The sequence below is a fragment of the Miniopterus schreibersii genome, assembly GCF_964146895.1.
Source record: "Miniopterus schreibersii genome assembly, chromosome: 1".
NCBI lineage: Eukaryota > Metazoa > Chordata > Mammalia > Chiroptera > Miniopteridae > Miniopterus > Miniopterus schreibersii.
This window is the reverse complement of record NC_138101.1, coordinates 119,222,293-119,510,650: the sequence shown is the minus strand read 5'-3', so window position 1 is coordinate 119,510,650 and position 288,358 is coordinate 119,222,293. Positions and strand designations below refer to the sequence as shown.

Genomic DNA, 288,358 nt, shown 5'->3' with positions numbered 1-288,358 from the left:
CACAAAAGCGGGGGGCATGAAGAGGACCCACAATTTGTAGTTAGGGGATTGAGAAAGAAAATAATTTAGAATCAGATGAAGGAACAGGGCGATGAGTTATTTGTGGGGTGGGTTGAGTTTCAAATATATTTATTCCACAGATTTTTTTTTGGATTTTTTTTTTTTTTTGAGCTTCCACTGTGTGCCAGACACTGTTCTGAGCTCTAGGCTCTGAAGGGAAATAAGACCAGTTTCCTGTCCTCAGGGACCTTACATTCCACTGGAGGGACGCAGCCCACAAACATGTAAGCAACTTAGACAATTTCTGACCATAATTCCTAAATGCTATAGAGAAAATAAAACAGGAAATGGGATAGACAGTGAATGTGACTTACAGGGCAACTGGTGACCATATACCTCAGGAGGTCGGGGAAAACCTGCACCTAGATGTTGAGAATGAGGTCGTGAAGGGAGAACCTGGGGAAGGCATTCCAGGCAGAGGGAACAGCAGGTGGGAAGGCCTTGAGGAGGGAACCAGCTTTACATGTTTGAGAGTTGGAAACGAGAGAGACATGGTCAGAGATTAGTTTGGGGAAGGTCGGCAGAGGTCAGATAATATGGGTCCTTAGGCCACGGTGAGAAGTTTTGACTTTATTATAATAGTGATGGGGCACCACTGGAAAACGTTAAATAAGAAAGTGATAGCGCCCTAGCTGGTTTGGCTCAGTGGCTGTAGTATTGGCCTGTGGACTGAAGGGTCCTGGGTATGATTCTGGCCAAGGGCCTGTGAGGCATGTGTGGGAGGCAACCAATGGGTGTGTCTCTCTCACATCAATGTTTCTCTCTCTCTCCCTTCCACTTTCTGAAAAAATATCCTCGAGTGAGGATTTAAAAAAAGAAAGTGATAGCATCTGATTTAAAATATCACTTCTTTGCAATATGTAAATGTATTGAATCAACATGTTCTACACCTTACACTTACACATGCTCTATGTCAATTATATCTGAATAAGGCTGGGGAAGAAAAGATCACTCTGGCTTCTCTGTGCAGGATGTGTGGGAAAGGAGCAAAAGGGAAGGCGAGAGACCGGTTAGGGAGCCACTGCAGGATTCCAGGTAAGAGAGGCTGGCCTGGATTAGGGTGCTAGTAGCAGAGGAGCTGAGAACTGCCTTGTTGGTTGGGACTTTGTTGTAAGACGAGCTGATGGATTCAAGGTGGGATGTGAGGAAAAGGGAGTAATCATGCAGGAGCAGCACCTGCAGACCCCACAGAGACAAGATGAGAGACACTGAGAGGGAAGTGGAGACAGACACATGGAATTTGAGAGATAGCAGAGGAAAATATTGCAAGATATTCAAGATGAAGTATTCTCTAGGTATCTAGAAATATATGGCTAGAATTTAGGTAAAAGTTGGTGAATAATTTAGGTAAAATGTTAGGTAAAAGTTTGGCATGACTTGCTATTTCCATCGAGTGGGAACAGCACGTCATGCCAAAGGGAATGTTCTTCTTTAGTAACTAGCAGGAGGCAGGAGAGTCACGGGGCCATTCAGAGAGACAAATGGCAGAGCAGGGAGAGAGCCAAGTGGACTGAAGCTGCATGAGGACAGACTCCGACTCTCAGATGACTTTGTCCACGAATAATGCCCAGTACAGGGTCTTATTTATTGTCTGGTCTAATCTGAGACCTAAGAGAAATCTTCTGAAAACTGAGAGGAAGTTTCAAAGGTCTTAGTGTTCAAGGAAGGTGAAGTCTTAGAAAAGGCCAATTTATTTTTTAAAAGGAATTCTTGGCAACCACTGAAAATGAATCAATTCAAACAACAAGGAGATACAGTCACACCCCTATTGGAATGGCCAAAATCCAAAATATTGACAACATTAAATGCTGATTAGGATGTGGAGCAATATGAACTCTCATTCACTGTCAGTAGGAATGCAAACTGGTTCAGCCACTTTGGAAGACAGTTTGGAGCTTCTTACAAAACTAAACACACTCTTATAATATTTGGTATTAACCTAAAGGAGTCAAAAAGTTATGTTCACCCAAAAACCTGCACATGGAGGTTTATAGCAGCTTTATTCATAATAAACCAAACTTAGAAGCAGCCAAGATGTCCTTCAGTAGGTGAGTGGATAAACATATTGAGAGACATTCAGACTACAGAATATTATTCAGCCCTAAAAATAAATGAGCTGTTGCCCTGGCCAGTGTAGCTCAGAGGTTAGGGTCCGCGGGTTCGATTCCTGGCCAACGGCATGCACCTGGGGCGTGTGTGGGAGGCAATCAATTGATGTGTCTCTCTCACATTGATTCCCCCACACTTCCCTCCCTGCCTTCTACTCTATCTAAAAATCAATGGAAAAAATATCATATCCTTGGGTGAGGATTAACAAATAAATAAATAAGTAAACAAACAAATAAATAAATGAGCTGTGAAGCCATGAAAACCATGGAGAAACCTTAAATGCACATTACTAAATGAAAGAAGCCAATCTGAGAGGGCTACATACTGTTCTGTCTGACACTATCATGATGGATCCATGTCATCATACATTTGTCAAGACCCACACAGAACACACACCACCCAGAGTGAGCCCTAATGTAAGCTAAGGACGGTGGGGGATGATGACGTGTCAGTGCAGGTCCATCAGTTGGAACAAATGTATCACCTTGATGAAAACCACTGATAGTGGAGAAGGCTGTGCATGGGGCGGGGAGGGTATACGGGAAATCTCTGTACTTTCTGCTCAATTTTTCTGTTAACCTAAAACTGCTCTTTTTAGCTTATTAACTTAAAAAAAAAAAAAAAGAATCATTAGAGTGGTGTGGCCAAAACTAGGAGGAGAGGGACCCAGAACCACAGCGGGAGCAGTGAGACAAGCCTGGCTGTTGCTCTTTGTTCACTGAACTCCATGCTTCCAGTTTCCCAGAACCACGGGGCCGTCTTCCTTCCTTTTTCTCTCATGTTCCTCATCCAGTCCCTGAGCACAAACTGTTAGCTGTACCTTCAAAATATATCGAGCAGCTAACCACATCTCCCCATCTCCATGATCTTCTTCCTAGATCATTGCAGCAGCCTCCCGATCAGACCCCTGTTCCCCCGCCTTGTCTCCTTAGGCTCTCTTCTCAGTGGAGGAGCTGAGCAGCCTGTTAAAGCCAGAGATGAGTCATGCCTCCACTCAGAATCCACCAGAGGCTTCCCTTCTCACTCAGAGCAGAACCCGCATCCCTACACAGCCTCCGAGGCCCCACCCGCGCAGCCCCCTCTCACTCCCTCGCTCTCAGTCTCCCTCACTTCCCAGCCCCCTGCCCTGGACCCCATCCGCACGGCCTCCCTGTGTCCAGGATTCTCTGGGCTTGACCTGTGCGCTTCTCGCCCTTTCTGCCTGCAATGCTTTCCCCAGGACACCCCCAGGACACCCACACGACTCACCCCCTCGGTTCCTCCAGATCCTTACAAAATGATGTCTTACTGGTGAGGCCCTCCCTGTCCACTCTATTTTTTAAAAAATATATCTTTATTGATTTCAGAGAGAGGAAAGGAGAGAGAGAGAGACAGAAACATCAATGATGAGAGAGTCATTGATCGGCCGCCCCCTGCACACCCTGGACCAGGAATCGAACCCCAATTGCCTGGATCCTAGGTCGATGCTCAGCCTCTGAGCCACGCCCGGCCGGGCTCCCTGTCACGCTAAAGAAAATAGAGCTCGCTGCCAACCGCCAGCCAGGCCTACGCTATCTCCCTCACCTGGTGTTCTTTTTCCCCATAGCACTTTTTCCTATTTGGTATACTCTGCTTTACTGGTTTATTATTTCACTGTTTTTCTTTCCTCACTGGAAAGTAAGCCTCATGAGGGAAAGGACTTTTATTTGCTCCTGCTGTGTCTGTCTACCTAGTGCCTGTCACACCTCATATTTGTTGGATGAAGATTATTTTAAGGTGTACGTGAAAAAGAAATTGAAATGTGAGAGACCGAGGCTGCTGGAATGCCCCCGTCTTTGTTTGGGCGGCTAGAACAAAGCACCATAGATGGTGTGACTTATAAACAACAGAAATTTATTTCTCAAGGTCTGGAGGCTAAGCAGTCCAAGATCAAGGAGCTATCAGATTTGGTGAGTCCAATTCCTGGTTTAAAGACAGCCTTTTTCCTCTTGTGGTGGGAGGAGTGGGGAGCTCTTTGGAGTCTCTTTTATAAGGGCACTAATCCCAGTTGTGGTGGCTCCACCCTCATGACCTAATCATCTCCCAAAGGCCCCACATCCAAATACCTTCACATTGGGAGTTAGGCTTCAACATATGAATTTTAGGGGGACACAAATAATCAGTCTATAGCAGCCTCCTAGTAGAGCTTTGCCACGTAATTTTAGAACAAATGGCATATTGCACTATTGTATTGATTATGGAAGCTTTGCCCTTTTGATTTTTCTGCACTGACCAACCAGCCTGAGATATGTTTTATGTTTTTCACTTATATTTGACTTCTAAAGTTCATTTGCTTAATGCAGTCTTTACACACTAAGTTAAGTTTTTTGGATGCATGGAGTTGATTATAAACCCCAACAAAGCCTGAATTATAGAAGGTATTTGTCTTTCAGTGGCTATTTTTGGATGCCTTTGCTTGAACCTGCCACACTGCAACTGAAGAGGAAAACAAACAGCTCTACACAGTCTCAGGGACTTGACCACAGAACAATTGTCATGTTTACTAAAACCTGATAAGTGTTTCAAACTACATTTATCATTAGTTTACAGCCAAAGCAAAATACAAACAGGTCAAGCATTTTTTTGGTAAGATGTCAATTTGCTGCAACTAAGAAATTATAGCAAACTAAGAAGTCACTTGTCCTTTTTCTCAGTGCTTTAAACAATTGTGAAATAAATTACACTTACTGAGCAAACAGATAAAACTAGCTTAAGACATTTAACAACACCACTAAACAAGGAAAAACATTTGCTGCTGCAGTTGTGTATCGCCACTGATATTTTTGTCTTTAATCATTGCTAATGTAATAGTTAAGGATAAAAAAGGAAAACTTGCATTACTTCATTGAGCCACTTGAGAATAGGACCAAAATCCTGCATTTTGTGATACCCTTAAAATTGCAGCTATTTCTTTTCTACATTTTTTTTTGCTCTCCTGTCCTCATCAGTCCTTCAAACTTCCTTATTTAGCCAGAAGATACATGGAACCTACTTGAAAAAGCATATTCAGTACTCTCAGTGTGAGGGAACACTAAAAGTTCAGACCCTGTGTTGTGCTGTGTAGCAATAAAAGTCATGAGGCTAACAATTGTCTGTTACTACGATTAAGATCTTTACAAGGTAAAAATCTCATTGTAGGTCTCCACAGACTGTTTCTATGGGAACTGCAAAACATCCACACATGACCTTGGAATACACAGTGTTCCTCCCACTGAACACAACAAACCACAGTTGAGCTGGGAGAAATCTCTCATAACTAAATTGTTATCTACAGCTCCATATTACTCTCATATTTCCTAAATTAGTGCTTGGGTTAATTAACACCTCTCTGCCCATCTGTCCTCATAATAGAACTGCAAGGATTGACAATGGTTATAAAAACCCCAGGGACAGACAGAGATGAATAGAAGATCCAGAAATGGGCCCATGCGTGCACACACACATGTTTCTCTGTGTTTAATATGTAGTATTTCAAATCAAGGAGAAAGAATGGATTATTTGTCTGTCAACTTGGATCATTTCAAGAAAGAAGTTAGTTAGATCCCTAGTTCATTAACCCTGTAATAAAATATATTCCGAATGGATTTGATAACATAAAAGTACTAGTAAGGGTTCCAGTTCAAGATGGTGACTTAGGAGGCCGCTGAACTCACCTCCTCCCACAGATACAATGTATCTACAGCTACATATGAAACAATTCCATCTGAAAGACATGCAGAAACCAGCTGACTGACTCCTACACGTCGGGCAGACAAGAAAAAAACAATGAAACAGGTAAGAGAGGGTGAGACACAAGCTTGCCATAACCCCACCCCTGACACAGCAACACAGCAATCAGGAGGGAACTCAAACGCTTAGCTTCTCTCTGAGGAGTGAAAGGTTTGACCCAACATCTAGCATCCCAACTTTTAAGATTTCTACCCACAGGATGGACACCCACAAACGCCTAGATCTGAAAGTCAGTGGGGCTTAGGTCCACACAACCTACAAGGCAAACAAATGGGCTTGCAACAACTCACAGCAGCTATCCCCCCAGGGCTCAGCATGGAGCAGCTTACTGAAACACCCATATCCCAGCCTTTCCTAGATAGAGGCCTCTTTACTTATCTTTTAAAAAAAATGTATTTTATTGTTGTCAGTATTACAGATGTCTCTCATTTTCTCCCTATTTGCCCCAGCCCACCCCCTGCCCCCATCCCCATCACACCGCAGGCCTCCATGCTATTGTCTGTGTCTATGGGTTATGCATACATGTTGTTGGTTAATCTCCTGCCCCCTCCAACCCCCCCTTCCCCAAACACACACACAGTGAAATCTGTTATTCTGTTCTGTGTATCCATACCTCTGGACTTATTTTGTCTGTCAGTTTATTTTGTTCATTAGGTTCCACATACAAGTGAGACCATGTGATACTTCTTTCTCTAACTGGCTTATTTAACTTAACATAATAGTCTCCAGGTCCATCCATGCTGTCCCAAAGGGAAAAGAGAGCCTTCTTTTTTACAGCTGCATAGTATTCCATTGTGTAAATGTACCACTGCATTTTTATCCACTCATTTACTGATGGGCACTTGGGCTGTTTCCAGAGCTCAGCTGTTGTAAATAACATTGCTGTGAATATAGGGGTGCATGTATTCTTTCTGATTGGTGATTTGGGATTCTTAGGATATATTCCCAGAAGTGGGATCACTGGGTCAAATTGCAGATCCCTTTTTAATTTTTTGAGGCACCTCCATACTGTTTTCTATAGCAGCTACACCAGTCTGCATTCCCACCAGCAGTGTACTAGGGTTCCCTTTTCTCCACACCCTCACCAGCAATTGTTGATTGTTGATTTATGATGGTAGCCATTCTTGCAGGTGTGAGGTGATACCTCATTATAGTTTTAATTTGCATCTCTCTGGTGACTAGTGACATTGAACATTTTGGCATATGTCTATTGGCCACTTGTATGTCCTCTTTGGAGAAGTGTCTATTCAGGTTCTTTGCCCATTTTTTAATTGGATTGTTTGTCTTCCTGGTTTTGAGTTGTATGAATTCTTTGTATATTTTGGAATTTAAACCTTTATCAGACATATCACTGGTGAAGATGTTTTCCCATACAATAGGTTCCCTTTTCATTTTGTTGATGGTTTATTTTGCTATACAGAATCTTTTTAGTTTGTTGTAGTGCCATTTGTTTGTTTGTTTTCTTTTGTTTCTCTTGCCCTAGAAGACATTGTTGAAAATACTACTATGAGAGAAGTTTGAGATTTTACTGCCTATGTTTTCTTCTAGAATTATTATGGTTTCACATCTTACATTTAAGTTTTTTATCCATTTTGAGTTTATTTTTGTGTACAGTGCAAGTTGGTGGTCTAGTTTCATTTTTTTGCACGTACCTGTCCAATTTTCCCAATACCATTTATTGAAGAGACTGTCTTTACTCCATTGTGTGCACTTACCTCCTTTGTCAAATATTAATTGACCATATCGGCGTGGGTTGATTTCTGGGGTCTCTGTTCTGTTACACTGATCTATATACTTATTCCTGTTCCAGTACCAGGCTGTTTTGATCACAGTGGCTTTGTAGTATAGTTTGATATCTGGTATTGTGATCCCTCCAACTTTGTTCTTCTTTCTCAAGATTGCTGTGGCTGTTCGGAACCTTTTTTGGTTCCATATAAATTTTTGGAATATGTGTCCTAGATTGGTGAAATATGCCATTGGTATTTTAATAGGGGTTGGGTTGAATCTATAGATTGCTCTGAGTATTATGGACATTTTAATGATAATTCTTGCAATCCACGAACATAGTATATGCTTCCACTTGTTCGTATCTTCCTCTGTTTCCTTTTTCAATGTCTTATAGTATTCTGAGTACAGGTTATTTAATTCTTTAGTTAAGTTTATTCTCAGGCATCTTTTATTGTTGTTGTTGCAATGGTGAATGGTACTGTTTTTTAGTTTCTCTTTCTGAGAGTTCATTATTGGTATATAAAAATGCCATCAATTTGTGAGTGTTAATTTTGTATCCTGTTACCTTGACAAATTCGTTTATTAAATCCAGCAGTTTTTTTGGTGGAGTCTTTAGGGTTTTCTATGTACAATATCATGTCATCTGCAAATAATGACAGTTTTACTTCCTCCTTTCCAATTTGGATGCATTTTATTTCTTCATCTTGTCTGATTGCTGTGGCTAGGACTTCCAGTACTCTGTTGAATAATAGTGGTGAAAGTGGACATCCCTGTCTTGTTCCTGATCTTAAGGGAAATACTTTTATTTTCTGCCTATTGAGTATGATGTTGGCTGTAGGTCTGTCATATATGGCCTTTATTATATTGAGGTATGATCCCCCTATTCCCACTTTGCTAGAGTTTCTGTCATAAATGGGTGCTAGATTTTGTCGAATGCTTTTTCTACATCTATTGATACAATTATATGATTTTTATCCTTCATTTTGATTATGTGATGTTTCACATTTATTGATTTGCCAATATTTAACCACCCTTAAATTCCTAAATAAATCCCACTTGGTCATGGTGTATGATCTTTTTAATACATTGGTGGACCATATTTGCTAATATTTTGTTGGAGATTTTAGCGTTTATGTTCTTCAGAGATATTGGCCTGTAATTTTCGTTCTTCATTTTGTCTTTATCTGGTTTTGGAATTAGGATAATGCTGGCCTCATAAAAAGAACTTGGAAGTCTTCCCTCCTCTTGAATTTTTTGGAATAGTTTGAGGAGGATTGGTGTTAATTTTTCTTTGAGTGTTTGGTAAAACTCACCTGTGAAGCCATTCAGTCCAGGGCTTCTGTTTGCTGGGAGTTTTTTATTTTATTTTATTACTGCTTTAATTTCATTTGTTGTTATTGGCCTATTTAGGTTTTCTGATTCTTCATGATTGAGTTTTAGCAGATTGTATGTTTCTAGGAATTTGTCTGTTTCATCCAGATTGTCCAGTTTGTTGGCATATAGTTGTTCAAAACATTTTCGTACAATCCTTTGTATTTCTGTGATGTCAGTTGTTACTTTGCCTCTTTCATTTCTGATTTTATTTATTTGGGTCCTCTCTCTTTGTTTCTTGATAAGTCTGGCTAAAGGCTCATTAATCTTGTTTATCTTTTCAAAGAATCAACTCTTGGTTTATTAATCTTTTGTATTTTTTAGACTCTATGTCATTAATTTCTGCTCTGATCTTTATTATTTCCTTTTTTCTACTTACTCTGAGCCTTTCATTTTGTCCTCTTTCTATTTCTTTTAGTTATAGGGTTAAATTGTTTATTTAAGCTTTTTCTTGTTTCTTGAGGTGGGCCTGTAATGTTATGAACTTCCCTCCCAGAACTGTTTTCTCTTTGTCCCATAGATTTTGGGTTGTTGTGTGTTCATTTTCATTCGTTTGCAAGAAGATTTATTTTTTAATCTTCCCCGAGGATATTTTTTCCATTGCTTTTCAGAGAGAGTGGAAAGGAGAGAGAGAGAGAGAAAGAGAGACAGAGAGATTGTTGTGAGAGAGGCACATGAATTGGTTGCCTCTTGCACTCACCCTCACCACGGCCAGGGATCAAGCCTGCAACCAAGGTGCATGACTTTGACCAGCATTGAGCCTGAGGCCCTTGGTCTGTGGCCAACATTCTCACTACTGAGCTAAACCAGCTAGGGCCATTTCCAGGAAAATTTTGATTTTTGCCTTGATCTCGTTTATAATCTAGTCATTGTTTAATAACAAGCTATTTAACCTCTATGTATTTGTATGTTTTTGAGGTTTTTAAATTTATTTATTATAGTTGATTTCTAGTTTCATGCCATTGTGATCTGAAAAGATGCTTGATATGATTTCAATCTCCTTGAATTTGTTAAGACTTATTTTGTGTCCTAACATGTGGTCATTCTTTGATAATGATCCATGTTCACTTGAAAAGAATGTGTATTCTGTGACTTTGGGATGAAATGCTCTGTAAATATCAATTAAATCCATCTCATACAGTGTATTGTTTAAGGCCTCTGTTGCTTTGTGGATTGCTTTGTTGTTGTTTTTAAAAAAATATATCTATTGATTTCAGAGAGAGGACAGGAGGGGAGAGAGAGAGACAGAAACATCAATGATGAGAGAGTCATTGATCAAGCCCGCAATCCGGGCATGTGCCTTGACCGGGAATCAAACCCCGATTGCCTGGATCCTAGGTTGATGCTCAACCGCTGAGCCATGCCCAAACCGGCTTTGTTGATTTTTTTGTCTGGAGGATCTATCAAATGATGTCAGTGGGGTGTTAAAGTTTCCTACTACAAATGCATAGCTATCTATCTCTCCTTTATAGTCGTCCAAGAGAATCTCGGCCAGGCGTGACTCAGTGATTGAGCATTGACTTATGACCCAGGAGTTTGCAGTTCAATTCCTGGACAGGGTACGTGCCTGGGCTGTGGGCTTGATCCCCAGCGGGGGCCTTGTAGACGGTGGCTGATCGATGAGTCTCTCATCATTGATGTTTCTATCTCTCTCTCTCCCTCTCTCTTCCTCTCTCTGAAATCAATAAAGATATATTAAAAAGAAAAGTCTTCCAAGAGTAATATTATATATTTAGGTGCTCCTATATTGGCTGCAAATGTATTTATGAGGGTTCTATCCTTCTGTTGGATCGATCACTTCAGTATTATGTAGAGTCTAAACCACTAGTATTGTATAGTATTCCTTGTCTCATTATGGCTTTTGTTTTGACATCTATTTTATCAGATATCAGTATTGCTACCCCAGCTTTTACTTATTTTCCATTTGCATGATATATTTTTTCCATCTCTTCACTTTCAGTCTATGTGAATCTTTTGTTCTGGGTGGGTCTCTTGTAGCTTATATATGGGTCGTATTTTCTTATCCATTCAGCTACCCTATGTCTTTTGATTGGAGCACTTAGACCATTTATATTTAAGGTTATTATTGACAGGAACTTATTATTATTATTATTATTATTTTTAATATATCTTTATTGATTTCAGAGAGAGGAAAGGAGAGGGAGAGAGAGACAGACAGAAACATCAATGCTGAGAGAGTCATTGGGGATTGAGCCCGCAGCCCGGGCATGTGCCCTGACCGGGAATCGAACCTCAGTCTCCTGGATCCTAGGTCAATGCTCAACCGCTGAGCCATGCCCGGCCGGGCGACAGGAACTTATTTATTGACTTTTTTAAATAACCATTTCTCTCTCTCTCTCTCTCTCTCTCTCTCTCTCTTGATTTCCTCTTCCTCTTGCAGCACTCCCTTTACTGTTTCTTTCAATGCTGGTTTGGTGGTAAGGTACTCCTTTAAGCCTTTTCTTTTTCTTTTTTTTTTTTTTTTTGTCTGAGAAGCTCTTTAGTTCACCTTAAATTTTAAATGATAGCCTTGCTGAATAGAGTAGTCTTGGGTGCAGGTCCTTGCTTTTCATTACTTTGGATAGTTGATGCCAATCCCTTCTGGCCTGAAGTGTTTCTGTTGAGAAATAAGCTGATATTCCAATGTGTACTCCCTTATGGGCAACTTTCTCTCTGTCTCTTGCTGCCTTTAATATTCTTTCTTTGTCATTAACATTTGTCATTTTGATTATGATGTGTCTTGGAGTGGGTCTCTGGGTTCATCTTGATTGGAACTCTTTGTGATTCCTCAACTTGTGTGACTTTTCCTTCACTAGCGTACGGAAGTTTTCTGTCATTATTTCTATAATAATATTCTCAATTCCTTGCTCACTTCCTCTCCTTCTGGCACCCCCATGATGCAGGTGTTGTTACATCTCATGTCCCAATGTTCCCTTAAACTATCCTGCTTTTTCATTCTTTTTTCTTTTTGCTGCTCTAATTGGGTGTTTTTACCTGCCTTGTCTTCCAAATCGCTCATTCGATCTTCTGCCTCATTCAATCAACTTTTGATTCCTTCCAGTGTATTCTTGATGCCAGATATGTTATTCTTCCTTTCCACCTGATTCTTATTTATGGTTTCTATTTCTTGTTTCATGCTGTTATAATTCTGACTAAGTCCCTGGAGCATCCTTATAACCATTACTTTGAACTCTATATCTGATAACTTGCCTGCCTCCGTTTTGTTCAGCTCTTTTCCTGGAGTTTCCTCCTTTTCTTTCATTTGGGGGTTGTTTCTTTGTATCCCCACTTTTTTCTGTCACCCCCCCCCCCCCATGTATTACAACAAACTGCTGTACCTCCTAGTCTTTGTGGGGTGAGCTTATGTTGTAAGTGTTCTGTGGGACCCGGGGGTGCAGTTTCTTTGATCTCCTGAGCTAGATGCTCTAGGAATGCCCCTTCGGTGGGTTACTTGGGATCTCCTGCAATGGGATCTGAGTGTTGTTGTCCCGCTCATGGGTGGGATCTCCTCTCAGACTGGCTGTTGTGCAGGTGCTGACAGAACAAAACACAACATAATAGAACAAAAACATACAAAGGACCCCTATAACAACAACAAAAGCAACCACAAGAGAAAGGAGATTTAGGAAAGAGAAAAGCAAATAAGAATAATAGGAAAAAAGGGAAAAATGCGAGAAGGAAAAAAAGTGGGAAGAAAAAGGAATATGAAAGGGCAGAGGTGAAAGAAAGAAAATAATAAAGACGAGGGGAAGGAAAACAGTACAAAAGAAAAGAGGAAGAAAAATATGAAAATGAAGAAAGAAGAAAGACATAAAATAAGAACAGGGGAAAAAGAAGAGAGGGCAGGAGAAAGGAGAAAACAATAGAGTAAGAAAAGGAGAGAGAGACTAAAATAATAACAAAGCAATAAAGAAGAAATGAAAGAAAATAACGAAAATTTAAAAAGTGAGGTTGAGTTTGCCTCAGTAGTGTTTAATGCCTCCTGGAAGCTCCCTGTGGATCCTGCTCTTCTAATGACTGAGGCTGACTCTTTTGTCTGCCAGTTTGGGGCCTCCTGGAAGGTACTCTAGTCATCTGGCTCTCAGCAACCAGTTCGAGTCTTCAAGCGATTTACAGTTTGTGTCTGTCTCCACAGGACTTGGCTGTGCATGGGAGGGGCCAAGCTGCACTTTAAGGCTGGTTTATTAGCAGCACAGGGCCCAAGATGGGTCAGCAAGTTTCCCCAGGGCTCCGCCTCTGCCCACCTTTGCCTGCTGGTCAGCTGTCCATCTTAATCACTGAAAAGTCTATTTCTGATCTTTGCTTATCTTAAAACCTTCAGCCTGATGCCCTGGCCAGTATGGGTCATGGTTAGAGCATCAACGAATGCACCAAAGGGCTGCAGGTTCAAATCCCAGTCAAAGGCATGTACCTGGGTTGCAGGTTCAATCACTGGCCCAGGTCATTCTGGGTGTGGAAGGCAACCAATCACAGTCTCTCTCTCTCTCTCTCTGTCTCTCTCTCTCTCTGCCTCTCTCTCTGTGTCTCTCTCTCTTTCTCTCTCAGCCTTGTCTGTTCCAGGTCAACAATATCTTTGTAGAAGAGCTTTTCCAGCTGCCACACAGGGGATACAACCTTGATAGCCTAGTTCTGGTGGTCAGCCGAGGTTACTTTCACCAGTCCCAGAGGACTGTAACAAAGAAAGAGTTCTTAACCTTTTCAGTGAACAGGGAACAGATAGAAATACCCTTCTCTCAGTCCTTCCCTGGAAAAGATCTATTTGCATAGTTTAAAATCTGCTCCCTGGTTCCAGCCTCTAATCAGCCTGCATCTAGATGCTGCCTAGCATCCTCCTCTTTGGGGCACTGAAAGGTTTTGGCATATCCTCAACTATAAGGAACCAGTAAAATCAAAGAAGGTGGCTTAGGCAGCTACAAAGCTTAGAGAAACAACCAATATGGGGCAATGCTGAATGATAAGGTTTAATCTCTTACAGGAGACCATTCCCTCAAGACTGGGAGAGTTGACTCTTTTAATTAATGCACAGAAACCAGAGAGAGAGTCAAGGAAAACAAAAAAACAAAACCACAGAGGAATATATTCTAAACAATAACAACAAAAAGAGTTAAAACTCAAGAAACAGACCTTAAAAAATTAAAATGGTATTTGCTTGATTAAAAATTCAAAATAATTGCTCAGGGGCTCAGGAAAATAATACAAGAACAGAGTGAGAATTTCAATAAAGATATAGAAAATATTAAAAAGTACCCAACAAATTACAGAGCTGAAGAATACAGTAACTGAACTTCAGTTCAATAGAGGGGTTCAACAACAGAACAGATAAAGTGAAAGAAAGGCATAAGCAAATTCAAAGACAGGTCTGTGAGGTTTCTCCAAATAGAAGAGAATAAAGAAAAAATGAAAAAAATAGTAAGGACAGATTGAGGTACCTATGGAACAACATCAAGCAGACCAATATTTGCATTATGAGAGTCACAGAAGGGGGGGGGCAGAAAGTTTACTTGAAGAAATAATGAAAACTAACCCGATCTGGGGGAAAAAACAAAAACAACAGGCCTCCAAACCCAAGAAGCCCAGGTTCCATATGAGATGAATCCAAAGAGACAAACACTGACACATACTATAATTAAATATCAAAAGTTAAAGAGAAAAAGCACCTTAAATATATAAAAAAATTCTTGGTGGACTTTAAGGGTAAGATCTACAGCAACACAATCATAGTGGGGGACTTTAACACTCCACTGTTATCATTGGATAGATCATTCAGACAAAAAAGCAACAAGGAAACAGAGACCTTAAGTGACACACTAGAACTAATGGATTTAATTGACATTTACAGAACATTTTATCTCAAAGCAGCAGAATATACATTCTTAAGTGCACACGGAACATTCTCAAAGATAGATCACATGTGAAGACACAAAAGCCCTCTACAAGTTCAAGAAGACTGAAATAATATTAAGCATCTTCTCAGATCACAATGGCTGGAAACTAGAAATCAACAACTATAAAAAAACTAAAAAATATTCAAACACATGGAGGCTAAATAGCATGTTATTAAACAATGAATAGTTAACAATAAGATCAAGGAAGAAATAAAATCTTTCTGGAAACAAACAAAAATGAACAGACAGCAACCTAAAATCTATGAGACACAGCAAGAGCAGTCCTGAGAGGAAAGTTCATAGCATTACAGGCATACCTCAAGAAACAAGAAAAAGCTCTACTAAACTATCTAACACTACAACTAAAAGAATTGGAAACAGAACAGCAAGAAAAGCCCAGAGGAAGCAGAAGGAAGGAAATAATAAAGATCAGAGCAGATATTAATGGCATAGAGACAAAAAAACAATGCAAAAAGTCAATGAAACCAAGAGCTGGTTCTCTGAAGAGATAAATAAGATTGATGAACCTTTAGCCAGACTCACGAAGAAACAAAGAGAGAGGATTTAAATTAATAAAATCAGAAATGAAAGAGGTGATATAACAACTGACACCACAGAAACACATAGAAAGGTAAGAAAATACTATGAGCAACTATATGCCAAAAAACTGGGTGAAATGGACAAATTCCTAGAAACATACAATTTTACAAAACTCAATCAGGAAGAATCAGGATATCTGAGTAGGCTGATAACAACTAATGAAATTGAAGCAGTAATCAAAAACTCCCAGCAAACAAAAGTCCGGGACCAGATGGATTTACAGGCGAGTTTTACCAAACATTCAAAGAAGAATTAACACCTATTCTCCTCAAACTATTCCAGAAAATTCAAGAGGAAGGAAGACTCCCAAGTGCTTTTAATGAGGCCAGCATTATCCTAAATCCAAAACCAGAGATAAACAATACAAAGAGGGAAATTACAGGCCAATATCCCTGATAAACATAGATGCTAAAATCCTCAACAAAATATTAGCAAATCAGATCCAGAAATATATTAAAAAGATCATACACCACGACCAAGTGGGATTTATTCTAGGGATGCAAGGCTGGTATAACATCTGCAAATCAATACATCACATAAACAAAATAAAGGAAAAAATCATATGATCATATTGATAGATGCAGAAAAAGCATTTGAAGAAATGCAGCATTCAGTTTTGATAAAAATTCTCAGCAAAGTGGAATGAAGGATCATATCTCAAAATTATATAGGCCATATATGACAAACCTACAACCAACATCATACTCAATGGTCAAAAACCACAACCATTTCCCTAAAAACAGGAACAAGACAAGGTTGTCCTCTTTCACCACTATTATTCAACATAGTACTGGAAGTCCTTGACACAGTGATAAGACAAGAAGAAAACATAAAGGCATCCAAATTGGAAAGGAGGAAGCGAAACTGTCATTATTTCCAGATAACATGATATTGTACAGGGAAAACCCTAAAGACTCCACCAAAAAACTACTAGGTTTAATAAATGAATTCATCAAGGTAGCAGGATACAAAATTAATACTCAGAAGTCGATGGCATTTTTATACGCCAACAATGAACTCTCAGAAAGAGAAACTAAAAAAACAATATAATTTACCATTGCAACTAAAAAATAAAACACCTAGGAATAAACTTAACTAAGGACGTAAAACACCTGTACTCAGAAAACTACAGGACACTGAAAAAAGAAATAGAGGAGGATACAAACAAGTGGAAAAATGTACCATGTTTGTGCATTGGAAGAATTAATATCATTAAAATGTCCATACTACCCTAAGCAATCTTAGATTCAATGGAATTCCTACTAATATATGAACAGATATTTCACAGATCTAGAATAAATACTCCAAAAATTTATATGGAACCAAAAAAGACCCTGAATAGCTGCAGCAATCTTGAGAAAGAAGAACAGAGTTGAAGAGATCACTATACCAGTTATCAGATTGTACTGCAAAGCCATTGTAATAAAAACAGACTGGTACTGGCACAAGAACAGGCATATAGCTCAATGGAATAGAACAGAGACCCCAGAAATAGACCCATGCCATTATGGTCCATTAATATTTGACAAAGGAGGCAAGAGCATAAAATGGAGTAAAGACAGTCTCTTCAATAAATAGTGTTGGGAAATTTGGACAGGTACATTGAAAAAAAAAGTAACTAGACCACCAACTTACACCATACACAAGAATAAATTCAAAATGGCTAAAAAACTTAAATGTAAGCTGTGAAATGATAGAGATCCTAGAAGAAAATAGGCAGTAAAATCACAGACATCTCATGTAAAGGAATTTTTGCTGACATCTCCTAGGGCAAGGAGATGTGTCAGCAAAGGAAAACAAAGGAAAAAATAAACAAATAGGACTTCATCAAACTAAAACGCTTCTGCACAGCAAAAGAAACCATCCTCAAAATGCAAAGGGAACCCATGGTTTGGGAGAACATATTTGCCAAGGATACATCTAATAAGGGGTTAATTTCCAAATATACAAAGAACTCATACAACTCAACAAGAGGAAGACAAAGACAAACAATACAATTAAAAAATGGGCAAAGGACATGAATAGACACATCTCCAAAGGGAACATACAGATGACCAACAGCCATGAGAAAAATTGTTCAACATCACTAATCACAGAGACGCAAATTAAAACCACAATGAGATATCACTTCACACCTGTCAGAATGGTTCCATCAACAAATCAACAAATGAAAAGTGATGGCAAAGATGTGGAGAAAGGGAAACCCTGGTACACTGCTGGTGGGAATGCAGACCGGTGCAGCCACTATGGAAAACAGTATGGAGGTTCCTCAAAAAATTAAAAGTGGATCTGCCATTTGACCCTGTGATCCCACTTATAGGAATATATCCTAAGAACACTGAAACACTAATCAGAAAGAATATATGCACCCCTATGTTCATAGCAGCACAATTTACAATAGCTAAGATCTGGAAGCAACCCAAATGCCCATCAATAGATGAGTGGATAGAAAAGCTGTGGGACATTTACACCATGGAATACTATGCAGCTGTAAAAAAGAAGGGTCTTTTCTCCCAATATGGATGGACCTGGATAATATTATGCTAAGCAAAATAAGTCAGCCAGAGAAAGACAAATATCATATGATCTTACTTATATGTGGAATCTAATAAAATAAATTGATGAACAAAATAGGACCACAGACATGGAAGCATGAAACAGACTGAAAGGTCTCAGAGGGATGGCGGGAAGGAGGGCAGGAAGAGACTGACCAAAGAATTTATAAGTATATATACCCAGTCCATGGACACAGACAGTAGACAGGACAGAGTGGGAGATTTGGGTAGGGGGGCAAGGGGAAGAAAATGGGGGACATCTGTAATACTTTCAACAATAAAATTTTTAAAAAGGTTAAAGACAAGAAGATAATCCTTAAAGTAGTAAGTGAAAAACAACTTGTTTCATAAAAGGGAATCTCTGTAAGACTCTCAGAAGATTTTTCAGCAGAAACATTGCAGGCCAAAGGGAGTGTCACTATATATTCAAAGAGCTAAAAGAAAAAATATCTGCGAACCAAAAACACTCTACTCAGAAAATTCACGTTAGAATAAAGACAGATAAAGAGTTTCTCAGACACGCAAAGCTTAAGAAGTTCATCACCACTAAACTAGTCTTTTTTATTTATTCATTTATTTATTTTTATCTTTATTGTTAAGACCATTACAGATGCCCCCCTTTTAGGCCTACTGATCCCCTTCACCCCACATCCATCCCACCCCCAGGCCCTCCCCACACCAATGTCCACGTCCATGGGCCATGCTCATAAACATACAAGTTCCTTGATTAATCTCTCCCACACACACCCGTCCCCGCCTTCCCTCCAAGATCCCTCAGTTTGTTCCAAGATTCTATGTCTCAGGATCCACTTTGTTCACCAGTTTATTTTCTTTATTATATTCCACATATAAGAGAGATCATTTGGTACTTGTCCTTCTCTGACTGGCTCATTTCACTTAGCATAATACTCTCTAGTTCCCTCCATGTTGTGCCAAAGGCCAAAAGGTCCTTCCTCTTCACAGCCGCATAGTACTCCATGGTGTAAATGTGCCACAGCTTTTCTATCCACTCATCTACTGATGGGCACTTGGGCTGTTTCCAAATCTTAGCTATTGTAAATTACACTGCGATGAACATAGGGGTGCGTTAGTTCTTTGCAAATGGTGTTTGGGGTTCCTTAGGATATATTCCTAGAAGTGGGATCCCTTGATCAAATGGCAGGTCAATTTTTAATCTTTTGAGGAAACACCATACTGCTTTCCATAGTGGCTGCACCAGTCTGCATTCCCACCAGCAGTGTACTAGGGATCCCTTTTCTCCACACTGTTGCCAGCACTTGTAGTTCATTGACTTGAGGATGGTAGCCTTCTGACAGGTGTGAAGTGATATCTCATTGTGGTTTTAAACTGCATCTCTCTGATGATTAGCGATGCTGAGCATTTTTTTCATATATCTCTTAGCCATTTGTATGTCCTCTTTGGAGAAGTGTCTATTTAGGTCCATTACCCATTTTTAAATTGGATTGTTTGTCTTCCTTTCGTTAAGTTCCTTATATATTTTGAATATTAACCCTTTATCTGATGTGTCTTTGGCAAATATGTTCTCCCATACAGTGGGGTCCCTTTTCGTGCTGTTGGTGGTTTCCTTTGCTGTGCAGAAGCTTTTTATTTTGATGCAGTTCCATTTGTTTATCTTCTCCTTAGTTTCTCTTTCCCTAGGAGATGTATCAGCAAACATATTGCTATGAGAGATGTCTGAGATTTTACTGCCTATGTTTTCCTCTAGGATTTTTATGGTTTCATGTCTAACATTAAGTATTTTATCTATTTTGAATTTACTTTTGTATATGGTGTAAGTTGGTGGTCCAGTTTCATTTTCTTGCATGTATCTGTCCAATTTTTCCAACACCATTCATTGAAAAGACTGTCTTTACTCCATTGTATGTTCTTGCCTCCCTTATCAAATATTAATTGACCATAATGGCATGGGTCAATTTCTGGGTTCTCTGTTCTGTTCCACTGATCAATATGTCTGTTCTTGTGCCAGTACCAGGCTTTTATGATTACAGTGGCTTTGTAGTATAACTTGATATCTGGTATTGTGATCCCTCCAACTTTGTTCTACTTTCTCAAGATTGCTGTGTTTATTCAGGGTGTTTTTTGTTTCCAGATAAATTTTTGAAGTGTTTTTTTTCTAGTTCTGTGAAATACACTGTTGGTATTTTAAAAGAGGTTGCATTGAATTTATAGATTGCTTTGGATAATATGGACATTTGAATGATGTTAATTCTTCCAATCCATGAACATGGTATATTTTTCCATTTGTTTATATCTTCCTCTATTTCTTTTTTCAGTGTCCTAAATTTTTCTGAGTAAAGGTCATTTACATCTTTGGTTAAGTTTATTCCTAGGTATCTTATTTTTTTAGTTGCAATGGTAAATGGGATTGTTTTTTTAGTTTCTGTTTCTGAGAGTTCATTATTGGTGTATAAAAATACCATCCATTTCTGGGTGTTAATTTTATATCCTGCTGCCTTGCTGAATTCATTTATTAAATCTAGTAGTTTTCTGGTGGAGTCTTTAGGATTCTCTATGTACAATATCATGTCATCTGCAAATAATGACGGTTTTGTTTCCTCCTTTCCAATTGGGATGCCTTTTATGTTTTCTTCTTATCTAATTGCTGTGGCTAGGACTTCCAGTACTATGTTGAATAAGAGTGGTCACAGTGAGCACCCCTGTCTTGTTCCTGTTCTTAGGGGAAATGGTTTTAGTTTTTGCCCATTGAATATGATGCTGGCTGTAGGTTTGTCATATATGGCCTTTATTATGTTGAGGTATGATCCCTCTATTCCCACTTTGCTGAGAGTTTTTATAAAAAATGGGTGTTGGATTTTATCAAATGCTTTTTCTGCATCTATTGATAAAATCCTGTGATTTTTATCTTTCAATTTGTTTATGTGACATATCACATTTATTGATTTGTGAATATTGTACCAGCCTTACATCCCTGGAATAAATCCCACTTGGTCATGGTGTATGATCTTTTTAATATATTGCTGGATCCGATTTGCTAATATTTTTTGAGGATTTTAGCGTTTATGTTCTTCAGGGATATTGGCCTGTAATTCTCTTTCTTTGTAGAGACTTCATCTGGTTTTGGAATTAGGCTAATGCTGGCCTCGTAAAAAGAGTTTGGAATTGTTCCTTCCTCTTGGATTTTTTGAGATAGTTTGAGGAAGATAGGTGTTAATTCTTCTTTGAATGTTTGGTAAATCTCCCCTGTGAAGCCATTTAGGCCAGGGCTTTTGTGTGCTGGAAGCCCTTTGATTACTGCTTCAACTTCAGCAGCAGTTATCAGCCTATTTAAACTTTTTGACTCTTCCTGATTGAGTTTGAAAGGTTGTATTTTTCTAGGAATTCATCCATTTCATCCAGTTGTCCAGCTTGGTGGCATATAGTTGTTCATAGTAGTTTTTTACAATCCTTTGTATTTCTGTTGGGTCAGTTGTTATTTCACCTCTTTTGTTTTTGATTTTGTTTATTTGGGTCCTCTCTCTTTGTTTCTTGATGAGTCTGGCTAAAGGTTCATCAATGTTGTTTATCTTTTCAAATAACCAGCTCTTGGTTTCATTGATCTTTTGTATTGTTTTTTTAGTCTGTATATCATTTATTTCTCCTCTAATCTTTATCATTTCTTTCCTTCTACTTACTCTAGGCTTTTCTTGTTCCCTTTCTGTTTTTGAGTTGTTGGGTTAAAGAGCCTATTTGAAGTTTTTCTTGTTTTTTGAGGTAGGCTTATAGTGTTATAAACTTCCCTCTCAGGACTGCTTTCATTGTATCCCATAGATTTTGGGTTGTTGTGTGTTCATTTTCATTTGCTTCCAGGAAGTTTTTTATTTCTTTCTTGATCTCTTTGGTAACCCATTCATTATTTAAAAACATGCTTTTCAGGTTCCATGTGTTTAAATGTCTGTTAGTGTTTTTATTGTAGTTGATTTCTAGTTTCATGCCATCCTGATTGAAGAAGATGCTTGATATGATTTCAATCTTCTTGAACTTATAGAGACTTATTTTGTGTCCTAACGTGGTCTATCTTTGAGAATGTCCCATGTGCACTTGAGAAGAATGTATATTCTGCAGCTTTGGGGTAGAATGTTTTGTAAATGTCAATTAAATCCATCTGATCTAGTGTGTGATTTAGGGTTGCTGTTTCCTTGTTGAGTTTTTGTCTTGAAGACCTATTCAGTGAAGTCAATGGGGTGTTAAAGTTCCCGAGTATGACTGTATTGCTGTTGATTTCTCCCTGAAAGTCCTCTAGAAGTCTTTTTATACATTTAGGTGCTTCTATATTGGGTGTATATATGTTTATCAGGGTTATATCTTTTTGCTGGATTAAGCCCTTTAGTATTATGTAATCACCTTTCTTGTCTCTCGTTATGGTCTTCATTTTGAAGTCTATTTTGTCTTATATGAGTATTGCTACCCCAGCTTTTTTTTCATTTCCATTTGCATGGAAAATTTTTTTCCACCCCTTCACTCTCATCCTTTATGAGTCTTTTGTTCTGAGGTGGGTCTCTTGTAGACAGTATATAGTTGCATCATGTTTTCTTATCCATTCAGCCACCCTCTATCCCAAAGGGAGTGTCACTATATATTCAAAGTGCTAAAAGAAAAAAATATCTGCCAATCAAAAATACTCAACTCAGAAAATTCATCCTTTAGAATTAAGGACCGATAAAGAGTTTCCCAGACAAGCAAAGCTTAAGAAGTTCATCACCACTAAACTAGTCTTATAAGAAATATCTAAAAAACTCTTCAAGATGAAACAAAAGGATGCTAATTAGTAACAGGAAACCATAGGAAAGTATAAATTGCACTGGTGAAGATGAATATAAATTCAGAATACTCTAATATGTTATCATGGTGACTAAATCACATAAATCTAGCATGAAAGTTAAAAGACAAAAGTATTAAAAAATAACTATAACTACAAAATTTGCTAAGAGATAAAAATATGTAAATTGTGACATCAAAACATAAAAATAGGGGAAGTTTAAAAATTTAGTTTTAGTATGCATTCTAAATTAAATTATTATCAGCTTAAAACTAGACTGTTATAAATATAAGGTGTTTTATCTGAGCTTTATGGTAACCACAAAGCAAAACCCAACAATATATACACAAAAGATAAGGGGAAAGAGCCTAAGCATACCACTAGAGAGAACCATCAAATCACAGAGGAAGAGAGCAAGTGAAGAAGAAACAAAGGAATTACAAAACAGACAAAACAATTACAAAATGCCAACAGTAAATCCATATCTATCAATAATTACCTTAAGTGTAAATGAGCTAAGTTCTCCAATCAAAAGACACAGAGTGGCTGACTGGATACAAAATAATATCCATGTATACACTGCCTACAAGAGACTCAGCTTTAAGGACATATACAGACCAGAAGTGAAGGGTGGAAAAGGTATTGACATGCAAATGAAAACCAAAAGAAAGCAGGAGTAGTTATACAAAACAGACATTCAGACAAAGACTGTAGTAAGAGACAAAGAGGGCTATTATATAACGATAAAGGAGTCAATCCAAGAAGAGAATATAACATTTGTAAATATTTATGCACCCAACATAGAGCACATAAATATGTAAAGCAAATATTAGCAAACCTTAAAAGAGAAATAGACAGAAATACAATAACAGTAGAGAATGTCAACCCTATTTCAGCAATGCTAGATCATCCAGACAAAAAATTAAGGGATCATTGGATAAAACCTACACTTTAGAGCAGATGGACTGATACGACATTTACAAACCATTCCATCCAAAAGCATCAAAATACACATTCTTCTCAAGCACACATGGAACATAATCCAGGATAGATCATATGTTAGGCCACTAAGCAAGTCTTAATAGATTTAAGAATATTGAAATCATATCAAGCATCCTTTTGACCACAATGGTATGAACTAGAAATAAATTACAAGAAGAAAAATTCAAAACTATGTGAAAATTAACAACATAAAATACCTGGAAACAAATGAAACTGGACATACAACATACCAAAATTTACAGAATACAGCAACAGCAATTCTAAGGGAGAAGTTTATGGTGAGAAATGTCTACATTAAAAAAAGAAAGATCTCAAATAAACAACTTAAATTTATTTCTCAAAGAACTAGAAAAAGAAGAACAAACTAAGCTCAAAGTTAGTTGTAGAAAGAAAATAATAAAGATCAAAGCAAACATAAATAAAATAGAGACTAAAAAGACAATAGAAAAGATGAAACTAAGAGCTGGTTGTTTGTTTTTTTTTGAAAAGATAAACAAAGTAGACAAACCTTTAGCTAGACTCACCTAGAAAAAAAGAGAGAAGATTCAAACAAGCAAAATAAGAAATGAAAGAGGAGACATTATAACTGATACCATAGAAATACACAGATTCATACAAGACTACTATGAATAATTATACTGCAACAAATTGGACAACCTAAAAGAAATGGAAAAATTCTTAGAAATATACAACCTACCAAGACTAAATCATGAAGAAATAGAAAATCTGTACAGACCAAGTACTAGTAATAAGCATGAATCAACTAACAATACTCTCCCAAATAAGAGAAGTCCAAAATCAGACAGTTACACCAGTAAATTCTACCAAGTATTTAAAAAAAATTAATACCCATTCTTCTCAAATTCTTCCCAAAAACTGTTAGAAGAAACAAATTCAGCAATGTTGTAGTGTAAAAAATCAATTTATAAACATATGTTAGGCTTCTATACTCTAATTATGAACTATTAGAAAAAAACTGAAAAAATTTTCATTTACAGTTGCATCAGAATGAATAAAATATCTAAGAATAAATTTAACCAGTGAGGTAAAGATCCATACACTGAAATTAATGAAACATTAATGAAAGAAGAAGATGTAAATAAATGCTCATGGATTGGGAGCATTAATGTTGTTAAAATGTCCATATTACCCAAAGCAATCTACATAGTCAAGAGATCTCCATCAAAAGTCCAATGTCATCTTTCACAGAACTAGAACAAGCAATCTTAAAATTTGTGTGGAACCACAAAAGACCCCAAATAGCTAAAGCAATTTTGAAAAAGAGCAAAGCTGGAGGTATTACACCTCCTGATTTCAAATTATATTACAAGGTTATAGTGATCAAAACAGTGTGGTATTTAGCATGAAAAAGGGACACAGATCAGCAGAACAGACTAGAGAGCCCAGAAGTAAACCTACACATTTATAGTCAATTAATTTTCAACAAAGGATCCAAGAATATACAAGGAGGGGAGGGTAAGGATAGTATCTTTAATAAAGTGTTGGTAAAACTGTACAGCCTTATGGGTAAATTATACTATACACAAAAATCAACTTAAGTAGATTAAAGAATTAAACATAAGGCCAAAAACCATAACATTCCTAGAAGAAAATACAGGGATTAAGTTCATTGATATCAGTCTTGGCAACAAAATTTTTTTTTGGCTTTGACACCAAACTCAAAAGTGCACAAACAAAATAAACAAGTGGAACTACATCAAACTCAAAAGCTTCTGTACAGCAAAGTAAACTATCAACAAAATGAAAAAGCAACCTATGGAATGGGAGAAAATATTTGCAAATTACCTATCTGATAAAGGGCTAATATTTTATACACATATGTAGGTTTTCCAAAATGTATACACACACTTTGAATAATTTTAAAGGCAGTGTTTATTAAAATACATTTCATTTTCAAAATTGAGCTGTCAGTTGTTAAAGTGTATACATTTTTTGGGATATATATATATGTATATATCATATTACTCAATAGCAAAAAAACAGCTCAATCTGAATAAACTATGGGCAGAGGATCTGAATAGCCATTTTTCCAAAGAAGACATAGATGGCCAACAGATATGTGAAAAGATGGTCAATCAAAACCACAATAGGCTATCACCTAGTACCTATTATATTGACTATTATTAAAATCACAAGAGGTAACAAGTGCTGGCAAGGATGTGGAGCAAAGAAAACTCCCGTGCTCTGTTGCTGGGACTGTAAATTGGTGCAGCCATTATAGAAAACAGTATGGAGGCTCCTCAAAAATTTAAAAATAGAACTCCCATATATATGACCCAGCAATTCCACTTCTGGGTATTTGTCCGAAGGAAATCAAATCACTATCTCAAAAAGATATCTGTGCTCCCATGTTCATTGCAACATTACTTACAGTAGCCAAGACCTGGAAACAAATTAAGTATTCATTGATGAATGAATGGATAAAGAAAATGGAATATTATTAAGCCAAAAAAAGAAGGAAATTCTGCCTTTTGCAACAACATGGATGGATCTTGAGGGCATTATGCTAAGTGAAATAGGTCAGGCAGGGAAGGACAAGTACTTATCTCACTTATATGTGGAATCTTTAAAACCAAACTGAACTCATAAATATAGAGAACAGATTGGTGGTTGCCAGAGATGGAGGTTTGGGGGTGGGCAACATGGATGAAGGTGATCAAAAGGTACAGACTTCCAGTTACAAGATAAGTAAGTTCTGGGGATGTAATGTACAGCAGGGTGACTATAGTTAACACCACCGTATTGCATACAGTAGCTTCTTAAGTGACGTCATTTTATTCGTCATTTTGTTATAATGTTGATGAGATGCTGTAAGAACTTAAATTTTCATTGATTTTAAAGAGAGAGAGAGAGGTGTGTAGGAGAGAGAGATCTATTTGTTGTTCCACTTATTTATGCACTCATTGGTTGATTCTTATATGCGCCCTATAACCTTGGCATATTGTGACGATGTGCTAACCAACGGAGCTACCTGGCTAGGAGGAACTCAACCCTTACTTATGTCAATTAGCCTATGGTAAAACTGATTTCATTATATGTCATTTTGCTTAAAGTTGCAGAACTGTTCAATGATGTTAAGTGAGGACTTACTTTATTTGAAAATTGCTAAAACAGTAGGTCATAAAAGTTCTTATTACAAAAAAAACCTGTAAACATGTGGCATGATGGATGTTAACTAAACTTGTGGTAATCATTTCATAATATATACATATATCAAGTCATTATGTTGTACACCTTGCAAGAATAGGATGTTATACGTCAATTATATCTCAATAAAACTGGAAAAAATTTTAAAGAGTGCTGGTGAAAGTTCTAAGTGACTTTATATGGTCTTAGGATGGAAAAATACTTTCTAAGTATTACATAAAGTGGGAAAAACAATGGCACTGGCACATAAAAATTATAATTTCTGTATACAAAAAAAACCTAAGTAAAATTAAAAGGAAATTACCATGCCCTGGTCTGTGTTTCTCAGTGGTTAGAGCATTGGCTGTGCACCAAAGGATCGCAGGTTCGATTCCTGATCAGAGGCAGGTACTAGGTAGGGTTGCAGGTTTGTTCCCTGGCCCAGTTGGGGCACCTGCAGGAGGCACAACACAATCGATGTGTCTCTCTCACATCAATATTTCTCTCTCTCTTTCTCTCTCTGTCTCTTCTCTCTCTCTCTTCCCGTCTTTCTCCCTTCCACTCTAATGAACAATGGAAAAATATCCTCAGGTGAGGATGAACAAAACAAAACAAAAAAGGAAATTATTAGAAAAACTATATATACAATTATGCACCATTTAATGACAGGGATATGCTCTGAGAAATGCACTGTTAGGCAGTTTTGTCATGGGAACATCATGGAGGGCACTTACACAAATCTAAGTGGTAGAGCCCACTACACACCCAGGCTGTGTGGTACGGCCTAGTGCTCCCAGGCTGCGAGCCCTAGAGCATGTTACTGTACAAAAGACACGAGGTCAAATCAAGTGCAGCCCAAAATGATGCAATCGAGAGGCGTGCACTCAAGTAGGAACGCAAGAGGCGTGAGGCTCCTGCCCGCAATGGCACACTGCGGTGTTACAGCAAACTTTTATAAGTAGAAAGAGTAGACTCTAAACTAACAAGTGTAATATTGTAAAAAGTGTAATATTGTAAATACATAAACCAGTAACATACTCGCTTATTATCATTGTCAAGTATTGTGTATTATAGGTAATTGTGTGTGCTATACCTTTATTTCTCTATTATAGTTGATATTCAATATTGTTTTATCTTAGTTTCAGGTGTATAGCATAGTGGTCAGACAATTATATAATCTACAAAGTGATCCCTGAGATAATTCAAGTACCCACCTGGCACCACACATAGTTATTAAAATATCATTGGCTATATTTTTATACAACTGGCAGCGCCGTAGGTTTGTTTACACCAGCATCACCACGCAGGCATGAGTAACGCGCTGGGCTACGATGTAAGGACAGTTATGATGCCACTAGGCGACAGGAATTTTTCAGCTCCATTATAATCTTATGGGACCACCAATGTCATATATTTAGTCCACCTTGACCAGCACATGACTCTATGTGGCTGACAAAGAGCTTACATCACTACCCTGCCTCAATGGGAAACAGACTTAGGCTATAACAGGACGCTCACTAACGAAAGGACACCCACACTTGAGTTTACTTTCTGAACACTGAGACTAGGATAATGCATGTAAAGAGCCTAGTGCTGGCCCTTCACTCGAAGTTTCTAATAATTCTAATAAAAATTGTTTCATTTTTTGCTGTGTGTGTATGCACATGCTCGAGTGCATACACGAACCAGCTCTCCCAGTGTGCCTTGATTTCCCAGGAGACTCTTCAGTTGGCAAATAGGGGTGGCTGGTCACCTCACCACACACACACAGCTGGGGACCTGGGAGAATGGGCACAAAGTTTTAACAGGACTTAATTCTCAGAAGGAATTGTTATAGATTCCTTTTATTTTCTTTGTTATGCTTAGTTGCATACTCTAATATTTTTCTATAAGTGTGAGTGTTGGTTTTATGATCAGAAAAAGCCCCACATTTATTTCAATTTGACATTTTAAAAAACTTGAGTATGACCTCTAGAGCTATTAATAGCTGTGAAATAATTTCCAAAATATAGACTGAGTCAAATATTAGCAGTCCTCATAATATGAGAAAATCTTCTGGCCCCAGACACAACATGGTATCAATTTACCAGCATGAAACAAATGTTCCCTGTGCATGTTTTCTGCACTTTAGTGCCTTGACAATGAACACTGAAAACACAATATAAGCGGTTTAGTAAAAGGCAAGTTATGCAGTTATATTGGTATGCAGTGGTTTTAGTACTCAGTAGAAATGGAGATTGTCCTTGTTTCTGGTCCATTTAACACAATGACATTTGTACTATGACTTGTGTGTTAAAACTTTGTCGTTGGTTGTTGATAGGCTTAGGTAATGATGTGAAGAACTGGGGAGCATAAAGACAGATTTTGTGATTTATACTCGAGTTGAGAGGTTTTATTCATATTCATTTAATTTCCTTAACATTTGAAGTACTCTTAACTTAAATACATACTTTGAAGTATATTGTGGGGGGGAGTCCTAGAACTTTAATGAGGGGGGGAAAGGGTATTTTCATTATTCTTTTAGTACCAGGGAGCTAGTTGCAAGTGGCTGGGCGGACAGATGTGGCAAGAAAGGCCGAACCGTGGGGCAGCCTCTAGTGTGACAGGAGCAGCTTAGAAATCCACACAAAGGCTCTTCAGCCCCAATGGGGTCGTCTCCATTTCCCTGTTTAGTGCCAGCAAGCTGTTAATGGCTTGACTAAAGTCTTTCCAGTTACTGTATCTTTGAATACTTTCACATGAGACTTACAATGTCTGACTTGTTAAGAGAAAAAACAACTTTTTTGGAACTAGAAGCGCACAAGACAGCCCCTGATTCCCTAAGTCAGCTTCTTAGAGCTAAACTCAAAACACAGGCACACAGATACACACACACACACACACACACACACACACACACACACACAGCTACAGGCCAGGACCTCATGAAAACAGAGATGTAACCCTGTAACTCAGCCCGTTTCAGAAATCCAATGCTTCTGATTGAAACAGCTCACCTACATTACTAGAGCCAATTTGGCCATAATTCCAGATGAGTCTGAAATCCCCTCTTTTGAATCCAGCACAATTTTCAGCCTTTACACTTACTGCCTCAGCCCCCTCTATAGAGAATTTGTGCTTATCACTCAGCCTTAGTTATGGAGCCCAAATCAAGTACCTGGGATAACATTACTGCTGTATAAACTACTCTCTGGCTTTGCCCAAGACAAAGGTCTTTTTCAGCAACTACAGATAATCAAAAGCAAATTGTGCTTTGGGCTTTACTGCTCTCAAAAATAAAACAAAAACAAAAGCCAAGCTGCACCAGAAAATACTCCTCCTATCTCACCCCAAATGCATCTCCTGGTTGTCCCTGCTTTCTCACCAACACCCAGTCCCCACCACATGCATACTGAAAAAGGCAACCAGGTCGATTTTTTGAAGGACTTAGGAAAAACTTAATCTGTGTCCACTATTTTAAATTTTAGAGGAGCTATACAAGATGTATAAGGAATATCCCCTTAGGGAAGATGCAGCCTGATTTTCATAGTACTGCAGCACAGGGAAAGTCACATGATTCCTTGAAGATACACATGGGCTGGCAGCAAACCGAGGTCTAGGAACCGGTGGTAGGAAGTCTGTAGGAAAACAAGCAGGCACGGGAGCAATCAGCCTGTGAAACCTGGGCTCCAAGTAAAGTGCTTGGGCTCATTCTAACTCAGGGACCCAGATGGAGTAACACTTGAGCCACTGAATGTGGGCACTTGACCTCACTTGAAAAGGGCCGTCACAGAGGCAGCTCATTAGCTCTCACAGAGCCCCCTTCCACAGTCTGCTGTAATGACCTCCTCACCAACCCTCCTGCCTTCTGTTATGTCTCACACGTAGAAGCCAGAATCATATTTCCTAAGCATGTTTTTGTTACGTTACCCTCACCACAGAATCTATCACTGGCTTTAAATCGAATGAATCGTATGTGTGTTTTTTTCATTGAATGTATTGGGGTGACATTGGTTAATAAAATTATATAGGTTTCAGGTATACAACTCTACAACACAACATCTGTGTATTGTATTGTATTTACCCAAGTCAAGTCTCCTTCCATCACCATTTATCCCCCATTTACCTTCTTCTACCTCTCCCCACACTCCCTTCCCTCTGGCAATCACCATGCTGTTGTCTGTGTCCATGAGTCTTTCTATTTTTTTCTTTGTTTAATCCTTTAGCTCTCCTTACCCAGCCCCCAGCCCCCTCCCCTCTGACAGCTGTCAGTCTGTTCTCTGTATCCATGAGTCTATCTCCACTTTGTTAGTTTATTTTGTTCATTTGGTACTTGTCTTTCTCTGACTGGCTTATTTCACTTAGCATTATACTCTCCAGGTCCATCCATGCAGTCAAAAAGGGTAAAATTTCTCTTTTTTATGGCTGAGTAGTATTCCACTGTGTAACTGTCCCACCGCTTTTCCATCCACTCACCTACTGATGGGCACTTGGGCTGCTTCCAGACTTTGGCTATTGTAAATAATGGTGCAGTGAACATTGGGGTGTATATATTCTTTCAAACTAGTGTTTCGGGCTTCTTTGGATATATTCCCAGAATATATTGTTGGGTCAAAGGCAGTTTCATTTTTAAATTTTTGAGGAACCTCCATACTGTTTTCCACAGTGGCTACACCAGTCTGCATTCCCACCAGCAGTGTATCAGGGTTCCCTTTTCCCCACACCCTTGTCAACACTGGTTGTTTGTTGATTTATTAACGATAGCCATTCTGAAAGGTGTGGTTCTAATTTGCATTTCTCTGAGGATTAGTGACATTGAGCATCCTTCCATATGTCTGCTGGCCATCTGTATGTCTTCTCTGGAGAAATGTCTATTCAGGTCCTTTGCCCATTTTTTAATTGGATTGTGTTTTGGCATTGAGTTTTATAAATTCCTTGTAAATTTATGATATTAAGTCCTTGTCAGATGTATCATTGCCACCTATGTTCCCCCATTCAGTGGGTTGTCTTTTCATTTTGTTGATGGTTTCCTTAGCTATGCAAAAACTTTTTAGTTTGATGTGGTCTCATTTGTTTATTTTTTTCTTTTGTATTCCTTGCCCGAGGTGATATACCAGAAAAAATATTGCTACGAGATATGTCCAAGATTTTACTGCAAATGTTTTCTTCTAGGATTTTTATGGTTTCGAGTCCAACATTTTTAAGTTTTTTATCCATTTTGAGTTTATTCTTGTGTGTAGTGTAAGAAGGTGGTTTAGTTTCACTATTTTTTTCTGCATGTATCTGTGCATTTTCCCCAATACCATTTATTGAATAGACTATCTTTATCCCATTGTGTGTTTCTGCCTCCATTGTCAAATGTTAATTGACTTTAGTGGTGTGAGTTTATTTCTGAGCTTTCTATTCCCTTCCATTGATCCATATGTCTGTTTTTATGCCAGTACCATGTGGTTTTGATTACTATGGCCTTGTAATATAGTTTGATATCAGGTAGCATGATTCTCCCAACTTTGTTCCTTCTTTTTCAAGATTGCTGTGGGTATTTGAGGGTCTTTGAGGTTCCATATAGATTTTTGGGATTTTTGTTCTAGTTCTGTGAAGTATACCATTGATATCTTGATAGAAATTGCACTGAATCTATAGATTGCTTTGGGTAATACGGACATTTTAATGATGTTAATTCTTTCTATCCATGACCACAGTATATGCTTCTACTAATTTGTATCTTCTTCAATTTCATTTTTCTGTGTCTTATAATTTTCTGAGTACAGGTCTTTTTACAACCTTGGTTAAATTTATTCCTAGGCATTTTTTGAAGCAATTATGAGTAGGATTGTTTTCTTAGTTTCCTTTTCTGATAGTTCATTATTGGTGTATAAAAGTGCAACTTATTTCTGGATATTTATTTTGTGTCCTGATACTTTACTGAATTCATTGATCGGTCCTAGTAGTTTTTTGGTAGAATCTTTAGAGTTCTCTACATACAGTATCGTGTCATCCATCTGTAAATAATAACACTTACTCCTTCCTTTCCAACTTGAATGCCTTTTATTTCATCTTCCTGTCTGATGACTGTGGCAAGAACTTCCAGTACTATATTGAATAAAAGTGGTGAAAGAGGACACTTGTCTTGTTCCTCATCTTAAGGGAATTTCTTGTAGTTTTTTCCCATTGAATATGATGTTGGCTGTGGGTTTGTATATGGCCTTTATTACATTGAGGTATGTTCCCTCTATTCCCACTTTGCTGAGAGTTTTTATCATAAATGGGGACTGGATTTTATGAAGTGCTGTTTTTGCATCTATGGATATGATCATGTGATTTTGTCCTTTGTTTTGTCTATGTGGTGTAACACGTCAATTAATTTGCTGATACTGTACCAACCTTGCATCCCCAGAATAAGCCCAACTTGGTCATGGTGTAAGATGCTTTTAATGTATTGCGGGACCTGGTTTGCTAATATGTCGTTGAGGTTTTAACATCTATGTTCATCAAGGATATTGGCCTGTAATTTCTTCCTTTGTAATGTCTTTATCTTGTTTTGGAATTGGGATAATGTTGGCATTGTAAAATGAGCTTGGGAGTCTTCTCTCCTCTTGAATAGCTGGAAAAAGATAGGAATTGGTTTGTCTTTGAATATTTGATAAAATCCCCTTGTGAAGCCATTCTGTCTGGGACTTTTGTTTGTTGGGAGTTTTTGTTTGTTTGTTTTTGTTTTTTAATTACTGCCTTTATTTCATTAGTTGAATTCTGTCTATTCAGATTATCTGATTCTTCTTGATCCAGTTTTGGAAGATTGTATATTTCTAGGAATTTATTCATTTCTTCCAGATTGTCCAATTTGTTGACATATAGTGGTTCATAATATTTTCTTACAGTCTTGCATTTCTGTGTCATTTGTTGTTACTTCTCCTCTTTAATTTTTTATTTTATTTATTTTGGTCCTCTCTCTTTTCTTCTTGATGAGTTTGGTTAAAGGTTTATCAATCTTGTTTATCTTTTCAAGAAACCAGCTCTTAGTTTCATTGATCTTTTGTATTATTATTTTTTTTAGACTTTATTTCATTTATTTCTGCTCTGATCTTTTTTATTTCCTTCCTTCTATTTACTTTGGACTTTGTTGTTCTTCTTCCAGTTACTTTATGTGTAAAGTTTGATTTTTTATTTGAGATTTTTGTTTTTTGTTTTTTTGAGGTAGGCCTTAATACAATGAATTTTGCTCTTAGGACTGCTTTCCCTCTGTCCCATAGATTTTGGGTTGTTGTGTTCTCATTTTCATTTGTTTCAAGGTATCTTTTGATTTCTTCCTTGATCTCATTGTTAACTCATTCATTGTTTAGTAACATGTTATTTAGCCTCCATATCTTTGTGTGTTTTTTCAGTTTTTTTCTTGTGATTGATTTCTAATTTCATACCATTATGGTCAGAAAAGGTGCTTGATATGATTTCCATCTTCTTAAATTTATTAAAACTTGTTTAGTGTCCTAACATGTGGTCTAGCCTAGAAAATATTCCATGTGTTCTTGAAAATAATGTATATTCTGCTGCTTCAGGGTGAAATGCTCTGAAGATTTCTATTAAATTCATCTGATCTAGTGTGTCATTTAAGGCCAATGTTTCCTTGTTGATTTTCTGTTTGGAAGATATGTCCAATTATGTCAATGGTGTGTTAAAATCCCCTGCTATGACTGTGTTACTGTCAGTCTGTCCCTTTATGTCTATCAAGATTTCCTTTATTTATTTAGGTGTCCTTATGTTGGGTGCATAAATGTTTACGAGGGTTATATTCTCTTGTCATATTGCTCCCTTCATCATTAGGTAGTGTCCTTCTTTGTCTCTTACTATTGCTTTGATTTTAAAGTCTATTTTGTCAGATATAAGTATTGCTATCCTAGCTTTTTTAAATTCCCATTTGCATGAAATATGTTTTTCTATCCCTTTACTTTTATTCTGTGTGTATCTTTCCTTCTGAGGTAGGTCTCTTGTATACAGCATATATATGGGTCTTGTTTTCTTACACATTCAGCTACCCTATGTCCTTTGAATGGAACATTTAATCCATTTACATTTAAAGTGATGATTATTATTATTTTTAAAAATTTATTTAATTATTTTTTTCTTATTACCTCCTTCACCTGGCAATATATTAAAAAGATCATACACCATTACCAAGTGGGATTTATTCCAGGGATGCAAGGCTGGTACAATATTTGCAAGCCAATAAATGTGATACCTCACATAAACAAATTGAAATATAAAAATCACATGATCATATCAATAGATGCAGAAAAAGCATTCAATAAAATCCAACATCCATTTTTAATAAAAACTCTCAGTAAAGTGGGAATAGAGGGATCACACCTCAACATAATAAAGGCCATATATGACAAACCTACAGTCAACATCATACTCAATGGGCAAAAACTAAAACCATTTCCCCTAAGAACAGAAACAAGACAGGGGTGTCCACTTTCACCACTCTTATTCAACATAGTACTGGAAGTCCTAGCCACAGCGATTAAATAAGAAGAAAACATAAAAGGTATCCAAATTGGAAAGGAGGAAACAAAACCGTCATTATTTGCAGATGACATGATATTGTACATAGAGAATCCTAAAGACTCCATCACAAAACTACTAGATTTAATAAATGAATTCAGCAAGGTAGCAGGATATAAAATTAACACCCAGAAATGGATGGTATTTTTATACACCAATAATGAACTCTCAAAAACAGAAACTAAAAAAAACAATCCCATTACCATTGCAACTAAAAAAATAAGATACCTAGGAAAAAACTTAACCAAGGATGTAAAAGACCTTTACTCAGAAAGCTATGGGGCACTGAAAAAAGAAATAGAGGAAGATATAAACAAATGGAAAAATATACCATGTTCATGGATTGAAAGAATTAACATCATTCAAATGTCCATATTACCCAAAGCAATTTATAAATTCAATGCAATTCCTATTAAAATACCAACAGTATATTTCACAGATCTAGAAAAAACACTTCGAAAATTTATCTGGAAACAAAAAACACCCTGAATAGCCACAGCAATCTTGAGAAACAAGAACACAGTTGGAAGGATCACAATACCAGATATCAAGTTATACTACAAATCAACTGTAATAAAAAAAGCCTGGTACTGGCACAAGAACAGACATATTGATCAGTGGAACAGAACAGAGAACCCAGAAATTGACCCATGACATTATGGTCAATTAATATTTGATAAGGGAGGCAAGAACATACAATGGAGTAAAGACAGTCTTTTCAATAAATGGTGTTGGAAAAATTGGACAGATACATGCAAGAAAATGAAACTGGACCACCAACTTACACCATATACAAAAGTAAATTCAAAATGGATAAAAGACTTAAATGTAAGGCATGAAACCATAAAAATCCTAGAGGAAAACATAGGCAGTAAAATCTCAGACATCTCTCATAGCAATATGTTTGCTGAAACATCTCCTAGGGCAAGAGAAACTAAGGAGAAGATAAACAAATGGAACTGCATCAAAATAAAAAGCTTCTGCACAGCAAAGGAAACCACCAACAAAACGAAAAGGGAGCCCACTGTGTGGGAGAACATATTTGCCAACGACACATCGGATAAAAGGTTAATATTCAAAATATATAAGGAACTTATACAACTTAATGAAAGGAAGACAAACAATCCAATTTAAAAATGGGCAAAGGACCTAAATAGACACTTCTCCAAAGAGGACATACAAATGGCTAAGAGGCATATGAAAAAATGCTCAACATCGCTAATCATCAGAGAGATGCAAATTAAAACCACAATGAAATATCACTTCACACCTGTCAGAAGGCTACCATCATCAAGTCAATGAACTACAAGTGCTGGCAACAGTGTGGAGAAAAGGGCACCCTAGTACACTGCTGGTGGGAATGCAGACTGGTGCATCCACTATGGAAAGCAGTATGGAGTTTCCTCAAAAGATTAAAAATTGACCTGCCATTTGATCCAGTGATCCCACTTCTAGGAATATATCCCAAGGAACCCCAAACACCATTTGCAAAGAACTAATGCACCCCTATGTTCATAGCAGCGCAATTCACAAGAGCTAAGATTTGGAAACAGCCCAAGTGCCCATCAGTAGATGAGTGGATAAAAAAGCTGTGGCACATTTACACCATGGAGTACTATGCGGCTGTGAAGAGGAAGGACCTTTTGGCCTTTGGCACAACATGGAGGGAACTAGAGAGTATTATGCTAAGTGAAATGAGCCAGAGAAGGACAAGTACCAAATGATCTCTCTTATATGTGGAATATAATAAAGAAAATAAACTGGTGAACAAAGTGGATCCAGAGACATAGAAGCTTGGAACAAACTGAGGGATCTTGGAGGGAAAGCGGGGAGGGGTGTGTGTGCGTGCGGGGAGAGATTAATCAAGGAACTTGTATGTTTATGGGCAGGCCCATGGACGTGGACATTAGTGTGGGGAGGGTTTGGGGGTCGGATGGATGTGGGATGGAGTGGATCCGTGGGGTTAAATGGGGGACATCTGTAATGGTCTCAACAATAAAGGTAAAGTCAATAAAAAATAAGCAGATATAAGTTAAATTTAAAAAAAAAGAAAAATTATTTAATTATTTTTTTCTTTTTACCTCCTTCACTCTCTGGTAACCACCAATCTGTTCTCTGTTTCTTTCTTTCTTTTTTTCTCCCTTCATCTTTTAAAATTTTTGTTCAAAATATTACAGATGTCCCTTTTTCTCCCCAATGACCCATTCCACCCCACCCCACCCTCCTCCCCAATTCCTCACCACACCATTGTCTGCGACCTTGGGTTATGCATATATGCATATAAGTTCTTTGGTTAATCTCTCCCCCTCTACCAAGCCACCTCTCTGAGATTTGTCAGTTTGATCAATTTTCACTGATACATCTCCTAAGGCAAGAGAAACAAAAGAAAAATAAATATATGGGACTACATCAAATTAAAAAGCTTCTGCACAGCAAAAGAAAACAGCCTCAAAATAAAGGGATTATTGACATGTACATATTTATAGCCATTTTATTCTTTTAACTATGTTCCTCTAGTTTTTCTTATTATTATTACCCTTATTCTTCTTTCTTTTTCTTCTTCTTCCCTTCTTTTTCTTCCCCCTCCTCGTTCTCCTCCTCTTCTTTGCCATAATCGTCTCTCTTCCTCCTTTTTCTTATATTTTTTCTTCTTCCTCTTCAAGCAGAACCTTTAACGTTTCTTGAAATATTGGATTGTTAGTAACAAACTAATTTAACTTTTTCTTGTCTTGGAAGCTCTTTGTTTCCTCTTCAATTTCAAATGATAGCTTTGCTGGGTTAAACAATCTTGGCTGTAGGTCCTTGCTTTTCATCATTTTGAATAGTTTTTGCCAGTCCCTTCTGGCATGAAATATTTCTGTTGGGAAATCAGCTGTCAGTCTTATGGGAGCTTCCTGTACATAACTGTCTTTCCCTTGCTGCTTTTAAGATCGTCTCTTTGTTGTTAACCTTTGCATTTTAATCATGACGTGTCTTGGTGTGGGCCTCTTTGTGTTTATCTTGTTTGGAACTATCTGCACTTCCTGGACTTGTGTGTCTTTTTCTTTCACCAGGTTAGGGAAATTTTCTGTCATTATTTCTTCAAATAGGTTCTCGATTCCTTGCTGTCTCTCTTCTCCTTCTGTCACGCATATGATGTGAATACTGTTACGCTTCACATTGTCCCAAAGGTCCCTTAAACTATTTTTTAAAACTCTTTTTTCTTTTTACTGCTCTGACTGGGCATTTTTTGTACTTTTCTTCCAAAGTGCTGGTTTGATCTTCTGCTTCATCCAACCTGTTGTTTATTCCCTCCAGTGTGTTCTTGATGTCAGACATTGTATTCTTCATTTGTGACTGGTTCTTTTTTTTGTTTTCTATGTATTTTTTCATGCTGTTGAAATTCTTTGAGCATCTTCATAACTATCACTTTGAACTCTATATCTGATAAATTACTTGCCTCCATTTCATTTAACTCTTTTTCTGAGAATTCTCCTGTTTTTTCATTTTGGGCATATTTCTTTGTATCACCATTTTTGCTGCCTTTTTGTGTTTGTTTCTATGTATTAGATAGGTTTGCTATTACTCCCAGTCTCCATGGGATGGCCTTATGTAGTAGGTGTCCTGTGGGGCCCAGTGAAGTCTCCTAAATCTCCTGAGCTAGGTGCTCTAAGAATGTCCCTTTTTTGAGTTATGTGGGCCCTCCTGTAATAACTGAGTCTTAATTGCTATCAGCTTGCTCATGCTTGTTATTGACACTCAGGCTGGCTGAGACTCGTGCCTGACCATGGTGTGTGGGCTGCTGTGCAGGGGCTGACCATGCAAAGCAGAATTACCCTCAGTAGGATTTGGTGCCTGCCCAGATCTCCCTTTGGATATGTTGCTTGTGAAGCTTATTGGATCCTGCTCTGATCCTGTGTGAAGCTAGCCACTGGGTATATTGGTTCTGGGCCTCTTGGAAGGGACTCTGGTGCAGATCAATGTCAGATGCTCTCTGTACCTGGCCCTTGGCAACCTTTTTGAAGCTACAAGTGATCCTCAGTTTGTGGCAGCATTTGCTGGGCTTGGGTGTGCATGGGAAAGGGCCAAGCTGCCCACCAAGGCAAGCTTTTCCCAGCACCAGGCCTGGGAGCAGGTCAGCAAAAGTCCCAAGGCACACCAATTTCACCTCCACCTGTCGGCTGCCTATTAGACTCAGTCACTAAAAGTGTCTCTGGCAGAGTCAGGAGAATGGGGCTAGTGTATCTTCTGTGAGGGGGAGGTGCTGGTCAGGCTTCAGGGAAGATAGTGGGTATGGTCCCTGCCCCAGGGCCCATGACTCAGTCTGTCCTGGATTTTGCTCTGACCTCAGAAGGTCAGAGCCACAAGGAGTTGGGTAGTTGGGGCCTCCAGAGCCCAGAGGTTGAGTCTGTCAGAAGCTGAGATGGTGGTTCTATTGGATCTCTTGTGAGACGGAAGCACTAGTCGGGTTCATGGGAAAATGAGGGGAATGGCCCTTGCCTCAAAGCCAGACTACTCAGTTACTGACATCCCCTGTGTCTGCCTAGACATCCACACACTGGCCAAAGCAGATGACTCCTCAGCAGGGCCTAAGCTCTGCAGTGTGGGATGAGAGTTAGTTCAGAGGGTTGGATGACTGCTTTCCCCCAGGCTGATGCCTTATAGAGGGGAGTGCTCCACCCAAGAAAGATAGCTTCTGCGGTATGGAAGAATGATTCAGCACAGGGATTTTGGCACTGTCCCCCCAACTTCCTCTCCAGAGCCACAAACCCCAGATTCTCCTCAGCTGACTCTAGTCCACTTCGCCCTATCTCTGCCTGAGCCCAGGGTGAGTAGTGGTGAATGAAATTTTGTGCATTGGCTCTTTTAGAGGGTGCCTGTGTCTCCAGTGGACTCCATCTCTCCCTGGTGGACAGAAACCTCTCTGCTTTTCACAGCTGGATATTATGTGGGTGCCTCTTCCTGGCTCTGGTGGTATGGGCTGGGGAGCCCAGTTTGGGGTTTAGGCCCCACACTTCTCAGGGGGAAGCCCCCACAGCTGAGATATCCTCCAGAACCTCAACCACCACTTCTGGGAGCAGAGCCAACCCTTTTCACATCTCTGTCCTTCCTACCAGCCTCCATGTGACTTCATCTGTAAATCATTGGTTATAATACGGCTCTCAAGCTAGACTTCAATTGGTTATTCAGGATGCTTATTCTTTAACTTAGTTGTAATTCCAGTTTGGTCCTGGGAGGAGGTGAGTGCAGCTTCTACTTACTCCGCTGCCATCTTGAAAAATCAAATTGTATGTGTTGTTTTGATCAAATAAAACTGCTTATGGATTACAGGGATCTTTACTCTACACTCCTTTCTCCCATCATCAAGCAATCTTCATCGCCAGTGAAAAACAGCAGCTCACATTCTCCTTCACATCCCTATGAACCTCAGCTCCCACAGGCCAAGAAGACCAAAGTGAGTGCTTGGTGACAATGCCTCTGAACTGTTTGATTCTGAGCCACAGGGAGTGTCATGACTGTACAGAAAAAAAATCGATTTCAACTCGACTCCAAGCAGAAAGTGATTGTACCCACCAAAGCTGTTTAAAACAACTGCACAGAGTAAGGTAACTGCGCAGAGATCCTCATTGCCCAAAGAGAATAAAGCCTTCAAAGAGAATCCAAACATAGTTTAATCCAGGTTGAGAAAAAAAGAGATATAATATCAATTTAAAGAGTCTAGCCAGCATTTATAGTACCCACTGGGAGAAGCAAAAACTTCCCTAAAAATCAATTCATAAAGATTTATCACTTATAGACTGTACTGGGAGCAGTGACATAAGCAAGACTATTTATTTTCTATGCTTAGTTATAGAGACTTTGAAGCTGAAAAGAAAAGAGAGGAAAAAAAAAAAAGAATGTCATGGCACTGCTGGTGCAGAACAAAGGGGCCCAGAGAAAGAAGATTCCAGACAAGAGTCACTAGCCTATTCTGGTTAATGCTATCATTGGTTCATGAGTAAGAAGAACTGAAGATTATTATCACAACCCACTATATACTCCTTATAGCTTTGGGGGAAGAGATCTGGAAAAACCAATATTTAATTGTAATTGCACAGATCTGTCACTTCAGAGTATGAGTTCAGTCATTCTCAATCCTTTTGTTGGATTTGTGAGACACCAGTCCCCCTCCTAGAGGACTGAGTAGAGTTTTCCTAGTTTTCACTGACTCTTTCTAAAGGCCTTTGATTATTCAACTAGTACATTTCATCTAAGAGCACAAAAATCCCTCTGAGCCCATTCTATTCACTTTTTGTCTTTATACTATATCAAGATAGCACTCGTTATGTATATCTGCATGTGTCTTAGTGTTTAAATGTATTAATGTTTATTTGGCATCCTGCTCTAAGTAAAAGATCGCACTAGATACTACGGGGACACAAAGTAGATTATTATTCTTGTCCTCAAAGAGTTAATAATCTAGTAAGTAAGAAGTCAAGAGTTAAATAATAATGAAGCAATTACGAAAAGCTCAGTACTGGTGGTAATTGCTAGGGGATCAGGGGGAGAAAGCCCACTGGGACTAGGCATTCTGCAGTCCCTTCCCTACATGCAGGAAGTGGTAGTGATTTTTTTTACTGAGTCTTGCTGGATATTTTGGGCCTAGCCCCCTCACTTACCCCCAAAATGGGAGTTTAGGCCTGAGTTGTGATGTTCATTCCATCCCAGGAACCTAGGAAGGATGTTGGGATAAAGGTCACTTGACCACTAGAGGCCCAAGCAGCAGCATCTTTGAGAGGAATTTAAATGAGAGCCTTGTAGAATATACAATCAGAAATTCAATACGAAGAGGCTAGGATTGGAGAAAGAGAAAAGTGGAGAGAAAATACAGATGCGAGCATGATCATTGGCTAGAAGCCAATGAAGCTGGGGTAAATGAAAAGATTTGAACCAGAGGGTGGGCACAGAGTCTGGGAACATTCCCCAAGTCAAAGAAAATAGTTTCAGTATATTTTATTTTTAAAAATTGTAACCTTAGGTTTTAGTGGGATGAATCATGAAATGGCTCACTGAACTTAGACACCACCTCCCACCAGGTTAGACTCCTTTTCGCCAGGAAGGAAAGGATGGCACTTCCCTAGAAGGGTTTACCAAGGGCAGACCCTAAGGTTCCCTAGAACATTTCAGAACTAGAAGAAGTGTTCCCTCACCTACCTCTCTGACCCAGATACTTCCCAGTGGCTAATTTTAATGCCAATGGTTACCTAAAACCTATTCCACACACCCTTAGGTGTCTGAGGTGGAGAAGGGAGGCTGGAGTCTTGGTGAGCTACATGAGCATTAATAGAATGCATGGGGTGTGAAGACCTTGAAGACAGTATCTCCCGTTACCTTGGAGAGTCAGAAGTTGTGGTTACAACAGCTGGCTTGGGCAGGATGTACATTGTGTCTGGAGATGATCCCAGACTCACAAATCTCCCCTCACTCCCTCCCCAGGGCCTAGCACTAGTTACTGAACTTCTTATATGCATATGGTGACAACTTCCTTAATCCTGACCTGCTGTGAGGGTAACAGTGGTGCCAGGGATGGCAGCGGACCAGCAGGAAACAGGACAATGATTGATACTAAAGGAAGTGTTCTGGCAAGTAAGCTATGGTGGTGAGTCATTACAATTGAATTCTGTTGTGAGTACATAGAACATATGTCTTTTTTAGCAAGAGGTGCTATTCTAGAGTTCTCATTTGAGTGTCAATTGATACAATCCATGTGGCTGATAGTCTGTATTCAGTGAACTGTGGAGACCAGAATTGGAAGGTCTAGATCATTTGGCTGTTTGGTCTGACAACAGAATCACATGTGAAGTTAAGAATACAGATCACTGGGCCTCATTTGAGATCTACTGAATCAGAAAATTCAGGGTTGGAACTTTGGCATACATACATTTTTAGAATTCCACAAATGATTCTGATACACAGTCAAGGTGGTGAACTACTGTTCTAGGACAATGCTCTACAAATTAGGGGTTAAAAATGAGTGAATTCTGCTATCATGTGGTCAGTAATCTGGGGAGATGTTAGATGCTTAGGTTATCTGGGTAAGAAAAGGTCTTCTTGACAAACAGGGTGACAGTTGTTGATTTAGTGATTAGTGGAAGATAAACGTACCTTTACTATGGGGCTAATACGCAATTATTTCAAAATCTATTTGAGATTGTTTTACTTTTGGAGTTACAAAGGAAAAAAAGAATAAATTTGATTATCTTTTGACTATCTTTTCTGGAAGAGAAGTGAAGTCATAGTATACATTGTTTAAGTTAGATATTGATAATGTTTTAAATGTTTAAAAATATGTAATCAATCAGAGATAACCTAACCTTCTTCTAGTCAGCTGAACCTAGCCAGCTACATCTCTTATTCCTAAGTATTTCACTCACTAAGTTAAATAAGGTGGCACCAATAGGATTTGAGGCACTGCTCTTCTGACTGGACTTGAGCAAATAGGCCAATGACTTGTACACACTCACTATCAGAACAAGAACCAGTGGAAACAAGGCTCAATTCTGATAACAACGGGATGGAGGGACAGACAGAGGAGTGATAGACCCTAGAAGAAGACAGAGAGAGCCCTTTGAAAAGTGCTACCACTGCATGGAACATGTTGATTAAGATAGTCAACTTCTTCTGGAGGATATGCCCATAGGGAACGCAAGTTAAAAATGATATCCCAGCAGCAGTCAGGCCAGGGTACAAGGAGATTAGTAACATCATTTCCTTTGCCAGCCATATATATTCCCACCCTTGAAAATATATTCCTTGGGAGCTTGGGTAGAAGAATAGCTGGTAAATAGTTTATTGTTGCCACCACTTCCTTCTTTGATAAGTAGATCACATTTCATCTTAAAGTTCCTGGTGCTGAGTGCTCAGTTTGATCAAGAAAATAATGGATTCCAAAGGTCCAAATTCTTCTAACTAAATCAGTCAATCAGTCCGCGGACATATCCACTAGCTGACAGCATAGTGTCATGGCAGATATAAGGCCACTAAAAGTCTTGTTGGATCACACTTAATGTTTTAAATGGACCCAGTGGTCAGCTGGGGTGTTGCTATGGCACAAAGTACATGGGCTCAGCCTTCCATGGTTACTATGTAGAGCCACCCTCTCTTCATATTCTCTTTTCTGCACCCTCCAACTTCTAAGAGTGCTTCTTCATTTCAGGGAAGGGTCATAAACTATCCCTCTGGTAGCCAGAGCTACAGCATCACAAAGTTTGGGGGCTAAAGAACTCTGTATGAGGGGACCTTGGTAGCAAACATATCCATCCACCAAGAGTTCTCCAGAGAACAGAACCAATAGGGTGTGTGTGTGTTAGAGAGAGAGAGAGAGACATAGATAATAGAGTGATAGGTTATTTTAAAGAATTGGCTCACACAATTGTGGAGCCTGGGAAGACCAAAATCTGCAGGGTGGTCAGGCAGCCTGGAGACCCAACAAAGAGTAAATATTACAGGACAAGTCCAAAGGCTGTCAGCTGGCAGAATTCCCTGTTGCTTGGACTTTTCATCTGTTCAGGACTTCAGCTGATTAGATGAGGCCCACCCACATTATGGGGAGCAATCTGCTTTATTCAAAGTCCACCAACTTAAATGTTGATCTCATCCAAAATACTCTCACATATTATGCTAAGTTAAATAAGGCATGCAGATTAAAACAAATAGCATATAATTTTGCTTATATAGGGCATCTAGAAAACAACAACAAAAAAACCCAAACAAACAAAACGAACTTATAGATACAGTGAACAAACTGATAGTTGCCAGGTAGGAAGGGGGTTGGGGGCTGGGTGAAAAAAGTAAAGGGATTAAGGAGCACAAATTGGCAGTTACAAAATAGTCACAGGGATGTAAAGTACAGCATAGGAAATCTAGTTAATAATATTGTAATAACTGTATAATGTCAGGTGGGTATTCGACTTATCACTGTGATCACTTTGTAAGTTATATAAATGTCTGATCACTATGCTGTACACCTGAAACTATATAATATTGCATGTCAACTATAACTGAAAAATAAAAATAAAAAAACCATGAAAAATAAAACACCCTAACACACATACTCAGAATAATGTTTGACCAAATACCTGGGCACTACAACCCAGCCAAGCTGACATAAAGCTAGCAATCGCAGTGCTGAGTGGACACCCTAATCAGCCTAGAAGACTACTTCTCCTCACACCTCAGAGAATAGCAGGTATAAGCATTCAGTAGCAGGGATGTCTTCCCCCAGGTTGTAGATGGGTGGCTAAAAGAACTAAGTATGGATGGACCTCAAACCAATAAGAGCATCAGTCTGGCCAGGTTATACATTCCCTCTGATAAGCAGGGTTAGAAAGAATGAGAAAGACCAATAGTTCCATTTGAAGAATATCCTTGGGTCCAGTGCATGTTAGCATAAGGTTCTTAATGAGACTAGAGGGACATATGTCATGTTCTCAATTCATTGGAGCAAAGTATAGGGTCTTTAGAGTGAGAGGAGGAGTAGAATCTCACACAGTTCAAATCCCACTCTGCTGGGATATTTACTTTTAAATGCTTTGCAGGCTGTATCCCAGGCTTTTGCTTTCCATTTGTTTTCCCAGAAATCAAATTAAAATCTCTCTGGAAAAACTCTTATTGATGTTATTATGGATCACGTCCAACTTTATGAGTTTCACAGAGGTTCACACAAATTAGACAGTCTATCCTGTAGAAGAATTTGGCCAAAAAGTACTATTGTGACTCCATTCAGTGTCGTTAAGGTTACCACTGTCTCTGTGTTGAAAAGCAATCCACTCACAGCCAGGAAAATCAACCACAGTAGCAGGGAAGCCATTGCTACTGCTGCAGAGTGATTCACTATAAGGGACCTTGTGACATCCTGGAGGATCTGCAGTTAGGAGTTCCAAGGTTGGGTCCACTCAGCGAACAAAACCAGCTATATACAGGACCTATATGACTTGGGCAGGGAATTAGAGCAGGCCTAAGAGAAATGGGGGAAGTGACAGTGTAACAGATCCCCCATCTGCTCACTCTCCAGCAGCTTGCAATCTCCAGAGAAATCTTTGTCTTGTTCTCTGGTGTGTTCCCCAAATCTGGCACATATCAATCTGTGCTCAGTGAATTTTTATGAACTGATTCGCTGATTAAATAAAGCCCAAAGCAATCTTCCTAATCACAGTAGTCAAAAAGGGATGGGACTCCTTTTTGGCTAGGAAAATTGGTATGTTCTCAGAGTGATTAATTTCTTAAATGAATTTAATTATATAATAGCCATCATCGCTTGCCCCTCTGTAAAATGAGACTGGGGAATGGCACATATCCTTACCACCCATACAATGCCCAGGGACACATTTGATAGGTAAATATGCCAGGGTGGGTAGCACTCAAACTATTCATTCACAACAGCTCTTTCCCTTCCTAGCAGAGGGACAGAAGGTCCCGGAAGATTTTACCATGCTGCTTAATCTGCCTGGATTTTAATTCTTTCAGGCAGAGACTGCATGTTTTACCCTCAGCACCTAGCATGTTGCCTAACATGCACAGAGCGTGCCAGGCAGTGCTTATGCATGTTTATGTTCATGGTTCCATTCCTGCCAAGAAGAGAGACTGGAGCATGAAGGAATTTCAGGAAGCCTGTGATAAGCAGAAAGCTGATAAAATGAACAAAGATTATTACATTGGAATATCAGAAAGAATTAAGAGGACTAGCAGACACTATTGACAGAGTATTGCCTGAAGAAAACAACTAGACTGTTGAGTAGGTGGAGGTAGTAAGAAGACAAAAGGGAAGAAAGGTAACTAGACCTCCGTGAGTACTTTTATCCTGCCAGGGTGTGGCATAGACGGTGACATATATAAAAAGATGGAGATTAAGAGATTCAATGAACAAGTAGAGTTCCCGATCTTAAAGAGTTCACACATTATACTTTTTCACTAACAGCAACCTGGACTTTCATTCTTGTAGAGCAGTGAATCTTGACCATTTGGGGGACATAAATGCTTTGAGGAGCTGATGAAATTTATGGACCCCTCTTCCTCTGCCCAAAAGTTTGTATAATTAATTTCATTATAGATGGGCCTTGTTGATATAGAAAAAATATATAAAAGATGTGTACTTAAATTTTTCATGGAAAAATTAACGTGTACTTCCTGAAATAAAATGGAACTAAACTAAAATTTACAAATAATAAAAAAATAAAATTTTAATTTTGCTCACAATTCAATGAGAAGTCAAATTTTGTTTGCCTTAAAAAGAAAGAAAATATAATGAGGACTTTGTTACAGTGGTGTTCATATCAGAGTAATGTTTGACATCTATTCAATTTTGACCTTCCTTTCTGATGGCTATAAGTGCTGAAAATTCCAATACACAAAACTCAGAGGTTTTCAGGAATGTCAGAGTTCCATAGCTCACTGTGCCAGAAGAGCCCCAGCTGTGTCAAGATTCACTGGAACCCCCCTCAGTTATTTGAATTGAATTGTCTCCATAATTTCCTTTGTCTGTGGAGTGACCTTAAGCAAAATTTGATGTTGTCCTGAAAGATAAAGTTTTAAAAGAGAAATGAGTCACAAGCAGAGAGACTTTAGGACTTACTCTGCCAGGAGCCGCCGACTCTCATCTCCTGGCTCTATAATGCTCTCATCCCCACTCTCATGCCCTTCAGTCCCATTCCCTTCGATGACTGAGTCCTTGCCTCTTCCCACCCATTAACAGCCTTCTCCACAATATACCATGTCCATATGGAACAGTCGAGGAGGACCCCAATCCGACTGCCGCCAGGGAGAAGGGCAGCAACCTACGTGGGTCTGAACCACTTGCCCCCAGAAGCACCATTAATATCGTGGCTTGGTTTTATGGTAACTGTTCCATTATGAGGCCATTATGGGCTGGCCTTTTGACAATTACATTTGTTCCTATCAAAAAATATGTTCATAGTTCCATACAACCCATAAAAACTGGTTCCTGGGGCACAATATGTTCAGAGCCCAGGCCCTGCTTGCATATGATGTTATACTTGCACTAGACACAAGTTACTCTCTCATTAGTTTTACTAGAGCAGCGATCCAGATGTATTTTATTCCTATGGGAATAAATATATGATTTATGCCTGTCCATGTCCCAAGTGTCAGATACAGTATTTAATGATATATAAAATAAAAATAGATGGTAAAAACTTCTAACCACTTCTGTTTTTACCACTGCCAGGCAGACTTATATTTTCTTAATATTTTGTTCTAAGAGCAGAGTGGAAAGCTGTCATTTTCACTATGTAATTCTACAGAGCCATCCTGGGCCAACAAAGAAAACAGGGAAGCTGAAAACATACTGCGATGTCTGGATTAGAGAGCTAACTTTCCTCTCCAGGCAGATCTTCCCAATTTGGTAAAAGTTGAGCTTTACTGCGCTGCATCTACACTGATTCTTAGTTAGCTTTGGCCTGTGTCCTCAGAGGCTAAGATCTCCACCAAACGTTAAATTGGACATGGAGAGAATGTCCTCGGGAGGAAACACACTTCCCATGCATTTTGAAGTTTTAATCACATCACTGTTATCTTTGCTCTTATTTAACACTACGAAGCTGTGCTTTTAAATCTAGTGGGTCATGTGTGATTAATTGAACACACAAGCAGGCTGATGTCTTGCCTCTCACATTGTTATAATCTAGTGGTGTCTCGTGCTCCCACCAAAAGCACAAATCTTCATCACAGCAAACTCTGTGTGTTTGTGGTGGCAAACCTCCAAAACAGTGTTGTTTGGCAAAAACAGGAGTGTTTTTAGTAACAAAATCCAAGACGCTACATTCTGAAACCAGCGTATCATGGGACAATTAACTAACCATCTGTTACATCTGGCCCCAAACTGTTAACTCACAATCTTGATTGTCTTCATGTGTGAAACAGAGAAGTCACTCAAGCTGGGTGAATTCTACTTTATTTTACTTGATCTTATTTTTTGTCGTGTAAGTCAGAGATCCAAATTTGTTTGCAAATGTTCTCTGGATGTTTGAAGCCCTCTGGATAATTTAATTTTTTAAAGTTTCTTATGGAATTTGTTTTTTAAAAACCTACTTAAACATTTAGGGCTCATCTACTGAAAAGATAAGAAATTATTTGTGTCAAATGGCATGATGTGGGATGAAATGAAAAGCAACTTCGATTCAAAATGATGTAAATGATAAAGACTATTTCTGATTCACATTACTGAAAAGTCAAGAGGCAAGGCAGTCGGCAGGTTGGTTCAGTAAGAACTCCGGCTCCATTTATTTATTTTATTATTATTTTAAAAAATATATCTTTATTGATTCCCGAGAGAGGAAAGGAGAGGGAGAGAGAGATAGAAACATCAATGATGAGAGAGAGTCATTGATCGGCTGCCTAGCCCACAACCCGGGCATGTGCCCTGACCGGGAATCGAACCCCGATCGCCTGGGTCCCAGGTCGATGCTCAACCGCTGAGCCACGCTCGGCCGGGCCATTTATTTATGTTATTTTTAAAAATCCTCACCAGAGGATGTTTACTGATTGTGTGTGTGTGTGTGTGTGTGAGTGAGAGAGAGAGAGAAACATCAATGTAAGAGAGAAATATCCTGCACCTGCCCCCACTGGGGATCAAACTCACAACCTGGGTATGCGCCTTGACTAGAATCAAACCCACAGCCCCTTAGCGTAGGGGATGACGCTCCAATGCACTGAGCCACCCTGCAGGGCCTCGGTTCCATTTACCTGTGCTGCTCTCAGTTCCTCCTCCCTGATGACTGCAGCAGCAGTTAGGGCTCTGCACCTCCTCCCTCCTCATTGGGAGGAGGGAGAGCCTCACCTCTTACTTCTACTTTATAACCTGAACCACTGTGGCTATTAGAATGCCAGACACTGACCTCATCCCTACCAATCATGTGGCCACAAAGCTGGCACAGGTTGTTTGGTTCATGCCATCCAGTGCCTGTCCTTGGAGCTGGTGGTGGATGCATCCCACCTGAGCCACCTGGGCACTCTGCAATCGGGGGAGGGAGAAAGAGGGCAGGGGAGGCTCACTGGAAGTGGGAAAGGGAGGCGACAGGTGCTACATAAGCAACGACTGAATGCCAACTGCACTATTTTCCTTAAAAAAAGCACTGCTTTTTCTTTTTAGAATTGCAATAATAAGATGTTACGGATATTGTTTAAAAGCAGCGTACAGTTTTTTTAGAGCAGAAAGAGAAAGATAGAAATAAGATAGTATTTATCTGCCCAGAAGAACAAATTTACCAATATTATACTGGTTAGGAATCCAAGTGCTCCGGAACCTGAGTTCCTGGATTTCAATCGAGTCTCCATCACTTACCAGCTGCATGACCTTGGGAAAGTCAGTCAGCACCTGTGTCTCAGTAAATGATGATAGCAATAGTGCTGCCATCATCAGGACTAAATGAAGTCACACATGCAGATCAATCTTGTAGTGGTAGTAATGCTCTGTATTTGTTGCCCATCCATCAGAATGTGGTTTCTATGTGGGCAGGGTCCTTGCCTGCCTCATTCACGGCTGTAACCTCAGTGGCTGGCACAGAATAGATGGTTGATAAGCACTTGTGTGAAGAATGAATGGCTCTCCTTTCCTCCACCTCTAACTCCCAAAACCAGGATAAAGAAGAGGAAAGAGTTAAGGAAATTAGAGGCCAGTGCAGCTGGAGCAAGTTCTTGGTTGCAGGCCAGCACTAAAATCCAGGCGGAGTGGGGCTCAGAGTTGTAGCTCAGCTCTGAGTGCCACTGGAGCAGTGCAGCTGACAGGGCCCGGAAGGGAAGAGGTAGAAGTGTTTGTTAAATCCCACAGCCTGGACATATTTTTTTTTTCTTGAGTCTGAGAAGCAAAGGATGAAGTTGAATCATCTGGTTCAGTAACATAATCTTAAAATAAAATGAAAAGGCTGGGAGGATCTCTGTGGGAAAAGAGAGAACAACAGGATTCAAAGGAAAAAGACAATAGAGGGTTTAATCCAAAACATCTAAAAGCAAATACTGTCTTCAGGGATTTTCAGAGATTCTCTGTAAAGGGAGAAAGAAATTGATGACTAAAGAAGAGAAAGATGAAACTGTGGGGGTGTTTCAAATATAGAGACTGCCCTCGGTGCTTTAATGTATACCTGCAGGAATTCCTGTCAGGCAGATGGCCGTGCTCAGGTCTGAGCTGGCCCTCCCTGCCCCAAGCCCTCCTTGTCTTCTGCGCTTCTGCCAAGAGGTGGCAGAACATTGGTGCAAAAGTAGGTCTTGCTCAGGGAGAAGAAACACAACCAAACTAAACTCTCCTCCCAAGATAAAGCTAATGAATATTCACTTTGGAACATTCAGAGGAACAATAAAAAGAGAAGTCATATGGAAGAGTGAATAAATGCACAATTTTGCATTTGTTTTAAAGATACTTTTAAGTTAGAATAGTTTCAGATTTTACAGAAAACTTGCACAAAAAATAGCACGGGTAGTTTCTACATATATACCCTGGGCCCAGTGTCCCCTGTTGTTAACATCTTACATAAGTATGATACATTTGTCATAACAAATGAGCCAATATGGATATACTATTATTAAGCAAGCTCAGACCTTATTTAGATGCCTTTAGTTAGAACCTAGTCCTGTGTCCTGGGATCCCATCCAGGACACCACATTGCATTTATTCATCATCTTTCCTTAGGTTCCTCTAAAAGGTGACAGTTTTTCAGACTTTGCTTCTTTTGGATGACCTTAACATTTTGAGGAATACTGGTTAGATGTTTTGCAGAGTGTTCCTCAATTTGGGTTTTTCTCTTGTTTTTCTCTTGGTTTGATTGGGACTATAGTTTTTCAAAGGAAGACCACAGAAGTGCCATTTTCATCATGTCATATCAAGGGCACATTATCAACATGACTCACCACTAATGATACCAATCTTTGACACATTTATACCCACTTTCCATACTATACTCTTTGGAACCAGGTCACAGGGTACAATCCACATTTAAGGGGAAGGGAGCTAGGCTCCACCTTCTTAAGGGGCCAGTGTCTATATAAATTTACAAAAAAATTCTTCTATGTGGGAATTTGTCTCTTTTCTTCACTTATTTATTCAATTGTTTATTTATATCAGTATGTAAGGGCTTCCCTAACAAAATAGCACAGGCTGAGTGGCTTAAGCAACAAATTTATTTTCTCACAGCTCTGGAGGCTGGAAGCTAAGTTCAAAGTAAGAGCAGGGTTAGTTTCTGATGAGGGCTCTCTCCTTTGTTTGGCTGCCTGCTCACTATATTCTCACTTGGCCTTTCCTCTGTGCACATGCTGAGGGAGGAGCGGAGAGGGAGAAAGGGAGAGACGGAGAGAAGGAGAGAGGAGAGAGGGAGAGAGATCTCTGGTGTCTCTCTTATTAAGACACTAATCCTACGACCTCATTTAGCCCTTACCTCCTTAAAGGCCCTGTCTCCAGATATGTTCATATTGGTGTTAGACGTTCAACATAAGAATTTGGGCAGGGCGCGGAGACACAAGTCAGCTCATAATGAGACTCATGATTATTTATTTTATACTTTGGGTTATATTATAATACTATATTATTTATTTTGTTGTTTAAATAGACATTGGGAGCTCTTTCAGTTAACTCTTGTGTCCCCTTGACATGCCCTCATCAGTTTGTTTTTGAGCACTCCCTTATTTTCTGCTCTACAAGATGCCCCATGCATACCTTGTACATGCCCCAGCCCTAGAATTAGCCATTTCTCCAAGGGGCACTGGCTCCTTTGATTGGAGAGCGGCATTGGAAACCAGGACCTGGTTCCTGGGTGTGCTCCTTGCCGCTGGGTGTTGTTGCCTCTAGGCCCTCTCAGTGACAGCACTTGTTTTAGTGCTTCTTATTGTGACTTTGACTCTTCAAAGAGCTTGATGATAGTGTCTTATCCTAAACTGAGAAAGCAGAAATGGATTAACATAAAAAGTAAGTTCTTGGGCATCAGATAAACATTCTGTGATTTATCCTCAGGTTTCGTCACTTACCGGACATGTAACCTCCTGCAAGTCACTAACCTCATAACGTTTATGTTTCTTCATTTTAAAACGAAATATTTAAAAATATATTAAAAGAGATTATATATATAAAAGGTAAAGCAAAATATCAAGCTCATGACCAATAAATATCAGTATAAAGTGGTCACCCATTCTTTCTGAATTTTGGGCCTTTTGAGCAAGACATAATTGCTTTGGTAAATATTTTTCTCCACATACAAAATCTAATGCAACAATCAGTTGACTTACTTATCAAGATTCTGTCCTCTATTTCAAACCAACTATTAGACAATTCTACATGGGTGTATGGATAAATTCAAAATATCTGAAGCTAAATTGTTTTCCCTAAACCAAGTCCCACATTAGAATTTTATTTTTCTAACAGGAGCACCACAATTCACCATATTTCTCCCAAATTATCCAGATACAAACTTTGATAATGTCAGACTAGATATTTCAAACTAACCCTCCTGCTAAAAATAGTTTTAAAATATTGGCAAAGTATTTTTTTCAAATCTTAAAGGCACTGTGGCATTTATAAAACACTAAGGAATTGTAGAGCCAGTACCTAAGAGATGAAGGAAATTCAGAGTTGGTAACCAATATCTGGAACTTTTTTCCCCAGAAGAATCTTCTGTTTTTCTAATGAAAGGGAATATTGAGAGGTTGGGGTAAGAAGGGCTGATGGGGCTCAGGGAACTAAAATTGTAATCTATGGTCTTGGAAAGCATGTGTTCAATGGTAAATTTAGGATTGAGACCCCACAGTTTTTAGATTAAGGATGAACTGGAAATAGACAAGAGTTTCCAGGGACTGAAGCTTTCCTTTGAGTCAACTCAATCCCTGAAAGTTGAATAAAGTGAGTGAGTATATTATTACTCATAGAAACCTGCCAGAAATAAATGTAAATTCTACCTGGATAAAGATAACATCATTCTAAACATCAAAGTGTTTGTGTACTGTTTCATATATGATATATGGCATTTAATTTTTTAAGTGTTATTATGTGAGAGGCACACAAGAAGACAAAATAATGTGATCAAAACTCAAGAGAAACAACAATTTAAGACTTCTCCCTCGTAATTCACAAAATGGAGTTAATAAACACAAAATTTAAAATAACTCTGAAAATGTTCAGAAATAAAAAAAGTAAGATTGAGAACTTTGGCAGAGAACTGGAAACAATGCAAATAAAATAACTTAAGGCAATTCTATAACTTAAGGCAATTTTATAACACTAAACAGAATTTAGAACTTGATGGACTGATTTAGCAGCATATTAGTCGCAATTATAGAAATAATCAGTGAGCTGAAAGATAAATAAGAAGAAATACATTAAGGTAAAACAAGTAGAACTAAACAGATGAAAAGTGTAAAGGTAAAATAACAATATAGGCTATACTATGAAAAGGTCAAACATATTTACTGGAGTCTTAGAAGATGAGAGAGACATGGGAAAGAAACAATTAACATACAGATTCTAGAAGTTATATCCTTCAAGAAATAAAAAACACACAACTACATGCATCATATTGAAAGCACTAAAAACAAAATTTTAAAGTGCCCATTCCCCCTGCACTGCACTGTACTGTCCTAATTGACTTTTTTTTTTTTTTTTTCACATGCAGGCTAATATAATTATGTACTAAATATTCTCTGTTTGTCCTTCATTTGCATAACTCAGATTAATATTCCCCAAACATCATTTATTACCCCCTCCCAAAACTTAAAATAATTTGGTAACCTCTCTACAGTCTGTTATTAACCAAAGATATATTAATTCAGAAGGCCCAACTAAAACAGCAGGGTACATACTCAAGAGTATGACCACTTCCAGACTAAGGTCTGGTAAACAGTGGGCTTGTGAAGCCTCTTGTGAAGGACAGGCACACTTGCATAATTGAAAGGAAAAGATAACATCATTCTATTATTAATCCGTAACCAATCAGAAGTGTAAGTAATAATAATGACTTACATATTGCTGTTCATTTGGACTGTCCTATAGATTTATATATTTTAACTCATTTTGTCCTCACAAGTCCATGTGATATAATGTTAGTCTCTGCATTTTACAGATGGGAAAAACTGAGGCATACAATGGATAGCTAACTTGCCCAGGGTCATACAGACAAGTGGCATAACTGAGAAATAGACCCAGATATCTGGCTCCAGAATCTGTGTTCTTAACACTTACATTATACTGCCTCTCCACCTGTGAGCAGCAGCACTCATTTCCAAACAGAATCATTCTATGCCTGAGCTGACAGCAGGATTTAGAGAGAAATGTCAATGATACTTAGGGCTAGTCGCTCACCTTCCAAGAGCAAGATGCGAATGAATGAGATTCCAGAGTAACTAAGGGCGAGATAACATGCTAACATTACTATTAAAAAGTTATTATTTAGATCCTGTATTTCCCTGGGGTTGCTATAGCTCCCTGATTTGGTATGATAATAAGTAGTAGCAAAAGTGTTTCAGGGATTTTAAAGGAAGTTGCTCTAACATCGACTTTGAACTAGTCCTCTTTGTAAACAGTTGGAAGATGGGCTAAAATCGATCCATTTTGATTATTTCCCCCTTCCAGCCATGCTACTTGACATTTTGTTTAGTTTTCTTCTTCCAGCAATGGTACTTCTCTTTCCTTTATAAGAGTATTTTAATTTTCATTTGCTGGTTTTCATTTAACTTGTCATATTTCTATTTTTTGTGCATGTGCCTAGAGGTCTTTGGGGAAAAGGATACATTTTTAAATAAGTCACAACAATAAAATCCAGAAAGGTCAACTTAAGTCAATTAGTCGCATTTTAAGCAAACTTAGTAGAAGACAAATTCACATCCAGCCTTCAAATTGTTCTCTCAAAGACTGCTAACCCCTGAAAGAGGCAAGGGCATTCCTTCACACAGAGAATTAAAGTGATCAAGGTCATGGATATGGATAACAGGTAATGTCATGGTAGGTAGGAGGTCTTTTATGCAAGTCACAGGATGACAAAATACACTGATACCATAGGAGACATATGGCATTTTATAGGGGAACTAAATGTGTAACCAGAACCCAAGTTTGGCTTGCTTGCTGCCACTAAAGCCAAACTCATGAGACAGATGCTGGTGAAAAAGGAAAGTGGTTTATTCAAGTGCCAGACACCTGAGAAGGTGGGGACTCTTGTCACAAAGCCCATCTCAATGTCTTAGTGCAGGCAGAGATTTTTATAAGGAGGAAGAGGGAAAGCAGAACAAAGAAATCAAAGTTCTCTACGTGCACAGTCCATTCCCATAAATATCTTGACTAGTCAAGTGACTGTTCTGGTGTGTGTCATCCTGGTCTTCATCATCCTGGTTCTATGGTTCTATGGTTGAAGGTCAGAAAATTTCCTGGAACTGGGATGACTGAAGGTCGGAGTCTGCATCTTCTGAAGTTAGTTCCTAAGATCTCTTATACAAACATGCTGTTTATCTACAAGCTACATATTACAGTCAACATTTATAGAAACAATGTCAAAAGAATGGTGGGGTGGGTTACAGATCCCCAATGTTACAAATGTCTAAACTTGATTCTGTGTGTATTGATGGAGTCTGCTAAATTGAACTTTACTAAGTCAATGGCCCCAGACAAGCCATGTGGTCTCTTGCTTTCCAGATCTGGGCGAGCAGTATTACAACCACATATTTTTTTAAAAGTTGTGTCATAAATACTCCATTTCATTGTTTGTCTTGTCACATGGCTATATTCTTCTATGAGGAAGGGTATCTCATAAAAACTTCCCCACCTTACTCCTACTCCTATTACTCTCTAACCACACATTGTTAGTTTTGCTCCTGGCACTTATCGATTTATCCATTTAATTATATTCTTATCAGGTTACTAGCTTCTTTGCTACTTATCTCCTTACTAGATCATAGGTTACGTGAAGAGAAAAACTATATCTCTTTACCTCACAGTTGTATTGCCAGTGCTGGCACAGTATCAATTTGTTCATGTTTGTTGAACAGTTTAAAAGAATGAATTTGTTGAAAATCACAAAATTACATAGGCAAGTGAGGTTCAGTAGGACATAGCCCTTGCATGGATGACATAGAAATCTGATTTTGCAGTTAGTTGGGAAAATATAAAATATTGGTTTTTATGGCCAAATTCCTTCCTTCTATCCTCTTTGTCTTCTCTCTCTCTCTCTCCTCTATCTCTATCATCTCTATCTCTATCTCATCTATCACCTCTATTTCTACCTCTGTCTTTTCCCTAATGATTTGCAAAGCTGTAACAAGGAAATAAAGATGGTGATAAATGTGGGAGAGATTTACTCAATATTTGGAAACTTTTTAATGAAAAATAGGTCACATAAATTGTTGTGAGAATAAATCATTTTTCATGAGAAAATCCCACATACTTTAATAGGATCACAGACACTAGAGAGCAGTCCTAGAGAGTGTCCCCCCAAGGCAGAATAAACACAGCAACCTAGCCTAGGGGTTAAAATACACTCATATCAACAATCAGATGCTCCAGCCTTCACTTCCTCCCACAATTGAAAGACTTCCTCCATGACCTTGGGTGTCTCACCTGAGTCCTTCAACCTTCCCCAAGAGCTGAATAAAGGAATGTCTGGCTGCCTCAGAAAGGCATAGCTGCTGTCTCCCCCAGAACCCCACAGGACTGCTGCTGCCGCCCTGTCCTGTGTCTGCAGCACTATGTTCACGGAAGCCTCTGCTTTCATGTCCTGATGCAATGGCCCAAACGATTGTGTCTCCCGCAAATTCATGTTAAAATCCTAACTCTCAATGTGATAGCATTAGGAGGTGGGACTTTTGGGAGATAACTAAGTCATGAGGGTAGAGGCCTCCTGAATGGGATTAGTGCCTTTGTAAAGAGGACCCCAGAAAACTCTCTTGCCCCATCTCCATGTGGCCATGTGAGGATACAATAAGAAGGCAGCAGCATGCAAACCAGAGGAGAGCCCTCACCAGAATCCAACCATGGGGGCACCCTGCCTGATTTTGGACTTCTAGCCTCCAGAAATGTGAGAAATAAATTTCTGTTTTTTATAAGTCACCCAGTCTTTTGTTTTGGCAGCCCGAATGGACTAAGGCACTGGCATGTGCTTGGGTGGGGAGAATGCCTTGCTCCCCATTTTAAGTGAGCCTCTTTCCCAAAAACCAAAGAGGTGCTGCTCTAAACTCTAACACCTTATTGAAATTTAATAATAAAGAGCCCCCTCAAAAATATTCCCACAGCTTGCTTTAGCAATGCACTCAAACATGAGCCTTTGGGGAATTGGTCTACCGAATTGTTAGACTCCAAATTTACAACAAGCTGTGTGTTTTCCCCCTAGAAGTTTGCTTTAGTCACTTTGGCCAAATAGCTACCTAAAAGGCCCATCCTGCCAAACCATCAGACATGTGTAGGTTTTTCAGGATTCTGGAGTGAACTGTCCCTAATTTAAATCTGTAAATCATTCAGGGTCTTGAGTATAAGCTCAGGTGCCCCTGGCATTTTGCCTCTCAAAAAGATTTCTTCTCAAATGTGAAGGCTTTGGGAGAGCATAGTTTTCCTCAGTTACCTTTCCTTTAGAGGAAGAATTGTTTTATTTATTTTTATTTTTGTTTAAAGCAGAGTTGTATTTAAGAGGTTCATTCTAAAAAGAGATCAAGTCAGAGTCTGGTTTTGACTAGTGGGAATTTTCCTTCAGCTAAAATAACTTTTGCCTGTGTTTGAACGTCGGCCAACCTGGGGGCCGCTGGGCAGCACTTTTTACTTAAAATTTGCTAATAAAGTCATGAAGGAAAGTCATAAAAAAGAATTGCAAACAAAATCATCAAAAAGGAAAAAATGTTTTTACTATGATGAGATTCACACTCCAGGGACCAGAATAGAAAATTTGTAGACATAAGATTATGTTTAGAGATACTTGATGGATTTTAAAGTCCTTTCTCTTTGGTAGGTTTTACTTGCCAGGTTCAACTAATCAGTTGTTGTTAATATTGCAGAAAAACTCAGGACTGTTGACCAAAAGAAAAACCCAAGATCACTTCAATTCTGTAACAGTGGGGAATTATAACTCACTTTACCATTCTGTTTGGCATTCTTTCTGTAAATGCTGACTCAAATATGTAGCTTGGAGATAAACAGCATGTTTGTATGAGAATCTTAGGAACTAACTTCAGAAGATGCGGACTCCGACCTTCAGTCATCCCAGTTCCGTGAAATTTGCTGATGTTTAACCATAGAACCAGGATGATGTAGAGCCAGGATAATGAAGACTTGGATGACACACACCAGACCATCACTTGACCAATTTAAAGATTGTTATTGGAATGGACTGTGCTGGATTGCACATAGAGAAGTTTTCAACCCTCCTACCCTTGATTTCTTTGTTCTGCTCGCCCTCTTCCTCTTTATAAAAACCCCTGCCTGCACTGAGACGGGGAGATGGGCTTTGCAACAAGATTCCCCCATCTTCTAAGGTGTCCAGCACTTGAATTAATCACTATTCTTTTTCACCAGCATGTGTCTCAGGAGTTTGGCGTTCTTGGCAACATACAGCTAAACTTGGGTTCCAGTTACAGTTTTGGCAAGCCAGCCAGGAGCAAGTGGAAGCCCCCTGGTAAGTCCCTGGCGTTTGGAGGGGTTCTCTAGGCTGCCTGTGGCTGACCTACCCCACAAGAGAACTTGGGAGTCCCTAGCAGCTGCCAACTGATTTTTCTCAGGGACAGTCCTTCGCTCTCTTGGTGCTGGTCTGAAGTGCATGACCAGGAGTCCCTGCCCCACCATTTGTGGCTTTTTTGAACCATCTGGAATTCTGTAGGAATCAATAGGTGCTGCATGGCAGTAAGCACAGCTCAGTGACTAAGAAAAACCCCAATTCCCTGGTGTGGGATTTGGTTGGAGCGCTCTTTTAGTTTTGGTATTTGGATTTTGGGATATTGTTTGTTTTTCTTGTTGCCTACATCTTGTTGAGTGTCTTAATAATTGTGTTCTTGATTTGGGATGTTATTACTTGGAAAAATCTGCGTAGGAATCATACTGCTATATAGTTACTTACTCCTTCCTGTTGGTCTAATTTTTCTTTTGTGTGTAACCCTTGACTTTTAAGCATGGTGGGGCCTTGGCATCAGTACCCAGTGGCAGCCCCCTGGGTCACATTCTGGACGATTGGTCCATCTGTGTTCATGAGGCAATGACCAAAAAAAGATGACCTTTTATTGTAACACAGCTTGGCCGATGTATGTTTTGGAGTTGGAAGAGTGATGGTCCCTAAATAATTCTTTGAACTTCTATACTATTTTTCGATTGGAGTTATTTTGCCAAATGTCTAGTAAATAGGATAAGATCTCTCATGTTGTTACACCATAAGAATTATATTCAGAAAGATCTAAATTGATGGTTCAAAGAGGGGGAAAAGGTCTCACTCTCCTCCCAGACAGTAAAACTCAAAAAGAAAAATGTGAGGAAATAAGTTTTCTAAACACTCTAAACCCTCCTCCTGGAAGCCCAGGAGCTGTTGCGGTCCCAGGAACAATGTAGAAATTAATACCACCCCAAAAAACCTGTGCTGGCTGTGGAAGTTGCAGGGTCAAGTGCCCCACCTCATTGTGAAGGGGGAACAAAGGTACTTTTAAATTCAAGCTGCTGGAGGCCCAAGAGCTGCTTCAGTCCCAGAAACAAGCCCAAGCCTGATATCTCCCCGCACCTTATCTCCAGCCTCCTAAGAGTTATCAAGGTCATGTTATCCTTGTTATGCCTCTTTAAAAATGTGAGTACATTTGCCAATGGAAAAACTTGTTTCTGAAAGTTATGAAATGTGTTTATAAATTTACCTAAAGAATGCTAATTACTTACTTTTAGTTGTCACTAAAAATTAAGGTTTCTAAAAATTAAAAATTCTAATTTAGTTGAAAAAACAGTATATGGTTTTGGTAATATAGAATCGAAAGTAGGTTGTTCTAAAGTTAGTTGATTCTGAATGAGTTAGAAAGAAGCAAACTAAGAGGGACTAGGAAAGGCGCAGGAGGATTGTGTAAGTTGCAGAGGGTTTACGCAATTTGAAGAAGGAGCGTGTGAAGGGAAGACTCAAAAAGAGAAAGGACTGCGGAAGTGAGAAAGGTGAGAAAAGATAAAAGAAAAGGACATACATTATTACAGGAAGAAAGGACATTGGAGGAGGAATATGCAAGAAGAGAAATGGAAATGGGAAAAAAGAAATAAGAAAGAAAAAGAAAGGCACATAGATAGTAAAGTGGACTGGTAGTTTTAATGACAAATGAAAAGCTTCCTTTGATTTTTCAAAACCAATTGTAATTTCCTCACAGGAACCCCACGTACAATTGACCGTGGGGAACAATGGACTCTCAGTCTGATATACTTTCATTTGTAATTCTGAGTGTTATCATAAAATGTTTATAAGCAAATTCCTTTGTCAATTGCCTTGTAATCAATTCTATAACCATGCCATTTTTAGTTCATTTTTGTCATTTAGAGACAGTTATTGTTTTATTCTGATGCATTTGCAAAAACATTACATCTTTAGAAAGGTCCATGGAAAGGACTTTGTTTTACTTTGAAATATGAATTTCTGAGAATAAATTTTCCGATCATACCTTTAAAATAGATAAAGATTTATAGAACTCCAAGGAATTACTGGATTCATAGACATACTGACAAATAATCAGGATAAACAAGAATTGATTATGGAACTAAAATAAAGATAATTATTATTCTCATGACTTTGTTCAAAATATTGCTGGTTTTTAAAAAATTGTTTGTTTTCTTAGAGCAATTTAGTAAACTGTCCCTTGACAAGCAATGTTGAAGCACTTATATTTTTCACCCTACTTATTCCCTCCAGAATTTAAAAACTCTTAATGAGTATTATTATTTTCCTGGCAATAGGTTTGTTTGCATGAATCCAATAGAAATCTGAATTCTTCATAACAGGACACATAACACCAGTTTCCAACTGTAGTTCTATTAACCAAAACTTTGACTGGAATGTCATGTTTGAGAAAGACATGCCTAGACTCTGGATGTCAGCAAAAAGCTTTAAGGAATGAAGATTGACCTTGAAGCTGATAAAAGCCCTTTGGAGAAATGGCCTGGTACCTTGCTTATTCATATGGCTCATGGCAATCTTTCCAGGGAAGGGACAAAGGTTGCCTTCCTGGGAGATGGCAAGGAAAGAACCTCAAGACATTTGGGAGACCTCAAGAACTTAAGGAATTTACCCAAACCTATAGGTATTGCAAGCAAAGCCTGATGGCAACTATATGGCTTGGCTTCTTTGCCCTGAGAGGAAAATTTCTTGTGAGATTCCAGCAAAGCAGATTTAAGAAAGCCTATATGATCAATTGCTATTTTTGTAGTGTTTATGCAAGTAATTAGGCCAAAGTGAAACTGGACTAAATGTAATAAATAAATTGGTCTTGATTTGGCTCTTTAATAAAAATAAGGGTTATTTTAGGAGGAAATTGTGTTTCAATAGAATCTATAACACATTGTTATGAATATTAGACTCTAGTTCAGTTAATTGTCTGTAAAATTTTATTTTCACTTATGAACGAGACTGGATCCTGAATTTTTCCAGTTTTCTGAAAAATTGTGGTTATAAGCCCCTAACTCCCATGGCAATGGAAGAAAAATTAACCGTGGGGAATTGTAATCCATGCCACCATTCTTTTGACATTGTTTCTGTAAATGCTGACTCTAACATGTAACTTGTAGATAAACAGCATGTTTGTGTAAGAATCCGGGGAACAAACTTCAGAAGATCCAAGACTCCAACCTTTAGTCATCCCATTTCCGGGAGATTTGCTCATCTTCAACCACAGACCCAGCATGACGAAGACCAGGATGACGCACACCAGGCCATCACTTGACCAGTTTCAAGATCCTTATCGGAATGGATTGTGCTGGTCTGCACTTAGAGAACTTTCCAACCCCCTCCCCTTGATCTCTTTGTTATGCTTTCCATCTCCCTCCTTATAAAACCTCTGCCTTCACTGAGGTACTGAGATGGGCTTTGTGACAAGAGCCTCCCTTTTTCTCAGGTGTCTCACACTTGAATAAACCACTTTCCTTTTTCTCCAGCATCTATCTTATGAGTTTGGCTTTCATGGAGGCAGGCAGTTGAACCTTGGTTTCAGTTACAGTTACACAAAATACAAGAAGAGATTAAAAAACTACCTACAATTTCTGATGCATTTTTAAAACAGGTGGAACCTTCAAGAACACACTGTTTTCACATTGGCTTGTTTTGTAAGTAGTTTAACATATTTATAACATGGTTGTATTAATGAAATGACCATGTTGGAACTTATACCCTTTGATTTGAAGGCAAGATCTCATTTTTTTCTCTCTCTAAAATCATGCTTACATAAAACTGCCGTTCTTTTTTTTTTTTTTAAATATATCTTTATTGATTTCAGAGAGAGGAAAAGAGAGGGAGAGAGAGAGACAGAAACATCAATGATGAGAGGGTCATTGATCGAGCCCGCAACCCGGGCATGTGCCCTGACTGGGAATCGAACCCCGATCACCTGGATCCTAGGTCAATGCTCAACCGCTGAGCCATGCCTGGCCCGGCACAAGATCACATTTTGTCATATAAAGAAATAGATTTAAACATAGTTAGAAATAACAATCAGTTAAATTACAAATGTATTTGGTCTTCTGTTAAAAAGTATGCACTAATGGTTAAATGTTACAACATCTCTATTTTTAAGTACTTTGTACATGGCTATAGCCCAGAGATCATTTTTTTCCTGTGGTGCTCTTTACTTATTTTTGGAAAGTTTGGGCCAAATCTGTTCCATCTTTGACCTTTGGGTTCTTTTCTTTTCTTTTTAGAGAAACAACTATGTATACCTTTCCCAGTATTAAAATACACATGTACTCACATGCATGATAAACAATTCCCAGACTTGCTTTTCTGACAAATAAATCAGTGCTAGTAGATCTTTAAAATGTCAAACTTCTCATTCAGCATGAGACCTGTCATGCTCATGTGTTTCTTTGACGGCACCCCAGATCTTACTGATTGGCATGCTTCCCATGTGTCAGAATAGTAAAATGTGCAAGACACCTATTCAGACATATCCTGTCCCTGCAGTTATTACAACTTCCCCCGACTTCTCTGTCCTGGCTTCTTGGGAGATTTACTGCTCTTCCAGGCTTTTGGCCTCTCAGAGAGGTCTAAGAGCTTCAAGTTAGTTTGCTTTCCCTCCACTCTTTGAATACTGAGGTATAGTCTTTCCCCCACCCCTTATCCTTGGGAAGCATGTTCTAGACCCCCAGTGGATGCCTGAAACCACAGATAGTACTGAATTCTACGTATGTGTTTTCTTATACATACATACCTTTTCACATAAAGAAAACCCTTTTTGGCTTCTGTCTGGCATATCCAAATTGCCAGCATCACTACTCTTACACTTTGGGGACCATGACTAAGTAAAATAAAGGTTACTTGACCTCAAGCACTACGATACCATGACAGTCAATCTGATAAGCAAGGTGGCTACTAAGTGACCTATGGTTGGGGAGTGTCTACAGTGCGGGGATGCCTAGCTTGGGTGGAATGGGGCAGGGTGGCAAGAGATTTCATCACGAAACTCAGAACAGCAAAACTTATGAGTTGTTTATTTCTGGAATTTTCCACTTAATATTTTCAGACTACTGTTGGCTGAAACCACAGAAAGTGAAATTGTGGGTAAAGGGGGACTACTGTACTATCAAACCCCTTCTAAGACCTCTTAGAAGACTACACAGCTACTTTGTGCCACTTCTCAATCACTACCCACAGGCATGCACAAAGGGTTAGCCCAGAATAGCTTACTAACTCTAGAAAGATTTGTTCTTACTATTATGACTTAAAAATATATTTGTATCGACCTAATAGCATGGGCCACCGATGTTGGCATCTGACAGTCTTGGGTCCAAATCCTACCACCTATTTGTTCTGTGATTATGCATATTATTGTACCTCTGTGAACTGTAATGCCCTCATCTGTAAAGCGGAAAGTGACACTGTTAAGAATACAGGTTTGTGTAAGTCAAGAACAAGTGTGTTTTTGAAGAAAGGAACAAGTACATGTATCCAATTATGCGGCAATAAGTAGAGTTTTCTTTCCCTACCTACCCTAGCTTAAATAAAAAGATAAGGAATATGCCAGGAATATCACAAAACAAGGGATTAAAAAGGGGAAACCCTGGTGATGTGCTGCCCTACACAGACTGAAACACTGTTTGATATATAGCTACTTCTGCCCAGGAAGTTAGCACATGGGCCAAGTGCACATCCAGGACTATGCTATTACTTTCTACCTACTTAGTTAGGTGTTACATTTCTAAGGCTTGCATGCAATAAACTAATTTCAGAATTTCAAAATGCCAGTGTCAGGAAATGATCAATTTGAGTTTATTACTGAGCTTCTATGTCCTGCACAGCTCTGAACACCCTATGTGAATGTTGCATGGGAATTACTCATTGAAATTTACTACAGGGAATATCATGTTTATTAACAATAAAAACTTGACTAGAGAAGCAGACTTTATGTCTCACACAAATGGACTTTTGAATTGAGGAAAAATGTCTTCTACCATCTCCTTTTAAATCTTTGTCTGGGAAAGGACTATCCAGTTAGGAAATTATCCAGACCTGGTGATTTGCCAGGTAATATTATAGCTTATTAATTTTTACTATTTTTATAGGGACAAGACAAGCAAAGACAAAGACATAAAATTCAAATTTGTCTACCAAGTGGGTTTTGATGTGAGAGAGAGGAAAAAATCCAGCTTTTCAGTGGGCTTAGAGAGTTTCTGTGGCCAGGTTCCCAAATCTGTACCACCAGACTGGCCACTGCTCTGAATTGCATTTTATGCTTCCAGTGTCTCCCGTGCTGCCCCATTAGCAACTCAGATTCAACAAGCCCAGCATCTAACTCACCATTTACCTCCCATCCTGCTCTCTTTGAACAATTGTTACCGTTTGTTACTCTTTTCCTAAATATAGATACCTTCAGACTCTCCTTGGATTGTCTTTCACTTTCGTTCTGCCATCAATCTTCTGACCCCTTTCCTCCTCATCAACGCTGTGGCCCTCCCTTCCTTCTACTAATCAGGTGGAGGGCCCCATCACCCAGTGCACTCAGGCCACAGCTTCTTTGCTTCTCCCCCTTCTAACAACTGTTCCCTCTCCCAGCCCCCCAATCACTCACTTTTTTGAATCCCTGTGGACATGCCATGCCTCTGCTCTAAACTGCCTCCCTTAGCCTTAAATGTTCTTGTTATTAAGATCCTTTGTCTCAGGAGAGCCATTCTTATTGCCTACCACTCCCGAAACCACTCTTTTATTCCAGTCTCTTGCACAACCATTTCATCCCAGCCTTTGTGTCTTTAGAACTTACCCTCAACTTCTCCACACACAATGCCTCAGTCCAAGCCCAAGTCTACATCTGCCACAAAATCTCCTTCAACTACGTTTTGGAAACTACTTACCGCTCCTGTCCCTAAACTGCCCCTCCCACCCCCACCCCTCACCCCAGGTTAAGGTTTAATTGCTCTGTTTTAGGGTTGGTTCCTTTTCTCTGGAAGACCATAGCTTATGTGAAGGCATCTTTGCCCTGTTTTCCATCTCCCTTCTCCACCTAGTCATTCTTTACTCCGCCCCCAGCCGGAGGACACAGAGAGATCAATAATCGAACTCCAGTAGATTCCAGCCTGCACCTTCTACCCTTGCCGAGGGTAAGCTGCAGATTCCAGCATTCCTAACTTTGCCCGTCTTCATCACAGTTACACAGGGTGACTAAGATTTAGTACCGGGACATTTAAAAAGCCCCACGAGCCTTTGAGAAAGTTCTAAACAAAATCTCGAGACTTTGTTTCTTAGTTTCCTCTGCAGGGAGCTGGGGTGGAGTTGGGGGAGGAGAGGATTGTTGGATTTAGATTTTCTCAGTCACAGGGGGAAAAAATGTATCCACTCGGAGGGTCTTCAGACCGCAGAGGTGATGCAAAGAGGGCGCTTTACCTCGCCTCGCGGTGGGGTAGGTGTTCACCTTCTGCCATTTGGGACAAACCCAGCAAACGCCCGCCCCGCGCAGGGAGCGTCCCTTCCTAAAGCAGTGGCTCACGCGGACGCGGACAAGGCTCGGATCTTCCTTGAGATGCAACTGTAACAGAAAACCAGGAGCCGAAACGGGCGCCTGGCGCCGGCTGCCAGCAGGGGCTGGGGCGGCCCCGGAGTCGCGAGCTCCCCATCTCAGCCCGCGGACCCGCCGCAAGGAGGCGCCGCGAGGGCGCCGGCCCCCCCCCCCCCCCCCCCGCCGCGGGAGGAGGGCTCGGCCGGCCCCTGAGCGGGTCAGGGCGCGGGCTGAGCGCGCGGGGAGCAGATCGCAGGGGACGCGCGGCGGAGCGCCCGGGGCTGTCACCGCTGACGCGCCGCGGGCACCGAGCCGGGACTCGGGCATCTGGGGACCGCCAGCCGCCACCCCCGCAGTTTTCCACCTGGGGTCTCGCTCCCGGGCGAGCAGCCGCCAGGGCGCACGGCGATGTCTGCCGGGGCCCGACGCGGTCCCCGGGGCAGCCGGGCGCAGCCGCTCGCGCCCCTGTGCTGCTTGTCGGCTGCGCTGGGGATGCTGTGGTCCCCCAGCTCCCAGGCGTTCAACTTGGACGTGGACAAGCTCACGGTGTACAGCGGCCCCGAGGGCAGCTACTTCGGCTACGCCGTGGACTTCCACATACCTGTGGCTCGCACGTAAGTCGCCCGGCGCCCGCAGTGCGCGCGCGTGGGCAAACTCCGCCGCAGTTTGTGTCCGCGCCTCCCTTCCCGGGAACCCGCGCCCGTCCTGCAGCCTGAAGGAAGGCGGCTCCTGAGATTCCCCACCTTGTCCGCTTGAGGTCCCGTCCCGCTCCCCGCCGCCAGGCTAAATGCGCCCTGTGCACTTGGAACTAGCGACCTGCCACTTGCATAGACCACGGCGGTCTTGGGGACTTTCAGGTACAAAGACTAGCATTGTACAAAGGGGGAGGTGGCACCCAGCAGACTCGGGCCGGTTAAAACGACCACTACGACACGGTCTGTTTATACATAGCCTGTAACAATTAAGTGTCTGGGGGCAAAAGTGCTGTCTGCTTGCTACAAGCAGCTGGGCTCTGTCCTTTGCTTTTTTTAACCCCCTCTTCCCTCATCTCACTGTGTATACACAGATCCACCCATAGAAGAATTAGGACTGTGTGCACCCTCTCCCAAACCAGGTTTCAGACCCCCGCAGGTTTCCAAGGGGAACTCAAGTTTGACAGCCGACCCCTTCATAAACCCGTTTCTGCCCGTGGCCCCACCTTTGCTCCCGCGCACTATTAGGATCCCCACCCAAGAGTTTTCTTCAACCCTTTCGCAGAGCGAGTGTCTTGGTGGGAGCGCCCAAAGCCAACACCAGCCAGCCAGACATCGTGGAAGGGGGAGCCGTCTATTACTGTCCTTGGCCTGCCGAGGGGTCCGCGCAGTGCAAGCAGATACCTTTTGACAACACCAGTAAGTGATATTTGTCATTCTCAACAGTGGGCCCCGGTTTGAAAGAACCAGAGCCATCCTAGCGCCAACTTCCCGTTTTCTTTGTACTCATTTGGCCTGTCTAATGGGTCTGTGTTGTGGGCTGGGCAGGTCCCTAGAGAAATCAGCTTTTTAAAGCCCTAGCGGGAGGAAAGTGCCCAGTAAAACCCCAGAAAGGGAACAATATTTTGACCTGGAGTATTTGCATACATCTTAGTAACTCCTGTTTTCTCACCGTTCTGAGATAAGCATTTTCAGGGTGAGTGGATGGTTTGGAGAAGTACAAATGTTACACCCTAACCTTGATTATGGAGAGGATTTGATTGCTTCCCAAAGACAGATCTGGGAAGAGACAGATCCTTAGCATTTCCAGTGCCCAAACTCCAGAAGCAAGACCCAGACATTGCTCCATGTTGCTGTTTAATTCTTTACAGAAAGAAAGAATTTTCTTTCAAAATATTGGACATTGGAGGCAAACTAGTACAGGCAGAGTTACATTCATTTCCAAAATCCCTAGACAGATGTTTCTTATTTAATTAAAGGGAAAATACATTTTAAACAATTCAGGCTGGTTATGTTTCCTCTGGTGTTTTCTCTTTGGGTCCTGAGAAAATAATTTAAATGTAATGTTTTCCAAAAATATTAACACTGAGTGTTTTAATTTGTACTTCCAAAACTTTATGAATTAAAAAGGTATATGTTATAGGAAAGCAAATACCTCCTTTTAGAAAAATGTGAATGCCAACTCATAATGTCCCTCGATGAACAATCATTTAAAATATCTTTTGCATCACACAACTATTTTATAACATCATTCTTCATTATTGTTACATTATGTACATTTAGAATTTAGGTAGAAAATTTCACAGAATTTTGATGAAATTGGATAGGTGGTATTTATCTGTTACTTTCATTGATTTGCATTTTTTATTTTAAAGGAGAAAATAGTTGCAATTCTATGAATATGAGAAACATTTCAAAGGAAAGAAATACTATACAAGCATTACCTTGAGTTATGACCAAATTAGGACAATCTTTTATATTTGTAACGAAACAGTAGGGGACAGACTAGTACAATTGTGGCCATTAAATAAATAGGAAAATAATAAGAATGTCAAGAACAGATCAATGTTACTTGGAGAAAGAGCAGGGGGTAGATAGCATCTTCTGTCCAGGGTCTGAAAGCCCTCTCAATTTCTCAAAAGACTTTAGAGATGTCTTATTTTACTTCTAAATGTATGGAGGTTTTCTTGATAGACATAAGCATTCATCCTATTACTATTCCTAGCAACCATAACCCCACTAATTTGAGGATTCATAAATGGAAGACAAGGGAAAGAAAACAGGAAGAGAGGTAGATGTTTCTGAAATAACTGAGGAAAAAAAAAAAAAAGCAAGGCAGAGGAGGCCACAGAACATTGGTGAGAAATGAATGGTCCCTGATGGAATGAACAAAGCCTGGGGGAGTTTCACTGAGAAGATAAGAATCATTGAGAAAAGAAAGTTCCCCGTGTTAGCCATCAGGGGGTACTGTGGGCCCAGGAACCTTGGTTGCTGTTGGGAATGGCCTGTGAACAGAACTGGTGGGGGAAAAGGAGGCTCAGGTGTTAGCTACTGAGTGGCTGCCAGCACTCTACACATCTTTTCTACCACTTTATGCATGCGCCCTCAAGACGGTGGAAGTGCCAGCGGCTGTCATTTGCTGTGAAGCTGTGAAAAAGAGGAAGGGACAGCTCGGAGCCAGTAGAGCTATTTCCAGTTTCAGCATCTCTTCTGTATGTAGAGTATGATCTGGAACCAAAGGTGAAAGGCAGAAACAAAGGATTGCCGACTCTGGGTCTTGCAGTCAACGTTACCAGATGCCTTATGTTTATTGATCACCTACTAGGTACCAGTCACTTATACACGTTATTTCTAATCCATAAAACAAAACAACCATGTGATATTCATAAGGAAACTGACATCAAAGGTGTTAAAAATACACATGTCTAAGACCACACAATGGCAAGAAGTAGATGCAGGGTTGGGAAAGAGGTCTGTGCTGCAAAACCTGCCAGTTCGCCCTGCCTTCCTTCCTCATGGAACTGGACCTGAGGCTCTGCTCACCTTCCCTTCCCCCACTCCATTCCCTCACCCCAACATTAGCCTCGCAAAATGATCCCGTAGAGAAGAGCTGGAAGGGAAATGCACTTCGGTAGAGGGTTGTGGGAACCAGAGATTGTAGAGGCAGCCTTTGTCTTTGTGGGAATAATAGGTTGCATATGCCTTCTGGTTTGCTGCAGCTCCTCCAGCATGCCCCCAGCGTGCCCCACCAGTGTCCCCATCAGCGGCCTCTTGTCTTGCTCTTTGCCCTTCGGCAGCGGCATAGTTTCCCCACAATGAGGAAGAAAAGTTTTCTTCTGGACAGGGTAGTATAAGTTCTGAGTGTTGGACACTCACAAACACATTCATGTCATACTGTGATGTTTCATGTATACACATACACAAAATATTGCAAATATTCCTCTGTAAAGATAGTCATGACTTTCCCTGTCTTTACCCTGTCTGCTTTTACTATTACATGTGAATTCAAGACATTCTAAGTAAATCTGACCTTTTAATGACATTGTTTCAACTTGTTCAGGCCCCTGGGGTGTCAACAATTTAGTGTTTGCCGTGGTAACCTACTAAATTCTCTCAGCCTGAGACACTAAAGGAGACTGGCCTATAATTTAGTCCCTGAATCTGGTTGTGATCTTGAACCTCAGTTTATTTAAGGTCAACTGCCTTTTAAAGAAAGCTACCTTTTAGTTTAAAATTTTTTTCATTAAACAATCATTTTTCACATTATCATATAACTTGGATTTTTTTTTTTTATTACTTCTCATCATAAATGCAACAACAGAGGAAGCTGAGAATAGCCTAGCACTTCAAATGCATGAATACTATTAAAATCTGTGGTTCTTTCAAGTATGGTAAAAGGAAACTTTAGGGAAGCATATGGCGGTGGGGGAGGTGCAGAGTGCAAAGAGTAGACAATTTTCCTGCTCTGTACAAAATCAAGTGGTTCCAAAAAAGCACTTCTCTCATCCCCCTTCTGTCTTTCCCCCTTACTTCACTAGAATAAAATTCCCCCATCACCAAATTGATTTCTTTCACTTTTGCCTCTGGAACTCTCTAAACTATGCCCCGTCCTAACTTAAATCATCACATCTGCCAGATTCATGCCTCTCATTTTTAGACCTACTCCTAGGTTTATTTCTTCGTTTTCCTACATTTTCCAAACCCAGTGTGGATTAAATAAAAACTGCTAATTTACAGCCCTCTGGCTGAAAGGGGGATGAATGAAATAGAATGTCATAGACACCTATCGGTGGAAGGAGGAAAGGGCAAATTGCAACAATATAACAAAAGCATAGCACACAAATATCTGGTTGTTTTAAGTGCTCAAATGAAACATTTTGAAGAGAAAGATGAGGCATGTGCTCATTAATGATGATAATCATCATAGCACTAATAGTGGAGACGCAGTGCAGCTGGGAACCACCCACAATTAGGGACCCACATAAGGAGTGAACAGGAAGAGGTGGGAGGTGCCATTGAGATTTGCAAGCCATCTGAGAAAGACCCCTAGAACTTGGCTGGCCTTAATGTAGTATCTTTGTGTAAAACAAACACCTCTGACCCCTGGTATTAAAAATACCATCCCACCCTAAAATTTGGTTAAGATAGTCAAAGCTCTGGGATGGTAAGATTTTTGTTGGAATTGTGTTTTGGCTTGGAGATGGGAAGCCTTTGCTTTGGGGGGATCTGTTTTATTTTGTGTTGATCGAGAGCCCACAATAAGCAGCAGCTTAGAGCATCTGGCACTGTGACTGGTATTGAAGTGTTTTTTGATAGTCTTGGGTGTGCCCTTTTTCTCATGTGAGGGTTGGGAAACATATTGGGCGCATAAGTCTTGCTTTTCCAACTTCCTCAGAAAGAAATCAGTTTTTGTTCAGGAACAAAGAAAAGAAAAATGTAGGTCACAGCTACCCAAGTAAATGACAGAGGAAATAATACAAATGTGAAGGGACTCAGCAAGAACAGAAATTGGGGCTCTGGAAAGTTCAATTGAAAATGAGAAAAAAAACACACAAAAACAAGAGAAGGCAACCTGAAGATAACCTACCTGCTCCTTTTAAGGATGCATAAGCCCATATATTAGGGCAGGAAGCTCACTCTGTCAGTACTGATCCCACTGAGTCATCAAGGGTGGTTTAGCAGGATGCTTTCCTTATTCTAGAAGCAATTCATGATGGTGATCATGCCTGATAAGCTGGCCTGACAGATGCAGCCAACGTCCCCAAACTTCTCCCAGTTGGCTCAGATTTCCACGTGACAGAACGCAGTCGGGTCCTGATGTGAGAAGGGAGGAGGCGGTGGTCCTACATCACACAGCAACCGAGGAAGCAATTAGAAAAAGGAAGTCCTTGAAACTCCAACTAGAAATGGGAAACAGATCTGCTCTCCGGCTGGTTGAGCTGTATGAGTGTTAGGCGCCTGTTGCTTAATCTGCAAAATTCTTTCAAGAAGTTAGAAGTCTGTGTGATGGAACAGGCTTCCCGGCTTTTGGCAGGAATGGTTGGTGCTGCTTTCTGGGAGAAATGTCGGAAAGTGTCTTGAAATTATTCTGAAAGCAGAGAAAATGCACTTTGACATTTAAACTGGCAGGTTGAGATGTGTTCAGACTTTACCTGTTTGTATAAAGAGTCCTGTATCTGACTGTGTTGAGAAGAGTTAGCCAACATTTCTAAATGCTCAGGTGTGCCCCATGGACACCATCCAGATATATAGACGTGGATGTTTGAGGAGGAGAGTTAAAAGACTAATTATGGACCTTATTAAAAGCACTCACTTAAAAATTTAATTTTCCAAATTCAGTTTAAATACATCTTTACAAAACTATATTTAGTGCATCAAGAAAGGTGTATCTCTATAATGAAATCCTAATATATTTTTAAAATAATTTTAATTCAGAGTTACGTTATATGGAGATTTAAGATTGATAAGTACATTATGATTCACAAATAAGCAATTTATACTTAAAACAGTCTACCTAATGCACTGGTGTTATTCTGTATGGACGTTATTCAGTTTGGAAGGACTAGAGCCCTGCAGAAAGGCCAGCTCCTGGATCTCTGATATTTAGGGTATTGCCCCAAAGGCCTGACAAGTTGAGAAACTCTTCCAGATCCATAAGCACTGTCCAAATGGTTATGTACCCTTTTAATTGTTTTAGTAAAATGAAGTTGTAGATTACAAAAATAAGTCTTTCTAGGAATGGCTGCCAGACATGGGGAATAGGAAAAAGGAGCTGACTACAAGGAGGCAGAACAAGGGAGTTTTGGGAGGTGATGGAACTTTCTGTGTCTTGATTGTGGTGGGTTCAGTGATATGTATTTGCCAAAATCCATTGAACTATACATCACCAAGAGTGAATTTTACTGCTTGTAAATGGAAAATGAGAAAAAAGACATTATAGAGAATGCTAGAGAGTTATATATTCGATCTGATGGCTAAATGTGGTTTTGTGGCCATTGCTATGAACATGTAGACAGTAAGCTCTTAGACTACAGGAAGGTCTGAGTGATAATAACTGGAAGTATAAGGACATATGACCCCTGAATGCTTAGGCTATTGCCTCGAAGTGAGGGTGAATAATTAGTCAGATCATTAGGACCTTTAAATAAAGCATGTGACCTTCAGAATGTGTTTGGTAAAAGAACTGTGAATGAAAACATGTTGAGTAAGCATGAATCTTTGCAATGCACAGCCACACTTGTGTAATTCTCACATCCTTACTGAAATTCAGGCATGGGACCCCTCGTTGCTAGTCATTAAACTAAGAAGATCTAGCTTCAAACACATTATTGTAGTTATCAAAATTAGTATACTTGCACTGCAGAACATTTACTTATTAACATTAGGTCAGTTTTTTCTCTAGCTCTGATATTTAGCATATGGACACAGATTTGTATACGGCATTGCAAAGCCTCTATATCAAACTGCCCTGATTTCTGGGACACATAGAGATTAGAGAGAAGGGCACACACCATTGCTATAGGAGTGTTTATGAAGGACCCTACATAGCCCACATCATACACCAGGTGTAGCGGTGACAAGTCAACTCCTTCATTCAGGTTATGGCTCCGCTTCAGATTTCAGTTATCTTCCCCTATGGTTTGCCCAGATGTCTCCAGCGACGCCACCTCTCTCTTGCCACCCTGCTTACATACCTCATCTTTACAGCACAATACATTATAGCTCAGCTTCTCTCGCAGACGTGTATTTTGTACACACATGTCCCCACTCACTCTAGGTCCACATTCTGGTACCTCTTTCTTAACCACCCAGAACACCTTTTTGTAAAAAATATGGTTTTACTGAGTTTAGAGAGAGAAGAAGGGAGAGGGAGAGAGACAGAAGTGTCTATGAGAGGGAAACATCAATTGGCTGCCTCCTGTAAGCCCCCTGCTGGAGATTGAGCCCAAAATCTGCACATGGGCCCCGACCTGGGATGGAACCCGTGACCTCTTGGTGGACTGGGTCAGTGCTCAACCAACTGAGCTACACTGGCCTGCTTCCACCCAGAACATCTTATCCTCCAGAAATGATTTTCTGGAACACCAGGCTTCTCTCTTTCTACAATTTTGAACAGGACATGTCTCAGAAATTAATTCTCAGAAATTACTAAAGCTGCTGCAAATTCCCCCCCCCCTTTTTTTTTTAGTTTTTTGATTAATCCTCATCAGAGGATATTTTTTCCATTGATTTTTAGAGAGAGCAGAAGAGAGGGAGGGAGGGTGGGTGGGACAGAGAGAGAGAAGCATCGATGTGAGAGAGACACATTGATTGGTTCCCTCTCCCACAGGCCCTGACAGGGGCCAGGGATTGAAACTGCAACCCAGGTATGTGTCCTTGACCAGGAACCGAACCCTCGACCCTTTGGTGCTCGATCCAATCCTCTAACCACCAAGCCACAGTGGCCAGGGCTGCAAATCCTATTTTAGAAGAAAGGGGGCATAACACTAAAAAATAATATTTTCAAATATAAGTATAAGTAGTCAAGTAAATTATGGCATAATCATACAATTAAGTATTATATAACCATAAAAATGAAGTCTACCAAAAATCAGTAAATATGGGAAAAAGCTTTTGTTTCAATGTTAAGTAAAAACATAAAATTCAAAATCGTATCTATAATCTTAGAAGAGTATAAGAGAGGAAATATGCAATGGGAAGCTATCTTTGGGAGATATGATTAAAATTAGATTTTTTTCTTTTTCTGATGCATTTCTTTCTAATTTTCAAATAACATGGATAGGTATTTATTTATGACCAGGAAAAATAATGACAAAAACAAACTTGCAAATATTTCTACATGAAATTATTGTGTTAGGTGATGTGTTGTGAAGATTAACAATAAAAGTTTACAATTAAGGTTCTGTATTGGCTGATGACAGCTTTAGTTACTCCTTTTTGTCTTGGGTGTAGATGGTTTAGAGATATACTTGTTTACATATAGGTGCTTATGTTTCAAGCTACAGGAAACTGAAGATATTTTTAGTAACAATTATATGCATAAAAGTAAGAACATGCAGTGTATCACCTGTCTTTGTTATAGATTAAACAGTAGAGCCCTGGTCGGTGTGGTTCAGTGGTAAAGTGTCGCCCATGCACCAAGGGGTCAAGGGTTCGATCCCCAGCTCCCCCTGTGGGAGACAACCAATTGATGTGTTCCTCTCACATCCATGTTTCTCTCTCTCTCTCTCTCTCTCTCTCTCTCTCTCTCCCCCACCCATCTCTCCCTTCCTTCTCTCTAAAAATCAGTGAAAAAAATACCCTCGAGGGAGGATTACCAATAACAACAAATAAAAATATAGACTTGACAGTCTGACATGGCAGTTTCTAGAGCCTTTTAGAATAAGAGGGATGTTTGTGAGTAAAGCTGCTTTTGAGTGTACCTGAATATGCTAAGAAGGCCAGGAGAAATTAAGTCGCAACCTTCTTATAGTGCAGTCAGTTCACAGAACTTGTTATAAGAGGCCATTGGCAAAAATCAGAGTGACCACAGGTCCAGATAATCCAGAATGTAGAAGGTAATTAATAGAGTCAGAACATCCAGGCAAACTCATGAAGCAGTATGAAATTTTACAATATGATTTGGTGCTTAGTTCTTGATCTGTTATATACAATAATCAAATATTTCTTCTCTTTAAAACATTACATATACGCCAGTGATGAGTTAAACATCTATTTAGAGTATTTCTTCTGGGGTGCACCATTCTACTTATTCCCAAGTAAGGTTTGTAAATATCCTGTAGAGCTAAGAAGTATCTGTTTACACAAGTTAAGAGTATGTCAGCATACTTGTCAACAATATTGGTTGAGCAGAAAAGGGTGAAATTTGGTGGGAAGCTATGAAGGGACTTGCTGAGTGAAGGCTGCAGCAGCACTTTCCAAGATCTCTTTTATAGTGAGCATGAAAAAAAGGTCTCCAGATCAGATACATTTGGAAATGGCTGCATTCGCTCCCCTTCTGTATTAGTTAAGTTTCTCTAGAGAAATATAACCTATAGGATGTATACAAGGTGGGGCAAAAATAGGTTGACAGTTGTTCATATGGAAAATAATACAATAAATAATAAATAATAATAGAAGAATAAACTCTGTGTTTCAGGTACTCACAATTATAAACCTACTTTTGCCCCATCCTGTGTATAAAGGAAGAGATTCATTCTAAGGAATTGGTTCACACAATTTTAGAGGTTCAGAAGTCCCATGATCTGCCATTTGCAAACTGGAGGCCCAGAAAACCAGGGTTATGACTGTGTCCGAGTCCAAAGGCCCAAGAACCAGGAGCACTGAGGGCAAGAGAAGATCAGTGTCCCGGGTCAGGCAGTCAGGCAGAAAGGCCAGGTTCTTTTTGCCTCTTTGTGTTCTTTTCAGACCCTCGACAAGTTGGACGATGCCTCCCCATTTGGTGAGGGCAAACCTCTTGAATTTGTCCACCAAGTCAACTGCTAATTTCACCCTCACAGACACATCCAGAAATAATGTTTAGTCAAATATCTGTCCTTGATCCATTCAAGTGGATGCCTGAAATTGACTGTCACACCCTCTAGGAGACTCCCGATGCATATTGTCCTAGAAGGCACTGAGAATTTACAAATGAAAGGAACCCATTGGCTACATCCAATAGGACATTAACTCTCCTCACGTTTCTTAGGCCAAAGCGAGCCCAAGTATTGCTGACGTAACAATGGACCCAAATTGCTGGCTTAAAACCACCAACGCTGCCCTAGCTGGTTCGGCTCAGGGTATAGCGCCTCGGCTGTGGCCTGAAGTATCTCGGGTTCGATGCCGACCCGGGGCATGTACAGGCTCGATCCCTGGCCCTGGTGGGGGCAAGTGCAGGAGGCAACCAATTGACGTGTCTCTCTTATATGGATGTTTCTCTCTCCCACTCTGAGAAGCAATGGGAAAGAATTAGAAACAAACAACTAAGGCTTATTGCTATTGACTCCATGCTTAATAGGAGCTGGTAGGGAGGCTCTGCTAATGCAAGTGACCCAAGGACCAGGAGGGTGAAGGCTCCCATTACACATGCTTTCGAGATCACCCTAACTGAAAGGGTGCCTGTTAAAGTGCCCACCAGGAACTGACATTTATTTCTTTTCCTCACATTTGGGAGTCCAAAGCATGCCTAGAAGGTTAGCCATGCCAACTGATTCAAATAGCTAACCATTTATTTACCCATACCTATGAAAATTGTATCTACAACCTTAAAAAGAATACTAGGAAGAAAATGCAATAAAAGAGGTTGTCTTTGGAAATGCAATGAAACCAAGTTTTTCTTCTATTTCTAATGGACATATTTTGTAGGACATATTTTGGGACATGGTGAATAATGTAGTTCTTTGGGGCTACAGCCCCAATCCCCACACTTATGGTAGAGAACAGACACATGGAACGGAAATGAAGATGTTTCAACAGATGTGAAGATAAGTGAGACTTCTCTCAACCTCAGATACCACTGTCTGGGAAGACTGGATGCCCCTCATTCTTTCAGTCAGGCTCCTTGAATGACTTCCTAATAAATCTTAATGTCTTTTCCCCCTTAAAGCACCTTTTGGTTAATTTTAACCCATTTTTATACATAAAAATGCTATCTAAAGGGAGCAGTGGAGTTGAAAGTAAAGCTTGGTTAGCACTCCTTTGATGAGAATATTGTTATGTTTCATGTTGTCCCACAGCTCCCTTAGACTGTCCTTCTGTTTTTTAATTGTTTTTCTTTTTGGATCTCTGATTGAGTGATGTTTTCTACCCTGTCTTCTGATTCACTGATCTGATCCTCGGCTTCCTCTAATCTGCTGTTTATTCCTTCCAATGTATTTTTTATTTCTACTATGTCATTCTTCATAGTCTCTGTATCTTTTTTCATGCTGATGAGCATTCTTACAATCAGTATTCTGAACTCTATATCTGATAGATTGCTTATCTCCATTTCATTTAGCTCCTTTTCTGGAGACTTCTCTTATTCTTTCATTTGGGGCTTGTTTTTTTGTCTTCCCATTTTGGCTGCATATTTGGGCTTGTTTCTATGTATTAGGTAGATCTGCTAGGATTCTTGGCCATTTTGGAGGGTCTCTGGTGCTGGGCAATGTCAGACGTTGTTTGTGACTGGCCTTGAGTACCCTGTTTGGAGCTATCAACAACTCATGGCTTGTGGTTCATACTGCTGAGCTGGCTTGTTGTTCCTTCTGCTGGGGCTGGGTGTGTTTGGATAGGACCAAGATGCACACCAAAGTTTCTGGAATTCTTGTACAGATGGAGGGGTTGGCCTTAGAGAGGCACAAAGACAATTCATCCTTAGTGACAAAAGAAGGCAGAGTGAGGGGACAACTGAGAGTAGGTTGGTGAGTTTGTTGATAGAATGAAGAAAACAATTTTTTTATTTCTTGCGTTTTCTCAGTGAAATAAGAAACAAGATTATCAGCTGAGAGTGAGGAGGCAGAGAAGGTTGGGAGAAGGAGAACATGTAAATGGTAATGGCAGAATGGCAGAATAAATTGAGTAGTGAAGTTAATGGGATCACTGGGCAGTGCACAGGGACCATGTGAATTATAAATCTAAATTTATTTGTGGAAGGAATATATTTTACCTCTGCATAGTCTATAGTATGGCCCTACCTGATTGGGATGGAATTTAAGAGCCCCCAGAGAACAGTTCCATCTTGGGTGTTAGACTTTTATAAGGATGCATTGCAGACACAGAAGGTTTGAATTCTGAATTGCCTATTTCGTATAATATCGGAAATAGTGATTTTTTTAAACCACAAAATCAACCATTTTGGTAGATGATGATTGGGACCCTTTTTACTACAACATCATCTGGCAACTGGGGTGAGAACTTGAGGAAAATGCAAGCATACAATAAGAGCTAGTGTAAATACATTTTCAAGTGCTATTGGGAGGCAAGTTTATACAACCTTCATCCTGAAACCCAATCATATCCTGTATTTAAAACATTGCTTTGAGGTCATATTGAAGAGATTTATGTCATTTGGTCTGCTTCCTGAGATTCCCATGCTGAGAGGCTTTCATGACTTCTTGAAGTAAATAAATTATTGGGCACTGAACAGAATCATACTGTCCTCCTGCCAATTGGAAGGTGACATATAAGCCATATTGAGATTTCTCATTTCCCCAGCTGCATCTTTAACAAGATATTTGATCCCAGGCCATTATTCCAAGTGTGAGAAAAACCTAGAGATGAGAGATGGTATAAAAATTCAAGGAGCTGAAAGAAAATCACTGTGGCTGGAAATGACAAGAGACACTGCTGCCAAGGTCAAGGTTGTATAAGCCTGGTTTTAAGAATGTTTGCATTTTAGAAAGAACTCTGGCTTCAGGATAGAGAATGCATTTGAAGGTCACTAGCCTGGAGGAAGGGAAACCAGTAAGGAGGCCGTTGCAGAAACTGAAGTTTCAAGAAATGGTGGTCAAACCAGGGAAGTGGCAACACGAATGGATACAAGTACACGGACTTGAGAGAGCTTTAGAAGGGAGAATCAACGGGTATTGATCTCTGAGTGGAATTTGGGGGAGTAGGTTTGGCAGTTGTGAAGGATGCGTTCCGACCTCCTGGTTTGGTTAATGGGACTGTCCTATAGTGAACAAGACAGACATAGTCTCTGACCCCACAACATTCAAGTCCAGTGGATGAGATTAGTGTCTGCCAGTTCTAATTTAAGGGTAGGTGCCGTGAAAGCAGAAAACGAAGAAGGTTTTAGGTGTGCAGAAGAAGGGCTCCTGTCCAGGACTAACGGGGAGTGGGGCTCTTTGTGTATCAGGTAAAGCTTTGCAGAGAGTGTATCGTTAAAGGTCAGAGGTGAAGAGCGATGTATGTGTGCATGTGTGTGTGTGTGTGTGTGTGTGTCTGAGCATGTGTTTGAGCTTGTTGTCTGAGTATGTGTGCCTGAGCATGTGTGTCTCGGGGGCGTGTGAAATGAGAGAGAAAACTGTCTCAGCCAATGTAAACGAGATGGAGTGACTTGTCGCAGATGAAGTCTAAGTCGATGTCTCAATCTATACAATCAGACTGTAACCAGCTCTGCCGTTCAGGTTTTTGTGTGATACTAGGGCAGTTTTTGTTTTGTTTTTAATCTGATCTGCCACAGCTGGCTTGTCACTTCCCTTTGGAGAGATGATTGTTTCATTTTGTAAAATTTGCTCCTCTAGTTGCACCATATAAATGAGCAGAACACCACCCAAAAATTCACTTTTATCTTACCAACAAAAATCCATAGGTATTTCTAGAACAAACCTTACATATAACCTGAGTCAATTTACATATGAAAAACGTTTAAAATATTTATTATATGACGTAGAAAACTCATTCATATTTATTACTAAGCAGAGGTCTGAACAACACTGGCTAGGCACTATTGGTTATTAAAAACAGGAAGTTGGAAATATGATCTCTATTCTTGGGAAGATGATATAGACATGGAAATAATTGAAACAGAAAATTTATATTCTCATTTAGATCAGGAAAATTACATAATAGGAAGATTGTAATACATTATCGACTGTTGCTATCCCAAACCCATATTTATGAACATTATATTATTAGAATTCTAAAACATACATTCAGCTTATTTAACTTTATTAGTTATTTGGTTTTATATGGAACCAAACATTTAAATAGTGATATGCAAAATTTAAAATAGTTATATTTTAAATTTAAAATAAGTTTCATGATTTTCAGAAAAGAAATATTTTAAACTAGAAGAATGAACTTAAAGCCTCTTAAACTCCAAATGGCTGGATGGTTTTACCAAACTTAATAGCTACTGTGTCCAGGGAGTAGAATTCCAATGGCCTTTAATTTACTACATCATATAATTCTTCATACAAGTTTTGTTACTTTATTTTGTTTGAATTTTTAAAATGTTTTTATTGATTTTAGAGAGAGGGAGGAAGAAAGAGGGAGAGAGAGAAACATTGATGTGAGAGAGAAACATCGATCGGTTGCCTCACACACACCCTGATCGGGAATCAAACCCACAACCTGGGCATGCACCCTGACCAGGACTTGAACCAGCAACCTTTCGGTGCATGGAACGATGCTCAGCCAACTGAGCCATGCCAGCCAGGGCTTGTTTGGATTTTTAAAAACAATAATCTGAAAGATTTTTAATTAGAGAAGAAAGAGTTTTGGGCTCTACATCTTAAAACAGGTTTTTAAGGAAGTGATTTGGATTAGTTGAGAAACAACTAATGGAATTTTGGAATTCCAAAGGAATGGAATTTTGTAAGAGAAATGTCATGTATGAAGTCTGGGAGAGAGACTCAATAAAGAACGGAGAGAAAGTTACCTAGATGGAAGGAGATGCCATACCTGGAGATCAGGTGTGGGGTCTGGGACCTATGTTGTGGAGGGCAGGGTATTTAGATGTGATCTACTAGGTATAGACAGGGAAATTAGTGTGTGTGTCTGTGTGTACATGCATACACACATATTTGTGTATAGTATATATGTGGTATAAATAATAAATCTCAGTAATATGGAATATTCATTCATCAGAATAACACACTTTTGTCCATTAAGAGATGAATGGATAAAGAAGATATTAAACACACACACACACACACTAGAATACTATTAAGCCATTAAAAAGGAGAAATCCTTGCCATTTACAACAACATGGATGAATCTTAAGGACATTATGCTGAGTGAAAAAAATAAGACAAAGACAAGTAGTATATCATTTCTCTTATATGTGGAATAAATAAAAAAGCCCAAACTCAAAGCAAAAGAGATCAGATTTGTGTTTACCAGAGGCAGAAGGTCAGGATGGGGAAGGGGGAATTGGACAAAGGTGGTGAAAAGATACAAAGTTCCAGTTATAAGATAAATAAGTTCTAGGGATGTAATATACTGAATGATGACTTTAGTTCACACTGCTGTATAGTGTACAGGAAAGTTGTTAAAAGAGAGTAGACCAGAAGAGTTTCATCATCAGGAAAATATTTTTCTCTTTTTGGTATTGATATGAGATAATGGATGTTAACTAAACTTATAGTGGTAATCATTTTATGAGAATGTAAGTCAAATCATTATACTGTACATCTTAAACTTATACAGTGCTATATGTCAATTACATCAATAAAACAAAAAAAATCACACATTTCTTGAATATTATATGGAATAATGAATTAGTGTGGTATTTCCTTAAATACTTGAAAATTTACAATAAGATCAAGAATATCAAGATTAGAGGTGTTATTTAATGGTTTTTAGTAGTGGTTTTAGGGTATGGAGAGTCGTACATTTGGGAGTTTAATTTTCTGGTACATAAAAATCAATTCAGCTTCTTTTCTTGGATTTGTTTCTTTTTGACAAGGAGTTCTCTGGCAACAGCTATTTTATTTTGAATTTTAAATGCCAGTATTCCTTGTTCTCAGATACAGAGTTTCAACTTAAATGAAATTTCACAGCATACATTTACTATGGGAAAGATTATAAACAAGAGTTTAAGGATTTCTTTTCCTTTTTTTTCTGATTAAAAATGCCTGGACAGCTCCTGCCATGGCTTTGAGAAAACCCCTAAGGAGGAGCACTTGAAGTGATGTGATGACTGAAGGTTAGAGGGAAACCTACCGTTTTCTAGTATGAGGTCGAGGACTTTATAAATAGTTTTCAAAAATCGTCCCATCTGCCGAAATGTTTGGTCACACCTGTGTCAGTTTCAGCTTTTCTCTTCTCTCTCCAATGGTGATCTATCTTCACTTCTTGTAATTCCTCCCATTTTACTAAGCTAAAAGATTAAAAAAGTCTGCTTGCTGCCCATGTGTGCACCACATTCTACATTCCCTCACTTCTGCTCGGAAATGAATATTCCCATGAAAAAAGAACCCAAAGTTAGTAGGCTCACCACATGCTGGGATTCGTACCCCGATGGCCCAGAGACCAAAGTTGCTAATTTAAGAGAGGTGCCTTCAAAGCCCAGAAATGCAGGATAAGCTAAATCCATTTTATTGCTATCACCCATCACCATTTCTCAGGTTGGCCTACAACTCTTTTGATTTTATCATAGGTTTTCTCTTTTTAGATCATAGATGTAATAATGCTGTGTGTAAAAGCTCAAACAGTACAGAAATATATGAAAAAGAAATTTAAAAAGCCACTGAAGCATGGACACTCCCTGCCTTCAAGATAACTGTCATTAACAGTTCAGTGTCCAGACATATACACACACATCCATATGCAGAAGATTTGATTTTTAAAGAAAAGTGGGATCATACTGAACGATGTCCTAAACAAACTTCTGAATGAATAGATGGGGGCTTGGTCGTTCATTCAACAAGCACTTGCGGAGGGCCTGCTGTGTGGGAGGCACTGTTCTAGAACTGGGAAATGCAGAGGTGAAGCAGAGGGCGTCTCTGGATTTGTGTATATTCTGAGGGGGAGAGACAGTCCATAAGCTGCGGACTAAGAAGCAAGATAATCTCAGACGTGGTAAGTGCCATGAAGAGAAGCATATGCTGTTCTGCACACCAGAAACTAATACAAAAAAGTGTTGAATGCAAAAAAAAGTTGAACAATTTTATGTAATGCCATTGTTGTATAGTAAAGCATTTGGCTGGGGGAAAAAACTGATGGGAGACTGACTGCCAAAGGCAGGGAAGGAGTCTCTGAGGAAGTGACATTTGAACTGAAACCTGAGTAATGAGAAGGAGGCAGTCATGCCAGAAACCGGGGGAAGAGCATTTCAGACAGTGGGAAGAATAAACTCAAGGAGGAGACGGAAAAGCTGGGCGTGTTCAAGAAAGTCAGTGTCTCTGAAGCCTAATGAGCATGGGAGAGTGGGAGGAGAGGAGGTTGGCGGCAGGCAGGGGCCAGGTCACGTTGGGCCCCTTCGGCTGTGTCTGGAGGTAATTTTTTAAAAATTTATCTTTATTGTTGAAAGTATTACAGATGTGTGTTGGGAGGTATTATTCCAAGGGTGGAATTGGAATTACAACTCTCTGAGAGAAAAAGATGGATTGTTCAATAAGTGGTGTTGGGACTACTGGCCTTTCGTGTTGAAAGTAAGATATTTATGCCACATCATATACAAAAATAAATGCTAGATGGACAACAATCCCCATAAATGAAGTTAAAAGATTAGCAAAAATTGGGACAAGATATTGGCAACATGGATGTGGGAAAAAGAATTGATAAAACTAAAAACCGAACAAGAAGATGAACAAAGGCTGTGAACTAGCAATTAACAGAAGAAAAAAGTGTATGGTCCATAAACATAAAAAGATAGTCAACCTTACTAATAGCCAGGGAAATGCAAATGAAAATAACAAAATGAGGTACCATTTCACAGTCATTTGGATTGGCAAAACTTAAAAGTCCTACAGTAATGAGATGATGGCCCCTCTCTCGTGTGCTGTTAGTGCGCTGAAGACGGTAGCTCCTTTGGAGATCAGGTGGCATACATGATAAAATGGATATGAAATTTCCCCATGACCCAGCAATGTCGTTTCTAGTCTTCTGTCAGAAAGAAACTCTTGTGTTTATGAGGATGGTGATGGATATAAGGAAGCTCAGAGCACATGTTTGTTTTAGTGGAAAAACAGAAAAAACCTAAATGTTCATATGTAAATGGAATGGATAAATAAAATGTAAATGGCTATTCAATGAGATACAATTCTATACAGGCGTTGGAAAGAACGAGCTAGATCTATTTATCTGTCCATCTGTCTACCTAGCTGTCTATTGTAACATGGATATCTCTCAACAAACATAAAATTAAATGTCAAGCACAGGTACAGACTGCTACATACAGATAGCACAATAGCATTTCTTAGGTTAAAAAGAACACAAAAGAATCCTCAGTAATAATCAGTTGTTGGCAAACTACAACTAAACCTGATCCACTACCTGTTTTTGTATGGCCTATAAGCTAAGAGTGGGTTTTACATTTTTAAATGGTTGGAAAATATTTTTTTAATGAATGATATTTAATGACACATGAAAATTATATAAAACTCACATTTCTGTGTCTGTAAATAAAGTTGTATTGGAACACAGCCAAGCCAATTCTTCTACATATTATCTGTGTGCTGCTTTTGTTACAGGGGCATAAATGAGCAGAGTTGACAAAGACCATGGAGACTGCAAAACTTAAGACATTTATTACCAATCCTTTGCAGAAAAACTTGTAGACTCCTGTTCTATATTGTTCATGGACATTATTTTGTAAATGGCTGGACATATACACATCTAATTCATGATGGTGGCTATGACTAGAGGAGAAGAAGAGGGGACTCAAACTGAAGATAGACTTCAAGGGGTTCTGTACTGTTTGTAAATGTGAAAAACTTAAAAATTGTCAATTCTGCCTGGTGGTAATACAGGTGTTTGTTATATTAAGTCCTTGTACTTTTCCATACTTTTTTTAAATTTAAATTTTTTTATTGAATGTATTGGGGTGACATTGGTTAATAAAATTATACAGATTTCAGGTATACAGTTCTACAATGCAGCATCTGTATATTGTATTGTGCATTTACCACCTCAAGTCAAGTCTCCTTCCATCACCATTTATCCCCCTTTTACCCCCTTCTACCACCCCCCACACCTCTCCCTTTGGCAGTTACCCTACTGTTGTCTGTGTCAACGAGTCTTTCATTTTTCTCTTTGCTTAATCCCTTCACCCTTTTCTTCAAGCCACCAGCTCCCTCCCCTCTGACAGCTGTCAGTCTGTTCTCTGTATTCATGAGTCTGTTTCCACTTTGTTAGTTTATTTTGTTCATTTTATTACACATATAAGTGAAACCATATGGTACTTGTCTTTCTCTGACTGGCTTATTTCACTTAGCATAATACTCTCCAGGTCCATCCATGCTGTCACAAAGGGTAAGATTTCCTTCTTTTATATGGCCAAGTAGTATTCCAGCTTTTTTATCTACTCATCTACTAATGGGCATTTGGGCTGCTGCCAAATCTTGGCTATTGTAAAAAACACTGAAATGAACATAGGGATGCATATATTCTTTCAAATTAGTGGTTTGGGTTTCTTTAGATATATTCCCAGAAATGGAATTGCTGGGTCATAAGGCAGTTCCATTTTTAATTTTTTGAAGAAACTCCACACTGTTTTCCACAGTGGCTGCACCAGTTTGCATTCCCACCAACAGTGCACAACGGTTCCCTTTTCCCCACATCCTCACCAACATTTGTTGTTTGTTGACTTACTGATCATAGCCATTCTGGCAGGTGTGAGATGATATCTCATCATGGTTTTAATTGGCATTTCTCTGGTAATTAGTGACGTTGAGCATCTTTTCATATGCTTATTGGCCATCTGTATGTCCTCTTTGGAGAAGTGTCTGTTCAGGTCCTTTGCTTGTTTCTTAATTAGATTGTATGTTTGTTTGTTTCTGTTGAGTTTTATAAGTTCCTTATAAATTTTGAATATTGTGCCCTTATCAGATGTATTGGCTAATGTGTTCTCCTATGCAGTGGGTTATCTTTTCCTTTTGTTGATGGTTTCCTTTGCTGTCCAAAAATGTTTTAGTTTGATGTGATCCAATTTTTTTCTCTCTTTTGTTTCCCTAGCCCGAGGTGATATATCAGAAAAAATATTGCTACGAGAAATGTCTGAGATTTTACTGCCTATGTTTTCTTCTAGGACTTTTATGGTTTCGAATCTAATATTTGAGCCTTTAATCCATTTTGAGTTTATTTTTCTATGTAGTGTAAGTTGGTCTAGTTTAATTTTTTTCCACTTATTCAATTTTTCCAACACCAGTTATTGAAAGACGATCTTGACCCCATTGTATGTTTTGCCTCCTTTGTCAAATATTGATAGACTATAAAGGGGTCGGTGTATTTCTGGGCTCTCTATTCTGTTCCATTGATATATATGTTTGTTTTTATGCTAGTACCATGCTGTTTGATTACTATGGCCTTATAGTATAATTTGATATCAGGTAGCGTGATTCCTCCAACTTTGTTCTTCTTTCTAAAGATTGCTGTGGATATTCGTCTTTTGTGGTTCCATATAAATTTTTGGAGTATTTGTTCTAGTTCTGTGAAATATGTATGCCATTGATACCTTGATAAGAATTATGGTGAATCTATAGATTGCTTTGAGTAATATGGACATTTTAATGACCTTGATTCTTCCTATCCATGAACACGGTATATGCTTCCACTTATTTGTATCTTCAGTTTCTTTCTTCAGTGTCTTATAATTTTTCGAGTACAGGTCTTATACATGTATAGTTAAATTTATTACTAGGTATTTTTTTGAAGCAATTGTGAATGGGAATATTTTCTCATTTTCCCTTTCTGATAGTTCATTATTGGCTTATAAAAATGCAACTGATTTCTGGATATTTATTTTGTATCCTAATACTTTACTGAATTCATTTATTAGTTCTAATAGTTTTTTGGTAGAATCTTTGGGGTTCTCTATATACAATATCATGTCATCTGCAAATAATGACACTTTTACTTCTTCCTTTTCAACTTGAATGCCTTTTATTTCTTCTTCTTGTCTGTTTGCTGTGGCTAGGACTTCCAGTACTATATTGAATAAGAGTGGTGAAAGTGAACACCCTGTCTTTTTCCTGATCTTAAGGGAAACACTTATAGTTTTTGCCCATTGAAGTATGATGTTGGCTGTGGGTTTTTCATATATGACCTTTATTACATTGAGGTGTTTACCTTATTCCCACTTTGCTGAGAATTTTTATCATAAGTGAATGCTGGGTTTTATGAAATGCTTTTTCTCTGTCTAATAATATGATTATAAGTTTTTATCCTTCATTTTGTTTATGTGGTGTATCACATTTATTGGATTGCAGATACTGTACAAACCTTGCATTCCTAGAATAAAATCCCACTTGATAATGGTGTATATCACCTTTTTAATGTATGGCTGGACCCAGTTTGGTAATATATTGTTGAAGATTTTAACATCTACGTTCAGCAGGAATATTGGCCTATAATTTTCTTTCGTTGTAGCTTCTAAATCTGGTTTTGGAATTAGGATAATGCTGGCCTCGTAAAATGGGCTTGGAAGTCTTCTTTCCTCTTGCATTTTTTTTGGAATAGTTGGAGGAGGATAGGTGTTAGTTTTTCTTTGAATGCTTGGTAAAATTTCCTTGTGAAGCCATTCGGCCCAGGACTTTTATTTGTTGGAAGTTTTTTGATTACTGCTTCAATTTCACTAGTAGTAATCTGTCTATTCAGATTCTCTGATTCAGTTTCAGAAGATTGTATGTTTCTAGGAATTTATTCATTTCTTCCAGATTGTCCAGTTTGTTGGCATATTGTTGTTAGTAATGTTTTCTTACAACATTTTGTGTTTCTTAGGTGTCAATTGTTACTTCTCCTCTTTCATTTCTGATTTTATGTATTTGGGTCTTTTATCTATTTGAGTTCTGTAATGTTTGTGTATGTCCAGCAATGAAATTAGTGACACCTCAGAAGATAGTCAATGTGACTTTGATTAAAGCCCAAGAAGAAAGTGCTAACAGTGGCTTTGAGATTTTGAAACTACTAAAAAGCAATGGAAAGAAGAGTTAAAAACTTAAACTTAAAAATTGTCCATTCTGCTGGTGGAAATACCAGTGTTTGTTATATTAAGTTCTTGTTATATTAAGTACTTTTCTGTCCTTTTTTAAAACCTTGGAAAAGGTAAAAAGAAAAATATATTTTGTAGACATTGTTCTGTTTCTTTCTTTTTTTAAAAATATGTCTTTATTGATTTCAAAGAGAGGAAAGGAGAGAGAGAGAGAGAGAGAGTTAGAAACATCAATGATGGGAGAGTCATTGATCGGCTGCCTCCTGCACGCTCCCGACTGGGGACAGAGCCCGCAACCCAGGCATGTGCCCTGACCGGGAATCGAACCCCAATCGCCTGGATCCTAGGTCGATGCTCAACCGCTGAGCCACGCCCGGCTGGGCGACGTTCTGTTTCAATGCATAGAGACTATTATATATGTTCTAACAGTTAGGTAGAAGTCTACTTTATAGATAAAAGAAATTAATTTTTGAATCTGCTATTTATGAACACTTAAGTTGTTTCAGTTTTTGCTATCATGCATAGTACAGCAAATATTTTCATATTGCATCTTAACACATTTGTGTAATTATTTCCATTGAACAAAACCCTAGAAGTCAAATTCCTTGGTCAAATAAGAAAAGGGTACATTAAAAATTTTCATACAAGTTGCTAAATGGTCCTTCCAAAGCACTACATCAAGTTATTACCTTGAAAACAGAGTGCATATTATTTTTTTTCCAACTGGTACGTGATAAGTGTCAATTGTTTTAATTTGAGGCACAGAATTTCTTCATGATTTGATTTCTGCTTCCGTGCAATTCCTGTTAAGGTCCATTGGTCCAAAAGAAGTTTGTTGTTAAAAAATAGCCCACAATTTACAGTTTGAATCAAGCTATACAGTTTAACGTTATAGCAGCAGAAAAGATGCCTCTGAAATCCCTAAGGGAGAGTCACATCACTTTCTCTAGCAAAATGAAGCCAAATTTGGCTTCGATCTTTCTTCATAATCCATTTTCTTCCTCCCTGCAGCCTGTAAGTATATTTGAATTTTTGAGGTGCTGGTCTTCTTTCTGATTTTTGTAGTTTAAAAATCTCAAAGCCACTGTTAGCACTTTCTCCCTGGGCTTAATCAAAGCCACATTGACTATCTTCTGAGGTGTCACTAATTTCATTGCTGAGAACCACAAATCACTAATAATAACACATTATATTGTATGTCTGTGAGGTCCTTTCCAATTCTTGGACTTAGATTGAGCTTATATGTTTCTAATTACATGACTTCTCAGTTTGTATAGCACTTTCACGTTCCTTTATCTTATGTGATCTTTATGATTCTATGGTCACTCGTGAAAGAGGAGAGAGGAAGGGTGTTTGTTCTCAGCCTCATTTTATAGGAGAAATCAAAACTTCAAAAGATTAAATGAATTGCCCATGATAACCCAGTTAATGGTGACAAGATCCTTTCAATGAGTTCTACGATCTTTTAAGGTTCTAGATGCAAATAGAAATGTTTATATTTTTAATTTTATGCTATAGTCTGTAAAATCCTCTAATTCTTTGCCAATTTTGTGCATTTTGGGTAAGGATTTCCAGAACTTGTTTTTTTTAAAAAATGCCAGAAACATCAAAGGCATACCATTTTAAAGAAGGAAATTCATGATTTTCTACTAACATGTCAAAATGTAAAATTTAGGTTAAGATTGAGTTTATATAATTTATTCTTTTTTTAAAAGTCTATAATTATATGTAAACTCAATAGAAGGTTAATTATGTGTATATTTTGGCCTCATTTGATAGGAATTTAAAGTTAATTTTGTAATGCATTTATCATAGAGTGAAGGAAACACATACCAGTAAGATACCCTAGTACAAATGTCTTTCGAAATTCATTAGCTATTACTGATGAAGCTCTGGTTAGAACCATGCAGTTAGAACCACGTGGGAAATATGTTAGGGAATCAAGAGTAGAAAAAAAGATATCTGCTTTTTATTAAGACTTGAAGTGTGTTATAATTGGGTTGAGTTTCTACCCAGACAGCCTTCTTCATGCTGACATCTGCAAAGTGTACATAAAACTGTTGAGGTGTTATTTTCTGTGGCTGCGCGGACACATGTTATTCAGTTAAAAAGCAAGTTTTGGGGAGTCTTTCATGTTGATTCCTGCTAACCCATGCCGAGAAAGCTTGCACTTTCCCGATTAGGGACATTCCCATGTGTTTCACTATTGGAAAAGAATCGAAATTCTTTAGAGCGGTTATAAATGTTTGGTCTTTGATCTGATACAAATCAATGACAACAGTATAGATTTGGGACTATCAGAGTCCACATTAGATTTATAGTACTGTGAAAATTTAAGTTGTAAAATGCTGCTTTTAAGTTAAGTGGTGAAATGTCATGTTCAAATATGTCTTTTCAGTTGATTGGTAATGTTCTAAATGAAAAGTCGAGCTGAGACTTAGTCAAAGAGAAACGCCCCTGCCTATAAAAATTGTTTTTCAAGTATTTTTAATGGATGACTTCATTATACAGATTTTAATTGGCTACCACATTTTACAAGTTACTAACAATTGATGTACTTGTTGTCAGACAACAGAATGATCAGAGGTAACGGAACCAAGGAGCCCATAGAGTTTAAATCGAATCAATGGTTTGGAGCAACAGTGAAAGCTCACAGAGGGAAAGTGGTGGTGAGTATGAACCGTGGGCTGTGGGAGGGCTTTGGAACAGAGTGGGCACCGAAATGCTTTAAAACTCACATTTATCAAAACACTTTCATGCAAGGACATGCCAGACTTTCAAAGATAAGCTTATCAACATTTTGAAACAGAAACTGAGTGTTTAAAATTAAATAATCTATTTTAGAGTTTAAAGACGTAGGAAAGAAAGCTTGTTTTCCAGAAGATCAATGAGGTATTTTCAGATATTTCAAAAACAACTAAGGAAGATAGGGAAATAAAAGCTCCATCTTAAAGGTACATTTAAGGGCTGCTTAGAAATTGACCATAAAAATAGGACTACTGTTTTAGGATATATTAAAAGTTAATCTACAGTGGTGTCACTTATCCTTCTTAGGACTAAAGGAAAGCTTTATTTAAAAATATAACTACTGATTGCATGGTCCCCTGAGTACATTAATACTTTTTAAAGTAAAAAAAATCTCACTCCCAAATAGATACCATTCACCTTTAAAATGCTATGACTTTATGATTCTATTCTCTGATTATTCTGAGCAATGATACATATCTAAGTTATTCAGAAATAGATGACTGTATTAAGCTAACCTGGAAATTTTTTGTTGGGGGAATTTTTTAAACTGTTAGCTTTAATTTCCTCAGAACAATGAAGCAATAACTTTGACTTTTAGTATTTTTAAAAGGCTTTTTACATTGTGATTTAATAAGAATAAGTATATAAAGAAAATGCCATGCTTTATTTGGTGTGTGGTTAACCCTCCAAAAATATTTTGACATAAAACAGGTAATATTTGAAATATAGGTAGCTGTTTCTAGTTACAAACCCAGCACTTACAATATGCTCTCTATAGAATTGTATTTGCATTGATGTAATTCACATTCCAGAATTGGTAAAAGGTCTTTATCCTTTGGTGGTGTATGACTTACGTAAATTACTATTGAAAAGCTAGTTCTATCTAATAGACTATTTGGGGTTAAAAATTTGGGGAGGGGTTTTATATTGATTCTTTACAGTCTTAAAAATGTATCTGTAACATAATTGTTGTGCATTTACTTGATATTTGTAGAAGCCTTCAGAAGCATTGAAAATAGAATCATACACCATGTTTATAATAAAAATGATTGATTATGGGGCATGCTTACATCCCCAAGGAAAATGTATAGGAAATAGGATAATATAGAATATAGTCAAGTTAATTTTTTTCTTTGAGCGCTGAACCTTAGCAGAATCAAGAATTAAGTTCTTCTCTTTGTGACAATTATTAGAACTTCAAATTTCTGCAGACAGAAGTTATCACTTGGAAGACCCAGGTATCAGGTGTATACATATTAAGTTTGGGTTGAAGCCCATATACATCACATCAGTCTACATTTTCCAGGACCTCATCATACAGAGGGCAACAAATCCAAAAAACTGAAGTTGTAGGAGCACTCTACTTATTTGACAATATGAGTTATCTTTACTTAAAGTGGTTATACCTTGGACTGAACACCAAAGACGTATTTGGAATCATGAAAGGAATTTAAAATTGGGACCTGCCTTCACTTTTCTGGCTTTGTTTTAAGTGTGTGATGTCATCAAATTAGGAGATAAACTCATGGTTCCATGTGCTAGCAATCTGTAATTCTGGGTCCTTAGAAATGAGGGCTTGAATGATCAGGTGAAACACTTCTGAGGATTTGAGCTGGCAAAGTAGAAGTCAAAAGGTGCCTGTGCTGTCTGCACATTTATTTCCATGTTCTCTCTCATTCCGGGCAAAATTAATGTTACTTAGTTTACTTAAAGGGGATTTCACATACCCTCTTTCACACTGATATCCTTTCAGATACCATGCTCGTTAGAACCTAAGCTTCTGAAGAAGCAGCCAGAATGTTTCACACAAGAATCATGTTTTCCTTACTGTTGTTTAAGTTAATTTTTGGTTTGCCGTGGATAAAAACCAGTAAGTGAAAAATAAAGCCAAGAACACTGTGATAAGAGCTTAGTGTATCCAAAAGAAAGTTGTCTAAAAAGACGTTAGATACACCTTCAATGGTAAACTAGGGGAATCCACAAAATAGGTTTACAAACTCGTCTGCATCCTTTGACTTGAGAGTAGATTTTTTTAAAGCAACAGTTAGACAAAGAACGGAACTTGTTCTCATTTTAATGCATCACACTGATTCATTCACTGTTTAAATGACCATTTGCTTTTATGCAGATCCAATTTTTTAAAAAGTATGAGTTCTTTGCTTTGACGAAATATTTACTTTTGCCAGGTTACTTTTATTTAATTTAAAATCCTCTGGGGGAAAACCTCATTCCTTTGTATATGTTTAATTTGTTCTAATTCCATGGTGCTTCAATGGTAACAAATTGGCTTTGGAAATTTAATAAACTGTGACTACCAAGGTACTCATTAGCGTGCTGGAAGCCAATTAATTCACCCAACAATTAACATAGTTGTTACAAATTTAGGTATATTAATCAACAAGTCAAAACAAATCCTAGTACGAGGAATCTACATTAAAAAAAATTATTATCTTTGTTGTTTCACAGGCTTGTGCTCCCTTGTATCACTGGAGAACTCTTCAATCCACACCAAAAATGGACCCCGTTGGCACCTGCTATGTAGCGATTCAGAATTTCAGTGCATATGCTGAGTACTCTCCTTGTCGGAACAGTAAGTTATTTTTATTCCTTGAAACTGAAATTTAGCTCAAGAGCTTTTCTGCTGTAGACCGTGCAGGTAATGCCAAAATGCCGTTGGAAAAGAAAATGAGATGGGAATGAAGGTCACTAACGGTCTTACAGGATGCCTTGTTGTGACATGAGCGCCAAGACGTGGAATTCTGCTGATCCTCGTTGTGTTTTAGAAAATTTCAGGGTTTTAGGTATTTTGCAGTAGAATTGATTCATTCCTTATCTTATGCCTTAAACTCTCTCGCTTGGTATTCAGATTTCACACAGCAATTTAAGGAAAGCTGACTGCCCATTTGTTAATCACAAGAATGGTATTAGTTAGTGTAAATAATAATAATAATAATAATAATAATAATATAAATGGAGCCACTTTAAAATGGAGCCAGAGCTGCCATCCCAGAGGAACTGCCTTACGTATCTCATGTCTCAAACCTTTGGAATGTTATAACAGGGTCAAATACCCTGTGGACTGGGCCTAAAGCAACATTGCGTCCCAAAGAACTGTTTGCAAAGATAACAAGAAAGCAGATATTATGACTACCTGACTGATGGCTACTGGACAGAAAATCAAGAACATTGTTCAGAATTAGTGTCACTCTGTTAGCTTTTCTGTGCCAATAGATATGCCTGTCTTTTATTTATGTAATTGTTCCCCTTCCCTTTCTCATAAATATCCCTTGCTTTCGTTTTCTGATCAGAACGTTATTTGGGGTTTTGCTTGAATCAGTAATTCCCAAATAGCTATTGTTTCTTATCTTAAATAAATACTTGTTGCCTCTCACTTTGAAAGGCCTTGTATTTTTAGGTGAACATTCATGCTGGGACCTGGGGACACATTGCATGTCAGCGGTCTGTCCAGCCTGTGCTCTCAATGGCTGTTGCTTTCTTTGGCAGCTGTGTACTCGGGTTATCTGCATGATACAATTTTCTCCTTTAGGCATTTAAACCTCATTTTCCAAAAAGACTCTGCATGTAGAGCCCTCGTCTCATTTGGCAGTTCTAGGACTCTTCCAGGGAAGCATCCTGTAAAGTGAGGCCCTGGGTGCCATCTTCGGGGCTGTTAATCACTTCATCTTGGTAGCATACCCAAGGATGTTGGGACGTTATTGTTGATTGATTGATACACTCAGAGTCCTCATGCACTCTTCCATTTTTCTGTGTGTCATGTAGGTCATCAGAATTTATCAGAAAGCAACCAATGGATTTTTATACTTTTTCTTGATAATTCAGAAGACCACATTGAGGAAAATGGCATTAGAAAGATATTTTTAGTGGATGATTTTACGGTATTGATTTTTAAAAACTCAATCCAAAATTAGTTTCCAAAAACTATAAGTAAAATTTCCCTATTTCAGTTACTATTTTTAGAATTCAAGATTACTTGAGACAAGATAATGAACAAGTATCAGAAATAAATCAGTGAAGACAAAGAATGGACCAGGGACAATAGAAGGTTAATAAAGGGACTGCTGAGAGTTAGAGATCTAAACGATGGGGAGTGGAACAGCTAACTTTGATGGTCTTGGGTGAAGATTTTGGCATGAAGAAGATTATGACTGCCTGTTTTAAAATAATAAAATAAATTAGCCACTTTCTTACATCATGACAAATGTCAGCTGAATGAATGTCAGTGAAATTAGGATTTTACTTTAAATGGTTTTAAAACGGAGTTTCTTGTAGATAATGAGAGTCAATCATGTAATCATTGAGCACATACTTATTGAACCCATTGAGCACTGATTAGTGTATGTGTAGGGAGTAAAGCACAGAGCAAGAGAAAACAAATCCTGTCTTTAAAAAGCTTACATTTAGGTGGGGGTAGGGCCATGGGGGGGGGGGGCAGGCAGACAAAAAGCATGCAAATAAATAAGTTCAGATTCCACAATTCCAATTCTGAGTATTTGTCTGAAGGAAATGAAATCACTATCTTGAAAAGACATCTGCACCCCAATGTTCACTACAGCATTATTTACATTAGTCAAGACATGGAAACAACCTAGGTGTTAATCAACAGGTGACTAGATAAGGAAAACATGGTATACATACACGATGCAATACTCAGCCATGCAGAAGAAAATCCTGCCATTTGTGACAATGTGGATGGACCTTAAAGCCATTATGTTAAGTGAAATAAGCCAGACAAAGAAAGACAAATACTGTATGGTCTCATTTATATGCTGAATTTTAAAAAATAAAAACCAAACTCATAGATACAGTGGTAGTGGTGATGGTGGAGGGAACTAAATGGATGAAGGTGATGAAAAGGTAGAAACTTCCAGTTATAAGATAAGTCCTAAGGATGTGATGTACAGCATGGTGACTATAGTTAACAATACTTTATCATATATTTTAAAGTTGCTAAGAGAATAGATCTTAAAAGCTCTCATCACAAGAAAAAAGAAAAACTTGTACTATGTGTGGTGATGGCTATTAACTTATTGTGGTGATCATTTCACAATATATACATATATCAAATTATGTTGTACACCTTGGACTAATACAATGTTATATGTCAAGTATATCTCAATAAAAAATTTAAAGAGTAAATAAGTTTCTAATATAATGTCAGGTAGTGAAGAATGCTACAAAGAAAAATATAACAAGTCAAGAGAGAAGGGAGTGACATGGCTTGGGTGGAGAGAGGAGCTTTTAACAGGACGACTGGAAGGGCTTCTCTTAGCAAGTGACTGTAGAAATGGGGAGGTGGGGAGCTTTCCAGGCAAGGGCTGCAGCAAGGGGTGTATTTTGTGTCATGTTCCACGGAAGGTACTGTGCTCCTGCATTCAGTAAGAGGTTGTTGTTGTTGTTATGCTAAAGGGAAAAGTCACGTAGAAAGAGAAATCAAATCCCTAATCTACCCAGAAAATTAATGGTAGAGCTGAGATTCAATACTAAACCTATTTCATCAATTTTTATACCTATCCATATCATAGTTCTCATTATTTGCTTAAGATGCTGCCAGCAGTGGCAGGAACAGGACCAGGTGTTAGATGGGTGGGGTCAGACTGGACCAAGGTTCATCAATCTTGGCACTTGAGTTCTGGCTAGGAAAGAATTCAGAGCCAAGATTCAAACTATACGAGAACATTTATTTAGAAAATCACCGAAGTAGAAGAAATGAGTGGTAGAAGAAATGGCTCATGGCTCAGGAAACAAGTTACAGAGGCAAAAGAAGGGTTCTTGTAGCTTGGGAGTGAGGAAGGTAAAGGTGACTTGCATGTGGGGAAGGAGAGAGGAAAGGGGACAGGAAAGGCACAAGTGAGCTCTCATGGGGGAGCGCACTGGGTCCTCCATCCTAAGGGTTTTAAGGGTGAAGATTTTAGGCGCAGTCCCAAGGGAAGATCTCAGTAGAATATTCAGCCGCTTTCCAGGTGTGTCCTTTTGGGGTTGGGGGTCATTATTCAATGCAGCTGATCCTGAGGTCAGTGTGGGGTAGCTTGTCTGGTTTTGCTGCTTTTTTGGGCCTAGAGCTGAAATACAACTGAGGCCTAGATGTTATCTCTAGGAAGGAAAGGTCAGGGGGTCTAAACTGCCTCCAGTGATATGAAAGGGTGGGGAGTCCCAACCTCAAGACCAGAGATATGCTAGGGAAGAAAAGGTTACCCTGGAGGCAAGGTCCCACCCTATAATTGTCCAGTGCTAGGCACCCAGGGCTTTTTGCCCTGGTGGCCTTCTGTGCCTGGCCCATTATCCTTGCTCTGCTCATGTCTGTCTAACTGCCTACTACAGTACTTCCCCATAAGAGTAAACTATTACAGCTAAAATGCTGAGCCCATCCTTCACATGCATCTTGCCTTGATGATATATTCTTCCAACTAATATGTAGGATAATCATTTATAAAACTGGTCACTGCTTTTTTTTCTGCCTTTTTAAAATCCTCACCCTGGAATATGTTTATTCATTTTAGAGAGAAGGAGGGGAGGAGAGAGAGAGAGAGAGAGAGAGAGAGAGATCAATCCACTTAGAACTGAACCTGCAACCCAGGCGTGTGCCCTGACCAGGAATTGAACCTGTGACCTTTCAGTGTATAGGATGACACTCCAACCAAGTGAGCCACACCGGCCAGGGCTGTTCTGCCTTTTTATCTGACTTCCTGTATGATGGGAGAACTCAGATTAAAATACAACATGTGGCATCTAGAATTGTGGGGTAAGAGTTACAGTGAGTTTGAACCATTACATGAAAATGTAAATCACAGTAGGCTTGCTTCTTGAGTTACGTGGACACATTATGATGCCAACTTATGTACTGTTTCTTTTCCTAAATAAAAGAATAACTTGACCAAGATAAAAGTGGAGTTTATGTTGAGTTCCAGAATAGCTAAATAAATTGCCAAGAATTCTTTCAACTCTTTATGGTTTCACATCCTCATGGTCTCTCTCTAATCATGAGTTTTTCTTCTTTCTCCAGTCCACCTAAGGAGGGGACTTCTTGTCCTCCTCAGGAGTTCACAGTTTATTAACACAAAGCCAGCTTGTTCATGAGCATATGGTTAACCTCACAGAACAGTAACATCAGCAATATTATTTTCAAAACAATTTAAAGAACGCTCTCACGTTCATTCCACACCACAAACCCCCTCCACTGATACGGTGAGGAATGTGGGTGCTGATGGGCTCATTCATATTAATGACATGCTGATAGCCCCTTCTTTGGTCATTCATAAATCAGGTGGGGATGGTTTACACACACCCTTCATTCTACTTTGAAAGCCAACAAAGAATGGTAAACAGTCAGCATGATTTCCTTGATTCCTGAGTTCACTCTGGGACATAATTGTAAAGTTTATAGATGCTCTGAATTTCCAGGAAGAAAGATTCCTTCAGCTCTCATGAACTATAATACTAAGAGAGTGCTTTACTTTGTAAAAGAAAAAACCCCACATGCTATTATAAACACCACTTTAAATAAACATTTGAAGTTGGTTATTTTCTCAATAAATTTTATGAAAAATAACTATTTACTCTTAATCTTTTCAATTTCCTGTTTTGAAGCATAGTCATATATGTCCTCATTTGAATAATTTACACTGTTAAAAATAAAAATATTAGAGTTTGTTTTCAAAAGGATTTTTAGAAAGTTTTCTGCATTAAAAAATACATGTCTGAAGTATACTCAAGATTGCATATATACGTTTACATAATTATATATCATGTATTCACATATATTTCTGGATGCATACAAATATTTATACACACGAACTTCTAATGGGACATAGATATTTGAGGTTATAAGGATGAGCATTTAGGGAGCTTCATAGCATTCAGTACTATAAAGCACAAAATATAGTTATAAAGAACAAATTTTGTCACCCTGGGCAGTGTAGTTCAGTTGGTTAGAGCATCATCCCATACATAGAAAAGTTTGGGTTTAATTCCTGGTCAGGGCATATACCTAGGTTGTGAATTTGATCCTCAATTGGGGCATGTACGGGAAAACAACCGATTGATATTTCTCTCTCACATTGATCTCTCTCTCTCTCTCTCCCTCTCTTTCTCTCTCTCTCTGTCTCTCTCCCCCTTTCTCTCTCTAAAAAATCAATGAGCATTTCCTCAGGTGAGGATTTAAGAAAAAGAAAATAAATAAAGAAAAAATGAACAAATTTTGTTAAAATACATTGCAAGTTGCCATGCACTTAAAAAATTGTTAAGAGCCCTGGCCATTGTGCCTCTGTTAGTTGGGCATTGTCCCATGTACCAAAAGGTTGACAGCTGGATTCTAAATCAGGGCACATGTCTGGGTTGTGGGCTTGATCCCTGGTGTGGGGCATGCGGCAGGCAGCTGATCAATGTTTCATTCTCACATCAATGTTTCTCTTTCTCCCTCTTCCCTGCCCCCTCCCTAAAAAGCAATAAAAATATCTTTAAAAAAATTTGTTAAGAGAGTGGGGTCAAGATGGTGGAGTAGGTAAATGCTGTACTCACATCCTCCCACAACAACATCAGAATTACAACTAAACTATAAAACAACCATCATTCAGAACCACCCGAAATCTAGCTGAATGGAAGTCCTACAACTAGAGATTTAAAGAAGAAGTTACATCGAGACTAGTAGGAAGGGCAGAGATGTGGACTGGTCCCATACCCACATGTGGCAGATAAAAATCAGGAGGGATATCTCCACTGCAGAGTTCTCCCCTATGGAGCAAGGGGTCCCAGACTCACATCAAGCTTCACAACCCAGGGTTCACGTGCCAGGAAGAGAAGTTCCCATAACTTCTAGCTGTGAAAACCAGCAGGAATTGTGGCTGAGAAAGAGGGCTGCTGGAGTCTCAGGCATTCCTCTTAATAGGCCTGCACACAGACTAACTTGGACTCACTCCCTCTGAGCTCCAGTGTTGGGACACTAGCTCAGAAGGCACCAGGGACATATGGGGAAGAACTAAATTCCCCTATCTGAGCGATAGCTGGAGGGGCAGCTTTCTCTCAGTCAGAAGTGCTGGCAGAGGCCATTGTTCCTTTTCTGAGCCCTTCCCCCACCAAGCCAGCAGGTGGGTATACCATATTTGAGTCTCCATCAACCTGGCTATCACTGCCCCCCACCTGGATTCCCTGAGATCCCCCCATCTCCAAGAACTTGTGGGCCCACCCAAGATGTTTCCAGTGCCTTTCCATGCAAATGGTCTGTCTTGGCTCATGCTTTAGACTTTCCTAAAATCTCTCAAACAAGCAGCATCTGGCCTTAGCATGCCCTATACCTCTCACTAAGTGGCCCCAAGCCTGGCATCAGTGGCAGCTGGCCTTGGTTCACAGCTTGGCCTCTCCTGGGCACCCCCAAGGCCAGCACAAGTAATAGCCATCTGCAGATCACTTTGTAGCTCATGCTGGGTGGCCCCAGGCAGAATACAGGCAGTGGCTAATCTTGGCCTGTATCTCCCGGGAGGCCTCAGAGCCAGCACACCCAGTGGATACCTTCAAACCATGTTGAAGTGGCACCCAACCACCTCCATAAGGGACAAATTTAAGAACTGGACTCAGCGGGTACCAGAGCCCTGCTGAAGCGTGTCCTGCCTGTGGAGTGGACCCCTGCACAGCTGATCCTCTACAGTGATCACAGCCAGTCTTTGCAGCTGATTGGCCTGGGTGTAAATCCCTCCCATTGACATGCCAACAGCAATCAAGGCTTAACTAGAACAAGGCTTAACTACAATCGAGGAGAGTGTTTACAGCCCACATGAGGGGAGAGGCACACCTAGAGTGCCCAGCTTGTGTGAACAGAGAGGCTGTACCACTGGACCCTACAGAACACCTACTATATTAGGCCACTCTACCACACCCAAAAGATGTAGCCACTTTACCTAACACGTAGATACAAACATGGGGGCTGCCAAAATGAGGAGACAAAGAAAAGTCCCAAATGAAATAACAAAAATTGAGAAAAAGAACTAAACAAAATGGAGACAAGCAATCTACTAGATGCAGAGTTCAAAACGCTGGTTATAAGGATGCTCAATACACTTAGAGGAAGAGTAGATGAACTTAGTAAAAACTTCAACAGCATGTAAATGGGCATGGAAACCATAAAAAAGAACCAGTCCGAAATGAAGGATACACTAACCGAAATAAAGAATAATTTACAGGGAATCCGCAGTAGAGTAGATGAAGCTGAGGATCAAGTAAGCGATTTGGAAGATAAGGAAGCAAAAAACACCCAATCAGAACAACAAAAAGAAAAAATCCCCCCAAATGAGGGTAGCATAAAGAGCCTCTGGGACAACTTCAAGTGCACCAGCAGTAGCATCATGGGGATGCTGGAAGGAAAAGAGAAAGAGGAAGACATTCAAAACCTACTTCAATAATGACAGAAAACTTCCCTAACCTGGTGAAAGAAATAGACACACAAGTCCAGGAAGTGCAGAGTCCCAAACAAGATGAACCTAAAGAGGCCCACACCAACACACATCGTAATTAAGATGCCAAAGGTTAAAACAAACAAAGAGAGAATCTTAAAAGCAGCAAGAGAAAAGCAGTTAGTTACCTACAAGGAAGCTCCTGTAAGACTGTCAGCTGATTTCTCAATAGAAACTATGCAGGCCAGAAGAATTGGCAAGAAATATTCAAAGCGATGAAAAGCAAGGACCTACAACCAAGATTACTCTACCCAGCAAAGCTATCATTTTGAATTGAAGGTCAGATAAAGAGCTTCCCTGACAAAAAAAAGCTAAAGGAGTTCATTGCCACTAAACCAGTTTTACATGAAATATCAAAGGGTATTCTTTAAGAAGAAGTAAAAAGATTAAAAATATGAACAATAAAATGGCAATAAATACATGACTATCAACAATTGCATCTAAAAAACAAAATAAAGGAACAAGCAGGACAGAAATGGATCATAGATACAGAAAATATTTTGATGGTTGCCAGATGGGAAGAGGGTTGGGTGGATGGGTGAAAAAGATGAAGGGATTAAGAAGCACAGATTTGTTGTTACAGAATATTCAGAGGGATGTAAAGTACAGCATAGGGAATATAGTCAATAATATTCTAAAAACTATGTAAGGTGCCAGATGGGTACGAGATCTATTGGGATGATCACTTAGTAAATTATATAAAGTCTAATCAATGAGGTGTACACTGGAAACTAATATGTTATTTGTATGTCAACTGTAATTGAAAAATAAAAAAATTATTAAAAAAAGAAAATGTAAAAATTTGGTAAGAGGGTAAACTCATGTTAATTGTTTTTATCACAAAAAAACAACAAAAAGCAAGGGACACAAAGGACACAAATCTTTTGGAGGTGACAGATACGTTTATTTCCTTGTTTGCGGTGGTGGTATCATGGATGTATGCATATGTCCAAACTCACCAAACTGTTATACATTAAAATGTATAATTTTTTTGTATATTAAGTATACTTTAATAAAGCTGCAAAAAGAACTTAGCTTAAAAAATACACAAAGCATTAATTGATATTTGAATTAAAAACAGATCTTATCATTAAAAAAACCCCCACAATGTATGAGGTAGAAAAGTATTTTAAAATATAAAAGCAGCATCTGGAAAGAATAGATGATGACAATGCTAAAATTAGCTAAGTAATAACCAAAAAAATCCCCAAACAAAACAGAAAACATTGTAGGAAGAGCTGGAAAGACCAGATCCATTTCAAAAAGCTTCTGGGAGATGCACATGCCCAGCCTATACATTTTCCTGTGATGATGTGCATTTCCTTTCCTGCTCTCTTATTTTAGTTTCCACTCAGGAATATCCTTGATAAGGGAGAAGTAATTATTTACATATTCCTATCTAACCATATAATGATTGAGATCCCCCCTACTGAACTACATTTTGGTTTTAATTTCAGCACTTTAGAAGTTTTAGGGAACTCTTTTAAAGTATAAGTGACAAGTAGTAAATTCCTGATCCAAATGGCTTGAAACTTTTTATAGCAATATCTAGGGATCCATGTGTTGGCCAGCCTATAAGATCCTATTGCACATTTAGTTAGTGAATTGTATTGCATAGGGTGCAAAATTAGCCATTACTAGAGAGTTTTCTCTTTGTAGCATTGCAGTGTTCCTGTGAGATTCACTGTAACCAGAAATGCAATTTCCAAATTGACTTTACTAATGACAACAGAATATTTTTAAGTTAATTTCCTATTAGAGATGATCAAAATTGAAATCCTGTTGGTGATCCCATCGGAAAGCATCCACCCAGGTGACCACGTTTAGCTCTCCCTTTCTCAATGAGACATTGCCTTTAGGAATGACATGTTTGGCTTCACTAGGAAGCCGTGGACAACACAGAAACACGTTCCTGCCACTTGAAAGTAGTTGAGAGACAGAGATTTGATTTCTTCAAACAAACATGAGTCTAAAACCCAATATAGTAACTCCAAGGGATGTCATTCCTGTGTATATCAGTCTAGAATCACAATGATATTTGGGACAGGAAAAGAGATTGAAATATGTCTAATAAATTACTTGCAATAGATTTAGAAATAAATATAAACCACATATGGATCATTTTAAATTTAGAAGTCTATAGAGAAAACAGCAGAATATCCTGAATTGATTGTTAAAAAATATATTTTGATCATTCTAGGTAATGCTGATCCTGAAGGCCAGGGTTACTGCCAAGCAGGATTTAGTCTGGATTTTTATAAGGTGAATTCCTTTGTTCTTGTAGCTTCTAATATTTATCTTATCTGTTTGATTTTTTTTTTTTTTTTTACTTTCTGCCTCCCCCTTCCCTTTTCCCTCCCCCCCACCAAAAGAAACTGTCACCACCAAAAGAAACTAAGTATGTATCTAGCCTCTTTTGGCAACTTCTTTAAATTTTTTTGTTTACTCTTTTATTTCTTTTAAAGGAATCTATGCACATGACCACCTATTAAAATAATACAAAAATACATATGATGAAAAACAACAGTCTTTCTTCCCACCCCTTGAGGTTATCATTTTTAAATGAAAAATCTCAAAAACTCAATAGAGAAATGTGCTTCTGAAAAGCTCACAAGCATCTGTAAATTGTTTTATCTCTTTGCTGTAACTGACCGACCAGTTAGATTTAACGTGTGTTAAAATTCACATATCCTTTTACAAAATTAAAAGCAGAGCTGTCTAGTAAGAATATAGGAGGCAAAGATTCCACTGTTTTAAAAATAGTATAAACTTCACCGACATCTTTGTCTTTATTTTTTCCCCCACTGAAAGTTAAGGATGCAGAGTATAGAAGGTGGGGTTGTAAGTAAGAAAGAAAATTTGTATTTGCTAGTTTGAAGTTCCTGCTCTCTCTCCTGGGAAAGGTGGGATTGCAAACGTATGGAAAAAGTAGGCAATACTGTGGCCTTGAGATAAATAGAAACGGAATTTTCATTTTATTACCAGGGCTAGAAAGGCCATGTCTGCTAAATTGTACATAAATATGTAGATATTTTGCTTACCTATGGCAGTGCCAAAAAACTGAAATTATATATTCTCAGGGGATAGAATTCAACTCACCCAATTAAGTCAAGTTAAAAGTATATCATATAACACACTAAATAGTTGAAAGCAAAAAAGGAAAGCAAATGACCTGCATGATGCAGATATAAAGGGCCTCTTTTAAAAATTGCTTTTTTATGTACAACAAATTGTTAGAGCAATGCTTATTAACAATGATTTATCATTCTTTTAAAAAATCTGTTTTTCTTTTCCAATTGTTGCCTTTTCTCTTTTGTAGAATGGAGACCTTATAGTAGGAGGACCTGGGAGTTTTTATTGGCAAGGTATGTTCTGTCAGCAGAGAAGACTGCTCGCTTGCTGTTGCTAACAAGCTGATGAAACTGAATAACATCAAACATTGACTTTTTATTATGTTAGTTTCATATCTATGTTCATAGCTTCTCAAGTGAATGAACTATTTCAGTTTGTACTTTGTTATACTCTTGCAACTTAATTCATTTATTCACTAACTACTTACTGAGGCTACCCCAGGCTTTGTGCTCGATGCTGGGGACACAAAAATGAGTAACTTCAGACATTGTTCCTGCCCTACAGAGGTTACAATCTGGGGAAAGACACAGGCATTAGACGAACACTCATACAAGTACTAAGAAATCCCAGGCATGGTGCTCACTGTGGGACAGGTGTGTCAGGATGGGGCCATGAGAGTATAGGGGACTGTTCCAGGGTGGCTGTATGTAGGTGTGTTATGTTCTCTGAACACTGGCTGACAGGGAGCTAGAATACAACCTGTGTCTGCTTAGTAGGAAAACCTGAATTCAGATGCAGGATAGCATCTGCCCAGAGGGGATGAGTTACTCTGATTCTTAAGTTTTTTAAATTTATTGATAGATTGGAGAGAGAGAGAGAGAGAAACATCGATGTGAGAGAAAAACCATTGATCCGATGCCTCCTGCATGTTCCTTCCTGGGGATCAATCTGACATCCCAGGCATGTGCCCTGACCTGGAATCGAACCAGCAACCTCTTGGTGCATGGGACAACACTCTGTTAGGTGGGCCAGGTACAGAAATCCAGGTACAGAAACTAAGGTACAGAGACTCACCAGGGCAGGAAGCTCTGGATGCCTAGCAAGGGGCAAAACTGGGGAAACAAGAACTTTGTCCCCAGGGTAATTTGTCCTCTCCTAGCTTATCACTGGTCATGCGGTTTAGACCCCCTGAGCCTTCCTCCCTAAAGATAACATCTAGGCCTCAGTTATATTTCAGCTCCAGGCCCAGATAAGCAGCGAAACCAGACAAGTGGCTGACTCAGGACCAGGTACATTGACTAATGACCCCCTGCCCTGGCACCGAACAATCAGCGGAAACCACGACCCTGAAAGAGAGCACCTGGAAAGCTGCTGAATATTCTATTGAGACCCTCCCCTGAGACCTCCCCTAAGATTCCTGCCTGTAAGAAAGAGAGAAATAGCTCAGGACAAAGGACACAGCACTCACTCTCCACCAGGGGAGCCCCAGTGCCATCTCCATCCCTCTGAGGGGACCCCACTGGACTTGAAACCAGGGGAGCAATGGGCAGTGGCAGCTTGTCCCTGGCTTACCCCCCGAACCTGTCTCCAAAGTCCCGGAACCTGTCCCCTTCTCCCTCTCTGACTTCTCAGGGAGCCAGAGCAGCCCAGCCTAGGCTCTCCTGTTGCTGCTTCTATGCTCTTTCTTGTTTCACTGTCCCAAGTATATTTTGCTGCCATCATGGACCCAATACCCTTTGGCTCAGTGCTGTGTAGCCCTTCCTTTTGGATAGCCCAGTCCCCTTTTAATAAATTTTTAAAAAATTCTCACCCGAGGTTATTTTTTCCATTTCTTTTCAGAGAGAGTGGAAGGGGTGGAGAGAGAGAGAGAGAGAAACATCAATGTGAGACACATCAATTGGTTGCCTCCCTCCCTCGCCTAACCAGGGCTAGGGATCAAAACTCCAACAGAGGTACTTGCCTTTGGCTGGAATCGAACCCAGAACCCTTCAGTCCATGGGTGGATGCTTTAACCACTGGAGCAACCCTTTAATTTTTTAAATTTACCCATCTGAGATGGTTATTTAGCCTGCCCATGCAGCACCACCAACCACTAACCTTTCACTAACCAACTGAGCTACCCGACCAGGACCCTCTGCTTCTTATAAAGATGTTACACAGGTCAACTAACCTGGAAGCAAACAGTCCTGAACTGAGTTCTGAACCCTGACTAGGAAGTACTAGGTGAAGAGAGGAGGGACTGTGTGAAAATGATCTTGCAGATATTTGGTCCGGTCCAAAGTATCCAGGAAGACATTTGGTCCACAGCATCCCATTTAGCCAACCCCACGTGGCTGGGAAAAAACAACAACTTACATCACTTGCATAGTGGTGATAACTGAAGCCATGGGTGTGGACAGGATACCTAATTAGAGATTACAGAGAATATAGACTGAATTTGGCTGCAAAGTTTAGGATAAAGATAGAGTAGCATCTAAGAGAGGTGGATAATTGAGAGAGGTGTGTTTTTTTTTATTTATTTATTGCAAGAGACCTGATCATGTTTAAAAAGCAATGGGAAAGATACAGGTGAGATGAATTTATGATAAAATTTTATATGAAGTTATTGCTAAGCTTAATTCATACATATACAACTATGAACATAAAATATTTAACTTTTTAGTCTTTAAAAATTATTTTGCAAACTAAAATCTATCATTTATGCAGTGGATGGGTATAAAATTAAAAATGTATTTACAAACTATTTAAATAGATTGCCTTCTAAAATCACTTGATTAATTATTTTCTTTCCTTAAATTGAAAAATGCCTGATACACATGATTTGCTGAAAATTAGCCATATCAAGGGTATATAGAAGCATTTCTCTGAGATAGATAATTTAAAATTTTATTCAGTCTTAAGATTGTAATGTTAATAGAAGCAGCTAGAGGAAACAAGAAAAGGCAGCGTGTATGTGAGAGGAGGGAAGCGGGTGTTTAGCTTTAACCTAGAGAAAATTGGCAAATTCTACAGACATTGTTCAGAAATTCATGTGTAAATACCATTGTCTTAATATAAGAACAGTCATTTCAGGCACAGTCATTTGAATATATTTATGGCCTAGTTTGACAGTTTTATTAGTTTTGGACTTCAAAAAAGACTGTGGGAATTTTTTCTGAATTCCCAAAGAATAATTTGGCTTTAAAATTAATATTGAATGTTAGTCTATTGAAAGCTTTCCTCCGTTTTTCTCCCAAAGAACATGAGATCACACTTTTTCCTTAGATGTCCATAATAGATATGGGAAGGCACGAAAATTGTAGTGGAAAACTGCTGGCCATGTTTTGGATTTCTGTTCATACCAATACAAGCATATTTCAAGACTTCTGATAGTGCCTTTCTGTGGGAGAGAGTAACCAAATTTCTGGTCATATCAATGTTGGTGTCCATGGATTCCTTTTATTTGCTAAAATTCTGGATCTCACCAGACCTAGCTGCTTCCCACTTTCATAATATTATGCTCTATGTGTACATTTTAGCATAAAATGTAAATGGCTCAAAAATTTTGTAACTTTTTCCTTTAATGAAGCTATTTTTCACCATCTTTTAATCAAATGATTTAGATTTAAAACATCTGTATTTTGTGAGAAGACAAAAAGTCTAATTAGAATGCCAAAGGAGACCTTCACTGTAATGCCAAATACCTAATAGCAAAACTACCACGTGACCTTAGAGAATGCACTTAAGCTCTTTGGGCCTCAGTTTTCTCACGAGTAAGAAGTTATAATTTGGCTAGATGGTATCAAAACTGGATGATGGTACTTCTACTAGAATGTTCTAGAATAAAAATTTAATCACATAAATTTTGCCTACAGGTGTCTTCACTCTTAGATATGTTTGTCATTTGAAGGTAGAGGGACTATGTTTGGTGAAGGGAGACAGATAAAACATATAGTTACTCTTTGATTCTTCTATTAGAATGGAAAGCTCCCCCAGCTGTAACCACCTTCAACTTGCAGTTCTAGTGGCAGGCAAGAAATTTCAGCATGGAAAATACACGCAATTCCATGATCATTTTTAAAGGAGTATATGTTGTTCAGAGGTTCAGACATTCATTCGGTTAATTTAATAATTTGTTTGAATGCAGGTCAGGTGATCACTGCCAGTATTGCAGACATCATTGCAAATTACTCATTTAAGGATATTCTAAGGAAACTGGCTCGAGAAAAACAGACGGACGTGGCCCCAGCCTCCTATGATGATAGTTACCTTGGTGAGATTCATTGCTCAAGACACTTTTGTTTCCTCAAAAGATAAACATATTAAATGTGCAGAAATAGTTTATTCCTCAATTACTTGATATTATTTTGGCATCTTATACAAATTTTCTTTTCTTATTAGCTTAGATGGACTCTTAACTTTCTTTTGATTCAGCCATGATATATAACCTGCATGATTTGACAGCTATTTTATAAGCTCTGTAATTGCCTCTTGCACATAATATATATATGTATATGTTTAATCCTCACCAGAGGATATTTTTTCCTTTGCTTTTCACAGAGAGTGGGAAGGAGGGAGGGAGGGAGGGAGAGAGGGAGAGATAGAGAGAGAGAGAGAGAGAAAGGAAAAGGGAAGGGAAGGGAAGGGAAGGGAAGGGAAGGGAAGGGAAGGGAAGGGAAGGGAAGGGAAGGGAAGGGAAGGGAAGGGAAGGGAAGGGAAGGGAAGGGAAGGAGGGAGGGAGGGAGGGAGGGAGGGAGGGAGGAAGGAAGGAAGGAAGGAAGGAAGGAAGGAAGGAAGGAAAAAGAAAGAAAGAAAGAAGAAAGAAAGAAAGAAAGAAAGAAAGAAAGAAAGAAAGAAAGAAAGAAAGAAAGAAAGAAAGAAAGAAAGAAAAAGAAAGAAAGAAGAGAGAGAGACTCTTGGGATGGAGCCTGCAACCGAGGTACATGCCCTTGGCTGGAATTGAACCCATGACCCTTCAGTTCATGGTCTGATGTTCTATCCACTGAGCAAAACTGACTAGGGCTGCACATAAAATATTTTTCCAGTAATGGAGACTATTCATTACTGGGGGCCCAGTACTGCACTGCAGGCAACATGGTAGTGGCCTTTCCGGTTTCTAGAGCAACATCAAGAGACTTTCCAGTTGCTAGAATGTTTGAAAATTCATTAATGTGCAAACCACACAATGTCATGTCACCACTATTGTTTCCTGTCTGTGGTATCATAATTGGCATTCTGATTGATCAGTGCACTTAAAAAATAGTTGTGTTTTGTGATCTCCTCTCACTTTAGAACTAAGTGAAATTTGTGGAAAATCATCATTAAATGAATTAGGAAATAGGCCTTTTTGGTGATCAGAAAGAGCAAAACCTGAGCACAAGGGATACCTTTCAGAGTGTCATGTCTGATCATGATGAATCTGTGACTTTGAAATGCAGTGGTTGCCATTTACACTTTGAGATGGGCTTTAAAAAGTGACTGCAGGCTCTGTGTTGCCAACTCAGAAATATTATGCTTCTGGGATTTAGTACAAAAGTGTTTGTATTGGTGTGATTAATTTTTCCCTTTATAGAACCTTAACCTTTTATGTTACAATATTTGTTGAGATTTCTGTACAAAGCAGTACTATGGTAGTTCTTTCATTTTTCTAGATATATGGCTCATTTATTTGTAAAGCTTCAAACATGTAATTATTTTGTTTTTGTTTTTGTTTTTCTTTAAAACAGGATATTCAGTTGCTGCTGGGGAATTTACAGGAGACACTCAGCAAGGTGAGAGATATGGTTGACTGTAAGTCATTTATAAAACATGGGGGAAAAGGTGAAAATGACCTAAAAAGACCTTTTACAAATGTAATATTCTTTGTTACACAAAATGTATATAAATGGAATCCCAGGATGTATATGATATTTTGTAGAAAAACAAAAAAAAAATACACTTTGGCATAGATTTTTAGGTCTTGAAGAATTTCATACGAATGCATGTCAATCTTTATGCAGTCTAGTTAAGCAATAAAAAATTAGTCCAGTAGTCCCATATTATGAATAAAAAAATACAGATGATTAATGACTTAGACAAAAGCCATGCTGTTAGTGACTATCAGGAGCATTTGACAGAGTTACTCTCTCCCTCCTCATTTCTTCCCTTGGCTTCTCAGACAGTGGCAGCTCCCTCTCCATCTCTTTTACTGGTTGCTCTTTAATTTCCCCCCTCATCTACGTGACCCAGGGTGAAATACGGCGACTCTTTTTTACTCACTGAATTCTCTCTGGGTAATCTCATTCAGTCTCACTTCTCCAGCTTGCACTGAATTCCAAGTTCGTGTGTCCAGTTCTCTACTCAGCATCTCTGTCTAAATAGCCATCCTAACCTTCCTGTGCTCAAAACGGAACCCTTAGCCTTCCCCACTGACACATGCACTATTCCATCATCTCCATTTCAGTAAGTGCAATGCCAGCCTCCCGGTTCCTCAAGCCAAATATCTTGAAGTCAGCCTTGAACTGTATTCTCTCTCCCACACCCCATCCATATCCTATCCCTGAGCAAATCCTGCTAACTAAACTCTCAAAATAAGACGAGAATCTGACCGCTTCTCACCTCTGTCACAGTGTCTACTCTGATCCAAGTCCCCGCTGACAGTATTGCAGTAGCTTCCTAGCTGGCCTCCCTGTGTTCATCTTTGCCCTCCTGAAGTCTACCCTGAACCCAGCAGCCAAAGTGGCACTTTAGAAACAGAAATCAGATTGTGTAACTTCTTTGCTTGCAGTGATGTTCCAACTCATTCAGGGTAAAATCCAAATCTTCACAATGACCTAAAAAACTCAATCATGTAGCCACTAATTGCTTTGACCTCATTTCCTACTCCTTTACCCCTCACTCTCTCTATTCCAGCCACCATGGCCTTCTTGCTTTCCTTTGAATACTCTAGGCACACTTATACCTCAGGACCTTTGCACTTGTTCCTTCTGACTAGAACATACTTCTCCCAGATTTCCATAATATTTACTTCCCCATTTTCTTCAGTCTTTGCTCAAGTGTCACCTTCTCTCTAAGTTGTTCCCTGGCTGCCCTAATACAAGTCCTTCCTCATCCCAACACTGTACTCCCTGTATCATTGCACTGCTTAGGTTTCTCCACTATAACTTATTTGCTCCTAAAATACCATTGAAGCAACTCTATGTTTTAAGTTGATGGCCTCTTTCAACTAGAGTATTAGCTCCATGAGAGCAGAGAATTTTGTCTGTTTTGTTAACTTGTGTATCCTATGTGTGCCTATAAATATTTGTTGATTAAATGAGTTAATTTACTATTGAAAAGTCCAATATCTAGCCCCAAATGAATCTTCTCTGACTACTAATGCTAACAGCATGACCACCCAACTTTGCTAATGTTCAGAACACCAGATAGAGTTCATGCTGGACTATGAGCTCTGCCTTTAGGGGCAGGAGTGGGGGAAGGGAAATTTGAATGGAAAGGGACTATCTTCCAGACCCTTCTTCTTTAAGTTAAACTAAATTTTTAACCACAATGAATCAAATAATAGTTGATTTATAGAAATGAGAGCTGGAAAGATCTTTGGTAATCAGAGATCCCAACTCCCACCTATTGCAGGTGACTGAAAAAAAAAAATAGGTTCAGTGACTCTTCCCAGGTATACAAAGTGCTAAGGACCAACACCACTACTTTCTGAATCTATAGCCAGATCTCCGTGCCTTGGAATACCTGCCCCTTCCCACCAGAGTTGTTTCCTGTATCTCCATCATTGAAGCTTCCTTTCTTGGCTGCCAGATTGCCCCCTAATTCCTTTGCCAACAAACTTCCAGGGGACAGACTCATATCATCTATGATATATGGCTTTTCCTTAGAAAACTGAAATTGTTTTAACATTTTAGTGTGATAGGAACTGTTAACTTTTTACACTAGTACAAAAGATGTCACCACGGTGAAAGCTGGAGAAACCAGGATAAGAGGCCTAACCTACAAATCACACAGAGACCTACGAGAAGCCAGGCTTATGTTCTAGAGGCAGAAACATAGAGACTGGTGACAGAGACTGCTGAAACTCAAAATACAAAGTTTGGTCCTCTGTTTTTACTGTCTGCTGCAGAAACAAAATCCAATGCATGCAAGACACGACTTCAATCTCCCAGCTCTCTACATGGTGTACTCATTTAAAAAATACTATCTTTAACTGATTTGCTGTGTAGCTGTTAAGTAAGTATGTGTAATTTACCTTCTAATGACTGTTTTTATCACCAGAATTGGTTGCTGGAGTTCCAAGAGGAGCACAGAATTTTGGATATGTGAGTACTAAGAATTCATTACAGGATATTTTCTTATGTATGCACAGAAATGTTTTGTTTCATACAACTTTTAATGCTTTTAAAATGCCCTTGAATAGCAAGTCCCTACCAAGCCATGCTTGTTTGCTTACTAAAAAGGAAGCTAGGTCCTTTTTAATGATCTATGTGCAGGACCAGCTACATAATTGGTGGGACCCAGTGCAAGAAAATGCAGAGCCCCTTGTTCAAAATTTTTAAGAATTTCAGGACAGTGATCGTTGGGCATTAAAGCAAGGGTGGGGCACAGGTCACACACCCATGAAGCCAGCTGATCCTTGTGCATAATCTAGGAATGATTGTTGATATGATCTACATTTTAATATGTCTCATATGGTAGAAATAATAAAATCCATTGTTATTTCACTAGTGCATTAGTTTTCTTAGGGATGCTATAGCAAATTACTACAAACTGGGCTTAAAACAACATAACTTTACTCTCTCAAGAGGCCTGAAACCTGAAATTAAGGTGTCTGCATGGTCACTCCCTCCAGTGTATCTAGGGAATAATTATTCTTGCCTCCTCCAGCTTCAGGTGGCCCCTGCTTCTCCTTGGCATGTGGCCGCTTAACTCTAATCTCTGCCTCAGTCTTTACAGGGCTTTTGTCCATCTGTATCTGTGTGCGTCCAGTCCTTTCCTTATAAGGACTCTAGTTGTTAGATATACAGGGCCTACCTAGCTCACGATCCTTAACTTATTTCATCTGCAAAGACTCTACTTCCAAATAGCAGCATGGATTTTGGAGGGATACTATTGAAATGTGTTATAATTAGTGGCCCCCCAAATAGGAAAAGGAAATAAATAGACCTCATGATGAGAAAAACTTTTTAAATAAAAACATCTTTAATATTGTTTATTTTTTAAAAGTCTAGTAAGCTTTTAATATTTATAGATTTGGGCTTGGCTGGAAAAGATTAAAAGGAATAATTTTGCTACATGAGTAACAGCTTAAAATTGGAAAGAGGCATGATCTCCATTTTCTCATAATAGCATGAATTTATCCAAAATGAATCTATACAAAAATGCTGATTAGGTCAATTAACTGACCATCTGATTAATTGCTCTCAATGTTCTTGAATTCCAATTTCATTTCTCCACTTCAGAGTACTAAGCATGCATTTTGTCTGAAAGGACCCCCAGACTTAACCATAAACAAAAAGTTCAATAGGATTTTAAAAAGATCATTCTTATGGGCTTACGTTTTTATTTTACATATAGCTAACTATTTATCACTCTTTTCCAAAAATGATTTGTTGTAATTAAATTTTTTCTCTCCAATTCTGTATCAAATGATGTAACCTATCTAATTTCTGTGATTTCAGGTTTCAATCATTAACTCCACAGATATGACTTTTATTCAGAATTTTACTGGTGAACAGGTAAAGACATTTTAATATCAAATAATGTCACTTAGTACTAATAGTATATACTAATATTTATATCATTTATTCTTTCATAAAATAAATATTTACTGAGTACCTACTATGTTCTAAAAGCTGTTCTAGGCACTGGGAATATAGCCATGCATCCGGCAGATAAGAATCCAGCTCTCTTGCAGCAGTGTCATGGAGGCAGTTGAGGGGAATGGCAATTGATTAATAAACAAATAAATACCCATGACAATTTCAGATAGTGATATTATATAAAGACAGATTTATAAAGTTATATAAAGACAGATTTTGATCTTTAAAAGCCAGAATGCCACTAACCGCTGGGATTTGAGAGCAATCCTGTTATATTAAAGCCCTGTATGCAGTGTGCTTGGTGGTGAGTTCTGGGTTCCCACCTTCTGTCTGAGAAGACCCAGGCTTCTCATATGTCCCCTGTATGGGCCAGAGTCAGTGACCCTGGGCTCTGCCTCCCTCCCTCGCTGTGACTGGAACTCTTCCTTGATCCCCAAATTATATGGAGGTTGACAAGCTCTCTGGCTCTGCTCCCTTCCTTCCAGGGAGGAGGTGCTCCTTCGCCAGCCACTGGCTGAGGTCTTACTAAGAATGGGCCAATGGCCCGACAGCCTGCTGTCATTCTCCTGCTGTAACGTGGCCTGGGGTCACACTTCATTCACCCTCCTGCGATTTCCTGGGTTTTGTGACCTCCTGAAATTTGCCACATTTCTTTAAACAGTGAATGTGGTGCTGACATCTAAGGTAGCCAGTCACGAGATGAACTAGTTTCTCTCTCCACCCAGGTTACTGAGCTTCCAGCAAGCCTCACATCTCAATCTGGCCGGCACATCTCGGCCTTCTGGATTATGATATAAAATACTGAAATGCTCAACTTTTAGCTAGAGATACAAATGTGGAATAATATATTTGTCATGCATTTTTGATTAATAGAGTTTTTCAATGAACACAGAGCATTTTTGAGGCCCTCCTTCCCCCAATAAACTGGGGCTTTAGGCTATCCATTACTCTGCAGTTTTCACCAAAGCATTTAACAGTGTCTCTCGTGACAGTCCTGTGGTAAATATGGAGCAATAAGGCTGGGATGATAGCGAAATTGGCTGGATTTATGAATTTCGAGTAACTATTCTCAAGTGGTGATAATGGTTTAATGAAAATCTGGCAAGTCTTTTCCTTTGCCCAGATTTGTTTTACATTTTACATTTGTTTTACATTAGAAGTTCCTTAAACATGATTAAATTTGGCTTTTCTATAACTTCTCATCCTTAATACCACCTACTTCTGCGATCTTGAACCTGAGAACTTAACACATAAACGATGAAATTCCTCTGGGTAAAGGCCACACAATGCCAAACCAGGATTAAGAATGTTACTGGAAGTGTTGGGAATAGAGAGAAGAGGTGGAGGGTTGAATTACTGTGAGACACGTTCGCTCCTGTATTCATTCCCTTTGCAAATGGTATCTGGCACCTGACACCTACTTTGAGTTAGATAAACCCTGGTCAGGCAGTGCAGATAGAAGAGTGAACAACACAGACCGAACTCTTAGCCTCCTGTGGGGCACACTTTTAGTGGGCTGTGTGCTGATTAAATTAGTGTCTAATGGGAGGCTAAGTGAGCTAAAGCACTGGGTGGCAGACTCTGGAAACAGGAAAATCCTGGCGAGCTGAAACAATAGGCCAACTCTGAAAAAAGGTTATAAATCTTGAAAGCATGGGTTGAAAAACAAAAACTTAAGAGCTAGAACATGGGGAGATTGTGGCACATTAGTAACATTCATAAAAGACATATGAATTGATACGGAGATGCAATTTCCCCCAAATTAAATCCCTTTTTATTCTTCAATGATATAAAGAGCGCAAAGCAGAGAATGTAAATCCTACTTAAGAGGAGTACCAGTGTGCTCATGGAGCATCACCTTCTCTTGGTATCACATGTAGTATCTCTAAGGAAAAGGGGCCGGGATGGCATACCGGTTAAAAATATCTCCATATGAGATTTCATACAGCAGTGGAATTAGATTTATTCTGTGAGGTTCAAGACTGTAGAACTGGATAGGGTTAAGGACTAGAAGTTACAGAAGTACCAGTTTCAGTAAAGGACATTCTAATAACTGAGTCCACAAATTGAATGGGGTATAGAAGGGAAAATTATGCAGTGGATCAGGGGTTAGAGTAAATGACTGAAGACTCTGTCCATGTCCAAGAGTCTATGAATTTAAATGCAAAAATGTGCTGCGCTGAGATGAATAGTTCAGGGAAAATTGAGACATGACTATAAAAATGATTTTGAATGCAAAATATGTCATCTTATGGTTTTCCTTTGCAGATGGCATCTTATTTTGGATATACGGTTGCAGTATCAGATGTTAACAATGATGGGTAAGTTAATAAGAACCTCCTCACTCACCATGTATTATATTCATTCATAAAATGTTACATTTTTCCCATAATGAAATACATCCTTCCATACCTCCTTGACAAGATAGAGGCTCTTTTGTTTTAACTTTTTTTGGATCAGGGCAAGATGATATATCTCCTGGAGAATTTTCTGTCATCTTAGTTTATGTCTTTACTGAGATTTCCTACATCTGCTACTTCTAGAAAAGGACTCTTTTCCTTAGTTTTATCTTTAATTTTATGAATTGAATAGTCCTTGATCATCCAAAATCCATAGCCACTGAAGAATTTGCTCATCTGTTTCTTTTCACACTGCAGCAAGTGATATATTCACAAAACATTTGTACATAAATATCTTTTCCCTCTTTTAAAAAATATTTTTTCTCTTCACATTGCTTTAACTGACATACTAGTAACACCACGGAGGAGATGAAATAATAATGTTATTTTTTTCAGATTATGGTAGTAAATTAAAGTTGAGATTGGACCAAACGACATGATAAATTATGTTTGTGTTTAAGTCATTACTTCAAAAATAATTATTAAACATCTCTTTGATTCACTAAAAGTACCTAACAGATAAAACAAATGATCAAATAAGAAAACCAATAAAATGAGATTAACATCATGATTATCCATCCAGTTAATATTGTTGGAGCACCTACTATGTGCCAGGCATTTTTCTCAGTGCCCAGAATATAGTGGGGAATGTTTCTGTTCCTGTGGAGCTCACATTTTTATAGAAAGCAAATATCTGAAGAATCCTGACTGGGTTGCAGGATCTGGACTAAGCACTTTAGATTCACCATTGATGGACATTAGCTGCTACCTTTGGGTAGCTAGAAATGTACTTTATGTATTATGCTGTGGCATATGATTGGAGGTATGTTTAGTAACTTTTGTTCCTTTAGGAAAATATATTTTTATTATTCTTTCATCAAACATATATTTCTTGAGCATCTACTAAACACTAGCAGTGTTCTGTGTGTTAGGATATAGCAGAGAACAAAATAGAAACCCCTGCACTCATCAAGGTTATACTAGAGTTGGAGGGCGGTGTAGAAGCTACGGATAAAAATAAACAAGTCAAGTAAAGAGTATGTTAGCTCATGATGAGCAGTATGTAGGAAATAAATAAAAGGCTAAAAGCAACCAAGATGTCCTGCAGTAGGCATGTATAAATAAACTGTGTTACATCCAGACGATGGAATGTTATTCGGCATTAAAAAGAAATGAGCTATCAAGCCATGAAAAAACATGGAGGAAACTTAAATGCATATTATTAAGTAAAAGAGGTCAGTCCGAAAGGCTACATAGTGTAAGATTTCAACTACATGACATCCTGGAAAAGGCAAAACTATGAGACAGTAATAAGATTAATGGTTACCAGGAGTTAGCAGAGAAAGGAAGTGTGGACAGGTGGAGCCCAGAGGGTTTTAGGGCAGTGAAACTGTTCTGTGTGATACAACACAGATCCACGGATCCACAGATCCACAGATACAACAGCATGGATCCATGTCATTATACACTTGTCAAGACTCATAGAAGGTGCACCACCAAGAGTGAACCCTGATGTAAACTGTGCACTTGGGCGATTATGATGCGTCAGTGTAGCTTCATTGATCGTAACACCGGTCCCACTTGGGGGGGATGTTGATAAGGGGGAGGCTGTGCATGTGGGGGTGGAGAGGGGGCACATGGAAGCGCTCTGTATGTTCTGCTTAACTTTGCTTTGAACCTAAAACTACTCTAAAAAATGAAGTCTGTTAATTAAACTTATATGGGGAAGAGTGTTCAGACTCCCAGAGGTGGAACAGCGAAGACGCAGGGAGGAGTAACGGTGGAGACCGGGGTCACGCAGGTTTGTGAGCACTGCATTTACTATGAACTGATTTACACAGCGCCACCCTGACTGCCACCGATAGGATGAGTCTGTTTCCAAGGAGGATACTATCTTGGGAGCCACTGGACTATTTGAGGTGCGGCAGTGGCTTCCTGCAGCTTCAGTTTCAACAGGCACGCTCTGCCTGTTGGGCGTGGATGCCATTGCCACGAGCCAGGTGACCAGCAGGGAGTAGAAATGGCTGCACTCTGCATAGATTTTAAAGATATATTTGCATGCCAATCTTATCCTCAAAGCAGGCGATGTAAAATTAAGTTGCTTTAATCATCAGCTGTCTGAGTTGGGAAAAGCAAGTAACAATTAGGACCCCCATTCACAATTTCCCACCTGGGTGAACTGCATTTGTTATCAGAGCCTTTTAGTAATTTAGAAAAAAAATGGCTGAAGGAGAACTTGAGTCTAAAACATGGCATGTTGTTCAGATTTAGGAAGCCCATTCTTTACGGAAAACAAAAACTCCCACAGTGGCCTTTGGGATACGTGTGAATGCATTTCTTTCAACAGATGGTGACACAAGCACAGGGCTTCTCAGCATTTTATAAAACACAGATGAACTCAGTATGAGTTCTTTACATTGCATTGAAAAATACGTCTATTATCTTAATATTGCTATTTTAAACAATAACGTGCCCCTAGAGTCTCAGTTTGTATGTGATTTGCTGTTTTTAATTATTTAGATGCTATGTAAATTCAAGGTCCTGTTAAAAAGGAGTATGCAGGGGGAGCCACTGAACACCTTTCATCGCAAAGAGAGATAGACAGAGAAGTCTGAGGTTACAATAATGAAGATATAACTTGCCATCCTCTCTTCAGCACCTGTATTTTTAGAATAATCATGTGTCTTATTGGTTTTCAAATAGACATAAATACGGAATGTATGGCATCTTGTGCGTCTGGGTTTGTGCTTGATCCCAGGGTGGGGGTCTGAAAACCACTAGTAACAGTGACAGCAGTGTCCTCACCTCCCTGGATGGGTACTCATCTGCAGGGAAGGTATCAGACAGCCCATCTGGGCAGAGACATGAACCTGCAGTCCCTCAAAAACCTTAGCAGAACAAGAAAAGAACAGCAGCAAATCACGTGTCGCAGTGACTTTCCCTAAATCTTGTTCCCATGTCAGACACGTGTGGCCTCACTTTGAGAAAGAGTGCTTTTGCCTTTCTTGATTTCTGTCCTGTTTGCAGCAGAGATCCTAAGGCTGCCTGAGATTTGCAGCAAACACGAATCTTTATCTCACAGTTTTCCTGGATATTATATATTTGGTCTCCCCAGTTTGTTAGCAGTTTCAAATGCAGAAAACTTATTCTCTATTGAAACTACTGTAGAACCTAATACGGCTATTAAGCAACAAAATTTTTATCGTGTATGATTAGCAAACAATTTTTTCCTCTCAATGTGCATTCATGTGTAATATATCTAATAACCTGTAACCATCCGTCCTATAATCCAATGAAGCAATCTAATATTCACTCATGAGGAAACTGAGGCACAGAATAAGTGAGTTGCTCAAGAGCACACACTAATTAAGGGAACATCTTGAATAGTTCCTGAACTTTCTGCTAATTTACCCAACAAGTTTTTTCCTGTTTTGTTTTTTACTATATACAGATAACACTTTATTAAGCTCTATAAAATAATAATTTCAGCCTTCACGGTTTTATAGTCTGTATTAGGAATTTTTTCTTTTAAAAAAAATATGTTTTTATTGATTTTAGGGAGAGAGGAAGGGAGAAGGAGAGAGAGAGAAACACCAATTGAGTGAGTAGCATTTATCGGCTGCCTCCTGCAAGCCCCACACTAGAGATTGAACCCGAAACCTGGGCATGTGCCCTGCCTGAGAATTGAACCAGCCACCTTTGGTGCATGGGATGACGCTCAGCTAACTGAGCAACACTGGCAAGGGCTCAATTAGGAATTTTCAATCAAATAAGTGAATAAAACTGTGGCATGACTCTCACTTTTAAAAGCTGGGAAATGGGATAAATTAGTATATTTGTTGCTGAAGAAATCCAATAACCACTTTTATTATTATTTTAAAAAATTATAATTATATATATTTAAGATGTACAACATGATGTTTTGATATAAATATGCATAGCAAAATGATCACTATGTTCAAGCTAATTAATATTCCATCTATGTGATCCATCTGTATCCTTCCAACTATGTGATCTATGTGTGGGGTCGGAGGTAGGGGGAAGGTGAGAGCATCTGAGATGTATTCTCTTAGCAAATTTCCAGGACACAATAGAGTATCATTAATGATAGTCTTCATGCTGCCCGTTAGATCTCTAGACTTATTCATACTACATAACTGCAACTTAGTTCTCTTTGACCAACCTCTCCCCATTTCTCCCACCTCCCCACCTCTGGTAACTACCATTCTACTTTCTAAGAATTCAAATTTTTATTTATTTATTTATTTATTTATTTATTTATTTATTTAATTTTAAAATTTATCTTTATTGTTGAAAGTATTACAAATGTTCTCTTTTTTCCTCCATTGACCCCCATCACTCTGCACCCCACCCCAGGCCTTCACCACAGTATTGTCTATGTCCATGTGTTATGCATATATGCATATAAGTTTTTAGATTATTCCCTCCCCACCCAGCCACCCACCCATCCCTGCCTTCCCTCTGAGATTCATCAGTCTGTTCCATGCTTCTATGTCTCTGAATTTGTTTTGTTCATTGGTTTATTTTGTTCATTAGACTTCACATATGAGCAGGACTATGTGATACTGGTCTTTCTCTGGATAGCTTATTTTGCTTAGCATAATACTCTCCAGGTCCCACCATGCTGTCTTAAAGGGTAAGGGATCCTTCTCTTTTACAGCTGCATAGTATTCTATTGTGAAAATGTATGAGGAGATGCTTGATATGATTTCAATCTTGAACTTGTAGAGACTTGTTTTGTGTACTAACATGGGGTCTGTCTTTGAGAATGTCCCATGTGCACTTGAGGAGAATGCATATTCCACAGCTTTGAGGTGAAATGTTCTGTAAATGTCAATTAAATCCATCTGATCTAGTGTGTCATTTAGAGTCACTGTTTCCTTGTTGATTTTTTGTCTGTAAGATACATCCAGTAAAGTCAGTGGGGTGTTAAAGTCTCCTACTATGATTGTACTGCTGTTGATCTCTCCCTTAAAGTCCTCCAGTTGTTTATTTTTCAGTCTGTGTAAGTCTTTTGTTCTGAGGTGGGTGTCTTCTAGGCAGCATATATTTGGGTCATGTTCTCTTATCTATTCAGCTACCCTATGTCTCTTGATTGGAGCATTTAATCCATTTATATTTAAGGTTATTAGTGATAGGTGCTTATCTACTGCCATTTATTTCTTTATGCTTTTGTTTCTCATTCTCTCTATTTCAAATTTTTATTACAACAGTCCCTTTAACAGTTCTTGCAATGCTGGTTTGGTGGTAATAAAATCTTTGGCCTTTTTTTTTGTCTGGAAAGCTCTTTATTTCACCATCTCTTTTGAATGATAACCTTGCTGGATAGAGTAGTCTTGGTTTCAGATCCTTGCTTTTCATTACCTTGAATACTTCATGCCATTCCGTTCTGGCCTGTAGAGTTTCTGATGAGAAATCAACTGACAGCCTTATAGGAGCTCCTTTGTAGGTAACAGATTGCTTTTCTCTTGCTGCCTTTAAAATTCTCACTTTGTCTTGAATTTTTGGCATTTTAATTATGATGTGTCTGGGCGTGGGCCTCTTTGGATTCTTCTTGCTTGGGACTCTCTGTGCCTCCTGAACTTGTGTGATTTTTTTCCTTGACCAGGTTAGGGAAGATTTTTTGCCATTATTTCTTCAAATAGGATCTCTGACCCTTGCTCAATTTCTTCACCTTTGTAGACTCCTATAATGCAAATGTTGTTACATTTCATGCTGTCCCACAGCTCCCTTAAATTGTCCTCCTCTTTTTTAATTGTTTTTTCTTTTTGGTTCTGTGACTGAGTGATTTTTTCTATCCTGTTTTCTAATTTGCTGATTTGATCCTCAGCTTTCCCTAATTTGCCGTTTATTCCTTTCAATGTATTTTTTATTTCTGCTATGTCCTTCTTAATTTCCTTCATAGTTTCTATATCTTTTCTCATGCTGTTGAGCATCCTTATGATCAATATTCTGAACTCTATATCTGATAGATTGAATATCTCAATTTCATTTAGCTCTTCTTTTGTATAATTATCTTGTTCTTTCACTTAGGGCTTGTTTTTTTGTCTCCTCATTTTGACTGCCTGTTTGGATTTGTTTCTATGTATTAGGTAGATCTGCTAGGACTCCCAGTCTTTTGGATGGTCTCTGGTGCAGGCCAAAGTCAGATGTTATTTGTGACTGGCCTTGAGTGCTCTGTTTGAATCTTTCCACACTCCACAGCTTGTTGTTCCCTCTGCTGGGGCTGAGTGCATTTGGAAAGGACCAAGATGTGCACCAAGTTCTGCTTTTCCAAGCCCTGGGTCCAGAAGCAAATCAGGCAAAGACTCAAAGCACCCAGAGACTGATTGTTATTTAGTATCTTAATGAGCCTCAGGCTGTAGAAACTTCAGAGGGTGGGGCAAGAGGTTTTCCAACAAGGCCCAGCAATTGCTTCTCTCCTAGGCAAAAGCTGGTTGGACAGTAAATATCTGCCTGAGAAATATGTCCTCTGCCATATGGGAGAATGACTCAGCACAGGAACCCAGATGGCTGCCCTCTGAGCTCTATCCCTAGAGCCAGAATCCCTAGATTCTCCTCACACAGCTCCAGTCCACTCTGCCCTCCTTCTGCCTGAGCCCAAGGTGAGTGGCTGCACATGAAACTTTGTGTGTTGGCCCTTTAATAGGATGCCTGTATTTCCAGCCATCTCTCCCTGGCAGACAGAAACTCTGTGCTTTTTACAGTCAGATGTTATGTGGACACTTCTCTGCTTTCTGGTGCTCTGGGCTGGGAATCCCAGCTTGGAGATTAGGCCCCAGAGTTCTCAGTGGGAACCCCCCACAGCTGAGATATCCTTCTGAACTTTCAGCTACTGCCTGTGGGAGCCCGGCCAGGTCTCTCACGCCTCCACACTTCCTACTAGTCTCTATTCGGTCTCTGTTTTTGGTCTTTGGTTATGAGGGTTCTCTCCAGCTAGTCTTTAGTTCATTATTCAGGATGTTTTTTCTTTATTTTAGTTGTAATTCCAGTTTTCCTGGGAGAGTGTCAGTATAGCTTCCACTCAATCCACCGCCATCTTGGAATCTCACATTCAAATTTTTTAGATTCCATATATATATATGCACACATAGATGTATCTACCCATATATATCTACATAAAGATACATGTAAAAACATATAGATGTCTATATCTATGTCTGTGGATATAGCTGTACATATACATATAAAATACACGTAGATTCCTGTAACCTTAAATAAGGGTTGTGGTAGAAGAATAAAATATATCTATGTTTTAAATGTTTTACTCTATTTGGCTACTGATAAAAACTACATTTCTATTTATTACGAATGCATTTGAATAACTTCCATTATTTTTATAAGCAAGGTCTTCTACATTATAAAAATATAAAATCATAATTTCAAAGTTTTTTCACCCAAAGAACTTTAAGATTGTCTTCAATTATGCTAAAAATAACTGAATTATAATTTGTTGTTGTTGTTGTTGTTAATCCTCACCAGAGGATATTTTTTCCATTGATTTTTATAGAGAAAATGGGAGGAAGGGAGGAAAGGAGGGAGTAAGAGACACACACACACATTGATGTGAGAGAGACACATCAATTGGTTGCCTTCCTGGGCCTGGGATTGAACCTGTAACCCAAGTCCATGCCCTTGGCCCAAAACTGAATCTTCGATCTTTCGGTGCATGGGCTAACATTCTAAGGCAGAGCCACACTGGCCAGGGCCTGCCTAAAGATTTTTAAAAAGTACAGTTGTAAATAGTTTTTAAGGTATGGCATATAAGAAAATTGGTTTGTTTTATTATATTAAAAATAGCCACACCAGTTTACTACATTTTCCTTAGTCACTGGTTATGGTTGATAAATAATTTTTTAGAATCTATGACTCCTACAGTTTTTTTTTAAATTTCCAGCTTTCCCAGCATTTATTAGTTATTAAGGAAGTGTCAGTGAGCATTTATCACCCAGTAGAGTTCATACTAGATTTGAGATTTAATTCTCATTTTTTACCCACATTTATATCATATGTACAGGGTGGGGCAAAAGTGGGTTTACAGTTGTTTGAATGAAAAATAATACAATAATTAATAAACAATTACAGAAGAATAAACTCTGTTTTATGCACTGACAACTGTAAACCTCTTTTTCCCCACTCTGTATATAGCCTGCATTTTTCTTTTAAACCCAAGACCTGAGTGGATATTGTGCAGTGACTCAGAGTAGGATTAAGAACATTACTCAGCTAGTTGATTGTTCATGGTTCAGAAGTTAGGACTGCACACATTTTGTGTGATTGAACCAGACTTTCTCTAGCCAAGAGATAATGAAGAACTATTGTGAATGAGGGAGGCTACCTAGTGTAAATTCTTTTCTATCCGTTACACAATAAAAGCAAGGTCCCTATAAATGCTCTAAAATCTCAACATCAAGAAAAAAAAAAAGAAAAGAAAAAAGACAGTATCATTAAGTATTATGATGAAATAGGTAAATTGTTGAGAATCCCCTCCCCCACCAACCAAAGTTTTTATTTAAAATGATCCCCAGGTTTTATGTGTGGACTCCAAAAGTTTAGACCAAACAATTGTGTGGATGCTGGTTAGTGGTTCATATTGTCAAGTCTGTGACTATTTTGAAAATGTAAACAAAGCTGGTGAAATTAACTTCAGTTTAGTTATCTTAAAATAGCCAGAGCTACAAACCCTGTCAATGTAAACTCTGTTAGGAATTTCTGGACAAACTTAGCAACAAATGGAAATGGTATTTTTCATCTTGAGCCCAAGCAAGCAAATCTTTTTTTTTTTTTCTAATGGTTTTTGAAACGTACAGTATTTATACTGTTTCAGAGATTCACAGAATTACAGTTTAACTATTGTATTGTTCCTAGGCTCTGAAAGGCCAAAGGGAAATAAATGTAAAGAGATTCCTAGTAGTTAGTCAACTTGAGAGCATTTTAGAAAATATTTATTTGAAAGGAAGCAGCTTTGGGTAACTATGTTTTGGTGCTAGATTTAGTCCAAGTATGTCCTCTCATACAGGAGAGATCATTATGATTGAAATAAGTAGACAGTCTAGAAAACTAAAACATAAAGAGATTATAAATTAACTTGATCTATAATATAATTAATAAACTATATTAGTTTTTGTCTATCATAAAAGAATTAAGGTTGATTAGCTATCAACTTTAGTATACAGTCTCCTAATCTGCATTCTTTTAATAAATAACTATATTCTGAAAATTAGTCAGGAACATTAGCGTGTAATATGTACTATTGGGAAAAAAGGAAACAAAATTTATTTGTTAAATCAACACATTAACACCATTTGGCTGCAGAAAACTTGAATTCAGACTTTTCATACTGAATATTCTCTTTGGTAGGTTCTCTTATTCTCTCTTTATTATTGTATTTATGCTCTGCTTTTCAGGAACATATTTATAATGTTGCTATATCAAAAAACATACAAAGGATGAGAAATTGAGCTTTGCATGGTATTATCATTAGAGTGGACTTAGACATAAAAGAAGAGAAACAAATAAAACCTGTGTGAAAGCTACACAAAGATTTAAAGAAAATTGCTTAAACATCAGACATTTCAGATAAAATGAAATTTAGCACATATATCCTACTTTTATAAATAATATCTGAGATCTCATCCAAACCACCAATATGATCCAAACAGGCCGAAAAGATGGTTTTTAGTGAAAACCTAATCATTAATATTATTTCATATATATATATATATATATATATATATATATATATATATATATATATCCCAGCCTGAAGATTGCACCCAGCCTATTACACAACTACTTATCAGAAGGTCAATGAAAAACATCTTTACCAATAAATATTTTAAAACTTTAAACTTGAATTGGATATATATTTTTAAAAAGGATTTGAACCCTGGCCAGTGTGGCTCAGTTGGTTGGGCGTCGTCCCATGTACCAAAAGTTGCTCGTTTGATTCCTGGTCAAGGCACATGCCCGGGCTGAGTTCTCAGTTTCCAGGAGGGGGCATGCAGGAGGTGGCCATTCGAAGTTTCACTCTCACATTGATGTTTCTCTCTCTCTCTCTCTCTCTCTCTCTCTCTCTCTCTCTCTCTCTCTCTCTCCCACATCCCCCTCCCTTCTTCCCTCTCTCTCTCTGTCTCTCACCCCCCTCTTCCTCTCTCTTAAAAACAAACAAAAACAATACAAATAGTTTTTTTGAAAAAGGATTTGACAAATAAATTTTGAAATAACCTAATAGCTCACATAGCCTACAGTAGTGGTTTTCAATGATTTTTTTTGCCTCATGGTCCATAGTAAGAAATGCATGTGACATTGCAACCCAGTACACACACATACAACTGAAAGTTTCATGGAACAGTATTTACCCTTATTATGTGTAATTCATTCACTCCAATATTTTCTATTATATATTTTTTCATTTTTAAAAATTGCTTGTCAAGACCCATTACATTGATTTCACAATCCACTAATGAACTGCAAATCGAGATTTAACAACAACAGCCTAAACAATAATATATACTGTGATTCTTAAGTGGTATTGCTAATAGAAAAAATAAGTGCAAAATATTCTACAAGGCACATTGTACCAATTGAATCCAAGACAGTTATTGTCTCTTAACCTTATGAGAACACAATTATAAATTAAGAACAAATGTCTCTATTTTTGTGTTAGAACATTTTAGAAGACTTACCCTTAAATATCTAGGAAAATGTGTTTCTAAGAAAATAAATTATAATACTCCAAGAATCCAAAGATTTTTTTGGTCTTTCACAATGATAGGGCAAATAATTTCTCATTTCTAGAACTTTGTGTTGGCAGTGAGAAATGCAGTGAGCCAACCGTGTCAGTACCATGTCACGTTCATATCCTCAGGGACCAATTATATGATTTCCCCCCCCCCCCCTTTATAGAATGAGAAAATAGCCTCGCTCAGTCTCTGTAATAGGGACCCGATGACCTTAGATATCTTTGAACTACAAGGCAGCAACACACACAATTAGGTGTTTAACAAATGCCTCTTCATACCCCAATAAAGAGAGGCGGCGGGGTTCCGGCAAGGGAAAGGCCAGGGGCTAGAATGGCCCCAACCCCTGCTCTCATCCCTGCCTGGAGCACAACAGGATTGCAAGCAATGACAATTATTTAAAAAGTAGATGTGTCTGGAACATTAAGAAAAAGTTTTACCTAAGCATAGCGATCCAACTTATGTTTTGGAATCTGAGACCAAATTAATAGCCGTTCCAGGGGCCTGTCTTTCACAGCCTCTCACTTCCTTCTTACAGGTTTGTAAAGTCACTGCTCAGGGTGCTGTTTCCCCTGATGTGGACAGAGAGGAAGAGCTTATTCTAGAAGTCCCCAAGGTCTAGACTCTCCTAAAGTTATGTTTCACCTCTTTCTTTCCGCCTCCTCCAAGGCAGGAGATGGAAAAGGAGAATGCATTTTGCATTTGTTTGTTTGTTTTGCAATCCTCACCTGAGGAGATTTTTTCCATTGCTTTTCAGAGAATGGAAGTGGGGGTGGAGAGAGAGAGAAACATTGATCAGTTGCCTCTGTATGTACCCTGACCTGGGATCAAACCCACAACCCGAGTATGTGACTTGACGGGAAATCAAACCCACCACCTACTGGATGATGCTCCGACAGAGCCACATTTTTAACAGGAACTCTTTCTGTTTATACTGTTATAGTGTAAAATATTGTGTATTCCCATGAATGGCTAGCCCACTGCGCTCATAATACCTATTATTTATTGAAAACTATTGTATAGCCAGTGTGTGTGTGAGCACATTCGGAGGGAGAGAGAGACAAACAGATAGAGAAATCTTAAGTGATGTATCTAATAAAGAAAACTATTTCTATCTTATTCACATTTTAGAGGTAATGTGACTTGTTCAGAATGACACAGCTGGTTAATAAAAACCAGATTTTAAATCTAGATCAGTATGACATCAAGACTCATGCTATTCTCAAGTTATCAGTGGTCAACTTTTGCAATTACCATTTTTGTTTCATTAATAAACTTTATTTTTTAGAGCAGATTTAGGTTTACAGAAAAATTGAGCAGGAAGTACAGAGAATTCACACAGACTGCCTCTCCCCTCCGCCCTCAGTTTTCCTATTAGCATGCATTGGTGTGGTACATTTGTTACAGCTGATGAACCCATATTGATACATTATTAACTGAAGTCATGGTGTACTTTAGGGTTCACTCTGTGTTGTACATTCTATAGGTTTTACCAAATGCTTAAAGTCATGCATCCAGATATAGTATCATATAGAATAGTTTCATTACCCTAAACATGTCCTGTGCTTCACCTATTCATCCTTCTGCTCACCCACCCTCGCCACCTACTGATCTTTTTACTGTCTCTAGTTTTGCCTTTTCCAAAATGCCATAAACTTGGAATCACACAGTATACAGCCTTTTCAGACTGGCTTCTTTCACTTAGCAATACACATTTAAAGTTCTCCCATGTTGTTTTGTGTCTAGATAGCTCATTTCTTTTTATTGCTGAAAATTATTCCATTGTAAGACGTACCAGTGTCTGTTTATCCGTTCACCTATTGAAGGAGATCTTGACTGCTTCCAGTTTTGGGCAATCGTAGGTTTTTTGTGTGGACATAAATTTTCAGCTTCTTTGGGTAACTACATAGGAGCATGATTGTGGGATCATATGGTAAACCTGTGTTTAGCTTGGTAAGAAACCGCCAGAATGTCTTCCAAAGTGGTTGTACCATTTCACAGTTCGGCCAACAACGAATGAGAGTTCCTGTTGCTGCACATTCTTACCAGCATTTGGTGCTGTCAGCATTTGTGTGGATGTACCACAATTTGTTTATCCATTGACCTACTGAAAGACCTCTTGGTTGTCTCCAAGTTTTCGCAGTTATGAATAAAAGCTACTATAAACAGTCACCTGCAGGTTTCTGTGTAGACATAAGTTTTCAGCTCATTCTGGTAAATGTTAAGGAGTGCAATTGCTGGATCATGTGGTATGAGTGCTTCATTTTGTAAGAAACTGCCAAACTGTCTTCCATAGTGTCTGGCTGTACCGTTTTGTATTCCCACTGGTAATGAATGAGAATTTCTGTTGCTCCACATCTGTGTCAACATTTGGTTTGTCAGTGTTTTGGATTTTGGCCATTCTAATAGATGTATAGTGGTACACTCACTGTTGTTTTCATTTCCAGTTCTCTAGTGACATGTGATAGTGTGCATCTTTTCAAATGCTTGTTTACCATCTGTATGTCATCTTTGATGAGGTGTCTATTTAGGTCTTTTGCCCAACTTTTAATGGGTTGTTTTCTTATTGTTTATATTATATATTATATTCATATAATATTGATGTTATATAATATATAGTGTTATATAATAACAATATTATATTTTATGTTATTGTTATATATTATTGCTATTCATATTATTGAATTTTAAGAATTCTTTGTATATTTTACTTTTCTAATTAAAATCATAGGCATCTCTCTAGCATGGAGCTTTCTTGGACCACTCACTGTTCCCTGACTTCACTCAGGGACACTTGCCTTGGCTCACAGCACCACCACCTGGAAAGCCTGCCTCTAGATCTACCTGTCAGAGTCCTACCGAGGTTCAATGCCATCTCCTCCCTGAGCCTTCCTTAATACCTGCCAAGTACTGGCTCTTTCCCCATCTGGAACTCCCAACATTTAGTTTGGATCACTCATACTTTTTCTTATTCTGCCTTGTTTATAGTTATATGAGTGGCAATTTGACCTCACTAGTAAGTTAATTAGAAACAGGGCTGACTTAATAGTCATTATATTCTTTAAATCACTTATCACAATATCTTAAATACAATCAGTACACAAGATGTCTATTGAATCATACTGAGAAACAGACAGTGCATGAACACCACAAGGAAGGCAGGGAGTTGGAGAGAAGGGTGGTCAGAGTGATGCTGGCAGTCTTGCAGATTGCTATAAAAGAGGTGTCTTGCTCTCAGTAACTGTTCCCACCTCATCCCTGCCTTTTAGATTAATGCAAATATTTTAGTAATTAGTTTACTTGGCAAACTTCTACATATTACCTAATCTACAGAAACATAAAAGTCAAATGCAGATTTGTATTTCTGTCTGAAGTCATTCTTCACATTATTGCATTTCCCAGAACGGGGGTGTCTTCAGACAAATTTAAGGGGAAGGTCAGTAGTACAGATCAAATTACAAATTTTGGTTGATGTGACTTTTCTTAAAAATTTTAAAATAAAAATAGTACATGTATATGTTTTTAAAACTCTAAATAGGATAGAAAGCTCTGTTTTATTCCTTTGTTTGCCATCTGGCTCTGTGAAGGAAATACCTTTAACCATTTTGGGTTTTTATATCTTTATCTCTAAATAATTTTTGGTTAGGTGTCTGTTTCTTGAATTTTTTTCAACCTTAAAAATTATCTATTAGTTTCCTGATATAATATCTACATTTACAAAAAACAACTGTAAGTTTTCTTTTGGGATGAAATTTTATTTTTTATCTTTCTAGCCAGTGCTTTTATCTTCTCTGGCCTCTGTTTTATTTAAATGAAGGTAACAATAGGAAATAGGAGAACAAACTTATTTTAAACCTTATTACTGCAAGAAAACTTCTTAATTTAAAGATATAGGCATATAAATTCTGGAAACTTGAAATTCACTTTTAGAAAAATCTGTTTAGGTCCTTCTGATATGTTTTACTTGTGTATCTTCAGTTTTTGGAAATCCACTTAAAGCTGAAAGGGGTGAAATATCTGTGGTTTTATTAAAGCAGTTACTTTTAGCATCATTAAAAAGTTTGATGAGATCATTTAACAACTCTTATTTTTTTGCAGCATTCTACTCCAGAGACATAACAAATCAATGAAAGAAAGATGATGATTGTAAAATGTCCCTTACAAAAGGAAAAATACCAATGGAAATGTACTAATCCAGTTGATTTAAAATGTACCATGAAGAATCTCCTGTCTGCCAGTGTGCTGACCTCTCTCTGTTCCCTACAGGATGGATGACATACTGATTGGAGCCCCTCTGTTTATGGAACGTGAGTTTGAGAGTAACCCTAGAGAAGTGGGTCAAGTTTACCTATATATGCAAGTGAGCGCTCTCATCTTTGAGGACCCGCAGGTGCTCTCAGGCACTGAAGTTTTCGGGAGGTTTGGTAGTGCCGTGGCCCACTTAGGAGACCTGAACCAAGATGGATACAACGGTAATTTACACCAATACGCGGGAATTATCCATGGGTCATAGTTCACGGTTCTTGTGTCATGAACGGTTTGAAGTATTCACAATGGTGTGTGTGATACAGTTGATTTTTAATAAGCGGTCAAAAATTTCAAGGCAACTTAAAATTTATGTTTTGATAAATAGAGGAGTTACAACATGGAAATTGTCTCATGTTGATTTAGGATGTCATATAGGAGCTGTAAATAAAGGCATCAATTATTTTTAAAGAGATTAGCCAAAAAAATGTATGCATAATCCATAGACACAGGTAAGAGTTAGGTGATGGCCTGAGGGAAAGGGGAGCAAGGGCCGGGTGGAGGTGAGCAAAGAGGGTGGGGGAATGGGGCCATCTGTAATAGTGTCAACAATAAAAATACATTTTGAACAATTAGTATTTGGATTTAGTGACTCAAAGAGAACTAGAGAATTTTCTCTATGTACCCAGTCAAGACAAAAAAATATGTGTTCATATATTAGCAAGTATATGGTCTTCTGATTAACCTATATAATATAGTTAATGCTGAATTTAAAAAAATTTATTAAAAATTTTTAATGTTGACATTATTGCAGGTGTTTGGTCTGTAAATTTCAGCTGAAAGTCAACTTCAATATTTGCAATTAAGTAGTGTTAATTCTCAGTTTAAGGTTGTGGTTCTTTAAGTTAGGAATTTATGAATGTCTTATAAGTACCCTCTCCTCAGAAAAACATGAACTCTCACACAAAATCTTGCACACATTTTCAGGGTCTTTAAATTAAGAACCAACATATAGTGGATTTCTTGATTGAAGTTCAAGGACTGAATAGGAATTTGTTCTGATAAAATAGCCTAGGAAGGTATTTGCATCAGACCAGTACTCATTAGTACCTTTGGCAGGTATTGGTATTAAGTACCTGGTACAGTAAACCCTCGATTTTTTGGACGTTAATTTAATGGACAAAATTTCTGGTCCATATGTCACATGTGAAAATTAATACCCTGTTAATTTTAAAATGCTTTAAACCAAGATTTGCTTATAATTAAATTAACAGGTTATTTTTTCGTTATAATTTGTCTGTTATTTTTAACAAATTTTAGTGAATAGACCATATGTTGGAAAGAACACTGTAGTAATTTCACTGACCTCAGTAAATATTACATATCTACAACTATAGCCTACATATTTATTTATTTATTTATTTATTTATTTTTAAAAAATATATCTTTATTGATTTCAGAGAGGAAAAGGGAGGGAGAGAGAGATAGAAACATCAATGATGCGAGAGTCATTGATTGAGCCCGCAACCCGGGCATGTGCCCTGACCGGGAATCGAACCCTGATCACCTGGATCCCAGGTCAACGCTTAACCGCTGAGCCACGCCTGGCCGGGCCTTAGTCTACATATTTAAATCCAAGTGTCACTGCTCGTAAAAATGTTCGGGGAAAGATTAGTACGTGATCACACCGCAGCAGGCAGGGTAATTGGTTCTGTTGTCACATGGGGTGGCTTTCTGCAGCAGTTTTAACGCCTGATATTCCAACGACACACCCCAGCTGTGTGCATTTGTTTACTTGAGGTGACTGGTGAATGCATGCATTTACTAGGCTGTTCAGTATAAATATAGAAAAATTTTCTGTGAAATTAAGCTTTTTACACATACTTAACTTTAATTAACAAATGTGTCTACATAAGTAAAAACAGATAAACTAATTTGTCAATTTTTTAATATACACATTCGGAAAACCTACTTTATATAATGGTCTTTTGGCTTTCACGGACACTCCCTTGCCTAAATTGGTCCGTTATATCAAGGTTTTACTGTATTGTACCTTTTATGTTGAATGGAGAAAAGACAACAAATAGTTTACTCTTGTGGCAGCACTATACATTTTCATGGGAAACGTAATAAGCCCTTCAGACTGTATGAAACTGCTCTTTGACTGCACTTAATTCTATTTCAAAACATTCTTCTTTATTTAAAAAATACGTTCATGTGTCTCTGTTTGTAGATGTTGCCATTGGTGCACCCTTTGCAGGCCAGGATCAAAGAGGCAAAGTGTTCATTTACAATGGGAACAAACATGGCTTAAACACCAAGGCTTCCCAGATTTTGCAAGGAGTGTGGGCATCACAGGCTATCCCTTCTGGCTTCGGCTACACTTTAAGAGGAGACTCGGACATAGACAAGAACGATTACCCAGGTAAGGTTTGCTTTCTTTTCCTCCGAGAGAGCCCATCTCCCAGAAGGAGCCCGTTCTCTGGGAAATGGATCACGCATAAGCCGCTGTCCCAGATAGGCGAAGGCCAAGCTTACCCTCGGCACGGGTCCCTTTGCATAGGAGCCCAGAGTGACCTTCATGAGGATTTGAAGGCAGACAAAACAAACACTCCCTTTCTTGTCAAGAAAAGCAAGATGGCTTTTAAAAAACTGCATTGGACATAAACCTTGTCAACTTTGCAACAAAAGTTTTTCTTTGAAACCCCTTAGTCCTTTAATCTCCATTGACAAAGACAGCTTGCCTCCCATACCTTTCTAGAACAATGTATTTTAACCCCGTAGTTCCCTTTTGATCTCATAGTTACTATTACTTAATTTATGAACCTCAACGTTTCTGTCATAAAGCTCACATTTTTTAGAGCATAAATATTTTTTGGCCATTTTGGGGCTTTCCCAAGACAGGTTGAATATTTTATTTATTTATTTATTTATTTATTTATTTATTTATTTATTTATTTATTTATTTATTAAATATATCTTTATTGATCTCAGAGAGAGGAAGGGGGAGGGAGAGAGAGAGATAGAAACATCAACAATGAGAGTCATTGATCGGCTGCCTCCTGCATGCCCCCGACTGGGGATCGAGCCCGCAACCCGGGCATGTGCCCCGACCGGGAATTGAACTGCGATCGACGCTCAACCGCTGAGCCACGCCCGGCCAGGCAGATCGAATATTGTAAAGTGAAGCAAAAAGAACTGGTTTGTAATAGAAATCATAAACTTTTTTTTTCAATTGTAGTTGACATACATTATTATATTATAAATTATCATTGATTACCTAATTCATACTGGAGACTTATGGCAGCCCATGAAACAGAGAGCTGTCATTCATGTTTTGTGCATGCCATATGAAAATATGATTGGTCTTAAAGAACTGTTTCAGTAATCAGGGTTTTTAGCAGAGAACATCAGACTTCTTGGTTTTATGGTTCAATTTTTGCTTTTACATTGGTTATATTAAGATGGTTTCAATAAATACTTAGAAATCATTAATAGCTAACTGACAGCTTCAGTGATTTATGAAAACTTCATCTCTTTCCACCACGCCTCCCTTAATTGGGTATTTTCCGTATGTAGTAGAGCTTTTTCTGATTTGGGGCAGTGTTCCAATCAACTGACTCGGCTTTCTCTTCCCCTCTGGGATCAGGCAGAAAGGAAACTGCAACATGTTCTTATAAATTTGCCAGAAATATTTCATGAAACTAGCATAGACATTATAGTGGGTTCAAAATGGATATTACATTGTATACAAATTTGTATACAAATACATACTACCTGTAGCACTTTCAAGAGCATCTTGTTAAATTTATTTTTGTAGGTTGTACTATACTAGTCTAATCAATGATGGTTAGCTTTTGTTATTTTGGAGAGAAGGTCTTACACTTAATATATTCTATTTTAAATAATCCAAAAATTAGATCCTGGATGTGATTTCTTCCCAAAATATGTCAGGGTGATTAACGAAATTCAACTCCTGGGTTGCAATTTTAAACAAACAGTTAATTTATTAGGTTATTGCTGTTCATTATGCTGTGCCTTACACAAGGTAAAGGAAATAAAGGGAGTATCTATTAAACAGCCAGTCCACCGACTTCCTTTGAAGTCGCCTATAAAAGGGCCAGGAAGGAGAGAAATACGAAACAACTTTTCTCTCAAGGAATATTTCCTTCAGTGAGGGAGGGGAGAAAAAGGAGTAGGACAGGGAACCGAGAAGCTGTCTGTTATGTCTTTTTCATCCCTTTTTAACAACCAGAGAAAGGGCATTTGAGGCCATCTGCTAGTAAATGCTTTCATCTACTGAGGCCGATTCAATTGACAGTGACCGAAGATGTAAATGCGGTGCACAGGCGTCTGTCTGTCAAGTAAACCTTCTTCACTAAGGCAGGACCGAAGGCCAGGGAGTTGAAATTTTGTCTTTCAACATGGTCTTGAGGCTTTCAGGTTCATCTTATTAGTAGACTGGTTCTGGTCCCGATTCTGCCTCTTACATGGGAATGCAGGTGCCTTGTGATTGATGATCCTATAGCATTTTCCCTGATCTTCTTGCAAAAAGAATGCCACTCAAAAAAGCCTTTTTATGTTGACACTGAGCCCCCAGGGACCTATCGAGAGGAAAACTCTCTGACAGACAGGCAAGTAGTTTCTGTTAACTAGCAGAGCAGATCTGAAATTTGCAAGCATAACTCAGGAATCAGACATGTAACGTCCTTCATTTTTCTATAAACAAATTCCATTTAGCTCTCAACCCGCCATTTCCACAAAAGCGGAAAACCTTAACCTTGCAGTCACTTCCAGATTCAGACTTAATCTCATTCAGCAGGGGGGCTGCGGGCATGGGAAGGGGGATCCTGCTCCTGGGTCCGGATCCCCATCCCTCACTGATGAGCTGTGTGCCAGTGGACAAGTTATTTGATTTCTCTGAGCTTTTGTTTTCTTTTCTGGTTTTATGGGGCCAATAATACCTACATCACTGGGTTGTGTGCTTGCACTTTCTAGGTTGGGAAAGGTTTTTTACAAAATGTTGTGAAATGGCTTACAATAGGAGAGGATATCAGTCTGAACATGAATAGAATCAAAGCTACTTAACTTCACAGATATGTTAGCCCACCCAAGATATTGAAAACCTGCATTCTAGGATGCTGGAGATGGACGACATAGATTTAAAACTCGACTCCACTGTTTTCTAGCTGTGTACCAGTGAGACAATTTCTTAACCTCTCTGAACTTTAATTTCCTTGTCTGTAAAATAAGATTATCATATGTTGGTATACAGATGAAATTAAATTGTTTATATAGTGAAATGATGTAGTTATGATAAAATGAGATTATATAAGACATAGTTTAATAAATGGCGGCTCTTCAAACAAATTTTAAAATAGACTATATTTTGGAGGTATTCTTTTTCTTAAACACACTTATTTATATGATTTTATTTTTCTTATTCAATTTCCCTAGTCCCCAAGCTTAATTTATAGTATGACATTTACTTTCCCTGCCCCAGACACATAGGACTATGAGAGTAAAAACATAGCTATGGGGACCCTACTGGGCTGAGAACCACTCACAATATTCCTGTGGCTGGACCCTCACTGGAGGCTTCCCCTAATAGCATGAGCTTGCTGCCCAGCTATGATATTATTTCCATCACTTACCCATCCTAAGTGGCAGGTGAGGCATAAGGACCTTCTCCCATTTCTCACTACTGTGATTTACTAGATACCAGGCTCTTGCCTCTTAGACCGTTAGTCATTTAGGGGTATTTAATTTCATATAAATTAGGCCCAAATTGGGATGATGACAATGGCAATTGAAAGGAAGGAAATGAAAAAATAGTATAAATGGAGAATAGACAAGACTTGGTAATGACTGACTGTGATGAGAGAATAGAGGAGGTGGGGGTAGGAGGAAGAGAGGGTGTTAAAGATGACTTTGGAAATTTTGAGCCAGTGTCCTGAGAAAAGTATGGTATGATGGGCAGACATGGGAGATTTAGTTGTAGAAATACAGAGATTCTGTTATAGAAACAATGCTTGGAATAATTTTCCTAACATCTAGCTTAACCACTCAGTATTTTTTTTAGACTCCTTAAGATAAATATTGTCATCGGTACGCATACATAAATAAGAGTCATAAGTATTTTCATTGCTGGCACCAAAATTCTTTTTCCAGTTCAAAAAATAGATGTGCTCAGGTTTCTGCGCTGGTGCTCGTTGGAAAACTAGGGCTGACCAGAGGAGTATCTTGTACACATTAAATGAGTGAAAGCATTTTAGAGAAGAAACAGCTGTGATAGTCAGGAATCCCTAAAATTCAATGATCTAGTCTAATCCTGTTAAACATGATTGTATAACAAGGCCATCTGCTGGATGCACAGTTCAGACATTGGAGGGTGGAGGAGGGGCAGTGCTGGTTTTGTTGAGGAGCAGAAATCATACAGGCAATAAAAACCGGAGGAAAACATGGGCCAAATGCCAAGACTATCATTGTCTTGTTCAGGCCTAATAGCCCATGATGATATCATGAAACCATCTCAGACAGTTATACCAAATGTAATAAATGACCCGTTTTCTGTTTTAATAAGTGCTGTGTGTGTGTGTGTGTACGCAAACAACCCAGCAAGAGAGAAGCTGCACACGAGAAGAAATAAAAAGGTGGCTATAACCAAAGAGAATAATTCATTTTCATCAAACCTTGAGCTCCTCGAATTGATGTGAAGTTTAGTTGAACAAAGTTCAAATCTTACAGTCAAAGTTTATTTTAATTTCTCAAACTGCTACCCAAGTTTTTATGAAAAGCAAAACATTATGTTCTTCTTGAGCAAATTTTCATAATTTCATTATAAACACATTAGAAATTAGAACACACATTTCTTTTCTTTTTTTTTATAATTTTTATTTTTGTTTAAAGTATTACAAATGTCCCTTTTTCTCCCCAATGACCCCTTCATTTCTTGTAAAAATACCTTATAAATTTAGATTAAATTGAATAAATTAAGTCAACCGAAGGAGTTCTTGGACTTGAGTCCAGCAGTATCATAAAGAGAAGTAAAAATGGAGAGATGAAAGATAGGCTCTAGATCCATTTCGCCCAAGACAGTGTGACTTTTGTAACTCAGCCTCTCGGAGCCTTACTCTTTTCACCTGAAAGTGATGTGTATGTATGGGATACTTCTCCAGGGGTCTCTTTAAACTCTAAACTTTGATTCTGTAATCCAAGATCTAAACTTACTGCCTCCCCAGATTTCTCTGTAATATTGGATAGATTATTAAGGCTCTATCTTGGGGAAGGGGGGAGTGGAGATTTAATGAAACATATAAGACTTTTTTCTTAACTTTTTCTAGAAAATAACTTTGACAGAAAAGTTGCAAAAAGAGTAGAGTCCCATAAACCCTCTGCCAGGTCCCCCTAATATTAACACATTATATAACCATAGGACACTTAACTATTAGCTAATGTATGGACCTATTAGAAATGCTTATAGAATTTCATCATCTGTCCTGCTCGTGTTCCTTTTCTAGTCCAGAACTTAATCCAGGATCTCACTGCATTTGGTCTTCTTAGTCTCCTTCAATCTGTGACAGTCCCTTGATCTTTCTTTGCTGTCTTGACTTTGACACTTTGAAGAGTATGGCTAGACATTTTGAAGCATGTCCCTGAATTTAGATTTGTCTGATATTTGCTTATGATTATATCCGAATTATGTATTTTTGGCAAGAATACCACACAACTGACGCTCTGCCTTTCTCTGGGCATCAATAGCTGGAAGTGCATGTTTACTGCCCTTTTGCACTTTGATATCAGCCAGGTTTCCCATTGTAGCATTACTATTTTCCCCTTAGTAATAATAAGTATCTTTAGAGAGATACTATAAGACTATGCAAACATCTGTTTTTTCTCATTATACCTTTTCCCACTGATCTTAGCATCCATTGCAACAACTATTAGTGCTTAATTGCAATTTTCTATTTCCATTGTTCCTTATTTATTTATTTATTTATTATTTATTTATTTATTTATTTATTTATTTATTTATTTATATTGATTTCAGAGAGAGGAAGGGAGAGGGAGAGAGATAGAAACACCAATGATCGGCTGCCTCCTGCACTCCCCTAATGGGGATCAAGCCCTCAACCCAGGCATGCGCCCTGACCGGGAATCGAACCATGATCTCCTGGATCCTAGGTCGATGCTCAACCACTAAGCTGTGCCGGCCAGGCCATTCTACATTTATTAATTGCATTTCTAATATAAGAAAAAGATGTCTCATCTGTCTATTTATTTATTCAATTTGTTATATCTTTATGGAGTCATGGATATTTATTTCATGAAGTATAATCCATTACTCTATTTATTTTTGTTCTTAAATTGTCCTATATCTGGCCAGTGGGAATTCCAGTTGGTTCCTGTGTTCTTTTAACATTTCCATTCTCTTATGAGCATTTCCTTACTTTCTGACATGACAGGATACTTCAGGCTCATCTTGTATTTTCCCTGCCCAGCACTGGAATCAACCAGTCTTCAAAGACCTGTAGCCTTTTTTTAAAGAATGGTATCTAGAAACCAAGATCTGGATACCGGGGGTTCTTATGGCTGCTAGGGTGTCAAGATAAGACTTGTAATGCACTAAATTCTACAGATTGCCATGTTTTCTTATATTATGACTACATTTCAAGCATCAATAAATTACATTTTTAGTATTCAACCTATATTTTAGAAATCAGTATTTTTGCATTTTAGGCAACTTCAATACTATTTAGTTAATGTTGAGAACAGCCACCAATTTTCTTCATTTTTAAAGATAATGATGATAGTAGAATATTTACTGATTATATAATGCTGAAGAAATTGTGCTTTGGAATACAATTTACTAATTTATTCAACAAATACTTACTGAGTGCCTTTCATGTGCCTAGCACTCTTTCAAATTTTGAGGATACAGCAGTGAATTAAACAAAGATCTTGCCTCATGGGCCTGACCAAATTCTAGCTGTAACGATGGCTGCCTGTGTAACCCTACTCAGTCTCCTTAAGCCTCAGGCCTCTTTGGTAAAGTGAGTATATCAGTGCCTAATAATATTCCCCCTTTAAAGGGGTGTTATGGATGTCAAGTTTGATAATATGTGTAAAGCAGTTGGCACTGTGAATCATAATTAGTAACAATCATTAAATATTAGTTGTAAATGCCATTGATACAATTTGACATAATTCATGCCTTTAAGAAACAATGCAGTGGTGGAAATAAAGCATCCAACAGTTAACTGTAATACAAGACAGTGTAAGAGAAGAGTTTTAAGGTTAAAAAATAATGAATGAGTTAAAAAGAAAAAAATCCTCGTAGCTAAAATGTTCAAAGAAAGCTTCATGGGGAAGTAATGGTTAAACAGGGTCTTAAGATATAAGTATGATTATGAAGTTGTTATATGGAGAAGGCATTCCAGAAGAAGATCACAGCATGAGCAAAGACTCAGAGATAAGAAAAGGCAATTTTGGAAGTGATTTGGTCCAAATTGATGGGAGCACAAATGAAGAGAGTCAATGAAAGTTAGATTTGGGACAGGTAATAAAGGACGCTAAATAGCATGTGAAATAATTGGTAATTTGTTAGGAAAATCATGGAAAAATAAAATGTTTTATATTTCAAAATGACTCTTTAAGAACTTCTGTCTTTAGCAATGAGCAGAATGAGTCATATGAAAAAGAAACTTGAGGTCAAAAGCCATTCTAAGAACCCCAGGTGAGAGTAGTGCACTGAACCAGGTGAGTGCAACAGTAATGCCAGGGCAGGGCGAAGGTGTTTGGGGATAAACAGCCTCAGGTCACCTTCAACTGCTGCTGAGGATGAGATTTGGTGGGTAACTGACCTGCCTCCCATCCTTCAGGGAGACAGTTGGGGGCCATGCTGCACACTTCTCAAAAGGCCCCACCGTTTATGCCTTCAGCCTTGAAACATATCTGTATATTCAGAGATGTATTGGTAAATGTTTAACAAGCAGCTCTGCAGAGGAACAAAAGCCCACATCTGTAGCATTTACCGATTTCTACAGGGTAAATAGTCCTACCATGGTTGATTTCAAGCTCCAGCGACTCTTTGTGTGATGAGTTATACAACCACTGAGTGTACAGCTGAGGTGAGCCTGGCATGTCCACCTGCGACTACCCAGCTATGCATCAATACACTGACCCTCTGTTTTGTGATAGCATTCCAAGGGGGAATTCTGGATATGTGATTTTCTATTTCAATTCAGAAATTCACAGATCCAGGTTGAGAATGACTGTTTATATTCACAACTGCAGACATTAACAGCACTCATTTTCAAGTCCAATAACATAAAATGAAGACCTTTTTTTTCCAGCCTTAAGTGTTTTCCAGCCTCAGAGTTTAGAGAATCATGTCTCTAAACAGATATTTCTGTTTTGTTTATTCTGGTGTGAAGAACTGTGAGAACCTTCATCTGCTTAATTTCTGGCTTAACTTTGAAGAGGCAGTCAATATTGAAAAATAGTGTCTTATACCCAAAGCTGGTTATTAATGACTTTAAAAATGAGGTTAGAATTCACTTAAACACAACTGAACAGCTTCTAAGATAAAACCTTAACAAATAAAATTAAACCATTCATAAATACTTAACCTCAGATTTTGTGCTTGAGAGATTCAAATCACATCCCACTTGTAAGTAGTAAATATGTCACCAAATAAAAGAAATCAAACCATACGGCTACTACATTTATATGGTACACGTCATCTATCAGTTTAAGTTTTATTAATAGGCTTTATTATTTAGAGAAATTTTAGGTTCAAAGTAAAATGAAACAAAAAGTACAGAGAGTTCCCATATATCCCCAGTCCCCCACGTGTAAAGCCTTCCCTGTTATCAGCATCCCCTGCCTGAGTGGGACATTTATTACAGTTGATGAACCTTCATTCTGCATTGACACGTATCATCACCCAAAGCCCATAGTCTACATTAGGATTCGTTGTTGGTGTCGTATATTTTATAGGTCTGGACAAATGCATAGTGACATGCAGCCACCATTATAGTATTATACAGAGTGTGTTCATTCATTCCTATTTGTTCCCTTCTCCCCCATAACCCCTGACAAGCACTGATTTTTTTGATTTTTTTTTAATTTTTACTGTGTCATAGTTCTGCCTTTTCCAGAATGGCATATAGCTGGAATTATACAGTACATACATTTTTAGACTGGCTTCTTTCACTTAGTAATATGCACTTGAAGTTCTTCCATGTTGTTTTCATGGCTTGGTAGCTCACTTGCTTTTAGTGCTGAATAACATTCCATTGTCTGGATGGACCACAGCTTACTGATCCCCGTTCACCTACTGAAGGACATCTTCGTTGCTTCCAACTTTTGGCCATTTTGAATAAAGCTGCTGTGGACATCCATGTGCAGGTTTTTTTGTGTGGACATACATTTTTGACTCCTTTGGGTTAATACAGAGGAGTGAGATTGCTGGGTTGTGTGGCAAGATCATGTTTTGTTCGTAAGAAACCATCCAGCTGCCTTCCAGAGTGGCTGTACCATCTGCATTCCCACAAGCAGTGAATGAGAGTTCCTGTTGTTTCCATCCCCACCAGCATTTGGTGCTGTCAGTATATTGGATTTGGGGCCACCCTAATAGGTGTGAGGTGTCATCTTATTGTTTTAAATTGCATTTCCCTGATGACTTACAATGTGAAGCATCTTTTCATGTGCTTATTTAACATCTGTAGATACTCTTTGGTGATGTGTCTGTTAAGGTCTTTGGTCCATTTTTAATGGGGCTGTTTCTTCGCTCTTGAACGTTAAGAGTTATTTGTATATTTTGGATAACATCTTTTATCAGATGTATTTTTTGCAAATATTTCCCCCTAGTCTGTGGCTTGTCTTCTCATTCTCTTGACACTGTCTTTCACAGAGCAGAAATTTTATATTTTAATGTAGTCAACTTATCAATTATTTTTTTCATGGATCATGCCTTTGGTGTTGCATCTAAAAAGTCATTGCCATATCCAAGGTCATCTAAGGTACAACCTTTCCCCTATGTTATCTTCTAGGAGTTTTGGGGTTCTGTGTTTTACATTTACATCGATAAGCCAGTTATTTTTGTGAAGATTGTAAGGTCTGTGTCTAGGTTTATTTTTGTGAATGTCTTGTAATATTTTTTAATAGCCTGGCATGATGTACTAGGTGGAAGGAACTGCTGTCAATAGGCCTTGAGTGATGTGGTTGTAGATATTGGGGGAGGGAGAGTGTTTCAGTGTCCTATGGTTAGGTCTCAGTCTTTCGGGAACCTGCCCTCTGGACTATGAACTTCACCAGTGCTTCTCAGTAACCCTGCCCCAACATCGGGTGGGACAGGATGTCTAGAGTGAGCAGGAGTGTATATTTCCCGTCTCCAGGTCGGTTAGGCTCTGTTTGAATAGTTTCTCCTGAGGGCAGACCTTGTTGAAAAGAACAAACACAGTGCTCCGGATTATTTCAGAACAGTTCCTTTTCTGCTCCACCTGCCAGGCAATTTTTCTGATATTCGCTGTGAGAACCTGGTAGAGATCTAGGAAATAAAACTCACAAATGTGTGCCCCCCATCCCTGGTGACTTGATCCCCCTGGAGTTTTTAACTCTCAAAGTTGTCCACACTGAGCCTGTAGCAATATTTGCCAATTACAGCGCAGATTCCCACCCCAGCACTGGTTCCCATGGAGATGGCTGCTCTGATAAGTGTGATTTTCTGTATTTGCCTGTCAGTGTCTTCAGTTTGGGGAGCAGCCGTTAACCCTGTGACCTCACTTCTCTTTTGGATCTAAGAGTTGTTGATTTTACAGTTTGTTCAACTTTTTACTTGTTAGGGCAGAGTGGCAATTTCCAAGCTTCATGCATGCTGGACCAGAAACTGGAAGTCAGTCAGTTTAAGTTGGAACCTACTACCTTCCAAATGCTCAGTCCTAGAAGCTGACTCCTTTCTGAAACCCAAGGCACCAGTAAATATGGTGGGATAACATTTATGCTAGATCCTGCTTGTAAAATATAGTTAATAAAAATGTGCTGCTTGCCATGTGGGGAGGGAGAGGAGGGTGTGGAGGAGTTGGCTAAGTTTTCCGGCATTGGAACCTCCACATTATTTCTGACTTCCTACTGCATGTTCTTTCTGTAAGTCATTTTAATTTATTAATCTACAATTTAAAAGCCATATTTTAGTGTAATTCACTTGAAGCTTCCCTTCCGTCTTTGCATACCCTGGGCGTTTTCCCAGAGTTCGCTTCCCATTTAGGAACTCAGTTCAAATGTCATTTCCTCAGGAAGCTTTCCCTGACTGTTGTCCTTCCTCTAAAAACACTCATCTCAGATTGAAATGATACATTTGATAAATGTCTCTTTTGCCCCATTATACTGGACATGTTATTAGTGGATTGCAAGCACTGGCTTTGGTTTTGCTCTCTGTGAGATCCCTAGTGCCTAAAGCAGTGGCTGACACTAAGGCACCTAGTAAATATGTGTTGAATGAATGAGAGTAAATGAATGAATGGATGAATGAATGAATGAATGACTAAATCAGTTTCCTCAAAGCCACACACCTTGGCTTATAAACTGTTGCTCTCCTCTCTCTTTACCTGACCACTATCTTCCAACCCCACATAAATCTAGTAAACTATTTTATTAGTGTGCAGACTAAGAATGGAAATGTAAGTAGAGATGATGCCCTTTCAAACTTGACACCCTTTCCTGGGATCATGGGAGGCAGCACTCAAGGGGGTGCACTCATTCTTGACAAGCCGAACCCTTCACCCCAGCTCTGTATTCACTGGGCAATTAAATGCCAATTGCTGTTCAAACTGCTGGACCAGGAGAACCACTAGTCAGCATGATAGAAACAGCACCCTACTGCGAGTCAGGGAGCCCATATTCTCATTTCTTCCCCCATTATTTATCAGTCCTGTAGCCTTGGACATACCACTTACATCTCTGAACCTTAGCTTCTCCAGCCATAAGAATAAGGCCATCAGAACCATTCCCTTCCCCCAGGATTGTTGGGATGGTGAAGTGCAAGCTCTAAAGAACTTTGTACAGGCAAATGTTATTTCTTAACACCAACCACCAAATGGATGTGGGAGAGAGAGACTGGAGACAGTTTCTAATGCTGTAGTCTAGGCTCTTTGTGCCACTTTTAGGGCTGTGCCTTAAGGCAATGACTTGGGTCGTTTATGTCTAAAGTTCCCTCGGAGATGAGGAAGGGGAGATTTTCAAAATAACTAACAGCAGCAGAATTCTCGAGTCCTTCCTATTTGCCAGCATTCTTCATATGATACTTTTCTTCCTATGTGGCCATCATTTTGTATTTTCTTACTGCCATTTTCCTGTGATGACATTATTAATAGCTGCTTTCCCACAAACGACCAACCCTAACAGCAGAGCAGCCCGCCGGCTGGATGGTGAAGTAGGCGAATGCGCCCCTCTCATCCCTGGCTCCTCTTCTTTCTGTCCCAAGGGCTCCTCCACCCCAGCTGCAGAAGCTTACACTGTTTATTTCCTTTTCTCAAATGTGCAGCAAGGAAGGATCTAATATCCGTATTCTCATCAGGATATAAGTGACCCAGGGAAGTAGGTGGCACCCGGGGACTCTGACTCAGCGGCCTGGCCTGCATTTTTAACAAGCTCCCAGAGAGAGCTGACCTATAGAGTCAGAGCCTGAGGGCAGGAGATGTGTCTGCTCCTGGGTGTTTGATGAGCTGCTGAATGGGGGTGCCCAGTGTATAGGGAACCACTGCTTAAATGTCTTCCCTGCTTCTCTTACCTCCCTTGCAACTCTATAACTTTGTCCGGTAAGTCCTCACTTAATGTTTTCAGTAAGTTCTTGGAACTGCAGTGAAGGGCAACACCAGTTTTACCACAGGCTGTTACAGACAAGAGTTAAAGTCTTATGGCATCTCATCAATGCTATAATGAAACGATGTTGAACAAAATGACATTATTTGAGGATCTCCTTTATCTTAGTGTATCAGTTTGCTGGGGCTGCCATAATTAAGCACCACGTACTGGTTGGCTCAAATAACAGAACCTTATTTTCTCTCAGCTCTGGAGGCTACAAATCCAGGATCAAGGTGCGGGCTAGGTTGGTTTCTTCCGAGGCCTCTCACCCTGGTCTCTAGATGACTGTCTTCTCTCTGCGTCTTCCCATGCTCTTCCTTCTGGGCATGGTTTTGTCCTAATCTCCTCATAAGGACACCAGTCAGATTAGATTAGAGCCCACCCTAAAGACCTCATTTTAACTTAATTACCTCTTTAAAGTCCTACTCCAAATAGAGTCACATTCTGAGGTACTAGGGGGTTAGGGATTCAACATATGCACTTTGGGGAGACACAATTCAGTCCATAACACTTAACAACTCATAAAGTCCCACGAGGTTTAAACCACAGGATTTTATCTGTCAGACTGGGTGTGGGAGGAGTGTCTTGTGAGAGATCAGGCTTTTCTGGTATCTTCTGTGCAATCATCCTCAGTAGACAGCCACTTACAAAGTGACTGGTCCTAAAGAAACACATTTTGCTCCAAGACTTTGAGCAACTGATTGGACAGCACACATTTTATAACTGTGGCCATGACAAGGACAAAGTGAAATGCCTTGGATACGGTGACAAGGACTGCAACAAGTAAGCATCAGGCAATAGGACAGGGAAAAATGACTGTTGCAGCCACAGGATGCTAATAATGCATAAAAAACAATTTTCTTAAGGCAGACTCATGATTTGATATTTCACTCTTATTTTTTGTGGGATTTTTTTTTTTTTTTTTTTTTAAGGAAAATAAACCCTGAGTAAATTAGAATGTTGCAACCTAATATCATGTTCCAACTCATAAATGTTTTCCTTCAGAGTTCATTTGGAAGCATTTCAGACAGATTGTTAGGATTATTACTTTTGGGATAAAATCACGCATTTTTTTCAAACATTTCTTCCTCAACTCATAACCTTCCTCTTAGTAATATTTTGCATGTTGCAATAAAAATGGAAGGAAGAAAGGCTGCCTCTGTCTATTTTTAGATGAACACATTTGCCAAACTGGAGATTTGTCGAAGAGACTTGTCTAAATGCCTGCTTCCCACGGACAGGAACTCTTTTTCCAGTGCCAAACACTAAACCAATTTCATAACCCACTTGCAGGCCAACAGTGCCATATTTACACACCATCTTTAACCTCAGCATTTAACTCAATATCTTTAATCCCATCATTTCTCTTACCATCATCCTTGTGCAAACGTGAGCAGACCATGGGTGGGGTGGGTACAGGTAAACAACTGTACTTGACAATCCTCATTCACGTGGGAAGGGCCTTAGCAGGGATGGAGCCTGGATGAGAAGTGCCTAGAGGAAATGCTATGAGCTTTGAGCATCAACAATGCCAAGACAGGAGCCAGAAATCTGTGAGCCATGAGCTCAGGCAGCTGAGTCTTGGAAGTGAGCAGGCCACCACGTCTGGTTAAGCCAAGGAAAGAGCCAGAAAGTGGCTGTCCCATCAGAAAGTGGCAAGAGAAGAGCCAAACCTTGCAGGAGCAAAGCTAACTCAAGAGGCAAAGGAGAGTCCTGGATTGTAAATCAGAACAGAGAAAGCTCAGTCGTGGGACTCCATCCAATTCTACTGGGGTCTTGGCTCTCTCATCTAGAGAACCTTAAGGACTTCACCAGAGATTTGGCAATGAAAGGCCACTTGTCCAAAGTCATTAGGAAGCCAGTGGCAAAGTGAACTGAAATTTAGAATTCCTAATTTTTTGCCCTCTATTCAGTAATTTTCCACTTGAAATAAAAACACTGCATTGAAAAGAGGGCTGCAAAGATGTTAGAGAGATTCAACAAGAGACAATTTACATATCAAAATCAGCTTGTTGGTACACAAAAGCCTGTAGACAAATGTTTATAGTGACTTTCCAAAAACTGGAAACAACTCCTGTCCCTAAGCCAGAGATGGATAAGCAAGCTGTGGGCCAGCCACAGCGTGGAACACTACTAAGTAATAAAAACAAATGAACTTCTTACACATGAAACATCATGGAGGCATTGCAAATGCATAAAGCCGAGTGAAAAAAGCCGTAACTAATAGGCTATGTACTGTATGCCTCCATTTACATGACATTCTGGAAAACAGATTAGTATATGTGAAGGCTGGGAATGGGGCCGGGCTTCACTACAAAGCTGCATGGGGACATTGCTGGATGATGGAACTGTTCTACTTTGTCCATAAGGCTTATTTATTTATTTTACTAAATTTATGGAGGTGGATTTCTATGTTATAGATCTGTATATTGCATTGTGTGCCCACCACCCAAAGTCAAATCTTCTTCCGTCACCCTATAATTCAGCCCTGTTCACCCTCCACCTACCCACCCCCTTCCCTCTGGCAACCACCAACTGCTGTTTGTGCCCATGAGTTTCAGTTTTATATTTCACATGAGTGAAATCATATGGTTCTTAGCTTTTTCTGCCTGACTTATTTCACTTAGCATAATATTCTCAAGGTTTGTCCATGTTGTTGCAAGTGGCTGTATTTCGTCGTTTCTTATGGCTGAGTGGTGTTCCATCGTGTACATGCACCGCATCTTCCTTATCCGGTCCTCCATCGCAGGACACTTTGGTTGTTTTCATGTCTTGGCACCGTGAATAATGCTGCAGGGAACATAGGAGCATATATCCTTGCAAATACATGTTTCACGTTTTGGGGGTAATCGTCACTAACAGGTGTGAGGTGGGATCTCATTGTAGTTTTGTTTTGCATTTCCCTAATTGCCAGTGAGGTCGAACGTCTTTTCATATACCTGTTGGCTGTTTGTATGTCTCCTCGGGAGAGGTGTCTGTTCAGGTCCTCTGCCCATTTTTAAATTGGGTTGTTTGTATGTTTGGTGTTGAGTTTTATGAGTTCTTTATGTATTTTGGAAATTAAATGTTTGTCAGAGCTGTTGCTTGCAAAGACCACCTCCCACCTGGTTGGCCGCCTCTTTGTTTTGTTGGCAGTGTCTTTTGCTGAGCAGAAGCTTTTTAGTTTGATACAGTCCCATTCGTTTATTTTTTACCTTTACTTCCCTTCCCTTTGGAGTCAAGTTCATAAAATGTTCTCTACAATCGAAGTCCGTAAGATCAGTACCTATGCTTTCTTCTATGTAATTTATTGTTTCGGATCTCACATTTAGGTTTTTGATCCATTTTGAGTTAATTTTTGTACTTGGGGACAAACTGTAACCCAGTTTCATTTTTTTGCATGTGGATTTCCAATTTTCCCAGCACCATTTATTGAAGAGACTTTCTTTATCCCATTGTGTGTTTCTGGCTCTTTTGTCAAAAATTATCTGCTCATATACATGTGGTTGTATATCTGGGCTCTCAATTCTGTTCCATTTGTCTGTTTTTCTGGCAATACCATGCTGTTATGATTATCGTAGCTTTATAGTATGATTTGGAGTCAGGTAGTGTGATACCTCTGGATTTGTTCTTTTTTCTCAGGATTGCTTTGGCTACTCGAGGTCTTTTGTGGTTCCATACAAATCTGATGATTTTCTGTTCTAATTCTTTAAAGAATGGCATTGATATTTTGATGGGGATTGCATTAAATCTGTATATTGCTTTGGGTAATATGGCCATTTTAACTATGTTGATTATTTCAATCCATGAACATGGGAAATTTTTCCATTTTGTTGTATCCTTTTCAATCTCTTTTTAATAGTGTTTTGTAGTTTTCAGTATATAAGTCTTTCACCTTCTTTGTTAAGTTTATTCCTAGCTATTTTTTTCTTTTGGTTGCGTTGCAAAAGGAATTGTTTTTTTCATTTGTTTTCTGAAATTTCTTTGTTAGTATACTAGAAGGCAGTGGAATTTTGTACAATGATTTTGTATCCTGCAACTTTACTGTATTTGTTTATTGTTTCTAATAGTTTTTTAGTAGTGTCTTTAGGGTTTTCTATATACAGAATCATGTCATATGCAAGAAGTGACACTTTTACTTCTTCCTTCCCTATTTGGATGCCTTTTATTTCTTTCTCTTGCCCTATTGCTCTGGCTAGGACTTCCAGAACTAGGTTGAATAAGAGTGGTGAGAGTGGACAACCTTGTCCTGTTCTTGATTTTAGAGGAAAAGCTTTCAGTTTTTCACCATTGAGTACAATGTTAGCTGAGGGTTTATCATATATGTTGAGGTACTTTCCTTCTATTCCTATTTAATGTTTTAATCATAAATGGATGTGGTATCTTATCAAATGCTTTTTCTGCATCCATTGATACAATCATATGAATTTTATCCTTTCTTTTGTTAATGTGCTGTGTTGCATTGACTGATTTATTTGCTTTGTTGAACCATCCTTGTGCCCCTGGAATGAACCCCACTTGATCGTGATGTATTATTTTTTGAGGTATTGTTGTATTTGATATGCTAGTGTTTCATTTAGGATTTTTGTATGTGCATTCATCAGAGATAAGGGTCTATAGTTTTCTTTTTTGTGTTATTGTTGCCAGGTTTTGGCATCTGGGTTATATTGGCCTCATAAAGTGTGTTAGGAAGTATCACCTCTTCTTCAATTTTTTTGAAGAGTTTGAGAAGGATAGGTTTTAAATCTTCTTTGAACATTTGGTAAAAGTTACTGGTGAAGCCACCTGGTTGGACTTTTACTTTTTGGGAGGTTTTTGATGGTTGTTTCAATTTCCTAGCTGCTGATTAGTCTATTTAGATTTTCCAATTCTTCATGATTTAGTCTAGGAAGGTTACATATTTCTAGGAACTTGCCTATTTCTTCTAGGTTATTGAATTTGGTGGCATATAGGCTTTCATAATATTCTAGTATGTTCCTTTGTATATGTGATGTCTCTGGTGACTTCTCCTCTCTCGTTTCTGCTTTTATTTATATGAGTCTTTTCCCTTTTTTTCTTAGTGAATTTAGTCAGGGGTTTGTCAGTGTTATTAATCTTTTCAAGAACCAGCTGTTTGTTGTATTAATTTTTTGTATAGTTTTCTGTTCTCTATTTCATTCAATTCTGCTCTAATTTTTATGATTTCCTTCCTTCTGCTGACTTTGGGTTGCTTTTGTTCTTTTTCTAGTACCTGAGATGTGATGTTAGCTTGTTTACTTGGGATTTCTTTTGTTTCTTGAGATAGGCCTGTAATGATATAAAGTTCCCTCTTATTACTGCTTTCGCTCATCGACACAGATAACAGTACGGTAGATACCAGGGGGGAAAGAGGGGAGGGTGAAGAGGGTCAAGGGGGTCAAATATATGCTGATGGAAGGAGACTGGACTTTGGGTGGTGAGCACACAACACAATATACGGATGATGTATTATAGAATTATACACTTGAAATTTATATAATATTAACCAATGTTACCCCAATAAATTTAATTAAGTTTTTTAAAAACTGTCTCAGTTCCTACTCATACCAACAAAGCATAAAAGTTCTTGGTCCTTGGCTCTCTATCCAACAGTGCCTAGTATTAATCTTTATATCTTTTCCAATTTGAAAGGCCCAAAATGATACCTACTTGTTCCTTTCATTTGAATTTCTTTTTTTTTTTTGTTTTTTAATACTCACCTAAGGATTCATATATAGGGTGGGCAAAAGTAGGTTTACAATTGTCTGTATGGAAAACAATACAATAACTAATGAATAATACAAGGATAAACTCTGTTTCTTGTGCTCACAGCTGTAAACCTACTTTTGCCCACCCCTGTATTTCTCCAAGATGGGAAAGTGAGAAGAGAGAAGTAAGGAGGCAGCAGAGGAAGTGGCTCATGACTGTGAAATGCAGGCGCTCGGGTGGCCACGGTGGTTTCCAGGAAATGACGCTGGTGACTCTCTAATCTAATACTGTCACCACTCTTCCTGCTGTTCCCCCCAGCCGCCCCCTTCTCCTAGGAAGTTTTTATTATTCTCTCCTCCCGGCACCCTGCCCACATCCCAAACGTCCGAGCTACACTCAAAACAAGGCCGATGTTTTCAAAGAGAACTCCAAGCTTTTCTGCATAGATTAATGAAATCGGACTCCATGGTCCAACTGCCACTTTAAAAGCCCAGCTCTTTTCTTCTTCGTCATTTAAAAATAACCGTTTTGGAGAAATGAAATACACAATGGAGGTGTAATACATCTCTTATGACCTCACATTCTTAGGGTTATTTTTTTCTTGCCAACTGATCCTGCACTCATGCTAATGTTCTCATTTTGTATCCTTAAAAGTACTCAGTTGTTCCATCAAAAGCCGAAAGGAAAATAAACTGTTTCTCAGGGAACGTGAGGTGCTAAAAAAGGACTCCAGAATTTTAAGAACAGTTTTTGATTAAGGGGGGAGGACAATTTTAGTTGCCAGTTTTTTCTTCAAGAAAAAAATGAGTAAGTGTCTTTGTTTAAAGAAAGGGACCATTTTGAATTTGTTTGTTTTCAGAATCTGCCTTCAAGAAGTTTCTATAAGAAAGTGAACATTAGGTAATGGTATAAGGCCTGTTGTTTCAAAGTGAGGGAGAAAGTTTGCAGAGTTATGAATCTGAATATCAGTACGAAGATTTCTTTGTTTTCCGACTACCATTTAAATTCCTAAACATGACAGGATGATGCAAGATTAAAAAAATTGTGTGTGTAGGTGTTTGTGTGTGTATATATGTATATGTGTTTATGCTTAAAGACAAATGGTTGATCATAAAAGTTGTATTACTTCATACTGAATTAAATTGGGGGGGGGAGTATGTTTAGTTTCTACTATTCAGAAACCACAAAATAAGAAAAGGTTGATATGAAAAGAAATTCCTTTCTCTTCCTCAATGTACATAGTTCAAATCATTCTTTGTTACATTTAAACTACATCCATGTATGACAGTCAGTGTGTTTTGGACCCCTCTGCTGGTGTTAAAGATGGAAATAAAACAATTCATTTGAACAAAAAAAATATGTGTGTGTGTCCCTATACATTATATGCTTATGTGTGTATGTACACATATATGTGTGTATACATACAGGGTGGAGCAAAAGTAGGTTTACAGTTGTGAGTATGGGAAACACAGTTTATTCTTGTATTATTACTTACTAATTATTGTATTGTTTTCGATATGAACAACTGTAAACCTACTTTTACCCCCACCCTGTGTATATACACAAATATAAATATATGTATATAGAACATACATATAGCACATTGTTTAAATACATATATATGGACACTACATACTACTTATCAAAACAACCATCACATGTTTTGGAAGGACAAACTGGTTATGAACACAGATCAGCAGAATTGTTCTCCTCCTCTAGGGAGACCTGAGAATTTTGAGGTTCTGAACATAAATGCTTCTAGCCTTTTTCAGCAGGCACAATACCAAGGTGGTGTCTCAAAAGACAAACATACTTTTGTGGTAGATAACTGTTTTCTTGGCCTCTGAATAACTGTGGCCACATTCTCATGAAGAAAATTGTGGCCTATTTTGCCAGTTATTTTCTTTTTCCGGAGTAGGAAAATTCCCACCCTAAGGCACAGGAACTAACGTTCCTAGAGAAAAAGGCCTCTTGCTCATGACCCTTAGGAAGGTGTTTGTTAACTTCTCATCTATAACAACAATCTAACCATGGTGCATCCACTATATTACTTTCTCGAATTTTCTAGAATCTGGAGCTTGTGTGTGTGTGTCTGTCCGTATACCTACAAGTGCACATGCAAACATCCAGCAGGATTATCTGTAGCATTAACTGTCTCATTCCTTCACCTCTCTCACATTTGGAATATTATCTCGTACTACTTGCCCCCCCCCCCCTTATTTCACAGGCATTTATAAATCCCTGCTCTGACTCTGGCTCTGTGCCTGGTATTGCGGATGCAAAGATTATTTTATTTCAACCCATGCTGTTCCATAAAGTATTTGTGATACGCAAACCTGAAGATTCCTGCCCTGGACTAGCTTACAGTTCTGTTTTCTTTGCCATTTCCAGAGAGTCAATTCTTATAATTCATGTTGTTTTCAAAATGTCTAATCTTGGTATGTAAAATTTGGAGGCAAAAACAAGGTGTGTAATTCCTCTTGATCAGTTTTCATAATGGAACTCCCCTGTCTGGTGTCCGGTCAACAGATATGGATCAGGCCAAGGGCCACCTGTGTTACACTTGTCTAAATATTGGAGCCCAGGATTGCACAGGAAGAACAGAGTTCATGTTTCTTCAAATCAGTAGTGCTTTTTTCTCTGACATAGTAAAAAGGCACTGATACACTGGAAGGATGAATATAACGGGGGGAAAAAAGTGAAAATAGTTGAAAATGTTGACATTCTGATAGGATTTTTAAAAATGGTAGACTTAGAAACTTTGGCTTCTGCCTTCAAAGATTTTAGCCCTTGGAAAAGAATATTTTATTCCATGAACTATGGTTGTCCAAGTTGTAGCCTTTTTTTTAATGTGTTCTTTAATCTCACAGATATAGAGATCTTTAGATGATCTTCATTTGACTTACTTGAACATTAGCACTCACCTTTTTTAAAATATGGAGCTTTGGAGTCCAGTCCTGAGTTACTTTCTGAACTGGATTCTGTATTGATAAAACAAGAGACATTCTGACCATGGTTTTAACCCTGAAGATGTTTGAGTCTGTTTTTTAAAAAACAAACATTTTAAACAAGAATTATTGTGTCTTAGTTGTCTTCTTCCAGAGTAGACTTTAAGACAAGGATTAGAAAAGAAGCAATTTGAGAAATAATCCAAAGAAAACAACTGCTAAGGGAGTAGGGAAGAGAGGTGTGGAAAGGAAGTGTGTAATCAAAGATTATTATGAAAAGGTTGACACTGTGGGCAACTAGGGCGCTATCTAGCTGGGGAAATCTGGGAGACAAGGAAGTACATGCCTCAGAGTCATCCTGCTTGAGGAGTAAAGAAGCTGTGAGAGCCATTGTCCCTAGTCATTGTCCAGTTCCCATCCATCTTGGCCTGACCAAGAGAAGTGCCCCAGAGGAGACTCATGGTTGTGTGAGTAGGACACTGCTCCCATGTCCCGGAAAGGTGAGTGTCAAGGGAATGTGACTAAATCATCTTCCTGTGCAAACTCCATTAATTCAATTTAATTCCTTGATCACTTTTCCATATAAAGGTAAAATATAGTCCCCCATCCTTCTTTTTTCATTTCTACCTTTGTTCTATAGAATTAACCCATTATAGTTTAAACTATTATAAGTTTTCCTCTGTGGCCATTATTTCTACCACATCCAGTGTTCTCACCTCTACATCTAAATTTTATTCTGCATATTTAGCCATTGTCATTTTTATTTTTGTTTGATTGCATCCACCAAAAATAACCATTATAAAATAGATTAAGAAAAACAGAGTTCTGTCTATATATTAGCCAGCTGCTGAGCTCACCGTGAGCATTACCCTTCAGACAGCCTAAGATTGCTCCACTGCTCAGGATGCTATAACCCAGCTCTACCTCTTTCATAGTTGTGTGAACTTAGTGAATTTATAGGTTAGCCTCCTTAAGTTTTCATTAACTCATCCACAAAATTGTGCTAATAATAGAGACTTCCTAACTTCTTGTTAGGAATCAGTTAAGGTAAATCATTTAGAAAAATTTCTAGCCTATAACAAGTGTCCAATATGCATTATTTATTATCTCTGTTGTCATTGAGATCATTATAATGATATGCCAGTTATTTCATATACTGTGATCACTTTGCCAAAAGTGTTTATTTGTAAAGAGCAAATGGTTATGTGCTGATGATAGTCAAATGTCCCACTTTATTGGTAATACTACTTGGCTCATAGTGTTGTTGCTGGTAGGGGAATAATCAAACAATATACAGGGTGTCCCCCAAAATGTATACACACTGTAACAGCTGAGAGCTCAATTTTGAAAATGAAATGTATTTTAATAAACGCTGCCTTTATAATTTTTCAAAATGTGTGTACACATTTTGGGGAGACACCTTATGTTTAAGAGCCTGGTACACAGCAGGCACTATACACATGCTTTTTCCCTTTTCCTTTTCTTAAGATATGTGGCTTGAGTCTAGAGGATGGGAGAGATTGTGCTATAATTAGCTTCTCAAGCATTTCTAGAAAGCTGGCCTTCCTAAGTCCAGAGGGTTTGAGATTTACTGGTTCATGTGTCATATTGAACAGTTACATGAAGTTCCAATATCCTTTCTAAAATGTGGTAAGAAAGGTGCAGTTTGCTATGCTTACATCCTGCAATCGGCATTTCAGGATGCTTTATGTGCTATTTATTTATTTATTTATTATTATTTTTTTAAAATATATCTTTATTGATTTCAGAGAGAGGAAAGGAGAGGGAGAGAGAGAGATAAAAACATCAATGATGAGAGAGTCATTGATTGAGCCCGCAACCCGGGCATGTGCCCTGACCGGGAATCGAACCCCGATCGCCTGGATCCCAGGTCGACGCTCAACCGCTGAGCACCCCCGGCCGGGCTATGTGTTATTTATGATGATGAGCTTATATTGTTTCTATAAAAGTTGTGCATGTGTTTTGTGTTTTTGTCTTTTTTAGATTTAATTGTGGGTGCATTCGGAACAGGAAAAGTAGCTGTTTATAGGTATGTGGTTGGCGGTATGTTTTTTTAATTGAGATAAATGACATGTAACATTATCTTAGTTTCAGGTGTACAACATAATGATTTAATATTTGTATATATTATGACATGACCACCACAGTAAGTCTAATTACCATTCATCATCACACATAGTAACAAATTTCTTTTGCTTGTGATGAGAACTGCTAAGATCTGCCCTCTTAGCAACTTTCAAATATACAACACAGTATTATTAAATATAGTCACCATACATCGTAGGTCTTGTTTGTCTTATAACTGGAAGTATGTGCTTTGACCACCTTTATCCATTTGTCTGTGCCCCACATGACCCTCGATACCTCTGGCAACCACCTATTTGTTCTCTGTATCTATGTTTGTTTGTTTTTTAATAGATTCCACATATAAATGAGGTCATACGGTATTTATCTTTGTCTGAATTTTTTTCACTTACCATAATACTCTCAAGGTCCTTCCATGTTGTTGCAATGGCAATATTTCACTTTTTATGACTGAATAATATTTCATTGTATATATACACCACATTTTTTCCTCCACCCATCAATAGATATGTTTTTTTACTTGTTTCAAATGCATTTCCTTTTTGTTGTTGGTTTTGCCTTTAAGAGTATATATCCCAACTATTTATTTTAGAGACCATTTAGATGCTTTTTTAAAATTGGAGAAATTTTTGCTCTCATTTTTCCCCTTTCATTTATTCCTCTGTCTTTTTATTCTCATACCTCATGACCAGACTTCCAGCCTCAACTAACATAATATTAAATAAGATATGAGCCCTGGCTGGTGTGGCTCAGTTGGTTGGAGTGTCCTGCCATACACCAAAAGGTGGTGGATTCGATTCCTGGTCAGGGCACTTGCCTGGGTTGCGGGTTCCATCACCAGTCAGGGTCCATAGGGGAGGCAACTGATCAATGTTTCTCTCTCTCTCTCCTTTTCTCTCTCTCTTAAGTCAATGGAAACATATTCTCAGGTAAGGATTTAAAAAATCATAATAAAATATGAATCTTAGCAGAGCTTATAAAGGGAAACATTTTTTGATGTTACTATATTTAAATGCTTCTCTTTGCTTTAGAAATGCATTAAAATGTATTTATAGAGAAGGAATGTGTCGTGGGAGAATGTTACTGTGTCCCTTGGCCTCTAATCAAGTGAGGACACTAAATTAGGGAAAAGAAAGTACCAGCAATTCATAGCCTCCAATAGCAAGCATTGAACATCAGTTCAAATGTGACAGGTCTGGCTTCAAAAACCTGGCAATTCCCACACACTCACAATTTGTAATCTCAGCCAAGTTCCTATACCTTCCTGAGCCTGATTTTTCATCTATAAAATGGTGATAACAATTTACTTTATAAATTTATTTTTGTAAAAGGGTTAAGTGGGAATCTGCCTGTAAAGTACACAGAATAGTAACTGGTAGACATTTGGTGCTCAAAATTTTTAGATTCTTTTTTTTCTTAAAGGGTTTTTTTATTTTATTGTGTGTTTTTTTGTGTGTGTGTGTTTTTGATAACCCTCACCTGAGGATAATTTTTCCATTGCTTTTCAGAGAGAGAGTGGAAGGGAGGAAGGAGGAGGAGAGAGAGAGAGTGAGAAGCATCATTATGAGAGAGAGACATCGGTTGCCTCCCACATGCTTCTGGACCAGGGCCAGGGAGCAAACTTGAAACCTAGGTACGTGCCCTTGAAGGGGAATCGAACTCACTAACCTTTGGTAGATAGACCAACACTCTAACCATTGAGCCACACCGGTCAGGGCTTAAAAAATGTTTTATGGGAATGGGAAACACTAGTTCAGGATATCAAAGACAAAAGTAAGAGAGCTGCCCCAGGTGTTCTGGTCACATACTGCTAACCTAGCTCAACTCCTTGAGAGATTCTAAATTTAGGTTTACTCAAGTAGGTAAGATTTTCTTCTTCACCAGTCCAAAAACATACTCAGAGGACCACTCTACACCAACCACTCTCCACTTTAGGTTATAGAGAATCAGATGATTGAAATACTCGAAGTACCAGAAGGATGAGTTTGTCGTGCCCATGAGGATGCATCAATCAGAGCTTATGGAGTGAAACTGACTGGCAGTCCTGCTGCTATGCTCTGAATCCACCACATTTGCTCCAAGGTCACGTGTTCCATGAGCAGCTCCCAGCCAATTACTGGGCACAACAAGGATAGAAACATAGGCCCATCCCTGTGAGACATGGAGCTCCTCTAACAGGTCACATTGGCTCCCCATGCCCTGGCTGGAGCTTCCTTACAAGGTACCCTCCCTTCCCTTGCTCCTTCACAGGGATCAGCCCTGTGTCACAATCTGGCCATTGGATCCCAGCCTCCTCCACTCTCTCTCCCCTTTTTTTCTCATAGATGTTTGTTCCCTAAATGTCTTATATGTATAATCCTGTCTTACTGTCTGCTTTTCCAAGGACTGGAGCTAACACAGTACTGAAAACAAAATTATATAACAGAATATAGATAAATAGGGTAATGGAGTTTAGGAAAATTCACAGTGGGCCCCATTGTTGTAATCATGAAATTCTCTAAAGTAGTGTCCTAAACAACACTGCCCCAAGGCACAGCCCTCCCACCTGTCAGAGAAAAACCTATGCAATGCAGTATCGTTTCACGCTGCCATCTGGAGACTTGGCTCCCAGCTAGCATTTCTTGGAACCAAGCTTTAAAAACTGTCCTGTCCCCTTTCCTTATGGCTTACATTCTTTTCTTGGAACCAAGCTTTAAAAACTGTCCTGTCCCCTTTCCTTATGGCTTACATTCTCATCTGGTTGTGGGTTTAACTGAGTTCATATTAGTCCCTCTCCTTGAACTTGGCTGCACAGTAGAATCACCTGGAAGGTTTGTTTAACATTCCAGTGCCTGGCCCTGACCCCCGTGATCCTCAGTTTGCCTGTGGTGGGATGTGGGCATATTACCTGTTTTAAAGCTCTTGGATGCTTACATTATACAGTCAGGATTGAGAACCGCTGCTCTGTGTGGAGCTAAATCTGCAAAGTATGGCTAGAAAATGATCAAACTAAAAAGTCATCAATCAGTAAGGTGAGAAAATTTGCAAAACTCAAGTGCTTATGGACACGCATGACCAGAGGATGATCTGTTTTCTCAAATAGGAATATAGATATAGTGACAGATCCCAGAGCAGTATTGTCCAACAATCTCACCAAAATACTACAAACCCACTCCACAAGCAAAGCAGGTGTGTGAAGGCGGCTTTTCTTGTCAGGCCCAGGACATCTTTTATTTGTACTCACCAGCGCCCAGATGTAATTAGTTGAGTGTGGTGCCCACCTGTTTAAGCAGTGAGGCAAATTCTTGACACAAAGGCTGGGAATGTTGGCAGTGGCCTCTAGAAGTGGGGTGGGCTTCTGCCTGTGGCTTCCGTGGCTCATGTAAATCGCGTGTTTTCTCCCTGCAGAGCGAGACCGGTGGTGACGGTGGACGCCCAGCTTCTGCTGCACCCAGTCATTATCAACCTGGACAATAAAACTTGCCAGATTCCAGAGTCTACGACCCCTGTGGCCTGGTGAGTTAGTCCATTCAGATCATTCGGGGATTTTGTGTAGATGCAGCTTCTGGGTCCATCGGTCTGGGGTGGGCCCTGAAACTGCATTTCTTTAAAAAAAAAAAAAAAAGCTCCAAGAGGATGCTGATGCTGCAGATATGAGCAGCAAGCAGTAAGCCTTTAAAAAAAAAAAAGGCCAGGATCTATGACATGATGCTGATCTTTTGCTGTCAACCTATCACCTGAAGGTGTTCTACAACCTACAGGCTCCAGGTGAGATGAGAAGTGCAGGTGTGAACTGTGCAGGTCCACTTATATGTAGATTTGTTTTCAATAGATACAGCTACCCCTTTGTATCTGTAGGTTTCACATCCTCAGATTCAACTTACCATGGATTGAAAACAGTATTTTTGCATCCCCAACCACAGATTCCTAACGATGGATCTAAAACAGTTTCCATCAGTGGTTGGTTAAATCCGCAGATGTGAGGGGCCAACCATTAAGTCAAAACTTGTGCTGCGCGAGGGTCAGTGACCCTAACCTCCACCTTATTCCAAGGTCAACTGTATAAAAACATTTGGAAAAGTTCCTAATGAAACAAATCTTGGATATCTCTTTCAGATTCTTGGCATGTTAAAAAAAACATTAACCAAACTGAAAATACAATAAAATACCTTGACTTTTGCATTTGCATATATAGTGGATACCACTTTTCAGACATATATAATGTCCTTTTTTTCTTTCAATAGCCAAGCTTGGGTTAAATTACTTGGTTTCCTGTACTGAAAACAGATGCCAGTTTTCTAACTTAGCATGTACCGTTAGACAGAAGGTAAACATTATAAAAATAGTGATTTTTGTGTCCTAAACTATATTTTTGTGGCCAAGATCTTATCATCAGGAATAGCAAGAGAATGATGGTGCCTGGGCCTGGGCCATAGGAGAGCCTGGCTTATCCAAGTTCTGAAAGTGTTGCTTCTGAATTTTGCCAGTTATCCAAAGGGACTACAAAATGGAACTTGATTGTCACACAGTCGGAGGAAATGCCACTTTGTTTTTACTGTGTGGGTCCTCAAGGGTCAAAGTCTGTCCTACTGGGAAATTCCAACAGGGTACAGCCCTCTGAAAAATCAGCCAGTACTCGGCATGTTCGTGTTTGAGATTTGCCCTCATTTTCCAGAGATGCAGCCTAACTCAGGCAGTGTGTTTGGTTCCTGAGAATGTCAGAATGCAGTCTTGACCCACAGAAGTTACAGTATTTCCAGCCAGTTTTAGCGTGCTATTGATGGCCTTTGGATAGGAATTCATTCTGAAGTCAAAGCCTTTGAGGGGGGCGGGGGCTGGAGGACCCTGAAGAATTCTTTGAAAAACATCCTTTGCTGGGAGCTCCCCATTCTTGGAGGCCTGTCCTCTCCTTAACCAGCTTTAGAAAGGAGCTGGGAAATGCCCTGAGCACATTTTAAAAGGGTTTAAAACCATAAAATATAATAATGAAAACCTGATCTGAGAAAATATGTGAAAGAACTAGCGAGCATCTATCCTTACCCTGGCATGATTAAATGAACATGAAATGAGCTGTGCCAGCTACGTGGTCATGAGTAGTAGAAACTCAGTATTTCCCCCAGTAGCCCTGTGTGCACATTCACAGCTGAGTGGACTCCAGGCTGAATTCGTTTAAGCATATGTGTGTGGCACACTGATATAAAGTGTTGTTTCAAACTAGTAATTTTTCCAAGGGTTTTTAGTATTTTTATAAAATTTAAGTAGTTTTAACAGATTATGTGATCTGTTCGGTTCTATGGAAAGAACATTACTTTGTAACAAGAAAAGGTCTTTCTTTTCATGAATTGTTTTCCTGGTTGTGTTAAATCGTTATTAAGATAAAATGCATTTGTTTGTGGGCAAATATATAATATATGCCTTTATAGTTATTTATTTGATTCTATTGCATACATTTTCTGAAAGGTGGTTCATTTTCACATTTAAAAATGTTGACTGGTGGCTCAGAGCATTAGAAGATGGAAAGTTCATAGCTGGTTCAGTCTAGAATGTGCTTCTCTGATACCTTTTAAATTTGTTCTAAGAATTTAGCTCAGTTTTTCTAAAATGGTTGAAAGGCGTTTGTTGACTTTCTTTTCTGTAATTGTGGTCTGTATTTAATATAACCTTGCATTGTACATCTGAAAACTATTAAGTAAACTAACCGGGAAATAGCTCTTCACTTCCATTGATGTGAATTTCTTTGTCTTTCAAACAGCTGTGTAGTTTTATAAAGTATCTGCTACTAGAATTTCTAAATTAGAAATAAAAACATAATGCCAGCTCAATCAATCTTAATTGTTAACCAATCAGAAAAATTACAACTATTTAGTAAAAATTTTTCATTTTATAAATTTAAGAGTTTATAACTATCCACTTTTCAAATCTGAAGAAAACTTTAGATATGCCTAACTTTATGTAAAATCTTATGAAATAGGATTGAATTGGTTAGACTGAAAAATGAATTGCTACGTAACTCCTGTTTCACATGTGTCTCATTCTTTCTCCATCTCCCATGGCTATGAGCATTGTTGTATTGCAGAATCATTGTTCCAACCATTACTCATTGGGTTAGGACTAGATTTGTAGTGGATCATCCTGCCTCTGACATATCAGACGCACTATAGACAGTTTTATTTAGAATTTATGTGATGATAGAGCTGAGCCATTTTTTTATTGTTCCAATCAGACCTATTCAGACTACAATGCATATTGTAGTCTGACTATTGACTATGACCATAAATCCTGGTTTGAAATTTTAACTCAATAATTATTAATAATAATTCACAGCTTTCTTGGATAACCAAGGACTTCCAAAAAGAGTTGCACACAGAAAAAAACTCCAATTTTGAAAGCCAGACCTGCTAAGAAATTTAAAGATGCGATTAACTATTCACCTTCCCTGAATATATCTAATTGAAGTAGAAGTGGGCTGGAATTCACGATTTCTCTGGGGAAGTGGTAAAAATGCTGTAATAACAGAGAAATCTCAGGAAACTCTTGGCTTAATGGCATGTGGCAAATTATTTACCCTGCAGGGGAACACTGACTGAGGTCACGGGAGATAGATGAATCCCAGATGTGACACATTTTCATTATGTTTGACACAGGAAGCTGACACATAATTAAAGCATGATTAGGGATTATTTATTCCTTTTGGGTTCTGTAGAAATATTCTAATCATACTATATATTTTGCTGGAAAAAATGTTAAGGCTGTCATTAAATCATACTTAAGTATTTTCTTACATTTTCACTTTCTTAGAAATGTGAAAAGCCCCATCTCAGGGCTTCACATTTGTCAGGAGAGAGGTGAGCCCATTCAGCCAAGGCAGGCAGAGTCAACCGGCCATTTCTCATTCCTTCTATGGCCGCCAAGCAGGTCCAAGTGCAGGTCATCCTACAAAAGCCTTGGCAGACACCTCTCTGGATTATGTTCAGGGCAAAACTATAAAGTTCCCTTGTGCACATGTACTCTCTTTTTATTGTCTTTATAAGCCATATCACTGTGCCTACCTGGCTTGAGGCAGTCACTTGACCCTCCTTAGGTTCCTTCTCTCGCCATTCCCTCTTGTAGTGTTTTTGCCTCAAATTGTAGCCCACTCCTAGCAAGTTCCCCCCGAGTTCCCCTCTTCTTCCCAGCACAGTGGGGATGTGGGTTAATCACAGCACGGTGCTCCATGCCTTTTAGGATAAAATCCAAATTCTTTCACATGACTCAGAGCCTCTTTCCCTCCCCATCCTCCCCTCTTGCTCTAACGCACCAACCGCATTGAGTTTCTTCAGGTTCCTCAAATGGGGTCATGTTCCTGCTCATCTCCAGGCTCTACCACTAGCTGTTCCCCTGATTTACTGCCCAATTCTTCACTCTCTGGCATGTGGAGATATTCATTTATTGAATAAAGGCAACAAGCAATTGATTAATCAATCCATTGATTAAATCAACTCACTTCACCAGTCTTAATTGTATCAGTGTTGAGGCCAACTGGCAGGACACGTGTGTATGTTTTACAAATATATACTGATAAATAAATATATGCATATTAACTTTTTCTGCTGCATGTGCATAATAAGGGAAGTATAGAGGAAAACAGTGTATTCATTTATCTGGGGTGAGATAAGGGAAGATTCAAAACTTTATTAACTAATAAATTATTGACTTATTTTCCATAGCTTTTCCTTAAGAGTATGCGCATCTGTAGAAGGCCAGAGCATTCCAAACACAATAGGTGAGCATGTCTTCACTTTTATGCTCCTATCGTATACTAAAAACAGTCACCCGTAAGCCTCTCCCTGCCCAGGCCACATAGAACTTTTAATGAGCCCTTTATTAATACCCAGATCCCTAGTGTATATTTGGAGCCTTCTTTATAAACATAACTCAAATAATTGGTATTAATATTATCTATAAATACGGAAATAATTAGGGGGGCAAAATGACGATTTGTGTAAAAACCAAGCTTTTCAGCTTGGGGAGTATTTCATAAAATTTTTGTCAGCTCCTGTATTGTTTTTGATCCCAACTATGAAAAAGTGTTTTCTGAGTAAGCGAGCTGAACTAGGCACTCGGTCCTCTGCCAAAGCACTGCATTCACTGAATGCTTTTCCTCTCCCGGTTATATTTACTTTATTTCTGTCCTTTAGGCCTGACCGCCGAGGTGCAGTTAGATTCCCTGAAACAAAAAGGCGCCATTAAACGCACGCTCTTCCTTGACAACCACCAGCCACATGTCACCTTCCCTCTCGTGATAAAGCAGCAGAAATCCCGCCAGTGCCAGGACTTCACGGTTTACCTGCGAGTACGTGCTCCCGAATCACCTTTCTGGCCTCTCACATTCAGAACCACATTCCAGCCATTTTCGCTGTTTAACCATCAGCCTTGTCCACATCTATTTTCGTTTTATTGGAGGAAACTTTATTTTAAGGCTGCACACTCCCATCTCGAGCCTAACTTCCTTTTGCTAACCCGATGATGTGATGCTATTAACTCCCACAGCTTCTTTTTGTTTTGCTCACAATCTTGATAATAGCACTAACTCAGGTGGTTTTCATTTCTAACTGCCTCCCCCGCAAAATAACATAATTTATTTGAATTTTTCTCCTACGTATGTTTGGCCAGATTTTATCAATGTGCGTGTCAGAGCCAACTCAGGAAAACGTTTAGGCATTCGAAGCCTTTATTAAAAGTCATTTATAATTATATATTTAAAGCAGTGGATTTTTAGCAATAACTCCAAACCTACTGTGAAATTTAAAAAGCCAAAATATTTATAATACAATTATTTCATCTTCTTACCAGTTGTGAGGTTATTCTTCCTTCTCAGTTCATCTCCTCCTTTAATGGACTTAGTGAGGGGAAATCTGGGGATGGCAAAGTTTACAAACAAGCTCTACCAAGCTGGGTGCATGACCTTGGAGTCTCATTTTGACCTTGACTGGCACCCAGCTGAAGGGTGCATGTTCACCATGTGGTGTAAGGTGCTCTGTGTGCTCAAGGCTTGCTGCTGGTGCTGCTCACTCACCTCCTCACCTCCCAGGAGCTCTGTTTCTTTTTCCGAAGGAACTTTAAATGTGCTGAAGGTGTTCTGAAGTTCAAGTGGGGGCTTAAAGAGAGGATAAGAGAGCAGAGAATCAAGATGTTTTCTTTCTCTGAGCCCAACCGCATGAAAATATAAATCCCAATTCACAAAACTTTCAACATTTATTGCATATATAAGTATGATTTTTTTTAAATTCACAATTTGGCCAATTTGTGTGAGTTTTGAAGATCTGGACACCCTGAAGATTACCTCTAGAAGCATGTATTTCAGTGAAGCCACAGCTCTAAATGATTCTTCTCTGGACATGTATTAATTAAGCTGGACACTCTACACCGCATCAGTCAGTGTGTGCTTAAGCTCGTGGTGGCGAGGGTCCAGTGCCTTTCACAGCTCACATCTTGCAGCAGTTCACAGAGCCTTCCTTGAGTTTGTGATTATTTTTCCCAGGATGAAACTGAATTCCGAGATAAGTTATCTCCAATCAACATTAGTTTGAATTACAGTTTGGATGAATCCACCTTTAAGGAAGGCCTGGAAGTGAAACCAATATTGAACCACTACAGGGAAAATGTTGTTACTGAGCAGGTAGGTCGTTGGTGGGCGTTCATGGTGTGTCCTCAGTCAGGCCCGGGCATTGCTCCTGAGAACTGAAGATGGAACGCAGCCCCTTTTGTCTTCATTCCTGTGCACAAACATGTAACATTTGGGAGATTTTTCTAACATGTTTCCTGAAACACTGCATCGTTGTGTTTTCGGAAGCCCGTCCCCTTGTGCAACCAAGATTTAATTTGTTCAAAATGTGGCTGTAATGGAAGCAATACAGCCTGTAATCCTCAAAACATTGCCCGAGTCACATTCTTTACAGACATTTCAGGATGAATTGGAATCGGGCTGTTATGTAAACTGGCCTGTATTGGGAGGTCACTGCCTTACATGGGGCTTCTAGCTGGGTAGGGACATGCCTAGTAAAACAAAAGCTTTGGTTTAATCTGTGGAATCGTTCATAATTTTCAAGACAAAGGATGTAATTCAGGTTTTCCAAGTTTATTCCTGATATGTGTTTGCACAACACAGGCTCACATCCTGGTGGACTGTGGAGAAGACAACATGTGCATTCCTGACCTGAAGCTGTCAGCTCGGCCGTAAGTTTAAATAAATAAACTTGTACATTTTATCTAATGGAATACAGGTGTTTATTTAAAGCTTCTCTGGAGAAAGTATACACGCTCAACTACTACAAAAAATATACTGCGTGAAAGTCTTGAGCTTGACTACGCTCTGCATTTGCCTGTGGTTTGGGTCAGTTCTTTGTCACTGGTGTCAAGTGACACACCCTAAGGTTTCGCCGGGGCTGTTTTATCTTTCAGCAGAAGTGAAAAAGAATGTTTTTGTTCAAAGTAAACTCATCTATGGGGTGGTTCAGGTTGTATTTACTTATCTCAGTTCTGTGGGCAGAGGATTCAGAGACAGGCTGGTTCCATCAACACCTTGGCCAAAGCTTTTTTGACAGCATCCCATGACTCAAAGGTATCCTCAAAATTGTCAAAACAAAACCAACTTTAATTTGCTGGAAAAAATGTAATGGCACTCTATGGGGTAAAGCAGAAGGTGTCACAAAATCAAGTAAGAATCAGGGGGCTACCCAGTTGCCTGTAATGGGGAGTCACCAGCCCAGCACTGGTCATTGTGTGGCACAATGATATGGAAAGAAATGAAATTAAGATGTAAAATACCTATGATGGGAAAACACAGATTCATGCTCCTTCACCCTCACCCCCAGGATCTGTCTCACTGCCAGTGTTTGGAATCCGCTTGGTATCTCTCAAGGAGACTTTCTCCAAATTCACAAGTTAGCCAGTGTTCAAAGCAATAGCTTTGATTAAGGGTCAAAAGTGAAATAGGCATTTCCAAACGTTGGTTCAATTTGAAGTTTGGAGTGAATTAAATTTCCTCAAAATACCTCATAATCCTCAGTCAGCTATTTGTGATCTTTTATCTGCCTCTCTTTTCCCTCTTACTGTCCACTTTGCATTACATGTCTCCAGGTCGGAGTGTTTAAAGGTGTCTCCCTTTTTTTCCACAGCTCATCTTACTTCCCGCTGGGTGTTTTCAGGGATGTGCCGGAGCTGTTCATTCTGGCTTGTGAGCCAGTTCTTCAATTTTCTAGAATTTTTGCTGGCAGATTGTTAAGTATGTCAGTAGCTTGACATTGACCACAGTGGGAGGATTCATACCACTGGAATCAGCAAATGCTGCAAATAGTGTTTGGTTTTGGCTTTTTTTTTGAGACCTGGTTGTTAAATATTGACCAGCACATCAGTGGTCAATATTCCTGCCCTTCCCATTCAGACATGTTTCTTTTGGTTCTTCCCATCACTCCTCCATGACCATCCATCTTCTTTTTGTCCCAGTCTTGCATTTCCACATCTTCTGTCCTTCCCTCCCAGATAAGTGCTTAACTAAAATAGCCATGAATATAGAGAAGTATAGTATCTAATGGTTCCTGTTCAACTGCATTTCTAGAGATAAGCATCAGGTTGTCGTTGGAGATGAAAATCACCTTATGCTCATAATCAATGCAAGAAATGAAGGCGAAGGAGCCTATGAAGCGGAGCTCTTGGTGACCATCCCAGAAGAGGCCGATTATGTCGGGATTGAGCGCAGCAACAAGGTAATGCCTACAAAGTATTTGAAGTAGTAAAGCACTAGGTATATTTTGAAGTCAAATCAGTGTTAAGCGGAGCCATCTTAGCTGAGAGTTTCTTCCTAAATAAAAGAGAACAAAACGGCACTTTACTTTGTTAATCATCATCACAATGAGCCAGGAAAGGGGGGGGGGTGTCTTAAACAGCTTTAATATCTTTCTTGGCCATAAGTGCAAAGATACATTGGCGAAAGTTTGAGAGCCCAAGACAGGAAGAGAATGCAGCTGGCTGAAAGAAGCCGCTTACCAATTGATGGATCTATCAGTTAAATTCACAAGCTAACTCCTACCCTCACTGGCTGTTTTCAGGCCTTTGTTTTGAGTTCCTTTAAGTTTCGAGCAGGTCACAGGAGATCTGGTTCTCATTATAGCTTGTGGAGGAAGGTCCAGCCAATCCCAGCTGAGCACTGATAACAACCTAGACAGGCACTGGAAAGGAAACACGGTCATTTTTCTTTCTTCGTGGTCCACCTTTTCTGGACTGGGACCAAGAAAAGCCAGGTCTTCGTCATTTGCCAGTCCTGCAATGCCATTATTTATTAAACTGACATGGGTGCTTTTTATAGTCTTTCCTTCCTTGTCAGAACATGAATCTTCCCACTCAGAGTACCCAAAGGTCCTGTTGTGTTTATAATCGTTTGGTCTGAAAAGCCATTACAAATGCATTGTAGGGTAACAGAAAGTATCCCTCCTTTTCAGAAATATGCGGACTCACTATTAAAGGCAGAGACCAAGTTTAATATTCTTTCGTGGTCATCCTGGCGCTTCACACAGAGCTAGGCACAGTAGGCACTCCCTAACAACTTGCTGATGGATTTGTTCATTAAAACTACTATATGTTAAATGCATGCGAGTTTCCAAATACTGCATATTCTGAGGAATTTGACCTTGCTAAAGATTAAATAATTTAATGAAAAATAATTCCTCTAAAGAGATGTTAACAAATTGCTATGATAATAGGCATTGAAAACATTGAGAATATAAAATTCTCTATCCACACGTCTAGTCTCATGGTTTAGATTTTGATTAAATTATCTTCTTAGTAAAAAATAAATCCAGGAGGGTAATAATCATGTATCTATGGCAGTCATAAAATCATTTTAAGTTTATGTTGAAGAAATTCATAGAAAAATATCACCTACAAATACTTCCATGCAGATAACACATAAACAACCCCCCCAAAATGAGCTCAAGTATGTCATTTTTCAATGTTCCAGGGCTCCACTCATTTTTATTTCAGTTCCCTTCATGCCACTCCTCCTCTGGCTTTGTCAAACAGAGCGTCTCTTCTAGAATGTTTTCCTTTTAGCAGAACATCCAGTTTACTGTTCACTTTGTTGCGAGGAAAACATGGGAGAGCATTGACTGTTTCTGTCTTTGCAGACGTTACCCATAATCTCAAATGAATCCTTAACTATTCTTCTTCCAGTTTCCTTGGGACAGAGACTTAGCTCAGTCTCTGAATTTTACATGACTAAGCCACATTCTAATTTCTTCTTTGTTTTTAAGCAGTTTGAGGCTTGTGTATCTTTTCATTTCCATTTTTGTTTTTTATTTATTTCAGAGGAAGGGAGAGGGAGAGAGAGAGAAACATTGGTTGGCTGCCTCCTGCACGTCCCCTACTGGGCCTGTGCCTGACCGGGAATCGAACCGGCGACCTCCTGGTGCATGGGACAACGCTCAACCAACTGAGCCGCACCGGCTGGGCTCTGTGTCTTTTTATTTAAACACAGTTCAAGTTTTTTTAAACATTTTTTTCTCTCAAGGGGAAGAGTATTGGTATTATCTGATCGTAAGTGTTGTTACTCTTTTGTTGAAAACATTCCTCTTTTCACAGGTGTAGAGGGGTCACCTCTTCTCTGGACACCTTACCTGAGCCAGCCGTTATCCTTCCCTGTGGCAATCTTCCTTCTAAACTTTTCTTGGAATAAAGACCTATGTGCTTTATCTTTTATTACTATTGCAGTAGTAAATTATATGTAACATAAACTTTACCATTTGTAACTGCACAGTTCAGTGGCATTAAGCACATTCACACTGTTCTGCAGCCATCACCACCATCCATCCACAGAACTCTTCTCGTCTTGCAAAACTAAAACTGCACCCATCGGACACTTACTCTGGATTCCCTTCTCCCCTGTCCCTGGTGACCACCATTCAACTTTCTGTCTCTGCGAGTTTGGCTTTTCTGGGTTCCCCATACGCTGCGCTTCACTCCTCCGTCTCGCACCCACTCCCGCTCCCGCTCCTCCTGCCCTCCGTTTCCTCCCGCAGACTGGCAGCAGAATGCCCCTGAGTTCTGAAGCCTGAGCTCGTCCTGAGTCTCTCCAGTTCACATCCTCTCCTTCTAACTGCCGCTGTCCCTGCCTTCACGCAGGCTGCAGTGATTTTATCAGGTCCTGTAGCAGTCCCCTCATCCGGGCCCTTATCTCCCCGCCTCCGGTCCCTTTCCCTGCAAAGGAAGCCCTCCTTCTAAGATGCAAACCTGACCACATCCGTCTCTTGCTTAAAACCCTCACTGGCTCCCCATTGCTTTTAGGATAAAGTCAAGATCCCTGGGATGACTAACAGGCCCTTAGTTATATCACCTCTAAATTATATACCTCGTCAGCCGCATCACTGATCATGGATCCTTTCCTTTACCCCCACCCTCACCGCCAGCAGGGCAGAAGTTCTTTTCAGTTTCTGTGACAGCCCTGCACGCTCTCACCGGAGAGCTTGTACCTGCAGTTCCTTCTCTCTGACCCACTAACTACTCCCTTCTCCCCTGTACCCTGCTTGCTTCTCTCTACCCATCCGTTAGGCTTCTGTTTCCTAATGACAGAATGCGAACATTTATTTTGCAGTTGCTATGGGTTGGGCACTGCTCCGAGCTCCAAGCTCCTGCCTATAGTTAACGTACGTAATCCTCATAACAGCTTTATAGAGAAGCGGCAAGGCTACCATCATCTCCATTTTCTAGATAAGGGGAAACTCAATAACATGCCTGAAGTTAGACAGGTAATGTGCAGCAGAGCCAAGACTGAAACCTCCGCTGTTAGGGCCAGGCCCTCGTTTGTAACCACCGATGTGCTCTGCCCCCACCAGCTTAGGCCTCCCTTCAGATGCCTCTGCTGGTTGCTTAAGTCTATGTGCATTTCCTCCTCTGTCGCTAGGAATCTCTCCTACTGTGAAACTTTAACAAACTGTATTAATTGTGTTTTCATTGCTTGTTACAATTGCTTGTGATTTCTTACTGCAGTTGTAATAACTGGGAATTCAGTGAGGGCGAGAGCCTGGCAAATAGCAGGTACACAGCAGACATTGTCAGTGAATGAGTAAATGCATGGGTGAAACCCAAGAGCTGTGCGTGGATTAGAATGAGAGTATTCTGGAACAGCAGAGGCAAATAACCTAGAAATATCTAGAACAACAATTATTTTTTCTCTCAGAGAGGAAATAAAGGTTAAAAAAAGAAAAAGGGTGGGGGATCTGGGAGAGAAAAGACCTTTGATTGATGTGGAAAAGCTATTTCTAGAAAGCTGGAAAAAAATGTACATATAACTTTTGACCTTCAGATGAGATAAAAATATTTACTGTAGGAATGGAATTCTTGAGTTGTATATCCAGAGGATACACGAGCACTTTTTTTTAAAGCTTTTGCTGTGTTTCTTTTTTGTTTTCAGGATTGAGTGAATCATCTCAACCCAAAACATCTCTGTATGATTAGAGTTAGTTCTGAATTCTTAAACTTGACTACATGCTAAAGGTATCTTTGAAGACAGAGAATATTACCAGCTTTTTGAAAATATGTTTCAATGAAGGGATTAAGAAAAAAACCTCATAGACAGACAACAGCATGGTGGTTCCCGGAGGGAAAGGGGGTGGGGGGAGGTAGGAGAGGGTAAAAGGGGGATAAATGGTGATGGAAGGAGACTTGACTTGGGGTGGTGAACACACAATACAGTGTACAGATGATGTATTGTAGAAGTGCACCCCTGAAACCTGTATAATTTTATTAACCAATGTCACTCAAAAAATTGAATTAAAAAAAAGAAAATATGTTTCTTAGTTCCATCAGGAGGCTGACATGTCATTCATTCATATTTAGAAAAAGCATGTATTAAATCATGCCTCCAAGTATTAGTGATTCACTCCTTTCTCATTACTTGGAACATACTTTCAATGGGTGCTATAGGAAGAGAGGACTACCAGGGTGCTTAAGGAGGAGGACTTCATAGTTAGCTCTGTGTTTGTCTACTTCACTGGAGGCTCTTCCTTAGGAAAGAGTGTGAGCTACTTCTGCCCTGTCTCCCAACACCATCTGCTTTGCGCCACACACTGTTCTAGGTACTGGGAACCGAACAGATTCAAACCCCCCTTCCTCCTGATGCTTATTTTCTCAAAGCATATGATCTGCCTACAGAATTCTTTATCTAGATATCTGGGGTTTGCTTGGCTTTTCTTTGTTCTGATTTTAAGTCTTGGTTTTTTTTCTCAATAAAGTGGAAAGGATGGAATGGAAGATGGTTTCTGAAACTTTTATTTGGAAATTCACATTACCTCCTTACATGAAATTTCAATAGAGCTGAAAGATGGATAAATGGTTCTCATATTCAGAACCTTCTTCCATGGGCCTCTCAGAGGAGACAAATCCCCAAAAGGTTGCTTCTTTGTGAATGTCCTCATTTTGTAAGCTTATCTTTGGGAATGAGGAATGGGTATTACACACACACACACACACACACACACACACACGTGTGTTTTTTGAGAAGTTTAATTTCTATTTTCCAGTTATAGTCCACTTTCAGTATTATTTTGTATTGGTTTCAGGTGTACAGCATAGTGGTTAGACAATCATATACTTTATATAGTGGTTCCCCTCGATATCTTCAGTACCCAACTGGCCCCATACATAATTATCACAATATTATTGACTGTATTTCCTATGCTGTACTTTACATCCCTTTGACTATTTTACAATTGCCAATTTGTACTTTTTAATGCCTTCACCTCTTTCTCACAGGTGATATATTAGTAGCACTTAACAAGTTAGAGTGAAATAATGGGTGATCATCGGTCGCTATCACCAAGGGCAGAGCAGGGCCGTAGAGACATTAGGTTTTGAAATACGGAAAGGGCTCAGGGTACAGAACAAGGTGTGGATTTCTAGGCAGCTAGGAGTAATGCGAGGACACAAGGTGGAGTGTGAGCAGACAGCAGGAGTTCAAAGGTAAACTTTTTCTTTCCCTTCTTTGGTGTAACCTTGAGACCTTCTCCAACACATAGTTCTAAGCACCTCTTCAAAATTGAGTTTTTGTACATTCTCATCAGAATAGTATGTAGGGGGAAGAAGGGAGACAGGAAGCACTGGGTAAGGATGAAAGTGTTCCCTTTCCATCTTAAGTATTTAGAGGATTGATCTAAGATTGCTGTGTAATCTCAAAATGGGACCATGATGTGTAGAAATTTGTGTTCAAAGCAGTTCTCCTGCAAATGGTCATTGAGTCATATGATCATGTATACACATTACTGTCATTTCATTTTTGCAAGTATAAATTAGTTTAGTTGTGTTGAATTATCTGTGATTTTCACGGCCCAAATTTAACACTAACATTTGTGAAAATAATTGCTAAAATATTTGTATAAATACTGTAGGGAGCTCCCCCCGCAAAGAATAAAATAGTTGTGTTTACCAATCAAAAACTTTTTTTCTAAAATTAAACTTCAGTCTTTTCAGTTTTCCTTCTGAGTTGGCCACAGATTAATGCTTGGGCACAGTTACCCACGCAGGTGTTTGAAATCAAGAGGAGCTTCCCACCCACAGCATTGCCTTTGTGACAGGATGTAATTTATTCTGCCCCCTGAACTCCACCCTGTGTTCTTTCGTGTTGTAGGGATTCCGACCACTGAGCTGTGAGTACAAGATGGAAAATGTAACCCGGATGGTGGTGTGTGACCTTGGGAACCCTATGGTGGCTGGAACAAATGTAAGAGAAAACCAGAAGCGCTTAACTGATTTCTGTCTAATTGAATTTTAAAAGGAACTAATGGAAAGCTCCCCAATTAGCACTCAGCACTTTAGCACATAGCAATTAAAACAAATCAGGCAGGAAATTACCAGGCCAAGGTAGTGGGATTTAGCATTATAACCAACGCAGAGTGGATAATCTAAGGTTAAAAATACAAAGCGATGAATACTTTTGTACGTTCTCTCTTTGGACATTACTCTTACATGTTTCTTAGTTGCAACAAATCTATGAATACTATTTTTTTGCCATAGATTTTTTTTTTTTACTTTTTTTTTTTAATTTACTACAACTTTTTTCTTTGAATTAAAAAACAAATACAATGTAAGTATTTAAGAATAACAATTAAAAATTTTAGCAAAGATGATTAAATTTTTATTTCCAATATACCTCCCACATGAATATCATTCACAGTATTTTAATATTAAAATATTATAGTAATTCAGCTTGTAGATCAGCTTTACCAGGTATTACTTGAAGACCTGGTATCCTACTTGAAGAATAACATATCTTACCTGAAGAATAATACAGAAAAATGTAGCAAGAAAAAGAAAGGGTTAAAAAAGGCCCATAACATGCTCCCCCTCCCCTCCCCCTCACTCCTCCTCCCCGCCCCCCTCGCCCCCACCACTTGCCCCCTCTTCCTCTTGTCTCCTCCTTCACCAGCGTCTTCTCCTTCTTTTTCTTCCTTTGTTTCCAGGTTTAGGAACTTCCCATTCAGTATGACTTGTGGACAATGAATTTATTCTATGCAATTGCAGTTTACATATATACATAAGAACTTCTTGTAATAAATATCACAGTGGAAATGGTTATTTTTTGAAGTCATAAATCAGAAAAAATTCTGAAATCTGCAAACACTACATAATTAAATGTTACATAAACTAAATATATACATTCCTCTATTTTACATTCAATGTTTATGATGGTCAATGGAATGGTTTATTTGGAAAAAATTAATGAAGATTTATAATTACATAGGTTTGTATTAGAACAACTTCTGAAATTATATTCCAAAGGGAGCTAATCCCTTGAGATAAGCCTTTAAAGACGAGTTCTGTGGTCACTGCCAAATGTCATATCCTCTGGGACACTCTGGTACATTTTAAAGCTCCTGAGAAGTTCTGCAGTAAATAAACCTCTCAGCCCAGTGTTTTACACCTGTGTTTGAGCCTTTGAAATTCTCTATCAAGAAATATCTATTCCCACCCTGGCTGGTGTGGCCCAGTTAACCGGTGGGAGAGTCGTCCCGTACACCCAAGAGTCCAGGGCTTGATTGCTGGTCAGGACACATGCCCAGGTTGTGGGGTTCTGTCCCCGGGCAGGGTGCATACTGGAAGGAACTGATCGATGTTTCTCTCTCACATCGCTGTTTTTCTCTCTCTCCCTGCCTCTCTCTCTAAAATCAATTTTAAAAAATCATATCCTCTGGTGAGGATTAAAAAAAGAAAAAAAAGAAATACCTATTCCCAATTTAAACGTTAGGATTTTGTGCAGGAATAATATTTTTGCTTTTTTACACTATAATAAAACTATGCTATTTGATCCTAGGTAGTTAAAAAAGGTACCAGGCTATATAGTCTAGTAAACTCACTTCTTGGTTCAAAAATAGTAAATATTTGAATGAAAGATCAACGTGTATAAGTTGACATGAATCGATGGCTCTCTGTGTCATAACCCCATTACTGGGTGCTTCTAAAATGTCGTCTCACTGAATTTTCACAACAACAAACAACTTTGTGAGTCAGGTGTCTCTCCTATGTTATGGATGAGAAGACTGAGACTCAGAGAAGTCAAATGAATTGCCCAAAGTCTCACAGGTAATGAAGGACAGACCTAAGATTTGAACCAGGCCTGCACACATCCTGTCCGCAAAATTGTGATAAGCACTTGGATGAAAACTAATGGGTAACAGATGAGATATTTAAACAGGGCCATGAAAGACAGGATGGAAATTTAAGCTGAGATCTTAGAACATTTTTCTTTAGTATCTTTTTCTCTAGAAGCTAATAAATCCTTTTGCTAGTTTTCAACAACAATCCAACCACCTTATTTGATATGAAGAGTACTCCCTAAGGCCAAAGAGAAATGAGTTGGCATGGTGGCAGTGGTGTTAGCATCTGTAGATGACTGGGCACTTATTCCTTTTTTCAGCATTAAGAGTATTAAATCTAGACCAGAGATAATCTAAGCTCATCAATAACTAAGAATAATTATGGGACAAATACTGGCAACGGGTGTCATTCAAAGTAGAGAGTAAAATGCAGTGTGGTCTTAACCACAAATGTGTTTATGTGAAACCATGTCACTCCGTTTTACCAGCAGTAATCTTTAGAAGTCAAGGAAGTAAATTGTTCTTATTCAATTTATCTTTGAGGTCTTTAGCAGAAGAAACCTAATAGCTTTCTTATCTTACCCTTTAATGTCCTTAAACACATCCAATTTTATTGCATTCTGTTTTGTTTTAAAACACTGACTCATTTACTTCATTTTGTACTTTAAAAAGAATACTGTCAGTGGATTGTAGTAAAACTCCAAACCTAAAAGCAGTCCTGAATATTAAAAATCATCATAAATCTCCAGGAATATCTATTCCAGTCCCAATATTTAAAAAAAAATAGTTTTCAAGTGACTTTATGCTTTAATTTGACAAAACATTCAAGGCAGTATTCAGAAGTGTTACTACTTTTTTTTTTGTTATCCTCACCTGAGGATATTTTTTCCATTGATTTTTAGAGGGAGTGGAAGGGAGTGAGGAGAGAGAGAGAAACATTGATGTGAGAGAGAAACAGCAATTGGTTGCCTCCCGCATGTTCCCTGACTGGGGCCAGGATCGAACCTGCAACCCAGGTACATGCTCTTGACTGGGAATCGAACCCGCCACCCTTCAGTGCACTGGCCGATGCTCTATCTACTGAGCCTCACCAGCCAGGGCAAGAAGCGTTACTTCTGATTTGTAAATAGTAATGTCATTTTCATAGAATAGCTATAGTAATATAAAATATTTGCTATAGTAATATAAAATATTTATATACCAACGAGATTCATAAAAATTTGCAAAATCTTTCAAGCAGGAAAACAAGAAAATGGTTCAACAAAGATTCCTTAGAATCAGTGGCCGGAGATGCAGTGTTTGGTTCCAGTTAAGAACACGTGCATCTCTTACTAGTAAAATGGTGATTTATGATAAAAATGATAATTTATTATTAGTCTGTATTATTACTGTTTCATATTAACCTGAGTTTTTAATTACAGGTTTGATTCTCATAGTGTAATGGAGTGGATACAGATTCTGGAGCCAGCTTGAGGGGTTTTAATTCCAACTCTGCAGTGTATTTGCTCTGTACCTGGAGCAAGTCACTTAATCTCTCTACTCCTCAGACTGCTGCTTGATTGCAAAATGTCAACAAACACAGTGCCCACCTCATGAAGTGGTTGCTGTGATTTCATGAAACAGTGCATGGTGGGCTTAGTACAGTATGTGGGAGAGGAATTACTATCATTGTATGTCTTAACTATTATTTTTATCTCCTTGTGTATATTATCATTAGATTTATTTTTCTCCAAGTTTTTAAAAGCTGTTTTAAAATTATAAAAATAACAAGAGAGTTTTAAAACTTTGGAAAATAAAGGTGGAAAAAGTAATTCACACATTTATAACCTTAACGATAACATATTATGTGGTATATTATCTTACATTACATCCCCATTCCCATATAATAACTTTTCTATTGATAGACTTTAAAAACCACAGCTGAAATACATTACACATACAACATTGTAGTCTTTTTTCTTTATTGGTCATTACATCAGAAGCATTTTCCACATTGTTGCATAGGCTTCATAGCCATGATTTCAGACAACGTAAATGTCCATCATAAAGTAGCATCACAGTTTTCTAAATCAATCTCATCTCGTATATTTAGGTTGTTTTTAATTAGGCACACAACAAGGTGTCAGGAGAAGAATTGGTATGGGGCTAAATGAAGAGAGGGAACCAAAATGTATAGGGACTGGAATCGTCTGGGCCCTGCCGTCTCAGCTGCATGACTTCCTCTCTGCTCTCGGCCATCCACGGTGGAAGCAGAAAAAGGAACAGCAATGGAGAGTGGAATTTTGCACGATGACTTTATACTATTTTTATGCTGTGTATAAGGTTCCTCCCATGTAATAATGTAGCATCTTGTGTGTGTGTTGTTTTTTAATTTAGTATTCGCTGGGCCTCCGATTTGCAGTTCCACGTCTTGAGAAAACAAACATGAGCATTAACTTCGATCTTCAAATCAGAAGGTTAGACCTTTAAATGCTTAACACTCAATGTTAAAGAGATCCATCGTGAAATGAATGTTACTTGTCAAGCTCCTTCACCTTAAAAGTCCATCTGAAATTTGAACCCAGACTTCCACAGCCTATTTTCCTTTGTTTTTCTGTTATTTCAGTTTTTTCAATATTTTTGGTTCTGAAAAAGAGATTGCATTTTGTAGGCCAAGCTATGCGAGGAAAATTTTGCCCTGGGCACCCTCGACCCCCCTTCACCTCCATTTTTCCTCACTCTGATGCACACGCCTCTGCATCCACACCCCTCCACATCCCCACCGTGCTCTCAGTTGGGGGTCAACCAATCCCTAAGAACAAAATTTCTGCAAAAAAGCATTGATTTTAAATTAGAAATCTTGAAATAGTCTAACTTTTCAAGAATGAACGAGTCTCTGATGGTTTAATGTGAGCACCAGGGCAAGATGCAGGTAAGCTCATACACAGGCTGAGGCAAAAAGAGGTTAACAGTTGTGAGTATGTGAAACAGAGTTTATTCTTTTCCTTTTTTTTTCAGTCCTCACCTGAGGATACTTTTTCCATTGCTTTTCAGAAAAAGTGGAAGGGAGGGAGAGAGAGAGAGAGACACATCGATGTGAGAGAGATACATTGGTTGCCTCCTTCACATTTGCGGACAGGGGCCTGGGACCGAGCCTGCAACTGAGGTGCGTGCCCTTGGTCAGAATCGAACTTGGGACCCTTCAGTCCTCAGGCCAGCGCTCTAACCACTGAGAAAAACTGTCTAGGGTCAGAATTTATTCTTGTATTATTATCTATGAATTCTTGTGCTGCATTATTTTCCGTACAAACAACTGTAAACCTACTTTTGCCCCACCGTGTCTTCGAAGGGCATGGCCTTCTCCGGCAACTCTAAGCTGAGTCACAGAGAGCTCCCCCTTTGCCTAAGACTGATCCTGCTCAGGGATTCACGTGTGACTTTATCCTTTCATCATCTATTGTTTGCTTCTTCATGGCTAAAAATCCCATTTCATGAGTAGGAAGACGTGTGGAGAGCAGTGTCCATGAGGGCCAGGGCGTCTCAACTGTGGACTGCAACCCATTACCCAGTCACAAAATCAATTTAATGACTCTAGACTCATATTAAAAGAAAAGGCAATTGATGGAATCAGGGTCCTGTTCATGAAATATCCCTTTCAGATAAATGTAAATATGTAGTAAGATACCCTGGGAGATGTGTATGTTACTTGGTGGCCTGCAATTTTAAGAGTTTGAAAGACGCTGATGTGGACAGCAGGTCTTTATAGCTTGCCCAGGGTGCTCTAATATGAAAAGGACTCTGAAGTCAGTATCTACAATTTCATTCTCAGGTACCAGCATGCGGTGTCGCTAATCTCTAAACATACCTTCCGCAAGACGGTGTCATTGGATGTGAGGACTTTTAGAAAAATTACTTTGCACAATGGGTTAGTTTTAAAATAGCTACTTAATTAGAAGTTTAGGGTTAAAGAAAAGGGTAGAAACTCTATAAGAATGTAGAGCATTTAAAAAATCTGCAACCTATGTCACAAACCGTATCCCCCAAACTTTGTGCTACATTTCCAGGGTGAAGGGTTTTCTAACTTACTTTTGATACCCTTTTTCTGACCTTAATTAGGTCTTTTTAAATTTAACTTAAATATTTTCTGCTGAATCTTAAAGACTTTAAAAATTTCCCCCCCCAAATTAGTGATGGGATGCAGAGGGAATGAATTCTTCATTGTACCAAAAGCTTATTAAATCGTTTTTTAAAAATCTACATAAATGTATATTTCCCAAAAGGTTCAGTTAGTCATAAATGTTTTCATTTGGGGAATAAGTTCATATTTGTAAGTTTTCAGAAAAAAAAGTAAAAGAAAGGGCACTCCATAGTGAACGACCATCATCACTCCAGACAGTAGGCAAAGTTTCTACTTCTCGCCATCATTGCCTGTGACATTGATCCTGTGGTGGCATGTAGCTTTGTGTCACTTGGGGGAAAGATACACCTTGCATAAAATATGCAGCCTTTATTTTAAAAGGAAGTTTGTTACACAGGTACAAAGCAAATTCCTTGACCTTTCCCATTACCTTTGACTACAGTTACAGATAATAGAATAGATGCAATTTGCAGTTCACTCTGGCAGCAGAGGACACTAAATACACTCTCCCTTCCCCAGATCCAACCTGTAGATCATCACTGAAATACTGAATTTGACAATGAAGTACTGAATTTGATGGAAAGTAGAAATAGTCATATTCTTAACATCCCCCTTCATCTAACATCATGATTATTCCTTCCTTATATGCTATAAAACTTATGACTATTTTAACATTATTTTGAAAAATATAAAAATGTAAAAATACAGAAAAAACTGGGGAGCCTACATAAAGCATCAAATTCCAAAAACATACATTATAGAGATAAAAGTATTGAGAATATTTTTAGTACTTGAATACTAAAGCATTTGAGAAGTGAGCATTTATCTGAATGCTTTTCTGGCAGACCCCAAAGATGTAAATAAGTATTTAATGGATGGTTTGTGTCCAGTTTAAATGTGTTTAAACCAAAACTAAACTAAACCAAATGCTCTGAAGTCTAAAGCTTTTGACCACATTGACCAATGTTACCCACATTTAATGCCCTTTTTCACAAATAGAACCCAAAAGAAAACTGGGCTTTATGAATTAATAAACTGAAAATATTTTGTGTTACCAAATGTTTGCATTAAACTATGTCTCCATGCCCTGGCTCTGTGTGACATGTAAACATTTTCCTCCCTGTGCAGAGTGGGTCTCAGACAGCAGTTCCCACGCACAAACACATCTTTGTGATCATTGTTGCTGTTGCTCCCTCAGTAATGGTGAAAGGAACATTGTATTGTCTTTGCTGATATTACAAAGACCACAGAAAGCATAGAGGGATAGTCAGGAAATAGAAATTGGACACAGTAGAGAAAAAGAAAATTGCATTGGAGTAAAAGGTAAAAAATAAGTTTATCTTTGGTGACATGACAGAGGGTGTAGTTGTGGAGAGGAAAGTCATCATTCTTTGAGTAGAACTAGCTGACAGTATAATAGCTCAGCATCCAGGGCAGAGACGAATTGCTTGTTTGAATATAGCAGTGGTATTAGCGAGGTAGGTTTCCTTCCAGGAAAGAGGTCAAAGAAGCATCTAAGATATATCAAGCCCAGTATCTTTCTCACCGGGAGATTTTGTTGACATCACCAAGTATCATGGCAAGCTTGTGTGACAGAGGATGATTTGATTAGCCAACCAGGTCTGGCCTCCGAGTCTGCCTTTGCTTTTGTTGAATTTCAAAACTGCTTCTGTAAGCCTCATGTTGGAGTCCTGTCCCAAGATGATTTCAGTGTTTAACATCTATTTATATTTTCAGGGTGTTGGAATACTGAAAATCGTGTTATTTGAAGCTCTTAGAAACAAAACACAATAGAATTATGGGATAACTTAAATGACTTTTTCCCCCATAATTCTAATTTCCACTTCCACAGAATGGCAATAAACTAGAAAATAGAACAAAGTCTGGTTAACTGTGGAATAATTAGACTTAAATTTCCAAACTAAAGAATTCCCCATAATGGATTTGGAACCACAGAGTCTGCAACAAGTGGAGTTACTTAATGACTTCTTACTGGTTAGTAATTCAGAATCCTGCCTTAAAAAAAAGAAAAAGAAAAAAGAAAAAAAAAGTATTTTGGTTGACTGATCCTCCCCAGATGTGATAATAATAAAATGGCCTGGAAACTGGGGTTCAAACTTTGGTGAACAAGTCCCTCTAGGCTCATCATGAGCTTAGCAATGATACCCCATTACAGGAAATGAGCCTGACATTTGCCTGTTTATATCTTTTATGTGTGTTTGCAGTTTAAGTTGCCTTATCAGTATATACAATCGAACAGGACTTTTCCAAAGCAATGTGGGAACAATTCTGTCTCCTCCTTTGAAAGCAGACTTTTATCCTGTCTTTTCCAGCTCCCACATTTGGAAAGCTTCAAAAGCTAATCAGAACACAACCCATTACCATCATCACAGTGTTAGAGCTTGTCCGTTGAATCTGTGTGATTCCATGAGAAGAGGAGCGGGCTTTCTCTTCCTGTGAGACCTGAATATAAACATGGCCTGTTAGTGGTGGTGTGGCCATGTCTTAGTTTGCTACAAGCTGCATAGTCCTTTGGGATATTAGGGTGACTTCAAGGAAAGCACAGAACAATAAATGCAAGTGAGATCCCATCCAAAGCTCAGCTACTGGGTCAAGCCTTCAAGACACATTTCATTTTCCTTACAGCACAAAAGCATTTTTTTTAAGTTAAATTTTATATCTAATTATATTTGCTTGACAAAAAGGACCAGCAAACTTGAAAATCATTTTGCCACTATGCAAATAAATAATATTAAACGTACTTTCCATCTTGAGATTCTTTTTAAAAAATTTTTATTGATTGATTTTAGAGAGAGAAACATCATTTGTTGTTCCACTTATTTATGCATTCATTGGTTGATTCTTGTATGTGCCCTGACCTGGGAGAGAACTCGAAACCTTGGTGTATCAGGACGATGCTCTAACCAACTGAGCTACCCTGCCAGGGCCTCATCTTGAGATTCTTGATGCATGTGAGAAACATCCATTTTATCTGCTCATTGCCTCTGCATGAACTTCCCAACTTTCTCTGATCTCCCTTTTTCTCTCCACTGGCCATGCTCCTACTCACTTCCCAGCCCCCACCCTAGTCAGCCAGTGAGCAGGCAGTGAATGTACACTTATTTTAATTTTATTTAAGAAATAAACCATAAGGAAGATGAATTTGCTGCTTAAACAATGTATGGTATGATGCATGCCAGAGCCAGATGCAAATGCTTTTCGTATTATGTGCAGCTTTTGGGTCATTCTAGCCAGTCCCCCTCTTTACGAGCATGGAAAATCAGGAGTTGACTGTGCTGTCCTTTTTCATTTGATAGACCATGAGTATGATGCTCAGAGAAGTTAAGGAATGTGTCCAAGGTAGATGACTGGAAAATTTGCTCAGCTCACTGCCTTTTGGGTTTATCCATTGAAACAAAATAAATGTTAGCTTCTCTAGATATCAGTTGTGCTTTCTGATAAGGTGTCTCCTCGTGGAAAGTTACATTTATTACTTTTGATCATAATGGATATGGGCATTTCCGTTTATATGTGACTATGACTTTGTAGAACAGATATGCCATTGTTTTCTGAACGATCATGTTGGTAATGTGTGCTGCTCATGTGATATACAGAATGTTTTTTATGATCATATATTATAGTAACACGTCTGAGAAGATATATTTAAATTACATGTCACTGTGTTTTAGTTCCAACAAGGACAATCCAGACAGCAATTTTGTGAGCCTGCAAATCAACATTACTGCTGTAGCTCAAGTCGAAATAAGAGGGTAAGTAATAAACAAAGCATTGTAGTAGTTATACTACATATAAGAATAGCTTTCTGTATGTGAGAGCAATGATAAAATACCAGTAAAAACTATATGGAATTTTCCTAATGTATTTGAGATCACAGTTTACTTGGTTATAAATTTTCATTCTTTTCTACCCATCATTAGCCTTCCATTGCAAAGTAGAGTAAACCCTGTGTGGTAATTAAGTCTAAGAATATCAAAACCAGGGCTCACTTTATTCCTCAAACTGACAGTTCAGTAATCAAACTATAAAAGCTAGTGATAAGAAGACAGATAAAATGGACGACCGTGTGACTGCCTGAAAGTCTCACTTCTCCAATAATTATTTTGGCATAATGAAATTTCAACCTCACCGCACCACATCTTGAGTTTAAGAAATGGCTCAGTCTGAGATGTGAGGGTTGATGGGATCTACATTTTATAGCTTTTTGATTCTGTCCTGTTCTTTGAAGAAGGTGCCAATGAGCAATCAATCGAGAGACAGGAGGAAAGTGGTCACTTAAAAAGCTTGGAATAACTACCATCTAGGAAATTCATGCCTGGGGGAAAAAGAAATCGGAAATGGACTGCGAGTAGTTCTTATCTTGCACAAGGGTGGACTTCATTAATTTTATTTTGATTCTTATTTCTTCACAACAGTCAAGGACTTGGCTAAAAACACCAACTGGCTTTGGGCTGAATTGTCACTGGGGCCCCAGCAATCCCAGTTTCCTTTTGCTTTTCCGTAGGTCCGAGTGGTTCACAGGCCTCTGTAACGGCAGCTATAGATTCCTGGCTCGGCCACTGTCCCCGCCCATTTCCTGGCTGCCCCTGCTGCTCCCAGGGAAGGGGCTGTGCCCGCCAGCCTGGCCCCCTGAGGCTCCACCTAGTGGATTAGAGAATAGCAATACTGCCAGCACTCATTGACACTTTAGGACATCTTGATACGGACTAGTGTCTTTGCTGGACGAGTGTGTCTTTGGGCGCAGAGTTCAAGGCTACGCAGCTAGGAAGTAGGGCTGGAATATAAACACAGGCAGCCTGTCTCCAGGTGCATGTTTATAAATGATCAGCTATGCAACCTATGAGATAGGTTTTTTGACCTTATCTACACAAAATCCCATCTTATGTCTGCTTCTGTGTTGTTGTTTTTCTCATTCAAATGAATGTTTTTGACATTCACCCTCTTTAGTCCATGTGCCTATAGTTCATTCATTGTGACTGCAGAAGAGTATAACATTGTAAAACTATACCATAACTTATTCATCCATTCTACTCCTGATGACTATTTGGGGTTTTTCTTTATTTCTTTATTTTTTACAAACTTTCTTGTATATGTCTCCTGACTACCGGAAAGGCATGTGCTCAGATGTGGAATTTCAGGATCAACAAATCTACAAGAAATGGATAAATGTTTCCATTGCTCCACATTATTATTATCATCATCATCATCCTTACCTGAGGATATGTTTATTAATTTTTAGAGAGAGAGAGAAGGGAGAGAGAGAGAAAGAGAGAAACATTGACGTGAGGGAGGAATACTGATCAGCTGCCTCCCGTACGACTGGGGATCGAACCTGCAACCTGGGAATGTGCCCCGAGTGGGAATGGGACCCACAGCCTCTGGTGGACAGCACGGCGCTCCAACCACCTGAGCCACCCAGCCAGGGCGCCCATTGCTCCACATTATTAACTAACTCAAAATGGTCCCGTTTTAAATTTTGGGTCAATCTTATGGATAAGAAATAGTATTTGACTGAAGGTCTCATCTGCAGTTCCCAGATTTCTAAGAAAGACTTAGCAGCTTTTTTATGTTTGTTTGTGTTTTTACTATTCTTCCTATTTGGGGACATTTCTGTTCACTTTTTTGCACGTGTATGTACTAAGAGGCTTAACTTTTTCCTGGTAGATCCTTTTATATTCTAGAGTTTAGACACTAATTATTTATCAGTTACACATATTGCAAATATCTTTTCACAGCCTATGGGGTTGGGTTGTTTTTTTAAGTCAGATTTATTGCAGCATAAATTATATAAAGTAAAACTCACCCATTTTAGGTGTCCGATTTGAAGAGTTATGATACTCTGAGAACATTCAATATAAAACAGTTCCATCACCCCAAATAGTTCCTTCATATACTTTTGTAGTCAACCCTTCCACCAACTATAAGCCCTGGCAACCTTCATCTATTTGCTGTGACTATAGTTTTGTCTTTTCCAAAAAATCACGTAAATACACAATGTAGCCTTTTGAGTCTGGCTTCTTTCACTTAGCATAATACATTTGAAAAACATCTGTGTTCTTACATGTGTCAGTCATTTGTTTCTTTTTATTATAAAGTATTCCACTGCATGGATGTCCTGTGAATTGTACAACCATTCACAAGTTGGTGAATATTTGGGGTACAGTAGTGCCTCGGTTTTCGAATGTGATCTGTTCCGGGAGACCGTTCGAGTTCTGAAACATTAGAAAATCGAGGGATCAACAGCCGACAGCTGGGCCTCAGGATCTTGCCCTCAGCGGAAGCCGTGGGGCAAGTTCGACTTCCGAGGCCTGTTCGAAAACCGAAGCATTTACTTCTGGGTTTATGGGGTTTATAAACTGAAATGTTCGTCAATGGAGATATTTAAAAACCGAGATACCACTGTATTTCTAATTTGGGGCTATTAATAATACACCCACTATAAACATCACATACAGGTCTTTGTTGGGACATTTGTTTTTACAAATGGAGCTGCTGAGTTGAATGGCAAGCGTATGTTTAACTTTATAAGAAACGGGCGAACTGTTTTCCCAAGTATTTGCACCATTTCCATTTTGTATTCCCACCAGCAAAATATGAGAGTTCCAGTCATGCTGCATCCTTGACAGCATGTGCTTGAAGTTTATTTCTTTTTGTCTTTGTTTTTAGCCATTCTAGTAAATGTGTACAAATAGCTCAATGAAATTTTAATTAGCATTTTCTAATGATCAGTGATATTGAGCATCTTTTCACTGCCTATTTGCCATCAGTGTCTCCTTTTTGGTTAAATGTCTCTTTAAATTTTTGCCCACGTATTATTGGGTTGTCTGTCGTATTTTCAAGTTGTAAAAGTTCCTTATATATTCTAAATACAAAATCATTTATCATATAAATCTCCTCCAAAGATTTTCTCCTAGTTTACTGTTTGGTTTCTTATTTTCTTATCATTGATGTTCAAAGAGCAGTTTTCAATTTTGTTGAAATCCAACTCTTAAATATTTTATAGTCTTTATGTGTTCTTTTTGTCCTGTCTAAAAAAATCTTTACCTTATCCAAATCACAAGATTGTCTCCTGTGTTTTCTTCTATAAGTTTTATAGTTTTATACGTTGGCCTATGAGTAATTTTAAGTTAATTCTTATATCTGGTGTGAGGTAAGGGACAAGGTTCATTTTTGCATGTGACAGTCCAGTGGTTGCTGGCCTATTTGTTGAAAAAACCATTCTTTCCCTATTGAATTACTTGACACCTTTGTTGAAAATTAGTTGTCCCTCTGAGTGGGTCTGTTTCTGGACCTCCTATTCTGTTCCATTGAGCCACGAGTCTAATAAGTCTTGAAATGCAGTAGTGTATCTTGAGATCTTGGTAAACTCACAAATTCTAGTAGCTTCTTGTTTGTTTATCTCCTAGGATTTCCTACAAAATTATCATGTTATCTGTGAGTAAAAACAGCTTTATTTCTCCCTTTCTAATCTGTATGTGGAAAAGTTTAGCCAACGACAAAGTTAGAGGGAACAGTTCCCCCAGGAGCTCACCCTCACTTCTGACACCAACCCAAATCTACCCTCAGGTTCAATAATTCACTCAGAAGGACTCACAGAACTCATTGAAAGCTTTATACTCATGACACGATTTATTACAGGGAAAAGATAGAGATTAAAATCAGTTGAGGGCGGAAGTGCATAAATTGGAGTCCAGGAAGTACCAAACACAAGGCTCCCATTGTTTTCTCCTATAGAGATGTGCTACTTTCTTGGTATTGATGTGTAACAATATGCTTGGCGTATGGTCAATCAGGAAAGCTCACTGGAGACTCAGTATTCAGTTTTCCAGGGGCTCCATTACATAGGAATGGTTGATTAAATGACCACTTAATTGATCTCAGTCTCGAGGTTGACTGCTATGATTCGACCAAATCTCCCATCCTAAATCACATTGTTGGTCTTTTTGGTGTGGGCAACCCCCACCCTAATCATATATTGTGACCCAAGCCCCCAAGCAAACAAAGATACTCCTTCCTCTCCAGCATAAAAAGTTGAGAGTTTAGAGGTTCCCCCTCTGATGCTGAGTGAAAGGCCAGACTTCTTTTGGGGCAAGGTTAAATTGTTTACTATACAGTTATGCCTTTTATTTCTTTTTCTTCTCTTATGAGCAGAGTAGGACTGCCAGGACAAGATTGAATCAATATGGTGAAAGGACACATCCTTCCCTTGTTCTTAGATCCTGCCTTTGTTAGCATTAAGTCTGATGTTAGCTGCAGGGTTTTTGGAGATGCCTTTCTCAATCTGAGGATGTTCCCTTTTTTCCTTAGTTTTCTTGAGAATTTCCAACATGAGTGTGCATTCATTTTTGTCAAATGTGTTTTCTTTGTCTAAGATGATGATTAAATGTTTTCCCTTTTTTTGTTGTTCATTAAAATGCTGACTTTATTAATTTTGGGTTTTGAATTTAAAAATTTAGAGTATTTCTTTAAATTTATTTTTCAGTTATAGTTGATATACAATATTACATTAGTTTCAAGTGTACAGCATAGTGATTAAACAGTTATATAACTTATGAAGTAATCACCCCAATAAGCCTACTATCCATCTGGCACCATACATAGTTATTACAATATTTGACTATATTCCCAGTGCTGTACTTTAGTTCCCCATGACTATTTTTATAACTGGGAATTTGTACTTCTTAATCCCTTTCACCTTTTTCTCCCATCCCTCTAACCTTTTCCATCTGGGGACCATCAGCTTGTTCTGTGTATCTATGAGTTTGTTTCTGTTTTGTTTGTTTGTTTTGTTTCTTAGATTCCACATATAAGTGAAATCATACAGTAGCTGTCTTTCTCTGTTTCGCTTATTTCATTTAGCATAATAGCCTGTAAGTCCATTCATGTTATCACAAATGGCAAGATTTCATTCATTTTTATTGCTGAGTAGTATTCCATTATATGTAAAATATCTTTATATATTCATTTATCAGTATTCACCTCGGTTGCTTCCACATTTTGGATGTTGTAAATAATGCTGCAGTGAACATAAGACTACATATATCTTTTCAAATTAGTGTTTTTGTTTTCTTCAGATAAATATCCAGATGTAGAATTGCTGGGTCATGATAGTTCTATTTTTAACTTTCTAGGTTAATATCACTGTGGTCAGAAAACATGCTTGATATGATTTCGGTCTTCTAAATTTATTGAGACTTGTTTTGTGTCCTAACATGTGGTCTATCCTGGAAAATGTTCCATGTGCACTTGAAAAGAATGTGTATTCTGCTGTTTTGAGTAGAACGTTCTGTAAATATCTATTAAATCCATCTGGTCTAATGTGTCAGTTAAGGCCAAAGTTTCCTTGATTTTTGGTCTGAATGCTCTACCCATTGATTTAAGTGGAGTGTTAAAGTTCCCTACTATTGTCCCGGCCAGTGTTACTCAGTGGTTAGAGCATCAGCCCTCGCACTGAAGGGTTCGATTCCCAGGCAAGGGCACGCAGCTGGGTTGCAGGGTCACTCCCCAGCTCGTGAAGGAGGCAACATGCTTCTCTCTCTGTCTCCTCTCTCTCTCCCTCTTCTTCCCCCCTCCCACTCTGTCTGCTTTAAGTACTTCGGTGCTCCTATGCTGGGTGTGTAGATGTTTACAAGAGTTGTATCCTCTTATTGGATTGAACCCTTTATCATTATGTGATGTCCTTCTTTGTCTCTTGTTATAGCCTTTGTTTTAAAGTCTATTTTGTCTGATACAAGTATTGCTAACCCAGCTTCTTCTTTGTTTCCATTTGCATGAAATATCTTTTTCCATCCCTTCACCTTCAGATTGTGTGTGTATTTCTGTCTGAAGAGAGTCTCTTGTAGGCTGCATAACCTCGGGTCTTTTTTTCTACTTTATTGATTCAGCCGCCCTATTCTTTTGATTGGTTCATTTAGTCCATTTACATTTAAAGTAATTGTTGATAGATATGTACTTATTGCCATTTTATTCATTGTTTTCTGGTTGTTTTTTGTAGTTCTTGTCTGTTCCTTTCTTCTCTTGCTCTCTTCTGTGCATTGATGACTTTCTTTAGTGATATGTTTGGATTTATATCTCTTTATTTTTTGTGTATCCATTATAGGTTTTTGGTTTCTTGTTACTATGGGATTCATATACAAGCAAAGCTTGTAGCCGTCCATTATAAGTTGATAGTCACTTAAGCTCAAACACATTCTAAAAATACTACAGTTTTGACTAACTCCCCCACATTTATGTTTCTGACATCATATTTTACACTGTGTGTGTGTGTGTGTGTGTGTGTGTGTGTGTGTGGTGAATTTTAAACCAAACTTTCTGGGAAGAAGCACACTTAGTCATGATGAGTATTCTCTTTATATATTGTGGGACTCAACTTAAAATTTTGTTAGTGAGTTTGGCATATATGTTCATGAGAAATACAGATCTGTAGTTTACTTTTCTTACAATATCTTTTTCTGATTTGGGTATCAGGGAGATGCCAGCTTTATATAAAATAAGTTGGAATTATTTTTCCATCTGTTCTATTTTTTAAAAGAGTCTTTGTAGAATTGGTATTATTTCTTTCTTAAATATTTGATAAAATTCACCAGTGAAGCCATCTGAGACTGGAGTATTTTGGGGTTGTTTTTGTTTGTTTTTGGCTTTTAGTTTCTGTAGGAAGGGTTTTAACAATTCACTTTCATTCTTGGACTTAAAGCTATTTATATTCTGTGTTTCTACTTGAGTGAGTTTTGTTAGTCTTTCGATGAATTTGTCTATTTCATCTAAGTTGTTACATGTTTTGGCATGAAGTTCATAATATTCTTTCATTTTCCTTTTACTGTCTGTAGAACTTCAAATTATGTCCCCTCATCATTCCCAATATTGGCAATTTGTATCTTTTTTCTTTTTATTCATTAATCCTCATTTGAAAATATTTTTTCCATTGTTTTTTCAGAGAGAGTGGGAGGAAAGGAAGGAAGGAGGAAGAGAGAGGGAGAGAGAGAGAAAAACATCCATGTGAGAGGGCCACATCAACTGGTTGTGTCCTTCAAGTGCCCCTACCAGGGTAGGGGGCGAGCCCACAACCCAGGCACATGCCCTTGACCTAGAGTTGAACCTGTGATCCTTCAGTGCCTAGGCCAACGCTCTAACCACTGAGCCACACCGGCCAGGGCAGCAATTTGTATCTTCTACCTTCTTCCCCACCCCCATTAGTCTAGCTAGAGTTGAGTGATCTTTCCAAAGTACCATTTTTTTTTTGTTCATTGATTTTCATTCCTTTAAAAAATATTATTATTATTATTATTTTGCTTTTGTTTTTGTTTTCTATTCCATTGGTTTCTGCTTTTATTGTTATTATTTCCTCCCTTCTGCTCACTTTGGGTTGGTTTTTCTTTTTCTCTCTCTCTCTTTCTTCTATGCAGAAATTAGATCATTGATCAGAGACTTGCCTTCTTTTCTTGCATAAGCATTTTGTGCTGGAAATTTCCCTCTAACAATTGGGTTTCTTATGGTGCAATTATTTTAATTGCTAGATTGATGTTCAACAGTTGACCACATATTTTTTTCTAAGGTAGTGTTAAAGTTCTTTTTAGTCATTTTACAAAATGAAAATCTTTCCTCCAAATACTCAGCAAAACAGTTCCAGTGTTTAATTCTTAACAAATAGCTACTGTGTTGAAAATCTTCTATATTCAGTCTTTGGAAAAATCTAATTTTCTTTTCAACCAATGATCTTTATTCCAGTGTATGTTATCATGCACTATCTCTAACAGTTCTTTTCAAAAATTTACCATTGTTTTTGTAATTTAAAAAATAAACTCAAATGGATTTATTGCTTTGAATGGGAAAAAAATACTGAGAATTGTTTCATTTGTTTCAAAGCTAGGTAATGTCAACACTGTCTTTAAGCAACACGTACATGTCACCTGTTGGTTCAAAGGATTCATTCAGCATAGATATGTCAGAAGTAAACTTGCTCACAAGAAGCAGCACCACATGTTTTGAGATCTCAAAGAATAATAAAATTTTACTTTTTATAAAATAATCAGGATTGAATGGGTTTCGTATTAGGAGAGCCTGCAATCATGAAGAACCATTTTCTGCACAGATACTGTCTACAGCAAGCAGAGCCATCATTAGTCCATCAATGGTAGTTTCTGCTATTTTGGACTAATAGGGCTTGAAAACAGGGTTATGAAAATAGGGTTCGGGCCATACTACTACATCATCAAATTTGAACTTCCTGATAGCATATAGACTTTAACTTATCAAAAACCTAATTCACTGCCTTCCCTCAGAGCTCTTCCTCATGCCCAGTGTCAGCACTGAGCACCCTAACCTTATTGCTTGGGGGTCTTGTGGAGTAACGCCCTATCCTTCACCTTAGAATGTGAGGGCTATTCTGTGAGGGCTGTTGGATTGCTACACTGGCTGTTTGTCTTAGGCTAATGATTCTTTCTCCTTTCCTTCTAAAACAAAGTATAACTTTGAAAACAGTGACCAATACTTCACTTATTTAGTTGGGATCTTTATAGAGCCATTCTTTGCCATGGTTTCCCCAGATTTGGAAAGGTTTTCAGAGGGTAGATAAGTGAATTTTGTGAGTCATATTTTTTGAATGATTTGGCCATGCCCTGTGATGGGTTTCTTTATAGATTTTTATTTGATTTTGTTGCAGAAATGGGCTGGGAAGTTTCTTTTTAAGTTGTGTTTACTAATACCGCTGAGCTTAGTGGCCCCTGTGGTGCACTGTATATTGGAAATAGAGTGGATGGGACTGAGTAAGCCTGAGCTCTAGTCTTCACCTGTAACTAACCCCCTACTTCTCTGGACATCAGTTTTCATTTCATTTGTAAAATGAGGGATTTTGAGCACAGTGTCTCCATAATACCAGCCCCAGATCTAAATTTATGACTAGTCTTTTAGGGTTGATGATCATAAGAACAACAACAAAAGTTTTCTTAGAACTTCACAATGGATGTAAGCATGTGGAATCAACTCCCTATTGTTGCCAAGCTAAGAAGCTAAAAGCAAAGTAAAGCTTTGAGTGGTGAGGCCATCAAGACCATGTGGGAATGGAAGTCCAGTTTCTCTGGACTTCCCTCTGATGAAAGAAACCTGTCATGTTCTAGACTCTTTTCTTTACCAAGTTCCCTATGTTTTAGTTAGACAGGGTTTAATCAAATTAAGTAGGTAAGGGACGCGTGACATAACAACAGACCGCTCTAAGGGTAGAGAATATTGAAGGAACCACCCAGCCAGGCTGTGCCCTGCACTTTTTATTTAATAGTTGCACATTAAGGATGAATGCAGGACTTTACGATTTAGTACATTTCTGTGGTCTTCAGTTTTAAAAATGTACTTCTCCTATCCACACCTAGATGACAGTGCAGCTAAATTAACTTCAACCAAAAGCATTTGAGATGTTTTCCAGTTGTTCGTGTTGTACAATCCAAAAAGTTTATCATAATTTTCCAGATGAGGAAATAGAGACACACAGACATTATTTACCAGAATTTAACCCAATAAAGTGTACTTTTTGCTTTAGAAGGGGGTTATCAGAGGGAGGAAAAAAGACAACTTTCCAAGTTGCTGGAGGCTGTGTTAATTACAGGATACCCTTAAAAGGGCATTTAAGACATCTGATTGTCAAAAGAGATGATGTTGAAGTTACTTTTAGCTGAAAGTCTAGAAATTTCTTTAGAGATATCTTTAGCGGAAAATTACTAGAAAGCATTGCTGGGTTTTTGAAAATTATCTTTTTTGAGATTGTGTAAAAATAATAATTTAGTTTATAATCAGCTTTTAATATAGAATAATGGCATGTACTGTATTTCATTTGCCCAGTACTCACTCTCTAGGTGTAAGATGCAGGCAAAAATACTTAGTTTTCAAGTTAATATCCTACTTACACGATTACGCCATTTAACTCTCTCTTTCACCCTTGAGTTATCTATGAAACAACTCTAGAACATGAACAGACTTTATTTTGTTTTGGCTCCAGGCCTGGCGTTTTGAGAGGTGTGGCTGAATTAATGGAAAGTCTAAGAAATCTAAGAAAGAGGAATATACAAGAGGTTATTTTTCTACTATGAAGTATTTAACTAGAAACTAGTTAAATGTTCACAACTGGACACTTAACATACCACACAGAATTCTAAATTTTTATTCACAAAAAACAAAAAAAAAAAGGTCCTGTTTCTTGATATGGCTTAAAGTAGGAATTATATATCTCATATACACTCACGCATGCACGCACACACACACACTTGCTCTTACACAGGATCTAATATATATAAATGTACATATTTATATGTGTATATGCAAAAATTATCCGTCTCAACTCGGGAATGCTCTCTGCTTTGCCCCCTGGTGGCCAAGAGATGAGATGCTGTAAAATAGCCAATCTGCTACCTAGGGACCGGTAATTAGGAGCCGATGGTGGATGTTTCAGACCCTTCACTATTCCTATAGTTATCTTGCTGAGCATCACTTTCAATACTGTTTTCCTTATAGGCAGTATCTATTCAAATAAATTGCGAGCCACTTTTCCTGGTACTGTTGTGCTGTGCACTAGGAAGCACTCTTTACCTGTGCCGTGAGCAGCGGTTAATGGAACGTTCCGTGTTTCAGAGTCTCCCACCCTCCGCAGATTGTTCTGCCCATTCACAACTGGGAGCCGGAAGAGGAGCCCCGCAGAGAGGAGGGCGTTGGACCGCTGGTGGAACATATTTATGAGGTAGCTGTTGTCTCTGTTGAAACTGTGTTAGGGGGTTATTCATATGCTCTTGTCTAATAAACACTTCATGGCTTTTTGAAAGACACCAATACAAGTATCTGAGCTTCATGTACTGCCTAGATGTGTACTTTTCTGAGAGCATATTGCAGTGGGTGGTGGGGGGGTGTCCTGTTAAGTAACCACTATATGGTTACTTGCCGTTTAGTGATGAGAGCCATTATATGAAGAGAAACACTTTATCTTGTTACTGTACTTCTTTTTTAAATGTTTTTTATTTCCTCTATTTTTAATGTTTGGAAAACCTAAGCATAAAAATGGTTAGCTCCCTAGACTTTATTTCACTTATTCTTAACATTTTCAGATATCCTTAAAACCTATGCACTTTTTATTTTTTTAAATATATCTTTATTGATCTCAGAGAGGAAAGGAGAGGGAGAGAGAGATAGAAACACCAATGATGAGAGAGTCATTGATCGGCTGCCTAGCCCGCAACCCGGGCATGTGCCCTGACCGGGAATCGAACCCCGATCGCCTGGATCCCAGGTCGACGCTCAACCGCTGAGCCACGCCTGGCTGGGCACCTGTGCACCTTTTAAATTGAAGGTCACCAACCAGAAGGTACCAGACAGAGGAAATGTTATGGATTACTCACTATTATACCAAAAAATGCATATATAACATATATGATGGGTGGATGGTAGATAAGAATAATTTTACTATTCGTGGATAAGCCCAATTAGACATGAATAACTTATTCTGAGATTTGAAGTAGTCCGTTAATTAGTAAAATATTTTCCAGAAGCAAGCCAATGGCTCATGAGTAAACGCTTGGCATCTTTTCTCACTGCAAAGGTCAAATAGTGAATAGGGAAAAGCTTGGTTGATGCATCATCTGAAACACTTAAGTTTTTTACAGTTAGAAATCAAGATATAGTAAATGATGAGCTTAATAGTTGTTCTTTTTTAATTTTTTAAAATAAAGTTAATGCTTTCAGTGGAGAGTAGTTATTCCTGCTCATTTTCAAGGGACCAGAAATAGAATTTTGGTAAAAATGATATTCGAAGCCATTTTCCTTTTGAGGTTCCTTTTGGACTAATGCCTCTGTCCCTTTCCTATGTAATCCATGCCACTGACCTAATAATTCTGACCATGACTTTCATCTCAAACTCCATGCTCTACAGTTAACAATAAAGCCATTTCAAAACTGATGAGCTGTTTACATAGATGGGGAAGATGCAGCCACTCCTGTGCAGTGTCGACACACACACCTCTGTCATCTGTGCAGCCTGCTGTTCAGAATCAGAAGCCTTGTCCAGAGCTGGATCAAAGCTTTGCCCTAAACTCTCTCGATAGCAAAAGGATAACACAGTCCCCAAGGCCACTTGAATTAAGAACTTCACTGGGGGGGGGGGGGCGGAGCTGTCAAATAATTTATTAAACCGTCTGTGCACTAGTTTCTGCTTAAGAATGGTGAAACTTTAAAGTTTGAAAATATATTCAAATTCAGTCATCCTCAGGGCAGGCCTGCTTCTAATCTTAGCATAAATGGATCATAAAATCTTAGGGTAATAATCAGTAGTGCCAAAAGCAATAATTGAATGCCTCTTACATGTCTCGAAATATACTGCTATCAATGGATGCCATGTGTTTTGATAACGTGAATTAAATGGGCCACCTAATGAGGAAAACTAATTATAAATTATTTTATTGACCATGACAATTGTCAGAACTGTGAAAACAAAAAACAAAAGTCCCTGCTAACTTTGAATTTTTAAGACCACAATAAATTTAAATTTACTTGAGTGTTTTCGTAAGCTGTTTTGTGTCCTGTGAGTACAGGATTCTTGTTTAAAATGTTCATCCCTTTATGAGATGTGGCCTTTCTCTCCTTGAGATTTGCAGATTAAAACAGAAGGAGCTCAGCTTTGAAATGCGCACTTGAAGTGAACTGTGGTGAGCCTGCTCTTTGGCATTTGATGGATAGCCATGTTTCCAGAGGGTGAAAGAGAGTGCATCACATATGGTTGCAATTGACAAGTCAGTAGTCAGGAAAGAGGCGATTTCAATGTAAAGAAAGAATAACTGGGTTTTGAAAGCATATAATTCAAATTGCATTTTTAGCACTGCTATTAAATTAATATAAATTTAAGGTAAGCATCACAGTGATCAGACATGGTTAATGTGGTCTTTGCAGAGGACATCTGCTCTGAGAGCCTCACAGATGGAAGAATCTTCTCTAAGCACCAGCACATCTTACTTCCAGAGCTCCTCTTGCTTTTAGAGGCTCTATTTCCTATTTTGGGTCATAGTCCAGATGATGTAAAACCAAAAGTCATGCTTTCTAGAATGGGTCCAGAGTGTGTGGAGTTGGATCTCACCTTTCTGCCTGTGTTGCATCATAACATGATGTGTTCCTTGCTTGTAGCTGCACAATATTGGACCAAGTACCATCAGTGATACCCTTCTGGAGGTGGGCTGGCCATTTTCTGCCCGGGATGAATTTCTTCTTTATATTTTTCACATTCAAACTCTGGGACCTCTACGATGTCAAACAAACCCAGATATCAACCCACAGGATATAAAGGTAGGAGCCTGGTCTAACCTGCAGCTTTGTTTACTTTTTATGGTAAGGAAAAAACTAAAGCAGTGGCTTATTAAAAAAAAAAAAAAAAAGTGAAGTGATGATAAGTTATTTCCATGAAAATTGATCAGGCCTTTTCGTTTTGTAGTTAAAATGCCAGGCATAACTTAAAATATCACTTCTAGAAAACTTGAATATCTCTTAGTTTATTGTTCATGGTGACTTGTTATTTACTTAGCCTATTTCAGTATGTACTTTTAATATATCGTTTGACTAGCAACACAACCAAACCAAAATCATAAATAGACATGTCATGTTTTGGAGAATTGTACAAAATGCTATTTTTAAAGTCTTTTTGGTATATTGCCAAAAGACACGAGGATCTTTGCCAAAACGGCTTTTCCAGCTGCTGCCAATAGCGAGTGTTGAAATGAGATAATTTGCCAAAGGCCATCTCTGTGTCCTGAGAACCCCCAGACTGGAATCCTCAGGACCCTATCCTTTAGCGAAGCTTATAAAGAAGCTCAGAGCGGCCCTGGCCCGTGGGCCTTTGGTGGTTGGCCCGCGCACTGGGGGCTCGTGGGCGCGATTCCCAGTCAAGGGCACACAGCTGGGTTGCAGGTTTGATTCCTGGTCCTGGTTGGGGCACATTCGGGAGGCAACCAATCGATGTGTCTCTCTCAGGTTGATGTTTCTCTCTCTCACTCTCTCTCCCTCCTCCCTTCCACTCTCTCTAAAAATCAGTGGAAAAAATATCATCAGATGAGGATTAACTAATTAACTAACTAACTAACTAAATAAAATAAAAAGGAGCCCAGAGCAGTGCTCCTCAAACTGTTAAGCATATCCGAATCACCTGGAAGTCTAGGGTGCAGGGGGGGCCTGAGACTGCCTCTCTGAAAACACTGCCTGACAGCCACTGGGCTGGTTTGCTGGTCACAGTTCAGCCAAGCATCCACAGAGTTCACGCATCCACAGAGCTCACACATCCACGGAGCTCAAGCGTCCACGGAGCTCATGCATCCACGGAGCTCACGCATCCACGGAGCTCAAGCATCCATGGAGCTCACGCATCCATGGAGCTCAAGCATCCATGGAGCTCACGCATCCACGGAGCTCAAGCATCCACGGAGCTCACGCATCCACGGAGCTCAAGCATCCACGGAGCTGGTCCCATCCAGATTAAGATCCAAATTTGGCTTTAGGTTCCTTCTGGAAAGGAAAGAAATTAATTAGCATAAACCCTTGGAAATGTCTCATTTGAATGAAGGGAAAAAGAAAAAAACACTTGTTAATCAGTTGCTGTCCTCACAAGAGAACTTCATTTAAGGATGGCCATTCTCTAGTGGCTGCAGGGACACTGTCTCTATGAGAAGCGGTGCAGACGGCAGGCTCATGAACACTCAGCCATCTGGGTCGCAGGTCTCCCTCTACTCTCATCAGGGGCACTGGGACATGGCCTGTTATGAAAGGCTTCTTTTTTCAGCCCAACATGCCTTCCATTCAAAGAGAGAAAGACTAAAAGGAGGTTCAGTATTAAAAGACTTATGGGGCATTATGCATCTCTCTTTATGGGGAGGGAAATAATATAGAAGACTACTTGTACTCCACAGAATTATTTAAAATACTTTCTCCCTGGAATTTTATTTTCCATTTCCTCTTTCTTTGCTTTTCATTGACATCTCAACGTCTTCATAGACAGTAGCTTATGTTATAAAATTAACATCTTCAAACGTTAATTTAGAACATCCAAGTAATTAAAACATTCACATATGCTGTTCTGCAGTTCACAGATACTCTATTTCAGTCATGGATTCTTACAGCACATGATTATGCAGAAGGTTTCTAACTCTCTTTGAGTGTAATGTTTAGTTTATATCTGACACTATTTATATATGTTTGTATATATTATGTAACTTGTTTAATGTGCACCATGTTGGTTGTGAGTTATTTTTTCTTCATTGCCATTAACAATCATTTACAGTGACTGGAGCAGTACAAATAGATAACTTGCCCTAAATTTTGACAGATTCATGCAAACTGAGTGGTAGTATATACTAAACACCTGTATTCCCTGCTACCCATTTAGTCTTTAACATGTAGACTTGACCCGGCCGGGCGTAGCTCAGTGGTTGAGCATCGACCTAGAATCCAGGAGATCGAGGTTCGATTCCTGGTCAGGGCACATGCCCGGGTTGTGGGCTTGATCCTCGGTCTGTGGTGTGCAGAAGGCAGCCGATCAATGACTTTCTCATCATTGATGTTTCTATCTCTCTCTCCCTCTCCTTTCCTCTCTCTGAAATCAATAAAGACATATTTTTTTAAAAAACACAAAAAAAACTTGTAGACTTGGATTTAAAATCTGTCCAAGGTTAGTAATTTTTAAAAAGCAACTTAATTATGTTTCTTTTATAAATTTCTCAATCTATGGAAAGTGAATATAAGATTTGACTACAATATGAAGTAATAGCTCCTTAAAATAACTAATTATTACAATTCCTAAATCCTTGAAATTCTGAATTCATGGAACACTTGAACTGTTATTACTTTCAGGTTCTCAGGAGTACCTGAGAACTTTTTTAGTTAACTGCTCCTTCCTGTATTCAATAAGCATGACTCAGAGGGTCCAGAAGAGCTTTTATCAATAATTACATTTTAAAAGTTGATAATCAGTATATTTTATATTAGTAACTATAAACAATTAAGAGTACTTGACTATTTTCCTCTTAAGATATTAAATAATTTCTTGGTGAAGTCACTGTTAACTTACTTCACAATTTATTTCTTCCTAGATAACTCAAAGCTAAAGTCTATTCTCTGTCTTAAACATGAGTTGGAAATTAGTAAGGAACAAATTATTATTATAACTTGTTATGTTCGAAAGGTAGGTCTGGGAAATTTAAAAATTTAATATCAATTTCAGATTCTTACATTAAAGCTAATTGCTGTGTTTTTTTGTTTGGTTTTTAAAAAATATATATTTATTGATTTCAGAGAGAGGAAGGGAGAGGGAGAGAGAGAGAAATACCAATGATGAGAGAGTCATTGATCAGCTGCCTCCTGCACACCCCATACTGGGGATCGAGCCCACAACCTGGGCGTGTGCCCTGACTGGAAATTGAACCTTGATTTCCTGGATCCTAGGTCAATGCTCAACCGCTGAGCCACACCGGCCAGGCTGCTGTTCGTTTTTTTAAATTAGAACATAGATGGTTTTATCTTTAACTACCTAAAGTTATTTTTTAAACTTGGTTCTTGAAGAAGTGCAGAGAGGGCAGGTGTAGTAAAAGTAACAGGGAGGCAGAAATATATTTGTATAGGCAAGAACTAAGTCCCAGTATTAAATCTTACCCACTGAGTGGACGAAGGTAAAATTTCTTACCATTTGGTTGCACAGTTTCTTTATAAGTTGAGTGATAAGTGGTGAGTGCCTCTTAAAACATCTGCCTCTATGAACAGTCCATTTTCTGTGAATCCTCTCTGAGCACGCCCCAGTCCCCACAGGACTAGCCACCAAAATACCCTAAACGTGGACCCGTAGAGGGGGAGCTACCACCCCCCCAACTTTCTAAAGCTTCCTCTGGGGGGTTTTCAGAGTCCCCAACCATGTCTTCTCTTCAACCATTCAGTTAATTTCCTTTGAGCAAAATCCCTTTCTCTCTTGTTCACATACATTTTTTTAGTTAACTTTTCCTTCCTGTATATATTCTCATTTTTGACCACTGACCACTGAAAGTAGCTGCCTTCTTCACTGCCTCTTTCCAACTCTGACAAATTCCTAGGGAAATTTTATTTATGAGAAAGAAACTGGCCGGGCGTGGCTCAGCAGTTGAACGTGGACCTAGGATCCAGGAGATCGGGGTTCGATTCCCGGTCAGGGCACATGCCCGGGTTGTGGGCTCAATCCCCAGCAGGGGGCGTGCAGGAGGCAGCCAATCAATGACATTCTCACCATTGATGTTTTTCTCTCTTTTCCTCTTCCTTCCTCTCTCTGAAATCAATAAAGATATATTAGAAAGAAAGAAAGAAAGAAAGAAAGAAAGAAAGAAAGAAAGAAAGAAAGAAAGAAAGAAAGAAAGAAAGAAAGAAAGAGAGAGAGAGAGAGAGAGAGAGAAACTGCCCTAGCTTGTTTCGCTCAGCAGTTAAGTGTTGGCCCCCGGACTGAAGGGTCCCAGGTTGTTTGATTCTGGCCAAGGGCACGTACCTCGGTCACAGGCTCGATCCCTGGTCACGGTTGGGGCATGTGCGGAAGGCAACCAATCAATGGATGTGTCTCTCTCACATTGAAGTTTTTTGTTTCTTTTTCTCTCTCTCTCTCCCTTCCACTCTCTCTGAAAAGCAATGAAAAAATATCCTTAGGTGAGGATTAAAAAAAAAAAGAAAGAAGAAGAAAACATCAAATTTCCTCAGAAATAGTTTCTAGGCCACCCACTCTAAGGAACCAGTGCCACCAACTCTAAAGACCTTTGAAATCCCCGATAGCCTTTGCAGAATCTCCACATTTCCCTCTAATTAAATGTATCAGCATTTAATACAACATACTTAACACAATGATTTGTTTCTGTTTTTTAAATTATTCATGCAGCAACTGTCCCAGCTTTATTTTTATTGCAAATACATAGTTTTATGCACCAAAGCCACATTGTGCAGAAAGTAGATTTGTTTGTGGGCTGGCCTGAAAACTGGACCACCATTTAAAACATCCTTTCTAAAGAGAAATGCATGCGAAGTGCCAAACATCTAGGTTAAAGCCTTCTGAAATACAACCCATCTATAAACTCAATGTATATTCCAAATGTGACTCTGCTCACATAAGCCTTAAAGTCCAAGAGGCCTGAACAGGGTTCAGTTTTCACAGCAGCAGCTGGCACAGTTTGGTTATCCCAGCAAACTGCCCTAATGTCCACAAGGTTTGAAGCGCAAACACTGCCTGCCTTTGAAAACCACCACCACGATCATTCTGTAACCTGTGGCTGTTTTAGGAGACAGTGGGCAAAAGATCTCACCCATATACACCTCCCTTGCTGCCCAAATGCTCTCATCGGCGACTAAGTTAGTGTTGGGGGGTGGTCAGCAAGGACACAATCAGATGCTACTAGAAGCTGGTGAGTTTTTCATTTAAATATTTGCCTCCTATCAGGCTTCATGGAGATTCACTTAGCCTGCTTTGTTGACACAGTGCAAATACCTGAGGATGAGGGTCAGTGGAAGCATGGGTAGATGGCGGGGTTCAGGGAAAGCTAGGTGGACTGCCCAGCCCAAGTGAGCGTGAGGGTGTGGCAGTGCTTGGGCACATTCGCTGCTACTTTCATGTTTGCCTCCAGTGAAAAGTTTCCTGTCTTGGATTGCCTGTTCCTCCCAGGATGGTTTCACATCATCAAGTCCCTCTGTCTTCTATAAACTTAGGTGCTTAAGCAGATGGCCTGAAGGTTCTGCCTCCAGGTCATGGTCCAGGTCACAGGGAGAGGACTTTAATGTGGCAATTTCTCCACATTCTACCACCTAAAACATTTTGAAACATTCAGCTCTCTGCAGCATTCAGACTAATCTATTAAATCTAATTCATCCCAGATCCAGCTTGGAATCAAATTTTAGAGTTGAGAAAAGTATTTCTCAACTATTCTTAAGGCAGTCAAATGATCTCAAACTACCAATTTTCTTATTTTGATGGAATCTATCATGAGGTTTGGAGTGTCCTTCAAACAGGCTATGATTTCTAGATAAGATGAAGTTGAAAAAGTAAACACTATTAAGGAACCCAAGTTGCATAAAGAATTATGGATGTTTTAAATTGGCAGGATTTCATAGTGAATGGCCAAGTGTGAGGTGCTAGGAGAAAGGGCTGCAGAGTGTAAAACTGTACCCAGGAGAGGGAGACAAATGAGATGCTTACATTCAACCTGAATTAAGAGCACACAGTACAACATTCTGGGCTTAAGTTCAAGGAAGGAGAATCCCGAGCCAGGAATAGTCTGACGGAGACTAGGCTAAGACACCGCCACAGGACAGAAAGCCAGCATCGTATAAAGAACCGTCTTTGGAGCCATGAGAAGCAGGAGGTCATGACTGGGAACTGGTCTCTTGAACAAGACTATTCCCACAGGAAATCCAAATTACAGCCAGAGTACAAACATGGAAAGCAGAAACGCAGAAACTGTTCGTCAAAGATTATAGCCCTGCAAATAGTTTTTTATTTGTTAAATCGCCGAGCCCACAGACAGTGGCTTGGCTTGGCAAATTGGCATAGTTTTGTCTTATCCTTAAGAGAATTTTCTTCCTTTGTAACTGCCTGCATTTACTTAGTGCTTAATAATTCGGAATGCAGGGACGCTCATTACTTCCTAGAACAACAGCTCCCAACTGGCTCACGCCTCTCTCTCTCCCTCCCTCATTTAATTCACCCTTTAATTTTTAATAATAGCTATAGGTCCAATTTTTAGCCACTGAAGAGAATATTCTCTCCAGGGTCAATTTCTCTTTGCCTTATCTACTCTCTAAGACGGTTTTCAGGTTTTCATGTATATTTTGAAATGTAAAACACATGCCCAACAACTAAGAAAAGCTTCAAAATCACCAATGGAATGAATTGATTCTTTTAGTTATGCTTTGCATGAACTTTTCAGGATGTTAAAAGTATGTGGGTTTCTTTCTACCCAACAAATTCTTAACATTTATGTCTTAAAGAAAATTACGTGGAAGCCTGGGCTTGTCTCTACTTCTATTAAATAATTTTAGGCAAAGAGTTACACGAGAGAAGCCCACCATCTCTTGCTGACTAAAGTCCAAAAACAAATCACAAACAAGAGGAAGACAGTACCCATTGCACGGGTTTGGGTTCCCAGAGCCCTTAATCTCGTTTCATCCATCTCTCTTCTTCAAAAGCTGTTTTCCAAATGTATTGCAACATACCAGCTACACAGTATTCCTTTACTCCATAAATTTAAACCCATACCAGAGTGCAGAGTTTGGTGAAGAGTAATGAAAATAGGAAACTCCTGTTGGGGTCAAAATCTGAGTAGCAGCTGGGGGAAGAACCATATTTACCAACAATTGTTTCCTTATTGCAGAAAGGAGCAATTTTCATATTTGTTCCGAAGGAGATACTTTAGTAGTTACCACCAGCTTCTCATAGCACTTAGCAAATGTTACTTGGAACTGAATGTCTGCCTAACATGGGTGCTGAGAGGTCAGCCTCCCTCACCTCTGAGTTCAGATTAAGGAAAAACACGACCTGTGGGTTCTCACTCAATTGTGAAACAAGCTCCAAAAGTTCATCTGAAAAATAGGCTTTAACTGTTGTTTACATTCCCTGGATAACTCCTTGGTTTCTTTTTGTTTTGGGTTTTTTTTTTTGTTTTGTTTTGTTTTTGTATTTTGAAATAATTTCTGGAATATCATTTGAGAAAACTGGTTGGCAAGGCTTTCTGACTATAGGGTTGAAGAGAGGCATTCCTCTATCTGTAAAATAACGTTGCTGACGAAAAGAAACGTGTTTTATCAACTTCCACCGTGTGATAGATTCAGTTTGTAGCTCAGGGTAAGTCCTATGTTTTACTGAAAGACCACTTATAAATATTTGGTGATGATATACTGGGCCCACCACAGTAGGATGTGTTCTTTGTACACAAGCTGTTGTATCCAGTGAAACCACACAGGAAGTTGAAGAGCTTTCTTCTTTTTGGACTATTATTTTACTACTACTACTAGGCTGTAACTTGGGGAAAAAGAAACACTCTGTAGTGCCTTCCAGCACCTCTTCTCTGTAGTTTGGTTACCTACAGAGTTAACTCTACAGATTTCCCAAAGGCCTATAAAAAAAGAAAGAAAAGAAATTACACATGATAAATCTCAAAGCAAAAGCCACACACACGCAAATGCACACACACACAGTATATGATAGAAAGTATACAACAGAATCTTAGAGATTTTCAGAATTTTCTAGCTACGCTCAAATTTTAATCTTAGGATATAAAGGTTTTTCTATAAAATCTCCGTCATGGAATATCCTTGAGCCACACTCATACCTTACACTCCTCACAGTGCTAGACCCTACCGTTATCCCGGAGCATTCCAGTGTCCACGGGGCTGACCCTCCCCTCACTTCTAAGTCTCAAATATTTAATTTAACATCCAAGCCTCCAATTCATTCTCCTGTTTTTATTATTTTCTCACTTCCTTGATGAAAACTTTTTCTGAGTCAATTAACCCACTCCACTCTCAAGACCTTCTGGACTTCATGATGAGCTAGTTGAAACGCTCTTTTACAAAGTCCCTTCCTTCACCTTCCTTCACCTCCACCTTTCCAAGTCCCTGCCCTGAAAATCTCTGTCGTACACAGTTCCACTTTAGGCTTCTCTGCCTTTTAGCCTGAAGGCACCGCCACAGACTGATGGGAGGAAGTGCTCACTTGGCTTCCAGAGAAGTCCTCCCTGCTATTCTGATGACCTCTCCCTCTCATTCTCTACGTTGGCCTCTCCAAACCTTCACTACTCTCCTCCTGTTCAGCTTCTAGAGCATTACTATTAGCAGGTGACCTTAGAGCGAGAGAATCTTTGAATGATCCATTTTCCCGCCCCAGCCCACCCCAGCCCTCTACACACTCCTAATCAACTCTCCCTCATCTTCAGCTGTTTCTCAACACTTCCATGGAAGTAGAATTTTCCTTTATTTCCAAATTCAACTTTGCTACATAAAGTGTCCCCTCAGAGGTAAATGAGAACATGTCTGAATTCTAATGTGAATCATACCCAATTGTGAGAAAAAATTGCCTAGAGTTCGAGGCTAGGTAATAAGTGTTAATGTGATTGTACGTGATATGTCTTGCTTTCTGTTTAGCCTGCTCCTCCCCCAGAGGACACCCCTGAGCTGAGTGCCTTTCTGCGAAACTCAACCATCCCTCATCTTGTCAGAAAGAGAGACGCGCCCGTGCTGGAGCCCCGCAGACAGAGCCGGGCAAAAATCCTGGTGAGTCACCTCGGTGTGCACAGACCAAGGGGAGATCGGACTGGGCCGAACTCCCAATACAGATGGCTTGAACGTCAAGTACTGTGTTCATTCTCCAATGCTCAGCTATGCTTAGCATTTTTGGTCAGTACGTACTGTGAGAAATGAAAGGGACTCTTTGTGAGGACTAATGAGTATTTGCAATGTGATATTTTCATTCTTCTAAACCTGCCATGGAGGCCACATTGGAGATGTAACGATGAAAACATAAAATGTGAGTGTTAATGTATTTCAAGAACATAAAGATTCAGTTGTTAGCCTGGCCTCGGACACTGTGCTGGTGAGAGTTTGAAGTGCTGCCTTCCAGTGGGTCCCTGAGTGAGTGTTGCACCTGTCTCTGAATCTCAGCTCCCACTGCTCCTGGAAGAGCCAAGAATGGTGTGTCTAGATTTCCTGGGCCAAAAAAACACACAACCCTGCAGAGTCTTAGCACTGAGATCTGTGGTGATGTAGCCTGAGCTGAGTCAGCACTTTGTAAAACTGTGGACAGCATTCCTGAATCAGCATTTTTTTATTCAGTTCTCTCACTTGTTCCAATGTGAATGTTAATGTCACTGAACTGTACACTTAAAAGGGGTCAGAATGGGTGCTTTTTAAAATGTATGTCTTGAATATGCTCTGACATTCATTTCATCCTCACAGTATAAAAAGTTTAAAACATGGAAATGGTCAGAAGAGTACAATGAGCACATCTAACTTAATCAGTTAAACTTAAGTCAAGAGAAGAATGTTTGCTATAATAGAAGAACCTGAAATAAGGTGGCAAAAGCTATCGCAGTTGACAGACTATATGATTCAGAGTCCCTGTAAATTTTTATGACACTGTAAAGTTTTGAAAAACGTAAAAGTAGGGAATCAATATTCTATTGAGTTTAGAATAAATTAACAAAATTCTGCATAGTATCATTTTTTAAAAGCTTCCAGAAGGAACAGAATAGAAAACAATGTTTTAAGTCCTGAGAATGTAATGTATATAGCATGGTGACTCTAGTTAATAATACCATATGGTATACTTGAAAGTTGTTAAGCAAGTAAATCTTAAAAGTTCTCATCACAAGAAAAAAAAGTGTAATTTTGTGTGGAAACAGATGTTAACTAGACTTATTGTGGTGATTATTTTGCAATATATACAAATATCAAATCATTATATTGTACATCTGAAACTAATATGTTATATGTCAGTTATTCCTGATTAAAAATTTTTAAATTAAAAAAAAAAGAAAATCATTGACATTTATAGAATTCTAATGTGCAGTACCAATGGGAAAGCCCTCTAGAGAGCCAATGTCTAAACCTCTGGGGACCAACAATTTGGAAAATCAAGATTCAACTATATGTTTCAGCTTCCACTTCAGCGTATGTCTCATGAGTATATAAAGGCAGTAGAGATCAATAACTAATATTCTTTTGAAAATTATATCTCTTGTGTTATGGGATCAGATCTTTTTCCTTCTTTCTTTCTTTCTTTCTTTCTTTCTTTCTTTCTTTCTTTCTTTCTTTCTTTCTTTCTTTCTCATTAAAGGTATTTAATGCAAGATGATTTCTAACCTCTGAATATCATAAAAACATATTACTTGCAGATGAGGGCAAGGAAATCCTTGATTTCCACTTCTGATTTGTTAAATGATGTTTTATTCCCTTTCTGTCTTATTGGTTCAAAAATTGCAAATCATAACCCTCCCCATGTCCTCGAGTCAAAATAATTCTGAATAGAAAGTGATTATGCAAAGTTTATTCTGAAATCAAAAGCTAAATAAGACCTCCTACAGTTTTTGTTTAGTTAAAAACAACTTACTGAATCACATTTCTGATTAGGAATTTGAAAGTGCAAAATGCCAACATCCTGTGTTGGGATCATAATTTCCAATTTGCGTAGGAAAAATCTGTATCTGTAACCCTGAGATACATCTTATCCTCTACTTAAGAATGTCCTTGCCTTTCTCATCTTGGGCCCCTGCTGCTTTTGCAGCTATCACTCCTTCTCCTCCTTCAACTACTCAGTTTACAGAAACTTTATCTGTCTTAATCCTGTTCAGCACTTCATACTCTTTTTTTAAAAAAATGTTATTGACTTTTAGAGAGAGAGGAAGGGAGAGGGAGAGAGAGAGAGAAACATTGATGTGAAAGCAAAACACTGATTGGCCGCCTCCTGCATGCCCCCCACTGGGGATCGAGCATGTGCCCCGACCAGGAATCAAACTGGCGACCTTTCATTGCGTGGGACTAGGACCAACCAGCTAAGCACACTGGCCAGGGCAGCACTTGATACTTGTGAACCATCACCTCCCCTGGCTTCCCCCTAAACATTTTCTTGCCCGGCCAGGTGGTTCAGTTGGTTGGAGTGTCGCCCCATACACCAGAAGGTTGCGGGTTTGATTCCCACTCAAGGCACATACCTAGGTCATGGGTTCGGTCCCGGTCAGGGGCCTGTACAGAAGGCAACCAATTGAGGTTTCTCTTTCATGATGATGTTTCTCTCTCTCCCTTCCTCTCTTTGAAATCAATAAACATATCCTTGGGTAAAGATTAAAAACAAACAAACAAAACATTCTCTCCTGGTTCTCTTCATACCTTTTAACTTGCCCCTTGGAATTTTTCATGGATTTGTCTTCAGTTCACCCTTAAATACTCCCAGACCTCAGGCTTCCATCCTCAGCCCCCTCCTCTTCTCTCCCATTGACTTTGCACTTCCAGGGAAATTTCTGCATGATTGTAACTCCAGTCATTAGTCATTCCTAGGTGCCTCCTACCATCTTATCCTTATCTTGCTGCTTTAGAGACTTGGAGGGTTCACTGTATATGTCCATCTGGATGTCTGATAGACATGCCAGTCCTCACATGTCCAAAAGTCTGTCTCAATGACCCCCAAAATGTGTTCCTTCTTTAGAGATTCCAGTCTCAGCAATGCTGGCACCCATCCACCCAGTTCTCCAACCCCAAACAGCTCCTTCCACTGCTCCCTCTCCTTCATTCCATCCTTCAATTAGTTACCACGAATCTATTCTACTTCCAAAACTTCTCTAAAATGCATCTTCCTCTTACCATTCCCACTGCCTCAGTTCAGACCCTCATCATTTCTCACTTGGACTCTTATAAGCACTTATCATCCCCCTCACCTCCCACTCCTCTCTCTAATTCTTTCTTCACATACCATCTGCCCCTAAAATACAATCATGGTCATAGCCCATGCTTAAAAAGCTTCACAGGCTCCCCCCCAGTGCCTTCTGAATAGCACCTAAAGTCCTTAGCACAAATAGGAAGATTCCTTACCACCTGGACTTTCTGTCTTCCCTACCTCATTGCCATATGTCCATCCCACCCCCAAATACCCTTTCTCTTCTTTCCTGAATATACACTGATCTTATTATTACAAGAGAGCCATCTCTCCATGATCCTGTACTGAAACTCTCACCTTTAAGATTACTCTAAACATCACCTTCTCCAAAATCTTTCAACAGAGCTAGCGAACTGGGATCACCATTTCCACAGAGTTTGCAAGAATTACCTCCTTCTGACTCCCCACCTCCTTTGCCCTCAGAGGGTGGGATTGCCTGTACACAGCATGGAGCATAGGCTAACATGAAGGTGCTCACAGGTGGCATAAACTGCAGATTTTGAGAATCCTTGCTCCTGCTGGAGACCAAGACCCAAACACCTAAAGTTCCCAACTCTGGTAGAACAAGAGCAGCCCAGCCACTTGTATTTGGAAATATTATGAAGAAATCTAACCTCCTTGGAGTTTATCAGATATACATTACTTCTTGCTTGGTTTTTAGAGAATTCTGAGGATCACAAAAAAGGTTTTCATAGTAATATGTTTCTCAGGCTACTCTGTATTTTATCGATTTCATTAATGTGAAATGCCTTAGTCAACTACTTCACACAATACCCAATAAACTAATGTATATTGTTGAGCATCTATAGGCCAGAGCCCAGTGCTTGAGACATAAAAGATAAAGCATAGGCCACACGATAAATTCAAATCAGTGAGTATAATTCAAGAAGTATCATCCTACACAGGAGAATGGGGAATATGGATGGGAGGTGTCCATTTATTTCCATAATGGGATCCAATCAGAAAACACGATTTCATAAGTAGAATGTCCAGGTATTTTCCAGGTACATGCATTTTATACATTAAAGATTACCCATTAGAAGTTGAACAACCCTACAAACTAGTTTAAAAACAGCTTAATGGATAGAACTCGCAGAAGATCCTGCTTTATAACCAGGAAGTAATTTAGACAGAAAGAGAATATTAAAGAACAAGTTTTGTCAGTGGGTTAATATCTTTGGGTCTTTGAGATAATATGGGCCCAGGGACCTTCCTTGAAAGCCATTTAGGACTTTGCTTAGTCCAGGGTCAGGTGCTCTTAATGTCTATAAGAAATGTCTTCCTGAGTTCTGATAAAATGAAACAGAACTATTCAGATGTTGCTGCAAGAAGATAGTTTTAAGTCCTTAGAAAAGAGCTTAAATTTTATGTTGTACTTACATTCCATTTTTCTCAATATTACCACTGAAGTTGACTCATCATTGCTACCAAACGGTGTTTTTTTCTTGGTTGTTTTATTTTTCATTTAAATTAATAATTTAAGGATTAGGTGATGACTTCTGAGGAAGTAAGATATAAATTGACTTCAATGTTGATTCTCTACCACAATTTAAAGATGCTGATTTGCCAAATTTGCTGTTGCTTTTTGCAGAATTGTACAAATATTGAGTGCTTACAAATCTCCTGTGCAGTAGGACGACTAGGAGGAGGAGAAAGTGCAGTCCTGAAAGTCAGATCACGGTTATGGGCCAAGACATTTCTCCAGGTAATAAAAAACACTAAAGCACAGACACGCCACTCACAGGGAACCTCTTCTAAAAAGCTCAACATGACGCTTATTTATTTTAATGATAAAGCTTATTTATTTTAATGATTTAAATTTGTTTTAACATTTTCTATTTTTACAATTTTTAGATTTAATTTCTTAATTTCAAAATATTTTATATTTTAAAATTATTTTTAATTTATCTTTATTGTTTTAAGTATTATAGATATCCCCATTTCCCCCCCCATTGACCCCTCCCCCCTGCATTTGTCCCCCCCCCCCAACCACACTATTGTCTATGTCCAGGGGTTATGCATATATGCATGTGAGTTCTTTGATTAATCTCTCCCCACCTACTCCCCCGCCCCTGCCTTCCCACTGAGATTCATCAGTCTGTTCCATGCTTCTATATCTCTGGATCTATTTTGTTCCTCAGTCTATTTTGTTTTTTATTAGATTCCACATATGAGTGAGATCATGTAAAACTGAATCAGGAAGAATCAGAAAACCTGCATAGGCCTATAACAACTGATGAAATCGAAACAGTAATAAAAAAACTCCTAGCAAGCAAAAGCCATGGTCTGATGGCTTCACAGGGGAACTTTCTAATTCTTTAAGTTGTAGGGTTAGATAGTTTACTAAAAATTTTTCTTGCTTTTTGAGGTAAGCCTGTAGTGCTATAAACTTCCGTCTTCGGACTGGGGTAGTTGTATGTTCATTTTCATTTATTTCCAGGAAGTTTTTGATTTCTTTCTTGATCTTATTGGTAACCCATTCATTGTTTAATAACGTGCTATTTAGCCTCCATGTGTTTGAATGTTTTTGAGTGTTTTTACTGTAGTTGATTTCTAATTTCATGCCATTTTGATCCAAGATGCTTGACCTGATTTCAATCTTCTTGAACTTCTAGAGACTGGTTTTGTGTCCTAACATGTGGTCTATCTTTGAGCATGACCCATGTGCACTTGAGAGGAATGTGTATATTCTGCAGCTTTGGGGTGAAATGTTCTGTAAATATCAATGAAATCCATCTGATCTAGTGTGTCCTTTTGAATCATTGTTTCTGTATTGACTTTTTGTCTGGAAGATCTATCCAATGAAGTCAGTGGGTTGTTCAAGTCCGTGACTGACTGTATTGCTGTCAATCTCTCCCTTAAAATCGTTAAGGTTATTATTGATAGGTCCTTATTTATTGCCATTGTAATTCTTTATGCCTATGTTTCTCTCTCTATTTCTTCTTATTATTACAGCAGTCCCTTTAACAATTCTTGCAATGCTTCTATTTCTACTTCTAATTACAGCAGTCCCTTTTACATTTCCTGCAATGCTGATTTGGTGGTGATAAACTCCTTTAGCCTTTTTTTTTCTCTGAAGCTCTTTATTTTGCAATCTATTTTGAATGATAGCCTTGCTGGATAGAGTAGTCTTGGTTTCAGATCCTTGTTTGCATTACCTTGAATTTTCATGCCATTCCCTTCTGGCCTGTAGAATTTCTAATGAGAAGTTAGCTGACAGCCTTCTGGGAGCTCCTTTGTAGGTACCAGATTGCTTTTCTCTTGCTGCCTTTAAGATTTTCTCTGTCTTGAATTTTTGGCATTTTAATTATGATGTGTCTGGGCATGGGCCTCTTTGGGTTCTCCTTGCTTGGAACTCTCTGTGCCTCCTGAACTTGTGTGACTTTTTCCTTGACTAGTTTAGGGAAGTTTTCTGCCATTATTTCTTCAAACAGGTTCTCTAACCCTTGCTTACTTTTGACCTCCTCTGGCACTCCTATAATGTGAATATTGTTATGTTCCTTGTCCCTCAGCTCTGTTAGACTGTTTTCCTGTTTTTTCATTGTTTTTCTCTTTTTTGATCTCTGATTGAGTGATTTTGTTCTACTCTGTCTTCTAATTTGCTGACCCTATCCTCAGTTCCTCTTATCTGCTGTTTATTCCTTCCAATGTATTCTTTATTTCTGCTACGTCATTTTTCATAGTTTCCATACCTTTTTTCATGCTGTTGAGCATTCTTACAATTGGTATTCTGAACTCTATATCTGATAGATTGCTTATCTCCATTTCATTTAGCTCTTTTTCTGGAGACTTCTCTTGTTCTTTCATTTGGGGCTTGATTTTTTGTCTCCCCATTTTGGCTGCCTATTTGCATTTGTTTCTATGTGTTAGGTGGACCTGATAGGACTCTCAGTCTTTTTGGAAGGTCTCTGGTGCAGGCCAGTGTCAGATGCTCTTTGTTACTGGCCTTGAGTACCCTGTTTGGAGCTATCAACAACCCATGGCTTGATGTCCCCTCTGTTGGGGCTGAGTCCCTTTGGACAGGACCAAGATGAACACCAAAGTCTGCTTTTCCAAGGCCCGGGTCCAGAAGCAGATCAGGCAAAGACTCAAAACACTGAATTCTGCCTCGGCCTGCAAGCTGATTAATCTGATTCTCTTAATGAGCCTCAAGCTGTAGAAACTCCACAGGGTGGGGTGGCTGATTGTTATCAGTCTCTTAATGAGCTTCAGGCTATAAGGCGAGAGGTTTTCCAGCAGGGTGGGGCAATTGCTTCCCCCTCCGGCAAAAACTGCTTGGAAGGTAAATGTCTGCCTCTTAAGTATAGGGGAATGACTCTGCACAGGAATCCAGAGGGGTGCCCTCTAAGCTCTATCTCTAGAGCCCACAACTCTAGATTCTCCTCACACAGCTCCAGTCCACTCTGCCCTCCCTCTGCTGGAGCCCAAGGAGAGTGGTTGCACATGAAAGTTTGTGCATTGGCTCTTTAAGAGTGTGCCTGCATTTCCAGCCGTCTCTCCCTGGCAGACAGAAACCTGGCTGCTTTTCACAGCCAGATGTTATGTGGGCACCTTTCTCAGTTCTGGTGCTCTTGGATGGGAAGCCCAGCCTGGGCTTTAGGCCCCAGAGTCCTCAGTGGAAACCCCCGCAGCTGAGAGATCCCTCTAGACCTTCAGCTGCTGCCTGGGGGAGCCCCGCTAGCCCTCTTGTGCCTCCGCAGTTCCTACCAGTTTTTATGTGGTCTCCACTTTTCCTCCTTGGTTATGAGGGTGCTCTCCAGCTCGTCTTCAGTTGCCGTTGATTATTCAGGATGGTTTTTCTATATTTTCGTGGTAATTCCAGTTTGATCCTGGGAGAGTGTCAGTGTAGCTTACACTCAGTCTGCCGCCATCTTTAATTCTCCCAAAAATTTTTAAAATTTTTTTCATTTCTGCATTTTGTTTATTTATTTGTTTGTTTGTTTGTTTATTTTACTTTTTTGTTGAATTTATTGGGGTGGCATTGGTTAATAAAATTATACAGGTTTCAGGTGTACAATTTTATAATACATCATCTGTATATTGTATTGTGTTTTCACTACCCTAAGTCTCCTTCCATCACCATTTATCCCCCATAGTCTCTTCTACTTCCCTCCACGCCCTTCCCCTCAGGTAATCATCACACTGTTGTCAGTGTCTGTGAGGTTTTTTGTTTGTTTGTTTTTCTTAACCCCTTCACCTTTTTCACCCAGCCCTGAAACACCCCTCCCATCTGACAACTGTCAGTCTGTTTTCTATCAATGATTCTGTTTCTATTTTATTTGTTAGTTTATTTTGTTCACTAGATTCCACATATTAGTGAAATCATATGGTATTTGTCTTTATATGTGTGTGTGTGTGTGTATACACACACATATATGCATATATGTATTTATATGTATATATGTGTGTGTATATATATCTTTATTGGTTTCAGAGAGAGGAAGGGAGAGGGAGAGAGAGATAGAAACATCACTGATGAGAGTCATTGATCGGCTGCCTCTTGCACACCCCCTACTGGGATGGAGCAGCAACCCAGGCTTGTGCCCTAACCTAGAATCCAACCTCGATCTCCTGGATCCTAGGTGGATGCTTAACTGCTGGTCCATGCTGGTTGGGCTGGTACTTGTCTTTCTCTGACTGCTTTATTATTTCACTTAGCATAATACTCTCCGGGTCCATCCATGCTGCCAAAAAGGGTAAGATTTTCTTCTTTCTTATGGCTGAGTAGTATTCCATGGTGTAAATGCACCACAGCTTTTTTGTCCACTCATCTACGGATGGGCATTGGGGCTGCCTCCAGATCTTAGTTATTGTAAATAATGCTGCAGTGAACATAGGGGTGCATATATTCTTTTCAATTAGTGTTTCAGGTTTCTTTGGATATATTCCCAGAAGTAGAATCGCTGGGTCATAAGGCAGCTCCATTTTTAACTTTCTGAGGAACCTCCATACTGCTTCCCACGGTGTACATGCCAATTTGCATTCCCACCAACAGTGCACGAGGGTCCTCTTTTCTCCACATCCTCGCCAACATTTGTTGTTTGTTGATTTATTGATGATAGCCATTCTGGCAAGTGTGAGGTGATTAAATTTTTTAAAAGAAATTTTCTTTCTTTTATAAGAAAGATCAGTTGGTCATTTTTCCCATCAGGTGAGGAACATTTTTTTTAGCTTTACTGAAATATTATTGACATATAACATATGTAAGTTTAAAGTGTATGATGTGATGATTTGATACACATATATATAGCAAAATGATTATCACAATAAGGGCAGTTAAAGCCTCCATCCCTTCATATATTAATATTTCTTTTGTGTGTAGTGATAACTTTTAAGATCTACTTTATTAACAACTTTCAAGCATATAGTACAATATTAGCCATATGACCATGCTGTAAATTAGATCCCCAGAATTTGCTCATCTTATAGCTGGAAGTTTGAACCATTTTATTTCCCCATTTCCCCCACCTGAGCCCCTGGCAACCACCATTCTACTCTATTTCTATGAGTTTGGCCTTTTTAGCTTCCATGTATAAATGAAATCATATAGTATTTGTCTTTCTCTGTTTGACTTATTTCAGTTAACATAATGCCCTCAAGGCCCAGCCATGTTGTCAAAAAAGGCTGGATTTCCCCCTGAGACTTTCAGACAGTAACTTAGATTCAAACAAATTTCTTTAGCTCACTACCATATACCCCGTGCCTGACATATAGTAGTTCCTCAGTAAATATTAGTTAATGGAAATGATGGTGAGTATAAGAGTACCATGCAAGCCATAAGCCGAGAAAAGTAAAAATAGAAATCAATTTAGAAGGGAAAAGGGAAATTGTTTTAGAAAGTTGCTCTTGTGGGGGCTCCTCCCAGGATGGCATCTCATGGAAGTTCTAGGTACGAATGATGTGTACATTCCTCAGGTCTTCGACTTGTCCTACTGTGGCATCCAACACTGTCAGAGATAACTCTATTGATCGTGTACATTTTAAAGCCTTTAAGTTTATTTTATACTAAGTAGATGAATTTTTCCATTTGGAAAGGACTGTTTATTTAAATGATACTATTGTGTTGTGAGCTTGTTTTTTAAGAAGGATTTGGGGGGCGGGGAGCTAAATTAAACTCCTTCCAAATCTGTGCATTGTTGCTTATATTTTAACTACTAAAAAACTTACTTGGATCATTGTGCCATAGACAGTCAAATGGTAAAATCTTTTGAGTCTAGCTAATTAGATTTGAGACTCAAATCTTTTGAGTCTATACTTATTAGTATAGAATTTTGTAGTTCTAGATTTTCATGTTTTCTGATTCAAAATATCTCTATAGTATAAAAAATACTATTTATTTTTGTTTCTAAAAGAAGCAGGAGGACTCTTTTTTAAAAAAATATATCTTTATTGATTTCAGAGAGAGGAAAGGAGAGGGAGAGAGAGATAGAGCTAGAACCATCAATGATGAGAGAGTCATTGATCGGCTGCCTCCTGCACACCCCCAGCTGGGAATCGAGTCCGCAACCCTGGCACGCGCCCTGACCAGGAATCAAAGCTGGATCTCAAGGAACCTAGGTTGATGCTCAATCACTGAGCCACGCCCTGCTGGGCAGCAGTGTGACATTTTAAGTTATTTTTTAAAGTTTGTTGTGAAACCCTTTTTTAAAAAAATTTAAGGCAGGGTTTTTTCAATCTTAGCACTATTAATATTTTGGATCAGATAATTCTGTGTTGTGGAGGTGTCCTGTGTATTATAGGATGGTTAGCACCATCCTTGGCCCCTACTCACTAGATGCCAGTAGCAACTCCTAACCCAGTTGTGACAACCAAAAAAGAAATGTTTTTAGACATTGCCAATGTCCCCTGTGTGCTAAATTACCCCTGGTTTTAACAACTGACGTAGGGAGAAGTGCAGTGCACAATTTATAATTTTTTTTTTGGTGAAACCATTATTTATTCATTTACTCAACAAGTATTTATGGAGTTCCAACTACTGCAGGCATTACTTCAGTTCCACTTGCAATCCATCAATTTACTTATGGTGACTCTGCTGCTACTTGTCGTCTGAGAGTTGGGGGAGGAATCTCACTGAATTCCCAACCCACACAGTCTAAATGATAGCTGTACATTCCTCCTAGCACTTTGAGCATCACATCCTACTGAAATGAGGGAGACCGGCTTTTCAATGAAGCAGGACTAAAATCACTGTGACGCTATAGTCAAGGGGAAATGATGACTTTAGATGGCATGCTTCAGTTCCATGCATAACATTCTGTGTCAGTAGAAGGCCTAGAGAGGGAAAATTGCATCTTAATGTTCTGTTAGAAAGACCCAGTGAGTCTAGAAGAAATCACCAGCAATTGAGGGACTTTCCAAACAATAAATATTTTGCACAAGTAGAGTCAGATCAGAACAACCTGCAGGGACATTCTAAAGCCCTACCAGAACAAAGTGCCTCTTCCAAAGATTAGGGAGACGGGGGCACAAATCACTGCATGTGTGCCCCCCACCATAGCCCAAATTTCTGTACTTCCACAGATTCTCCTTATTCTACAAACAAGCTCTGTCTCCCTCCTCCCCGCCCCCGCCACACACACACACACACTCTCTCTCTCTCTCTCTCTCTCTCTCTCTCTATTGGATATCTTGGCAGTCTTTGATAGTTTTGTCATGCAACCCAGAAGGAAGTAAACATTTTCTGCCTTCCTAATCCAGGATAGAAAGTTTACAATTCTTGGTTGACGTGATTTGCTGCATTATGTTTGTTTCTGTCCACATGGTGAACATGCAAACTGCTCAGGAAAAGATTTTATTTATGTTAATCTTAAATGCTCCCCTGTTCTGTGATTGTTCCTTGAAACAGCAATTTCTTTACAGCTTAAAGTTTTACCTGTACTTGCTTAGGTTTTTGTCATCTCACAAGGTAAGCGTTTCTGGTAAATGCTGAGTATTGAAGCATGAGCTACATAAAATGGATGTGTTTTAAAATAATTCTTGAGGAGGAATTAAGCAGCAGGAAGGTGGAGTGGGGAAGTGGGAGAGCTCTTAATGTTGCTGGCCACACTAGGTATTTAATCAACTCAAAAATCTCGCTTTCCACACCATTTGTTACCAACTCTGTAACTTTATGAGCACCATGACCATCTTTGTGCAAAAGGACCTAACAGAGGCAGCCGATGGGCTGCAGACCACAGTTTAAATGACGCTGCAATGACAGAGGAATAGGGCATTTTCCAAGAATTAATAGCTAATGGTCTGGTTGATGGTCCCAGATATTGTCAAGGGATATTAACGCCAGCTGCTTTTTCAATACTAAATTGCCGGACAGTATGGCAGTGATTGCTATTATATGAGGAGATTGCTATACAGAAGGGATTTTTATTTTTAAGTTTCTTTATCTTTATTGTTGAGAACATTTCAGATGTCTCCTTTTTATCCCCATTGATCTTCTCCACCCCACATCCATCCCACCCCCAGGCCTTCCCCACAACAATGTCTGTGTCCATGGGTTATGCTTATAAACATAGAAGTTCTTTGATTAATCTCTCCCCACCTGCACCCCCTCCCCACCTTCCCCCTGAGATCCCTCAGTCTGTTCCATGCTTCTATGTCTCTGGAACCATTTTGTTCATCAGTTTATTTTGTTCATTATATTCCATGTATAAGTGAGATCATGTGGTACTTGTCTTTCTCTGACTGGCTTATTTTACTTAGCATAATACTTTCTAGTTCCCTGCATGCTGTGCCAAAGGCTAAAAGATCCTTCTTCTTTACAGGTGCGTAGTATTCCACAGGAGAGAGTTGTGTGTGTTTTAATATAAGAAAAATATAGTTGTTATGTAAATAGTACAGCTGAAAGCATTCATCTTTCAACATGGAATCAAAAATATGGCTCTGCCATAATTGTTTTTCCTGAGTTAAATACTTACCTGTGCTGTGCCTGTGACCTACAGCCACAGCACTAGTGTATCTTTCTTTGATGCTGACCCAGCCAATCATAGCCCAATAGCTCACATTTCTTATTCCTTGGAGCTCCAGAGCATCTTAGAAAAATGAAAAAAAGAATTTTCCTACTGAAAAGGGTAGAAGACACCTTGGTTTTGGAGAATAACTTAAAGTAAAGAACGGATCAATCTATGAGCTGTATTGTTTACCAAATGGGTGCTCCTTGGGGTGGGAAGGTGATGGAAAAACCAAACCATCTGATGTGTTCACCCACTGTCCACTCGTGGGGTCAGTCAGCCGGGACTGAGGGAGCCTCCTGTGCTGTTCCAGGTGCTGGGGAGGATTTAAAGTTTACATTCCACGACATGTGCCTTTCATTTTTATATAATCTTGTTGGGGAGAAAAGTAACAGAGAAAAATAAAAAGTTAAACAACAACATGAAAATTCCAAACAATGTATAACAAGTGGAGTCTCACCCCAGAGTATGGAATCAGACAGAATCTCTGAGCCCCGTCCCAGGTGTTTCTGAAGCTCGGCAGAGCACGGGGGTTGTGAACCACTGGAAATGACAATGACAAGTGGCGATGCGATGAAGCCCCTCTCCCTGGCTTGCAGATGGCCACCTTCTCGCTGCATCCTCACATGGCAGAGAGAGAGAAGGAATGAGCAGTCCTCTGCTATCTCTTCTTCTAAGGGGACCAAGCCCATTCGGAGGGCCCCATCCTCGTGAGCTCACCGAGCACTAATTACGTCCCAAAGGCCCCACCTCCAAACACAGTCACAATGAGGATTAGCGCTCCAACATCTGAATTTTGGGGAGTCACAATTCAATCCATAGGTAGATGTTTAACACAATGCTAAATAGTAAAAATTAAGAGCAATCTAAGTGGCCAAAAATAGAGGAATGTTTAAGTAAATTTGACGAATCCATACTGTGGGAGATTCTGAAGGCACTAAAAAAAAAAAAAGTGGCGATGAGTAGAAAATGTGAGGAGGAATCAAACTGCCGCCAAGAGCAGGGGCTGTAAAGGAAGGTGGTGAAAGCAAGTCCTCAGAGAAACATGTTTCTCCATGTTCTACATTCTAGAGTTCAAATCCCATCTCTTATTCATTAAGAAACTTCCATATTCATAAATGCAGAATCACATAGGACAAAAACTTTCCATCTAGGGTCCATGCAGAGATGGGGTTCTCCCATGATTTATCTTCCAAACATATGACTTCAAGAGCAAGATAATTACTTTCTACCAATTTTTTAATTGAACTTGGAGACTAAAGAAAACTTGTTCATTGGAGGTTAGAGAGCACAGAAACACACTTGAGTGTGTAATTGTAATCTTTATGCTCAGAAAGAACCTCATTGCCAGAATTTGTTGTGTTTCCTCTGTGGCTGCCAGGAAGGTAAGGAAAGTAGATTTAAACCACCAAGTACACACATGATTTTGTGAACAAATATTTCCACGTTTTAATGCAAACAAACAAACAAAATCCAGCTTTAAGTTAAAATGAAAACACCAGGAGACAAAAGAACATCAGAAGGATAAACCAACTGAGTAACAACCAAAAAGAATTTTTCTGAATGAATAGAGTTGCTTCTTCTGGAATGTCGGGGTAGAAAGAAAAGGTCAAAGATATAGTGCCTTTAAGTATATAAAAGTTTTGCATACTCTAGCCTGTGCTTGCGATGTAGAGAAAGGGGGGTTTATTAAAGGGAGAAAAAAATTCAGCCACAGGAAAATAAACTTTGTAAAAAAAATGAAATTCTTACAATCTAACTTGTTGGATTGACCTCAAGAAACCCAACATTGGATCACAGAAAGTGAAGTTCTGGTAAATGTTTAATAAACTGCTTTCTGGGAGGAAAAAAAGCTCCAATATGCAGCATTCACTGATCATGATGGTGTAAAAGCTGCCAATATGACACTGCTGAATGTGGAGTTGGGAAGGGATGCACTATAGCTCACCGTCATATAGATGACGGGCTACAGCTCCCATAAACATAAATCATGTGTAGGGAATAGACAATAGTAAAGTGCAATAAAAAGAATTAGTAAGTACTGAGTTTTCAGTGTTTATTACCTTTAAAAGATATAATTGGCTAAACTTTATGTTTATTACCTTTAAAAGATATAATTGGCTAAACTACAATTTAGATTTTAATAATGGTTCTTTTTAACAACCGGTACTCGCAATTCCTGAAACTTTAACAATCTCTCAGGAGACATACGAGCCAGCTACAGGCCACCACTGGGTAGATCTAACCACTGCCTCAAGTTAAACGGAGGAGCACAGAAGCCTAAGTTCTCCATGTCTTTTCTTGACTTACTCTTAAATATTTTCCTTTGACTTTAATCAACAGTTAATATGAGAAACAATTAAACAAAAAGGACTTTTGCTGAAAAGTTCTGTCAAAAACACTTTATGGCTCTAGGTGTGTGGTTCTTAATGAGGGAGATTTTGTGTTCTAAGGGGACACCGGCAATAATTAGAGACATTTTTGGTGTCACAGCTGAGGGAGGGAGGGGTACTATGGTATCCAGTGGGGTAGAGGCCAGGAGTGCTGCTAAACATCCCTACTTTGCACAGGACAGCTCCACCCCCCCACCCCCCCATCCAACCTAAAATCCTAATGGTGCCAAGACTGAGAGACAGTGCTCTGGGTCTTCTGTATAAGATGAATGTGATAAATTTCTTCATAACTTAGTTTTAGTCTTTCCCCTAAAATATTTCCCTAACAAGAATTTTTCAGCCCACTATGTTTCCACTTTGTTCTTCACTAGCAGCAACTATGTGAATGCTTGTGCTTTCTCCTTTATAGGACTCTGATTTTCTGTTTTTTAACTTTATTTTTCTGAATCTTTTGTTAATAAGACAATTTAAAAAAAAATAAGGAGAGGATGAATGGTTGGATGAATGGACAGTTGGATGGGTGTCTGGATGGGTGATGAGTGGACAGATGAATATCTGGATGGATGATAGATGGATGGATGGATGATAGATGGATAAGGGAAAGTAAAAGAAGGGAAAGAAAGGTGGAGGAAATTTCACTTTAGAAATGTAAAACACTGAAAACAATTGGGTGGCTGCCAGTAAAAGCTTTATATGAAATATATTTAAATAAATATTTTTAATTTCAGAGAAAAAATGATCCCTATTCTCTTGCATCCCTGGTGTCCTTTGAAGTCAAGAAGATGCCTTATAAAGATCAGCCAGCAAAACTCCCAGAGGGAAGCATAGCAGTAAGTACCTAAAAAGATACAGGCACAAATAATTTCATTGAAATAATTTCTTTTTAATCACCATTCTGGCTTGTACTAGGTGTAAGTGCATATTATATTAACTTGAGAGCAGTTTCTCCTTCAGATCACTATTTTCTTATTTCAGTCTGGAAATTACTTAGTGTCATTTGATCAAATTTTTAATGTAAATTTCTATGTCCCCCCTCTCCCCCCGCAAAGCAATCACAGGGCAGGACTAATATCATTTCAGTCAAGCCCTTTTGTTTCAGAGAAGTCCAGACAGCAATGATCATTATAATGAAATTGTACTAATTGCTAATTTTAACATGAGTGAGTGGGAGAAATGCGCCTCTTCCTCAGGGACAATTGCCAGAGACCAGCTGCATGACATAAGACATTAATCTTTCATTCCTACGTAAAGATTTTACCTGGTGGTAAAAGTGTACTATGAGCTTCATTTGAATGAAATTTCATTTTCAAAAATTGAGGCTATTAGACATTACTGACCCCCAAATATCTATCACAGCACAAACACTGGCATCCTCAGAGCCTGACAGGCCGTACAGAGCAGAGGGGAGAATGGGCGAGAGGGGCTGAGCAGACACAGTCACCAAAACTGCCTCACAGCGAAAGTGAGCACAGCCAGGGCTCCAGGAAACAGTGTTAAGATTTAAACTTTCATCCCTTGGTCATCCATAGACATTCACAGCCCCCATTTGAACTTTGGTGTTCAGATCCTTGTTACTCAAAGTGTGGTTTACAAACCGGCAGCCCCAACATCACCTAGGAAATTGTAGAAATTTAGAAGCAGTCCTCACTGCAGACCTGCACTTCTTCAGAGGCATCGGGGTCTCATAGTCACAGTAAACCTTGAGAAGCGCTGCTGTGGATGATATAAAATCGATACTACCACAATTTCTTTTTTTTCTTTTTTTTAATATATCTTTATTGATTTCAGAGAGAGGGCAGCAGAGGGAGAGAGAGATAGAAACACCAATGATGAGAGAGTCATTGATCAAGCCCGCAACCCGGGCATGTGCCCTGACCGAGAATCGAACCCTGATCGCCTGGATCCTAGGTCGATGCTCAATCACTGAGCCACGCCCGGCCAGGCTACAACAATTTCTTATCAGGAGAGGTCTTCAGTGTAATCATAACATTTAATCTTTGTAGCCTAACTACTTTTAGTAATTTAAATTAATCCATTCATTAATACTCTCAACCTTAAGTATTCAAAAGAATCATCACTCATGCAACTTTAAAGATATATACGTGCTAAGTCTTTACCTGAAATTCCAGGATTAAGCGTGTCTGATGCGGGACTTGGATACTGTGCTTTAAAAGATCTATAAGTGACAATTCTGCTGTGAAACTAGGATTGAGAACCTTTAGCACAGGCAGGTGGCACAGAGGAAAGTGCAGTTTCAAAAAGATTTCCTGGGTTTTAGCTGGATCCACCCCACTCCAATTAGAAACCTTCAGGAAGTCGCTCTACTTTGCTGAGTCTGTTATCCATTCTCACCTGAAAGAATTGTTGAGACAATAAATAAAATTATGTATATAAAGCTCTAGCACTGTACCTGGAACAAGGTAAGTCTCAAGTCTCCCAATACTAGAAATGTCAATAGATTTTCAAAGTCAAACTATTTCAGTAAACTTCGTTGGTATTTTAAGGCGAGCACTGCCACAGCTTTCTTCGTTTAGCTCACCTCTCTTTCATGACATGTCTGTTATAGTCTGGATTTATGTTCAACTTAGAAAATAGAGGCTTTGGGTTTTTAATATAGAATGTTCATCCAGAGAGGTTCAAAGGCTTGTAGCTCTAAGGGAGATAAATCTGGGCCCTTTTGTTGTCTCTGAGCACATGTTCATTAACAGAAACATATGTTACCGTCGATTCCATCAACAGTATTGAGTCTTTCTGTGCTGGCCCCAGGTGACAGCCTGCTGTTCTCAACTTATCTCAGAAGATCCACAAAATGATCGGACACATGCTTCCCCCACCCCCACCGCCCTTGTTACTGCATTTTAAAAACCGGTCTTGTTATCTGATGTAGATGATTTACCACACCGTTTAGGTAAAGGTACCAGCAGGTCCTAGAATAACATTGTTTTGTTCCACATAGTTTAGTTACAACGTTGATGAGATGCCCTAGGAACTGAACTCTTGTTTATGTCAATTAGCCTGTGGTGAAATTGGTTTCATTATATGTCAGTTTACTTAGTCGCAGAATCTAGCCATGATGTTAAGCGAGGACCTAACTGTAATTGGAAAAACATTCAGACATTTTTTATAATGAGTTCTCAGAAGTCTTGTCATTCTTACCTTGAAAAGAGCCCAGAGGCAGAGGATTACTTTAAGGTGGTAGAACTCATTACAGTCGGTAGCTTGAAAATCACCAGGGCTCCAGTCCCTACTCTGGCACTGGGAGGAAGTCTCTCAGTTCCTTCTTCCATGAGACTAGAGAATATTCGGTTGTTTTCCTAGGCTCTTGTGTGGGATGACTAGTTTGTTTATACTCCCTTTCAACATGGTCATAATTCACGCATTTCTTGAGGCCTCTATAAGCTCCACATATTGAAGAAATGGCAGTCCCCACCCGCTGCTTGCATGGGGTCTGTGTTGGTAAAAATTAGCTCCCCATGTGATGTGACACTTGTCACGTCCAGAGGTGAAGGAAAGGTTGCGCGAAGCGGAGGGAGAGGACTGAACACTGGTCATCACAGCGCAGCTGTAAAAAGTTCCTCAGTTATTTGAACATTTTTATTTTGCTTGCCAATTAATTTTGACATTTGTGTTCCATGTGACTAAAGCCGTATTCCAATGGTGGCTATTATAAAGTATGTCATGAAAATCCTTATTGAAAAACTCATCCATAAACTGTGAATACATTTGATTTTCAGAACTGTTCACAAAACTTCAGCAGCTTAAAGTGGAATTCTTATATAAACAATTGTTTGGAGTTCAAACTTGTGCTAGGGACTACTTCTCTCACAGGGGCTACTTAAATGTTGTTAAAATGTGTGTTCAGCTGGTCCACCTTATGTAAAAATGGCACCGTAGGTAGGGTATCTTGGTACATTTATTTAAAACATCCTTGTGACCCCACCGAAGTATGTTTACACGAGATTTTGTGATACATAAATACAGATGTCAACATTAATTACAGTTGCAAATACAAGGGAGCTTTTTCCTTCTACCTTGGTATTCTTGTCAAAATATACAAAAATACATCATAAATGTCAATGAGAAAATGCAGGCATATTAAAGATTTATTTATGGCCTTTCGACCATAATAAAAGACAAGATTTACGACATGATGAAGGTAAGATTAAATGTTCCTACTTGGCATCACTGTAAGAAAATATAAACTGCTTACAATTTATGGATTCCACTTCCTAAAATGACAGATAATTATAGTAAGTTAGTTGTTAAAATGTTATACTATTTCCTTAAATAGCTACAGGCTCTTGGTACATAAAAATTAACTAAAAAGTTTTGTCGATTAGCTGGCATGCAATGCAATTTTTCTCCCTAAATCTTAAGTACTTCAGTTACTCAACATTACCCTTCTTTCTTAAAGCAGTTAAAATATGTAATCACAAACCCATGTTCTTAAGGTAAACCTTTAGTCCTGAGTACATCCCACCTTCTGCCTTGGGAACACCTTCTTGGTGGAAGCATCTTAGACTTGGGTAAGGTTAGTCACCGCTTGTGTGAGCCTGCTTATGCAGGATGTTCCCGAGCTGTGCGGCCCGCTGTGGTAGCTACTGGCCACACGCGGATACTGAGTACTGAACCCTGGCTAGTGTGACTGAAGACCTGAACCTGTAGTTTTATTTTATTTTAACTCATTTAAGTGTAAATTAAAACTGCAGCCATATAAAATATTTTAAACACAGCTGTATTGTTTTGGTAAGGCTATGTTTCACTTTATTGAAAACTTAGCAATTATTATGTGCTGCAACTATTAAATATAGGGTGTCCCAAAAAATGTATACACACTTTGAATGATTATAAAATCAGTGTTTACTAACATAGAGTTCATTTTCAAAATTTAAAAGAATCTACAAAAACGAGTACTTTTTTTTGTCAGTGCCTGTTTTCAAACATGACTGTTCTGGTCCAGGCACTGCTGATAATTCGAAGCAATGGAATTGCAAACATTTCATTCAGTATGTGGGTGCCCTCAATTCATCAACTGTTGCCAGTTTTGTACCGTAAACTTTATCTTTATGTATCCCCATTAAAAAGTCTAGTGGACAAATATTCTTTGTTCAAATCTCAGTCTGACTTCACCCATTATTTTAAATCAGTTAAACCTGAAAAGGAGTGAAAATTAAGTTAGTTATCAGCTGTTAAAGTGTGTATACATTTTTTGGTGTCCCCCCAAAATGTATACACACTTTGAATAATTATAAAGGCAGTGTTTCTACTTCAACTGCATTTCCAAACTTTCAGTAGCATTTTAGGACAAATTTCCTTTGTTCAAAACTTAGTCTGGCTGAAAAGAAACATCAATTGAGCTATCAGCTGTTAAAATGTGAATACATGTTTTGGGAACACCTGTATATACTGGATTTTGGAGAGTTAGTAAAAACAAAAAAAGAATGTAAAATATCTTATAAATGTTTTTATATTAATTACCTGTTGAAATGATAGTTTCGATATTTAGGGTTAAATAAAATGTATATTAAAATTAATGCCCCACCTTTCTTTTTCCTTTATTAAAAAAAATTATTGATTTTTAGGGAGAAGAAGGGAGAGGGGGAGAGAGAGAGAAACATCCATGTGAGAGAGAAACATCAATCGGTTGCCTCCAGCAAGCACCCCAACCAGGGATTGAACCCGGAAACCTGAATTAAACTAGCAACCTATCAGTGCAAGGGATGATGCCAACGAACTGAGCCACACCAGCCAGGGCTCTTTTTCCTTTTTAAAAATGTGGCTACTAGAAAATTTAAAATTTAAAGTTCAGCTTGCATTATATTTCTGTTGGAGAGCAGTGATCTAGAGCAGGATTATACAAGGTTCTAGCTTGGAGCTATGAGAGTACTCACAGAGCTTCAGAGAACATGGGGTGTTTAATAAATCTTATTTGAAATGAATAAAAAATTCTTACTATAAATCAGTGATTAGTCATTAGAAACTCTAAAAGTTAAGACCTGTTATTCTCATTTTTTGTCATCCAATGGATAATGCAAGCTTCTTGTGGGCTTGTCAACAGGAGCTGCCAGAAAAACATCAACATTAGAAGTAACACATTTTGGGTATTTTTCTAACATTTTATTTCTTTGCCAAGCTTTCCCAAAACCCTTCTATAATTTCCACAGCACTAATACAAATTTAAATAAATTTAGGCCCTATAAACACGATCAATAAGTCTTTTCGTTTTTAGCTTGCCTTGCAGTTCAAGTTTCTAGTTTGTTTATACAGAACATCAAGTTTCAGGAAAAGCTTTGCTTTACCTGTTTCCACCTGCAGATGAAATGCTCCCTTGCCATTTACAGATGTGACATATGTCGCGAGTCCCAAATCAGTGTGTTCTCAGAAAGACCGCTCCTTTCCAGACATGCGATTCTGCCAGTGATGTGCCGCGTTTGACTCTCTCCCGTCGCTTTCCCGCAGCGGTGGCCTGGCTCCTCCGCACCGGAAAGCTGAAGAAACGCTCTGGGCACGACTGTTGCTTTTCTGTACTTTCACTCTCCGTAGTGTAGTGACGCCTTGACTATGCAGCGAAAAGCCTGGATAAGTTTAGGAAAACAGCTGGGGCTGCACCCATTTAGACTGAGAAACTTGGCATCCTCATTGCCACATGGATGTCATAAAGGCAGCCGGCGAGGGGAGCAGAACACAAGTGCAGAAGGAAAGTCACTCCAAGTTCTCCTATTTTTAAAATTCTTTATGTCCTTTCCTCTTAGTTAATTGCATATAACGACATATAGGAAACATACAACATGTCTAACATTTAAAGTGTTCAGAGAAAGACTATGAAGTGGTATATTTCAAAGGAACATAATGTTACTGGAAGCAGACGGACAACAGTCTGGTGATGAGAATTTCAGAAATTTGAAACTGAAAAGGACAGTAATGATCATCTGCTCTTGGACTTTTTAAAGATCCTGCTGTCAGAATCTTTAGAAGCAAATGCAAACAAGAAAACAGTAGATTTTGTAATTACACCTGTAAAGCTGTTTTCTGCTTCAAGAGACCCTACTAAGCATATCCTGGTCAATTTAATGCTTTATTCCTACTTTTCCATCACTTCTGCAAAAAACCCCCCAAACCTTCATATATCATTATTAGTTCTTTAATTAGTAAGTGACCTCCCCTGCTCCTTTCTACAGACAGACCAAATTAAAGATAATACATCCCAACCTGCAATAACCAAGTGGCCAAGAAACCCAGCAAAGTACTTGGTGGCTCTTCTCTCATTCCATTTCATTTATTTTTATTAAACTAAAACTGTGACAGTCTATGGCTTTTATTTCAATTTCTTTAGTTTTTTGATTTTTCTTTTTTTAACTTACAAAACTAGGACTGTTTCCTATGTTTAACACGAAACAGTGGGAGGCAACTTAAGATATTAATTAGGTAAATCAGGATGGAAAATTGAGGAACATTGTTGCCTGTTTACCTATTCATAAATTTAGGCAATCTCTAACATATGCACAAAATATAGCCTGAAACTCTATTTCCTCCATGGATTTAGACCTTATGGAGGGAAAAAACCCCGTAAAAAACCTCAGAATTTTACATGGCTCCAGATTTTCTCTCTCCTTGGGCAGTGTAACTGGCCTTTGAGTTCATGATCACTACCATCCCTTTCAGTTCCAAAAGTCTGAAATTCTCATTACCAGAACTGTGTCAGTCTGCTCCCAGTAGCATTAGGGCACAGGATATAAAAAGAATTAAGAAGTGATCTAGTCCCTGACATGTTCATGCAGGATACACAAAAAGGCAGTTTTTAAATAAATTACTTAGGCTGCAGAATCCAGGGGCCGTTGTGACTGCTTTGAGCCCCTGTAATGCATTTCTTCAGTACCACGTCCCCTGTCCTTAAACTGTGGCAAGCAGGGTGAGGGTAGTGCCACCGCGGTCGCAGAATGCTGCACTTTCTAATGATGGATGAAATCGGGACAATGCTGGGAAGGAGAGCTAACAGTCAAAGGAAGAAAGTGTAACAGTGAGTAGGTTACAGACAGCCTTTTTCTCTTCGAGAGCACGTATCCAGTCCTCGGCACTGTTGTCCAGGTGGAGTGACCAGCAGTTTCACTACTGTCGATTCTGTTGTTTGGTCTAAATATAAATGATATTCGAGTCTGAAGAAACCAATAAATTAAGTCATCAGTATGTCTGATGCATAGAGGAAGCGGGCCAAGATGAAAGGAGCAATAAAACCCTGACAAGCTGAGAAGAGCATAGACAGGATGCTCAGATCTAGTTAAGGCAGAAGCAAAGAAGTGAGCAGGGCCAGGGCCCAATACCAGAGTGCAGGCTATGAAGACATCCGTACGGCCCTGGTCAGTTTGGTTCAGTGGTTAGAGCACTGGCCTATGGACTGAAAGGTCCTGGGTTCGATTCCAGCCAAGGGCACATACCTCAGTTGCAGGCTCGATCCCCGGCCCCGGTAGGGGTGCATGTGGGAAGCAGTCAATCCATGTGTCCCTCTCACGTTGGTGTTTCTCTCTCTCTCCCTTCCACTCTCTCTGAAAAGCAATGGAAAAATATCCTCAGAAAAATATCCTCCGGTAAGGATTAAAAAAAAAGACATCCATATGTTTATAGCTAGGAAAAGTCTGAGAGCCACCAGCCTACTTCATGACTTCATCTTCTGGCCAGCGCGTCAGAGAACTGTGGCCGAGAGTTCTTGAGCGTGTGTCAGGACTGGACTCATGATCCTTCCAACCAACTTACTTACAAGAATCACTTCAACCAGTTTAGCTGAGGCAATGCTTACTTCTATCTGTAACCAGATAGGCCTGCCTTGGTGAAGAACATTTTGGATCCAAGAACATATTTATTCTCTTTTCCTTGCCAAAAGGTGTTAGCAGGATGGTGGGGGTCTTTCCTTGGTTTTGTTTTGGGGTCTGCAGCTTCTGCTCATGTTGGGGGGCAGGGGTGGTTCACAGACACCAAGCATGCAGTCCTGCTGGGAGGGCCTCATTTACCTACAAGTTTCTTTGCAACAGTGGGGAATGAAATGGGTTCTAATAGCAACCGAAAATTGGATTTAGGATTGAAGGCAGCTCCAAAGCATTAGGACAAATAGCATTCACTTTGCTTACTGTAGTTACTTCCATAAATGCAAGATGGCTATCCTCATACTCTGGGCTATCCTTCACTGACAGAGCAGAGAACCTAAGGATAAAGAGCCACCAACACTGATTAGTTATATGAATCAGCCCTCTGGGACTCATGCTTCTCATCTGTAAAATGGGAGGTTGGATGAGGTGATTTCTAACTTCCCTGCATATCCAACAACCTGATTGCTCACAAGCTCACATCTCAATGAGGTTAGGTCAGTTCAGCAGAGAAACATGAGTGGACAGACTTGGCCTTTTGTAGGGGCTACTTTTAGCCCAATTTAAGGTCGTTCCTTCCCACCTTGTTGGTTCCTGGTCCACCTCAATTCTATCTTAGGGTTTCTGTGCTGTTATAAGCCAAACATCCACAACGTATCTGTAATTGACTTTTCACCCAACCTGGGAGACATGAAAATGTGTGAGTTTTTAAGATCCATGTTCAAGTGTGACAGCCCCTTCAATCTCTCCTAGGATGATTTCAGTTATTATACGGATCCTTTCAATATTATATTCTGCTTTATTTCACCAAAGAGTTTTCAAATTAGAGCTCATTTACTTTATTTTCCCATTCCAGATTAAGACATCAGTTATTTGGGCAACCCCAAATGTTTCCTTCTCAATCCCATTGTGGGTAATAATACTAGCAATACTTCTTGGATTATTGGTTCTGGCCATTTTGACCTTGGCTTTATGGAAGGTGAGTTTCTTTACTTTCTTTTCGTTTTTGAGTAGAGAGGCCACTGAAGGGATTTAAAAAGACAATGCTAGAGGTGTGATTTGGGATTTTTTAACAGTCTAAAAAACATAAAAGAAACACTGTATCTTATTTGCTTTGGCAAACAGTATACTTCTGTAGTTGACATTTAAGAACACTGGGGATGTTGAATGTTTCTTTTATCTTGAGATTTCTTGTAAATAAATATAGAGAGAATTAGACTTTATTAACTAAGACCTGTGATCTTTTCAATATGCTTGGAGTGATAATGTAATTATGAAGACTTCTTTTTCTTGTTTAATTAACCAAGATCTTAAGCTTTTTATTGAAATGGTCTTATTAGCAGTCCTTTGAGATTTTTCTTTATAAGCACTACACAGGTGCAATTAATATAGTAATTAATTGGTACTTGGACTATCAAGCAGGGCAAATAGATCATGCATGTTATAATATTCTTGGACTTGCTTTTTTTAATCTTGCCAATTAGTCTGTCTCCATTAGGAAACCTTAACTTACTCTTTCATGTGTTATACTGAAGTTTGTTTTAAAATATACAATAAAAATTAATTTCTGGCCCCAAAAGAAACATGATTGCCAAGCTTCACAGAGCTTTCCATTCCAAAATAAAAACAATGTCAGGATTATATGACTGTCAGAATAATTAATCCAGTCACATCTTACTTAACCACTATTGTTGTGTTTCTCCAAAAATCATAGTGTGATTTTATTTTAAGACAATATGCAACATGCTTAATAGACCTATAAACTGGGAAAACCTTGCCTTTTAAGTTAAAAATTGGTGACCAGCTGTTTTGTGCCATCTTCAGCCCACATAGTCTTACCCACCTTAGAAAAAGACTTCTGTGTTATTTATAGTAACTGTATTTCCATAAATGTTATACGTGCCAATTAATAGAACATTGCGCTAGTCCTACAAAACAAAGACGACTTGATAGTTATAAGCCAAACCCAATAAGTTGAGCTTCTAATGAAGAAACAATAAATAAAAATTGAGGTTCTGGGTTTCTAGGAAAATAAATATTCTCCTAGACCAAATACTAATTTGAAATTTAGGGGGATAAACATTGTAGAATCGCCTCTTCCCTGAGTTTTGGTTAATCTTTGCAAAGTCCCTAAGATGTTCTGGGATTGAAATAAATGACCAATCTAATTTCCTCCATATGCTATATGTCCCACCAAAGGCAGAGGGATCCCCAAGGACCCCCTCACTTCCTCCTGAAATCCATCCCAAGGAAGCTACAGGGTATTTCAGGAGAGACTCTCACTTGCTTAGTCAGCAGTTAGTGCCACTGCTGCTGGCTCCAGAAAACATGCAGAAAAGCAGAGGAATTCCCTGGGCCAGGTCTCTGTCACACCAGGAAAAGATACAAGGGCCCTAAGTGGCTTGTATAAAACAGGGACATTCTCCCACTGTCAGGATGTGGCAGGAAGAAGGATCTGAACACTCTGCCCAGTGCAACGAGTCCCTCTGCAGGTAAAGAACAGTCTGTTTTCACCCCCTAATTTGGAGAATCAGGAAGATTAGCTCCACAGAGCTCTAAGATCCTTAGAAAATGTATGAAGTGCAAAATATTAGCACGAGGGGGTTCACAAGTTCCCAGGTTTATTTGCTTTTATAGCCCATGTTTCTCTTCTGTAGTGCGGATTCTTTGACAGATCCAGACCCCCCCAAGATGATATGAATGACAGGGAACAGCTGACAGATGAGAAAACCCCGGGTGCATGAAAAGGAAAAACCAAAGGCCAAAAGCTCCAACACTGATCCTGTTCAAAGAAAAGAAGGAACATGAAGGTTAAACAAGGTTTTCCTGTACGTGCCAGTGTCCTAAGAAACGAGAGGGCCCCGGGAACTATCACCTCAGCTACACCACACTTTGGAGACATTGCCATGGAGCCCAGCGAGCCTTTTGGGAAAGGAAACATCCTCAACACTCTAGAAACAGCCGTCATGCAAAATTTCTTTCACTTGAGTCATTCTGGATTTAGCAGACACTTTGAAATGGGTGTGGGAACCGAGGCTGCTTTCCAGGTAAATCCAACTTAAGTCGCAAAGACAAAATGCCTGAATTATGATAGAATTTAGAAGGTGAACTAGGACCAAACCTTCCAACACTACTGTATCCAAAGGAAAATTTGACACCTCCCTATGGAAAAGAGATATTTCTAACGACGTTACGGCTCAGGGAGACAAGTAGATGTTGTTGGGACTGTGAAAGTACTTTTGAAACGACAAAGATAATCTTGTAAGCAAGGATAACAATTTATTTATTTATTTTCCATTTCTCTAGGCTGATACTTTGGTCATGTAGAGGATTCGGAGTTTAAGATTTGGTCAGCTGGTTTTCGAAATCACTCACTAAATCCCTTCTAAGATTACCATTTTGTGCAGATCAGTCATTTAACAGAGCTTCTTTAGGACTTAGTGTTAAGAAAAGCAAATTGGTATTTGGAGATAGTTTCACTTAATACTTTGCTGCCTTCCACCTGAAATTTCTTGTATTCACATTTTCCAGGGACTCACATCTGCTTAATTTAGCTTTGCAAAAAGTTGCATTTATGGTTCCTTTAAAAAAAAATAAAATTATTCCATTAACTTAATTAGGCATACACAAATTTCAAGGTACTCTCAATCTTGTGTGGTATTTAAAAGTTATGTTAAAATGTCTAGAGTCCATTAATAAAAAAGCAATTTAACAATATGAGTAAACATTTTTAATATCTATAAGAAGCAACACCAATATTTAACTTCAGATTAAATACCTATTTTCTCTACTATACCTCAAATTTATTATGTACACAGAGAAGACATGTTAAACATAAACAGGAAGCAAATGCAAAGTTATGCAGACCTGAGATGAACCTAGAAAACGGATTCCCAAGGATTTTATTTAAAACTGCTTATACCAACTTTACTACTCATTTTTACTGATAATCTTTATAGTACATGACTTTGGAAAATTATCTTTATTTAAGCTATCTTCCTATCATCTTGAATTTAACCACCATAAAAACTTGATGTTTCAAACTTGTAAATAAGCCATAATCATGTGTAATATTAACATTTTCGAAGTAAAATTGACCAGCCAAATTCATATAGTCTGCACAACTTTGTATCCTTTTTATAATAATGAAAAATTACTATGAAGAAATGCTGAACAAATTTTATATTTATGTGCAATATTTTATAGACCTATGTATCTAAAGCATGTTTACACTGGCATTAGTTATTTTTAAATTAATATCCTGAAAACTAAAGTATGATAGAACAAGCAGACCCAAATCCTTAGTTTACAAAGCCATTGGAAAGTTTGTGTCCCAGTTTCAATAATCACACTTTGTTTGAAAGAAGAGGCAAACTCACAGACACTAAATTTTCTGTCCTGCCGTAACCTGGAGACAAGCCATTTGGCTATAGCTGCAGAACTTCTTTGGAGACCAAATGAAAGGCATGTGGAAGAAGACACGATGCGGTTCATATTCTTCCCACTTATGAATTAAATCCTGTCATGGTAGCGGTTTCCAGTGTGTCAGGAGCGAAGTCTGGCTCCCAGTGTATGTGGCTGACTGTGGGTGAGAACCGCACGTGCCTCAAACTGTTTGAGGGCCCCACACCAGCCTCTGGTCTTCGGTGTTAGTTGTCTAGCTAGACTTGGCTTTACAGGGAGGTGGTCATCTATAGGACATGATCGAAGGGATCTCAGGCAGGACTCTTTGCCCCTAAATAATGCCCTAACTCTTGTCTCCTTTTTAGCCACTAGAAATTAGCACCTCAGGATTTTTGGTCATAAGAGGTGTCTGAGAAAACACAGCCATCGCCTTGTAAGCTCACATTGGTGAAGGAACTCGGAACTCTTAGGGCTAGATGAGTGTAGGACCCTGTGAGACCCCTCATACGGGCACCTGGGGAAACTAAAGGTCCCAGGAAAACTGGGACCCAAAAAAAGAGCAAGGCATGAGGGCTTCAAAGGCAAACTCTGCCTTCTGCATAGTTGCAGCCAAAAGCAGTCCCTTCTAAAGGGGTGAGCACCGCTACCCACAGGCATTACATGGAGGCCATCACGCACACACTGGCCCTCTTGGCCACTTAGAACATGGAAACAAAGGGAGGAAGGGGACACTGAGGTCAGGGGACCCTTCCAGGCCTCGGGTCCTGAGCTCCCTTCCCTCCACATGCAGTAACTGAGCACTGAGCGCATCTGCTTCTCGTCAGGGGATAGCCAATCACTTTCACAACTCAGAACGTGCCCTGCTTCTTTTAGAATCTCTCTATGTGTTAGATACCCCTTTGAAAATTCTTGCAGCTGGTTTTTAAGACATGGAAAATGGGCAAATCAAGTTTAATAAACTTGGAGGGTTTTATGCAGTAAATACACAACATGGACTAGTCGCCACTGAAATCCTATTTCAACTCAACTCTTCTTTTTCCTGTTTTATTTAAATACACTTGTAGATATCTGTGAAGATTTATCATGTACCTATTTACCTTGTCACTAATAAAATAAAAAATGAAAGACACTTTGATGTACTTGTGGTTTGTTTCACAAGCAAAGGAAAGATTTCCCACAGTGGCAGACATCAAAGTTTTTGTCTATACACCTTGATTCTTTTTTTTTTTAAGAATTTTTAAAAAAATATATCTTTATAGATTTCAGAGAGAGGAAGGGAGAGGGAGAAAGAGACAGAAACATCAATGATGAGAGTCATTGATGGGCTGCCTCCTGCACGCCCCCTACTGGCGATCAAGCCCTTAACCCGGGCATGTGCCCTGACCGGGAATCGAACCACGATCTCCTGGATCCTAGGTCAATGCTCAACCAATGAGCCACACCCGGCCGGGCTACACCTTGATTCTTTATTATAAAAATGACATTGGAAGAAATTTGAAAGAGTAAAAACACGTCACTCCTTTGGGATAATGAAAATGTTCTCAGCTTAGATTATGGTAATATTTGCACAATGCTGAATATACTAAGAAACACTGTACTGTATGCTTTTTAAATAGGTGAGTTTTATGGTATATGAATTAAATTTCAATAAGAATGTTAAAAAATTTGTTAGGTCATTTCTAACACCCCCACCCTTATACAACTGAATTCTCTATGTTGCCTTTCAAATTTTGTCTATATGTAAATCTTTTATGAAGCCTCCCTTGCATATTTGGCCAATTCAAAAGCTCCTCCTGTCCTTCAATGGCATTTCGTGAGTTACTACAGTTTTCCATTTGTTTACATGACTATAGTACAGCTGAACTGACTCTCAATGGGGACAGGAACCATATCTTTTCTCCTATATTTAGCACCAACATCTGGCGTATAGTCGGGACTCAAAACCATTTCTGAATGAATGAATGAATGAATGGACATATATGCACAGTAATTATCATAGAGAACATGAACATTTGTAATTTGCTTCCATTACAAGTCTCAGGGTTCACACATTTTTACATCCTCATATTTGTAGTGTTCATACAATGTTACTATAGTTCTCTAATGTTCTCTTCAGTGTGCGGACCATCCTTTGTTTAACCCCCTCTTATGGAGAATAGATATTCACAGATTTATATACTAAGAATAACATTAAATGGAATGCTTTCATAAGGCTTCTTTTCATTTATTTCAATGAACAAACTTCACAAGGGTGAGAGTGCTTAGTCAAAGTATATAAAGATTTTTGTAGTTCTGGATAACATATTGTTTCTTGAGAATGCTAGATCAATTTGCATTAACCTAAAAATACCATTTCCTTTATAATTCTGTTAGTGTTTTAACATATTTCGGTACTTGTTTTCAGATATTACTTTTTAAAATTTGTATTTCACTAGAATTTAGTACCCTATGTACACATTTAATTCTGAGTTCTAATACTTATCAATCATTCAATATAGATCACTTTATTGGTAATATTCCATAAGATGTTAAATACTTTCCGCTTTTCTGGTCAGCATTCGTGGATCCCAACGAGGTGAACCCAGTGTCTGCGTGCTCTCCCTGTAGCCAAAAGCAAGCCAACTCAAAGGCTCCTCCTGTCCTTCAATGACATTTTGGTCCACGGGTGCCTGTGCGTCCCAGATGAAAAAAATGCAACCACATCTAAGGTTCGGTAATACTGGTGCTGAAGATCAAAACACCATCCCAGTACAAACTAGTCTGAGTGGGGCAAGACTTCCCTGAAGCATATGGAAAGGTCCATACTGGGCTAGTCTCGCTGGTTAAATCCTACACATGCTCATAGTGAGGGAAAAAAGATGCTTTTCATGTCTTGTAAGGTAGTAAAGTGCTTGGTAATTGAATGTGTGCAGTGAGAGCTCAGTCCTCAGCAAATTCTGTTGCTATCTTTGTCACTTCCACCCATTTTTTATGGAGACACGCAGCTGTGTCGGTACTTTCGAAACATTGAGTTGAGATTTGGGTGCCTAGAGTGGGCAAATGAGATAAGGATCACTTCTTGCAGAATTCTGTGACAAAGTAGGATTCCCTTACAAGTTGCACACTTCCTCTGTGAAATTTGCACCATATCCACAGGGTCCCTCTAGAGCACCCAGCATCCTGGCACCCTCATGAAGAGCCAAAACACTAAAACTTTTTGTTGATATCCATGAATGTTAAGACAGTACCTATCTTCCTGGGGCCTAAAGTTCTTTCCTCAAAATCCATATAGAAGATTTTCTCTTCAGAACTCTGCTGACATTAAAAGGTTAATTTCTTTAGCATGAAGTTTAAAGCATTAAAACTTCAGACTCACTTGAGAGCTGAGTAAAAACCATAACTCCCCAGTGATGCTTCAGTCAATGGTGAGTTCAGAATGGCCAGCGTACACAAGGCACAGCACTGCTTCCCGTGTTTGACTCTCCCCACCCCACCCCCAAAATACCATCTGCCTGACACACTGCCTTTTGGAATTGTTTGTGAGCAAGTTCTCTATTATTTATGATTGTTGGCCAAAATCCACACGGAAATGTAGCCTGATACTAGAACCCCTTAACAACAAAAAGCCTTGAATTTAACTTCTATCAGCACCATGATATGACACAGTAAGAATGTTCTTAAATTCTCTCTGCTGTTGTTTATTTTGGTTGTTCATTGTGTTGCAGAAACAACCAAGTGATCAGCAAATTAGCCAATCTTTTGGTGGGATTTATTTTTAAGCAGTAAAGTGGGCCTCCCTGGTTTTAAAATTTTAGATATCAACTTTCATTCACTTAATTGACCATAGGGTACAAGCATTTTATTTCTATAAGAACTTTCAATTTTTAAAAGTTCCACATTTCTCTTTTATTTTAGTTTCCTAGGGCTGGAAGTACCACAAATTGGGTGGCTTAAAACAGCAGACATTCATTGTCACACAGTTCTTGAAGCAAGCAGTTTATAATTAAGACGTCACCAGGGGCTTGCTCCCTTTGAAGGTTCTAGGGAAGGAATTGTTCCTTTGCCTCTCTCATAGATTCTGTAGTCCCAGGTGTTCCTTAGCTCATGAATGCATCGCTCTAATCCTCCCTCTTGACATGATGTTCTCCCTGTGTCAAGGACAATGGGTGTCTCACATAGTCTCCTCTTTGTGTGTATCTGTGTCCATGTTTCCCCCTTTTTAAAATCCTTACCCGAGGACATGTTTCTTATTGATTTTAGAGAGGAAGGGGGAAGAGAGAGAGAGAAACATTGATCAGTTGCCCCTCGTGCATGCCCCAACCAAACCTGCAACTAGATATGTGCCTTGACCGGGAATCAAACCTGCAACCTTTTTGCTGTACAGGATTATGTTCCAACTGAGCCACCTGGCCAGGGCCATGTTTTCCTTTTTATAAGGACACCAGATGTATGGAATCAGGGTCCACCCTAATGACTTAGTTTTAACTTGATTACCTCTGTAAAGAACCTTTCTCAACTATAGTCACGTTCTGAGATACTGGGGTTTAGGATTCAACATAACTTTTGGGGAGAACACAATTTGACTCATAGTATCCTCCTTCAAAAGTATGTATCATATAGGACAGTTTGACAAGTGAGCTGAGGATGACAAAGCACATATGAAGAGTTTAACAAGGGTACCTTTATATCAGTCTTTTTATTTATACTCACTCAGGTAATACACTGGTGTTGCCCAGTATATAAACAGAGTTATAAATATTTCTTTTTTCTTTTTCATTTTTAATCCTCACCTGAGGATATTTTTTTCCCCCATTGCTTCACAGAGAGTGGGGGTGGGGAGAAACAGCGATGTGAGAGAGACACATTGATTGGTTGCCTCCTGCACGCACCCCGACCGGGCCAGGGATCAAGCCTGCAACCGAGGTAGGTGCCCTTGACCAGAATTGAAAACCCAGGACACTTTGGTCTGCAGGCCGATGCTCTAACCATTGAGCCAAACTGGCTAGGGTGATTTACAAATATTTTTATGTTTTCTCTCATTTATTGCCTTCATGCACATATTAGAAGATTAAGGCAATTGCATTATTTGTACATTTACTCATCTTTTCTGCTCTGAAATTTCCTGCCACCACCATTCATGTTCTCATTCTCTTCTTTTCCCTTGAAATAATAATCTCATTCTCATGGACAATATGAATAAATGCCAGTTTTGTGATGTAACAGAGCAGATTCCTCACTGATTGGAAACTGAAGGGTGCTGGTCACTGAGAAGCTGAGGGAAAGTCCTTATCTTTGGCCTATGGAGCTTGATCCCCAGCCCCACTGTTCAACAAAGGAAAGGCGTTGCTTAAATCTGCAATGACCCAGCCCTGGCTGGTGTGGTTCAGTTGGTTGAGCGCTGTCCCGTACCCTGAAAGGTTGCCAATTCCGTTCCCAGTCAGGGCACATACCCAGGTTTCTGGATCAGTCCCTGATCAGGAGTGTACAGGAGGCAACCAATTGATGTTTCTCTCTCTCTCCCCCCCTCCCCCTCCCCCTCTCCCTCCCCTCTCCCTCTCCCTCTCCCTTCCACTCTCTTTAAAATCAATAAAAGCGTGACCTCAGGTGTGGATTAAAAAAATGACAAAAAAACACAATGACCCAGAGCTGGGAAAAACAGCTATCATATGGGTGATGGAACCAAGAAAGACAAAGATAAATAGCATGTACTTGTACATGTTGTGTGTGGCACTGGCCACATGCTAGGTAGTAGGAGGGAGTTTACACACACACTCAAAAATCAATCTGGTCTTACAGGTTGGCCAACAGGCCAGAGTTACAGCATACTAAGTAAACCTTTTTTTCGCTTCACTTTTCTGCTCTTTCCCCCATGGTTTTTCCCAGTCCTTACTGGGAAATTTCCATCCATTTACATGTAGGTAGAGGTGGCTTCCATGCCAGGGGGAGGGTATTACTGAGTGTTTCCCTTTGGCCAGTGGTGTGTCACCCTACACTCAGCTTCAGGAGTCTGTCCAAGCCAACAAGCTCCAGGCATCAGCTGCATTGGGTGTATTTCATTATGGAGAGAAAAGCAACTAGAATAGGAAAAGCCTCAAGCATGTAAGGAATGCTTAAGAAACCAGAGGTCATTTTAACCTTGAGAAGAGAATGTCCTGGGGGAAATAGTGGGTAATCATTAGTATCTGAAGGACCATTATGAGAAAGCAGAGTAGGAAGGAGTTGAGGATGAAATAATGTCATAATAACAATAAAAATTGAAATGCATTAAGCATTCACTCCATGTCAAACCCCTTGTTAATGCTTTACATGCATTTTTCATTGACTCCTCACAACCACCACATGAAGCAGATTCTAGGATTATCCCTGTTTTATGCATGAATTGAGGTCTAGAGAAAGTAGCTTGACAGTTTACACCATAGTTGGTGGCAGAACTGAGATTCAGACCCAGGTCTGCCTAACTCCAAGGGTCAGGGTTACCTAACCTGCCATTTTCAACAAACTGAGAGTATCTACTACATTCCATGCTCAACGTAGAGAGGCAGACATTCAAGAAAGTGGGATTAGAATGGATTTTCATGACCTTGGTGATCCTTTTTAAATCCTCTCAGAACAAGACAATAAAAATTAAAAGAGCTTCTAGGTACTAAAATACAAAGTGGGGTCCTTTATTTATTGACAGTGCTGGGAACTGGAACTTTGTCTTCTTTTACTTTCCCAACTCTATTTAGATTCACACACACGATGAAAGATTCTCAACATCCCGCAACACCTAAGGAAGTTAGATAGACACTATTTTAATTTTCACAATATATGAGTAGAGAAGCTCATTCTTTAGGTCATCTGCCAAGATCAAAGCTGACTCCCAAAGCCATGGGGATTTCAGAGTTCAAGAACAGTGTATTTTAAATAGTTTTTCTTGCACCAAAAAGCTGCTGGCCAGAAGCCTAAATGGCAGAAGAAACTTAATTTGTCAGATCAAAAAAAAATCTAGACTTTTTCAATTTCATTTTAGGAAACAGCAACCTCATATAATATCCTCCCAAGGCCTCAAACCATTGCTGTGAACTGATCTCATTGGTTAGGAGATTGATATTTTGTTTTCATATTTTGGAAACCAGAGTTAATAAGGAATTAACCCCTGACAAATAGAATTCCCATTTAGTCCTCGACTTAGGAGGTCTGCTGACTGTATTAACATCAGTGTCTGTTCATATGCAACTCAGTTTCTGTGACACTGAAATGCTATACATTATTTTTTAATCAAGATGTTATCTGTACAACTGGAAGAATGAATCCCTCCTAACTCACTCCCCTGTTGGACCGAGACGGGGGAAGACCGTGGTCCTTATTGGCTTGAACTCTGGGTCAAGGAAAGGTAATGACCTTGCTTTGCCTGCTGTGATGTGATGCTTTTGTGGGGCAGGCAGGCGGCATTTCATCTGGGTTGGGTAAGAAGGGAGGGAAATACAGAAGATGTTTTACTTTCTCTTTAAGTGTTTGGATCACACTGTCTTCAAGAATTAATATTTATCCTTAGGAGTTGGAAGGGGTGTGTGTGTGTGTGTGCATGTGTGTAGGGAGGAGGGGGAGGGGGCAGGGGGGGAGAGAGAGAGAGAGAGAGAGAGAGGAGGGTCTGCAATGCATGTAGGAGAAACCGCAAAGGGAGCTGCAGGTGGAGTCAGAAGTTCCTGAGCATCCTAAGGAACATCTCTCTACCCTAAATGCTCAGACAAGAAGTGCTGAGAGGGATGGGTCTGAGGAGCGGTCTGGTGACTGAGAACGGGAAGTTTCCTTGAGGCTGAGATTTGCAGCACACAGATTAGAAGAGAGAAGCGTTGTATAGTGACAGAACTGAGGACAGGAGAGCAAGGAAGGAATCTCTGTGAGGACCTTAATTTCACGGGTACCTTTCCCATGGACAACCAGAAAATAATGTTTAGCATGAAGTGTGTAACTTCTTTTCCTCTGTTGCAAGGCTTCAGTGATCCCATTCGGCACAATTTGACCTTCCTGTCAACAGTAGACTGCATTAATGGCCCTAGTTCTTCATTCTTCCTTGTATCTATGCATGCCCTTTGCCATGTGGCTTTGTTGTTCCTCCCATCAAAAGGCCACCTACCCTTCCCTACCCTTGATTCTGAGTCCGGCCATGTAACCCACTGCGGACAATGGGATGTTAGCAGAGGCTTGAAGAAGCACATGCCTAACAAAGCTTACTTCCCACTAAGTCTGCTGTTACCATGGAAGGACAGGCCAGGGTTAAGCTCCTTGTCCGAGGAGGCAGATGAGAGACACGTGGAGGGCCCAACACCAGTGTAGATGAGCTGACCACCTACCAACATGTAGACTCAAGACAAATAATATATGTGATAATATAAGTAGCTTGTCTGAGGGCATGACAAGCTTGCAGGCACCTGAATCCAGAGTCCACTCTCAACTACTAAGCTATGCAGTTGCTTTGGATGACAAAGTTGCAGGGCAAACAAAGAAAGGGAAGTATGACATGCCCTTAATCTCGCCTCCACTATAGCTTGTATGGAGGGAGCAGCATCCCATTGAGGGGCCATGGCTAAAAGTTCCCAGTGGTAGGAGGGGACCATGGTGTCCAGGGAGCAGGGAAGATCTTCCTCCCCCACCTTCTACTCTCCCCATCCCCTACCCAGTCAAATGCCAGATCTTGAGATAATCACAAGGATAATTCTCCCTAATATACACTAGAGGAGGGTTCTCAAGCAAAAAAAAAAGAAAATACCTCTTAAGTTACACATCATGATTTAAGTATTATGAAGTATTATATCTGTGATAATAGATGTACATTATATGTACACTGAGCATTTTAAAAGTTTGTATGGAAAAGTGTAATAGGCATATATGAATGGGGCTATAAATGAGGTAACTAGTATATTAGCCAACCTTCACATCCTTTGAAGTGTTATCATCTTCAAAGGAGCCTTACTTTGAGAACTGTTACTATAATCATGATATTACTACAGGGCTGACATTGCTCATGAATGATTAAAACGCCTCCTTCAAATTTCAGACACTTCTCCAGTCAAGTAAATGTATATACTTATAAGACATATACCATTCACAGACACACAACATTTTGTTTTTACCTCTTCCAGCTAAGTATAAGCATGTGTAGATTAATTAAAATAACCTCTCTTTATCACACACAGGTATGCTATTGGACTCCTCACCCTAAGGTCGAATATAGGTTCCAACTATTTGGATCATGCCCACAAATAGCTTTCAGTGTAAAAATTAGAGTCCATTTTGTGATTGGTAATTTGTAATCTGAAGTTTTGGGAAGTCAAGTCTAATTCATTGGTGACTCCTTGGGAGTCATGCCCTGGACACCACCCATCACAGTCTTGTCACCTCACAGTAGTCACAGCCCTTCTATTCATCAAGACATTGATTATCAGAGGAAAGAGCTCATAACCTCATCATCATTTCCTCCCATATTCTGTATTTGACCAGAGCCCAAGTCTTTTTGTCATTGTGAGTTCCTCTCTTTCCTCACAACCAGTTATGTCCCACCAAGGCTTCTGTTTCTTGAGGTCATCTTATTATCATAAATATCATGCATAAATTATTGCCTTAGCTGCTTAACCTTGGCCTCTCTCTCTCACACACACACCCTTTCTCTCTATCCTTAATACTAATTGCCTGTGAGCTGTTGCAAATAAATTGTCCTTTTTCGTTTAGAACCAAGATTTTCCTGTGATACAAGTTGTATTTTTTAAATCTAGTCCTATTGACCTACCTTTAAGTATTCTTTGTTCCTTTATACTGCCATTACCCTTATATGCCTACCCAAGGGGCAGGAGACCAACCACACGCTACCAGGAATTGATCACTAAAGTTGCAATGCCGTGTCTCCTGCTTTTGAGTTCACATGAGGGGAAAAAAAATCTATTTTAGTTGTGTTTTACTCAAGACAAAATTTATGAGGAGGGAGAAGGAGTGAGGGGTTACATCTGGAGAGAGTTAAGCTCTACGACTGAAGAAGCAGCTGGGGCGATGTAATGGGGCAGCTTCCCTCATGCAACCATTTTGCTTGAGCTTGGAAATGCATGGGTTTTTGAATGGTGTGGGTTTTATTTGAAGAGAAACAATACAGTTGTTTTTAGAGGGGAAATTTAAGTTTATTCATGCTCTTAAACCACATTTTGCCCAAAATTTATTGGCTAGGAAGATACTATTAACTAAAATTGGGAGATCTTGGAGAAACTCTAACTCTTGTACTGCAGTTAATCATTGAACACTATTATTAAGATTTTGTGGAGTGCCTTTTTGAAATGCTTAAAAAACTTAAGATCTTTATTTATTGGCTCCTTTTTGATGCCTGTGCTGCTCTTACTTTACTTACTTTGGACTGCCAATCTGGTAATCCAAGCTGAAGTCCTTGAGGGATGGTGACTAATGGCCTTGAGTGTTGCCAGCAAGAATGTTCCCCCAGCATCTGGCCTTCGTTGGAATCATCTGAGAATTTTTTATCTCTTCTCTTCTTCTGTTATCTGTCTACCTGCACTATTTGATTAATAATAAAGAATAATTCTGGCACATAAAATCACTTTGAAATGGGAAAGTTTCCATCTTAGATAAAACATTATTTTTATCTAAGCTAAAACATGACCTACTATGCAAATTTGCTGCCATAAGTTGCTTAGGAAACAAAAAACTGCCAAAATGTTTGAAATTCTCCTTTAGTTTTGATGAGAGAGATCATTTACTGAAGCTCTTTTACCTACAAATAAGTTAGGTTCCAACTGGCACCTCATAAGTGGATTTGTTAATAAATTCAAAGGTGGCAATTCCTGAGGCATTCCCTCCACAACAGAGGGGGAAAAGGCTCTTTGAATCTTGAAGGCTGCACATAAACTCCTCCCACTTACAGAGAAATACTCTCTCAGGAACCATATCTTATTCTATAACTTTCCCTCATTACATAACCTCTCAAAAGTATTGTCCACAGCTGCTATCTCCATTTCGCTCACTTCCCTGGACCTGCCTGGTCCCCGAGAGATCTCCTTGAGGCCGAATCCAATGGCCATCTCTTGTCCTTCATCTCCAGTTCTCACCAGTATTCAGCTCAGCTGAGCACTTCATCTTTTTGGAAATATTTTCTTCTGGCTTTTCAATCACCATATCCACCTGTATTCTTTCTCACTGTTCATTCTTTCTTGGTCTCTTGTGCAAGCTCCTTCTCCACTGCTCAACTTCTAAATCTTGGAGCATTGTGGAGCTCTGTCCGAGGTTCTCCAATTCTATGTGTTCACATTCTTTCTAGATTACCTCCACCAGCTTGTGGATTTAGATATTATCTTTATGACAACGACTTCAAGTTTTATCCTTTGATCATGTGAGGCAGAACAGTCTATTATCGAACTGCCCACTCAACGTCTCCCTTTGGACATCTAATGTTCAAAGTCTACTATAAAATTATGTTGTTCATTTATTTCTTTATTGTCTGGCTCTTGCCACCCACCTAAATAGTGAGGACCAGGTATGTTGTTTTCACTATTGTATCCTCAGCATGTAGATCCATTTTTAGCACATACTAGGGCTTCAACAAATACTTGTTAACTTAATGAATAAACCTTTTTAAAAATAAAAAACAAATTTAAAATAAAAATATTGAATGATTCCACTTATATGAGGTACCTAGAGTAGTCAAATTCATAGAGACATAAAGTAGAATGGTGGTTTCCAGAGGCTGGGGAAGAAAAAGATGGGAAGTTAATGTTTAATCGGGACAGAGTTTCAGTTGGAGATGATGAAAAACTTCTGGAGATGGATGGTGGTGATGATTGTGCCATAATGTGAATGTGCTAAACTGCACATTTAAAAACGGTTAAAATGGTAAATTGTGTGTTTATATATTTTATCATAATAAAAGAGAGCAGTCCATTAATATTGAAAGTCAGTTAAGGCACATGAATCTCTTCACTGATGATATCCACAAATATCACAGCAAACTCCTGAATAGCTACAATATTCACACTTTTGACCCCTCATTACAAAATAGAACTTGGTCCAATGGACATATCCATGGCTTGTCACAAAAGTTATATTCGCAGGCCTTTACCATGTATAACCTTCATGTTCTTCAACAAATTGCTAGGCTTCTTCTGAAAAGTGTTAGGTTAATAGACATCTATTTTGAATGCAGCCAACACTCAATTTTTCCTACTTTGTTAATTACTTTTCTTCTTTTCTTGTAATGTGGAAGGTTGCATATCATAGACTTTTCACATGTAGGATCCTCTCTACTTCAGAATCATCCCTACTTCCAAATAACGTGTCCCCTGTGCAATTTTATCACCATTTTCTTGTGTTTTGTTTTCTCTAATCCCTCCCATCATAACTTTATGCCTATCCTTGTTAGTGTTTTCAACAGTGTTATAGCTTTTGCATTTATTGGCATTTCAGGGTTAATAATGTGCCAAACACCTGAAAATGAAGCACAAGCACAATATACACAACTAGACAAATGATCAAAATGAGGCTAATGCCATCTGTTGGTGCAGGGAAATGGGTTAATATATTCTAGGAGGACAAGCTTGAGGCAGGGGGTGGAGGGTAGGTCACAGGGAAGCCTGTGGACCTAACTTTTTGTTGTTTGTGTGGGATTCATTTGGCCCATAAAATACATTTTAATTTTAATTTGATTCTTATATGCAAAGCTTTGGAGCTGCACATAAAAATCCAGATTTATGGCCTCTTTTGAAAAACTAGAAGATCAGCAACTGGGTCTGCATTCTGCAGCAGCAAGCAGCTGCACCTTTAAACCAACATGGGCTCTCTAGTCAACTAGGATTGCCATCTAGCTCACTCCACTCGTGACCCTCCTAGCCCTGGCAGCACTTGAATTGATGAGCACTCCCATGTGAAGGGAGGGCAGCCTTACATCTAAGATACAGCCTCATAGAGAGGCTCCCACACAGAGGGAAAATTTTGTTTTTTGATGGTGAATCACCCACTGAAAAATATGTCTCAATAAATAAAACTGGTGAGGTGTATAAAATCAACTTGCTGAGGTTTTAGAAAATAGATTAGTTAAGTATGGATAAATCACAAGAAAACCAAACAAAATTATTTAGTGACAAATCATTTTCAAAAATTTCATTGCATTTTAAAAAATGACCTGCTGGTAATAGTTAGAACTCTAATAGCTAATGTTTTTAAATAATGAAGTGAAGAATTTCAGTATGCTAGGCAATATCACAATGTGGAATGCACAAAGACAGAAGAGAGGCTTATTACAGTAAAATTCCATAATTGGGCACCATCTTCCTGATATAATTTTGACATTAATGGTCGGATAGATTCAGGTAGACCATATGTCTACACAGAGCTACAACCAGCGGTGTTGGGAGTGAGGATACCTTAACTCAGATCTTTATAAAGATGAAAAAGTGACTGGTTGAGAATGGATGAACACACACACACATGCACACATGCACACACGCACACACTATGATGAGAATATACACAGTGAGACATATGCATATATTTCATATACATATGAACTATAAGAGAAATAGAGTTGATTCTATCACTTTCTTGTGCTTCCTTACTAAAAACTCAGTGACAGAATTAGAAAACCCAATTTACACCAGCTTATGCAAAAAAAGGAATTTACTGGCTCATGTAATAGAAAAATTTAAGAGCAGCTTAATCCAGGGATCCAATCTGTCTCCCTCTCTTGGCTCTGAGCTACTCTTGCTGCCTTCAGTTTTCAGTTCTCCATGGTAGTAAGATGGCTCCCCATATCTCCAGGGTTCAAGCCCATAAACCTCTCTTCCAAAGGTTCCGTAAAAAAGTCTTTTAATTGACTTGGATATGTCCAACTCTTAACTAATAACTACGACCAGGCAAGTGTAACATTTCAGTTGGCCAGAGCAGAATCCCACATGCACACCTGATATGAATCCGTTTCACAGGCAGAAGTCTGAAATGGTTTCACTACGCTGAAACCAGTGTAAGGAGGACTGTGTTCCCTCTGGAAACTCCACAGGAGAGTGTGTTACTTTGCCTTTTTTAGCTTCTAGAAGTTTTCTGTTTTCCTTGGATTGTGGCCCGTTCCTTCATTTTCAAAGCCAGCAGTACAGCATCTTCAAATGTCTTCGACTCTGACCTCTTCTGCTTCCCTCTGTCACTTTAAAGGACCCTTGTGATTACATTGGGCCCATCTGGATACTCTCCTTATTTGAAAATCACTTGATTAGCATTCTTAGTTCCATCTGAATCCTTAATTCTCCTCTGACCTGTAACATCACGTATTCACAGCTTTCATGAATTCGAACAAGGATGTGCTGGGAAAGAGGGTATTATTTTATCTGCCACAAAGTCCAAACTGAAAGTATCTTATGTAAGCTGATGCTGATCTAACACTGTACCATCTGCTCAGGATTTCTTCATCCTTCAGAGTCCTTTTTGCTGAGTCCTTGCTTGTGAATTTATTCATTCATTTAATAAACAGGCATGAGTAGCTACCACAGGCAAAGCACTGTTTAGGCACTGAATATATGAAGGTAAACAAGACATTCCCTTTCCTCAGGAGGCTTACAGTCTCACGGATGAACAACCATAAATCCACTGACTCATAAGTAAGACTTAAATACTTAATTATAATCAACCTATTTCTTGGAGGCTTTCTTTTTCACCAAATTGGTTTGAAACATACTTGCTGTGTCTTCAGAGATTCTACTGCTCTCCGTGTTTCTAACTGCACTGTGTCTATATTCTGTCCTGGTGCTCAGAACACTGGAGAAAGGAGATGGCCTTACTTAGAACATGGTGAATAGCAAATGCCACTTCCTGCCAAGAGTCAGCTGAAACAGCCGTCCACAGCTCAGAAACAGGGTGGTCATGACTCTTCATATAACATCTTGGATGACAACACCTCCGGAACCCATGCTCCCCATCCCAGCCAAAGCAGCAGTTTGAGGATATTTACATTTTAATCACTTCATGTCTACATCATGCTGGTTAAATTAGTGGGAAGTATAAAACTACTCAGAACAAATTAAAGGGGAGAAAGGGGACAGTTTCAATGAGTCACATGAATGAGAGACAAGGAGATAATCATAATTACATAGAATGGATTTACCTCTTTAAATATTACCTCTCTTTAACTAATATATCGTTACATAAGGAATTTTAAGTTTTTAATTCAATCTTTCTCCTGTATCATCTTGACCAAGTCTATGCCATAGTGCCCTTATCTATAGGAGGTGAGTAAAAATGTGGCCGTCCTTCACACAGCTATACTGAGGTTGTTTTTAAAGGAGTTTAAAGCATGGGGCAAGTCTTAGTACACAGGGCAAAGGGTTTTGTATACAATCACTAAAAATTCTTTCAATGCTTCCGTAGCTCAAGCAACATTTTATCCTTGTTATCGCACAAGAATCATGGGTCCCTTAAAAACATGACCTTGAAAAATCCTTTTAATTATGTGTTGACAGAAGCGCCATCTACTCCCTCCTTTTCCAGTTCACTTTCTTCCCCCAACAGAAAAAACACAAATATTCATCCTGGAAGATAGTGTTGTGCTAGCACAAATGGCCACAAACTTTAAATCTCAACTGAGCACTTCATATTGCTGAGATAATTATTTAATTCACCCAAAATGAGCGATACAATAAGAGTGGCCATCAACTATCGGCTTTACTCAATATATTTTCTTATAACCCACAAACTTTGAGCTGGATTACTAAAAAATTCTATCATATGTGTCAGCCTTAAGTACCTTCCTCCTATCTAAAACTTTGTGGCTTCACATTTTCATTAACTTCATTTCCATTGCTACATTAATCAAAATCCCAGCAGGACACTTAGAACTCTCAAAGGATTGAACTGAAGAGCATTAAAAGAAGAATTATTTATAGAGAGCATATCTGTGGCTGGACAGGGGAAGAATAAAAAGAATAAATACTCTGACCTCTCTTTCATCCCATCTTCTGATCCCCCACCAATACCTCTCATCGGCCAGCCCCAAGATGGTTGTCAGAGGGCAGGCAATGCAGGCCTTAGCAGCCAGCCTCCTGGGACACAGATAGAGTATGTGCCATGAACTGGGGGTCACAAGATAGAGGCCATCCACAGCCTCTGTAGGAGGGACAATATTGACTGTCCCTCCTCACCACTCAGCATACCCACCAGCCAACAACAGAGACCAAACTGAGCTCCTGAGATGGCAACATTCCCAGAGACCAGCCAGGCTGATGGTAAATCATTTACATCAACTGTTTCTTTCATGGAGTGGATAGGTTTCTGTCCTACACTATGCATAAAAATAAATTCCAAATGGATTAAAGAGAAAATAAATGCTATATTGGCATTAAAATAAACAGAAGTTAATAACCTTAGGCTAGAGAAGGCCTCATTCAGAAAAAAACACAAAATGCTGAAACTCTGAAGAGATAGATGCTTTTTTTCAAAAATGTTAATACTCTTCTATTCTAGATAAATACGTGCCTTTGTGCACCAAGATATTGCTGAGATACTAAAATTTTAGAAAGTACCTAGATGTAAATTAGTATTGATGGTTTAATAAACTGTCGTACAGTCTATGAAATACTACCCAATAGTTAAGAAGTGTGAGAGGCAGTACTGCATGGTGAGAAGCTTGCAAACTCTGGAGTCAGACCAATGATATCACATCCCAATCACATGACGTATGATTCACATGAAAAGCAAGCTCTGAACTTCTCCATGCCCCAAGGTCTTCATCTGAAAGTGGGACATAACAACGGCACCCACTTCATTGTGAGAATTAATAAGAAAGTACAGGTGATGTCATCAGAACAGCACCTGACACATACAAAGCACTCAATAAATTGGAAGCTGTTGTTACAAGTAACAACATCGGAAGATCTCCAAGACACATGACTTAAAAAAATGTACACACATGCACTCATGCACATACACAATATGACTGTAATTTACATATTTATATATAACACATTTATATATATGTATATACATTTATATATAAAAAAACACATATATATGTCTGCATAAATATGGATGAACATAAGCAACCACTTAAAAGTCATTTTTATAGTTGTCTTTAATACTTTTTGGAACAAAATGAAGTTAAAATATATATTATTTTTCAAATTTTACATAGAAAAAAGACTGGGAGAATATGAAAAATGTTCACAGTGATTGCTTTTGGATGGAGAAATGGTGAGATCATTTTGTTTATATTTTGCATTTTTTTTCCAAGTTTTCCTTCAGGCTTATCTATTACCTTAATAACAAAATTTAACCACCATGATTTTGAACAAACACAGTGATAACATATATTAGTAGAAATGATGACATTTGAAAACAGAGACCTTTTCTCAGCACTGATGGTTTTCATGTTATAAGATGAACTTAGGCAGAATTTCCTTCTCTACCATTTTTTAAAAAAGTGATGAGGGTCTGAAAACAAGTAGTGAAAATGACTTCTTGTAAAGATGAAGGATTTGGAATCATTTTATTGGGAAGAAACAGGAAATTAGTTAACAAAGGTCCCAAACACACAGCCTCTCTTGTTCAATATAACCTTGAGACATGTTATGTTTGACCATGGTAGTCAACACAGCTATGACTATAGGGAACATTTACCTGGGTGCACATGCTCCATTTTCTCATGGGTCCCATCATTTCTAATTGACTTAAATCCTTTTGCAGCCTTTATTTATGATTATTGCCTAGCCCCTAAAAGCAGTTGAGCTTGCAATGCCCAGTTAAACCCTTAGTACATAACCAAAAAGGAACTGAAAACACCTCAAGAAACTTTGATTAAATATGAAGAAATACTGTACAGTTCTAAATCAAAGAGAGCTTTCGCAGGCCTATTTCTGGTGATCTTCAACTTAAGGTTTTTAACTATTTGTCTCAGATGATTTTTGCATAAACATTCATCAAGATCAGGCATTAAAATACCATTTAGTGTCCTAGAATATAGTGGTTCCCCAAGGACAATGAGTATTAACATCACCTGGAGAGCCTATCAAAAATGCAAATTTCTGGAGCCAAAGTGCCAATCTGACCATGCGTGCCTGCCCTACATCCCAACTTCTTTGTCCACTTCTCAGAGGCTTCCCCTTCAAGGTGATGGTATATGAGGTTCTTCACAAAATCTATCTCTGAGACTCTAATTCTAATTTAGATTCATTGGGTGAAACTAAATCAGGAAAGCCTTAGACCACATTTCAAGAAACAATATTGTGGTAGATGCCTTTAGGGATGCCAATTAAATCCACCACTTCCTTCCCCACAGGGTAAGCCCACAACAGTCACCAGATTGTATACAGTGGCCCTGTCATCAGGCGGCCATAGTAGACTGGCACATAGAAGGATATTTTCCTCCAGATGAGCCTGTCACATTCTCTATCCTGAGGACTTGGACTTGAAATTCAGCAATGTTAATAATCTCTACTAATTACCCAACTAGAAGGATGGGAAGACATCCAAATTTAAGGATGAATGACTATCTTCTGCCTCATGCACACAGAAACAGAGAAAGCTAATCCTTTAAGGAAATGAAGCAGTAATGCTAAGAAAATCAAGATTGAGAGGTCATGCAATCCTGCATTAGGGTACAGTAACTGCTATAACATCCCCAAACTTCAGTGACTTAACACAATAGAATTTTATTTCTTGCTCACATAACAGTCTACTATGGGAATTTTTGGTCAGTGTGTGCCCAACACCATGCTCCTTCTGTCTTGTGGCTCTGCCTTCCCCTTGGTCCCTAGAGTCTTTCCGTTTAGCCAGTGGATAGGATAAGAAATATATAAGAAGTTTTTATGGGTTAGGCCTTGGAGCAGTAGATACGATCTATTAGCCAGCAATCAGCCACCTGGCCCTGCTGAACTGCAAGGGATGCTGGGGAATGTAGTCTAGCTACTTACCCCAAAGGAAAAGGGAAATGGCATTTGATGAACACAGAGCAGTCTGCCACAAACTCCAGAGAGAAAAGTTAAGAGAACAGTTGCCAAGCTACTAGCAAAACAAACAAACAAACAAACAAACAAACAAAAAGTGTTGGTGAGGATGTGGAGAAATTATAATTTTTGTGCATTGCTAGTGGGTATATAAAATTGTGCAGCCACCATGGAAAACAATATGGTGGTTTCACAATAAGTTCAACATAGAATTCCATCTGATCCAGGAATTCCATATACCCAAAAGAACTGAAAGCAGAGAATCAAATAGATACTTTCACACTAATGTTCACAGCAGCATTGTTTGCAAGAGCCAAAAGGTGAAAATATCCCAAATGTTCATCAACAAATAAATGGATAAACACAATGTGGTATGTTCATACAGTGGAATACTATCCTGCCTTACAAAGGAAGGACACTGTGATACTTGCTGCCACAGTACAAAAAGACAAATATGGTATGATCCTACTAATATGAAATTTCTAGAGTAGTCAAATTCATAGAAATAGAAAGTGGAGTAGTTGATACGAGGGGCTGGAGGGAAGGAGGAATGTCTCCAGGCCAGAGTTTGTTCCTGAGATGCAGACATGAATATGAACAACTGTTTATACTTACACCCCACGAGTCCAATTTGAACACATCACCCTGCCCTCTGCAGAACCCACTCGGCCCTGCTCCTCCGTCCCCATTCTCTCTCTCAGCCAGCAGTTCTCCTCTCAGTTGCCACGCGTCCAAGGAGTTGTGCTAGACACCTCTCTCCCCATCCCCATCATCAAAAACATCTTTTAAATCAGAAGTAACTTATCCATCTCTGTTTCACTGCTCTAGTCCACGCCTGCTTTATTTTTCACATTCATTTCTACAACAACTTGCTAATCACCTTCACTACGGTCAATTACTTGTCATCCATTTTCTACCCTTTTGCCAAACTGCTCATTCCAAAATCCCAATCTGATCATCTGTAGCCTGCCCATTTGCTCGGCCCACTTCTCAGAGGCTCTGCCTCACCCTCAAGATAATGGCATATGAGGTTCTTCACAGCACCAGCTTTGCCCATTTTCCTCTCACGTATCCCCTTTCCCATGAGCACCCAACTTGCTCCCCAAACTGGCTTAGTTATGCTTCCATGACTTTGAATACTCTTCCCCCTTCCTGTAGCACCTCTGTCATCTCCTTCCTTCACTTGGCCCACTTCCACTTCTCTGTGGAGTCAGTTCAGACATCACCACCTCCTGAAAGCCTTTTGTGACACCCCATCCCCATTTCTAATCTGAGTCAGTTGGCCCTCCTATGTGTTCTCACAGCATCATAGATGGCCATTCTATGTTCATTTCTCCATCTACCCAGTTGTCAGCCACTAGGTCAGGGACTCTGCCTTTGCCTCTCAGCACCAGAGCTCATCTATGTGACTGGCATATCTAGACAATCAACAAATGTCTGTGGTCACCACTAAAGGGACTCATTACTTCCTGGGATATGTAACAAAGATAAGCTGCCAGTCAAAAAACAAACCCAAATGAACCAAACACCAGATATGCATTGATGCATTCATTGCTTAATCAATCACATTTTGATTTGGTTTTTTGGACTATTGATGGTCATTCAAGGTATTTTCCTACACCAGAAGAGTTAAACTTGAAAGTGTAATTTTTTTCTGTTCCTGAGAGCTGATTGTATTCATGAATTCAGACATAGATAAAACACAATTGGAAGCTAATGAAGTACTCATTTTTACTCGCCCTGGCCATGCTTCTACATGAGAATAATTCTGTTTATGTCTCTAGAAGGAAAATCTGGGTTTCATTTTGTAAATTCAGAGCAGAAACAAGGTGCCTAAAGACATCCTGATACTATAGCAACGTTTTAGTGAGATTCCGTGTATTGCACATTTCCTGATGACAACACCACTCAGAAATGTATAGTTTTCTAATGAAGGAGAAACTATTCTCTGTCCATAATCTGATAAGTCACCTCTGAAAGCCGAGTTTGGGGCTGATTTGTTCCTAATTCCCAGAAGAACATATTCATGCAATTTCTATTTATAGGCTAAGTCGAGTCACCACAAAAATGCACAATAACAAAAGACCGTTACACCCCAAGGGGTAGCCTACTTAAAGGAACACCACTGATCACTAGGAAAATACAGACCACAGAAGATTTAACCCAAGTGTTACTTCAGTGGAATTTGACCTGTGTAACCATTTCCCCTCCTCACATAACAGTTCTACAGCAGGGCTTCTCCACAGGCTTAATCCAAACCGTGTTTGCTGCTTTTCCTGATCCGTTTCTGGCAGATGGTATTCTGTGGGACTGGATTGAGTTAGGAGAGCTGGACAGTTTCAGTGGCTAGAAACATGAATGTATGAATGAAGGCATGGTGAATTCAAGTGCTCTCACTTCTATAAAGGATAGGAATGAGACCCATATAAGGTACTGGGATAAAAATCCCTCTCCTCTTGGCCCTAAAAATATTAAAAGAATTTTATGGTATGAATAAACAATAATTCATTCCTTCTCTAGATGAACGTTTCACACAGTGTTCTTGCCACCAATGTTCATATTTGCAATCCATCATTTTCCACATTCTTATTTTAAGAATAATAGATCAGCTTAGGTATCCCAATCTTATAAATGTGGAAATTTCCTTTTACAGGGATCACATTAGTACTGAGTATAACTCAGAATGACAACAGAGTTCAAAATCACATTATTCTTTTTCTGGCCCTCCCTCACTGCTATCCTTGCCTTCTACTACTATCAATCTTCAGAAGGTACATATTAAATTTCTAAAACCTCCACTGTTACAGCAATAGTGCAAACTTGCACATGCACTCATGTAGGTTTGGGCTAGCACTGAGACCCCTGGCTCTGAAAACATTCTCAAATCTGAGGCCATCCCCCAAACTTGAGGATTTCTAAAAGAACACACCAATCCAGGCATTCAGATCAGCTCAGGTCACTGGCATCCCAACAATCTCCAGGGACAGCAGGAGGCTATGAGTTCTTTCCTCATTCCACCGTGACAAGGTCTGGGCCACAGGAAAATTATAGCAAACAAGACTGTTGAAGGTTGCCAGATATCAAAACATACTGTCATGTCACATTCACTAAATTAGTATAGAATTCATACAGGAATAGAAAGAGAAACCAATGAAAAAGAAGAAAGAGTCCAGGAACTAGACACAAACACAGACACAGACACAGACACATACACACACACACACACACATACACACACACAAATTTATTACATGACGCAAATATTTTAAATTGGTGGTTCATGGAAAAAATACTGTTACTCAATACTGTTGAAACAATGGACTACCAGTTTGGGGGGAAATGAAGATGGATCCTTACCTTACATTTTATATCCAAATAAATTATGAATAGATTGAGATTTAAGTTTAAAAAAAAAAAATCCCATAAAAATACTCTATGAAAATTAGGTAGAATATTTTTATAATCCTACCATGAGGGATGTCTTTCTAAGTATGAAAAAAATCCTCAGAAATTGCAAAGGAATAGATTGATGGATTTTAAACTTCCCTGTGGTTAAAAAAAGACATATGACATAAGTTTATAGGTAAATAACAAGTTAGGGGAAATATTTGCACTGTATCTTTTTAAACGTGAATATAGAAAGACATTTTGAAGTCAGTAAGCGAAAGAAAAATTCTCCACTAGAAAAGTGGGCAAACAACAAAAAGGCAATTCACAAAAATAGAAATACAAATACTATGAAATGCTGTTAGAGATCAAAGAAAGTCCTATTAAACAACAATGATATATCATATTTCACCTATCAGATTGGCAAAGAATAAAAAGAGTGATCCTACCCAGGGTTAGGTAGAAAGAGGGAAATAAGGCCCTTTGATCTACTGCTTGCGGGGGTGGAAGTTGATACCCCTTTTGAGAGTGCATTCTGGCACTGGGTTTCTAAATTCAAAATATACATGTTACTGGGGAGATGATGAGACTTCAGTTCTTGTCTTCTTGAAGGAAAGATTTCAATCAAGAGACAGTGTAGCAAAGAAATTAAGAATTTATTGGCTGCAGCAAAAATATACTAAGGGCAGTGAAACAAGGAAGGGCATAGAAGAAACAACAGGAGAGCCTAGGTTGGGCTGCTTTGGCTCACTGGGAAGTCAGAGAGAGAGAAGGGGGCCTTGGAGACAGGTTCAGGGGGTAAGCCTGGGATGAACTGCCCCTGCCCATTGCTCCCCTGGTTGCAAGTCTCGTGGGGTCCCTTAGATGGAAGAAGGAGGAAGAAGATGGTGCTGGCATGTTCCCCTGGTGGCGAGCACACCCTGGGTCCTTTTTCCTGAGCATATTATCTCTCTCTTGCAGGTGGAAATCTTAAGGGAGGATCTGATAGAATATTCATCAGCTTTCCAGGTGTGCTCTTGCAGGGTTGTTGTCTCCACTGATTGGTCGGTGCCAGGGCAGGGGGCCATTAGTCAATGTATCTGGTCCTGAGGCAGCCACGGTGTCATGTGTCTGGTTTTACTGCTCTTCTGGGCCTGGAGCTGAAGTACAACTGAGGCCTATCTTTAAGGAGGTAAAGGTCAAGGGGGTCTAAACCACATGACTAATGATCTGAAAAGTTAGGGGTCTGAAATGCATGACCAGTGAAGTGCTAGGGGAGGATATGTTACCCGGGGGGTGAGGTTCTTGTTTTCCCAGTTTTGCTCCTTGCTAGGCATCTGGGGCGATCTGCCCTGGTGAGTCTCTGTGCCTGGCCCATCATCCTTGCTCTGCTCATGTCTGCCAAACTACCTATAGAACGCACATATCACCTGACTGGCAATTCCACTTCTGGGAATCTATCCTGGAGAAATAGTCAGCCAGGTATGGGAAGAGGAAGGCAACAACAGCGAAGTGTATACTGGAGGGTGGGGACAGGAACATAGGAAAGAGGTGCACAGTGGGCTCTGGGGACCGGGGAGGACAGGGAGGAGGGTTCCAGCGGGTGTCCAAGAGGAAAGACAAGAAGGAGAAGCAGAAGAGGATGAGAGGACAGAGGCACGGTTGGGAACTCAAGCACCAGTGCCTTGAAGCTGGGGCCAGGACGCCTGTGGGAATGGGGCAGGGAAAGAGTAACAAGAAGATGGCTGATGGCTGCCACTTTATGGGGGAGAAAACTGAGTTTTGGTTACACGGTTCAGGTTAACACAGCTGGTCACACAACTTATTAAGAAGAACTGGAATTTGAGCCCAGGTCTGTCTGACTGTAAAGCTCAGGACACTGTCAGGGATTTGGATACTATCCTGAGGGCCATGGGCCACTACAGAAGGCATGTGGAAGAGTTAGGTTCACCTTTCAAGAAGTTTCCTATGGGGCCCTGTGGAGAGTAGACCAGAGATGGCCCAGGAGGAAAGGGGGAAACCAGTTAGGGATCTATCACAGGGAGACAGGCTAAGAAGGATGAAGCAGGAATGGAGCAGTGGGGGATTCAAAAGATGCTCTGAAGATAAAATTCACAGGACTTGGGAACCTGCTGGATGAAAGGTATTGGGAGGCAAAAGAGGGGTCAAGAATGACTCCTGATTTCTAGCTGACACTACAGGATTGGTGAGAGCCAATATCCAAACAATTGCTTACTGCTTCTTGAATATACTGTACGTCCGCACCTTTGCTCCCATTCTTGCTTTCCCATGAAACATTATCCCCAACTGTCTCCAGGGTGAAATCACATCCATCCTTCAAAGCCCATTTCCAACACTGCCTTTCTTACGAAGCTGTCACGGAAAACTGTCCCTTCACCCCACTCACAGAGAGTGTTGGTGTATTTTGTTATCTCCTATTCGCCTGCCTGATAGTTAATCAATTATGCAGCTCTCTTGCTTTCTTCTGTCAGCCTCCTGATGGCAAGGGCCACATGGCCACGTCATACCCCTTTCCACATTTTTGGCAGTGTGCAGCAGAGCCTCTTGTGCATGGTTGACATTTAAATAGTTGAAATAAATAAAACAAATAGTTCTCCCCCTCTTTTGTCTATTAGATTTTGCCTTTTCAGCTCTTAGCAAAGAAATTGTTTAAACATTTTTTTGTTTCAGAAAAACACACAAAAGAGTTGGAAGGAAGTTTCAGAATGCCTGCAGGAGACTTTCTTAATCCTTAACTGCCTGATAACACCACAGGAAACTATCTTAAGGAAACACTGTGATGAAACAGTGGGTCCTATTACCACTTCCCTGCTATACTAAACAGAACATTTTGAGAGTAACATCCAGTGGAATGTCTCCCAAATGTATATAAATAGTCATGGTCAGCTTGGTGAAAGTGTATGTTTACAAGATGAACTGATAAGCTAAGCAAGATAAAAGAGGTCAAGTGGCCAAGATGGATTGCATGGGACATTTACAGACGTAGTTAGAGTATTTTTCTGGAAAGCAAGTACATAAGAGCTCAGACACTTTACGGGTCTGTCCCATTTTAGGGAACACAGTACACAGCTTTAATCTCAAAAAAAATTATAAATAAACAAATAAGGAGAGAATTGCTTACAAAACTAAAATATTCTAAACTCTACAGTAGGTCAGGCACAAATAGTTATTTATGCAAGAAATAAGGCTGACCCTTGGTAAAAAATAAGTCAACCCAACACCCTCTACCACATAGTGCTTCGGCCATTGCAGTGACACCATGGGGTCCTTTTGGAGTTGCCTTTCTTTTCAGCCACTTCATATACCAAACCAGAATTTCTTTTCTTTTTTTTTTAAATCTTCACCAGAGTACATGCTGGGGGCCAGTCAGGGGGGAGAGAAACAGCGATGTGAGAGAGAAATATCACTCGGTCGCCTTCCATATACTCCCCAACTGGGAATCAAACCCGCAACCCAGGTATGTGCCCTGACTGGGAGTCAAACCAGCAACCTTTCTGTGCACAGGACGATGCTCAACCAACTGAGCCACTCTGGCTGGGTTGAAATTTCTTAAGGTGTGATGCATGGAACACTAATCCCAGAAAATCTTCCACCAAGCAGGTGCCATAGTCAAATACATTAAGGAAATGTTTAATGTGATAACATCTCAGAAAACTATAATGCATCTTGGCATCATGGAGGCTCTGAAAAGTCCTATTACAAATTAACTTTCCCACTCCTTAAGCATGTGTTTTCCCAGCTTATTTGGTCATGGGACCTCTGAGAGGAGTAAAAGTAACACCCACTAACACCAGGTTGCAATAATGTTCCCCAAAACTCCTTCACCAAGACTTTCCCATCTCTGATTTTACTTCCTTCTTCTGAACCTCACCTCATCCCTTCAAAATTCAACATCCTTATTCCTCAGAGCCCAGAGAGGTGATTAGAACATGGGAAGAGATCACTTACTTCATTTAAAGTTGCTAGTAGGTAGTGATTTTTTTTTTTTTTTTAATTCTCCATAGGAGAATTCACATTTTTCTGAGGCCTGCTGAAATATAATGGCTACATTCAAAGGAATAGTGCAAAGGCCAAGAATCTCATGCCTAGATGTCACAGAAAAGTCACCTCTTCTTTCCATGACCAGGGTCACCACTAAGAAAGTGAAGGGAAATTACTCCTTCCCCTGCCATCGAAGCCACTGCACTGACTACAAAATATGCTTGGCTCCTTTGTGAACTGTGTGCTAAGATTTACCTGGCTCACTCCTGCTCATGCTTTAGGAATCAAAATAAGTATTGCTTCCTCCTTTCTGACCCAGAAACTAGAATAAAAAATGGGCTATGCCCTTTCGTAAAAGCCGGTCCCTCCTCCTTCCCTGTCCCTGTAACATTTATCACTCTGTATGCAACGGCTGCTCACTTCTCTGTCTCAACCACCAGATTTTAAAGTGTATGGAGCCAAAACTTTTGTCTGTCTGATCTACTTCTGTATCCCCAAAAGCCGATCCAGGATAGGGTACATAGTAGGAAATCCACAACCTGAAGAATAGAGAAATTTGTTTGTTTTTACTCTCATGAGACTAATCACTCCATTTTCAAGAAGGAATTTAAAAGGAGAAGGTGAATGTAAAAGGTGGGTAAGTTGGTGAAAGTCCAGTGCTCCCTTTCAGTCATGCACATTAACTGAGCATTGGTATATAAGGCATTCTAGGAGAAACTATAGTAAAATAAATGACATATAAAATTCAGTTTCTACCTTCAAGGGACTTAAAATAATAAAGTGAGAGTTCTAACCTTTCCATTGGCCTTTAAACATGGCTGATGCAAGAGAGCTTTCCTAAGACCTGAGAGTGTCCTGAATACTGCGTGGGTTGGCCAATTTCCTCTTGATCTGCTAATTAAGAACACAAATGTTTATTAGATCGGAAGCTTCACACACACACACACACACACGCACGCACACACACACACACCACACACACACACGGTCTCAGTGCCTACCGCTGACAATCAGATAGGTTTCTCTTGCAAGGGAGGTTGCCCACAGGATACCTAACTGACTTAGTGTGTTTCTGCTACTAAATACTGTGCAGGCAGGAGGACAGCAGGCCAAAGTGCAAGGGACCAAGCTTAAGGGGGGCTGAGGAAGTCGGGGGTGGAGCTGTGCGGCCGGGCTGGTGTGTGTGATAGCAGCCGAATGGGGAACATCTGGGTCCTGTCAGAGTTTCCCAGAGATCTTCTCTGTCTAACTGCAGCGTGAGCAAATTAAGATTGATAAATTGTATGGCTCTTTCTGGCTTTAAAGATCCCAGATGCTCTGTTAAATTAATGAATGCTCTATCTCCACTCAATCTGACACCAAAACAGAACCTTGAAAACTTTCCAGACCCCCACTCCTCCGACCGACCAAGCTCACCCAGGGTAGCCCTGCTCCTTTCAGCCTGGATTCCAGGGCGCAAACTCATGCATTTAGTTGGGGGTGGGGGGGTGCGCGCGCATGTGAGCACTCCCACAAACATGCTTTTTCAGACTAGAATTTATCTTCACTATCGGGCATATGTGCACGATCTTGACCAACAAATGTACATCTGGAAACACAAATTACTCCACTCACCGAGAGTTCCTTAAACACCAAACTGCCCACTACAGAATAACTCCAAGAACGATGAGATCATTTGAGTCATTTGAAAACTATCGTTTTACACAAATGTAACACATTGCTAATAATAACACCTAGAGCTGTTCTGCTCTTATTCTCCCGCGCTCGGTTCACTCGCCCAGTTGTCTACATGGCTGACAGCATGTTTGACTTATGTCAGGAGAAAACAAACAATCAAATGTAGTTGGAGGGAAAGGATTTGGGGCACAGAGCTAAAGCTATTCTGTTTGAGATTCTAGAGATCAAATACAATTGGAGACTGGCTTCCTGGTGCCCGCCCTGCTACCCCTTCAGCATGCAACTCCGAATGAAGTATCTCTTATAACGACACATCCTTTAGAACAGAACCGACTGGAAGGAAAAATCTCTAACAGAGGAAAACTCCAAACCCAATAAAGAAGAATGGTCTTACAAATTCAGACCATTGGATCATTCAGATAAAAACCACTGAATCAGCTACTTCTATATTCTCTTTCTGATAAGGGCACTAAAGGGAATTAGATAGAATTTATCCTTATTGTCACTATCAAAAGTTTTAAATATCCCTAAACATCCCTAAATTCCTTGTCAAGAGTTGGTAAGAATAACTTAAAACAAGGATTTTGAGTGCCCACTCTCTTTGTACAAAGCGTGCCAGGACGCTGGCCCCAAGTCAGAAGCCTCCAGCATGGGAACCACACTGGTTTCCTCAGCTGTTTATTATTTATTTTCAAAGTTCTTCCATTTCCAGAGCCCAGTGATCATATCAGCAAGCCAACTTTCATTCATTCATTCATTTATCCATCCATCCATACATACATTGGACAAGTGTTTGTGGAGAATTTACTATTCCGCATGCTAGGCTGCATTGGCAACTAACAGACCTGTGGTTTTCAAAATGTGGCGCTGGGACCAGGAACACCAGTATTACCTGGGGACTTGTTAGAAATGCAAATTCTCAGGGGGCCCCTCAGACCTACTAAACCACAAACTCTGGAGGTGGGGCCTCAGCAGCCTGTTTTTAACAAGCTGTCCAGGAGACTCTGATGCACATTCAACTTGGAGAACCACTGGCATAGATGAAGGCCCCACCCTCGCTGAGTGTGTCTTTACTTGGGGGCAATAAATAAGGAGTAAATGTGCGATATAATGTCAGGCAATGATCGATGTTATTTTTTTAAAAAAACGTAAATCAAGGAAACAGGGAGAGAGTAATGGGTTGCTATTTCAGACAGGGCAGTCAGAGAAGGAAAGGCCTGTCTTTGGAGCAGTAGATGAAGTGAGGGGCTGGGACATGTGCAGAGCTGGCTCAGCATCGCGGTGCTGCATCCTGTTTCCCTTCAGAGTTTCTGGATAAATATCAGACCACACTGGAGAGAAGCTTGTCTCACCAGCCATTCAAGAATGCCTGTGGGAATTTTAACCTTGAAGAAAAGTAAAAATCTAGCACCTGCTCCAAACCTCCGACTAACTTTGGAAATAGGAAGATACCAAAATAGCCAAGAGCCTCGAGGATTTCAGTTACAGTTTGGAACAGGCAGAAGAAAGAATTCTTAATAGCAAAGACAGATACAGAGCAGGCTGCCAGAGAAGACAAGGGAATGCTTTCTTGAAGGAAGGGTTATTCCCCAACACTCATGGTTCAAGTGCTGTTCTGGTGGGAGGCAAGCCTGAAACAGATGACCCTTGGGGTCACATTTATCCCCAAGATCATAAACATTTGCTATATCACCTTTTCCAATGCTTTTGATGAAATTTCTCAAACATACTGAAGAATAGGGTGATGATTATACATAGACCCTCCATCTAGAATCCAAAACTGTTAACATTTTGCCACATTTGTTTTAGGTAGAAAGATGGGTAGACAGATAAATAGATAGTAGATATTACAAGTCATTTGAAAGTAAATTGCAGATATGACACTTTACTCCTAAATATATGTACAGGGCAAGGCAAAAGTAGGTTTACAGTTGTGAGCACATGAAACAGATTTTATTGTTGTATTATTGTTTATTATTGTATTATTTTCTATACAAACAACTGTAAACCTACTTTTGCCCCACCCCATATATAATCATGTATCTTCTAAAAATAAAAACATTTTTCTACATAATCACAATATTATCACTTCTAAGAAAATTATCAATGGTGTGCAAGACAGACACTATCCCTATATTTGGGGGGTCAGTTTCACCAGTAGAGGAGGGGTCAGAAGTGTGGAGACATGGCTCCACTTAATGGAAATCCTTCATTGGCTCAAGACATATCAGTTACCTGCCTCTTTCACCTTACTGCCAAAATTTCTTGTACTTACTACTAACGTGAGATTTTACCTCATTGTTTACAGGGACTATTTGACTCAAAGAGGTAACCTGGGCTACTGGGATTAGATTAGGGGGCTGGATGACCCTAGTCAGCAGACCAATAAGAAGAGGTGCTGGACAACCAGTCAAGGTCATTTTGGATAGAGGCATTAATAGAAGAGCCAAGGGAATGCCAGATCAGAGTGTCTGGGCCATGGTGAATGAGTCTTTAGCTTCTTTAGCACATATGTGAAGAGGGGAAGGAGGGATATCTTTCCTGAATTTCTTTTTAAAGGGGTTTGTCTAAAAGCGGACATTTGAGAGACACAAACCTTGACTGTCAGTGACAAAAGTAATCAGTAAGACCATAATCTTTTCATAGAATACTAGAAATATAGGAGAATGTGAGGTCTGTTCATTCAGAAAATATTTATGGAACATCTATTAGACACAGGAATCTGTTAGACAATTTAGGAAATTTGGACAGTTAGTGCTGGTGCTGCCCATCAGAAGGTTACAGAGCAGTGGGGAGAACAGTATTGGTGACTTTCCTGAGGGCACATAGCTACTGTGGTGGCACAGTTTCCTTTAAAACATTCGTTTCTTAATTTCCCCTTCAAAGCTGTCTCCACCAATTCATATTGGCCTTGGTAAGATGTAATATTACATGAGTTTTTTGTTAGTTATCACATGCGAGCTTCAGGAAGGCAGGAACTTTGATTTGTGCTCCTCTTGCATGCCCCACACAGTGGAGAACACATGTGCTATATGTCTGGCACATAACAGGTACGCCATACATTTTTAACTAAGTGAACATGCACACCTGAGCTCATGCAGTGTGTTACAATAGCTTCTCACGTCTTGTACTAAACACTTTTAATTTACATTTAACTTGCTTTACGTCCCAACACTTGACAAAAGGAGTGATGATGGTGATTTAAACAGCCAAGGATATTTTGTTTTCCTCATATCTGATCTTACCTTTCAAAAGTGACTCTATTCTAATTTTAGTCTTCAGTAATGAAAACAATATAGGCAGAAGAGATTTGATATTACTCTTTGGGGGGGAATACCACTATTGCAACACTTTTGCAAGTTACTGGTATAACTTTGACACTAATCCACTGATTCTTTTCCCACTTTTGAAGCAAGAAGAACGACTTCATAGATTTTCTATTATTTGACGAGGAACTAAAGCTGTCCCTAAATAGCTTAAATAGTTCATGTATGATACGGGCAATAGCTGACTTGGCATTTTACTCCAAGTAGTAGTCTCAATAGCAAATACAATTTAGATGTACCATTTCCATCGTTGCTCAAAGCCTTTGGCAGCTTCTCTAACCAACTGTTCCTCAACAGAAAGTGGGCTTAATTTTTAACTCTGATTGCATTTCCCAAGACACTGAATGGTTTTTCAGTCTTCTCTCAATTAGAAATTTGGGATAAACAGTTAATAATCATCAAGACTTTGGAACTCCTCACAGTCTGTAAAGTAATTTTATAATAGGTTTGATGATCATGCAGACACCCCCTATTAATGTTCTCAGTGTGTCACCATTATTGGAAGTATTCTCCAAGTTCCCCTGTTTTTTTAATTCTATTTGCAATTATTGAAACATTCTGTGGAGAAGTTATGGGATCTTTCTGTGGAGCTATATCTACCCAAAATGGCCAAATTGTAAACCTAATGTTTCTCAGGCTCAGTTAGAAACTCCACAGAGCTCCTGCTCCTGGCTGAGTCGGGAGAGTCACACCCCCATGGTGCCATCTTATTGACTAGACCAGGAAACAGTGTGGTGAACAAGTGTCTGGGGCTCAGTTGCAGTGTGGAGGCAATGGCACCTCAGTTTCAGTTCCACTGGGCTTCAGTCTTGCCTCAGTCTCTTCACACAGCTCATTACACATAATATTTTCTATTTACTTTTGTGAAGTTTAAAAGAACTGGAAGGGGCTGGTGGGAGGCAGCCTCTCAGTTGCTACGTGGGTCCACTAAGGCCTCGGTCTCTTCCCACACTGTGCTCCTCACCTACCATGGTCAGCTACTGGTTCTGCTGTCCCAGGGTCCAAGGTCCCACAGATCAGTGACTGCTCAGAGTCACAAGGTTTTTAAGAAGGAGCAAAGGAGGGGGCGGGATTTGAGAAAGACACTATCTGAGAGGTGTAGGAAAGTCTCACTTTCCATCCTTTGCCCACCTCTAACTTCTACTGACACCACCAGCCCCTCTTGATTGAACAGGCACTTTTACCCAAACTCTGAACATCAGCCCTTCTCTCTTCTGAAATGGCTGCAAAGTCCAGTCCCTCTCATGCCTCAAGAGTAAGGGGCCCTGGCAGGGAGAAGAAGGGCCAGTGCTCTTTCTTACTGTCTACATCTCTCTGCATGGTAGGCATAGAGGCTGACCGCCCTCCGTTCGTCCGCTCATCCTGGAGGAAGCAGCAAGTTTACACTCCCAGGGGCCATGCACCGACAAGACAGGCACTGGGCCTTGCTGAGGTACTGGAACCAGTAAGAGAAGCTACAGAGAAGAAAACTCACTGCTCCCAAGAGGCACTTCCATGTGCCCCACAGCACTGCCCCAAGGGGGTCATATCCAAGTAATTCTGAGCTGTCTGCTTTGTACTTAATGCTGGAAATTTTGGGGTAGAATAAACACCGAAGAGAGTGAGTGGTCTCACATTCTGGTTCTTATCTGGGAGGCTGCTTAAAATCATTCAAGCGCTCCTTACCTGGCAAACAAGGCCTCTATCATCTGGCCCTTGTCTCACTCTCCAACTTGTGCTCACAGCCCTTCACTCCTTGCTCTGGAAACTCTGAACTGTTTGCAGTTCCTTGTACACTCTGGGCCAGGGGTCAGCAAATGTTACCTGTAAAGGTCCAAAAGTAACTATTTTAGGTTTTTCAGGCCACAAAGACACTTCACAGCTACTCAACTCTGCCATTGTAGCATGAGAGCAGCCCAGTCCAGACCATACGTAAAGGAATGAGTGTATCAGTGTTACAGTGAAACCTTACCTATAAAAACAAGTTTGCCCTGATTTCGCAGCACCTGCTCCAGGCCATGTCTTACCCTGAGCCTTTGTTCTCCAGTTCCCTTTGCTTGGAATAGCCTTCCCACTCAGATGTTTCGTTTACAGTCATGCACCGCATAAGGACAGACCCGTATATGACGGTGGTCCCGTATGATTATAATGGAGCTGAAAATTCCTATCACCTAGTGACGCTGTAGCCATGGTAGCCTCCAGGCAATCCGGACATTATAGCCGTAGTTACTTAAAATCTCAGCTGTGGTAAAGTAGCAGCATGAGGCATTAGTCACAGCTTTCAACATAGAATAAGAATATAAAAAAGAAATATTGTTCTATAGTTAGACGACGTGTTTTTGTTTTAAGCTAAGTGTTAGTACAAAAGAGTCAAAAGTTGTTTTTAATTTAAAAGCTTATAAAATAAAAAGCTCACAGTACGCTAAGATTAATTTATTATCAAAGACTTTTTTTATAAATTTCGTGTATAAACTAAGTGTACAGTGTGTATAAAGTCTACAGTAGGGTACAGTGATGTCCTAGGCCTTCACATTCAGTCACCACTCACTCACTGACTTACCCGAGCAAGTTCCAGTCCTGCAGCTCCGCTCACGGTAAGAGCCCTGCACAGGTTCCGGTGTGTGAGATGCCACGGAATTCCCTGAGTGCACACATGTGCACCGTCCAGATGTGTGGAGAGGGGTCGTTCCATGTGAAGAACTCGTGAGCAGTGGGAAACGGTGGATAAACTCTCCTCTCTGATGTGTAGTGTTCTTCGTGTGGCCTATCTGGAGATAGACCTGCAAAAGCCAGCAGTCCTTTGTGCTCGATACCAGGAGCATCCAGCCCAGCAATGTGCCCCTCAGGATGCTCTCAGTCCTTCCTCACTTTATTCCTCTTGCACTTTACTCCTGCTTCCTTGGGACTGAATTCCAAGTAAAACATTGGCATGGAATAATTTACCTAAGGCTCTCTTTTTCTTTTCTTTTTTTAAATCATCATCTGAGGATATTTTACCATTGATTTTTAGAGAGAATGGAAGGGATGGAGGGAGAGAGAGAGAGAGAGAAACATCAATGTGAGAGAGAGATCAATTGGTTGCCTCCTGCAGAAGCCCAAATCAGGGCTGGGGATCTAACCTGCAACCCAGGTACATGTAGATTCTGCCAAGGGTTGTAATAAATTCTCCCATTCCCTTTCACTCCCACCCATTCTCTCCCTAACTTGTAGCCCCCAAATCTTTCTGTTCATTCAGAGACCAGACAGAATTTCTATGAAAACAATGGGGTAGAAAGTGGTGAGAAGGTAGAAAGCCATGGTGGGATATTCCAGGTAGAAACAATAAGTTTCAGAAAATTTTCTTTAAAAGATTATGCTCAGCTTAAATGTCCTTAAATTTTATTTTGTTTAACACAGTTCATAATAACTAGATCAAAGGTGAATGTGTTATGTAGTTATTTAAATTAAATTTATAAAATAGTTACAGCATGGGAAATACCTACATTGTAATGCCATGTGAAAGAAAACAATATATTTAAAAAAAAAAAATGCATAGAGCCCTGGCAGGTATGGCTCAGTTGGTTGAGCATTGTACTGTGCACCAGGAGGTCACCAGTCCCAGGTTGCGGGCTCGATTCCCAGCAGGGAGGGTGCAGGAGGCAGCTGATCGATGTTTCTCTCATTGGTGTTTCTCTCTCTCCCTTCCTCTCTCTGAAATCAATAAAAACATATTTTTAAAAAATACATAGAAAAAAACTATAAGGAAATACACCAAAAAGTTAAGAATTAGGGGGTTTGGTTGGACAAGTTAAAAGTAATATTTTTCCTTCTTGTTATTTCTCTTTATTTTCCAAGTTCATAAAAATGCATACATTTTTATCATCAGAAATATAAGCTTTATTTTTTAAGAACTGTGACCTTACCCACAACTTTGTTGATGTTATTGGCTCAGTGAAAAGAGTACTAGAGTCAGGATATTTGAATGTTTTAAGGAGAAAATCAGCTCCACCGCCCAGTGTTGCCCAATTCTGAAAGTCATCCAGCCTCACATGCAAAATGAGAGTTGAAACAATTATTTTCAAGGTTCCTTACAATTCCACAGAAGATAGTACCGCTATTATGAATATTCCATTGAGTAACTGTGGTGGCCATGAGAACTTGTCACACAAACTTTCAACTACAGAAAGTGTAATTGATGGAGAGGACCAGCTGCAGGCTCTGAAATCCATCATCACATTTGCATACAGGTCATGCTTCCCACAGGCTGCTCCCATTCAGTGACTCAGCACAGAAGGGCACATCTGCGAGACAGGTGACTAATCTGACATAGAATCTGGCTTTGGCCCCAGTGGCCATATTGAGCCTTTCTTGAACTGCACAGCAATCTTGTACATTTGTACCCAACCTTCCTTCCCTCTCTCCTTCACTCAGGGTCAGACTTGCATTGTGGTCTGATGGCTCTCCATCCTTTCCTGGATCCTCTGCATTTTCTCTCACACAGGTGTTTCCCCTATAGAAATCTTTGCTTATTAATCTCATCTTGCCATCTACTTCTCAGAGAACCCAGACTACCCCAGCATATTCGTAGATCCACAAACCACACCTGTGGATAGAAATACTGAGCAGGAAGCTGCCCAGGTGGCGCAGCTCCTCAGCGGACTATGTACCTAGTTTGTACTTTCTGTCTTTTTTGTTGTTGTTTTCTTCCTTTTTAAAACACATGTCAATTACAGTCCCAAAACAGTAGTATTCTATTGCTTGTAGACCAGAAAAAAACCAACTTGTTTTCAAAAGCCTTTTCTGGGTTTATTTTAAACTTGCTCTTGGTTCTTCCACCCTATCAGCCATATGTATCTTTTCAGCAACTTCTGACTCCCTACTTCAGATCAGATAATAAAGTTCATTCTTCATTTCTGTCATCTACAACATTAGAGGAATCTTCCTCTGAGATTTAAAGTGTAATTAATCACTTTCATCCCAGTGTGACCCCCTTTGGATAGCTAAGGGACCATTTCTTGCTAAAATCTTCTATTTTTAATACAGTGGCTTCCGCCTTTCATGGTTATTTGTCAGCCTTTGTCCATCTTAATAACTCCTTTGAAAATGTCAGCAATTCAGCATTCCCTGGCTCTTCCTCCCACCTCTCCCAGGTTGAGGATACTGGAATCCAAAGAGCCTTCCTGCTGCGCTGTTTAGAATCTCCTTTGCAAGCTAAATGAGGCAGCCTCACAAATTTAAATTCCAAATCAATGTCCACATCAACATTTCAGAAAAGACACCCTTGTGTTTTGGTAATTAAGAGGAAAAATAAGCAACTCTCCAGGGAAGTAGAGCTCTGCCTTTGATGAGCTCTGAGTGACTGGGGACTGCTTGGCAGACATTTCCCCGTCTGGGTGAGGGGCAGGAGGTGCTGGAGTGGGTCACCACCTAGGATGCTGCCAGTGCCCTCTTCTGTCCCCAGAGCAATGGGTTTTGTCTGCAGGCCTTGCACATGGTGTATTTCATCTTGGTGATGTCACGTTTGGCTCTGGTTCACGGATTCTTGTGGTGATTGTTGTGCCAAAACCCTTACAGAGCTACGCTCAAAAAGATGAGGGAGGAGAGGGCCCCCAGCATGTGTACAGACAAGACCAAGCAGTTGTGACAAAAGGTACTTTGATTTTGACCCTTTCTCCCTTAGCCAAGACTATAAAGCTGTCTCTGAACTCACTCGATGCCAGAAAGCCTCAGGTTGCAGCAGATGAGATGGATGGAGACCTAGCTGATGCAAGAGAGCCCTGCCAAGTTCCCCAGGGAGAGAGCTGGTCCAGTCTTGGAGGCGTGGGAGTGGGTCTCACCCCCTGGATATAATCATCTAACTCCTGGGTCTCAGGGCAGGGAATCAGCTCAGGATCAAGTGTCTCCAATTCCCTTGTTTGACTAAAATAGAAGCCTTTACTCAGCGAACAAATACAGATTTTTTTTCTACCTCTTGTTCCTGTTTCTATTTTATCATCCTCAGAGAATGTAGAAAAAGCAAATATTATCTATAGCAATTTCCTTTTCTCAGAGGCGACATGCATGAGGCTTAATTCCCTAAAGAATTTATAGTCTTTCTCTAATATCCCTTCTTCAGTTATTCATTGTGACATTTCCAAAACAAACAACTAGACAACCTAAACACAGTCTTGGACAGAGAGGCTTAGGGACACAAGGTTATTGGTTTTCGGCAGCAGGCAGAACGCCTGCCTGGGGAACTGAGGAGCCCATCTCTTCAGCCTGAGGAAGTCTGTTGAGTTTCTTCAGTCACCCGTGAGTGCATTAGCAATACACGACTCCCTCTCCCTCCCTACTAAGAGGAGGCCACTTTGCAACAGAGAAACTCGGATTTCTAAACGTAAATCTCTTGCTAATACCCACATTCCTCACACACCATTCAGACACGATTTGGGGTTTTCTTAGTAAACTTAGACTGAAACTTAAACACTTGTTAATCACGTTTAACCCCAGGTTACAAATAGCCTCACTAAGAAGTAAGGAAATTTATCCCCTCCGGCATGGGTGCAATTCCCCTCCTTCCAAAAGTAGCCTTCCTAAATCTAAACTCTGTTGCAAATCTCCTAAAATGGAAGCAAACATGTGGTGGGTGTCAGGAGAGGGGAAATGACAGAGTTAGTGAATTAAATGATAATGAAACAGACCAAGGCTTTGAGAACTCAGAATATGTCATGAATTTAGCGAAAGAAGAAAGAAAGAAGATGCTACTAACCAAGTTTGGGAATTTTGGATACATCCTAATTATGGGTGGTGCCTCCAAGAGACCTTTCCTTAAACACATTCACCTCACTAATGTACATTTCCACAGAGTATTCCAGAAATGATTGGCTGCTTTACAGGTGGACTAAAAGCATTAACCACCCTTGAGAAATTAATGTTGTTCAATTCTTTAACCTGGGCAATACCATAAACGGTCCAGTGGTATAAGTTAGTGTGAAATTACTGCATCAATAGCTCAATCTTTTTTTAAAATCTCAACAGAAACTAAATGTAAAGTGAGTAAGAAAATACATCATGTAATTTTCTTGAGAAAATGGGATGATGTCACAATCCAATTGGGTTGTGTTAGAGCTGAGCATAGGGCATCTTTGTTAATGACCTAAGGATGAAGAGTAGAGACAGTAAACAAAATTAGAGGGAAACATAGAGAGAAAGAAAATGGAATCAGAGGTGTGAAGTTTTAACCCAGGAAAAATTCTACTTCCAGCAGAAAATTACCCAAAATGCAGACCTGTAAAAGTATGGGTGAGACTGGAATAGAGTAAAAAGCCTGGGGAGGATATGGGAAACTCCTGGCTGAATACATGTTGAGTAATAAAGAAACCTAAGACCTTTAGGGATTAATGATATCATTCCTCTTATGAAAGATGATTTTCCTACTCCCTACAAGTTGATTAATTTTCACCTCGAATTCTGTAAAAGAGAATAACTAATTTCAGTGACGAGTAAAATAAAAGTTTGGATTGTATTTTGCATGATGGGTTTTGAGACCAAGATTCTCACTTGCCCTGGGAACGATACCTCTATGATACCAGAACACTATAGTTACGTTTCAGAGTTCACAGTTTGTATACTTACATGGTTTGCTTGAATCTATGTACAGTTATAATGACTTAAGGAAATTTTTTTAAAAACTCACTGTACATGTCCAATTTTCCCAACACCATTTATTGAAGAGACTGTCTTTACTCCATTGTATGCTCTTGCCTCCTTTGTCAAATATTAATTGAGCATAAAGGCTTGTGTCAATTTCTGGGGTCTCTGTTCTGTTCCATTGATTAATATCCCTGTTCTTGTGCAAGTGCCAGGCTGTTTTGATTATACTGGTTTTGTAGTATAACTTGATATCTGGTATTGTGATTCCCTCCAACTTTGTTCTTCTTTCTTAAGATTGCTGCAGCTATTTGGGGTCTTTTATGATTCCATATAAATTTTTGGAATATTTGTTCTAGATCTGTGAAATAAGCAGTTGGTATTTTAATAAAGATTGCATTGAATCTATAGAATGCTTTGGGTAGTATAGACATTTTAATGATGTTAATCCTTCCAATCCATGAACACAGTATATACTTCCACTTGTTTGTATCTTATTCTATCTCTTTTTTCAATGTTCTATAGTTTTCCAAGTACAGGTCTTTTACCTCCTTGGTTAAGTTTATTCCTAAGTATCTAAACTTTTTTGTTACAATGGTAAATTGGATTTTTAATTTTTTTTTTTTTTAGTTTCTCTTTCTGAGATTTCATCATTGGTATATAAAAGGGAGACAAACAATCCAATTAAAAAATGGGCAGGGGACCTGAATAGATACTACTTCAAAGAGGACATACAAATGGCCAAGAGGCATATGAAAAAATGCTCGAAGTCACTAATCATCAGAGAGATGCAAATTAAAATGACAATGAGGTATAACTTCACACCTGCCAGAATGGCTACCATCAGTAAATCAACAAACAACACGTGCTGGTGAGGGTGTGGAGAAAAGGGAACCCTGGTACACTGCTGATGGGAACGCAGATTGGTGCAGCCACTATGGAAAACAGTGTGGAGTTTCCTCAAAAAATTAGAAATGGAGCTGCCATTTGACCCAGTGATCCCACTTCTAGGAATATATCCTAAGAATCCAAAACACCAACCAGAAAGAATATATGCACCTCTATGTTCATAGCAGCATAACTTACAATAGCCAAGATCTAGAAACAGCCCAAGTGCCTGCCCATCAGTAGATGAGTGGATAAAAAAGCTGTGGTACATTTTCACCATGGAATATTATCCATGTAAAGAAGGATCTCTTACTTTTTGAGACAGCATGGAGGGACCTGGAGATTATTATGTTAAGTGAAATAAACCAGTCAGAGAAAGACAAGTATCACATGATGTCACTTATATGTGGAATCTAATAAACAAAATAAACTGACAAGTAAAATAGAGCCAGAGGCATGGAGACTGGCAAATCTCATAGAGATGTGTGGAGGGATGGTGGGAAGAGATTTACCAAAGAATTTATATGTATATATGCATTTCACATGGGCACAGACAATAGGGTGGTGGAGGCCTGGGGCAGGGCAGGATCTGAGTGGAGGGGGACAATGGGGAAAATAAGTGGGGACATCTGTAATACTCTCAACAATAAAGATTAAAACAAAACAAAAACTCAGTGTACAAGTTTTGACTGAAATGGCAGTGGGGGAAAATGGAGTTAAAGCAACACCGTAACTCAGGTAAAAAAACCTTTTATATAAGAGATCTTAGCACTCTTAGAAGGCAAAAGAAAAGGTGAGAAAGAACATTTCAGTAGCATTTAGAGGGAACAAAAGAGCCCTGCTCAGAAGAGTGACTGTATTATGAAAATGGATTTCCAGATGAATAGCTTAAGCCACTTTATCCTGCCACTTTAATGCCAAAACAGACAGTCCCCTAAAGATTTTAAAAGAATCTCAGAGTAACTGTGAAGAAGTGAACAAGTGCTACATTTGTGAAACTCTCTAGTCTTCTTCAGTACTGAGAAATGCAGAATTAATCAAGCTAAAATATTTATTGAGAATTATTATGGACTCCAGACTGTTGGGGACACTTTAAACACACTAAAAGAGTATGTAATAGAATTATCAAGCATTTTTTAAATTGGAAAATCAATATTTGAAAACAATTATTAGGTGATAGAAGTCAATACAAAACTGTATTGAGTTATTAGAATAGTCATGATGCCCAAGAGAAACTCATAGGAGAATGAGAGAAGGAACATCATCCATGGAGGCTTCCCAGAAGAGGGGGTCCTGAAGGCTAAGGAAGATGTCAATAGGCAAAAGAGAAGGAAAAGGACATTCCACAAAATAAAATAGCCCAGCTGACATGGCTCAGTGGTTGAGCATCGACCCATGAATCAGGAGGTCATGGTTCGATTCCTGGTCAGGGCTGTGATGAGGAGCACTGGCATGACAGGTTCTCATAGGGCTATTGTGGGGTCAGATGCAGAAGGACAATCAATAGAGCAAGGCAAGCATATGTGAACTTCATAACATGAAAATAAGGAGCTGCTTAGTTTCTAAGCAGGGAGTCAGGCCAACTAGCTAGTAAGGCTAGTGCCAAAATCCAAGCATGGGTAATGAGTCTTAATTAAAAAGTGGTGGTTATGGCAACAGAGAGGGGAAGAGAAGAGAAACATTCCAAGGAAAAGATGAGAGAGATGTTTCAAAGGCACAGCCCAGAGCTCTTGGTAACTAACTATCTAACCCAAATCTCTGGGGTGTGGGGGGGTGAGCCCCCCAGATTGCCTGCCACCAGGAGTCAGATGAGATTGTCTGAGCAGGATACCATGTGTAACTCATTTTCCCAAAATACTCATTGTAGGGGGTAGATATTGAGTAGAATCTGTACTCTGTAAACTCAAAGGGAAATGCCTGAGTGTTTGAAGACCACAGTATATGTTGCAAAGAAGAAAACAACTGTGGGTTAAACCTGAAGACCACACATTGAAAAAAAGATGGAATGGTATGCATGCAATATAGCCTCCAAATATCTACATGGAGGTCCCTCTGTCAGAAACATTGTTGGTAACTAAGGAAAAAGCAAGGGTCCCTCCCTTAAGGAAAAAAAATATTGCATGGGGCAGAAGGATGGCAGCAACTATCCTATTCCTACCATTCCCCAATTCAGCTCCCAGCCCCAATTCATTGGAGTCTCAGACTCTGGGATATAGAATAGCAGGCACAGCAATAGTCTATCTATACCACCCCTAAGCCTTTCTATAAGGGAGACCCTTTAAGAGTCTTAACTTTGTATCTTATGCTTCAGCTCCACTCATATATCCAGGCCAAGGATGAAGCAGCTTAATGCTCTATCTCCTCTGCATGTAATAAATGACAGCAAGTCAAGAGGGAAGGCTGGTTAGGACATCTCACTGATTTTAGGATTACCCATAGTCTCTGCTTCATGGTTTCCTGATCATCTGTTCTAGAACGTTAGGCAAGAAGCAATAAATGTTATTTTAACTGCAGTCAGATGACTAATAGAGACAGAGAAGAGCAATTACTGGAAGAAATGGCAATACAGATTTTTCCTAACTCTCAGTCTCTCCCTACTTGAGGCCAGGCTGGTTTTGCAATGACTTCGAGTTCTCTTGGAATATAATTCTTCCTTTAATCAAAGTTCACCAGACTGTACTGAGCATACTTCCCTACACTCCTTATTTTTATTACTTTTTTAAAAATATGTCTTTATTGATTTCAGAGAGAGGAAGGGAGAAGTAGAGAGAGATAGAAACATCAATGCTGAGAGACTTATTGATTGACTGCCTCCTGCACATCCCCCACTGGGGATTGAGTCCTCAACCAGGGCATGTGCCCTGACAGGGAATTGAACCAGAATCTCCTGGATCATAGGTTGATGCTCAACCACTGAGCCACGCTTGCTGGGCATTTTATTACTTATTTTAATAATCAACTCTAACAGCAAAATCTCATCAAAATGAATAGAGTAAACATATAACAAGTTGGTAGGGCAAGCAAAACCAAACAAAAGCAATATAAGTAGTATTCATGTAGAAATGTTAGAGAAAGCATCCCTATAAATGTGTGCTTAATAGAGATTTCATAATAAAATACCAATGCAAACAACATTCAAACTATCGTGTGACCCATTCTTTTAGAGTATTGTCTGTGGATATTTTAACTTTAGTCTGACTTACTTCCATGTGTAGCTTGTCTAGAGGGGCCTCTTTCCCTCGTGCTCAGTTGCTCTATGTCCAAAGCTAACATAATTATCACATGAACTAAATAAACATAATTGTGAATATCAGTGTTGAAAAGCAAGCTTATAGTGAACTGTTAGTTCCTTGCTACTTCTCTGCTCTTTCTGCCTGCAATGTCCTTCCCCTTGTTCTCCACCAAAGGCAGCAAATTTCTGATTGTCCTCCAGAATTCATACCTGGTTTGACTTCCTTAGAAACACTTTTCTTGCTTCCAGACCATCCCCTTCCACCAAGAAAAAGACATCAGGCCTCTCTCCTGTGGTCCTCCATAGAATTTCCTGTTTACTCCCATGACAGCAACTTTTCCTGGGTCTCCTTTATTCTGCCCTTGCTTCCCTCATTCAGGGAACAGATAAGGTCCTACCTTTTGCAAGGAATTTTGACAATTATGTACGTGCCCTACTTCTTAACTGTGTCCTTTTAATGTCCTTTTTGTCTCTCTGATTGTTCTATTAATTATTCTAATAGTGTCCCCACATCAAGTTGTCTTGTCTTTACAGCAAACCTCCATTACAACCTAAATTGGTGGGATGTGGATTTGTTTATATGCCAGTCAGGGGAGTGGGAAAGAGAAAGGTGAGGTGGAAGAAAGAGAATAGTCAACTCAGAGGAAGGCTGTTTTCCTACCATATCTGCAACACACATTATACACAAATATGCTCAAATGGATTAACTGTATCCTGCATCTTGTTATCAATCATTAATGCACTGTGAGTTCCCTGTTCCTTGCTGCATGTGCTATTGCCTCAGGCTTGAGATAAAGTCTCCCGAGGAGATTAAAGATGGTGGCAGACTGAGTGGAAGCTGCACTGACACTCTCCCAGGAACAAATGGGAATTACAACTAAAACATGGAAAAACCATCCTGAATAATCAGCTGCAACTGAAGACAAGCTGGAGAGCACCCTCATATCCAAGGAGGAAAAGTGGAGACCACATAGAGACTGGAGGAAGTGCAGAGTTGTGAGAGGGCTGGCTGAGCTCACAGGCAGCAGCTGAAGGTCCAGAGGAATATTTCAGCTGTGGGGGGTTCCCAATGAGGACTTTGGGGCCTAAACCTTAGGCCAGGCTTCCCAGCACAGAGCACCAGAACTGAGAAGGGTGCCCACATAACATCTGGTTGTGAAAAGCAGCCAGGTTTCTGTCTGTCAAGGAGAGATGGCTGGAAATGCAGGCACCCTCTTAAAGAGCCAATACACAAGTTTCATGTGCAGGTACTCACCTTGGGCTCCAGCAGAGGGAGGGCAGAGTGGACTGGAGCTGTGTGAGAATCCAGAGTTGTGGGCTCTGGAGATAGAGCTCAAAGGGCACCCCTCTGCATTCCTGTGCTGAGTCATTCCCCCAAACTGCAGAGGACATCTTTCTCAGACAGACATTTTGCCGCTTTTGCCTGAGAGGGAGGGAATTGCCCCACCCTGCTATAAAACTTCTCACCCTACCCTAAGGAGTTTCTACAGCCTGAGGCTCATTAAGAGAATCAGATTAATCAACCTGCAGGAAAAGGCAGACCTCTGAATGCTTTGAGTCTTTGCCTGATCTGCTTCTGGACCTGGGACTTGGAAAAGCAGACTTTGGTGTGCATCTAGGTCCTGCCCAAATTCACGAAGCCCCAACAGAGAAGACCTCAACCTGTGGGTTGTTGATAGCTCCAAACAAGGTACTCAGGGCCAGTCAGAAATAGCGCCTGCACCAGACACTCTCCAAAAAGACTGCAATTCCTAGCAGGCCTACCTAATACATAGAAACAAACCCAAATAGGCAGCCAAAATGGGGAGACCAAAAAAATAAGCCCCAAATGAAAGACAGGAGAAGTCTCCAGAAAAAGAGCTAAATGAAATGGAGATAAGCAATCTATGAGATATAGAGTTCAGAATATTGATTGTAAGGATTACAATCAGAATAATGATTGGAAGGATGCTCAACAGCATGAAAAAAGATACGGAAACTGTGAAGGAAATGAAGAATGACAGCAGAAATAAAGAATACATATTGGAAGAAATAAACAGCAGATTAGAGGAAGCTGAGGATCAGATCAGTGAATTAGAAGACAGGGTAGAAAAAAATCACTCAATCAGAGACTCAAAAAGAAAAAAGTTTTTAAAAAAGGAGGACAGTCTAAGGGAGCTGTGGAACAACATGAAATGTAGTGGTATTCGCATTATAGGAGTGCCAGAGGAGGTCGAAAGTAAGCAAGCGGTAGAGAACATGTTTGATAAAATAATGGCAGAAAACCTCCCTACCCTGGTCAAGAAAAAAGGTACACTAGTTCAGGAAGCACAGAGAGTCCCAAGCTAGAATAATTCAAAGAGTCTCATGCCCAGACACATCATAATTAAAATGCCAAAAATTCAAGACAAAGAGAGAATCTTAAATGAAGCTAGAGAAAAGCAATCTGTTTCCTACAAAGGAGCCCCCATAAGGCTATCAGCTGACTTCTCATCAGAAACTCTACAGGCCAGAAGGAATGGCATGAAGTATTCAAGGTAATGCAAAACAAGGATCTGAAACTAAGACCTACTCTATCCAGCAAAATTATCATTCAAGATAGATGGTGAAATAAAGAAACTTCCCAGACACAAAAAAAAGGCTAAAGGAGTTTGTCACCACCAAATCGGCATTGCAGGAAATGTTAAAGGGACTGCTGTAATTAGAAGTACAAATAGAGAGAGAGAGAAACTTAGGCATAAAAATTAAAATGGCAAAAAAAAAAAAATTAAAATGGCAATAGGTGAGCATCTATCAGTAATAACCTTAAATGTAAAACAAGTCTCTAAAATTTCAAGAAGATTGAAATCATATCAAGCATCTCAGATCACAATGGCATGAAATTAGAAATCAACTACAATAAAAAATCTCAAAAACATTCAAACATATGGGGGCTAAATAGCACGTTATTAAACAATGAATGGGTTACCAATAAGATCAAGAAATAAATCAAAACTTCCAGGAAACAAATGAAAATGAACACACAAAAACCCAAAAATCTATGGGACACAGAGAAAGCAGTCCTAAGAGGGAAGTTCATAGCACTACAGGCCTATCTTATAAAGCAGGGAAAACTTTTAGTAAACTATCTAACCCTACAACTTAAAGAATTAGAAAGCTCCTCTGTGAAGCTGTCCAGACCAAGGTTTTTGTTTGCTGAGAGTTGTTGTTGTTTTTATTACTGCTTTAATTTCATCAGTTGTTATTAGCCTATTCAGATTTTCTGATTCTTCCTGATTCAGCTTTACATGATCTTATTCATATGTGGAATCTAATAAACAAAATAGACTGAGGATCAAAATAGATCCAGAGACATGGAACAGAGTGATGAATCTCAGTGGGCAAGCAGGGGTGTGTGAGTGGGTGGGTAGAGATTAATCAAAGAACTTATATGCATATATGCATAACCTATGGACACAAACAATAGTAGGCCTGGGGGGAGGTGGTTGTGGGATGGAGAGGATCAATGGGGAAAAAAGGGGAGATGTCTAAAATACTTTCAACAGTAAAGATAAATTTTTTAAAAAAGAGAGAAAAAGGCTTCCATTAATAATTGAGATGTTGGTAATCCCAGGAAAAAAACCTCGATTTTAAGACCAGACACTTGAAGCAAACATTTCAGAACATAAATAAATAAATATAAATAAATAAATAAATAAATAAATAAATAAATAAATAAATAAATAAAAATGAGTGTCAGGTATGCATAGAGAAGAGATACACATGTAGAGGACAAAGCATAACTTCATTGCCAGCTCATCTATTCAAGAAATATTTATTATGATGTATTATATGTTGAGAACTATTCTGGGTGCTGTAGATACAACAGTAAAAACATGACAAAATACCTGCCTTTATGAAGCTTGCTTAAGAAGCTCAAAGAATTAAATAAAATCATGTTTAAAAAATTTAAAGAAAGTATAACAATGATTCAGTGCATCAGAAACCTCAATAAAGATATATGAATTATAAGAAAGAATCAAATGGAAATTGTGAAGTTGAAAAGTAGAGTAACCGGCATTTTAAAAATTCACCATAGGTTCTCAGCAGCATATTGGAAATGATAAAAGAAATAATCAATGAAATTGAAGATAGAGCAATAGAAATGATTCTATCAGAGGACACAGACTAAAAATGATTGAAGAAAAATATACAGAGGCCCAGAGACTTGGGGGACAATATCAAGTGTATCAGTTCACATATAATGAGAGTTCAAGAAAGAGAAGAGAGAGAAAGGGACAAAAATTTTTTTGGAGAAATAATGGCCAAAAACTTCACAAATTTGATGAAAAATATTAATCTACATGTCAAGAAGGTCAACAAACTCAAGTTGTATAACACAGAAAGATCCACCCCTATACTTATAAATAAACTATAGAAAGATAAAAACAAAGACAAAAATCTCAAAAGCAACCAGAGGAAAACAACTTATAAAGGGAAACAACTATTAATGGCAGATTTCTCAATGTAAACATATATAAAGAGAAACAGGAGACCCCTGGATTCAGGTAAAAACCTTTATTTATAGAGCAGCTTACATCAGTTTCCCAATTTCCCACAGACAATGTGGTGAACGTCAATAATACCCAAACTTGGAATAAAATTTATACTACAGGAGAATAATTCACAAAATTATGAAATCCAGAGCTCATACAGGAATTTCTGGCACATTTGCACCTGAGGGAAATGAGGGGGGAAAGTCTTCACTTAGGAATATAAGCAAATCCTCTCTGAGAGGATGTGAAGTTTGTCTTACTCTTTGGAAAAAAACAATAATTGTCTTCAGAATAGATGTCTCCTAATCTCTCTGAAAGTTTCTACATTGAACTTCCAAAGCATACTTACCATCAATTATCTTTTTAAATCCTCAGCTGAGGATATGTTCTCTATTGATTTTAGAGAGAGGAGAAGAGAGAGAAGCATCTATGTGAGAGAGAAACATCTATCAGTTGCCTCCTGCCCTGACTGGGGACCGAACCTATGACCCTTCAGTGTACAGGAGGACGATCCAGCCAATAAAGCCACAGTGGCTAGGGCATCATCAATCATCTTTTAACTCAAGTTCCAATGTTCTTTATTTAGAAAAACTTGATCCTGCAAAAACAAAACTATCCACTGACAGCCAGAAGGCAGTGAAATAACATATTCAAACTGCTGAAATAAAAGAACTGTCAACCAAAATTCTATATCTAGCAAAACTGCTATTCAAAAATATAGGTGAAAAAAAGAAAATCCCAGATAACCAAAAACAGAGAATTGTTGTTAGCACTTATGCTTTGACAGAAATGCTAAAGAAGATACTTTAGGGAGAAAAGTAGTGATGCCCAATAATAAGTGAAATACACAAGAAGAAATGAAGTGTGCTGAAAATGACAAATCCAAGATTAAATCTAAAAGGTTTTAAAATAGAAAGGGAAGATGGCGGCCCTGTGAGAAGCAGCAGAGCGCCCCCGCTCTCAGCCATGGACTTGATTTCCTCCTAAAATCCTACGTGGCCAGCTTGGAAAAACCAGAGAAACATACTGAGTGGACAGAGTGCAAGTGGGGAGCACTGAAGAAACATCACAGAGTCCGGTAAGAGAGGGGGGTGTAGGAACGGGGAGTCCCCCTGAAACCTGTGCTGGGCTCTGAGCCTGGAGGTTGGAGGCTGCAAAGCTCCCTCCCCTCGGGAGTGCAGACGGCATCCAAAAGCGGGGATCCCACACCCTGAGAGACGAGAGGGGAAGGAGTGCCCTGTGCACAGGGCAGAGGGACCCAGGGAAGTGGTGAGTCCACGAGGAGGGGTCTGCGCCTTCCTAGGAAACAAAGCTTCTAGTGCTCACGGTGTCAACCATGGGGAAGGCTGTCCCAAAGTGTGTGGCACCCGAGTGGTAAGGGACCAGAGGACTGTGCTGAGCAGCTGCACACGGGGACCCTTTGCCTCCCTGTGGGACAGTGTGTTGAGCCCCAGAAAGCACTGAATCTGCGTGGTGCAGGGGAGGGGAGGGGCCCTCCCGCCCTGAGCTCCTGGTGCCAGGAGGCTGGGATCTGTGACCAGCCCTGAGGGGCGCTGTGGTGGAGCGTGAAGCTGCCCCAGCTTTGCTCAGACCAGCAGTTCGAGGAGCTGTGTGTAACTAACTTTGGGTCCCTTCCTGCTGGGTGCCTTGGTGCGCAGGCAGTGGGACCTTGCAGGGCAGACTTTCTGCCTGTGTGGTGCTTTGCACATTTTTGAGTCTGATCAGGGAACTGGCTCCCACCTTCCCTGCACGCACAGGCCGGATGGACCAGAGGAGGCTGGGATGGGGGTTAGCACCGTAGACTGAGGGGCGGGCCTGGTGGGACCAGCCAACCAGAGCTGGGAAGGGAGGGGCGGAGCCCGCTGGCCTCTCCTGCAGCCGGGAGTGCCTCCCCCAACAGGAAAGGGGCGGGCCCAGCTCACTGAAGCCCCAGGAACCCCCTCAGGGCACAGTCCTTAGGGGGAAGAGAGAGCAGCTCACAGGAGGACATCACAAGAATGAGACTCTCAGGGACTGTTGTTTGGGAACTGGAGGAAACGCTGAAAACCCCTGCTGGGGGTTGGGCAGGCAGAGGGCTCACTGGAATGTTCTTTAATCGAACCCACTGAGCCCAGGCTGCTGAAACGGCCCATACAGAAAAGGCAACAGGCTGAAATCAATCTGAAGCTGCAGCAGGACAGAGCCTGGGGAACGAGAATCAGAGGACAAGGTAGAAACTGAGGAGCTGGCTGTGGAGCAGAGACTAATTCCCATAGAGTGAGACCTGACAGTGACACCTCTAAGGAGAGTGATACCCTGGGCTACACTAGCCACCCTGCACCGTAAAGACTCTACAGAAGATTCTGTAGTAACACCAGGCAACTACAAGTTTGCAAAATAGCTGACAAGAGGAGGTAGTCCACAGAGAGCCTCAGATCAACCATCTACTTAAGGACACCAGAGCCAAACCTAGAGAGCTCCTCACATTGGCTGATACATAAGCCCCTCCCAGGAGAATGGAAATCAGCACAGAAAACAGTGAGCCTCAGACAACATAAGCTGCCCAGAAGAAACTCACCTGATTGACTGTCTTTCTTTTCTTCTGTTTTATTTTGTTTTGATTTTGGTTTTGGCTTTTCTATGTTCATGAGTTTATGTGTTTGTTTGTTTTTCTTTTTCCCTTAGGAAGAAGAGAAAGGGAGGAAAATTTTATTTGTATTTTCTTTTTTAAATTTTATAATAATATTTTTAAAAACATTTTTTAACTAATTTTTTTCCTTTTTCTATAAAAGGATGTATCTTGCTTAGCTTGTTTTTAGTTTTCTTTCTCTGTTTTGTTTTGTTTTGTTTATTTGCTTTGTTTCATTTTT

The 288,358-nt window shown here is 39.3% G+C and overlaps 1 protein-coding gene across 1 annotated transcript; it reads left to right on the top strand.

The window, feature by feature from the left end:
- Nucleotides 1-67,852: 67,852 nt before the first annotated feature.
- On the top strand, nt 67,853-239,091 carry ITGA8 (integrin subunit alpha 8). The gene is made up of 30 exons (XM_081117581.1): nt 67,853-68,251; nt 68,895-69,028; nt 92,733-92,833; nt 95,379-95,502; nt 105,573-105,634; nt 106,692-106,737; nt 110,571-110,696; nt 112,150-112,194; nt 114,683-114,726; nt 116,086-116,142; nt 118,495-118,547; nt 133,655-133,860; nt 135,867-136,058; nt 159,136-159,181; nt 162,625-162,732; nt 166,923-166,978; nt 167,394-167,548; nt 168,737-168,874; nt 169,364-169,431; nt 170,813-170,960; nt 176,870-176,962; nt 181,212-181,291; nt 186,642-186,722; nt 197,584-197,689; nt 200,116-200,274; nt 209,107-209,235; nt 213,981-214,094; nt 225,455-225,556; nt 234,438-234,560; nt 236,239-239,091. Exons 1-30 carry the CDS (start codon nt 68,046-68,048, stop codon nt 236,323-236,325), a joined length of 3,189 nt encoding a protein of 1,062 aa, XP_080973707.1. The 5' UTR covers nt 67,853-68,045; the 3' UTR covers nt 236,326-239,091.
- Nucleotides 239,092-288,358: the final 49,267 nt, after the last annotated feature.

Coding starts and splice junctions, on each gene's coding strand:
- ITGA8 (XM_081117581.1), top strand. CDS start 68,046: ATGTCTGCCGGGGCCCGACGCGGTCCCCGGGGCAGCCGGGCGCAGCCG. Junction 68,252..68,894: donor CACATACCTGTGGCTCGCAC/GTAAGTCGCCCG, acceptor ACCCTTTCGCAG/AGCGAGTGTCTTGGTGGGAG. Junction 159,182..162,624: donor GGAAAAGTAGCTGTTTATAG/GTATGTGGTTGG, acceptor TTCTCCCTGCAG/AGCGAGACCGGTGGTGACGG.